Raw genomic sequence first — 288358 nt, forward strand, 5'->3', positions numbered from 1 at the left:
GGCCAATGGCAGTGGGGAAGAGGAAAAGGCAAGAGCAGAGGTAGAAATATTAACCTGGGGGTATGGAGTGGCTCAGTTGGCTCAGTTGGTTAAGCATCTGCCTCCGCTCCCATTCATGATCTCAGGGTCCTGGGATCCAGCCCTGCTTTGGGCTCCTTGCTCAGCGGGGAGTCTGCTTCTCCCACTTCCTCTACCACTCTCCACACCCAAGCTCATACTCTACCTCTCTTCCTCTTTCTCTCTCTCTCAAGTAAATAAATAAAATCTTGAAAGAAAGAAAGAAAAGGGGGGGGGGCGAGAGAGAAGTACTAACCTGAGAGGAAGGCAGACTCTGCTTCAAGGATCTCCACTCCACCTGCAGGACGGAACACAAGGCTAAGTCGTACTGACAACCTAGAACACTCCTTCCGAGCTGCGCTGCGCAGCACCTTGGCCCCTGGCCGGGGATGGGAGGACACTCAGTTTGCATTAGGAGAAAGGAGAAATGGGTCACAAGATCAGGAAAGGGGTTAAAGAAGCGAGGAGGAGCCAGACACCCAGAGCTAAGGCTCTTTCCCGTGTGTCCTCTGCCAACGCCTGCGGGTCCCGCAAACTCCCAGCTGCCAAGAAAGACAAGGCTGTGATCCAGCCCAGCTCAGGACACACAGGTGAATGATCACAACCTCAAAAACACCAGAACTGGAAGGAATCCAGGAACAGTTTTCATTTGGTGATTTTCTGACCATGCCTCACAGAGGCCCCAGCATTTCAAAGATTTTATTTATTTATTTGACAGAGAGAGAGAGAGAGAAAGAGATATCACAAGTAGGCAGAGAGGCAGGCAGAGAGAGAGGAAGCAGGCTCCGCATTGAGCAGAGAGCCCAATGTGGGGCTCGATCTCAGGACCTTGAGATCATGACCCAAGCCGAAGGCAGAGGCTTTAACCCACTAAGCCACCCAAGTGCCCCAGAGCAGGCAGCCACCAGGTGCCCCATTTCAAATAACTTTTCATGGGGCCACCTATGTGGGGGCACCAATGTGGGGGTGGGGGGAGAGACACCCCCATGTGATTCCAACAGAGCAGATCTGTTTTTATTTCTTTTATGCAGGCAGTTTCTGTTTTAAAATATTATTTAATAAAAAGAATCTGCTAAAAAAAAAAAATTCTGGAATCTGCCAGTCTCATCGGATTCTTCACTTTCTAAATGAGAAAGCAGCTCTGGAGAGGTCACTAACTGAAGTCTCAGAAAAGGCACCAACATCAGGATCCAGGTAGGGAGAGGACTCACGGTCCACTAGATTCCATTCCATTCTCCACTTCTTCCTGTTATTAATAGAACCACCCTGAGTTTCAGCAGGCCTCGTGGCTGTCCATCAAGAGACTCCATTTCCCAGCCTCCTTTGCAGCTAGGTGGAACCATGTGACCAAATTCTCACCAGTGGGCGGGGAACAAGAGTAATGCTCTATTTCTCAGAGAAAAGACATTGTCCCCCAACTCTCTCATACCCTCCCTTGGGGTTGAAACATAAGACACATAACTGGCAAGCTAGCTTCTAATGGATGAAAGAGGAACACATCTCAGGATGAAGCCAAGTGGCAAGAGAAAAGAACCTGAGTCTCTGATGGCTATAGGAAGCCATGCTTCCTCCTTCCCCTTTTCTTGGAATATTTACAAGACAGAAATTAACTAGATTCTTCTGAGCCTCTGCATTTTTATGTCTCTTCGCCACAATAGCTGTATTATTTTTCCATTGCTAAACAGCACATTACCCCAAAACCCGGTGGCTTACAACAACAAAAATTTATTGTCTCATAGTTTCTGTGGTTCAGGAATTCAGTGTGAATGAACTGTGTGTGTGTGTGTGTGTTTTTTTTTTTTTTTGGTCTCAGAATCTCCTGCGGTCATAGCCAGGGTGTTGGGCAGGCCCGCAGTCACTGGAGGTTTGACTAAAGCAAAAGTATCTCCTTCCAAGCTCATTCACATAGCCGTTAACGGAGACTTTCCCCACCACATGGCTTTTCTGTAGGTTAAGTGCCTTTGAAGGAAACTATAGTGCATTTATGACCCGATCTCCAAAATCAGGAACTGTCACCTCTGCTTCATTCTACTTGTTAGAAGGTCCGCAAGTCCAATGCTGTCTCCAGGGAATGGGAACTAGGCTCCCCCTCTTCAGGGGAGGAATATTAAATAATTTGTGGGCATGTTCTCGAAACCACCCCGGTGAGGACCCCTGCATCCTAATTAATACATTAGACGTACTGGCTCTTTGACCCAATAACACTTTTGAGCCATGAGACTTCAGGATGTAATTTGATGATAATAAAAATGAACATTTACTGGGGGCTTTTTATGCCAAGCATATATCACACATGGTTCCTCATGGAATCCTCTACAGTACATTCTACTATTTGCCCTGATTTTCCAGGTAGGGAGTCTAAGGTTTAGCTGAGTTCACACCAGGCCAGATTCCAGAGCCTTCACACGTAACCACGTACCAGTGTTGAGGTAAGGGCACGCTTGGTGGAAAGGGATATGAGATTGGTTGGAAATCTGTCACCAACACTTAAGAGTTCCATGATTTTGGGGGCACCCGGGTGGCTCAGTGGGTTAAAGCCTCTGCCTTTGGCTCAGGTCATGATCTCAAGGTCCTGGGATCGAGCCCCACATCGGGCTCCCTGCTCAGCAGGGAGCCTGCTTCTCCCTTTCTCTCTGCCTGCCTCTCTGCCTACTTGTGATCTCTGTCTGTCAAATAAATAAATAAAATCTTAAAAAAAAAAAAAAAAGAGTTCCATGATTTTTGCTAAGACCTAACCTTCTTGGGCTTCCATTTTATCCTATAGACACGGAGAAAACAACAGTGGCTGGAGAGCTGTGGTGAGGAAAGAGGAAAATACGCGAGCGCTGCGCACAGGGCTTGGCATGCGGTGGGTGGGTGGTCAATCAGAGGTGTGACTCTCCTCCGACCTACTTTATTTCCTACCTCCACTTGCACACACAAGATGGCCCAGCTGTGGCCTAGAACATCGGCTTCATTCCAGAAGTCCAGAGACACAGCAGGATTATGTTTAACTCTTAGGCTTAAAAGCAGGACCCTAAACCCCTAGTTTCTGTTTCCTTCTAGCATCCTTCAATACTTACGAAGAGCATCACAGGGCGCTGAGGTGGCTCAGTTGGCTGACTCTTGATTTCGGCTCAGCTCATAACCTCTGGGTCACGAGATCGAGCCCTGTGTCAGTGGAGGCTGCTTGAGATTCTCTTCTCCCCCCCCCAGTCCATGGAGTGTCCTGTGGGTCAGGAGCTGAGGGACAGGGTCGGGAAACTGCTGCATCATGTTCCTGGGGAAGCAAGGAAATTATGAACACATCTCCTCAAGAGTTGTATCAATCCCTGAAAAGCATCCTGGTACTGATACTTCTATCTGGACAGAGGAAGGCCAGATCTTTCACAAATAAAATGAGTGAATGATCTGATTTGCCCAAATATACAGTGAACAACTCTCAATGCCTTCAAAGAATCACATGATCCTCTCACGCAAACTTCTCTTAAGAAATAAAACAGTTAGTTGGATTTAATCATCAGCTTAAGACTTTATTTATATTTATTGGTGGGGGGAGGTGGGGTTGGGTAGAGGGAGAGGCAGAGAATCCCAAGGAGACTCCAAGCTGAGTTTGGAGCCCAACATGAGGCTCGATCTCACCACCCAAAACCCCTGACCTGAGCTAAAATCACAAGTCAGATGCCCAACCGACTGAGTCACCCAGTCGCCCCTTAATTTTTAATTATCACTTTTTAATTATCACCGTGGTTAGCATTTTCTTCCATATCTAACAGCTGGCTGTGGAGGACCATAGAAGAGACACTCTTACTGAAGGTGAAGTGGGATGGTCAAGGCTGCGGGTCCCATCCTCCTCCACAGAATTACCTGGCTCTCCCCAAAGTGGTTCTCTAGCACTTGCAAGGCCTTAAAATAAGGGGGCTCTTGGGGTGTCTAAGAGGATGTTAGGGTAGGGCAGTAGGGAATGAAGAGAATCCCTGACTCCTTAGGAGTTTTCCTGGAGGCTTATTATCACCTTGCCCTCTTTCTATGGAAGATTTAGAGACACAGTTCTACTTCAGATTTCTCAAGTAACTTCGAATATATAATCTATCCGCTTCTTTCCTGTTTCCGTCTTCCTCAATAAAATAACCAGACATGTCTTCCTGATTCACAAGAGGCTGGGGGTTTGAACCATCATCTGGATGAGGGAGCAGGGGTAAGTTACCTAAATAGTATTGATACCATGTGGGAAATCTACTTATCTTTGATAGGACCTTTGGTCTATGAAACGCTACGAGACTGAACCAATCTTTTCAAGGATGTGCAAGACCGGAGCCCTTCAACCTGTGTCTCTCCCGTAGTAAGCTATCATTTGAGGCACAGCCCTGTGGCCACCATGACCAGGAGGGATGAGGGTGAGGGAGTGAGAAGGGATGCATCGGGCTTGCCAATTTAGAGTTCTTTAGTGCCTCTGGAGACCTTACTGAATGTTTAAAATATCAGACTTAGAACATAAATTTGACTGATAACTGAATTCATGGTCCTTGCAGTTATGACCCGAGAGGTTCACTGTCCTGATTGACCAGCTCTATTCCCATGAGATTCTGAATCAGAATCTCTGAGCTCAAGGCCTGGGAGTCTCCATCTGTGACATCTCTAAACAGAAGGGATTCCCATGGGCTCTCAAGTCTGAGGCAGAGACACGAGTTAGAGAGACCAGGTAGGAAGTTTTGCAACTGCCGAACTAATAGATGAAACGAGCTGGATCTGTTCGTGGTTCCGATCCTCAAGACCAGCTCAAAGGAAAGACGTTTAAAGACAATTACATAATTAAGTGCTAAACCAGTTGTTGCATACTGCTATGTGATTTTAGCCAAGTTATTTAATGCCTTAACCACCTTGCTTTTAAATGACAAAGCACTCATATGCATAATCTTGTCTGAGTGTCACAGATTCCCAAGAGTTAGGGAAAGTATTTATCACCTTCAATTAACAGATTAAGCTTAATTGGAAGATGAGATTGAGTCATTCTTATTTGTTTGCTTGCTTGTTTACTGTCTGTCTCCTCCGGCGCTGAAAATTGCAGGAGAGTAGAACCCCGCTGACTCCGACGACTTTGGTGGGTCTCCGGAGCCACAGTGCTTGGCCCAAAGTAGGTTTCCGGTGGATACATTCTGAATAAATGAAAAGACAGAAAGACAGGCAAGACAGAAATAAACAAAGGATGCAACATCAGATAAAAAGAAAGCATTCTGGCCAGGGGGTAGGGGTGGTGGTTAAGAGATTCAGTCTTTCCTACCACTGCTCTTTATCTCAACACCTGCATCGTGCTAGATGCTGAAGATTCTGCCCTTAAGGTATACCCAGTGTCGATTTCTGATTTCTGATTCTGCTACTCAGGAACGCGGAGCCCTGTTAAGTCTACCTTAAACGTAAACTTTGGGCCTTAGTTCCTTGTCTGTGAAACGAGGGGCTGACCAAAAATGAGAGGGCAACTCGAGCTGTTCCCAGATCTCACTTTTGTAATCCATCTACTTCACCCCCTTGCTCCAGTTCCCCCTTTCGCTGCGAGCAAGGAGCGCGCTAGCCGCCACCCAGGACCAAGTCCTTGCCCACCGAGCAGAAATGTAACCAACCCCTCCCTAGAACCGGCTTCTCAGAGAGCCGTGGAAATGCGAAACAGTAACAGCTCTGCAGGCGGGAAACAATGTGGCACTTATTGTTCCGTTCCCTCCAGGTCCTCGGTGGAGGAGGCTGGACCCCGCGCACCCCGAGCGACGCACCCCGCAACTTGCTTCTGTTTGGAGTTAAGTTTCCGGAGGACTGGGAAGGTGAAGCCCGAGGCGCCCAAGGCGCAAAGATGCTCTCCCTTAGGAGGGGGGCGGGCCAGCAGAGCAGACCCGGGGCCAGCAGGAAGGCTCTCATTGGCCGGAGGGCGGGTGACGAGCGCGGGGCGGAGTTTCCCGGGGGGAGTAAAATGGAGGGGGGGTGTGCGCTGCCCGTGTCAGTTTCGGAGTCCCGGCGGCTCACCTTCGCGCCAAGGATCCCGAGCCCAGCTTCCTGCTGAAGCTTTTTCCCTCCTCGGCGGGCCGACTGCCTCTGCGAACTGGGCGCCCCCAACCTGTTCTGCAGCGCCCTGCATCTCCCCCAGCCCGGGGCCCCTTCCTGCATTTCCTCTGTGGTGTGCTGATCCAGGGGACTTTCTGTTTTCTCCTTTTCCCTCTTTGTTGCTCTAAAACCATTCAAGCCCAAACCCCCGACTCCGGAGAGAGTTCGACTTCTCCAGAAAGGCGGCTGCCGCGGACGACACCGGCACCTCCTGCGGCCCCGAAAGCCGGTGCGCCCACCCCGCCTGCCCTACCCGCCGCCTGCCTTCGTTCGCCGGAGGAAGCCAGCCGAGAGTTCATTGATGCACCCATTCCAGTGGTGTAACGGTGAGTCCGCGGGCCGGGAGGGCGAGCGGACGCTGGGCGGGCTGCAGACGAGGTCGGGCGCAAGGCTTGAGATCAGACCGAGAGCTCGCGCTCTTCCTCTTGAGCTAAGTTTCTCATGAAATGGGACGGGCGAGCAAGCGTCCTGGCGCCCAACTCGGTTCTGCACAGCGCGGAATTTGAAAAAAAAAAAAAAAATCAGGTTTAACTCCAGGCCGGGGACCGTCTCAGAACGTGCGGCGAGCGGGGGGCATGGGAGCTGAGGGGTTCGCGGCCTTTGTGTGGCGGCTTCGCTCATCTACCCCCTTCCCTTGCCTTTGTGCGCTCAAACTCTGGTCTTTGTTGTGGTTGTCGGAGGAGAATTAAATCCGGGCTTGGGTTGGGATCTCCTAGAGGGAGCTCAAGTTCCCGGCCTGGAACTTTGCAGGCTATTTTAAATATGTATACAATGCAGCATGCGGGACGGGGCGCGGGGGCGGCTTCCTACGTGTCTTTGTTGGCTTCTCGCTGGCTGCTATGGGCTTTGTGCTTGTGGAGGACGACGGGTTCAAGAGCATGTCTTTATTGCTTGATAAAGCCTTGCAGATGTCTCGGCGTCCTGGTACCTTTGGGTGCAGGGCCAGGCCGGCGGGAGCCGTGCTCTCTTGGCCCCAAGGCTGGGCTGCTGTACCCGCTCTGGAGCCGGGGTGGTGGCCGCACCTACTTATCCAGTCACTCCTCCCTCCCAGGCCTGGAGGGATGCTAAATCCACCTCACCTGAGGCTTTTTGACTTTTCAGGTGATACAGATTGGGCTTGGGGCTGACTCCACCCATGCTACCTTAAAGGAGGGCCTTTCGTTGCAGGTCAGTTAAAAGGTATTGGTATTGGATACTAGTACCTTCCAGTAACTTTGGTGTTTTGACCGCGTTGTTCCAAGATTGGAGTTTCTGGAGAAGTGGGGCGGGAATGGGGGGGTGCTGCAGCTGGCCTTATCTAAGCATGGTAGGCTGGCTAGTTAGAAAAGAAAGAAAGAAAGAAAAAAAAAAACAACAACAGAAAATACCCTTGAGAGCAGACCCCTGCCAGATCTTGGATGAATTCTTTCAAACGGCTTTTGTTTTAAGGCCTGGTTTGGACAGCATGTGTATGAGCGGCCCCCATCCCCCTCTTCCTCTTGCTGGTAGGATCTAATTTCCTGAAAATGAACCGAGCTGTGTGTGATAGGCGGGCATTGAGGGACAGGGGGCGGAGGATGGGGGTGAGGCCGGCCGGTGCATCCCAGCATCTGGGAAAGATTCCCGTTGGCTGGGAAGGGGAAGCATTTCCCAGACCCACTGGTCTTTCTTGGCCAGCCCTTCTCTTGACGTCATTCCAGCTCCCAGCCTGCGCACCACCGAGATGAGACCTTCTGATGTCACAGCTTTCATAGGTCAGCTGAGACAATGGAACAGAGGCTTAAGAACCAAGGTGGCTGGCACTCCTATTTCATGTGGGGTTGTTAGACCAGCAGAGGGCTTGCTGCTTTTTCTTGTCACTTAAAGTGACTGATAGATCCTGTTCTTTGACTCCAAGGAGGAAGCAGTCCCTTCCCTCATCCCTTTGTTGGGGAGGTGGGGGCAGTATTTGGAGTCTCTGTTTCCTGGGGTTGGTATTCTGTCCTTACAAGTTGAAGGGAAAAATGACTCCTGCTACACCTTTTGGCCAGTATGTGTCTTTACCATTTATGTTTAATTATAAGGAAACATACCATTTATCTTCAGATATAACTAAATGTACCATCTCCTTGGCTAGGAAGTTCTTCTCACCTATATCTTTTTTTTTTTTTTAAAGATTTTATTTATTTTATTTGACACAGAGAGAGAGAGAGATCCCAAGTAGGCAGAGAGGCAGGCAGAGAGAGAGAAAGGGAAGCAGGCTCCCCGCTGAGCAGAGAGCCGGATGGGGGGCTCGGTCCCAGGACCCTGGGATCATGACCTGAGCCGAAGGCAGAGGCTTTAACCCACGGAGCCACCCAGGCGCCCTTTCTCACCTATATCTTTTTATCACATAAAGTCACAAGCTCACTGACTCATTCCTGGAAGCCCAGGGAAAGCCTCTCTCAGAAGCCTTCTTCTGACAAGAAGAGCTAAGATGGTCAAGGTAAACTGATCAAAGGCCCACAGGACAGGAAACCAATGAGGTTCTTTGGGACCCTGAAGATAACCAGGATCCAGCTCATAAAACGTGCATGGAGAGCCAGGATGGATTGGGATTGGGGTTAGATGCTGTTAGGACATCAGTTGTTGCTGAAGTAGGGAGCCTAGAAGCCAGGGCTTCCTGTTCAACATAGCAAGGTTAAGAGCTAATTAATCTTTTCAACAAAGTATTTCAGAACAAGAACTACTTCTTCTGTTTTTTGTTTTCCCACAATGTACAGGTCAGTGCATAAATCAGGCCCTCAATAATACTTGTTGGTTGACCGGTCATTCATTAGCTGAGGGCAGTTTCTGGGCAATTTTCCCAAGTATCACTCTCCTTGCTTTGAAATGGGAGCCTTTCCCAAGGGTACCAGGTTGTCTTGAAAATCAGGAGTTATTTATCTGTCAACTAGTTAATTGAAAACATGCCAAACGCTAGGCGAGGCACTGGAGAGTATGCACGAGTCCAAGTCTGCCATCCTCAGACTTCACGCAGACTTAGGAGTGCTCAGGCTGGTTAGAACTGTTTCCTTCTGATTTCAGGACTGTACTCCCACCTCTACTGCTGTGCCTTCCTTGGTACAGTGAAAGCCTTTGGGTTGTCTTTGTTCCCTTCACAGTAAAAATCATCCAGTCCTTCTTTGCTTTTTCATATTCAATATCTGGCATGGTGTTTGTCCTATAGTCCGTATTTGAGTTCGGTTAAGTTGATGCTTGGAACAGCATTGGAGTATGCGAGAGCCAGAATGCAGGCTGGTGGTGCAGGCTGTGAGCCCTGTAGAATTCAAAGGAAGAGAAGGCTCCCTGGGATGTCATGAGGACTAGACCCGGTGGACTTCCAGAAGGGAGATGGAGTTTTGGACAGGGAAAAAGTTGCTTGAGCAAAGGTCTGGAGGCAGGTTAAGGACAAGAAATAGTGAGATGGAGGGGACTGAGCCTGGGGCTCAGTCGTTAAGCATCTGGCTTCTGCTCAGGTCATGATCTCAGGATCCTGGGATTGATCTCTGCATATGGCTCCCTGCTCACCAGGGAGCCTGCCTCTCTCTCTCTCCTCCCTGCTCCTGCTGTCTCTCACTATCTGTACCTCTCACAAATAAATAAATAAAATCTTAAAAAAAAAAAAAAAAAAAGGAGGTCCATAGTGGGTGATTCCTTAAGGTGGTGAGCTGGGGAGGTTGAAGAGGCCCAGGGTGTGTGGGGTTAGGAAGCCTGGAAGCCAGTCATGAGCCTGGGAAATAACATGATGGGCTAAATTAGAGGACGGACCAGACATCAATGACGAGTCGGGGACAGAGACTTGCAATAGAATTGGGCCCATCTGAAAGAGCTTTGAAGGGAGGCTCATGATAGGGTCACCAGATTGATGTAGGGGATGACAAGACATGAGATGTAGGATGTCAGAATTGACTTCCAGTCCTTTAAACCAGTCTTCTGAGTTGTGGCAGCCCTGGAAATTATAATCTAGAGTTCTGAAGTATATTTATGGGTTCTGGCTCTCAACCAAGAGGTCAGGCCAGTGCTTAAAACCCATGTTGAAGACTTTGAGTACGGAGGACTTTGGATACAAGCCTTCTTAGCTGCTTAAAGTTAAGAGAGCTTATTTAATAATGATTCTTTCTTTCTTGCTGAGAGGGAAAGTAAGTTTCACAGTGGCATTACAAAGATTAGATTGGTAGCCTGAGAATTCGCTTGGGATGTAGCAGGTTTATGGTAGACAACCAGTTTTCTGGTCTCCACACTTGCTGAAATCCAAGAATTTTATTGTGCTTGCCTTTTGGATCGCTATATTTTGTCCTGGTCGCAGGACAGAACATTCTACCCAGCTTATTGTTTATATCCTGTATGTATTTTTTTCCTATCGTTAAACATTACAGGAAATTTACTAATTCTCAAAACGAGTACTCCCCAAATAGAGAGCGGCTCCGGGATTGGCTCACCCAGCAGTAACTGCCATACTCTTGTCTCCTCTTCCCCTGTCCCTTCTGTCACCCTCCGCCCTTGGCTTTATATTGAAAAGCCTTCTCGTCCAGCCGTAAGTCGGCTGTCACCATTCCAGTTGTCTCAGGAAGATGGGACTGTTCTCCTTGTCCGGCAGAACTTTGCTCTGTTTCTGGCCAGAGCCCTGTCAACATACCTACCTCCACACCAAACCCTGGCAAGGGGAAGGGGAGATCAGTAGGCCAGTCGGGATTTCCCCGACTGGGGGACGAGGCTAGTGACGGGTCAGTGTTTCCCACACAGCAGGTGTAGGAATCTCCCAAGGACCTAATTAAAATGTGGATTCTGATTCATTTTGTTCAGGGTGGGCCTGAGATTTTTGCATTTCTTACAAGATTTTGCAACCGATGCCAGTGTCACTATGGAAACTACGCATCGAAGCTTTGAGTAGAAAAGGGGAAAGTGGCCAGTCAAAATAAGCGGCATCCCCTACCACTTTCTGGAACAGTGGGCCCACCCTTGGGATGAACAGTTTCTATTCTGGTCCTGGTGCAGCTTGTCAGCTGAAGCAGGTGGCTTCCTAATGACAAATGACCTTTGCAGCCGCACCTTGCAATTTACAAAGGGTAGTTTTTACTCGCCCACTTTGGTCCTCTTTGTTTTTGCTTGTTTTTAAATGACAAAGGGAAGCATAGATAGGTAAGATCTTAAAGGTCACCTCTGTAGGGAGAGGCAGGGTTGCCACCCAAATACCCATTTTGTCACCCCGGACTCCGCATTTTTCTGTGGCTTTCTGGGAGCTTCTTGCTGATGGGATCAAGTCTTCCATTGACTCTGAATCCTTGATTCCCTGGGTGGAGATGAGGTTTGAAGTACTAGGTGTGCTCTCCCATTTCGCAGATGGCAGATGACTGACTTACCCAAGATGCCACGGCTGCTCCGCGTTAGAGCTGGGGTGTAGAGTTCAGCCTCTGCGGCAGAGATGTTGAGGAGCCCAGAGCCTGCCATTTCCTTTTTCCATCCTGGCCGACCGAGCACCATCAGCCCTGGTGGTCCATCTCCAGCCATAACCTTTTCCCTCTCGCTTTCTTTGCAGGGTGTTTCTGTGGCCTGGGACTGGTTAGTACCAACAAGTCCTGCTCCATGCCACCCATCAGTTTCCAGGACCTGCCTCTCAACATCTACATGGTCATCTTCGGCACAGGCATCTTCGTCTTCATGCTCAGCCTCATCTTCTGCTGCTATTTTATCAGGTGGGTGGCACCCTGGGTGGCCTCTGGGGCCGGCAGGCAGGGAGAAGGTGGCCAGGGGTTGGGGTGAGCCGAGTGAGGCTCCCTCAGCAGAGTCCCTGGCTTCCCCTTGGGGCCCCTCCTCTGAGGACACAGGGCCTAGCCTGCCCTTCCCTGGGCCCCTGAGGCCCGCTGTTTCTATTTTCAAGTCAAGTTGTCCCAGTACATGTAAGGTCACCGTTGGTTGGGCTGCAGCGCACCTCTTGGCCTCTTATCCTAGGGTGGCCTAGGATGACTATCGGACCAAGTAGTCTCATGAGTCTGTCCCTTCACTGTGTCTCCACTCCCCGCTCACAACTCTGGGTAGCCAGGGCTAGGTGGCCCTCGGTCGCACCACTGGTATGTTCCTCTGCCCTCCTGGGAAATCCTGTTGTCAGCCCTCCAGATGCTAATATTAGCAAGCTCATGTCTGGGGAGCTGGTTGTTTATTCTCTCTGGTAAGCTCTTATTTTTTTATAGTGGTGGGGGAGAAAAGCCCAAATCCCCCCCCCCAAAAAAAAAAACCCTTAAAACGTCACTTTTTCTTACTACGTAGAGATCCAGGGAAGGACTTGAGTGTGACAGGGGCTCCTGAGGCTTCCCAAACTCCAGGAACTGTTTCTTCACCTCCTGTTGAGAGACATGGGAACTGGTGGCTGGTTTTCTACCAAAAATTTGGGGCATGACTGGTATTTAGAGTGGAAATTAAAGTAGTGTTTCTGACAAGGGCAGGCTCTTGGTATTAACAGTTCCCTCATTGTATGGGACTGTCTTGCCCACTGGGGAGTGTGGAGCATCCCTGAGCACCCTCGTGGGCCTTGGGGCCATTGTGATAACTACGCCCTCCCCCAACAGCGGGCATGCGCACACACTCACACTTGACCAAAGGGCTGAGTAACTATCAGCTAGAGTCTTACCAAATTATTTTTATTTATTTATTAAAGATTGTATTTATTTATTTGACAGAGAGCGAGATCACAAGTAGGCAGAGAGGCAGGCAGAGAGAGAGGGGGAAGCAGGCTCCCCACTGAGCAGAGAGCCCGGGGTTCAATCCCAGGACCCTGAGATCACGACCTGAGCTGAAGGCAGAGGCCCAACTCACTGAGCCACCCAGGCGCCCCTTACCAAATCATTTAAATTAAGTTGAAGGAAAGAAGGAGTTCAAGCTCCCTACTGAGATGTCTTGGTGGGTCTGAGTGCTTCACCTGGAGGGACGTGAGGGGGAACGCAGACACTCCTCCGTATTCCTGAGGCAATAAGAGCTTCCTCTATAAAAGGGGAAGTGCCCTGAGTGCCCCCAGTCAGCCACTTCTTTCTCAGAACTTCATAAAGTTCCTGGGACTGGAGTTTCCTACTTACAAGTGTATGCAGAGAGGGTAGTGGTTTATTTTCTCTCTCTTCGTATAGTTGAGTCTACAATTTGCACAAGTGGGAATGAGGGCAGCTTTTCTAGTAGCTCTCTGTCCTGCATTTCCCTTCCTCAAAGCCTATATTTTCTTCCTTAAACTTTCTGGCTTCCTGACCACCAGCCACCCCCATCTCCCCACACCAAGCAATTCATGCAGTTCCCCGGAGACTGAAGACGGAGACCTACCAAATATCAAAGGTTTATGTATCCTGCTGGGGGAGGAGTCTGCAAAAAACAGCCCTATCTGGTACACACCCACGCTGCAGAGGGGTTCAGCTGAAAGAAAATCTAGAAAAAACCCCAGGGCCAGGAAGTGGGTGACCAGGGTTCATTTCCTAATTCTGCCACTAATAGGATAGGTGTGACCTTGGTTTTTAACTACCGTTTTAACACTTGGTAGTGTCTTCTCTGTGCTACGGTGTGACTGGTGTTTTGTGCCCCGCCCCCCGCCCCTGCCCTGCATATATATTGGCCCACTTTGTAAATGAGGAAATTCCTGCTCAGGCTCAGGCAGTGAAGGGTTTGCCCAAGGTCTTAAGTCTGGGAAGATCCAGAAGTGGAGTGGGCTAGCCTGGTGGCCATTGGCTCGAGCCTTTCAGATTCGAGACATTCGCCTTCTCAGAGTGCTAATGCCTTGAATGGGAAGTGGAGGAGCAGCTGTGGCATCCCTCAGCACCCCCTTCCTGCTAGATCGGGGTCCCCCAGAAGGACAGGCCGGGGAGCCGGGTCTCGCTGACTTATTTTTGGCCGGCTGGAGGCAAAACCGAGCAATAACCACATGATACCAAAAGCCTTCCTGACTGCGGGCCGCTTGGCACCACCTGTCCCTTCTGTCACCCCACCTTCTGTTCTGCAGCCTGCCCGAAGCCAGCTGACCCCGGCGTCTCATGGCTCCAGAGGCTCGCTGCTGTGTGGCAGCCTGTGGGTGTCTATATATAGAAAGACACACAAGCACAGAACCACTTCCTCTCGCTGCTTCTCCGTTTCCTCCACAGCCAAAATAGGCCCATGACCCCTGCTCTCCACCTGGTGAGCTCATTGGCCAACACCAGCCTCCACTCCCCGGCTCCCCCTCGCTCCTTCTCCCTCGGTCCCCAAGAGCTGACCTCTGCCCTGCGCAGGATGGAGGGGCCAGTGAAGTACAAATAGGCAGGAAAGGGGCAATTATTTTCAGGACCTGGTTGCATTGTTTGTTCCAAAAGGGAAAAGAAGCCAGGGAGAGCCCCCTCGGCCTGGCTAGAAATGGTCTCATTGAAATCTGAGTATTTTTAGTAGCTTTGCTCACCGGACAGCTGAGAAGGCCACCTGTCCAAAGTTGCTGGCACTACATCCTCTGCTGGGATGGCCCGGGTTGGCGGGGGAGGGGTTGTCTTTTGCTTTGTTTCCCTTGCAACCTCCCCCCCCCCCCCATCTCCTCACAATGTATACCTTCCCTTTCCAGAAATCTCCATGCAGGGTAAAGGAGTTCTGGTGGTGCTGGGCTCGGGAAGGGGGGGTCCTGCCTGCTCCTGGAGGGTCCTTGACAGTGACCATTAAGTGGAGCCAGGCAGACAGAAGGGATTGGGGGGGGCACCCCGCACATCCCGTGAAACAAGCAGAAAGGAGCCACGGGGCAGGTAAGGCGGTGGGACACATGAGACGTGAGCCGTCCCCCGTTCTCCGAGTTACAAAGCAGGCTTCTCACCACTTCCTTATGGACTCTGCTGCATAGCTGGTCAGCACTGTCTTCCTTCCGAAGGCGGCCACGAGCACTTTGGTAATGGGAACACTTCTTCCTTCCCCAGCTTCCATCCCTGGAAGCCAGCTAACAGTTGTTCCTTTAGGCTTTGGAGGCATCCAGGCCGGTGGGGAGGGGGGGGCCTTCTTTGGAGGTGGGACCCAGAGCCCTGCATATGAAAGACTTTCCTGGACTAAGGAGTTCCCTGCAAAAAAGTTAAGGCTGGGATACTGGGAGTCCTGGCTAAGCCTTTGGTTCAAACCTCTCATGACCAGAAACTCTCTAGGAGATGTGCTGCTGTTGGCCACCTTAGTCCTGTGGTGTGGGACCCCACCTGGACTGGAGTTTTTTTTTTTTTTTTTTTTTTTTTTTTTTTTTTAGATTTTATTTATTTATTTGACAGAGACGCAGCGAGAGAGGGAACAGAAGCACGGGGAGTGGGAGAAGCAGGCTTCCCACCAAGCAGGGAGCCTGATGTGAGGCTCTATCTCAATCAGGACCTGAGCTGAAGGCAGACGCTTAATGACTGAGCCACTCAGACACCCCTAGATTTTATTTTTAAGTAATCTCCACACCTGACTTGGAGCTCAAACTCAGAACCCTGAGGTCAGAGTCACATTTTCCACTGAGCAAGCAAGGCACCCGTGGACTGGAGTTGTTTTTTTGTTTTAAGATTTTATTTATTCATTTTTTTTAAAGATTATTTGAGGGCGCCTGGGTGGCTCAGTGGGTTAAGCCACTGCCTTCAGCTCAGGTCATGGTCTCAGGGTCCTGGGATTGAGTCCCACATCGGGCTCTCTGCTCAGCAGGGAGCCTGCTTCCCTCTCTCTCTCTCTCTGCCTGCCTCTCTGCCTACTTGTGGTCTCTGTCTGTCAAATAAATAAATAAAATCTAAAAGAAAAGAAAAGAAAGATTATTTGACAGAGCACACAAGTAGGGGAGAAGCAGGCTCCCCACTGAGCAGGGAGCCTGATGCGGGGCTCGATCCCAGGACCCTGGGATCATGACCTGAGCCCAAGGCAGCCACTTAACCGACTGGGCCACCCAGGTGCCCAAGATTTTACTTATTTTTAGAAGAAGAGAGAGGAGAGTGCAGGGGGCAGGACAAAGAGGGAAGAGGGAAGGAATCCCAAACAGACTCCGTGCTGAGCAGAGAGCCCACTGGGGCTCAGTCTCACCAGCCTGAGATCATGCATGACCTGAGCTGAAACCCAGGATTCGGGTGCTCAACTGACTGAGCCACTCAGTCCCCCTAGACTGGAGATCTTAAGAGGTTCTGGGCCTAGAGCCTCTCCAGGCCCCCTGACTAATGTTAGGAACAGTGGAGGAGCTGGCAGCCCGATCTAGGTCTGACCCTTGGGCACGGCTCTGCTCTGCCCCACATTTTACACCTTCCCCTGTTCTGGCTACAATTCAGCTTCTCCACACTGTCTACGGAAAGAGCATCTTCTCTCAACGCCTTTTGGTTGTGGCTCACGATTTGAAATTCTCTTCCTCTAACTCAGATCAGCACTCTTATTCTGCAAAAGGACGAATTATCTGGGGCTTTGGAAGTCATCCAGTCTCTCTCAATAACTCCACTCTCCTGGGCAAAAGCAGCCATAGACAATAGGGAAATTATGAGCATAGTTGTGCTCAAATAAAATTTTATGGACATGGAAATTTGAGTTTCATATATTTTTCACATGACATGAAATATTCTTTTGATTTCTACTTTCCATCACTGAAGAATAAAAACCAGTCTTCACCCCCAGGCCCTATAAAACAAGTGGTCAGCTGGCTTTGGTCCTTCGGCTAGAGTCTGCAACACCTATTATACCCAGATGAGCTTCTGATATTTCCTTCCAATAACCCAGATCTGGGGTAGAAGCAAGCCCCACCGAGTTCCCACTTATAGAAAGACCTAGTGCTACCTGCTAAATTTAGAAAGTTTCTTTCACTGCAAATAAGACAGTGTAATAATAATAATAATAATGCATAATCACGGTCCCAGCCATCAGTTGTGGCCTTGGGGACAAACAAGTGTTTCCCAAGTGGCCTGGTATCCTTGGTATCCTTCTCAGGACAATGGCGTGTCCCGTGTAGTAGGGGAAACTGGCCACAGTATGTGTCCGAGAGAGCTTAGGCTCTGTCATCTGGTAGACTTTGGTTCAAACCCACTCATGCTGCCAACTACCTGTGGGGCTTGGGCAAGTTATTTAACTTTTTTGGGCTTCTGTTTTCCTCCTCTGTAGAAAGGAACCTTTCTCAGTGTACATGTGTATGTTAATAGGGGTGGACACAGAGCAAGTCGTCTGTAACTACTGTGGGCTTGACGCTGGGGACAGTGCTGTGTTTTGGCTGTGTAAGGGTTTTGTTTTTTTGGTTTTTTTGGTTTGTTTGTTTTTTTGGTTGCTAGTTGTTGTTTACATATATATATTTGTTTGTATATATTTGTTTGTTTGTTTTTTTAAACATTTAATTTTTTTATAAACCTATAATGTATCACTAGCTCCAGGGGTACAGGTCTGTGAATCACCAGGTTTACACACTTCTTGGCTGTGTTAGGTTTTATGTAGGCCACCGGCTCAAAAAATTCCCCAGGGTCAACAGACTTATTTATATCCTGCCGCCCTGGCTTAATGGCGGGACCCCTTTTAAGACCATCCAACTCCTGTGTACTCACTAAGCAGCTTGATGATCTGTAGACTTGGGGAGCCTAAATAAACCGAGGTACTGGGAAACAGCAGGGAGTAGGAATGAATAAATCTGCCAGATTGTGCTCTGCCAGGATTCTCCCGTCTGTGGGACCTGCCAGTAAGTGTTGAGGCTGCTGGGCCTGACAAAGATCGTTGGTCTTTCTTTAATCCCCTCTGGGTGACCTGCCTGGGTCCGGACCACACTCCGTGGCATCTCTGGGATGAGACAGCCCCGTGACGAGCAGCTTCCCAGCCCAAGAGGAACAGCCCACGCAGCCTGCCTGCCTCTCCTACTCTGAATGGCTCTCTTTGTTGCAAGGCGTAGCAATAGCCTCTTCTCTCCCCTTCTCTTTCTCCCCCAGCAAACTCCGGAACCAGGCCCAGAGTGAGCGATACGGCTATAAGGAGGTAAAGTGCAACCTCATTCCCTGAGACTTTTCCTGTCTGCTCCTGTGGAAGCTGAGGCTTTGTACAGTCCTCCTGTCTGGCTTGTCCCAGGCAGTGCCTGAGGCGCCCTCGCCCTACGCCAGAGGGAGAGGAAGACCCTACTGTTGCGGGGGGTGGGGGTGGGGGGCGGTGACGGGGACACGGGACCCAGGACACCTGACTCCCTTCTTTGGTTGAGAGCACCTGGCCCCTGTAGTTGGCTCTTCTGACCCTGTGGCTTCGCTCTGTCTTCCCAGGTGGTGCTTAAAGGAGATGCGAAGAAGTTGCAGTTATATGGGGTAAGCACGCTGGGGCAGCATGCGGGAAGGGCCCAGCTGGCAAGGCAGATGGCACCTTCTCCATCTCTCAGTCTAGGCCCTCAGGAACTTTATTATTATTGCTATTATCGTCATCATTATCTTGGTGGTCAGTAAAGCAAGGTTGATTGAGGGATAGCAACATGACGATACAGAGTTCCCAAGGAGGGAGGAGACCCAAAGGGGTTCCCCTTTCAGGAACTTTCAACCCCTGTCTTCATCTCTCCTTGGACCAAATAAATGGGACTCATCCCAGTAAGTAATCTGTATGTGGAATTCACGAGGTCTGGAACTGGTGCAGGCAGATGATCTAAAGGGGTCATAGAAGGGTTTGAGTGGTGGCGATGTGTGGCCCCCGGGAAGGCTGCTCTGCGTAAGTGCTGAGGAGGAGGGCGGGCCCAGCACTCCATGCCGCGGAGAGTCCAGCCTCCCTCCCTTTTACCCCCGTCCGTGCACCCTGCCTGAGCCAGCACTGGAGCTGACACGGGTATCCATCCCCACGGTCCTCCCCCGCCAGCCAGTAGAGCAAGGCCTTGGGTGTCTTCACACGGACTCTTCAGGAGGCCGTTTCCTCTTCCTGTCCTGCTTGTGTCCCTGAGATCACGTAACTTCTCTCTCGAGGCTTCCATCCGTAACCACAGACACTTGTGCACAGGGTGTGTCTGGTTGTCTGGGACCCAGAAGGATCCACAGGTATTGCTCACACGAGACAGCCTCTTTTTTTTTTTTTTTTTTCCCTTACAAGTGGCAGGGGAGTGGGGTAAGTAGCCTCTTTGCTGAGCAGGGAGCCCAATGCGGGGCTCGATCCCAGGACCCTGAGATCATGACCTGAGCTGAAGGCAGACACTTAACCAGCCGAGGTACACAGGTGCCCCTCATCCCTCTTTTTGATGCCTGCTGTTACATCTCAGCAAATTGGGGTATTTCCTGAGCCCCCCTTGAGAGGAAGAGTTCAGCTCTGAGGTGTTGATATATAATGACAAAAAGCTGGATTCAAAGAATATTTATTTTATTTTATTGTCTTCTCATTCATTTTTTAAAAAATTTTTAAATTTAACATATAATGCATTATTAGCCCCAGGGGTACAGGTCTATGAATCATCAGGGTTACACACTTAATAGCACTCACCATAGTACCTACCCTCCCCAGTGTCCATAACCCAACCACCCTCTCTGGATTCAAAGAGTATTAACCGAACACCACGTCCCCATCCTTACCTCAAGTTAGTGATACATGCCCCCCTTGCCAAATGTACTAGGTGAGAAAGGATTAAAAAATACTCTTCTAAAACAGTACTGGTCAATGGAAGTTTCTGTGAGGATAGAAATGTCCGGCATCTGCACAGCCCAGTGTGGGAGCTGCTCTAGTCACATTGCAGCTGCTGAGTCCTTGAAATGGCGCCGGTGCAACTGAGGAACTAAACTTTTTTTTTTTAAAGATTTTATTTATTTGACAGAGATCACAAGTAGGCAGAGAGGCAGGCAGAGAGAGAGGAAGGGAAGCAGGCTCCCTGCTGAGCAGAGAGCCCGATGTGGGGCTCGATCCCAGGACCCTGGGATCATGGCCTGCGCTGAAGGCAGAGGCTTTAACCCACTGAGCCACCCAGACACCCCACGCCCTAAACTTTTAATTTCACCTTCATTTGGTCCAGGAAGCATGTGTGGTTCACGGCTACCCTCTGACTCAAGTTTCAGTGGCTGATGAGGAAGCGGCCACAGCCTGGTTTCCCTGGGTGGGGATGAGCTGATGGGTGAGTGTGGTTCTTCTCCAGTCTCCTCTCAACACCGCCCCCTTCTCCCCGCAGCAGACCTGTGCAGTCTGTCTGGAAGACTTCAAGGGCAAGGATGAGCTCGGTGTGCTCCCGTGCCAACATGCCTTTCACCGGAAGTAAGTGTCCGCTGTGGGGCATGCGTTATCCAGGGATGCCCTACATCCTGTCAGGACACCAGGCAAGCTGGAGGGGTTGGGCGGGGGCAGGGACAGAGATGTTCCCAGAAGCAGCTGGGCTCTCTGAGATGGACCGAACCGGCCAGCGTCGTCTTCTGCCCACAGGTGTCTGGTGAAGTGGTTGGAAGTACGCTGTGTCTGCCCGATGTGTAACAAGCCCATCGCCGGGCCCTCCGAGGCCACTCAGAGCATCGGGATCCTGTTGGATGAGCTGGTGTGAGTGTTGGCCTCTGCACCAAGACCTGGAGAAGACCCGTTGCCTCCCGGGTGCCTGGTCCCTCTGCACAGCTGCTGTGAACAAGACTGCTGGGTGGGGACTGACCTGCTTCTCTGAAGGGGCGCTAATGCAGGCTGGTCCCCCACCGTCAGGGTGAGACCAGAGTTGCCCCACCTTTCGGCCTCCTGAAGCCGCCTTCCCTGCTGCTCGGAACTAATGGCGTCACCCATAAAGGACACTGTATCCTGATACTGGATCGACTCCCTGCCTGTCCCTGCTGGGGAAAAAGCCGTCCATCCTTACCTGGCTCAGCACTTGGCCTTCACCCCCTGAGGGTTCCCCTTAGGAGGACAGGCTGCCCTGACCTCAGAGGAGGGATACGATGGGCCGTGCCCCACCTGGAACCTCCCTCCCCTCTTGACCCTTGCCTAGGAAGGTGCGGAGGGGAGGAAGGAGCCATCAAGGAACCAAGTGCCTCCCGCGGAAGGGAAGGGAGGCTCTGTAGGAAGTCAGGAAGAGCAGGGACATAGAAAAATGAAAGTCAATGTTTACATGGGGCCTGTGGAGATCAAGGCTGGCCCGCAGGCCTGCTGACTGCGGGGTAACGGAGGGCAGAGGCCTTCCCTCTGCTGGGATCTGTGGTGCTATCCGTTCACTCTCTTCCTCGGTTAATCTCAGAGCTTCCGATTCCGTGTTGGGGTTTGAGCGCCCCTCGAGAGGAAGGGCTTGTTCTACACTCAGATGAATTCGCAGGGGCTTTTTCTAAAGGAGCAAAAGGGGCCTGGGGCTGGGGGTGTCCGAAGGTTAATTAAGGTAGCGGCAGGTACCTTCTTCCCCTCTGTAAATAGGATTTTTATACTTCCTCCTCACCATCTCAGGCTTTATACATGGAACCCCTGAATGGAGGGGGTGGGGTTTTCTCTCCCCCACCCCGGAGTAGGTGAGGGTGGGACAAAGGTGTGTATTTAAAGAAAATTAAATTTAATAACAAGTTCTCTAACTTTCTGCCTGTGGTTGCGGCCTGTGTCTCTTGGCCCTTTTCTGCCAGCAAAGGAAACAAAGTTCTCTTACTGCTGCTTCTCACTTCCCCGTACTCAGAACTCATGCCCAGAGGTTCCCAAATCTTAAAAAAATGGAAATCGGGTTACTACCTGTATGCCATAGGACTAATATCCGTGTACTTTAAGGCCTGATTAAAAATATTCTAGAAATCAGCTGAATGAGCCTGGCTTCAAGAAAGGCGTGATGTATGCCACCGTGACGTGTGTTTGAATGCCAAGATCAGTAAGACTTGAAATTAATAAAATCCGACATGAAATTCACACAATTGTGTTTTTGCCACCACTCATGGTCCAGGTTGCGACACAGAAGCTTGATCTTTCCCTTATTAAACTTTTTTCTCACCTTGCTGACCATCACGGACGCATGCTACCCTCCTGCACTAACATCTCAAGAGTGGCATCACCACATTTATGTGCTCAGATCTTGTAACCCGCGTGCTCCAGTGTCACTCTCGAACGTCTCCAGGGAGTATGGAATCAAGAATGGATATGCAAAATGTACCGGAAGGGCCGGGGACAATTTTCTTGGCCATCGTGAGTATGGAGCAGGTGGGCCATGGTTGCCCAGCGCAGTGGCCAATGGTCATCCCAGGAAGCAAGCCCGGGGTCCTGGGCACAGTAGGAATATTGAGCAAAGTGGAGTGTGGTGGTGGGGCCACCGATGGGTGAGAGCTGCCCATGTACCCAAAGGAGCTGGGCCTGAAGGGTAGGTGTGATGGGCTCTCACCTCTGTGATGGTGCCATGGAGGCTGCTGGTACAGTTTGTGCTCGTGTCCGATGGACCAATGAGGCCGGAGCACCAGCCTGTCCTAGGGAAGTGGTCAGCCCCTGTCTTGGTGGGGTCCTTTGCCCAAAGACTTCTTCCACACTCTGAGGACTAACTCCCACCCCTTAAAGCCTCAGCCCCCTCGCTGCTGCCAACCCTACAGAGTCTGGTCTTGACTTCATCAGGGACCCCAGTTCTTCCTCTAGTCTGGCCAGCTTCAGTGCAGGGATGAGGGGGAAACCAGGGGTCTATCTACAAACTTCCACACCGCCGTCCCCTCCTCTTCAGCGTTGGCATATTCCAGTTAAAATGTTGGTACTAAAATGTCCACGTTCGCAGACTCGAATAGCATTGTCCTGAAGTTGGAATGACGGTGAACATGCCTTGGATTGCTTGCAGTGCTTCGAGCCAGCCCGGTAGAACAGTGCACAGGAAGGGAAAAACTGCTACCGCTGATCAGAGAGGAACGACAGTAAGCAATCACAAGGTAAATAGTCACTGGTCCCCAGTACACTGTCATGAGTGTGGTCCTGTTTCTCAGTGTTGTGTTTCTAGGGCACGTGCCCACGGGGGCTGGGTGCTGGAAGGCAGGACGGCCCTTGCCTTTGGAAAGGGTGTAAGCACGGTGTTTCTGGTGTGAGTCAGCTCATGGGGCAAGACTCTGGGCTCAACTGGTGTGGAAGTGACAGCAAGGGGGATGATACTGGAACTGAGTCCTGCAGGAGTGACCTGGACAAAAGCACTAAAGGGTTAACCAGCCTGGTGGGTTGGTTAAGAGGGCACATAAGTCCTAACGTTCATGTGGAGAAAGGCTGGGGGTGAGGCCATCCCGTGTGGGGCCAGGAGCCTGGAACTTGGTAGAGCGAGAATCCAGAAGTTCCTTTAGATTGGGATTTTTAAAAGAGCCGAGTCCCATTTGGAAGCTAAGCTAATGCCTTTGTGCACAAAATGTTCAGAGGCAACTCCAGTGTGTGTAGAGCTCCCATTACTGAGGAAGCGTTTGCATCCTGATCATGTTTCAAAGAGTAAAAACAGGGGCACATGTTGGTAGAACATGCGACTCTCGATTTTGGGGTTGTAAGTTCAAGCCCCATGTTGGGCATAGAGATTGCCTTTAAAAAAAATCAGGGGCACCTGGGTGGCTCAGTCGGTTAAGCCTCTGCCTTTGGCTCAGGTCATGATCCCGGAGTCTGGGGATAGAGCCCTGCATCAGGCTCTCTGCTTAGCAGGGAGCCTGCTTCTCCCTTTCCTCTCTGCTTGTGCTCTCTCTCATTCTCTCTGTCTATCTCTCTCTCTCAGATAAATAAAATACAAAATAATAATAATAATAATAATAAAGCAAAAACTAAAGGAAGCTGAGAGATAATGATATATACCAGGATCCTAACTTCAGTGATCCGTGGTAAGCAAGCACCAAACAATCTGAAGATAATGACCACTTACCCACCAAGTTCTTTTACAAAATACATTTTGCTTTCCTTCCTGTATTTACCCCTCTGTGGAGGCAGACTGCCCTCCATGAAGATACTCAAAGCAGAAGGTGCTTGTTAGTTAGCTCCTGGGCTGATGCCATCATGGAAGAAAAAAGCCCCAGGTTATTGTCAAGTGATTTGTGAGCTTACCATTAGCTAGAACCATGGATTTTTTTTTTTTTTTAAGATTTTATTTGTTTATTTGACAGAGATCACAAATATGCAGAGAAAGCAGGTGGGGCGGGGAGGGGGCAGGCTCCCCACTGAGCAGAGAACCCAATGCAGGACTTGATCCCAGCACCTGGAGATCATGACCTGAGCCGAAGGCAGAGGCTTAACCCACTGAGCCACCCAGGTGCCCCAGGTATTTTTAAACTCCACAATAGCTGGCTTCTTTTATTTTATTTTTGAAGATTTATTTATTTGACAGAGAGTGAGCAAGAGAGAACACATGCAAAAGCAGGGGGAGAACGAAGGAAAGGGAGATGCAGACTCCCCACTGAGCAGGGAACCCGATGTGGGACTCCATCCCGGAATGCTGGGATCAGGACCTGAGCCAAAGTCAATTGCTTAACCAACTGAGCCACCCAGGCGCCCCAGATAATTTCTTTAAAAGAATCTTCTGTGGATCCGCCATTTACAATGAAAAATTATAATGAGAGGCTCAGAGCAAAATTTGAAAGTCAGGGACTTAAATAGATTGGGACAACGGGTGCCCCAAAGAATGGCACATTCCTGTTCTGCGTCACTTCCATCTGGTCCACCATTTCCAACTCAAAGTCACTCATTGCCCACTGGGCCTTTTCCTACTCTCACTGGAGCCTTTTCTGCCTCCGCAGTTAGGCCGTGCTCACGCACCCCCGACAGCCGGTATCTTCCATTCTGCCACCCTCTTCTGCTTCTCCGGGTGTCAGAATAACACGAATGCCCTTAACCGTGTGTCACTCACTCACTTCGGGTGAATTTGCCAAAGTCCTATGCACAGATTCAGAGCGATGGATGGGATCCAGTTGGAGACAAAAAGGTCTATGGTGACCAGTCATGTGGGCTGATGAATGACCAACGCCATTCATGGGAAGAAAATCAAGCTGCTTACCATGGCTCGGACCCCAGACCATCTACAGCACTGGATTCCTACTGGTCCTACTTTTTAAGAAATCATGCCCATATAACTCTTCCTTTAATAAACTGGCATACTGGGGCGCCTGGGTGGCTCAGATGGTTAAGCATCCACCTTTGGCTCAGGTCATGATCTCTGCATCCAGGCTCCCTGCTCAGCAAGGAGTCTGCTTCTCCCTCTCTCTGGCAGCTCCCCCTGCTTGTGCTCTCACGCTCTATCAAATAAATAAAATCTTTAAAAAAATAAAAAGTCTTAAAAAAAAACACCAAAGCTGACATACTGTGTATGGCGGGGGGGGGGGGGGGGGGATATGATCCATATCCCCTTTGTGCTTTGACATGGCTTCTGCTTCTGTCCCAAATGACAGTCTCAGCAATAAGCCAGGGCTGTGCTCTGTAGAAGGGAAAACGTTCAGCCCCAGGAGCACAAGTAGCCATCTTTGGTGGCTCCTGGTGCACTTCACGGTCTTTGTCTGTCTCCACCACTGCTGTATCTCAGCACATTTTTCTCACCTGTCTTCTCCCTCCCTCGTTCCTTTTGTCTCCTGCCTTTTTTCCTCATCACAGCCTACTCATATGACATTACTGCCGAACACTCCTGATGGGCCGTGATCATCATGAATGGTTCAAAAGATACATCAGTTACTAAGGGTTTTGACCCAGACGATGGTGTGAGATCCCCCGGTGGCCAGCTCTGGGTTTCTAAGGGTTTAATATTTATATATGCTCATTAAGTCTCAAGAAGGTGGCTGATACCCTCCAAGACAGGAAGAGAATCCACGATGACTTTAAAGGCACAATGCAATGTGAGCGGGGCCGGTACATCCAAACCCAATGAAAGGAAAACCCAGGTTTGCTTCAGTGGAGGGAAGCTGATTTGGAAGAACAGTGGATGTCCAGCTGGGCGTAAGTCGAGAGAAATCCAAACAAATCCAAAATACAGTAGTGTTCCTGTACCCCGGCCAGGGAGTCATCCTCTCTGCCGCCTTCAGTATTCACCAAATCTCTGTTGGATCATTTTACTCAGACCTTTATGTCTGCAGAAAAAACAGATGCTATAAAAATTCTATGAGGAAGGAACTGGAGTGTTTCAAATCTGGATGAATAAAGAGGAGGGGCAAACAATTTAGTGGTGGGCTCCAACATTGCCTTGCAAGCGTGAACCTCCATCACAGACCCAGTCACTCCAGAAATAGTTTTCTTACCTTCCAGTTGCCTTTGACTCTGAGCCACCAAATTTCTCCTCCTCTTCCTGTATAGATTGTTTGCCTTCCTCTCCAAATTGTTCATGAGCCTTAGAATCTTAATGCAGATCGCCCCCCATACCCCGTCCTCTGTACTCGCTATGAAACAACTGATCTGTCTGTTCTCTGGGCCCCAAAGACCCCACGTCTGTCATCCCTGGTGCCTAGTCTGCAGTGTGGGAAGCTTGCTGAGGTGTCAGGAGTCCTGCTTGTCCAGGAACCCACAGAGCTTCCTCCACTGACATCCTTTTTGGCTGCTACCTGGGAGCTAAGGTGACCGTCCACATTCACCTTGGGACCCACCATCACTTTCCTTTTCAGGTTCAAGTATAGGGAGAACCACTTGCATGGCACAATGAACATTTTGTTGCATTTGTTTTATCCCCTATCCATCCATTTATCCACATCCATTTATCCATAATCAATGTATTTTTTTAATGCATTTGAAAGCAAACTTCGATACCGGGACACTTGCTGTATTAAAGTTTACAGTCCGCTTCTGTGTTTGCAAGTGAACTGAGAATGACCAGAAATCTGTCTTGAATACAAAGACTGGCACTTTCTGATAACTTGCTGATAAATTCTGAAGGGAAGCTCTGACGTCAGGATGGTTTTAGAAATTACTCAGCTATGAAATCATTTTATATTTAAAATGAGATGAGTAAAGTGTTTTTCACTGCCTCTGGTAACTTTTAACCTTGCTCAGTTTTATGCTGGTGGTGAGGGAAAAAGAAACGGGGAGGGGAGAAATGCATCCGGAGTATAGGACACTCTCCTCTTCCCGCACATATTAACATTTCTTGCACAATTACCCGTGGAATATTCTCATTTTGGACTTTTTCCACACCCTAAATTTAGCAAGCTAGAATTATCTTTTAAATACCACTTTGAGCAACCTTTTTTGAAAAGAAGAATGCAGAAGAGGGGGAAATCTGCATTTCTTTGTGGTTAGAATGTAATGGCCTCAAGTTAATTACTCTGCAAGGCAGCAGATTACTCCTTTATTAAATGCTGAAGATATAGTAAAGTCAGTAATCTAGCAAATTCATTACAAGTCTGAAGATTAGAGATTGATCCATTTAGACTGAGAAACAGGCAATGCACTTACAGGCATCTCTAGATGTTCTGGTAATGGCGCACATTGAAATGAATAATTGCCTTAAATGTGTCAGGTGGATTTCATCATTTAAGGGAATTCTATGTTTGAGTCTTTTTAGGGCTAAAAAAGTCTTGAAAATGAGGGCTGAGGACTTTTTCATTTGTTAATTTCTGAACTTTGAAACCCTAAAATCTTCATATAAAATCAGTTTTTGTTAAAGTGAGACATGGCTCTAGAATACAACAGAATTCCCTTTAGTTGGGTTTAGAGAGAAATGCATGAAGCGAGTACAAGCGTACAGAGAGAAGTTTTCAATGAATGTTTTTTGTTGATAATTATTAGTTTTACAGTGGGGGGGCAGGCTCAGTATTTGAGAAACAGAAGGTTTATAGTTAATGAACTGTGACTTTTTAGATCAGGGGTACCTTCCTTGCTGCTCCTCATTATGAGGCTAATTTATGTGTGGAATAAACAAAAAATGGGTGTTGGTTTGTTTTTTTTTTAAAGATTTTATGTATTTATTTGACAGAGAGAGATCACAAGTAGGCAGAGAGAGGAGAAAGCAGGCTCCCCACTGAGCAGAGAGCCCTATGTGGGGGTCCTGGGACCCTGAGATTATGACCTGAGCGGAAGGCAGAAGCTTAACCTACTGAGTCACCCAGACACCCCTGGGTATGTTGTTTTTTTTTTTTTTAAGATTTTATGTATTTATTTGACAGAGAGAGATCACAAGTAGGCAGAAAGGCAGGCTGAGAGAGAGAGAGAGGAGGAAGCAGGCTCCCCCATGAGCAGAGAGCCAGATGCAGGGCTCGATCCCAGGACTGAGATCATAGCCTGAGCCCAAGGCAGAGGCTTTAACCCACTGAGACAAGCAGGTGCCCCCCCAAAATGGGTTTTAAACGCAGCTCTGTCTCCAGTTATGTGGGAGACTTGGCCTGGTTCTGTAGTGAGGCCTCACCTTTCTCCTCTGTAAAATGGAGCTAGTGGTAACTGCCTCCAGAGTGTGGTCAAGAAGTCTATCTCAGAAACCAAGAGTACATTCTATGTTAAATAATTGAATTTAAATTTAAAAAATAAAAAGAGTACATAAAAGCATGCTTAAAACAGACTCAAAGTCATATTCAAATATAAGCCATTTTTGTTTGTGAAGCAGTAGGGACTTAGACCCCCAAATAAGGGGACTATGTGAAAAGTCTGCTCAGCGGGGAGCCTGCTTCTTCCTCTCGCACTCCCCCTGCTTGTGTTCCCTCTCTTGCTGTCTCTTTCTGTCAAATAAATAAGCAAAATCTTCCAAAAAAATTTTTTTTAAAGAAAAAAAATTTTCAGGTGGCTTGACCCATAGCATTTGATTGTAATTATGTACTAGTATATCCAAAAGGCAGGAAATAATAGCAAAGAAATCTTCAATCGTGTTCAGTAATCTTTAGTGATAATACTTCTCCTTAAATAACTTTGTGTAGATTGAGGATAAAGCAAAGAAGTAATTGTTAATGTTGTAGGAAAAGATTTTCAGTGAAAGAGAGGTCTAATACTTTCAAAGTAGAAGCCTGATGTCTTAATTTCAATTGGAAATCTCAATATGAACACATGATTTATTTTTATTTTCTCAAGAATACATTTTTCCTAGATGTGTCTGCTGAGCCTGAAAACCTAAAATAAGGGGGAAAAAAAAAAGGTCAGGAGGAACGGCATCCCATGGTTTGGATTATAGCCTTTAAATAGCATTTCCCCTTAGAAGGAGACAGGGCTCCTGAATGGTTGATTCAGTCTTGCCATTCTAGAAAGCAAGGAAGAAATCCAAGACTACTGGTCATGTCAGAAAGATACAGGAGCCAAAATGAAAAGATTCCCGTTGGCCTCGAATGTGTGTGAGGGGGAGGAAGTGGAGGAGGGACAATGGATATACAGGAAATCTGTATCTTTTGCTCAGTTTTGCCCTGAACCTAAAACTGCTCTAAAAATTAGACTGTAGGGGCGCCTGAGTGGCTCAGTGGGTTGGGGCCTCTGCCTTCGGCTCCAGGCATGATCTCAGGGTCCTGGGATTGAGTCCCACATTGGGCTGTCTGCTCGGCGGGGAGCCTGCTTCCCCCTTTCTCTCTGCCTGCTTCTCTGCCTACTTGTGATCTCTGTCTGTCAAATAAATAAATAAAATCTTAAAAAAAAAATAAAATAAAAATTAGACTGTATTTAAGGGATGCCTGGGTGGCTCAGTGGGTTAAAGCCTCTGGCTTTGGCTCAGATCATGATCCCAGAGTCCTGGGATCGAGCCCCACACGGGGCTTTCTGCTCAGCAGGGAGTCTGCTTCTCTCTCTCTCTGCCTGCTTGTGATCTCTGTCAAAATAAATGAAGTCTTTTAGAAAAATAAAAATTAGACTATTAAAAAAAAATTAAAGATTTTTTTTGGCCAGAGGCAACAGGGCAACTCAGATGGTTAAGTGTCTGACTCTTAATCTAGGCTCAGGTCATGATCTCAGGGTCATGAGCTGGAGACTGGGGAGGAGCCCATGTTGGGTTCCCTGCTGCTTCACAGGGAGGGAGTTCGCTTCTCTCCCTCTCCCTCTGCCCCTTCCCTGACTCACACAAGTACGCACACCTATGCTCTCTCTCTTATTCTCTCTAAAATAAATAAATCTTTTTTTTAAGATTTATTTATTTGACAGATAACAAGTAGGCAGACAGGCAGGCAGAGAGGGGGTGGAAAGCAGGCTCCCTGCTGAGCAGAGAACCCGATGCAGGGGATGCGGGGCTTGATCCCAGGACTCTGAGATCATGACCTGAGCTGAAGGCAGAGGCTTAACCCACTGAGCCACCCAGGCACCCCCCTAAAATAAATCTTTTTTTTTTTTAAGATTTTATTTATTTATTTGATAGAGATCACAAGTAGGCAGAGAGGCAGGGAGAGAGAGGGGAGGCAGGCTCCCTGCTGAGCAGAGAGCCCAATGCCCGGCTCTCTTCCAGGATCCTGGGATCATGACCTGAGCCAAAGGCAGAGGCTTAACCCACTGAGCCACCCAGGCAACACCCTAAAATAAATCTTAAAAAAAAAAAAAAAGCCTCCCTTTGGCAAGAGAAAGAACAATTTGAGTGTGAAAATAATAATAGAATGAAACTCATCAAATCTATAAAATTCCTTGAGATCCTATGAAACTAACAACAGCAAAATACCAGGTTTCCACTGAAGGATCCTAGAGCACTAAACTCATTCTAAAACTTTGCAAGAGGAAGAATCAAGCCTTTTCTGTATTCCTGTACCAACTGTATTGAACTATCAGAGGAAAGATTGGTAGTGAGGGAACTTTAATGCAGATGGCACTCTCCCCAGTGAAATTGGGAAATCACCAGGTGCCTTCAGTGACAGAATCAGAAGCACACAGCCCTGCCCCCGAGGCTGATCCCACACTTCACCCTGCCTCTCTGTCTGACAATCTCACTATAGGAAATAGGGGAGACAGGGGAAAATTTGATGACAGCAAGAATCAGCAATCTGCCAAATCCAGAGCTTTGGTCCTTTTTACACAGACACGTGGTCTTGTTTCTTCAATGACATTTTCAAAAACAGAGGAGAGCTGTTCCATAGCTTTCAAACCTCAGGAGAGAGCCAGAGGAGCAAGCATCCCATAAGAAATTTCTAAGCGAGACAGGTGGGGAGAGAGAGAGGCAACACGGGTGGGTTTGTTATTTGGGTTTCTGTCTTCAGACGTTTGCTGCGCAGAGGGGCATGGCGTCAGGGAGAACGTTCGAACAGTGGAACGGAGTGAGCCCTTTGGGGCACCAGTGGGAATGATTAGGGCACAGGAAGGGAATGCCATTGGAATGAGGTACTCAAAGACACACAGTCAGCAGGAGCCCAGTCCCTGTGGAAGGAACAGCCTCTGGGTAAGAGGGGCTTAGATCATACGCCGTCCTAATAAAAAACATGTGTAGAAATATGAAGCTGACAGCACAGATATGAAAAAGAAGCTAAGAGAACCTAGACATTTAGGAGGGAGAAAGGTGTCCTGGAGATGTGGATTTACAGCACAGTGAGACCTGACTCCTTGAGTCAAATTTTCAACGTGGCTCTGACTTTCATTATTCTGGTGGGTATTCTATGTTTACAAGATTCTTTTGTTTATAGCTCTCTTTATTACGCTGCTTCAAAGAATTCTGGTTCATTAAAAGCCGTTCGGAGCTTACCCTACAAATCCTACAAACATGAGAACCTTCCAAATAATTAGTATACTCTTTTCACCCAAACCAGCCTTCGTTATGTTAAATCTTTTGTAGCCTCGCAGGCAAAAGGATATAGTGGTCACCTCATTCTCTGTAGGCATTCAGGGGTTGTAAATATTGGGCTCTCATTTTTCCAGTTGGCCCGTAATCAGAAAAGTGGCTTTGCTGCAAAGCAGTAATTACCTTCCAGTGTGTTCTCAATTCTATTATTAACCATGCCGAGACCACGTGAACCCTGAAAGACAGAGCTGCAAAGACTGTCTTGTTCTAAACACGTCAGTTTTTACTCTTCAGAGAAGGGAAGGGAGCAAACACTTGTTTTTTACTTCCCCTCATTTTTTAAAAAAAATTTTTATTTGGCAGAGAGAGAGAGATCACAAGTAGGCAAAGAGGCAGAGAGAGAGAGAGGGGAAGCAGGCTCCCTGCTGAGCAGAGAGCCCAATGCCCGGCTCCATGCCAGGACCCTGGGATCATGACCTGAGCCGAAGGCAGAGGCTTAACCCACTGAGCCACCCCGGCGCCGCGACTTCCCCTTATTTTTGTTTCCCCTGAGGAGGGAGACTTCACCTCACATCGGCAGTTGTATGGTCTCAGAAAACCTGGGAGATGCGGGCGAAAGGTTGAGCCACCAAATCTCTGGAATTTATTGCATTCTTTCATTTCTCCTTAAAGGAAATAGTTAATAAATTAATCTCCCTGGCCATCATCTCATTCATACAGAATTTTACGTGGGTACACATGGTCACATCTGTGCTTCGTAAAACGGTGTGGCCAGTCTGTTCTTTCTGTGTTTTTGTTCTGCTAAGCTCCCCAGCTTCTTCTCTCCCTCCTTTTCCCCACCTGAGCGCCCAAGGCCATCTGTGCAGGGAAGCTGGGAGGTATCCAACCACATTTTCTCCTAACTTAGGTATTCTTTGACCCACCCCTAGGTATGTATCTACCTAGAAAGGCATGCATTTAAAAAATATATATATTTTATTTATTTGAGAAAGAGATAGCACAAGCAATGGAGCAGCAGGCAGAGAGAGAGGGGGAACAGGCTCCCCACTGAGCAGGGAGCCCGATGCAGGCTCCATCCCAGGACCCCGGGATCATGACCTGAGCCAAAGGCAGACGCTTAACCAACTGAGCCCCCCAGGCGCCCAAGGCATGCATTTTTTTTTTTTTTTTTAAGCACTGTCTTATAAACAGCGGGTCACAGCATCTCTCGGATCCTATGTTCACCATTGCACAACACCTCGTGGAGACCTCCCCCCCAGTTAGCTTCCCTTCACTTAGTAAATGGCAGGAGAGTTCCCCAGCGTGGAGGGGCCACTGATGAGCCTTGGCTCTGTGTTCAGGTCTTTGCCTCATGAAGCCACACAGTCAACCCACTTGTTTATCCTTGTGGTCTTGAAGAACCCACAGGCTTCGCTAGCTAGGGTCCTCTGTGTTTGACAGAGTTTCAGGAGCACAGCTGTCGATGAATTCATTTATTCTTTGAAGAGCAGCTACCAGAATGCTCTCCAAAGACTGGAGGAAAAGGAAGGGAGAGTTAAGGAGAGGACAGCGGATGAGGAGAAAATGTTTAGTCCATGCATTTAAATTGCAATTAAATTGTGTGGATCGAATGAGGGGCCATGTGCAATGTAATGACCAATCCAGGGGGACTGTTATTAGTTCTTCTAGAGCCTGTAGGCTCCCCCAGGTGACCATCTGGGCCTCTGTGGAGAGGGCACCCTTCATGCGGTGTGTAGTGAAAGTGACCCTCCTTGATTGTGCACATGGAGGTTTAGAAAGAGCTGTGAAGAGCGCGGGCTTTGGGGGTCAAACGGGCTTCACCTCAAGTCCCCACACAACCCCTTTCCACTGTGGCATCTCCGCCAAGTTGCCCAACTTCTGGGCTTCAGTATCCTCTGCAGAATGGACAGAAGGGCGCCAGTCTCAGAAGGCGGCTGTGAGGAAAAAACGTCTGGAAGGCCCTGGGCAGAGAGTCTGACCCTCGGGATAGGTGACCTTGTTTCTCGAAGGCCTTCTCCGCACCCACGCTCAGTGCACGCCCCAGCTGCTGAAGCCATTGTATGGGATTTTGTCTTCTCGTCTTTTTTTTTTTTTTAAGATTTTATTTATTTATTTGACAGAGAGAGATCACAAGTAGGCAGAGAGGCAGGCAGAGAGAGAGGAGGAAGCAGGCTCCCTGCTGAGCAGAGAGCCGGATGCGGGGCTCGATCTCAAGACCCTGGGATCATGACCTGAGCCGAAGGCAGAGGCTTTAACCCACGGAGCCACCCAGGCGCCCCCATTTGGTTTATTCGTTCTTCAGCTGATGGACTTTGGGGTTGTTTCCATTTTTGGCTATTAGGAATAATGCTACTAAGAACATTTGTGTCCAAGTTTTTGTATGAATGCATGTTTTTAGTTCTCTTGGCTCTACACCTGGGACCAGAATTGCTGAGTCTAACTCTGTATTACTCTATGCTTAACTTTTGGAGAAACTGTCAAACTGCTTTCCACAGCAGCTGCACCATTTACATTCCAACCACCAATGTATCTGTGTTCCAATTCTCCATAGCTTTTCCAAAATTTGTTATTTTCAGCGTTCTTGATGCTAGATATCCTTGGGAGTGTGACTCAGTCATTTTTAAAAGTATAAAGAGTTCTTGAGACTAAAAGTTTAGAGAATTGCTTTTCTGACATAAAGCTTATAAAAATAAACATAACCATGTTGTCAATCTAAAAATTAACCATCATTCCACACTGTTGTGTGACACCAGGGTAATCAGGTTGGCCTGGACAGAGCCCATATACACCTTTGTACCCTTTAACTTTCAACATTTCCTGTTCAGATGACAAATCATATTAACACCCTAATAACGAGTCCAATTGCCTTCAGTATGTCTTTTTCTAACGTATGGAGAACAAGATCTGACACTGCGTTTGGTTGAGCTGTCCTTAAGAGCTTTTCATCTTGATCAGTTCTGCCTCTCCTCCATTTCTTTCACGCTCATCGTTGATTGAAGAACTGGGTGGTTGGTGGAACTTCCCACGTCCGGATTCGGCTGCTCAAACCATTGTGGTCTTCTTTCATCTGTTTCTTTGTCCCCCATGTTTTTCGCCATTTGGTAGTTAGATCTAGAAGTTCGATTAGATGCAGGTTCAAAGTTTGTGCAAGAACATTTCGTAGACGCTGTGCACTTCCTTTAGCATTGCAACGGGAGGCATCTGTCTCGCTCAGCGATGTTAAGATAAATCAGTGGGTTTAGGGGTTTTAGCTTGTTCGCGCCATTATATGTTTCCCACCAACATACTTCTTTTTATTTTTGCTTTTAAGTAATCTCTATGCCCAACATGGGGCTTGAACTCACCACCCTGAGATCAAGAGCCCCATGCTCTACCCACTCACCGAGCCAGTCAGATGCCCCCCTCCACCCATATTTTGTTTTATAAAGATTTTATTTATTTATTTGACAGAGAGAGATCACAAGTAGAGAGAGAGGCAGGCAGAGAGTGAGAAGGGGGAAGAAGCAGGCTCCCCGCCGAGCAGAGAGCCCAATGCGGGACTACATCCCAGGACCTGGAGACAAAGACCTGAGCTGAAGACAGGGGCTTAACCCACTCAGCCACCCAGGCGCCCCTCTACCCATACTTTTAATAGCGTGGCTGTTAAGGCTGTTGCTGCCTTATTGCAGGGTTTTTTTTTTGTTTTGTTTTTTTGTTTTTTTTTTTACAAGCTGTGAAGAGCGACGCTGTAATTCCAACTGTTCTGTTGCATTTATCTTCCTTACACACTATTTGGGTATCCTGAAATGATAGCAGAAAAAATGCTTGATTTTTTTCCCTCTTATTTACCGATTTTCCAACAAGTAGTTCCTTAGGTGATACAAGAGCAAACAATGAGGGATTTAAAAAAAATATTACTATGCATTCATGGGTTTGTATACATTTTATATATTTAATCAGTCCGTTGTTATTCATTCATCAGCCCAAACTGTTGCATCTTTAGTCACAGGGCGCCCCTTTATCTTGGCTCTTGGGCTCTTTTGACATAACCTCAGAAGTAAGTGATAGCTACCTTATTCTGGGGCGTAACAAAATGCCACAGGCTCATCTTACACAATCCCTGCCCCAGTTTTGAGAGCCGTCATCTCCTAAAGTGGTCTTTGTTTCTCTTAGTGGGCAATGGCATTTAGATGATGAGTTGGGACACTAGGGTTGCTCATAGCCACTGGACTGCCATTACTTCTTGGCCTTTTCAGTGGACACAGCTAACACAGATGTGATTTATAGAAAGAGAAAAATTGATCGTGACCCATACTACCACTGCTGGTTCAAATTTTCCATTATGTAACTTACCCCTAACATCATTGATCTGAGACTTGTATCTCTTCGTCTTTCACTGAAGACCTTGGCATCTAATGATATCAATTCAATGACTTATTTCCTATTTTACTTACACGTATAGATGTGAAATACAAATGCATGCAATAACAGCTAGACAATAATTCCAGGATTATTACTAACAAATACTATTATTAAGTGCAGCTTGATTTTTTGCCATGTTTTAAAAAAGATTTTATTTATTTATTTGACAGACACAGATATGGTGAGAGAGGGAACACAGCAGGGGGAGTGGGAGAGGGAGAAGCAGGCTTCCCAAGGAGCAGGAAGCCCGATATGCGGCTTGATCCCAGGACTTTGGGATCGGGACCTGAGCCAAGGGCAGACACTCAACGACTGAGCCACCCAGGCGCCCCAACTTTGCTGTTTTTTTTTTTTTATTTTTTAAATCCTGAGGATGTGTCACACAAAAGATACATAGTCCAAATAATGACTTTTAAAGTCAGTTACTTATTTTTCCAGGTAGTTATGTCAAGTAACTCCTGATACACTTTGAATAGTGGCTTTTTTTTTTCTTTTGAGAAATGCTTTGTTATTTTCTTAAAAAAAAAAAAATAATAATCAGGGCACCTGGGTGGCTTAGTCGTTAAGCATCTGCTTTTGGCTCAGGTCACGATCCCAGGATCCTGGGTTAGGGTTCAGGCTCCCTGCTCAACAGGGAGCCTGCTTCTCCCTCTCCCACTCCCCCTGCTTGTGTTCCTGCTCTTGCTTTGTCTCTCTGTTAAATAAATAAATAAAACCTTAAAAAAAAAAATCATGTAAGCCATTTATATGATTCCAAAGTCAAACTATAAAACACAGTATATGAAAATAAGCCTGGCTTCCACTCCCATTCCCTTCATTCTGTTTTTTCCTTCTATGTGACCATTTTTATTAGTTTGTGGTTTACACTTCCATTGCCTCTTCTTGAAAATGTAAGCAAATGCACACATCTTTGATAGAAAAAAAGGCAACATATATGTGGTCCCAGAAAAAAGGCAACATATATTTTCACTTAATGTAACCTGGAGTCCTGTGGCCTTCCACAGAGACGGGCTTCATTCTTTTGTAAAGCTGCACAGAAGTGCATTGTGTGGATGGCCGGTGGTTTATTCAGCCCATCTTCTGTGGATAGACTTGTGCGTTCAACAAACATTTATTGCATGGCTAAATCGTGCCAGGCACTGGGGATAAAGAGATGGTCTCTGGCCTCAGGAAACTCAGAGAGAAGAGGGGGAGACCCCTGCAATACAAGTGTTTTGCTCACAAGGCAGTGAGCTCTTGGATCCACTGAGCACAGAGGGTGCGTGGCACAGGACAGACGGGCTCACACACAGGCTGGACACAATGACACCGTTGATTGGCATCTTGCTCTCACGCGGACCTTAATACGGGAGAATCCCCATGGGAGGAACTCTTCTCTTCTTTTTTTTTAATTAATCAATGTTTGAAATTACTTAGAAAATCTTGAGTGCCACCAATTGGTCAGTGAAGGCAAGGCCAAATGAAAGAGGCAGAGAGGTAGGGTCCTGACCACAGAATTTCCTCAAAAGAGGAAACGTGAATTAATACATCAGCTGTGGTTTAACAATTAACGCTGGCATTGAATTCAACGCTCACCCGAGATCGCTGTCAGCTGTGGACACATGCTTAAATTAACTCCTTTATTCTTAAATAACAATCCCGAGAAGTAGGGACTATCACGCCTCGCATTTTACCGCTGAAGAAATTGCGGCCCAGAGAGGTTACTGAACTCGTCCCCCAAGGACACGCAGCGAGCGGACGAGGAAGGGGCCACGGGAGGACAGGGCAGACAGGACACTCGCAAGCGGTGCCCTCTCCCCCAGGTGGGACAAAATTACCATGATCACCCCCTGGGGAGGAGGAACTACTGTCGACACCTCCTTTCCCAGGCCCCCCTCCCCCCAAATCGAAAAAATCCTGCAGAGCTTTCTCTGGCCCCGAGGGACGCAGGAATCCCAAGGCCTGTAGGCGACCTGGGGGACGGGGGGTGCGGCGGCGGCCCAGCCCGCCCCGCCCGCAGCGCGGATTTGAGCAGCTGCCGTGAGCGGCGGGGTTGCCCGCCGAGGGTTCCTCCTCTGACCCCTCCAGGCGGGCACCGCGCGGGTCAACTGGACACAGCTTTACACTCAGGGAACCTGCAGCGGGGGGACAAGCAGCGACGACGTAGCATGACACGGACAAGGACAAGGGGTCGCACTCGCGGTGGCTCTCCGTCCCGCTCCGCTTCGTCTCGTCTGTCGAACAGAACCAAAGACAGGTGGTTGTGCCCCCTGCCCCCGGCTTGGACCTGCGGATCGCCTCCGCGCGCCCCGCTGTCCCGGGCTTGGACCTGCGGATCGCCACCGCGCGCCGGCTCGGTGCGGGCGCCACCTGCCGCCCAGGCCCAGTACTGCGCGGGGCTGCCCCAGAACACCCCGTTCTCACCCGCGGGCCCGCTCGGATCACCACTCCGGGCCGCCGTCTGGGTGGGGGTCAGGTACCCCAGGCCAAGTTTCCTCCCGACCCAGACATCTGACTTGCAGCAGCCTATAGCTATCTGCTAAATGTAGGAAGCCGGGAGGTGGTTAAAAACCTACACCGCCCACACCTGTCTCGTACCCCGGAGAGCTAACGCTCCTTGAATAACCGACTGCGTTGCTTCCACAACTTGCAGATCAAACAAAAAAATTACCAAAACTTCTAACTCTTTTTCCATAGAACTCGAAAAATAGGATCCCGTAAGTTCACGTCAGATGGGTAATGTGCCGAGGTCGTAACAAGGTTTAAAGGGTGGCACATGTCACACAGAAGCGTGAACACCCAATCATCATGCTTATGAACTACAAAAGGATCCCAGTAGAGCCACCACAAAGGGATTCTGAGGATGTCCCACTGACTTTAAAGAAAGGGTGACAGACTTATGCTTACATATTCGGTGTCAACAGTAAAATAGTGTATATTTTTAAAACATCTTCGATATTTTTCTTTTGCTTCTACTTTCGTAAATTAAAACAGAACCAAATTAGCGAGCGCATATATATATATGCAAATTTATCCGCCCCAACTCCACCTTTTGGTGGGAAGCTGGGTGTCTGTTGCTTTACGACAAGCAGGTCGTGAAATGACGGAGTGTTGCCCGCGTATCGGCGGACGCTCGCCATGTGCTTTGCGGCAGCGAGGCGGGGTGGGTCCGGATCCTAATAGGTGGAGCGGTACTGGAGGGTGTGGAGGCTCCGTCGGAGGTGCCTGTGTCATGCCTTAAGGATTTATTTTTTTAAACTCGTAGGGTGTTTTTTGTTTGTTTGTTTTTGTTTTTTGCTCTTAATCTTCAGGAAGGCAAGGATAATTTTTCTGCCGTTGGGAGTCTGAGCTTCTGTTACCTCCAGAGAGGCTCCTTTCGGTTTCCTCCTTCTTTTCCTTTACCCGGAGTGTACTCTTGGGCGGGTTAGACTCGCACCCCCCAGCCCCCAAGTCTTGCAGTTTTATTTGGTTTACGTTGCGTTCTTCGGGACAATTCCAGCCTCCGGGTGATCCTTTTTCCTCCAGCAGATCCCCATCAGCGTCCCATCTTGGCTCTCTGGAGGAGGCCGGCTCATCACTGCTGCCCGCCGAGGAATGGAGCAGGACAGCTCTCGGGAAAACCCATCGCGGGAAGGCGCTTCCTGGCCGGGAGATCCGCCTTCCTCCACCCTTGGACAGGCTTTATCCCAGGTTTTGCACCGTCTCACCAGCGAGGAGTCCCGACGGGGCAAGGCCAGAAGTGCAGCAATTCAGGACCTCGATGCTCTAATAGAAGCTGCAGAATGTGATCAGTTGTTTGAGGGGAGCGACACGTCGCTCCGCGGAATGCCCGAGATGCTGGGGCAGGTGGCCAAAGCCCTGGGGAAGTATGCAGCCCCACCCAAGGAGCAGGAAGGTAGAGCTCGTGGCTACTCTGAAGTGGCTGAGAAGGGGGCAGCAGTTGGGGTACTGTTTCTTAAATTAATGGGGAAGATTGAGGCGGCCAAGAATTCCTTGCTTTGTCCTACGTGGAAGATAGGCCTCCGTCCCTTGGCAGGACCCATCTATATTTTCGCCGTTACGCATAGCTTGGAGCAACCGTGGACCAGCCCAAGATCCCGAGACGTTGCTGGGGAGGTGCTCGCCTTACTCCTCCGAGTTACTCAGTGTGGTTCCGTGGCAGGATTTCTGCACGGAGAAAATGAAGACGAGAAAGGGAGATTTACTTTAATAATGGAGCTTCTCAAACCAGATTTGAATAAGTGAGTATTTTTGTCAAAGGGGCCATTAACTCGAGCTTCATCCTAAAGTTTTAGAATTGTTAGAGCTCAAAGGAACCTGAGTTTCTTCGATGGTAAGATAAAGGAGTCCGGATAATAGCGGGTCTCTTAAGGCCCAGGAAGGTTGCGATTTTCTATAAATGACATTATTGGGTATTGGCAAATTCGACATTAGAGCCCAGGTTTTCAGACTCTCATTTCCTGGTGCTCTTTCCGGTTCTCATAACTGCCCTGAACTTTGGGAGTTCTGTCCCATTTATTTATACTCAAGTTTCTTAAGTTAGGTGAGGATGCGGATCTGGAGAGGATTTAAACTCAGAGTTTGAATTTAAAATTAGGGATGTTGAAACTCAGCACTAGTTATTAGATAAGAATGGTTATTAGATATGGAGGTGATGTTTGGGATGAAAAAAGCCCTTCAGATTGTTATTAGCTAAAATATTTTCGGTGAGTTCCACTTGCTACTTTATATGTTACTATTAGTAGGAGGAGAGTGATGAGAAAAAACTGTACATAACTGTCATTTTACCAGGAACTTGAAGTTTTGAGGTAGGCTCATACTTTTTTTAATTGCTTCTGAGTAGGACCAGGTCAGAGAGCCTTTCTGAACCTGTTTCATTTTTTTGTAATATAAAGATGTTATCTATTACACAGTTATTTTGAAGGTTGAGTAACACATGTTTAAGCCCACTTTATAAGCTGTAAATTGCTTTTGTTCAAATCTCGATTCACTTGCTCCCTTGTTATACTTACAATAATACAGAAGGTATTTCTCTTACTCCTCTCCTCCCCCACCTTTTAAAAAATATTTTATTTATTAGACAGAGACAGTGAGAGAGGGAATACAAGCAGGGAGAGTGGGAGAGGGAGAAGTAAGCTCCCCACTGAGCAGGGAGCCTGGTGGTGGAACTCCATCCCAGGACCCTGGGATCACGACCTGAGCCAAAGGCAGATGCTCAACTGACTGAGCCACCCAGGCGCCCCACTCCTTTCTCTCTTCTTAGCAGGTCTTCCCTGTAACCCCCTACACCATCACCACAGATTCTTTACAAGCTACTGTTCTAAATGCCTCCTTTTCATTGGATAAGCTTTGGACCTAGAGCCCTGGCTGAATGATTGTTAAATGTACTTAGTATTGGGTTTTTTTGTTTTTTGTTCTTTTAGTGCAAGTTCTGTAAATTATTTTGATCCAAATCTTAAAATGTACAACACCAAGAGTTACATGTGATGTATTCTTTTCAAGGACAAGAAAATGGTCTGTTTAGCTTGAAGAGGTTGATTTTCTTTGCTAGTTAACACCACGTCACTTTACTTAATGTGGTTTCACATTTCCGTGTAGGGAATCCTGGAAGAATAACCCAGCCACCAAACATGTTTTCTCATGGACTCTGCAACAGGTCACCCGACCCTGGCTGAACCAACATCTGGAAAGGATACTTCCCCCATCACTGCTCATCTCGGATGACTATCAAACCGAGAACAAAATACTGGGTGTGCACTGCCTCCATCACATTGTGCTGAATGTGGTAAGCAGCTCTGCACTGTATCATCTGTGTAGATGGGACGGGTTGAGTCATGGTATCATTTTATCGTTGTCTTTTTATATCTTATATTAACTTCTATTAATGTTGTTATGGCTACATTCATATATATATATATATTTTTTTTTTTTAAAGATTTTATTCATTTATTTGATGGAGAGAGAGGGATCACAAGTAGCAGAGAGGCAGGCAGAGAGGGAGAGGAGGAAGCAGGCTCCCCACTCAGCAGAGAGCCCGATGTGGGGCTCGATTCCAGGACCCCGAGATCATGACCTGAGCTGAAGGCAGAGGCTTAACTCACTGAGCCACCCAGGCACCCCTATTTATATATTTTTTCTTTATATTTTCTTTCTGCCAACCTAGTAGATTATACCTCATAAGTAACATGTATAAGACACCTGGGCCATCATCCTGCATGTCAAACTGAATAACCAGACCTTGAGTTGACTCAAGTTGACTTCCAAGAAGCAAAAAAATCAGAAACTGAAAGAAATTAAATCCAAATGTGCAAGCCATTATTATATTACTCAAGTAAACTTTTTTTTTTTTAACTGTGTATTATGGAGTTTTTAAAATATACACAGAAGTAGAGAGTGATAATGAATCCTATGGCATGATCGATTCTGTGTATCCATACTTCAGTTTCAAAATTACCAACATTGCGGGGGTACCTGGGTGGCTCAGTCAGTTAAATACTGCCTTTCACTCAGGTCATGATCCCAGCGTCCTGGGATCAAGCCCCACATGGGGCTCCCTGCTCAGCGGGGAGTCTGCTTCTTCCTCTGCCTTTCTCTCCTGCTTGTGTGCACATGTGCTCTCTCACAAAAATGAGTAAAATCTGGGATGCCTGAGTGGCTCAGTCAGTAAAGCGTCTGCCTTTAGCTCAGGTCATGATCCCAGGGTCCTGGGATTGAGTCCTTCACTGGGCTCCTTGCTCCAAAGGGAGCCTGCTTCTCTCTCTGCCCCTCCCCCTGCTCTCTTTGTCTCTGACAAATAAATAAAATCTTAAATAAATAAAATACTTTAAAAAATCACCAACATTTTGCAATGTTGGAAAACTTTTAATTGGGTAATTTGTCTGCTTGCAGCCCGCTGCTGATTTGCTCCAGTATAACAGAGCCCAGGTCCTCTACCATGCCCTTTTCAACCACCTCTACACACCAGAGTACAACCTCATTCAGGTAATTGTACGACTTGTTTACTACTGTGAATCTCAGTTTTCAAATTTGAGTAGAAGTTGGTATTATATGAGTAAGAATAGTTGAGACACATTTTCCTCTTTTGGAAATTGAGGATGATGACTAAGTCATAGCCAACTTGAAAATAAAGCAGTAGCAAATGACTAGTGGAAATGTCTCAATACTAAGTAGGCATCCACATTTCTGAGTCTCCACAGAGCCAGTGATTTGTCTTCATCTAGGTCAATTTTATATCAGTTCTGTTGAACTGATAAAAAGCTCTTATATGAACTTATATGAACATACATGAACAGAACTTATATGAAGTTCTGTTTTTATTAACTTGTGTCCTTCTCTGCTTCTTTGTTTCAACACACACTTGAAACTCTTTGTATGTTGGGTATTACAGTGACATTCTTCCTTCCAAAAGACACTGAATATCTGCTGTGTGTGAGTAACCATTGTGGGTTCCAGGAGTGAATGGATCAGACAGAGCTTCTGGCTTTAAGAAACCCTTTGGAAAGACGTGTACTATACATGTGTATAGTACAGCATGAGGTTTGTGTAGAGTGCAGTGGATGTCCAGCAAAGGGTGGTTGACCAGGTTCGGTGGTGGTGGGACGGTTTTGGGGAGCATTTGGGAAGGAGTGATATTTGAAGGATGAACAGAAGTTCTTGAGGAGGGGCAAGAACATTCTGAAGACAAAAGAAACAAGTTATATAAAATCAGAGGTAGAAGTAAGCTCTTTCTTCTACGCCTGTTCTCCCTTCCCCATGTCCCCATCCACCTTTCTTTTCAAATATTAAGTATTAAATTGAGAATCCAGGTACTGATAGCCAAGAAGTTAGAGTTCTTTTGTTTCATAGCAAAGAGGAGTCTGAAAGAGAAGGTGTTAACTTGTTTGGAGATTACGTAAAACCAGCTTGAAAATATAAAGTAAAATACACTTCATGTATTGTATCTTTTAGAATTCTGACACAGACCCCAAGGATGGATTGATAAAGTTGCAAGACCAGTCAGCGAATGTGAATGCAAATGGGCAAACAGTTCTTTTCTCTTACTGCCTCCTAGGCTGTGCTCCTGTGTCTGCTGGATTTATTCCCCATCCTGGAGAAAGGCCTGCACTGGAAAGGAGGTGCCGCTCGACCCAGCACACACTGCGATGAGGTGCTGCGGTTGATCCTGACCCACATGGAGCCGGAACACCGCCTTCTCTTACGTAGGACCTATGCAAGAAACCTCCCAGCGTTTGTGAAGAGGTGAGTGCCGGGCCTGCTGGTTTGGCCTGCTCCTCAAGTTCATCTCCTTGGTGTCACTTTTTCTCTTTACTTTTTAGGTTGGGGATCCTAACTGTCCGGCACTTGAAGAGGCTGGAGCGAGTCATCATTAGTTATCTGGAGGTTTATGATGGACCAGAGGAGGAGGCTAGATTGAAGATACTGGAAACTCTGAAACTTCTCATGCAGTATGCATGGCCCAGGTAAAACAGCCAAGCAGGCAGGTGTGTCAAGAGGGACAGAACTCAACCAGTTTTCTCTCCCGGGCTTGCCCAGGTGTACAGAGTCTTAAGGACATGCCTTGTATTTGAGTATTTCCCATGCTTACATTTCTATTAGGTTTTGAACTTAGGAAGTCATATTGAAAAGGTAAAATATACCCATTGTTACTGCAGGTGTACATCTCTCTAGATTTATAATGCATATTAGAATTTCAAAGGCCGCTTAGAAGTGCTACGGTAGACACACTTAACTTTGTTCACCCTAAGAGTTTTTTAAATCTGAGAGTAGAGAACTTCATTGCACGTTACCGAACACCTACCGAGCAGTAACCAGGAGACTCCTAATTGAGGAAAGCATTCCAACTCCGGCTGGAGATTGGTGTCAGAACAAAAAGCTGGAACCCAGACATGTTTTGTCAACAAACACTTTCTTGCTGGACAACAAAGTTGAATACACCTAGAGTGCAGTGCTCCAACAACATCTGTCTTTTCTGAACCGTAGTTTTTACCCTTAGTTACATCTGTAACTGGACTGCCTTTGTTCGCTTCTGGTCTTTCTCCCCTACTGAACTCTAAGCCCACTCTGGGATATGGAGTATACAGAAGTTTACTCAGTACCTGGTTATTAAATACACCAATATCAAAAGAATGAATGGACTGGAACAGACTGGACGGATGAATGAAACCGAATCCAGTTAATGCTGCCAGGCCTTTAAGAGCAGACGAAGCGCCCAAGTCGAGACTGGCAGGCCTAAGTCGGAAGGTTAGAAGAGGATATCTTACGTGGAAGGAGGGGGCTGGGGAGTGGGAAACAGCGGGTGTTATGTTGAGGACAGGTAGGAGAGCTGAGCAGCAAACAATGTAGGAAACCACTTAATATTTATTAGGTGAAGAGATGCAGACTGTTAGTCTCCCAGTCACATTTCTGTCCAGAGATAGTTTAGTTTGCATATTTCCCACTACAAATTATTTTTCAGCTCTGATTAAGGCTTTTAAGGTTTTTTAAAAATTATTAAAAGAAGTACATACAATTAACCGTTTAAAAGTGGACTCAGAAAAAAAAATATTTGGACTCTGTGACATTAATTACCTTCACAATTTTGTACAACCATCACCACATCATTTTCCAGAACTTTTTTTTAATCAAGATAAAAACCTTCAGAAAGACTAGTAAGTTGAAGTCAATATGCTGGGCTTAAGTGATGGTAAGCCAGGATCTGGACTAAATGACAGAAGATTCCAGTTGACATGGAGGTCCCAGGTCCCAGAAACCAAGCTTATTTCTCCCACTTTAACTTCCAGGCCCAAAGCTGCATGAAAGTTGAAGTACTGTGGACCATTTCCTCTTTGGCCCAAAGTCTAAGCCCCTGGTAAGGGGAGATCCCACATCTCCCTTTTCAGGAGGGATGACTTCTTTACAGTAGAACCAGGTTCTAGAAGGGAGCAAGGTATTCTTAGGCAGAGTGTGTGTATGAGTACACACTACGCTGCAGGGAAAAAGGGGGCTTGAAGTTAAGAAATCTGGTATCTGGTCTCTCGTTCTGCTTCTAGCTCCATGGTCTTTAAGTCATTTAGGAAATGAGGGCCTGGATGGCCTTTGAAATCTGCTTTAATATCCTGATTTAGAGTATGAACTTAACTTTTTCTTCTTGATTCCAGAATTTCCTGTAGACTTGTGGTCTTGCTGAAGGCTCTCCTAAAACTGATATGTGATGTAGCAAGGGATCCAAATCTTACACCTGAGCCTGTTAAGAATGCCTTATTAGAAGAAGCCACAGATTGCCTGATTCTCCTGGACCACTGTTCTCAAGGACAGGTGAAGGTAGGAGTCTGCATCCGGTCCTTAAGTAATTCCTATAACTTCGCATGCCTGACCGTCTGTAAATGAACATGGAAGGTTCAGACCCCCACCTTGGAGACAGCTACCCTTAATAGGGGGTTGATTAACACCCTTAGTCTTATTTTAAAGCGATTCAGAACTGTTTAGACCAAAAGGCAAGAGGGTTAGGAGAGGTCTCTGGGGGAGAGGACAGAAAATGTGCAAAATATTAAGTTTATAAAACTTAAGTTCTATTTTAGTCATCTGAATTTTTTTTTAAAATGATGAAATAGTGAGCTGTAAGCCACCAAGGAGTGATATAAGTAGAGTGATTCAGATCCCAAAAATGTTTCTAGTTTTTCCGGGGCAACCGTATTTTTCCATATTCCTATTTATTCATATGGGAATTCTTCCTTTAGGTTCACATTCCACAAAAGTTAACTTTTCAAAGCTAAAGCATATAATAGCTATCTGTCTATTTGAATATATTTAATAAACTATTACCTCATTTCTTCCCCCATAATCTTTAATTTAAAGTTATAAAGCAACATGAGAAGAAATTCATATCCTAAAAACATTTAGAAATAGTATTTGTTGTTTTACTAGTTTATTCAAATAACTTCGTGTCGGTTTTCATGTCAGGCAGTTTTCGAGCCCTGAATCCAATCTAATTTGCATGGGGGTATTAACCCACTTCTTCCTGAGCCAGCAGGACACATGCACGCCAACACATTTTAACGTAACACCTGTTCCATGAACTGCTCTCTAGTCTCCTCTCTTCCTTCATTCCTTGAGTATGGTACCAAGAAAGAAGAACCAAGGTAAAAGGAAAAGTGTCAAAAAAAAAAAAGAAAAAAAAAATCAAAGCCTATTTGGTTTCATGTTGCAGGATCTCCTGGCCAAAATTCTCCAAAGCTGTGAAGACAGCAAGGTGGTGAACTGTATCAGGAAAGTGCAGCAGGTGTCTGAAGGCGCGTCCTACGACAGAAATTAAATTTCTCATACGTTTAAAGTAGGAAGGCTTTTCTTCTTGTTCCAACTGTGTAAACAGAATGATTTAAGAAAAAAGGTATTTTCATACTGAACATTATAACTTAGACCTTCTTCTTCCTACTTTTACTCCCACAGAAGTAGGGAAGAGAGAACAAGAAAAAAAATGAAGTCTGGACATTTCTAAATAAAGTTGGGGGTGGGGGGGAGGACGCCAAGGAAGCGGGTGGATAGCATTTAAAATTTAGAAATATTTATACCCACAAATTCATCTGTTAAACTTCTTGGGCTCAAGCTGTTACTTCAAAGCATATGCCAATGCTATAAAAATAACTGTTCACAACTTAAGACTTCCTTTACTTCCTCCCAGATTTCTTGCCCCACAGAAGTAGCATACATATTAAAAACACAAATATTGTGCTCAATGCCACATGAAAGAGCAAAAGCTGGAGGTGTGCACGTGTTGATGGTAAGAGAAAGGAGGATGTTGGAAATGTTCAGTCCTGTTCATACACGCCTGCGGCGAAGTCACGTCGTATCGGCCTTGGCCGCAGGCTCTGTCTCCTCCTCATACTCTATCTCCACATAGGCTCTCTTTCTCCGCAAGGGTCCTTTCAAGGGTGTTTTGCCTTTATGTCTGGCATAAAGGGCCTTTTCTTCCTCCACAGAGGATTTATCATCCTGATCATCACTGCTGGCATCCAGTTTATCCATATCCTGATATGGGGAGGAAAAGAAAAGAGAAAATGCTAGACTTATGGCCCAGATTCCTTTCACTGCACTCTCAATTTAGAACCAGAAAATTCATCTGCCTGTGTGTTCAGAAACCTTCTTTTCCCCGAAGGCCCAAAATCTCACCTCAAAATCACTTATGTCACTCTCATCCACCTCGTCATCTTCCACAAACTCTCTCTTGCCCACATCCTAAAAGAAAACATAACTGTTAAGTTCAAAATACAGAATGAAAATTCTGCTTACACATCCAGTACTACTGTTTGATAAGTAAGTGCATAAACAACAGACGGATTCATAGTCTACTTACTAGGCTCAACCAAAATCTACTCACTTCCAAGCTCAATACTTCTGATTTAAAAACATTTCAGGGACATCAATTCTCATGCCTAATACAAATTATTAGAGGTAAAACATCCTCATTTTAGTCTGTTAGAAAAATCAGTTTATAGATGGAGCTTTACAAACAGTTATGTACATTTAATTAAACCTATTTTAATTTCAAAAATCAAAAAAGGATTACTACTAGGAAAAGTACACCTATGTGCCTATGTGAGTGTTCCATGTGATTAAGCAACTACTTGCTAAATCTGGCCTTTTCCTAAAAATGCAATCATTCAAGTACCTCCCCTATATTAATAGTGAAATTAAATCCTATATAAATTTCGGTAGGTTCCTTAATGGTATATTCTATCAGCTAGAAAGGATTCTTCATTTGTCCCCTAGCAGGAAAAGTTTTAGAATTCCAATAAGCACAACTGTCAATGTGTAGTTTGTTGGCTGAGTTAAAATTAACCTCATGATAGAAAAAAATGACCAAAGAATTATTTTTGGTTAGGGGAATGAAAATGACATTCTGTCTCTTAAGTACATGTAAAAAGTTCTAGTTCTGCAGATTACTGCTCGTTGAAGCAAAAATAAACAAGGCTTACTTCTTCATCTTCATCATCTTTTTCCTCAGAATCTGAAGAGTCACTGTCTGCCTCCTGCTGTTCCAGGGCCTTGTCGAAGGCGTGAATGGGGAAGTTGTAGATGTCGCCATACTGAAGAACAGAAACACACACCGGCTTTAATGACATCTCAGTCTTACACTTGAAGTCCATGTCCAAGAAGCATATTCCTCAGTGATTGAATGAGAATACTTAACTTGATACGTAGTAGTATTTCTGTATTAATTTCAAGCCTAGAATCAACAATGTCTTCAAAAACACATTTTAAATAATCAGTGGTTAAAGTCAAACAGGTAACTTCCATGAAGAATAGAAGCACATCACTGAAAACGTAGTAGTGTATAAAACCCATGGGTTAGAACACATGTAAATTTGCTGACAGACAGCAAATAATAAGGAAAAAGTAAGTTTTATTCATTTTTGTCTTATAAATGACACTAATTTTTAAAAAGAGAACTAAAAACTCATTTTAAAGAGCCTAAGATTACTAGGGTAGTGTGTAAGAGGATCAAGACTGCCTGCCTTTTATACAGAGATCTGGAACTGTTGCACTGTGAACAGGACTGGCAGTACGGTGCAGAGAGAAAGGTCTCTTACACTGAATGGAGCATCCGGGTGACCAGAACACTTCATGCATTCGTGTCAACCAAATAAATGGGGAAGCCAAGGCCTATATATTGTTCTATTCCAGGAACAAAATTAAAGTGAAGATCTTTCCAGCATCTTCGAAAATAAAACACATTTCTGTTTCCCAGCATGATTATTATTGGTCTGAAAATTGTATTTATATCCCAAGGCTCCTAGCTTTCTCACCGTATCTTGTTTCAGTCTCTCCAGCAATTCCTTTTCAATAGCATTATCCAGCTGAGCTGCTATTAATGCCTTTTCCTGTAACAGAAAAATTTGAGTAAATCCATTTACTTTATTAATACTCATTTTTCAGCCTGTAGAAGTGGAAGAAACGGAGTTTTTATTTTAAAAAATCACTTTTTCCCACTCTTGCTATCACCAGGATTCATGCCTCTCCAGCCAGATACATTCCTGCTTTTAAACCTTGGGAACCTTTTAATTTTAAAAGTTCCAGTGGTTTTAAAAATAGCATTCTGAATTAAATTCTAACAAAGCCTTTCATAGATCTACAAAGCATGCAGGCCTATAGACATTTAAGTGTCTTAGAAAATGAGCAATCCTGGGGCGCCTGGGTGGCTCAGTAGTGTCTGCCTTCAGCTCAGGGCATGATCCCAGGGTCCTGGGATGGAGCCCCGAACTGGCTCCCTGCTCAGCAGGGAGTCTGCTTCTCCCTCTCCCCTGCTTTTTCACCCTCTGTCAAATAAATAAATCTTAAAACAAAAAAAAATGAGCAATCCTGAAACAGATTTTGTAAAAGCTGAGACAGGGAAATAGGGTTTTACTAAAACCATGCTAAATTCCATGTGACTGACAAAAATAGATTAAAAATCTCTTCCTCCAGTGATCTCATAAAAAACCACACATAGCACCCACAACCAAAACATGAAAATCTAAACTCAGTCTATCTTTCTCGCCTAAGTCTGCATTAACTTCATAGAAATATCATAAAAGATTTTAAAAGTCTTATATACTGGCACTTTGTTGGAATGATGTACAGTGTGTAGGATAAAATACAGGGAGCCGGGGACACATGACCGGTTACAAGGCTATCATGTGCTGTTCTCTAAAGTGGGTGCTCACACCTCAAAGCTGATCCACTGACATGTAGGCAGAAAATAGATGAAATTGCTGTGTATGTACTTTTTCTTTAAAAATTAAGTGTTCTATTTCTTTATGAATACTAGCATTGATGCCTTAGCTCTGGCCATAAAGCAAATAGCTGTGTGTCAGAAAGTGAGATAACCAGAGGGAAACATACTGTAGAGTCTGAACGTGGGAATCTCACTACTTTATTCACATGATTATAGCACTCAAATGCAGTTGGACGTTTGCTTAAATGGATTTACAGATTATCGAATAGTTTGCAATACCATCGGAGATGATAAAGTTATGCTATTTAATTGTTTAGTACTTAAAGAGTTGTACAACTTAGAGTTATGTATTCTTCACAAAAAAATGTACCGAATTTGCCAAGATGACAAATGACTGTGTAATATGTAACAGTAGAAGCTTTAAAAAATAAGTACACTTATTCTATTCTTTCAAGAGAAAAGCCTATTTTAAGAGTCTAAAATGTTTTTAAACGTTCTGTGGATAGAACATTTGAAAAAGAAAAGTGATTACATCTATAAGTGACATTGTTAAAACCTACGTCTCCCACAAATGCAGCAAATCACACTCAATCTGGAAACATAATTTTCCAGCACATTTAAAAATCTTCCAAACTGACTTTTTCAGAAGGCTTCAAACTTACTTGGTAGAAGAACAACTTAATTTCCCCTGAAAGGCTTGCAAGAACAAATGTTTAGCAGTGAGGGAAGAAGCAAACTCACTAGCTACATCTGAAGAAAAACCTCTACAAAACTGCCGAAGAAGAATGAAAAATGCAGAGCCAGTTCTTAACGCAAACCATCAACAATGCACTTCTTGATGTGTCTCTGAGGTACCTATCAGTCACGAGAGCCCTTAATTAAAAACAAATTCCTTCTCAGCAAAGAACCAGACCTTCATTTCACCACATCAATAGTAGGTATGTCAGTTATATACCTGTTAGTGCAAGTACACGTGTATAATAACATAAGTAATACACCAGGGAGCATATGTTCAAAAATTTCTTTGGTGAAGAATCAGAACAGTTTGGAGATGAATGTTATTGTAGCTCTGAAGTCCAAAACTCTTTAAGAGTAATAGGAACAAAAGCACCAAATTATTAGCGTGATTTCTTGATAGACCATACAAATGATCAGGGAAATGTCTGTTGGTAGAGGGGAAGTATACAGAGCAAATACCCAGAATAACTGAAAATATGAACTTGTAAGGAAGAGCTAATTCCTAGGTCTTGAAAGGCAGAAGAAAAGCCAACTTGAATAAGGTACCAGGGACGGGGGACAGGCAAACTTGCTCTCTGTGATAAAGGCTGGTGATTCCTGACTAGATTTTTCCCAGGACAGCAGCTCTAAATATGAGCTAAATATGAGACCCCAAACCAGTATTCATTAATCTGGTAACAAAGCCACCTAGTTGACCTCAAAGAAACAATCCCAGTCAACTCCTTATAACCAATTTCAAAATCCAAAACACTGAATTTAGTGGCCTAATAATGAACTGAACTGACAAGTCTCCTTAAAAAGTTTTTTTGAAATTCCATCTAGTGTGACTCTTTTTATGTTTCATTGCAGAGCTGCTAGTGCATCAGATTAGAATGCTCAAACCCTGGTGACCCAAATAAAATTACTAACGAAAGAGAAGAAATAACCACTAACACCACAGAAATACAAATGTGACAGAATAGTATAAAAATCTACATGCTGGGGCGCCTGGGTGGCTCAGTGGGTTAAAGCCTCTGCCTTCGGTTCAACTCATGATCTCAGGGTCCTGGGATCAAGGCCCACATGGGGCTCTCTGCTCAGCAGGGAGCCTGCTTCCCTTCCTCTCTCTCTGCCTGCCTCTGCCTACTTGTGATCTCTGTCAAATACATAAATAAAATCTTAAAAAAAAAACAAAAAAACAAAAAAAAACCTGTATGCCAACATTTGGATAACTTAGTATGAAATGGATAAATTTCTAGAAATCTATAGCCCATCAAAACTAAAACAAGACGAAACAGAAAATTTGAACAGACGAATTACCAGCAGTAAGACTGAAGAAATAATCAAAATGCTCCACAAAACTGAAGTCCAAGCCCAGATGGCTTCAGAGGCAAATTCTATCAAACATTTAAAGACTTAATACCCATTCTGAAACTTTTCCAAAAACCCTAAGAGGAAGGAAAACTGCTAAATTCATTCTATGAGGCCAATAATACCCTGATACCAAAACCAGAAAAAGACACCACAAAAAAAGAGAACTAAAGGCCAGTATCTCTCATGAATACAGATGCAAAAATCATCAAGATATTAGCAAACTGAATCCAACAATATATTTAAAAAAATCATATACCATGATCAAGTGGGATTTATTTCCAGGATGCAAGGGTGATTCAATATTCACAAAACAATCAACGTGATAAATCACATCTTTCAGAGAAAGGATAAAGCCCACAGGATCATTTCAACAGAAGCAGTAAAAGCAGTTCACAGAGTACAATATCCTCTCTTTCTCTCTCTTTTTTTTTAAAGATTTTATTTATTTGACAGAGATCACAAGTAGGCAGAGAGGCAGGTGTGGTGGTGGGGGGTGTTTGGCGGGGGTGGAGGTGGGGAAGCAGGACCTGGGCTGAGCAGAGAGCCTGATGCGGGGCTTGATCCCAGGACCCTAAGATCATGACCTGAGCTGAAGGCAGAGGCTTAAACCATTGAGCCACCCAAGCGCCCCACAACATCCATTCTTGATAAAAACTCTGCAAAGTAGGTCTAGAGGGGACAGTATAATAATAGTAATAATAATCAACATAATACAGTCCTTATATGAAGTATCTACAGCCAAAATCATCCTCAATGGGGAAAAAGCTTTTCCCCTATCGTCAGGAACTAGACAGGGATGTCCACTCACCACTTTTCTTCAACATAGTACTGGAAGTCCTAGCCACAGCAATCAGACAATACAAAGAAATACAAGGCTTCCAAACTGGTAAAGAAGAGACAAAACTGGGAAGACATTCCATTCCATGTTCAAGGGATGAAAGAGCAAATACTATTAAAATGTCCATAGTACCCAAAGCCATCCACACATTAAATGCAATCTCTATCAAAAACACCCTAAAATTTTTATGGAACCACAAAAAACCTTGAATAGGCAAAGCAAACTTGAAAAAGAAAAACAAAACTGGAGGTATCCCAGTTCCAGATTTGGTTATATTACAAAGTGATAGTAATTAAAACACGATGGTACGGGCATAAAAAGAGACACATAAATCAATGGAACAGAAAACCCAGAAATAAACTCACAATTACACGGTGAATTAATCTTTCACAAAGGAGGAATGAATATACAATGGGAAAAAGACAGGATCTTCAACAAATAGTGTTGGGAAAACTGGACAAACACAGGCAAAAGGATGTAACAGGACCACTTCCTTTCACCATATACAAAAATAAACTCAAAATAGATTAAAGAGCTAAATATGAGACCCAAAACCATAAAAATCCTTTAAGAGAGCACAGACGGTCATCTCTCGGATATCCACCATAGCAACATTTTTCTAGATCTGTGTCCTGAGACAAGGGAAATAAAGGCAAAAATAAAATATTGAGATTGTATCACAATAAAGTTTGTGCACAGCAAAGGAAACAATCAACACAACTAAAAGGCAACCTACTGAATGGGTGAAAGTATTTGCAAATGATAAATCTGACAAAGGGTTAATATCCAAGATACATAAAGAAGTGATACAAAACTCAACAGCCAAAATACAAATTATTGAATTTAAAAATGGGTAGAAGACCTGAACAAACACTTCTCCAAAGAAGACATCTAGATGGCTAACAGACACACGAAAGGATGCTCAACATCACTCTTCATCAGGGAAATGCAAATCAAAACTACAATGAGGTATACCTTCACACCTGTCAGAATGGCTAAAATCAACAACACAAGAAACTGCAGCAAATGTTGGTGAGGACGTGGAGCAAAAGAAACCCTCCTGCACTATTAGTGCGAATGTGAACTGGGGCAGCCACTGCAGAACAGTGCGGAGGTTCCTCAGAAAGTTAAAAATAGAACTGCCCTATGAGCCAGGCACTGTATACTGGCTATTTACTCAAAAAATACCAAAACACTTTAATTCAAAGGGATGCACGCACCCTTGTTTACTGCAGCATTATTCCCAATAGCCAAAGTATGGGAAGAGCCCAAGTGTCCACGGACCGATGAATGGATACAGAAGCATATATATGTATGTACAATGGAATAAATTACTCAGCCATAAAAAAAAAAACCAACATCTTGCCATCTGTAAAGACATGGATAGAGAGTATAATGCTAAATGAAATAAGTCAGAAAAGACAAATACCATAGGTTTCACTCCTTACATGGAGTTTAAGAAACAAAACTAGAAAAGGAAAAACAAGTCAAAAAGACAAACCAAGAAACAGACTCTTAACTATAGAAAACAGATGGTCATCAGAGGGGAGGTGGGTGGGAAGATGGGGGAAATAGGGATTGGGAATTAAAGAGGCTTACCATGCTGGGTCGGGGTGGGGGGGGTAGGGGGTGGAGAGGAAAAAAAGAAAGAAGAATGCTCAAACCCTGCTGAGAGTAGTATGTGATGTGTAAGAAAGGCAACACACCAAAGGTCTGATTTCTGAAACATTGAATTGCAAGAATTTCAGACAAGGTATTCCTTCTGTAATCCGTTATATATATATCCCCAAGAACCCTTATTTTAAGCTGCCTTGGAAGTCGTAATCTTAAAATATGAATATCCGACATCTTACACAACTAATACAACAGTATTAGCCATTAGTGAACCCAAGGCCTGAAGAGTTCATAGACAATAGTGACAGAATCTTTTTCATGATCCCTACTACACACCCCTACCCTCAGTGAAAATACAGAAGCTATGAATACCAAAATGGTAAGTTACCTCTCTTCTTTTTTCCCTCCGTTCCACTTTCTTACTCAAAGGAACAAGTTTCCTCCTACGGAAAATAAAACACATTATCAGAAAACCCAAGTGTACACTCTGTGTGTTCCTTTAAAAAAAAAATGAGAAGAGGGGCGCCTGGGTTGCTCAGTTAGGTTAAGTGTCTGCCTTTGGCTCAGGTCATGACGCCAGGGTCCTGGGATCGAGTCCCACGTGGGGCTCTTTGCTCAGCAGCGAGCCCACTTCTCCCTCTACCTGCTACTCTCCCTGCTTGTGTGCTCATGGGCTCTCTCTCTCTCCGACGAATAAATAAATAAATAAAATCTTAAAAAAATATATAAGAATAAAGGATTGGAGTTGATTTTGTAGGACTCAGCTCCATCTAGACAAGATTATATATTTAACATTTTTCTAAGTATTTAATACTATAAAAAGTCAGACATTTTCACATATGTTTTAATGTGTATTTCACTTTTTGTTTTCTGTAGGCACTCTGAGACTTCTGGGAGCATTCACTATGCCAAGATTAATGCTTCAGTTAACAAGGAAAAAGAATTTTCTTTAGAAAACTGCCATCTTTAGATTTCTCTGTAGCTCACAATGAAAAATTATTAGGATCCACCACTCCTTAGGAAAATATTCAATTAATTCTGTAGATTTCATATTATTTTTAGAAATTAGTTTTCAGTAAACTCAGAGTAAAGTTCTTTTATTCTTATTTATCCAAAATTTTTAGGTCATTGTCAATTCCTTAATTTTATGATTCTGTCAGGGAGTTATAAAGAAAATTTTCTGAAGCTGCTTTTCAGACAGGGAGGGGGGTCACTCAAGTTTTACTATACTGTTTTTTAAATCCTGCAACATCAAAAGGCACAATTTTAACCAGAGGTAAACTTTCTTCTTAGCAGCATATCATAAAAAGGTTATCCAAAACTGGATTTAATAAGCCTTACTAGAGATTTCATAATCTCTCATTTTCCTAAAATGACCCATGGAAAGACAGACTTAAAAAATAAATATAATAAATGAATCATCTAAATACTTACTGTCGCTTTAGTGTAAGTTTTCTAATTCGAATTAGGTACTGGGTGATCTTGGTGAATCTCTGCTTACACTTGTGTCGAATAAAACGGGGCCAGTAAATTAGATTTTCATCTATTTGCTCCAGTGCTTTCTCATAGTTTTTATGAAGCCGAACCTACCAAACAGAAAAAGAAAGCTTAAAGAGTAAGAGTAAATTATGAGGCCTTCACTGCTATGATACCCACGGGGCCTAATGAGGTTGGCTTCAAAAGCTTAATCCAGGGGCGCCTAGGTGGCTCAGCTGGTGAAGCATGTGACTCCTTGATTTTGGCTCGGTCATGATCTCAGGGTCCTGGGATCAAGCCCTGTGTTGGGCTCTGTGCTCAACAGGGAGTCTGCTTCACCCACTCCCCACTTCCAGGATTGCACACTCTCTCTCATAAACAAATAAATCTTAATTAAAAGTTTATTACAGCTACGGTCAAGGAAGACAAAAAAGCATGTGGCATTTTCACTCTTAATGATCATTGCAATTTTTTGTCCCAAGTCTTACCCGTTCCCAGAGACGCCTAGGAAAAGCTGCTCGCTCTATAACCTTCATATACAAGTAGCACTGTCCTGCAGGATAAAGTAAATGTCATCAATATTATTTACAGAGAGGCTAGGGAACATCCTTTTAAAAGCTGCTGACTAGTTCTCATGGAAGTTAAAACGAAGGACTTACCTTTCTCTTCTTTGATGGTGGCATACTGACTGTTTGCCAGGGGGCAAGACGACCGATTACATAGTCCAGTCAGGCTATATTCATTTCTGCAAAAACTCTGAGTCTTTGTTCTACAAAGGGAGGAAAAGAGCAAAAGTTATAAAATGGGCTACCAAAAGGGCAACTGAAGGGATCTTTATTTAAGTTGCACGTCTTGACTCACCTTATTTTAAAGGAACAAAACTGCTTGTTTCCTAGTGTATCCCAGATAACCTACAAGACAAAGAAAAAACCCATTTCAGTTGCTCTGACCCAACAGATGGGAATATGAAGTCAAGAAAACAACGCGCTGGTTTACTGAGGAAGTCTCAAAAGAGTCTGAGGAATGAGAGGAAGAAATGCTTTCTAAAATAGTATATTTTCCTTTTACACAGGTTCTTGTAGAAAAAGTAGATACAAATTGGCAATAACCATCACCCCAAGACCCACAGATAAAATTTCATTAAAATTTTATGAATATTTTTGAATTTTTTCTCTACATGTATTTTCCACCAACCAGTATGCCTATATCTTTAACAAAAATGAGATGTATATGTATTTTGTAACATTCCTTTTTTTCCTAATATGTTCGTTATCTATTGTAAAAGGCTGCAGAGTACTAGATTGTTGGATATACGTACCATAATTTGATCTTATCTGGCAAAAAAATCATCTACTGGGGCCCCTGCATGGCTCAGTGGGTTAAGGCCTCTGCCTTTGGCTCAGGTCATGGTCTCAGAGTCTTGGGATCAGTCCCCACATCTGGCTCTCTGCTCAGGAGGGAACCTGCTTCCCCCCACCCCCCACCGCCTGCCTCTCTGCCAACCTGTAATCTTTGTCTGTCAAATAAATAAATAAAATCTTAAAAAAAAAAAAAAGGAAAAGAATCTACTTCTATCTTCTACTAATGTGTTCTTTATTCTTTCAGCATTGATTGCATATTTAATTTATTAAGGCACTGAAATCTCAAGTCCTGACACACAGGAGGTACTCAAGTATTTGTTGAATCAAGGAAGGCAGAATCCTTAAACAGTTTTACCTATCTATTTAGGGGGAAAGCACAAATCGGCAGTCTAAGTGCCTCAAAAGAAGTTTATCAGAGCCTTTGAGTGAACTGCACTAAGGAACTGGGAAAGACTTTAAAGAAGTTAAAGCAGTCAAAGCCCAAAACATAAATGTTAACAAACAGAGTAACATTTTTTGGAATTTTATAGGATGTGTGTTTGGTGGGGGATGGCAGGAAACAGGTGAGAGGAAATCAAACTGGGAAAGTAGCTCATTCTAGCTTGTGGCTTTACATATCATCTTAAGTTGATGACTCTCAAATTGTCATCTCCTGGTCAAACTTCTCTCCCCAGAAGTATATACACATCCAACTGTCAACCCGACATCTCCACTTGGATGCTAGAAAGGCACGACACATTAACAACCAAATGAAGCTCTCAATTCCACATCTCTGAAAATGCTGTTTTCCTTCCTGCTCTCCACAAATAGAACCACCACTGAATCACTTGTCCAAATCCCAAAATCCTTTGATTTCTCCTTTTCCCTGAAGGGATCATGTTGTGTTTTCAGTTACACCGATAATACAGATCTCAAATTCATCCCCTTCTTTTCCTCTCTCCCATCACCACCTTGGTTGAAACAACTTTCAACATACTCTAATCTCCTTGCGTTCATTCTTCCTCTCCTTCAAAAGCCTCTCACATAACTACACAATTCTTCACAAAATAAGTCAGATGTCATTTCCCATTAGAAGCCCTAAAAATACTTCCTACAACACTCTACATGTTCTTGTCATGCAAGCATACCCAACTTCATTACCTCTCCCACTTCCCGCCATTCCGACAGCACAGGCCACGCTGGCATTCCTGAGTATACTCCTTCTCTCTTGCCTCCACACCTCTGCATTTTACTGTTCCCATTGCCTGGATTTTTGGCTTTTCCCTCAGCCCCTCAAGGACGGCTCATTCTCATCTTTTAGATCTCAGCTCAAACGTCTTCCACTCAAGAAACCTTCCCAGATCAGCTTTGTCTGAAGTAATCTCTGCTAATTACTCTCTACTTCAGCAACCTAGGTCTTTCTTTCACAGTATTATTACACAGTACAGTGGTTTTCAATTTGTTCACGTGTTTACCATCTGTCTCCCCCACCGGAGTGCTCCAGGAAAACAGAGGTCTTTTGTTTGCTTATTAAAAACGAAATCTCCAGTAATTACCACAGTGCTTGGCACACCGTAAGCACTTTCATATTTCTCATATATGTAACTAAATAAATAAATCGAGTATGCTTCCCCAAAAATTACGATTGAGGCAGACAATGAAGCAAATGTAACAAAACAAAACAAAACAAAACCTAACACGGAAAAAGCAGATTTAAAAGTAACATATAGGGGCGCCTGGGTGGCTCAGTGGTTTGGGCTGCTGCCTTCGGCTCGGGTCATGATCTCAGGGTCCTGGGATCCAGCCCCGCATCGGGCTCTCTGCTCCGCAGAAAGCCTGCTTCTCTCTCTCTCTCTCTCTCTCTGCCTGCCTCTCTGCCTACTTGTGATCTCTGTCTGTCAAATAAATAAATAAAATCTTAAAAAATAAATAAATAAAAGTAACATATACGTGGAAGAAAGGGATCCTTAAACTTCCTATCCAAACTTGACCATACCATCCCCCACCCCCACCCCCCGCGCCCGCCTCCCACGTCCCCACCACAGGCAAGCCCCTCATTGCCGGGTACCACAGACTGGAAGCCAACCCTGTGGACTGAAGTGACGATGTTCCAGACCCTTCACCCAGGTAAGGCTTGCGGGCTGGGGATCCCGGGTAGACACGTGAGAGCCCCACGCTCGGAAATCGGGGTTCTGGAAGCCTCGGTTCTGTAGCAACGAGGCTAATCGCATGGGCCAGCTGAGTATGTGGTCTCCGAGTCTCCTAAAGCAGGAGAACCTAGGTGGCAGAGAAACACGACACTCACATCATCCGACTGCATGGCGTCCGCAGTTCAGCGTGCAAAGCCCGGCCAAATCTAGGAAGCAACCATGCTTCTTCCGGGAAATCACTTCCGGAGAGCCTAGCCTCACCTATCGCGAGAAGTTTTGACTTCTCGGGTCGGCCTAGCGCCTCTTGGCGGCGTCACTTTCGGGTGCGCCTCCTCGTCCACCGTCGCGTCCCGCGCGTCTCCGCCAGCTCGCACCGCCTACGTCCTGTCCCGGGTCTCCCTCTGGGACTGTAAACCCGGTGAGCGTTCCCCTGCCACTCCGCCCTCCTGGGCGGGCCCTTGGCTGTAGCGCGGCTTGTGACTGCGCAGGAGGATTGGCGGACCCACGCCGGCGGCGAGCCGGGTCCCGGGGAAGCGCGGTCTCCCGCCCTTAGCTCCTGGCTGCCGGGGCTGGGGGGCTCGAACTCGGTCCTTCTTCCGCTGAGTCCCTCGCTCCCGCATGCACTTCCCCGCACTTAACCCTGCAGACCCTGTGGTTTGGTGTGGCATTGGGTCTTGACCTTTGAAATTCATGGATTAGATAACATTAAAAGCAGAAGAAATTTGGAGAATTAACAGAGTTGTCCCCTCTTTTTATTTTGCCAGGAAAAAGAAGACGTTTAAGGAGCTCGCCCCGTTTTTCTAAAGAAAGGCCAGTTTCATACCGAGAGTAAAAAAGGCACAATCTTGGAATAAGGGTGGGCACTTAATTTGCATATCACATTATAAAAGAATTAAGTTTATCGTAAGTAATGTAATTTTGTTGCATGCTGATAAAAACTATGAATTAGAACCACCCGGTTGGAGGGGTGGCTGAGTGGGTGGTTCAGTCAGCGAGGTTGAGGCTTAACTCATGTTAACTCGGGACTCCGTCATGTTCTCAGGGTCCTGGGATCCAGCCCCTCTTGCTCACCCTGGAGCTGGCTTCCGTGTTCTCTTTCCCTTTCCCTCCGTCCCTCCCCTCAGCTGGCTCTCTCCCCCTAAAAATAAATAAGTACATCTTTTAAAAAAACAACAACAAAAAACCCTTGAAAACCATTGATTTGGCCCTGGTTTTTGGAGCCAAATTTAGGTTATAAAAACCAACTGCTCTTTACAAAGTATTTTGGGGTAAGTCACCCTTTAGCAAACTATCCCACTTGAAAAATGAGGGTATATGAGAACTGGAGGCATGTTAAATGCATAGTTTACATTGCTTCATAAAAAATTGTGATCGTTCTCACTCACCTGCTTGCTTTCCGAGGTTTAAGGACCTAGAGGGCAGTCATCACACACACATGCCCTTTTATGTTAATAAAATCAAGTTTAGAATAATGTGGAAGAGGGGTGCTTGGGTGGCTTAATAGTAGAGCATGGGACTCTTGATCTCCAGGTAGTGAGTTCAGCCCTACCTGGGGCATAGAGATTCCTTAAAAAGTAAGTAAAAAGATGAAGCTTCTTAAGAAATAATAAACTGGAAGAAATCAAAAGCTCGACAATAATCACCACATGTACCACACCACACTACCCAAATTGTTTTAAGTAGGGGAGGTGATGTATTTTTCAGTTAGACTTAGAATAATACTCCTTCTCTGCTCATCACCAACAGGTGAATCCAGTAAATAATTTTTAAACTGATTTATTAATGACAAATATTAGTTTCAGTAGTACAAAATAATGATCGATATACGTATATGCTGAGATGATCACCTCAGTGAGTCCAGTTAACATCTGTCACTATATAATTGCAATTTTTTTTTCTAATGATAAGATTACTCTCTTAGCAACTTTTTGGATTATTTATTTATTTATTTTTTAAAGACTATGTTCTTTTTTTTTTTTTTAAGATTTTAAAAATTTATTTATATTTGACAGAGATAGATCACAAGTAGGCAGAGAGGCAGGCAGAGATTGAGAGGAGGAAGCAGGCTCCCTGCCGAGCAGAGAACCTGATGTGGGTCTTGATCCCAGGACCCTGAGCCAAAAGCAGAGGCTTTAACCCACTGAGCCACCCAGGCGCCCCAGCAACTTTTTTTATTTTTTTAATTTTATTTACTTACTTATTTGCCAGAGACCACACAAGCAGAGGGAGCAGCGGGCAGAGGGAGAGGTAGGCTCTGCACCAAGGCTGAGCCAGGAGCCTGATGTGGGACTCAATCCCAGGACCCTGGAATCATGACCCGTCAGCTGAAGGCAGACACTTAACCGACTGAGCCACCCAGGCGTTGCTCTTAGCAACTTTCAAATATGTAGTACATACTTTCTTTTTTTTAACTGTAATCACGATCTGCACATTAAATATCTATGACTTTTAAAAAATATTTTAAAAATTTATTTTAGAATGCACTTATATATGTGCATGCAAGAGAGAGAAGGGGATGGAGGGGGAGGGGGAGAGAGAGAATCTCAAGCCCACTCAGCGCTGAGTTCGGAGCCCAGGGCTTGATATTATGACCCTGAGATTATGATGGGATCTGAAATCGAGAGCCAGATGCTTAACCCACTGAGCCACTCAGGTGCCCCACTGTGACATTTTTGTAACTGGAAGAGTGTGTCTTTTGACTGCCTTCACCCATTTCCCCCCTTCCCCAAACATTCTGTTCTCTATTTCTATGAGCTCTGTTGTCTTTCTGGTTTTATTTTTATTTATAATTTTTTTATTTTATTTTATTTTTAATTTTTATTTTTTTAAAGATTTTTATTTATTTGACACAGAGAGAGAGATCACAAGTAGGCAGAGAGACAGGCAGAGAGAGAGGGGAAGCAGGCTCCCCGCCAAGCAGACAGCCTGATGTGGGACTTGATCCCAGGACCCTGAGATCATGACCTGAGCTGAAGGCAAAGGCTTAACTCACTGAGCCATCCAGGTGCCCCAAGATTCCATTTTTAATGACTGAATAATACTCCATTTTTCTTATCCACTCATCAATTGGTAGACATTTAGGTTCTTACTATATCTTTGGGTGTTGTAAATTATGCTGCAATGAATGTGTGGGTGCATGCCATTAACCCTTCAACAACATGGGTTTGAATTGTGTGGACCCACTTATATGTGAATTTTTTTTTTCAATAAATAAAGTATGATACTGTAAATGTATATTTTTTCTTAGGATTTTTAACATTTTTTTCCCTAGCCTAGTTTATAGTAAGAATACAGTAGATGATACATATGCCAACTATGTAACCGGTTGAGGGTTGGTGTGCCCCTAACTCTCACATTGTTCAAAAGTCAACTGTATATCTTTTTTTTTGGAGTTAATATTTCATCTTCTTCAGATAAATACAAAGAAGTGGAATTACTGGGTCATAGGGCAATACAATTTTTTTTTATTTTTTGAGGAACCTCCACACTGTTTACCATAGTGGCTGCACCAGTTTGCATTCCCACCAGTAGTGCACGGGGAGTCTTTTTTCTTCACAACCTAACCAACCCTTTGGTTTCTTGTCTTTTGGATTCTGGTCTTTCTGACTGGTAATGGGGTGATGTCTCATTGTAGTTTTGATTTTTATTTCCCGAGCGATCAGTGATGGTGAACATTTTTTCATGTGTCCCAACATTTTTTTCATGTTGGCCATCTGGATGTCTCCTTTGGAAAACTGTCTATTCAGGTCCTCTGCCCGTTTTTTAATTGGATTGTTTGGTTTTTGGTGTTGAGTTGCATACGTTCTTTATATATTTTGGATATTAACCCCTTTTTGGACATACCATTTGCAAACATCTTCTGCATTTACTAGGTTCCCTTTTCGTTTTGTTGATGATTTCCTGTGCTATGCAAAGCTTTTTATTTTGATGTAGTCCCAGTCGTTTATTTTCTGCTTTTGTTTCCCTTGCCTTGGGAGATATCTCCAAAAATGTGTTGCTAAGGGCAGTGTCCAAGAGATCGCTGCTTATGTTTTCTTTCAGGAGTTTTATGGTTTTGGGTCTCATATTTAGGTCTTCAATGCATTTCGAGTTTCTTTTTGTGTATGATGTAAGAAAGTGGTCCATCTTCATTGTTCTGTATGTAGCTGTCCAGTTTTCCCAACACCATATATTGATACAACTGTTTTTGCCCCATGTTATATTCTTGCCTCCTTTGTCATAAATTAATTGGCCATGTAGGAGAGGGGTTTATTTCTAGGCTTCCTCTCCTGTCCCATTGATCTATGTGGCTATTTTTATGCTAATACCATACTGTTTTGATTACAGTAGCTTTTATATCTTGAAATCTGGGATTGTGATGCCTCCAGTTTTGTTCTTCTCAAGATTGCTTTGGCTACTCCAGGTCTTTTGTGCTTCTACACGAATTCTGTGGTGGATGGATGTAGTAATATATGATTGTTGTGTTAATCTGCATTTCTCTGATGACTAAAGAAGTTAAGCATCTTTTCACATACTTACTGGCCAGATTCTTCTTTGATGAAGTGCTGTGTAAGACTTTGGTCCCTTCCTTCCCAGAGGAGATTTTTATTAAGTTACTTTTTTGATTCTTTCTTACCACATTATAGGCATACTTGGCTATATCCTTTGGATATGAATTCTTTCTTAAATCTATTGCAAATATTTTCTACTCTGGCTTGTTTTCCCTTCTATCAATAGTGTCGTTGATGAACAGAATCTACTTTCAGTGATACCAATTTATCAATCTTTTCCTTTGTGCTTGGTGTTCCTTGAAGTTGACACCATTATTATCAACCTGTTTTTACAGAGAAGTTAATTGAGGTTCTTGGCACTGGAACTCCAGAGGCCAGGACTACAGTGCGGTAGGCCTACGGCAGCGATGACTCCGCTTCCTGCGAGTGTGCCCCACATGTAACACGGCTTAGCTGCTGTCTCCTCATATTTTGAGCCCTGGATGCCTCACTTACCTCAACCTAGCCCTGGCCCTACCAAGGTCTTGAATTACCTCCCTACATGTATCACTGCTTTGCAGGCTAGAGCAAAATAATTCTAATTGGGTTCTTCGAGTTTGGAATTCAGGAGCTTGAACTAAGTTTTATTTCATTGGCAAATGGTCTTCCTGCTCCAGCTACTAAACAGGGTACCTGATGAAAGGTACTGAGGTCCCCGCTTACTGTGTTCTCCGTTTTCCTGAATAGGTGACTGAATTCGTTTCAGTCCTAGCAGAGTCTGAGACGCAGACGGTGTCCCATGACTGACTTAGGAGAATTTCAGGAGCCTCCCAAGAACTTTCAAGAAGCGTGTTGACTCGCGAGGGTGGGGAGGGTCCGCAGCTCCCGGGAACCCCCGCGGACTGGATGCTAAACTGGGCGTCGGCGAAAACCTGGAGTAAGGATCGCTGGGCCTGGGCGCGCGGAGAGTTATCCCGCCCTTTCCCGAACCTCCTTGCCGAGTCTTCGCCCCAGCTCAGGCAGGGCGCAGACTGAAAGTGGAAAACCGCGGGGCTGTCGGCCGCCCTGCGAGCCTCCTGCCCCGGGACGAGGTGAGTGGGAGGCTCTGGGTCTTTTCTATCTGGAGTGATACGTGGTGGGGACTGGGTCTCCAGGGCAAGAAACCAAAGGAGACTTCCTAGGGCGCACGGAAGCTGGGAAGCTGCCCGCCTGACTCCCAGCCGCAGGACGACTCCTCTTTGTGCCCAGAAGGGAGTGTGTGTCCGAGAAAGACGAAGTTGTGCGCTGAAAAAGAAGCCAAGTGTGTTTTTGGAAACCTTGGGCAGCCCTTTCCAGAGACACCGCCTGTGATTTAAACCCCTCAGGGGCAGGAAAAGCACTGGTGGGAGGCGGGGGATGCGCCCCGCAGCAGCCGGGAAAGGCCCGCGGGTCCCCGCCGCCGGCCACTGGGGGATTGCACGTCCCTCCCCTCCGCCACGATCTTCCCAGCCCGGCCAGTTCCAGAACACCACTCTGCCCTGGTGTATGGCGAATTGCATCCTTCTGCTCCACATCCTCGCTGAGAATCACTTGTTGCTGGAATGCTGTGCTGAAGTGATAGCGATTCTGACCTCCTAGCTATAGCGGGCGACGCGTATTTCGTGGAGAAAATGCCACGGGGGGGGGAGCCCTGAGGACGGCAGGCTTTCGTTATCCATACGCAGTCCATTTCTTCGTTATTCTTGCACCCGATTAGAGCTCATTTTGTGTAAGATGTAGAAAGAACATCGATGTGATTTTCATTTTCTGGGCATCTTTTAATGATTCTTGAATATGTAGCAGATGTCACGCAAAATGACTGTTTTCCTTAACATCACAGCTCCCAACAGACAGCCCTCTAATCTCTGCCACATCTCCCTAAAACCCGTGCGGTGACTTGGCTGGTTAATTTCATTTGCGGAGTGCATACGCTCTGGCTAGGTCCGGGGCAAGTTGGTCTTCAGAACCTCATTGGCCCTTCCTTTCCTCAACAGGGGACCACCAGAAGCTCGTGACCAATCTTGGGCTTGCTCCTGATGTCACACTACAACTAGGGCTTGTTTCTGGTCCATCCCGTGGTCTCTCAAAGGGAGGGCTTTCAGTTGGGTCCCGGCTATCCACATTGAATAAGCAACCCAGGTATTTGCACACCGAAGTGGCAGACCCACCAATCTAGAAGCACCCTCACCTCTATTTCAGAACTTTCTCTTCTCTCCTGCAAGCCACAGGCAATGTCCTTGCGTCAGAGGTTCATTAACATCTCCATTTTTGAAACTGCTGTAGTAACTCTTCCTTTGCTGGCTTCCTGCTAGATGGCAGTGTGTAACAGTGAATTAAACACACAGCCTTAACTGTTACTCTTATTATGGCTCATCTTTTATTCTTCATTAAAAAAAAAGCTGTTTATCCTACAAACAGTACATTTTTAAAAATTAAAACTAGGGTTAAATATAGAAAATAAACAAGAACATAGTTTGGACAGACAGTAATGTTATTTGCATATGTGTTAAGTGTTGCTCAGATGCAGACTTTTCTAACCCATGTTTAAATGCTTTCTAAATGCGGAATATAAAGTGTTGATTTCCATGGGAATGCAATACCTAATTCAATTACTGGCATTTTCCCATGAACATTATACTGTTTCTGAACATGGCGTTGTTAAACGTTAAAAAATATGTACATATATGAGTCTGTCTTTAGTTACAGTGTTTTTAAGATGTTTATTTCTTGGAGAATAAAATTTGAGTTTTCAAAAGTTAGTGCGGAATTACTAAAAAAGGAGAATGAAGATAAAGTAACGCTAAACTTGTTATATAGAAATATTTTATATTTACAGGACTCTTGGTTTATAGTGACTCAAATGGTCTTGATCAATGTCTCTTTACTGGACCAGTCTTTCTACAGTGGAGAGTTTTTGCTCCTGGGCAGTATTTGTGGGATAAGAAAGCTTCATTTTGGAACCCCAGGAGATCCCCTGGTCCAGCCCTTAGTCTGAAGTGTTAGTTAGCCCCACTGTGTTAGTGTTATCTAACATGTGCCTCACTCATGATTACTTAAGTGGTCAAAGCAGATGAGGGATTTCAATTCAGAGCTTTTGCCAGGTAGGAAGATTGTTACATCGTAGCCAAAAAACTCTTCTTGGAGAAAGAACAGTTACTAAGAAGACCTTAGAAGGAGAAAGATGAGAAAATCTTGCCCTTCAGGAGCTGGCTAAGTTCTTGGTGTGATACAGAATCTTCACAGTTTTGTGCCCTCACCTCCATTTAAAAAAAATCTGTTCCCTTTGAATGCTTCTATTTGGGGTTGCATATCAGTCTTTTTCTGTGTTTTGCTTTTTTTTTTGGTCTGAAATGTTTTAATTTAGTTTCTGCATTAAGTAGCACCACTAAATGAAGTTATATAATTACTGCAGAATTTGAATGCTTCAGCATGTCCAGAATTTAAGTGTTAAGAACGGCATCACCTTCGGTTCTACAATAGAGATGTGAAGGTCTCAGGCTGCAAATTCTCCCCCGCTCCCCATCCTTAATTACCAGCCTGGCCTCATGTGACTGCCAGTATCCCTTTATCTCTCCTTACTTATCAGTCTCACCTGAAATGTGTGCTTGGTAGAAGAGGATGGCCTTCTCAGATAATCTGCAACTCTAAGCACTCTAGTAAAAATAAATGCTAAGCAAAATATGAAGTCTTTTTTAAAAGAGTGAGGAAAATGAGCACCGATAAATGTCAGTAAAGAAAATTGGATGAGGGGTGCCTGGGTGACTCAGTAGGTTAAAACTTCTGCCTTTGGCTCAAGTCATGATCCCAGGGTCCTGGGATCAAGTCCCACATCAGGCTCTCTGCTCAGCAGGGAACCTGCTCCTCCCCCTCCCCCCCTCTGCCTGCCTCTCTGCCAACTTGTAATCTGTGTCTGTCAAATAAATAAATAAAATCTTTAAAAAAAAATTGGATGAAAGTGGAAACGAACCACAATGCCATGTTCACCAGGTGCCCAAGGAACAGGTGCAGGTACTAAGGAAGTCTTTAGCAGATTAAGTATGTCAGCTTTTTAGTGTTCAACTAGTGTTTTATATATATCCAATAAAACAACTTTAAAGAAATGTTCCTGAAAACTGCCAGCTTCCTGCATTCTTTCTGCTGCTGTGATGGAAACAAGCACGATATGGACCTAGATCTCCCAACTTGTTATTGGAAGGTGTAAGGCTGGCCAAAGCAGGGGTCTGGAGAGTCTAGGAGAATGTCTGGGATAGTGAAGGTGGTGTGGTTGTGCTAGGCATGGGTTAGGGCACAGAACAGGAAGCTACATTCCAGCAATAGTCGGAACAAAGGCTGTGCCTGGCGGAAGCTGGAGAAATAGGGCAAGGTCCAGGGAATCTTGTTCTTGGAGCTAATACATTTGATCTTTATCTTGAAATATGTGGGAAGCCACTGATGGATTGTAATCGGAGGAGAGAAATTGCATTTACATCCCAGAAACAACCCTACAGCCAGGTGGTGAGTGCAAGGGGTCAGACTGGTAGGAATGCCAGTTGTCAGGTTTTGGAGAAGCCAAATAGGAATGAAAGAGGAGTGTTGATGAGGACAAGTAGCTGGAGGGAGTGGTTGAAAAAGCTTCTGGAGAGCTGTCCAAAGCCCTCAAACCTTCCCTCCTGCCTGCCATCATCTGTCTTTCTCAGAACAGCAATGTTTAAGGGTTGTTGTGAGGATTTGCACATAATAAAATGAAAACATGCTTTGGGAGAGTCAAGCCTACTTGAGAGATTGCACCTGAGTGGGTATAATTTAAGCTTGGTAATTAGATACGGTTCTTTTAAAGACGCTCGCTGGTCTAACCTTAAGCTCTCTTTATTATTATTTTTTTAAAGACTTTATTTATTTGAGAGAGAGTGAGAGAGAGCAGGAGAAGGGAGAAGGTCAGAGGGAGAAGCAGACTCCCCAAGGAGCTGGGAGCCTGATGCAGGATGAGATCAGAGGACTGTGGGATCATGACCTGAGCTGAAGGCAGTGGCTTAACCAACGGAGCCACCCAACTGTCCCTTAAGCTCTCTTTAGACAGTCAGTTGCTTATTAAGGCCATCGATGCACAGGTGCCTAGAGGAAAGATGATCAAAGGAGTCTTCCCAGGGCTCCCAGCCCCGGCCTCACCTCTTTCCCCTGCCATGGGGACAGGGAGGGAGAGGCAGAGACACATGAAGTATCAGGGTCAGAAAACCCCATGCGTCTCCCAGGGTTACCTTCTCATTTTATATTCAGGGCAGAAATCATCTGGGTCCCATTTCTGAGACCCTTAACCCATACCTTGGACTGGCACTGCAAGGCTGAAATTTGAGGCTGGCATCCTCAGACTGCTAATTTGCTCTAAGATCCCTTCTCTGTCCATTTTAATTCAAAACAAAGTGGAGAAAGTTGAAATTATTTTAGGGTGAAGGTCTTGCTGGTTTTGATGGACTAGCGCCTGCAGGAGTGTGGGCTGGTCATGCTCAGCTTCAGACCCCGCTCTGGGCAGCAGATGGCCGGCCCCAGGCAGTGCACACGAGCCAAAAAATGCATTTCAGAAGCTCAGCTCTCGGGTCAAGAGGGTTGGATAGCCAGCGTCCATTTCAGATGTTACCTACCATGCTTGTCTGAACAGGCACATATTGCTTCCTCTGGGAAAGGAGTGTTCTGGGGCACCCTTTTGGCGGACTCTGAGGTTCACCCTGCAGGCAGTGGGGAAACAGGAGGGAGCTTTCCTCCCGGAGTCCATTGCATGGCGCTTACTGACTTTCACCACACTCTCTGCAAGCCCATCTGTCCCACCAGTGGGGGGACTGGTGACTGGCTGACAAGCTCCTTGGTAATTGATACCATAAATTAGATTGATGTGCACCAAGGTCTGGTTGATGGCTGCATGCTATAAATCGTGATACTGTCTATACTAACCTAGACTCTGTTCTTTAGAATAGTAGCAGGCTCGGTCTCTGAGACCTCACTATACCTCTGGCTTTAGGAGTATAACTAAATTGCGAATTTTTGGATGAAAGTCAGTGTGTAACCTTAAATTCCTCTGTCATAGTTCGTACGGTCATGTAAAGACTCAAAATGGCCCTACCTAGGAAGGACGCTAGGACAGCATTGTGGTAGCTGTAAAAATACCCCAAACTAGGTCCTCCCCATTTTCACCCTATCTTTTGTTTTCCTTTATTACTGGCCCTCTTGGACTCCTAACAAGCGGTCACTATTTCCCCCATCTCTTTCCTTTCCCATGAGCCTGGAGACAAACGACCTCATTTCTAGACCCACTTCAACCTATAAAAGCTGTGATCTTGGGCAAGGCACTTAAACTTGCTGAGGCTGGGTTTCCTTATTTGTGGGAACTGAGAAGAAAACCTGCCTCGCTTACTTTACAAGGTGGCTATCCATAAGATTGAGTGGAGTGATATATGGTAAAATCTTCTGAAGATGATAGAGTTTTATACCCACTTAAGGTGGTAATAATTCATTACCTAATCTGCATTACATTAATTACAGCTATAATAAATTGCTTTTGCATATAAAACAGAAATTGGATCATCTTCCTGTAACGCAAGGGAAAGAAATAATGACAGTTAACGTTTATTCTTTACTGTGATGAAACTGAAGCTTAGGAAGATTTAGTAACTTGTCCAAATTTATATTCTATGTAAATGACAGAGCCAGGATTGAAACCCTGAGTGCTAGCTCCACATTTTAGGTAGTTAAGAGCTACTAGCATCACCTGAGTAGAAGGGAAGGCAGTTTTCAGGTTCTTACAGATTTTTGTTATTTTTTTCTCTGGTTCTACCAGCTCACCAAGAGCGATTGTATACAGCTTTTTCTCTGGTGAAGGCACATAATCTGTGTTAGTATTATTGGGTGTGAATTTTATAGTCTCAAGTGTCAAAAATATAAAAGAATACATGAACCTCAGAATCTGAGTAGTTCCTGGTTGTTGTCGTACTTACCAAAGTTGTAGTGTTGGGTAAGTTAATTTACTTTCTTCAAATTGGGTTTTCTCATCCTTAAAAATGAGGACAGCAATTTTTTCTTCATAGAGTTGTGGGAGGATTGAATGATCTTATGCATGCTGGGCACTTAGGAAGGGCCTCGCTTACCAGAGGTCACTTAACAAATATTAGTGATCTCCTTTTCTTTGCCAAAGAGAGAGTGTTTCTCCTTTTGAAGTTCCAGTGGCTGAGGCAGCAACATACCTTATATGAATTCAGCTTTGTTTTACACTTAAAAGTATAATAAGAATGATAGTGAATATTTAAAAATAAGTTATCCAGTAATTATTGGACATTATGTGCCACACTCTGAAACAAGTGTCGTAGTACTCTTATCTCGAATATAATTCTCAATAACTTTCTGATTAGGCACCCTTATTATCTACATTTTGGAAAATGAGACTTTTAAATAAGATTTTTAAAAAATCTTTAAAAATAAGTTAAAAAATTTTTTTTTAATTTTTTAAAAGGTTGTATTTATTTATTTGACAGACAGAGATCACAGGTAGGCAGAGAGGCAGGCAGAGAGTGGGGTCGAAGGGAAGCAGGCTCCCTGTTGAGCAGAGAGACCGATTCGAGGCTTGATCCCAGGACCCCTGAGATCATGACCTGAGCCAAAGGCAGAGGCTTTATCCCACTGAGCCACCCAGGCGCCCCACAAATTTTTATTTATTTTTAAATATTTTATTTATTTATTTGACACAGAGAGAGCATGAGTGAGTACAAGCAGGGGGAATAGCAGTCAGAGGGAGAGGGAGAAGCAGGCTCCCTGAAGAGCCGGGGATGTGGGACTCACTCCCAGGATCTGGGGATTGTGACCTGACCTAAAGGCAGATGCTTAACCAACTGAGCCCTCCAGGTGCCGAGATTTTGAGAGGACGGTTAGACCAGCTGGGGAGTTGAGATTTGAATCCTGGCAGGCTGAGTCTAGAGCTGTTCTCTTAGTTACTATGGGTTGCAGAAGTTTCATGGGGAAAAGAGGAAAAACCCACCATTGGTGATGTCTGAAACCAAGATTCATTTTTTTTGCAAGGGACTTAGCCTGAACTTAAAAGTAAATCAGAGTAGATGCACGAGAGGGGAGCCCACCTTAAAGACTGGTATTTTTCACCAGGATTCCACATCATTTTTATATTTCTAATTATATCTTTGATGCTGTATCTGGGAGATGTACAATCAGATCTTAGAACCAGATGTTTGGGGTACTGTAAAACAGCGTAAGGAATGTTGATCCTTGGGGTGCCTGGGTGACTCAGTGGGTTAAAGCCTCTGCCTTCGGCTCAGGTCGTGATCCTAGGGTCCAGGGATCAAGTACCGCATTGGACTCTCTGCTCAGCAGGGAGCCTGCTCCCCACCCACCTCTGCCTGCCTCGCTGCCTACATGTGATTTCTCTCTGTGTCAAATAAACAAATATAATCTTAAAAAAAAAAAAAAAAGGAATGTTGATCCTTGTCTGAAACTCCACCAGGTCATTTGACCAAGACATTGGCTGCACAGAGCCTTAGGAATAAAAAGGGCATTCTTTGGAACTGTTTAGTTCTTTTCTTTTTTTTTTAAGATTTTATTTATTTATTTGACAGAGAGATCACAAGTAGGCAGAGAGGCAGGCAGAGAGAGAGGGGGAAGCAGGCTCCCTGCTGAGCAGGGAGCCCAATGCAGTGCTCAATCCCAGGACGCTGAGATCACGACCTGAGCTGAAGGCAAAGGCTTTAACCCACTGAGCCACCCAGGCGCCCCTGTTTAGTTCATTTTTAAAGCTTTTTGAAAAAGTCATGTATTTCAGGCAGATGGAAATCTTATTTCAGAACTTCCAGAGAATCATATTGTTCGCGCAACCCACTGCTTTGTTACACTTGCCACAGAAGACTGAACAAATGCATCAAAATTCCTTCTCTTGTGGTGGAAGAAGTTGTTTTCCTTAGGGAAAGTTTAGGTCAGTTGATCATGATTTATTTTCAAACCAAGCCTGAAACCTTTTATTTATTTTCTCCCTAATTTATATAGGAGTGGGTGGGTAATCTTGGTAGTTTTTTTTTTTTTGTCAGAGAGAGCTGATGCACGGGGGAAGTAGAGGAAGAGAGAATCTTTTTTTTCTTTTTTAAAGATTTTATTTATTTATTTATATAACAGAGAGATAGAGAGCACAAGTAGGCAGAGCAGCAGGCAGAGGGAGAGGGAGAAGCAGCGTCCCTGCTTGGGCTTAATCCCAGGACCCTGGGATCATGACCTGAGCTGAAGGCAGATGTGTAACCTACTGAGCCACCCAGGCGCCACAGAAGAGAGAGAATCTTAAGCAAACTCTGTGCTCAGCACAGAGCCCAACCCAGGGCTTGGTCTCACAGCCCTGAGATGGTGACCTGAGTGGAAACCAAGAGTCAGAAGCTTAACCAACCTAGCCACCCAGATACCCCAGTTGTGGGAATTTCTATTCCACTTTTCTACTCCTTTGAAACCTAAGCAGAATAAAGTGACTACATGTATGTGACTTGTGGGATTCAGTCTTCTGTTGGCAGAGAAAAATTAAGTGGAAACAATTTTAGACTCAGGACCTAATTGTAGACCTGCCACAGCCCTCTAAGGGGGTGTGTGACCTTGGCCAAGTCACTTTACCTCTCTGTTTGGTTTCCTTATCCAGAGTGAGGTATCTAGGATCCCGAAGGTTCCTTTTAGTTTTAAATTGTGAGGTTTCTGTGCGATAACCCTGAAAGACTAACGTGTATTAAATTTTCTGCACTATGGCTACAAAATTATTCATTTGTTACAGAATTTTTGGATGCCTTCTGCTTTGAAGACTCCAGCTGCTCTGATGATAGCTTAAGAAGACTGCATGCTGTTCCCTCTCGATGCCAAGCCAGGCCTGCGCAGAACCTCGGATCTCAGTCCTTCATGGAGACCAGGTCCCAGCAGGAATGACAGTGGAAGAAATTGGCACCCAGATGGTTCCTCCATATGAAGCTGTCTTGGGCTGTGGGCCGGCTCGAGAACACCTGGTCACCAGGCTAGCCCTCTGTCAGTCACCCAGGGCCGGGCAGCATGGTGTGGATTCAGAGGAGGAAACTTTTGGCATCTTGCCTATGCATCATGGCCACCGTCTTTCTGCTTGTCACACTCCAGGTAGCAAGAATCTGGGTTGCTTGGTGTCGATTCCTGAGCCACTCCGCCGTGCCCGCCCTCCACCCACCCCTGTTCTCTCCAAGGACTTTACTTTTCGCTTAATCTTTCAGAATGGGGGGGGGCAGTTCTCTGTCTAAGGCAGGGGAAAGACTTTTTTTGTCGAAAGATAAAACTGAGGTTTAGTGAGTGGGTGTGTCAGGTAGAAACCAAATCACTGAGTACGGGGTCAATTCGTGACTCTTGCAGGGTCCTGATTCTAGAAGAAGAGAAAGTAGAGCTCCATCTGTCTTACTGGATCAAATTTAGATGGCTTTCTCAAAGCCCCATATCGTGATGACTTCTGAAAGAGGGCATTCTTGAAGAAGCTGTGTGTATTCTAAGACTAAGGTCATCCATTCTGTGGAGCACAAGCATCCGTGTTAATATATTTGCCATTCTTGACATATCGTTCAACCAAGGACTGAATGTGGGTAATTTTTTGTTTTGTTTCTTTAAGATTTTATTTTTTTTTATTTTTTAAAGATTTTATTTATTTGAGAGAGAGAGAGAGAGAGAAAATGAGAGAGAGAAAGTATGAGAGGAGAGAGGTCAGTGGGAGAAGCAGACTCCCTTGTGAGTAGGGAGCCTGATGTGGGACTCCAGGACCATGACCTGAGCCAAAGGCAGTTGCTTAGCCAACTGGGCCACCCAGGTGCTTGATTTTATTTATTTATCAGAGAGAGAGGGCATGAACAGAGGGAGCTGCAGGCAGAGGGACAAGCAGGCTCCCCTCTGAGCAGAGAGCCCCGATGTGGGACTCAATCCCAGGACCCTGAGATCATGACTTGAGCTGAAGGCAGAGGCTTAACCCACTGAGCCTTCTAGGTGCCCCTGAATGTAGGTGTTTGAACTGCAGCATTTTCTAGTCTTCTTATCTTGCATTTAGTCGGTGATTCTAAAGTTCATTACTGATTTCAAATTAAAATAAAAATGACACAGCGATGGAAAAAGTATAGATATGAATCCACATATAGTGTAGACCCGTTCAAGCACCGGCTGTCCAACTGGAAATTCAAAACACTTTTAAAGATGATTTATGGATGTGCACAGTTCAGGTGTGGGGTTGATGGAAGCAGAGGTGTTCTCTGAGCTTTTTCCTCTCGATCAAGATTGAATGAGATAATGCATATAAAAGCACTTTGGCAGACGGGCTGGCGCTGGACTTCTACCCCCTTCTGCTGCCAGTTCGGGATCCTGGCTGGCGGAAATACTTGACCTCGTCTGTCTTGTGGGCGTCTAGGACCTGCTTGTGCAGGAGGGGCTGGAGTTCTCTACTCCCTGTGGGAAGTTACGAGAGCTTTGATCCTACTAGACAATTACTTTGGCACCTTTTCCAGTTATGAGGAATGGCTGTGTCAAAGCTAAGCACTTTTCTTTCTTTCTTTTTTTTTTAAGATTTTATTTTATTTATTTGACCGAGGGAGAGAGAGAAATCACAAGGAGGCAGAGAGGCAGGCAGAGGGGAAGGGAGAATCAGACTCCCCGCAAAGCAGAGAGTCCGGGTGCAGGGCTTGATCCCAGGACCCTGAGATCACCACCTGAGCCGAGGCAGAGCCTTCTGCCTGAGCCACCCAGGCGCCCCTTTTATTTCTTTTTTCTTAAGATTTAAAAAAAAAAATTGTATTTGAGAGAGCGAGAGAGAGAGAATGAGCAGGGGCAGAGGGAGAGGGAGAAGCAGACTCCCCTCTGAGCAAGGAGCTGATCTCGGGGCTCAGATTCAAGACTCCAGGATCATGACCTGAGCCAAAGGCTGACGTTTAGCCGACTGAGCCATGCAGGGGCCCCTAAGAGCTTTTCTTTTGATGTCATAAGACATTACCATGTTTTTGTTATGCCTGTCATTTCTGAGCTTCTGTCACTCGTGGGGGAACCACTGTCCCCCTGTGTCTGCTCTGCCTGCCCTGCCCTCTAGACTTCTGTTACCGATGACCTAGCTGTCCAGCTGTCCAGTGACCCAGACCATCCTGAAAGAAATAAATGTGGTTTTACAGGGAGGGGAACCCAGTATTTGTAGTAGACTTTACTTGGTGCCACAGTAGAAATTATTAGACATAGAAGACCTGTGTTAGGACTCCTTTAACTGTAATAAAAAGAAACCAGTTGGCTACTTATGATGAATTCTCCCTAGAATGCAGTCTTGAGTAAGAGCCAGATAATAGCCTGACTCTCATGGGATTCATTAAGAGAGAAAACTATTGGGGTGCCTGGGTGGCTCAGTGGGTTAAGTCTCTGCCTTCGGCTCAGGTCAGGATCTCAGGGTCCTGGGATCGAGCCCCGCATCAGGCTCCCTGCTCAGCGGGAGCCTGCTCCCCACCCCTCTGCTTGCCTCTTGGTCTACTTGTGATCTCTCTCTCTGTCTCTGTCAAATGAATAAATAAAATCTTTAAAAAAAAAAAGGGGGGGGAGAAAACTATTTCCAGGTACTCTATATGCCTATGAAATGCAGAAATGTAGCTGGCCTGTGTTTAGTAGAAGGAAGCATGCTTATCGGTAGACACTTTGTCAGCACCCCAGTCTCTGGAACTCGTGGGTATGTAAATTTACATGGCAGAAGGGCCCTTGCAGATGGGATTAGGTGAGACACTTCCAGATGAGGAGATTATCCAGAATTATCCATGTGAGCCCAGTGTCCTCCCATGAGTCTTTAGAAGCTAAGACTCTTCCATGGCTGTGGTCAGACAGAGATGTGACAATGGAATAAGCATCAGAGGGAGGCAACATTGCTGGGCTTGATGATGGAGAAGATGCGGTGAGCCAAGAGTGATGTGTGGCTCGAAAAGATAGGGAAGCAAGAAAATGCTGTCTCCAGAGCTTCCAGAGAAGACTGTGGTCCTGCTAACACCTTGCTTTTAGCTTAGTGAGACCAAGGTCAGCCTTCTCACCTCCAGAACTAGGCAATAGTAAATGCATTGGTGGGACGCCTGGGTGGCTTAGTTGGTTGGACGACTGCCTTCGGCTCAGGTCATGATCCTGGAGTCCCGGGATGGAGTCCCGCATCGGGCTCTCAGCTCCGCGGGGAGTCTGCTTCTCTCTCTGACCTTCTCCTTGCTCATGCTCTGTCTCACTTTCTCTCTCTCAAATAAATAAATATTAAAAAAATAAAAATAAAAATAAAATAAATAAATGCATTGGTTACTTTCTTCTTCCTTTTTTTAAAAATCTATTTATCCAGGGGTGCCTGAGTGTCTCAGTGGCTTAAGCCTCTGCCTTCGGCTCAGGTCGTGATCCCAGGGTCCTGGGATCAAGCGCTACATGGGGCTCTCTGCTCAGCGGTGAGCCTGCTTCCCCCTCTCCCTCACTCTTCCTGCCTCTCTGCCTACTTGTGATCTCTCTCTGTCAAATAAAAAATAAAATCTAAAAAAAAAAATCGATTTATCCAGTTTAGAAAGACAGCAGGGGAAGAGCCAGAGGGAGAAAGAGTCTCAAGCAGACTCCTCACTGAGCGCGGAGCCCGATGTGGGGCTCGATCCCATGATCCCGAGATCAGGACCCTGAGGTCATGACCCCAGTGGAAATCAAGAGTGAGATGCTCAACCAAGTCAGCCACTCAGACGCCCAATAAATGTGTTGTTTTCCATTGATGAGTTCATGGTAATTTATTCTAGCTGCATAGAAAACTAAGACACAGCTTCATCATCAAGATGAATGGGGGGCATGCGAAAGGCGACGAGACAGTCTGATTCTGTAATACTTGTCTTCTCCTTCAGGTCGTGGTCGAGCTGGGAAAGTTTGAAAGGAAGAAGTTTAAAACTTCCAGTTTGCAAAATGGACAGGCAAAAGTGGAAGAGGAGCCTGCAGATCTCTATCCGATCCCCGGGAGAGAAGCACGGATCTTGACAAGGAAAACCCAACGGGACACTGAGAGCTACCCCATCATGCTTTGGTGGTCCCCACTGACTGGGGAGACCGGAAGGCTCGGCCAGTGCGGGGCAGATGCGTGTTTCTTCACCATCAACAGGACCTTCCTACATCATCCCATGACCAAAGCCTTCCTCTTCTATGGTAAGTGGGGCATTTGCCTGTCTCCTATCGCTTGCTGACATCCTGCTGACTTTCTGCTCGCCTCCCAAGGAAGAGAAGGTGGCGCTCCCCTTGAACACACTGTGACACGCCTGACGTCCTTTGCACTTGCTCCATGTAAGGCCTGAGCTTTTAGCAGGTGCGATAAATAAACAAGCTTGACCAACATAAAGGTGGCTGGCCGGCTGCTGGCATTCTGGAAGAGAAGGGATGTTCCCTCTCGCCCTTTCACAGCTAGATTCTGTGCCTACCGAATTTGGTATTTAGAGAACTGGGTATTGATTCTGTTGTTGGGATCCATTCAGAATGTCACCTGTGATAACAGCCAGGAGATTCTGATCACCATAGCAAGGGTTTAATTGGACATTAGCTAAGCACAGTGTTCTTTTATTTCATTAGATTAATCAGCAATAAAAATAAAAATACTGCTCAGCTTCGGCTGAACAATATCGAGAGTAAGTTGGTGTTCATCACTTCCTGAGGCTAATTATATGTCCTGCTGGGATTGGGGGCAGCCAGACCCAGCGAGGGGAATGAGCAAACTGCCAGCAGTGGCGGGAGATTCAGAGCTCCCGGGTGACGAGTGGAGGGGGCCAAGTGGCCCACGTGAGCAGACTTGACCGAATACAGACAAGGCCGGTCAGTTGGGAAGTCAGTGAAAGCCCGTCTGCTGTAGAGTGGTGTGGATGTGGATCTGTCTTTATGTGTGTGTGTCTGTGTGCGTGAGAGAGAGAGAGAGAAAGGAGAGAGAGAGGGAGACTCCACACTCTTCCTCTAGAGACAGGGCTGGAGTCTCTGCCTGAAACCAGTAGGAGGGTTTGGTCTCCCCTTGCCATAGGTGAGAAGCAGCCATCCCATCACTGCTGTACCCCCTTGCCAACTGCATCTGTTGATCTTAATAGGGAGATGTTTCTTTGAGAGTATCTGGTTCTACTCAGGGCAAACAGGCTGCAGGGCAAGGGTCATCTTACTATATGACGTGGCTCACTGAGACGGCATAATGTTGTCAGCACCGAATACTAATCTATCTAAAATGATGCAGCTTTTGGGGAAGGCTGTAGGGATGAGAAATTGAGTGCAGCGGACGGGGCGAGGGAGAGTTAAATATACATCTTCTGTAGGAAGAATCAATATATACTCTCGAAAACGGAAAAGTCAAGAAGTAAAATCTAAGTCTGTTTTTTGGGAATACTGGAGGTCTGTGTGCATGTATGACATGTTAAAAAGTTTTGTTTAGGGGCGCCTGGGTGGCTCAGTGGGTTAAAGCCTCTGCCTTCGACTCAGGTCATGATCCCAGGGTCCTGGGATTGAGCCCTGCATTGAGCTCTCTGCTCAGCAGGGAGCCTGCTTCCTCCTCTCTTTCTGCCTGCCTCTTTGTCTACATGTGATCTCTCTCTGTCAAATAAATAAATAAAATCCTAAAAAAGAAAAAAAAAAGTTTCGTTTAGGAGTTTCTGGGTGGCTCAGTTGGTTGGGCATCTGCCTTTGGCTTGGTCATGATCCTGGAGTCTGGGGGTTGAGTCCCCCCATTAGGCTCCCTGCTCAGTGGGAGAGTCTGCTTCTCCCTTTCCCGTGACCTCTTTCCCTGCTTGTGTTTGGTCTCTTTAGCTTACCCTCTCTTTCTGAAATAAATAAAATTTTTAAAAAGATAAGTTTTGTTTAAAAGGCCACCACTGTGATATGACCACTTTGGACAGTGGTCTGGCAATATCCAGTCAATGTAAATTCATACCAGATCATCCCACTGCTAGGTATGAAGCCTCACGGAATGTCACACACACACGGAATGCTTACAGTAGCGTTGTTTGTCCTAAGCAAGGTTTTTTTTTTTTTTTTTTTAAGATTTTATATATTTGCGAGTGAGAGACACACAGTGAGAGAGGGAGCACAAGCAGAGGGAGTGGGAGAGGGAGAAGCAGGCTCCCCGCCGAGCAGAGAGCCCGATGTGGGGCTCGATTCCAGGACCCTGGGACCATGATCTGAGCAGAACGCAGAGGCTTAATGACTGAGCCACCCAGGCACCCCCTAAGTAAGGTTCTTAAAATCGCCTAAATGTCCAACAAGAGAAAAGTGGTCAAATGAAGTGTGATATATAGAAATTCAGTGTGACACTACGCAACAGTGGAAATGGACGCCCAACGCCAATAGGACCTTGGAAACCATGTAAGAGGAAAAGCAAGTTAGAGAGCTGTGACAGAAAGTTAATACATCCGGTCTCCCCGGGATTCCTGACCTGCTCCGGTCTCGAGTGCTTGCCCTTTTTGCTGGGTGCACAGGTCCTGTGCTGGCTGCCCGTTGTTCTGGGGGTTCCCTATGCCTTATTCTTGTGTTGGCTTCCTTTCTTCTCCTCAGCCTCCTCCTTCCACTTCCCTTCCTCTTACCCCTCTTAAAAAGATTTATTTTTTAGAGAGAACATGGGGGAAAGGTTGGGGGGTGAGAGAGAGAATCCCAAGCAGATTCCCCACTGAGCGGGCCTCAATCTCATGACCCTGAGATCAGAACCCGAGAGGAAATCAGGAGTCCAACACTTAACCACCTGAGCCCCACAGGCACCCCTCCTGTTTCTTTTAGGACTTATTTTTCTCTTTCTTGGTTTATATTTTTGTTTCAGTATTTTCTGAAGATAAGTTTTCAGAGACTTTGTATGTGTGAAAATGTGTTCCTTTTATTCTCGCCTTCATTCGTGGTTTGGCTTAGCATAGAATTCTAGGTAAGAAATGCTTTTCTTTCTGAATTTAAAAAAAAAAAGATTTTATTTATTTATTTGACAGAGAGAGAGAGAATCACAAGTAGGCAGAGAGGCAGGCAGAGAGAGAGGGGGAAGCTGGCTCCCCGCTGAGCAGAGCGCCCAATGTGGGGCTCATTGTGGGGCTCCATGAAGGGCTTCATCCCAGGACCCTGAGATCATGACCTGAGGCGCCAAAGGCAGAGACTTAACCCACTGAGCCACCCAGGCGCCCCTTCTTTCTGAATTTGAAAGACATTTTCCTGCTGTCTTCTAGCTTCTGCTGTAGTTGCTTGGGAAGCCAAAGCTATTTTGATTCCTTCTCCTTTGTATTCTGTTCCCCTCTCCCCTGTCTGGAAAAATACAGAATATTCTCTTTTCACTGGTTTCAAAACTTGGTATGATGCTTTGCTCTGGGCCTATTTTCCTTTTATTGAGGTGGATACTAAAATATCGGATTGGTGGGAAGCCTACAAAACAGTATTTAGCTCAGTGACCTCTCCAGGACTCACAGATCTACAGGTTCATGCACTTAATTTATGAGCACCCCAAGACTCGATTCTTCTCTCAAGGATGGACTCACCTCTAACCCAGCTTCCAGGAGATGGATACGTCAACAGAAATGCTTCTGGCTTAATCTTCCTCTCTCGGGTTTTGTTACTCTCCAGCTCCAGAAAGCATCTATGACTCTCATTGAGAGCTAAATATATGCCATTTTTACTGTCCTGGCATTCAAGGCTCTGAAATCTGAATCCAGCCTGTCTTCTAAACTTAACCACTGGGATTCTATCCACTAAACCCTAGGTTCAAAAATCAAACTGCGATAGTCGCCATTTTAGGCAGAAACCACAAAAGCACTAATTCACTGCCACGGTTTACTCAGTTTCTGAGTCCTACATTGTCCTTTCTCTGTTTGTCCTGTCAGAGACTCTCCCGAGTACCCACCATTTGTTTGGAAACATGGATGATTAGTGGAGTGCCTGATGTCACAGATTATTATCTTGAGACAAAGACATTACCCGACTGTGATGCAGTTCTAAGTGGCATAGATCTCACAGCAGAAGTGTCAGTAAATCTTGTGGAATTTCAAAGAAGGGAGAGAGAACATATGACTGGAGGGGTCAGGAAAGGCTTTATAAGACCTCCTTCATAAAACAGGAGAAATTTGAAATTTTGAGAGAAAATGGAATTGGATTGTGTTGAGATTGGAGGAGACGTCGTGAATGTGGGACGGCGTGAATGTGAGCAAAGAAGCGGAAAGTGATGGGTAATGTCTGAGGTACAACAAGGCTGTGGCATAGTTCTGGGTAAGAGGGAAGTGGAGATTGAATGGTACATTGGGACCAGAACACTGGAGAACCGTGAACGTTGGCTTAGATTTTGGATCACTTTGGAGAATGGTCTCAGGGAGCCCCTGAGAATTGAATGGCCTTTTAAAAACCAAGTCAGAGGGGCACCTGGCTGGCTCAGTGGGTTAAAGCCTCTGCCTTCAGCTTGGGTCATGATCTCGGGGTCCTGGGATCCAGCCCTATGTTGGGCTCTCTGCTTGGCGAGGAGCCTGCTTCCCTCTCGCTCTGCCTGCCTCTCTGCCTACTTGTGACCTCTGTCTGTCAAATAAATAAACTGTTAAAAAAAATCCTTAATTTTAAGAAGGAAAAAAAAAAAACAACTCAGATATTAACACCTGTGAACCCTTCCGGATTCCTTCCCATCAGAGGCAGCCTCTATTGTGTGCCAAGCACAATGCCAATCCTGAGGAATAAAGAATAGAAATAAGGTAACGAAGGCATTTCATTCTGTTCTGTATGATCTTCTCTTCTTTCATGGAGTGGAAAGTTCTGGATGACAGGGCAACATCAGTTCATCTTTGTACCTCCTCTACCCTTAAGTCTAGCACCTTCTCCATGGTAGGTATTCAGGTAATCTTCGACAAGACCTCAAGCCAAAGAGGGTGCAGGGTCTACACTTCTCATCCACGTGATAAGACTGAGGCTGTGAAAGGTGAGGGGTTCCTGAGATGACACCGGGGTTAGCAACGGAGTGGGACTCAGAGCCGACGTGTCCTGACCCCTGACCCTTCCATCACTGTTGTCAGCACCATATTTGAATGTATGCTCATGAGGATAATTAGATCTGGATATTTGGATTTGGGAATTCCTTAAGATGTCTGGTTTTTAACTGGTGGAATTAGAGATTCGGTTCATTAAGAAGGTCTGTTGAGCAAGACGGAATGAAAACACCACACGTTTCTGTCTGAGGGTCCACAAACTCTAATTAAGTAGGTCACTCACAACTGCACATGGGACCCTGCTGCGGCAGGATTGAGAAAGAGAAAGCAGGGAAATGATGCAGGTGTCAAAAGCTGCCCTAATTTAGTGAAATGGAAACTCAGAGGGTTATATAACCTCGAAGCTATTGTAAACCAGAATATTTCTGAGTTTGCTTGTTTCCTTTGCAGCCTACTTTCTTTTTCTTCTTCCTAGGTATGAGTCACTTACTTAATACGAACACAGTGACTGCTGTGTCTGGTTTAAGCCTCTTGAGAAGTGCAAGGCTTCAGCTTCATTAACAATTCTCTGAAACGAGTATATAAAGCAGTCAGAAATGAATAAAGTGGTTTTTTTTTTTTTTCAACCCAAAATGCAAGGGTTAGGGGAGTCTTTAAAGCTGTCACTGTAGTGATTTCAAAACACAACTCTGGGTTTTAAGACCGTTCTCTGGAAAGATGTCTCTCCTGGAGGAGTGGTTGGAGTCACCCTGGACGAGAATGGGCTTAGTTAGAGCCGGGAACTGCTTCTGTTTTAGGTGAGCTTCTAAATAGAGGTTTTAGGGGCGCCTGGGTGGCTCAGTGGGTTAAGCCTCTGCCTTTGGCTCAGGACATGATCCCAGGGTCCTGGGATCAAGTCCCCTATCGGGCTCTCTGCTCAGCAGGGAGCTTGCTTCCCCCTCTCTCTGCCTGCCTCTCTACCTACTTGTGATCTCTCTGTGTCAAATAAATAGATAAAATCTTAAAAATAAAATGAATAGAGGTTTTAGTAAACAGAAGCACAGGGAGACAAAGGAACAAGGAGGCTTCTGCAATATTTACCGCTTTAGGGATGTGGAGATGAGCACATCTTGGTGCAGTCTGGGGGTTATGAAGAGAAGAACATCATCAGGTTGGCCCTTCTAGAAGGACAGCTACCGTCCAGCTCTCAGGGATTGAGCGCTGACTGCTCGCTGGGAGCTCCATTTCCTTGCGCCGGCTCCATGTTTCCCCTCTGGCTTCCTTGCACGTGATCTCCCTGTCTTCCCCAGACAGCCTCACAGGTGGGGATTCTACCTCTTTTTGATGAAGAGGGAAGGAAAGCACAGCGAAGGCTTGTCTTGGGTTACCTGTGTGGGTGGTAGGAGCCAGAGCTGTCCCCTCCTGAACAAGAGTCCACGTTATATTTCCAACCTCGGAGAAGACTGAGAGTAAAGGAGTCCTCAGAAATGGGTGGTGTCGGTCGAGAAGATTTCTTCAAGAACTGGAGTTACGAGGAAGGTCTTTAGCAGGGGACGAGTGTGGAGCGCCTCACAGGTATCATGAGCAAAGCAACAGAAATCAGCCTTCTCGCTCACTCTGTGCCCAACGCGTTCAGGAACAGGGGGTTCTGGTATTGAAAAGGGCTCCTGAGTGGGAAAGCGTTTCTGCTGTAAGCCATCTGCAGCTTACCAGTTCCCAGAGTGTTTAATGAAAGACATTTAGGACGAATGATAGCAAACACAGTAGATGCTTTCTTTGTTTCAAGGGAGACTTTGGGATTCACTGCCATTATCAATGCCCGCTCTGCCAGGCACCAAAGAGATACTCTCTGTGTATTCTCTTATTTAAAATCATCGTAACATTGTGTAGTTGCCTGGGTATTATTACCGTTTTAGAGATGGGGAAACAGGCTCAGAGAATGTGAGTGACCTGCCCAAGGTCACACAGATGGAAAGTGCCTGATCACATAACCCAAACCAGAATATCTGATTCACAACTCATACTCTGTGTTTATCACTATTTTACCACACTGTCTACACCACAGGCCGTGAGCCTGTACACCACATCCAGCATCTTTCTCCTTTGGAAATGCTAGCTCATCAGTGAACCCTGTTACCAGCCATCTCCCCATCTTCCGGGTTTCATGCAAAGGTTTACTGGTTTGGAAGACAGCTGTGCTCACCACTATACCACCAACGCTGCACAGCCCTGAAGGTTTACTAGTTTGTCTACTCATCCCCCTTCAGACATTTCTTCCATCCATTCATTCATCCATCCATTCATTCATTCATTCGTCGTTCATTCAAAGCCTGACGATGACCAAGCATGAGTTACAGAATGAGATCAACACGTGTGAGTGTCTCACTGCCCTTTAAAATCTTATTCGGGAAGCGAATTTTCACCTTCCCCTAACTGGAAACTCTGGCAGATCTCTAGCTTCGTGCTCCCTATTCGGCAGTGGAGGATTTTATGGACACTTTCCATTGCAAGTGCGGTTTCAAGCTTACTACGTGGCGCGTTCAGTCCCAGGTAGAATCTTTTCTGGACTCCGAGTGCACCTGGGGGAATGTTTGTTGTGTTCACTAGCTGGGAGCTCTTTTCATGCCCCAAGCCCGCTCCCCTGGGAAAGGCGCCTGTGTTCTTTCTGTTCTCTGCCCTCTGCTTGCTCCTTCTCCCCCTGATCACCAGCTGCTTTTGGGAGCCTGGTGGAGTGACAGTGAGGACAGGGACGAGAATTAAGGAGATAGGACATTTTTTACTTGGCTGTGTGGCTCCATGTCTCCTGAACCAAGCACATGTTTCGAGCTGGTGTCCTTGAGTGGGTCGGGCAGAGGATGAAGTATACTTTTTTCTATTCTGGGGCATTTTCATGGCATTTGGAGTTTGCCTGTTGGACTTTCACAGTTTCCCTTCTCAGGAAGCCGCATCTCCTCTCTGTGCAGTCAGATGGCGTCCCAGTTCCTGGCATCCTGTGAAACATACCAGCTTCTTTCTGCTGGGTCTCTTTGTTCCTTGTAGGCTATCATCAGAGGATCCGAGGCTGCCCACCAGCTCCCCACGTGTGTCAGGGGAAGTATCACCCACCTCTTGCCTTCACTGGCTTTGGGATCATGGGTAGCTGCTGTCCCCTTACCTTTTAGATTTTCCTAGCGAGATGGGTTGGGGGAGCCCAACCCTGGCACACAGTCCTCCTGTGCCTCCTCAGGCTTGAGGTAGGCACTAGTCTTCTGTGTCTAAGTTGGAAGAACATATTACATATTTCAGAGTTCTCCAGGCAGCCCCATGGAAACAGGGTTCAGAGCAGGGCACGAGTGTTCATCGTACATACACTTCAGTGAGTGTCCCCCACAGGCTCTTCTCTCTCCTCCCTTTCTGTATTCTTGACCTTGTTGTGGAATCCAAGAATCCTGAAACAGGTTCACCTTCATTCCATGTGTAAATTCAGCAAGCAGGGGCAAAGATGTGTTCTGTTTCACAGTTACTCTGTATCTCGGTCAGTGTGTCCAATTGGTTCTATCCTGACATGAAGTCGTACGGGGTTTCTGCAGAGTGGCACCGATGGCCAGGCCCCTTGCCAGACCCTGGAGAAGCACAGAAGACAGACAAGTTTGGTTTCCCATGATTATATCACGGTTGATGTGCTAACAGCCTGGATTTCCTTCTATGGCTATAACCCACGTCTGAGTGACACATCCATGAACCCCGCTCGGGACTAGAGATTTCTGCTGATCTCATCCCTTACATGTTCGTTCTTAGTAATTTTTGTCTCCAGAGGCTGATCTTCTCTTGGGCCCTGTGCACGGAATTAGTGGGTAATTGTTCTTAATAGCATGGCAGGTTAAGACTTATTTGGGAGATGGGAAGGAAATGGATTTAATTGGACTGTGTGGGCAGTAATGAAGCTGAACACGAAAAGAACCTCATAATAACTGGGTGAAAGGTTGTATGTTATATACAGGGTATGTATACAAGATGTATATATGTTTATATCTGTGTGCATATATATATATCTTTGCTATCTTTGCTATAATCAGACCTTGTATTTTATTTATTTATTTTTAAAAAGAATTTATTTATTTATTTAGAGAGAGAGAGCACTTTCACAAGCAGGGGGAGACACAGAGGGAGAGGGAGAGAGAGAGAGAGAATCTCAAGCAGACTCCCCGCTGGGCGTAGAGCCTGTCATAGGGCTTGATCTCACGACCCTGAGATCATGACCGGAGCCAAAACCAAGACTTGGGTGCTCAACCAACTGAGCACCCAGGTGCCCCAAACCTCTTATTTTATTTTTTAATTTTTTTTTAAAAGATGTTATTTATTTATTTGTCAGAGAGGAAGGGAGGGACAAAGGGGGAGCGGCAGGCAGAGGGAGAAGCAGGCTCCCCGCTGAGCAAGGAGCCTGATGTGGGGCTCGATCCCAGGACTCTGAGATCATGACCTGAGCTGAAACCAAGACTTGGGCATTCAACTAACTGAGCCCCTCAGGTGCCCCAAACCTCTTATTTTAAATAGATGTCTTATTTTTACTTACATAGTTATTTGTGTGGTCCTTTACAAAGGATGAACCCAGTGGCTGGGCTCTGCTCAGATCCCCAGTGACAGCTCCTGTTAGAATTCCAGGTCCTTACCGTGGCTCTGCGACTGCGGGCTCTGCCCTGCTGGGCTCTTCAGGCTCTGCATGCTCTCTCCTCTCCTCTCTAGCCGGGGGCTGCTTGCGGTCCCTCCTCACACTGGGGGGAGCCTTGCCAGCCTCAGAACCTGTCACTTGCTCTTTCTGTCCCTGGGATGTGCTCCCCCGGCTTGTTCCTTCCACCGGCCAGTGTCTGTGCATGATGCTTCCTCAGAGGCCTCTTTCCCCATCTTCTTCTGGAAGCAGCGCTCTGCTCCCACGCCTCTCCCGGTGCCATCCACCCTGGCCCGACTTCATTTTCTCTTCGTGACAGCCATCACCTCCGAAGTTCGCTTACTCTTCTGGGGCAAACATCCATGGTCTCCCCACACTGGAATCTAAGTATGGGAAGACAAGGAGCTTTGTTGTCTTCTGGGCTGTCATCCCACGTCCTGCAGCAGTGCCTGGCCACTGGCAGGCTTCAGGGAGTCTTGGTGAATGAATGAGTTCGTGAAACTGGCCTGATGTCCTCATGTAGAGATGCAGAGGAAATGAGAATGTTGGTGTTTTTTCTTTTAAGATCTATCCATTTGGAAACAAGATGAAACCAGAGAGGGAGACAAACCATAAGGGACTCTTAATCTCAGGAAACAAACTCAGGGTTGCTGGAGAGGAGGGTTTGGGAGGGGTGGGGTGGCTGCGTGATGGACACTGGGGAGGGTCTGGGCTATGGTGAGTGCTGTGAATTGTGTAACCCCGATGAATCACACACCTGAACCCCTGAAACAAACAATACATTGTATGTTAATAAAAAAAGATTAAAAATAATTTTCCGAACAACAACAACAAAAGGATATTTCCATTTATTTTAGAGACAGAGAGTGTGCATGTGTGCACAAGAGGGCAGGGAGGGACAGGGAGAGAGAATCCTCAAGCAGACTCCCCACGAGGGCAGAACCTGATGGTGGGTCTCCATCTCATGTCGCAGGAGATCAGGACTTGAGTCAAATCTCAGAGTCCCGTTCAACAAGCCGAGCCACCCAGGAGCCCCAGAGAACGTTGGTATTTTTATCTTCACTGGGTCTTGAGATATTACATAACTTACCCACGCTGTGCCTGGCATTCTTTTTGAATGTGTTCATTAGACCCTATGATTAACACACTGTTTTATTTAAATTAAGTTATATCAAATTTTTTCATGTCCACGGCTGAATTAAACTTTCTGGTACAAAGCTTCTTGCAAAGAAACAGTGAAATCTGTCCTCATTTTTAGTCCTTAGAAGGAATCACTTGCAGCTGTTTTAGCTATTTTCTTAAGGCCATGTTACTTCCTAATTTTGTAATCAGGAGGTCGTGCATTCACTCTGGCTGCCTGCAGATTGGGACACACGGGGAAGCCACACTCCCGGTCCTGCCCTGCCCTGGGTCAGCGTGGTGGCTTGGGGGACCGGTGTGCTGTACCTTTTATCATGTCAGGTATGATTGATTCTTCCTGTAATTAGATGAGCTCTGGCAGCCGGAGTTAGCAGCAAGGGAAGAGCTGTCATACAGAGGCGTTCAGTCTTACTAATGCCCCGGGTTCAGGTGTCAAGGTCATTGGTTGGAACGTGAAAGAACCACAGTCTCTGCTCACTTGGGCTTTTTCAGTGGGAGTTGTGACAGCTTCTCTCTCTTTTTCTCTCTCTCTCTCTTTCCTTTCTTTTCTTTTTTTCTGGATCGTTCATGTAATATAATGTGTGAGACATCCTTTCAACTCCTGCCCAATTTGTTTGCATCTCTAAAAAGTTTCTTCAGTTAATGCTGGAACGGCGGAGAACCAAACCCAAACTCTCTGATTTAGATTTCTGAAACTTGAGAGTTTACGACCTTACTTATTCTGCTGTAGATGAGTGGTTTCCAAACCCAGCTCACCTCTAAGGTGACAGGTGAAGAAGAAAACAAAACCCTACCTCCCTGCACTCTACTTCCAACATACTCAGAATCTCTTGGGCTGAAGACATGTCCTCTGCCACCTGTGTGGTCACGTTGGCTCAGGAGGCATTTTACAGGGCTTTGGGAAGGTGTGGGAAGAGTTGGCCAGAGATTTGAAAACAAAAGAAATTATCAAGAAAGAAAATGTAATGATAACACACTAGTTTGGCTCAGCAGTAGATAATACTTACTCCTACAATAATGAAAGCACTGGATGTATCTTAATCAAAAATGGATGAGGGGTGAGAAGGGAGGTGGGTGAGGGGGTGGGTTAAGTAGGTGATGGGCACGAAGGATGGCACTTGAGACGGGCACCAGGTGTTGTAGGGAAGTGTGCAATCTACTGTACACCTGAAACTAACATGACACGGTAGTTAACTAACTGGAATCGGAATAAAAACTTTATTGAAAGAAAAAAAGAAAAAAACGGAAGAGGAGGGAAGACAAGTATGTAGGGGAAGGGTGATCTAGGCAAATTCAAGCTTCCCTCCATAGTGGGAAGACAGTAGGTATTATCCAAAACTGAGAAGTCAAGCCTGAGCATGTTAAGCATGTTATTTGGATGTCTCTGAAGTGTGAGTAGAGAAGAAGCACCTGAAAGAAGAGGTGTGGTGACTTCTGGCGCGTGGAAAGGGAGTGGGGGGTATGGGGCAGGACCCTGCTATCTGGTGTTGATGGCCTGAGAAAAGACTGATCTCACCTTTGAAGCCATATACCAAACTATTAATTTGGTATAAATAAAAATTTTATTAACAAGGATATTTTGTCTCCAGGGATATAGTTAAGTGCAAGGACAGTAGGAACAGTTATTAATAAATTATCCAATTCCTAGACTTTTCTGGCTTTCTTGGGATACCTTTGGGAAGAGTGTCAATTATGGAGAGGCATTCATATTTCTTCTAGCTAAGGTATTCATTCCCTGCCATGAAAAAAAAGTTACATATTACTATTAGTTGATTTTTAATCTCTCCCCGTAAAAAGGTAAATCAACGGAATCTCGCTAGATTTCGTTCGGTGTAAGGACAAAGGCTTTCGTGAGCCTCATAATGTTTAGTTTTGAGGGTTGTTCTTGCAGGAGGGGAATCCTCTTGGCCTTGTTTCTGACCTAGCCTCCTGCTTCTTTTTTAACCCTCTCTGTTCTTTTGCGAGGGTATGGTTATATAAGTATTAGAGGAAAAGCAAAAGGGCTGAAGACCTGAAAGCATTTCTCAGACTAACCTTACAAATCTGGAAGGAGGTGCAGAAGTAAGTAGAGGCAGAGTCCAGCACTTTCCTTCTGACTGATGTGAGGAGGCGGTAGACAGATCTCAGGACGGCAGCTTCAGCAGTTTGGGCCAGTGGATGGGTTGGCTCTGATCCAGTTCCTGGCGGATTCTCTGACACAGGGAAGCCCTCCGGGACAAGCTGGCAGTTCCCTTCTGCAGAGCAGACAACCAGGGCTCATCGGCACCCCGAATAAAACCATGCCGCTCTCACTGACATGTTCTCTTCACTCTTAAAAATTTAAACAAAATAAAACAAAAACATTTAAACTGAAGAGAGTACAGCAGATGCTTTATTTTCACCGATGTGGTCCACCCCCTCTAGATCATTCTAGGGCGTCGATCGAGCATCCCGGCCTTTGAGAGAGGGGGTGCTGGGGAATGTCCCATTCTGGGGGATAAGAACAGCCAGCGTCCGTCTCTCAGCTGGCTCCGTGCTATCTACTTGTTGAACAAGCTGGAGATCTCTTGAACTATTAAAAACTTGTGTATTCGTGAAAAAGTGACCTCTCTGAAGGAAGCCAAATGCTAGTGCTGATGAGGTTACTGGTTACTGGTTACTGGTTACTGGGCAGAAGATAGCTGTCTAAGTAGATCAAACAGTAGAGCATTGGACTGATTTATGGTTTGGATCTGTATGTAATAGTCCACCTGACTCCGTGTTTTGAGGACATTGTGTGCTACTGGATTTATGGTTCAGGAGAGTTTGAGAATGTGTCATAGCTGAGAATGTAACACCCTGCTGGTGTTAGGGTCTGCTCCTTGTTCATTTATACACATTTATACAGGACACTTATTTTTTTTTTTTTTTTTAAATTCATGAGCGAGAGGCAGAGGCAGAGGGAGAAGCAGGCTTCCTGCAGAGCAGGGAGCCCGATGTGGGACTTGATGCCAGGACCCTGGAATCATGACCTGAGCGGAAGGCAGACACATAACTGACTGAGCCACTCAGGTGCCCCATTTAAGAAACCTCTATTATGGGGCCCCTGGGTGGCTCAGTGGGTTAAAGCCTCTGCCTTTGGTCATGGTCCCGGGGTCCTGGGATCGAGCCCCGCATTTGGTTTCTGCTTGGCGGGAGGCCTGCCTCCCCCTCTCTCTGCCTGCCTCTCTGCCTCCTTGTGATCTCTGTCTGCCAAATAAATAAAAAAATCTCTAACAACAACAACAACAACAACAACAAAATGAAACCTTTATTATAGGTGCAGCCCTGGGTTGGGTGCTGGGGTTTATAGGCAGGCTCTGCCTGGGGGAACTATGAAATACGTAAATAAGATTGCTACCAGCTAGGGATGAGTGTTTTGACTTTAGACCAGAGTAATTGGGGAGGCCTCTATGAAGGCTTAACATTGGAGCCTGAGAACTGAAAGATGGGAGACCCGCCTGTGTCCCAAGTGGAGGGAATTAATATCCGGTGGAGGGAGCAGCTGACGGATAGGAGAGTGGGAGGGAGCATCAGAAAGAAGGCTGTTGTGGCCGGAGCACCAGGGGTGAGAAGGGAGAGCATAGGAGTTGGGATCCGAGGGGCAGACAGACGCCTGTGATGAAGGGCCCCAAGAGACAGGGCGGGAGGTCTGGATATAATCTGAGTGCAATGGGAAAACACCAGAAGGTTCCAGGCAGAGTTGCTGTGATCTGATTTCAGTTTTGTTCTGTTCCGACTGATGTTTTAAAAAGATCCCTGGGTGGCTTCTCCATGGAGAATGGATTGGACCGTGAAGGTGGAAGCGAGACACAGTTTCATTAAAGAAGTGAAACTCAGGAGCGCCTGGGTGGCTCCGTCCTTAAGCGTCCGCCTTCCGCGGGGGTCGCCATCTCGGGGTCCTGGGATTGAGCACCGCGTCCGGCTCCTTGCTTCTCCCTCTCCAGCTCCCCCTGCGCGTGTTCCCACTCTCGCTGTCTCTCTCTCTCTCTCTGTCAAATAAATAAAATCTTAAAAAAAAAAAAGTGAAAATCCTGGTGCTCTGGATTTTAGGGTAGGAGGTAGTGGAGAAAGAAATGGGCGGATTGGTGATGTGGTTTGAAAATAGAATGGATGTCTCGATGTCATGGCGGTATCTATTTTCATATATGCAGGTGCCCAAAGAGAAAAATTAACTGCGCTTATTCATTTAACTCCTCAGCCTTTCAGACGCTTAGTTCAACCTCACGTTACCAACTTACCACAACCGTGAAGCATAAACAGCGTAAATGCCGCAGTTCATTTCCTTCCTGCTGGGTAAAAACAGTAGGTCATAAATTATTGATCATCAAATATTTTGCTTCCCCTGGCACATAAATATTTAATGCTCAAGGTTATTGACATGTGCCTATTTTACTTTCCTGAGTACAGACATCTAAATTTGATATCCAGATCATTGGTAACTATTTTTTTAGTTGCATATGAACAGCTGTGTGCAAACCCTGTTAATTTCCAGCCGAAAACACTGATATTTGTTTACTGATGAAGCAGTTGTCATTTACTTAGAAGATCTAGCAGAGAAACACCCATTTCTTATGGTTCCTTCTGCACTCTACCCCCTCCCCACGCCCTCTCCCCCCACAAGTCTTTTGAGTCCCTTGGAAACGTTAAAAGAAAGATACAGTGTTTTCTTCCCCGTTCTAGACCAAATCAACATCTCTGGAAATGAGGTCCAAGACTCTGTTCTTTATCAAACTTCCCAAGAAGTAATGATGTATCTAGTCTTGGGGGTGGGGGTGGGGGCAAGTACTGGGAACAGCTCCGAGATGGTCTCTTAGGAAGCTTCCACCGCTAATGTTTTATGACTTAATATAAAATCTCTAAGTTCTAGCATGAGAATTTATAGATGTATCTTTGGTTTTATATCCTGTTGTTGCTTATGTAGGCTTATGATTTATTTCATGCTTTGGTCTTTGCGAACAGAATATCCAATTATAACGTTACGCCTTCAGGAAAATAAAATCCTCTCTAAGACATCTGCCTTGTGACAGTTTCCAAGAATGTCTCTTGTCAAAATTGGAAAACTGTTCGTAGCTGGACGTATGAATTTTGATGATTCTCTCACGGGCGTTATGCAATCAGGGCATTCTTTTGGCCACATGGGCACAATTTGGTCTTTCAGGAGCACTTTGTTGTTGGACTAATATAGCATCTGGTGATGTCTGAAGGCGTCAGAATCAGGGGCCTCTGCTTAGAAGATACTTACGGCTTAGCTGATGCTGAGCAAAAGCTTGGATCCAGGAGGGATGAGACAGAGTCTTTTTCTACTGTCCCCACTCAGCAGCACACAAAGCCCGAATGCACCTTCCCTGGGGGAGAACTGTGCATGTGTTCATGAAACTGGGCAGCTCTGGAGGCCGAGAAGCTTCAGGACCCAGCTGTCTGCTGCAGTGCACGTGTCAGAGCGGTCCCAGTGGATTCCTCTCTGGTCAGCATCTGGAAAGCTCCTGGTTTTCCCGGCCTCGACACCTGATGGGCTAGGGCGGCCCGTCTTCTCTTTACTTTCAAGGCAGCTAAGCTCTAGTGTTTCCTTTCATTCGTGACAGCAGGCAATCTGTGAGCTTGCTAGCTCAGTCATCCTGCGGTCTGAAGCAAAGTGGCCTATTTTTAACCTCTCGATTCAGTTTTCCAAACAGTCCCTGGTTTGGGTCAGCAGTGTGTGGAGAGGAATTGAAAGCATAGAGGTGACACAAGCCTCTATGCTATTTGTGGCTGCCATTTCTGCTTTTGCTCCCCCTGTCACCGTGACCCCCTTGGCCAGTGCTCTGTCTTCATATTGACCTTGGTGCGCAGGACACCATGTGGCCTGTACAGGTGGGAGATTTTGTCAGTCACAATGTATGAAATGGTGATTGGTAACTGGTGGGCATATGCGCCCGGGGTGGTGAGTTTTAGCACATGGGGGAGATTTGCTCAGCTTTAATATGAACTGGGTTATTTCTTTTCCATTTTAGTTAAGGTCAAGTGTTTTTCCTCCTTGTTGCCTATACTCATCATTCCTCTCCCTAATTTACCAGCCAGCATGTTTGTTGTTGCCCCTCCTCCTCCTCAATTGCTTGGCACATTTCTTTTTTTTCAAGATTTTATTTATTTGACAGAGAGAGATCACAAGTAGGCAGAGAGGCAGGCAGAGAGAGAGGGGAAAGCAGGCTCCCTGAGTAGGGAGCCTGATGTGGGGCTCGATCCCAGGACCCTGAGATCATGACCTGAGCCGAAGGCAGAGGCTCAACCCACTCAGCCACCCAGGCGCCCCGTGCTTGGCACATTTCTGTCATGAGTGAGAGAAAGCGTATATCCACTTTGTAATGCCCATCATGCTCTATTTTATATCACATTACTTCTTAGAAGAAAGAAGCTGAAAGTTATTTTATATTAGCTAGACTATTCCAAAATACTCAGACTGACAGAACTTCTCTCGTCACCCACAAAGGCAGGTCTAGTTGTACAGATTTCCAATCTTTGCAGAAGTAATGATGGCCTGTTTGGAGCAGGGAGAACCACACTATAACCAAACTATATACCTCCAAATTGCTTGAGAAACTCTGTGGTGTAATGGGAAGAACTGTGTTCAGACAGTCCGTTGGAACAGGGCTGACTTGTTAGATGTTTGACATTAGCACTGTTTCTGAACCTCATTAAGTTTCTTCTCTCATTTATAATATGAGGATAATTCCAGTTTCTGTAGGGTATTTGAGGGGTTTTGAGATAATTCATGCAAAGTGCAAAACATTACTAGAGGCATGGTTGATGCTTAATAAGACATCAGAGACTTAGTAATACAGAAAGTTAGCATAATGATTATGTTCCTGATACTTTATTATCCTTTTAATGTCCATGGGATCTGTGGTGATGTCCCCTTTTTCATTTCTTTCTTTTTTTTTTTTTTTTTAAAGATTTTATTTATTTATTTGACAGAGAGAGACAGTGAGAGAGGGAACACAACAAGGGAAGTGGGAGAGGGAGAAGCAGGCTTCCTGCGGAGCAGGGAGCCCAATGTGGGACTCCATCCCAGGATCTTGAGATCATGACCAGAGCCGAAGGTATACACTGAATGACTGAGCCTCCCAGGAGCTCCCTCCTTTTTCATTTCTGATAAATAATTTGTGTATTCTGTCTCTGTTTGTCTTAGCCTAACCAGAGGCTTATTGGTTTTACTGATCTTTTTCAAAGAAAACAGTTTTGGTTCCGTTGATTTTTCCCTATTGATTTCTTGTTTTCACGTTCATTGATTTTTTGCTCTAATTTTTATTATTTCTTTGCTTCTGCTTATTAAAGATTTAATTTGCTTTTCTTTTTATAGTTTCCTTACGTGGAGACTTACGTTATTGATTTTAGATCTTTCTTCTTTTTAAATATATGCTTTCTATGCTATAAATTGACCTCTAAGGGATGCCTGAGTGGCTCAGATGGTTAAACAACTGATTCTTGGTTTTGGCTCAGGTCATGATCTCAGAGGCCTGGGGTAGAGCTTTGTGTCCGGCTCCACACTCAGTGGGTGGGGACTTCCTTGTCCCTCCTTTCTCCTTCTGCCCCCTCCCTGCTTCTGCTCCTTCTCTCTCTCTCAAATAAGTAGCATTAAAAAAATTTCTTCTAAGCACTGTTTTCTCTATAACCCACGTTTTGATAAGTTGCATTTTCATTTTCGTGTAGTTCAAAAATTTTTACATTTCTCTTGAGTTTTTCTTTGACTGATGTGTTAACTAGAAGTGTGATGTTTAACCTGCACATATTTGGAGATTTTTCCGTTATCTTTCTGTTCTTGATTTCTAGTTTCATTCCATTGTGGTCTGATAGTAGACACTGTATGATTTCTATTTTTTAGAAATTGTTAAGGTGTGTTTTATGGCCAGAGTGTAGTCTGTCTTGATGGATGTTGCATGTGAACTTGAGAGGAGTGTGTATTCTGCTGGCGTTGGACACAGTAGGACATAGATGTCCATTATATTCAGTTGGTGGATGGTGTTTAGTTCAAGTATGTTTGCTGATTTTCCACCTGCCAGATCTGTCCATTTCCAATAGAAGGGCGTTGAAGTCTCCAACTGTAATAATGAAGTCATGGTTTCCTCCCTGCGGTTCTACTGATTTTGCCTCATGTAGTTTGACAGTCTCTGGTTAAGTGTATGCATGTTTAGGATAGCTGTCATGTTTATATTCAGATGAGCTAATGTAAAGTCCAGGAGAAATGATAATAAGATTATAATAGATTTAAAAGTAGATCGGGGCACCTAGGTGCTCAGTTAAACATCCGACTCTTGATCTTAGTGCAAGTCTTGATCTCGGGGTCGTGAATTCAAGCCCTGGTTTGGGTTCCACACTGGGCGTGGGGCCTACTTAAAAGAATTAAGTAAAAAATAAAAATAAATGAAAATAAAGGCAGACTAACAGAGATGGTTTTGGGGTAAAGAAGTTACGGTCTTCCTTGCTGGTCCAGGGACCCCCTTCACTTTGGGAGAGGGCCGGGCTGTGCCAGAAGACAAGTTTGATGCTTCTCTGTAACTTTGATGTTCAACTTTTCTTATTTCCTGTTATTTCTTTTCCTTTCTGAGGTCAGACTGCTCTCTCTTGAGGGGATTTTCCACATGTCTTTGGTTCCCACTCTACCATAGTAGAAACTAAGACTACAGTACTCAGCTCAGACTCCTCCTCTTGATAAGGTAGCCCTTCCAGTCATGACAGCTTGGTCACAGGCCTTGTTTGTGCAGGAGAAAGCCTCGTGTTTGCTAGCCCTCGATGTTGTGGGGCATGAACAAAGGGAGGAGAAAAGGAAGCCTGATACCAACATTCTGTATTTGCCCTTGCCAACCGCAAACCCTGCCTTCAGGTCACATTTTGAAGTAGAAATGTTAGAAATACCTTGATATGGGGCACTTGGGGTGGTTCAGTCTGTTGAGTGTCTGCCTTTTGCTATGGTCATGGTCCCAGGGTCCTGGGATCGAGCCCCATGTCATGGGGCTCTCTGCTCAGCAGGGAGTCTGCTGTTCCCTCTCCCTCAGCTGGCAGCTCTGCCTGCTTGTGTGCGCTCATGCTCTCTCTCTCTCTGTCAAATAAATGAATAAAATCTTAAAAAGTAAAGGAAAGAAATACCTCAGCAAGTTGAGGAAAACACAAAGGCAGGTGGGTCCTGAGCTAAAATGTGGGGTTCAGCATAGTTCATTGTTCAGACTGGTGTGGCCCGGCAGGGTCTTCTGGTGTGTTCTCTAAAGCTTGTGTGTTCTTGTGTTGGATGTCTGCTGAGCGTGAAGGTACACAAGATCCACTGGCCAAGGCCAGAGGTGAGCACCTGGCCCTGTTGTGGCAAAGCGTGTGCACAGACTTACATCTGGATGATTGTACACCTCGTCCCAGACAGCCCTGAGGGGCCAGTGTCCTCTGCAGTTAATGCCCTCTGCCTCTTTGGCTGCCTCTCTGTCTTTCTCTTTTTCTAAGATTTTAATCATTTATTTTGAGAGAGAGCAAAAGCGAGAGAAATCACAGAGGAAGAGGGAGAAGCAGACTCCCTGCTGAATGGAGAGCCTGATGTGGGACTCGATTTCAGGACCCTGAGATCATGACTCGAGCCAAAGGCAAATGCCTAACCGACTGAGGCTTGCAGGCACCCCTGCCCTCCGCCTCTCTTAAAAGTGACCCAATTGTACCAGAAACGATGTGGTTGTCCTCAGAGAGGTGTACTGTGAGCAGGGAGTAGGGCCGAGCCTTCAACGGAGCACCCCAGGCCCTGGTGGGACACCCCTTCCCCCCAGGGCCAGACCACCCGTCACAGGTGCCACCCTCAGTGGCAGAAGCAGCAGGATGTCACCTCGGAGGTCAGAGAAATCGGAGGACACCACACAGTCCCAGGGCTTCTTCTCCACTGTCACACAGGGTCACAGAAGAGAGAGAGAGAGAGAAGGAGGTAGAAGCTGAGAAACCAGACAGACTTTTTCCTCCAGATTATGAATAGCACCACTGTTGGAAGGTTTTGCATCAGATTGCGTTGTACCTAACGTTTTTGTACTCGTGCCCAGTGGATGGGCACTTAGGAGCAGCCCTGAATTAGTTACACAGAAGGTACATTTCATTTCTTCTCTGACACATCTGAATTGCACTTACATGAGTACATTTTACAACCCAGTCACTGAATAATTAATTACCTTTTTCTGCAGCTTCTTTGCATCTTTGCGGGGCTTTCTTTTCTGAGGTCTTTCAAGCTGCTAAGACAGGATCCCTGTAAACCTCATAGTGAGTGCTTCAAACTTTTCTAAGAATATTTAGCCCCAAAATGGGATAGACACAATCCCCATTTTCCACTGTGTCACGTTTTCCTACCCATTCAGGCCTGGCTACAGGAGTAGAAGAGACTTCCTGTGTGCTTGGAGTTCACCTTATATCTGCAGTCCCTAGAGGTGATATTCAGGAATCCATGGTAGTATTTATAATTGGCAAATGTTTATAGGTAGTCTGTTTTTTGAATTTTTAAATTGAGCTGTGGCATTCATAAATTTCACCAATCTTAAGCCTTTGTTTTTGGTTCTTTGTTTTGTTTTGTTTTGAGAGAGAGAAAGAGCAAGCAAGCAGGGGTGGGGTGGGGGTGGGGGGGGGAGGAGGGAGACCAAGAGACAGAATCTTAAGCAGGCTCTAGGCCCAGCACAGAGCCCAGTGTGGGGCTCAAGGTCACGACCCTGAGATCATGACCTGAGCCAAAATCAAGAGATGGACGCTCAACTGACTGAGCCACCCAGGCGCCCCATCTTAAGCCGTAGCTTTAAAATTACCGATCAGCTTTATGAATCGGTCAGTTTCTATGCAGTGTTTCTTAAACGACTTCCTTCTGTGTGGGACAACAGGGTGAGTTAGGGCAGTCTCTGCCACTCCCTGACCTGTTCGTCTGCTTAGAGGAAGCTTGAATGTGAAGGATTAATTTAGAACTCACAGAATTGCACTTAATTTCCTAAAATCCAATAAAGTGAATTTTGCAGGCTCTCCCTAAAATGTCTCATCCGATGAGAGGGGGGCCTGGTGCTGCCCAAGATCCCACCTTCCCTTTCTCTCCTGCCAACCTCAACCAGCCTGAGCTCCCCTGAGCGGGGAGGGTCGACGCTATCCACTTCCCCTGGAGAGACAAAGGTCCTGTTAGCCAATCTGTGCAGACAGTAGACAGCCCCTTACTCACCTTCTCAGCACCTTTTATCATTTCCCCTTTCTGACCTAAATCCTCTAAGAACCAGGTCCAGGCCAGCTCTGCCTTCGCCGTCCGCCCCTCCCGCACTTCCCAGCCCCTGCTCCTGCCCCCACCCTCCCCGGAATAGCCCTCGCTAAATTGTGATATCCCTGCCGCCAGTTCCTTCACATTGCTAAGGAAGATGCAGGCATTTTCTGGTCCTCATCCTGTTTTTCTCGACGACGCTGGACGTCATTAATGAGGTCTTCCTTCCCTACGTGTCCTCTCCTCTTTGCTCCCCCAGTTCGGCTTCTGGGTTTCTCCTCTGCCCTTGCCAGGACCCCCTTCCCTGGCTGGCCATTAAATGTCAGAATTCACCAACTGGATCTGCTTCCTTCTCTGATTCTCACTCTAGATTCTGCCCACGGGCCTGTGGTTTACAGTCGCATCAGTCTCAATGCCTCCTTCTTACAACAGCATACGATCTACAACAAAAACGTGTATTGCCCTATCTGTAATTTACAGGAAAATCACTTGTTGGGTGGGCGTTTCGATACATGTGTGCTCCTGGTCATGTGGAAGGCAGAACGAAGTCTCTGTGTGCTTGTACCTCTGTGTCGAAGCAGTGATCGCAGACGTGGTTATTCCATATGGGGCGTCTGCAGTGTAGACCGACAGAGGAGTGTTGACCTGGCGCTAGGTTGCTGGGAGCAGTGATGTGATTTTCTTAAGATGGGGAGTAGCTCTGGGTAAACACTGAAGAGCAGTCCACTCTTCCCTTAATTTACGTGGTCCTTACATGCCTGGAAGATTCCATATAAATTGAAACGAGGCAGGAAATACAACCCTTGGTGTTTATACAGAAGATAAAGAGAATTACAAACAGGGTTTTCGGGGTGCCTCGGTGGCTCAGTGGGTTGAAGCCTCTGCCTATGGCTTGGGTCGTGGTCCCAGGGTCCTGGGATCGAGCTCTGCATCGGGCTCTCTGTTCAGCGGGGAGCCGGCTTCTGTTCCTCTCTCTCTGCCTGCTTCTCTGCCTGCTTGTGATCTCGGTCTGTCAGGTGGATAAATAAAATCTTAAAAACAACAACAGGGTTTTCACTTTCATGACATGTGGGACATGGGATGTTTCTTCTCTGGGAACGGTGCTGTGCCTTTCAAGGGGTCTCGCGTTTTGGGGTCCCCTTCCATCGATTGGCAGTAGCAATCCCAAGTCACTGCGGACACCTGTCCCCATCTCTCCACCCTGAAAAGTTCCAGAAATCTCCCTGGGGGGTCCTCCTCACTGGTGGAGAACCACTGCCCTCAGGTCCCACTGCAGCCCCTGTGTAGGCAGTGCATGCGCGTGTCTTTCCTCAGCCCTCTCTTCCGACCTTGACACCTAAGGAACCCGCCGTCTGCTTTGTATCCATTTTATGGGGCCCAAAGTCACCTCCAAACTCGGATAACGGCTGCAGGGTCTGTTTATGCAGGTCGGGAAACTAGGTCTCCCTTGGAGACTTCCTCCCGCTTACCCTCCATGGGTATCTGACTCATCATAAAATTCTTCTGTTTTTATTTCCTAAATACTGAAACTATTTTCTAAATTTTTTTTCTCTCCACTCTCCGGGGCTCTACCTTAACATTTTACTCCAGGCTGCCATAACCGCGTCCATGGCCCCCACAGCAGCCTCTGGCTCATTCAGCTGCTTCCACTCAGCCTCTTCTCTGCCCCCTCCGGCCACACAGATTTCCCGTAGGCCCTTGTGCTACCATGTTCCCTCCTACCGAACACATGTGGCCTCCCTTCTGGAATATTCTTTCTCCTTTTTCCTTCTGCATGTTCTGGCCATCTTCAGTCCCCACCATGTCACTACCTCCAGAAAGCCGTCCTTGACCTCTCTGACAAGGTCAAGTCCCTTACTATAGGCACTCACTGTATTTCCTAACCCATGTTTGAGTCTGGCATTACTTTCACTTCTGAGTTGATTAATGCCTGCCTTTTTCATTGAACTGTGAGCTCCTCGAGAGCAGGGACAGCTTCTGATTTTGCTCACTACTGTGTCTCCCATACCTACCACAGTGCTCTGCAAGTAGTAGGTCCTCAATAAACCCTGAGCCTTCCTAAATCTTGGGAGACTTTTTTTTTTTTTTGGCCCGAGTGTGACCTGCTCCACTTTGTGACGACAGGGGGCAGCAGAAAGCCACCAGAGGAGAGGTTAGAAAATCAGTCCTAATCAGGCTGATTAACCAGGAGTGGGGAAAGGGAGGGGAACGCGTCCAAGTGGACACAGAGAAGTAAAAGAACAGAATTCGCAGAAGAAAAATGGAGCCAGAGCCAGGAAATTGGAGTTAGGTGGAGGGGGCTGGAAAGGAATCTCTGATGTGATGTGGGCAGCGGTCTTTGGCCGGTCCTATCGCTTCTCCCCAGGCCTTGGCTAGGATCGGAAAGACTCCTTCCTAGCCATAAACCAGAAAGCCATCATGATGCCATAGGGAGGGAAGGGAGGTAGGTGCCAGTTTCTTCTTGTGGGCACAGCTTTGTTTTGAAAGCTTTGGGCTCTGCAGGTGGTAACAGTTCTGTCCCTTGAGTGGGGTATGGGACTCCCTGGAGGGTCTGTGGGGTGCTGGGAGGAAGGGAACTAACATTTCCCAGTTACCCTCTCTCTGTGTTATAGGCACAAAATAGTCCTAGAAGGTCAATATTTTCCTCATTGGAAAGGCGAGGTGCTGTGGCTCAGAGGGTTACAACAGCACGCTCCTTGTCATACTCATGGGGCTCAACTGAGTTTTTAGCCATTTTTAGCCCTAACCCTTTTGACTCGGAAACCCATGTTCTTAACTCTGGTGCCTTGTGAAAGATTTTGGTCATGGATTTTTTTTTTTTTAACTTCCGTTTCTAAAGAGAAATACACACTTTCTGATTTTGTGCCATATTGGTTAGACTCAAAACTTACCCTAGAAACTATTATCCCTGTTTATGGACTTGTTGGCTCTTGGGAAATGAAATGTACCACAAATATAAAATATATTGCCTCTTCAGTTGGCAGTTGATAATCCCTAATTGCTGACAAAGACTCAGAATTTGAAATGTGCAGGGTGTTTTTGTGGCATGTCTGTAAGGATCAAAAATTACGAGAACTGTCATCCCGATTTTGTGTTGAAGGATACAAACTAATTGTGAGGTTTCTTTAGTCACAGTGTTAATGAAGGGAAGGCTCGTGGAGGAAATAGGACCCTGCTCACGCATCATGAGCCTGAATTAAAATGACCTTAGAGCTAGTTAAACAATTTCTCACCTGAGATATAACTACCAGAGATGGAAAATTCAGGTGGAGGTTTCCACTTCGCTGTGGTACACAGGCCACGCTAGTGTAGATATGGAAGCCAGTGTGACTTGAGCACTCTCGTCCAAGTCCATCTCCCTGGAAATAGCAAAGCCAAGTGTGCCGCAGGGCTGAGGAGTAACGGTGCAGGGAGAGAACGTTCCAAGTCCGGGGAGCCACGGGGGTCTTTCCCTGTTACCTAGTAGCAGAGGAAGAACATCATGGAACTGAACATCAACATTTTGGCAGGGAGAAATGTGTGATTTTATCAACTAGTAAATACCTAGGAAGAAAATGTAAAGGAGTGTGGTGAAAAGTGGATTTGTTTGTTTGTTTGTTTGTTTTTCCTTTTAGGGGGGAATGGAAGGCATCAAGGTGGACCTTTGGTCTTAGATGCTATCATCTGGGTTGCCTTGTCCATATTCGTTAAATAATTTGGTTCAAGCAGTTGTTAGTCCCCATGATCGCTTTCCTCTGTGCCTACTTCAGATGCCTTCAGATGGCCCACAGACAGCAGAATGCGTTCTGAGACCAGGCATGCACCAGACTCAGTGTTTTTCGAGCATCTATGTGTCCTGCTTCCTATGTCCAACTGTGTCTGATTCTGTAGGCGTAAACCCTCAGGGAATCATGGAGATGAAACGCAGATGGGTTTCGTCTCCCCAACTGAATAAGCAGCTGTTTAGAACTTAGAACACATTTCCCCCCTGGGTCATGACCAGGTTCCACGGCCCTTCCATCAAAATCTTTTGAATCCATAGTGAAGCCATACTATAAAACTAATGATCCAAGCCTGAATTCTTGGACCTCAAACTGGGAAGCTGACACTTGAAAAGGTCACTGAATGTCTAGTTTACGAAATGTAAGATGCTTTCCCATGAGGTGACGCTAGAGGGCAGTGTATACAGTGAAATCTCATAATGGAGCAGACGGCTGAATTCTTACTATTTCCAGCCGGGCTTTTTTTAATGTTCAAATATCACTCCTTAATTCTGTTCCTTTCATTGCATCAATAGAGGGGAAAAGACACTGGAATTCTATGCCATCATAACAAAAAAATATTAAGGGGATTAAGAATTTTGTGAATGTGATTTTTATCAAAGTTAAAATTAGTTAAATTTTGGTTAACTATGGTTAACCTTAGCTTAAAAAAATCAAGTAGTAGCAAAAAGCTTTTTTTGTTAAAAAAAATTTGGATTTAAAAATAAAACAGTCCTGGGGCACCTGGGTGGCTCAGTGGGTGAAGCCTCTGCCTTTGGCTCAGGTCATGATCTCAGGGTCCTGGGATCGAGCCCCACATCAGGCTCTCTGCTCAGTGGGGAGCCTGCTTCCCTCCCTCTCTCCCTGCCTGCCTCTCTGCCTACTTGTGATCTCTCTCTCTCTCTGTCAAATAAATAAATAAATAAAATCTTAAAAAACAAAAACCAAAAAAAAAAAAAACCAGTCCTCTTCCCCTATCCTCTGTATCTTTCTTTCCTGGAATTCTAAATAATACGTGCTTACTTATATTTCTGGATACAGACGGTTATGAGGTTATTTTTTTTTTTTAAGATTTTATTCATTTACTTGACAGAGAGATCACAAGTAGGCATAGAGACAGGCAGACAGAGAAGGCTCCCTGCCAAGTAGAGAGCCTAACTCGGGTCTCGATCCCAGGACCCCGAGACCATTACCTGAGCCGAAGGCAGAGGCCCAACCCATTGAACCACCCAGGCGCCCTATGAGGTTATTTATTTTTTTTTTTTTAAAGATTTTATTTATTTATTTGACAAAGAGAAATCACAAGTAGACTGAGAGGCAGGCAGAGAGAGAGAGAGGAGGAAGCAGGCTCCCTGCTGAGCAGAGAGCCTGATGTGGGACTTGATCCCAGGACCCTGAGATCATGACCTGAGCCGAAGGCAGCGGCTTAACCCACTGAGCCACCCAGGCGCCCCCTATGAGGTTATTTTTAACGAATTTCTCCAGACACTCATATTTACTCTCCCCTCACCCCTGGATCTATCTAACATAGTAATATTTTCTTTCATAAGAAATTCTTGTTTACTGTGTCATTGTTAAAATTTCAGGTTTTCATCACGGTGCTCTTGCCCAACTTCCACAACCTTGTCTCCTTTGTGTCTGATTATCTCTGCATTCCTCCTCCCTCTCCTAATTATGTGAAACAATTCTTAAACGTCACATCGTCTCACCAGCATGGTTTACATTATCATGAGTATGAAACACGGCTCCACATGGGGCCAGTGATTACATTTCCTTTTCTGATACTTGATTTACCTGAGCTAATAATGGTCTTTAAAAAATCGCCTAGCTTTTCTGAATTACTTCCCATTAACTTTAACTTTATTTTAGCAGTATTTTATCAGCTGTATCCAATAGCTGTGTGTGGATATGGCATTTTTACGTGTGGGTGTATAAGATACGTTTTAGGTACATAAATAGAGTTTACGTGAAGTGGTCTCATGTATCAGGTAATCTGTCCGTTTTACTTCTCCCCCCAGGGAACATTTGTTCTGCTGCTCCCTCCTGCTTTAAACTGGACTTGTCTCTGGGTGCTGGCGTGGCCCAGTCAGTTGAGTGTCTGCCTTCCGCTCAAGTCCTGATCTCGGGGTCCTGGGATCAAGCCCACCTCCCCCCTCCCTGCTCAGCTGCAAGCCTGCTTCTTCCTCTTGCTCGTGTTGTGCTCTTTCATTCTCTCTGACAAATAAGTAAGTAAAATCTTAAAACAAAACAAAACTGGACTTGTCACTCTCATTAGTCTTGCTGAGTGTTCTCATCCCAAGGCTTCAAATATCCTAAGGAATTAACCCCTCCGCCCCCCTCCCCCGCTGTTTTATAAGGGATTCCCTATTTCCTAGATCTGTTTTCAGCTTTCTTGATCTCCTCCTTAGAGTGGCCACAGCCCATTTCCTAACCATTTCCTGAGGGGGGTACGAGGGTACTTTAAAATTCCAGGCTTAACATCTTCCCTCAGGCTTTTGAAGGGTTTGCTCCATTGTCTTCTAGAAGTCTGATGTCCTTGTGATTCCTGCTCCTTTGGTAGTGAACCTTGTAACCAGGCACACAGGCCAGTTTGACTAAGGGACCTCAGATTGCCAATTTAGGTTAGGGACTCTACAGCTGTGCATCTTTGAGGTGAAGCTGCCATAAATACAAACGGAAAAATGTTGGCATCCGGAGTTGGCTTCATCTTTATATCAAGGCATGACTCTTTGGGTCTGGTAGTGTTTTGCTTCTTATTCCTTTACAGATAGCCAGTTTTCTGTAAATTTTGATGACCTGCATTGGTGTAGATTTTTTTTTTCATAGGACTGGCACTTAGTACCCTTTTAGTCTGGAGGCTCGTGTCATTCTGTTCTGAAAACGTATCTCATACCATTAGTCACCTTTTCTGATCTCTCTGCTCTTTCTTTCCTTTCTTTCTTTCAAGATTTTATTCATTTGCCTGACAGAGAGCGAGAGAGCACAAGCAGGAGGAGTGGCAGAGGGAGAGGGAGAAGCAGACTCCCCGCTGAGTAAGGAGCCCATCTGGGGACTGATTCCAGAATCCTGAGATCATGACCTGATCATCTACCTGATCATGAAGGTAGATGCTTAACCGACAGAGCCACCCAGGCGTCCCTCTCATGTCCATTTTCGAAACTACTATTAAGTGGAGAGTGGGTCCCCTAGATTTTGTACGTTTTAAATTTTTTCTTTTTCCTATCGCTGTGTCTTTCTATTCTGCTTTCGGGAGATTTGTTTGATGTTCTAACTATCCCATTACACTTAAAAGTTTTGTTATGCTGCCTTTTTTTTTTTTTTTAAGATATTTATTTATTTATTTATTTGACAGACAGAGATCACAGGTAGGCAGAGAGGCAGGCAGAGAGAGGAGGGAAGCAGGCTCCCTGCTGAGCAGAGAGCCCGACGCGGGAGCCCGACGCGGGAGCCCAACACGGGGCTCGATCCCAGGATCCTGAGACCACGACCCGAGCTGAAGGCAGAGGCTTTAACTCACTGAGCCATCCAGGCGCCCCTGTTATGCTGCTTTTAATTTTATTTCTTTCTTATGCTGTTTCTGTTTTATGGATGCACTGATGTAACTAACTAGTGTGGTAGACATGGGCCATTTCTCAGGAGCTGCTCAGTTTCTGAGGGGAAGTGTTTGAGTGACATAAACCTAGCTGTCCACATTCTGGGAGCTGGTAGAAACAGGTCCTGGAGCTCTACCTCCCCACTCTGCATTTTCCTCAGATCCTCCTTATTATAGCTCCGAATGCCCCTCACCTCTGTTGTGCCTGATGTGAGCAAGTGTGAACACTCTGATTTCGAGAATATGGGCAGAACGGCTCTGCAGTAGCCTGGCAGGGATGTGCGTTGGTCACAGGCTCAGTGAGAGAGAGCGGGAACCTGGACTTCTCCTGCTCCATCATTAGATTCTTCAGTAATCCCAGTCTTTCTGTCCCCACCCCCACCTTGCATAGTCCGGTGGTGGCTGCCCAGTCATGGGTTTGAAGCACCATGGGCTCTGGAAGCTTCCCCCTAACCCACCCCCTGACTTCCTGCCAAGCACCTTCCTCCATGTGTCCCCTGCTCCACATTTCAATCCTCCACCTGACTCAGCCTTTTCTCCCAATTTTTTGTCCTTGTAGGTTTGTAACTGTTGTTTGTTTGTTTGTTTTTGGTCAGTTTAGTGGGGTCTGAGGATGGGGAAGAGGTGATCTTGTGTTTAGCGCGGTCAGAGGGCAGTTACCGTAGTGAGCCAGGCCCTGAGCTCTGTTTTGCTTACTCTGCCCGCGAGTTGAGGTGTTGCTCAAGAAAAGATTATTCGGGGCCTCTGGGGGGCTCAGTTGGTGAAGTGTCTGCCTCCTGACGCTGGCTCAGGCCATGACCTCAGGGTTGTGAGGTGGAGCTCCACGGCAGGCTTCGTGCTCAGTAGGGGGTGGGTGGGGGATGGGGTGGCTGCTGGAGATTCTCTCTCTCCCCCTTTGCCCCTCCCCCAACATTCTCTCTCAAATAAATAATTCTTCTTTTGGGGAGAAAAGATTATGCATGATGCTTCCGCTAAAGGTGGTAAGGAAGACTTGATTCAAGGGAGTACATGCTTTATTCAAGATGTGGGGACCATGGCCATGGGGACTTGTGGTGAGAGAGATTGGGCTCAGCTCCAGATAACAGCCTGAGCGAGTGGGAATTTACAGCCCAGGGAACAGGTGGGCGTCCATGAAAGGAAAGTTCCGAACATGAAATGGCAGGGTGAGGAGAGTTCTGGGCCTGCCGGGTGAACAGGGTTCTTGCTGAGGGCCGGCCGGGGTGATCTCACCATCTGGGGCATGGGGGAGGATGAGGAACCCAGTCAGACATCAAGGGGGATCCATCTGGAGGATCCCGGTGGAGGGGTTCTTGCTAAAAACCGGGCAACGCAGGGACAAACCCAGACGCTCAGAAGTCAGAGCCTGGTTTCCAAAGAGCTCAGTGGAGCACAATTAAAATCCAGTCAAGGCAAGACTCTGTCAGTGTCCAAGTCTATTTTGGGAGAATTATTATTATTTTTTTTTATAGGAGAAAGAAATCAGGTAAGGTGTTGAATGGGAATTAAGAAGGGAGAATACAGCTAACCTAAGGAAGATTTGTTTTATTTGATTTTGGTTATAGCTACAGAGCTTATGCCCTTTGAAGGAAAGATACTTGCTAAATATGTCAGGTTATTCTATTTAGCTCATTTTATTTTTATTAATTTTTTTATTTAAAAATTTTTTTTAAAAGATTTTATTTATTTATTTGATAGAGATCACAAGTAGGCGGAGAGGCAGGCAGAGAGAGGGGAAGGGAAGCAGGCTCCCTGCTGAGCAGAGAGCCCGATTCGGGGCTCGATCTCAGGACCCTGGGATCATGACCTGAGCTGAAGGCAGAGGCTTTAACCCACTGAGCCACCCAGGAGCCCCTGTTTAGCTCATTTTAGAGAGTGCAATCTACTTATGGTATATAGACATTGATGGCTTGTATTTGATTGACTGATTCCATGTATTGGATTGATTCCACTGATTACATGTGTGAGAACCCTCTTTCCCTTGATGTGCTATTCTGGCAAAGTATCCTGATGTCTTTCTACACATCATTGGGTTATCGCTCACTGCAATTCTTCCTGCCTTATTTGATGCAATTGGTACGTTTGCCTGAGCAGAGCAGGACAGAGAAGGTGGTGGAGAAGAGAGATGTTTGATAGTTTTCCAAGATATTTGTGCTGGTACCTTTTTTTTTCCCCAAAATAAATATAAATGAAGAAACAAATGAATACATAGAATAAACAAAGCTATTGTGGTGTTGTATACCTAGGAAGTGAAATGTTTCTTGTTCCGTGCTTCTCCACTCCCTGTGCATGACCCTTCACTCCTGTGTCTTTGTGCCCTGGGGTCTCCAAAGACGGCAAAGCCGAGATGTGATGTGTGGTGTGAGAGGCTGGAGAGTTCATCCCAGTGGTTAGGTTAAGGGGCTCGGCTGCTGCAGCCTGGCCTGCAAATCAGGCCCAGGATGTTCAGTCTGGCCTGGCGTGGCTCTGTAGTTGGAGGGAATTGGCCAACTGAAACAGCAGCTCTCACTGTATCATCACCGTTGCTGAGGGTCCGTTTTTGACGCCTCTGTGAGTGTTGCACTGGCTTACTATTTATTCCCAGGGCTTCGCTTTTGTTTTCTTTGGCCCTGTAATCTAATGCCTCTGAAGACATTTTGAGACCCTTTTCAAAAAGGTGACTTGGTAATCTTGATCTCAAAGGTTGTTAAGTCTCACTCCTGGTGAGGATTTTGCTGTCCTGCTTGTTTAGAGGAAAGAACTTGAAAATGTTCATTAAGCAAGGATGGGCCTTCCCCCCAGGGCACTGTTACTTAGTCAGTACGCCTCTATTAACTGCGTCAAAATGGGCTGTGTTCCCGGCAGGGCGTGTGCAACATTTTTGACTTTTGTGGTCCAACCAGTGAATGAGAACTCAGGAATTGTCAGACGCCTATCCTGAGCCCAGACGTTGAAAGCCCTGGCAGGTATAATGAAGAGTTTTTGAGATTCAGAGCTCTGCTGCCGCTGAGGAAAATTCACAGGTGCTTTATTTAAAGCCGGTCCTAAGATGTTGTTCCAGACGACTCAGTCTTCATGTGGCCTGTTGTTCTCAATCCAAAATGAAGATCTTTCCTTAAAGACTCTTTTTCTTATTTACTAATGGTCCTAGAGAATTTTTCATTTTGAGAGAGAAAGAGAGAGAGAGAGCGCGTGCCATTTAGTAAAGTCGAAACCAGCCTATCCTCTTCAGTGTATCTACTAAGAAACAGATTAATAGAAAACAAAAATATTACTCTGTGGTTCATTTGGGCCCCATTCCAGCTGCACTGTAGATGAAAACTACTTAGCATTTCCCCGTCTCGCCCCTTCATCCTGATTCTGTGTTATTCTATCTTAATTTTCTTATGTACCTTGGATCCGTGGATGTGCTAGTTTTCTCATTACATCATTCACCAGTTCTAATCATCTGATTCCTTTCATGCAAGCTCCAGGATATCTCTGTGGTGCCATTACTTTTCCTGAGCACTAGCTCCAAGTTACTGTGGGAGGATTTATTTTCAAGCCTTGGCACCTGAATGGCCGGGACCAGAATACCCAGCGGCTGGCCCCTGCTCCTTATTAGACAGGGGGTTTGGCGGGATGGTAGGAAGCTGGAGTGAAGTGGCTTCTCGGGGCGGGGATCGGGAACAGGCGGTTGGTCTGAAGGATCTGGTTTGGGCAGATGGCACTGCGTTGGACCACCCCCACCCCCCCACGCCAGCTCAGCTTTCGAGCTGCAGAAGGAGGAATTGGCCCTTATGCTTCACTGGACCAGGATCTCAGCTATGTACTGGACCTCATTACATACCATCAGATGGGAGAGTCAACCCAATAACTTTCCATTTCCCAGTCGGGAAATAATTCTGGGAAGATGTTTGGCTCTATTGGCGCTGTGCAAGGGCTGCTTTACTGGGCTAACAGGAACCAGCAGACGTTTGGCAAATGGAAGTGTACAAGCATGCATATACCCAAAGGCTCATGAGTCTTAACTTAGTCTTTGCCAAATATGTACCCGGTGGGAGAGTCTGGATTTTCACTCGAGAAATTTCCTGTGTTAAGTTCATGGACACTTCCCGACAGGCCTTTTGAAGACTGATCTGCTCTCGCTCTCACAGTCACCACTAGGAGGCAGCATCCTTCCCCCCTACCTGCTGTCTCAGGCCTGCTCAGCAACAGAGCTGATTCCATCATTTCCCGCCTGGCAGGCCAACTATTTGCAGTGCATACCAATCCTCTGGGCAGCGTTAGAGTCACAGAGAAGGCAGGAAACGGAAAAGAGATCGTTTCCTTGGATCAGGGCGAGATAACACTCTAAAAATTAAATATTCAAGGACTATTTCCCTAGGGAAGGGTCTCTTAATGATACATGGAAGGACATCTGTTTGGGACTTCTGGTCCCCTCCTGGGTACTTGGGTCCCGGAAGTGTGTGCCCCTGTTCCCTAGTATGCAGCCAACTCTCAGACATTTCCCTGAAGTGAGTAAATAATGCCCCAAGGTCAGAACAGAGACTACCTCCTGAACCAAAGCCACTTCACACGTTTTTGTGAGATTAGGTTCCCGCTGCTGGGATTATCTCTGTACGAGAAGCTGTTTGTGTTGGACTGCACCGTTGCATTATTTAGAGGCCCCAAAATGTGCACCGCCTCCCTCTCTACCCACTATGCTTCTGGTCTGCCAGTCGTTTGATGAGTTTATAGTTGTAACAAGGATAAAACATCGTAAAAGGGCACAACAGTAGCTGTGCTTTTCTTTTGATTATTTCCAGAGAAGGAATTTGTACAGTTTCCTGCGATGGATGACTGCACACATTCCGAGTGAATTTTGAGTGTATTTTACATGAGGGGCAGTGCCCTGTGCCCCCAGCATCCTCCAAACAGAGAGCTGAAAGTGACCCCAGCACACATCTGCCCCACGCCCCCGAAATCCCTCCAACAGCATCCTTGAAACATATTGTGCCCATCTCTCCTGACTCTTTTGGGTGGTGGAAGATCTCACGCTTACTCTTTATGTTATTTTATTTTAATTATTTTTTAAAGATGTATTGGTTTATTTTAGAGAGAGTGAGCACAAGCGGGAGGGACAGAGGGAGAGGGAGAGAGAATCGCAATCCGACTCCCCTCGGAGCGGGAAGCAGTACTCGGGGCTGGATCTCAGAACTGTGAGATCATGACCTGAGCCGAAACTAAGAGTCAGTTGGGCGCTTAACTGATTGAGACCCCCAGGCGCCCCTCACTCTTATTTTTAAAATCAACTCCTGAAAGACGAAGTTTACATATCGTTAAGTGTGCACATTTTAGGTCAGCAGTTGGTGAGTTTTGACAAGTGTAGGAATCCAGATATAGAGCATTTAGTCACTCCAGAAGGTTCCCTCGTGCTCCTGTTCCTCAGCCTCCCCTTACTCCCCACTCCCCACTCCCGCCTCCCCAGGAAACCACTGATCTGATTTCTGTCACCATAGGTTAATTTTGCTTGTTTAGTGGCTTTATGTATTGAATTGCACACGAAGCACTCTCTTTTGTCTGCCTTCCGTCATGCGGATTTTCGAGATTTCTCTATTTTCCAATCAAGAAGAGACGAAACTCCAGTTTTTAACACCACTAATGTACATGACAAGGAATAAGACTTGGCTGAGTTTGGTCCGTGCCTCTTCTGCCCGGATGGAGCCTGGAAGGTGGGGTGGGAGTTGTTTCCTTTGACAGGATTGTGGCCCTGGGGGGTTACCAACTGTCCTGCATTGCCCTGGGCTCAGCGAGTTCCTCAAGTACAGGATTTTCAGTGGTAAAACCCAGCAGGTCCCAGGCAGATGGGAGGTTGTGGGAGGTTGGTCACCCTAATCCCCTCTGGTAGGTACTCTGTTGGGGTTAAGGTAGAGCCTGAAATCAGCCATAATACCTGGCTTGCTGAAATGTAACTCGGAGGCAGCTGGGGCGATTGAAGGTTGCAGAGAAGGATGAAGGGCTTCGAAATGCGGACGCTGGTGTGACCACTCTGCCCTAGGAATGCTGTGGAGAGGTGCCTTCCCCCAAGCTTTCTTCGACCAAACAGCTGGCCAGTGATCTCAGAGCTGTATGCATTGTGTCTCTGTTTAGCAGAGCTCGGAGAACATGCAGATTAGCATATCCTATTTTTCCCCGTAAACAGATCCTCCTAGTTCCAGGAAGACCCCTTGTCACACATCACGGGTGCTTGAGAAACAGTGATAAGGGTTTGTGAGTCCCCTGCAGGATGAATAAAGGCGAGAGCAAAGCAGAGCAATGGGTCTTCGTCTCTGACCCCTGAGCTCCTTGCCTTCTCCTCTCTGTCACAGCCAAGCTTGGAGTGATCTTTCCTCTGCTAGTACAGGGATTGCTGGCCATTCCCAGCAATATATATGTCACGTGTGTTATGTGTATATAATATGTATATAATACATGTTCTATGCAACATATTTCATATAATATGTTATATGTGCAATGTATAATATATATTGTGTAAATGGCATATATACAGTAGTACTCTAAAGCATCCGGGGTATGAGATTTGGAACAGTAGAGAAAGGGCAAGAAAAATGGACATTTTATGTTTCTTCACCGTGAGGCTGTCAGTGACAAAGAGCCCAACTCGAGGAGAGTCCCTCTGGAAACCAGCTGTGGGGGTGGCTGAGACTTGCATCCGTCGAAATCAGTTGACTTCAACGAATGAGTTTTTTCTAATACTTTGGTTACCTAATTTATTCAGGTCATACTGTGTTTTATTACTGTTCTATTTTCCAGAATACTATTTAAAGAGCATTGACATTTAAAAGTTTAAATGTAATCAAGATTACAAGGTATGTATTTGAAAGCACCAAGATTAGCTAGTCATCATTACTGTGTCAAGGTGCTTGGTTTGATGGACTCCCGGCTTGATTATTTTGATGTGCTTAATTTAAAAAACCCACCCAGTTTTTCAGCTGAATTACAAGGCAGTGCTCTAGCAGGGCTTCTCTGAGGATGTGTTTCCGTGTCATTTACATCTGAAGTAATTACTTAGCTGGATGTTAGCACAACATACTCACCTGTTGATGTTCCAGTAACTTGTAATCTGCCAGCTTTCCTTTTGGGGTGGATGAAATGCCTGGCGGTTAACTGTGCCATATAATTTTCCACATAAATTCTGAAACATGATACCCTTAAAAAAGAATGCAGGATTCCAAGGACAGTGTTTTCTCAGTAGTGCTGGGGATGTTACGGGAGTTTGTGAGGACACTTGTGAGCTTTTATGTATCCTACAAAGTTTGCGAGATTGTTTTTAATGCTTCTTTTCAGAGAGGTGCCTTATTTTTTCCATTAATTTTTTGAGTAGGGGTGCCTGAGTGGCTCAGTGGGTTAACGCCTCTGCCTTCAGCTCAGGTCATGATCCCAGAGTCCTGGGATCAGGCCATGCATGGGGCTCCCTGCTCAGCAGAGAGTCTGCTTCTCCTTCGTCTGCCTGCCCTTCCCCCTGTTTGTTCTCTCTCTTTCAAATAAATAAATAAATAAACCTTTTAAAAAATACATAAAATTACACAAATAATACATGAATATATCACTAAAAGCAGTAAAAAAGTGAAAAATAAAATTTCACCTTTACTTTCGCAATCCCTGTCCCAGTCAGATTAATGGCTATCCTACTAGAATTTTAATGTGTAATCGAATTCAGCCTATAGTTCTCTGTTGTTTTTTTTTTCTTACATTGAGCCATATCATAGATATATATTGGTTTTTCCATTTAAACATATGTTTAAAAATTTTTTTCAGGTTAGAATATATCAGTTTACTTCATTATTTTTAAAGCTTTGTTGATTCAGTAGTGTAATGGCACCTAAATTCATTTAATTAATCATCCCCCTGTCCATGGTTAAGTTATTGCTGTTTTTCTGTCATGTTCCTATAAACTTACTTCTTTGTGTCTATTCATATGTATTAGTATTTCTCCAAATATCTGAGAACGGAGTTGCTGTGTCAGTGGATAAATTAAATTAAGATTTTGCTACATACTGCCAAATTGGCCTCAAAAAGGCTGTACCATTCCTTCCCAAAGTTTGAATTCTTTTTACATGTGAAAAATTTGAGACAAAACAGAAAGGGATAATTGAATTTTGCAAGCTCAAATAGCAAATTGGGAATTTGCTCTGCTTTTAATAAAATCTTATTTATTGCTTACTTATACATTTGACTTGTGTTAAAACTCAAGGAAAACCTGCCACTTGATTATTGATTTATCATCAAGTTATAATTTCATGGACTTCATATGCGTTCAGGTTTAGAATAAATTTTAATGTTTTCCATTACTGACTGCTAAGAGGTCTCTGTGTCACAAACACTGAAGGAAATGTGGTTCTCATGGAACGGTCAAGACATTACCTCTACCTACAAGGTCTTCCACACCAAAGCTCACGTTAAGAGTCTAGTTCTTTAGCAGTTCCTTAAGATCCCTTTTTCCATTTTTATAACTCACTAATTCCTTCTCAAATCATTGACTCTGTCAAGAGAAAAAAAACTTTTTTTTTTTGCAAAGAATTAGTAACCTGATGCCAAAGTGTTGCTAAGAATTCACATTCTTTTTTATGAGGTGGGAGTATCACTAACTAGTCCACCCTGAGGTCTTATCATAAGTAACTAAAATAAAACCGCTACACCTGTCAGAGTAAATGAGGCAGGAGAGTGTTTCCAAGGTGAAGTAGGGGATTTTCTTTTCAATTCATTTCACCCGCTTCTCTCTAACTTAACATGCCCCTTTATGGTTGTGGAAACCTATCGGCCTCATTGGGTGGAGATCAAGTCATGAAATCGAACAGCTAGGAATGTGAACTGAAATCCCTATTTTGTGATAGGACTGAAAAAAGTTTGCAGATGACATATATATGAAGGGCTTTTGAGGCTTTGATTTAATTCTAAGACTTAGAATTTTTACTGGTTCCGCATTTGAGCTCCATCCCTCTGGCACACGCTTGCCGTTTGCACCACTTTGTACTTTTACTTCTTGCTCTTTCTTTACCTCTTCCTGCCAAAGTAAGCGAAGGCCTGACTTCTGCAAAATAAGATCTGAAAATGCATTTGTTTATTTTCCAAATATCTTTGAGTACGTACTACATCCTGGGCATGACATTAGGTTCTGCAGGCAGAGATTAACAAGACATGGGTCCAGAAAGTTCTCCGTGTCTGGTGGGGGGCCAGGTGGGGGCACCCCTAATTGCAGTTGAGGATGATGAATCCTTGAGTCCAGACCAAAAGCCACGAGATATCTGAATAGGGAACAATGGACATGAGGAGGTGGGCAACTTGGAAAGCTCTTCTTTGAACCGTTTTCATCTCCTGGAAGTCCACTGGCAGTAGCAACATAGTTAGGGAAAGAGTGGGAAAGATCTCATCGGACTCACTGCTTCTCAGTACACCAGCATACACACTTCCTCAACATCAGGTCACAGACTAATGCCAATGACATTCAACCGCATTAGGCTGTAAATATCCAAAACCCGACCAAATAGAGTCTTCGCAATCAAGTCATTAATTCATTCAATGAGCTGGAAATCTAGGGCAGGTAGACCTGTTTTGTTCGGCAGCCCAGCATGTCACGGGGTCATTTTCCCACATGGTCTGTCATTTCCCACACTGTCATTTTCCCACACGGTCATCAGCTGTGTGGCGGTGGCAGCCGAAAGCCTGTGACCTCACCTGCCTAAGCACGTCCAACAAACCACATACTCGGAATGATGGTATCCCTCCCTGAGCACGTCTCGTGCTTCTCTTCTGCGCACCTGCTCCTTGCTGGTGACCCGCTCACAGGGCCTGCAGCTTGGGATGGCAGGGATCACCAAGCCGTGAGGCGAGGCGCCTTGCACATGAGGCTTCCCTGGTTAGGTTTAGAGTTCCCGAGGAAGTTTCCATTTCGGATTTTGGGGTTGGGTCTGTTCTTCGAGCCATCTATAGGATGGGGTGTTTGGCAACAGATTTCATCTTTCTTTGAGTATGAGTAATAGAGCATAAATATCACTGTAAATTCTCTTTCTTTTTTTTTCCATCAAGACATGGGTAGCGATTGGACTCAAGTGTTGTAATAAGTGTGTTCTTATTTGACTCTTTCATGCTCTGACACACTGATACACTTCAATAAACTCAACAAATAAATAAATAAACAATAAACAAACTATTTATCAATAAATAAACAATAAATTTATCTATTAATGAATTATTTATTAATTAAATAATTAAAATTAAAATAATTTAAATAATTAATAATTTAAATAATCAAATTATTAAATTTTAAATAATTAACTATAATTTAAATAATTAAAATTAATTAGTAATTATTTATTAATAATAAATAAATGAAGAACTATTTATTAATAAATAAATAATAAATAAATAAACTAACTCAATAAATAAACTCCATAAACTCACCCCCTGATGTTAAGCATTGCTTTTCTTTGGGAATATGGGTGATGTTTCTCTTCTCCTTCATCTCCCCTCTACTCTCTGTTCTTTTATTTTTAAAAAAGAATTTACTTGAGAGAGAGAGAGAGAGCAAGCGAGAAAGGGCACAGGAGGGAGAGGGGCAGAGGGAAAGGGAGAAGCAGATTCTGCTGAGCGGGGAGCCTGAGGTGGGGCTTGATCCCAGGACCCGTGCCCCAAGCCGAAGGCAGACGTTTAACTGACTGAGCCACTCAGGCGCCTCTCTCCTCCTTCTTTTATTTATTAATTTTTTTTTAGCACAGGAAAATTTCTTGTATTGAGCCTGTATCTACTACAAGTTTGATGAAAAAACTTAAATAAAATAAATATTAGAGGAAAATGTTTGGGTCCTTTGCTGTTTTACTCTTTTTGACTGTCTTAGCGAGAGAGGTGATCTCACCTGTTCATAGGATTAAACCGGGGCCCATAAAATACAATTTATACATCGTACCCCTAAGGGCTCCTAACGTGGACCTAAAATTCTTGACCCAGTTTGTTGATTTCTTGGTGTTTCCGTGATGAGACCTGTACATCAGAAAGCCAAGCTAGGAGTGTGTTAGGCATGGTGAACTTGGGAGGGCGCTGCTTTCTTCTGCACTGTTTCTCTCTTGTGGAGAGTAACTCCAAGACGATTAAATGGAGTGGGACACTGGAGGTTTTGAGAGTGAGGAGACTTTATTTCCCTAGGTCCTAGCTTCCCACTAAGGTCAAATGTGGCCCAAATGCTAAGTGGAATGCCACGATTTGGCAGTCCAGTATCCACCAGGCAGATACACTTGCTTTGGAAAAAGGCACTCGGTTGTCTTGATCTTTGGTTTCAGAGGATGTAATTAACTTGGAGGTTGATTGCTGTACTGAGGACTGACTTCTGTCGAATGTCCTCCAGCTGAGAGCCCAAGGACAGACTCATGGACGGTGTGCACTGAAGTCTTAGTTGCTAGTGAGGATGTCAGCGGGAACAAGTGATTTGGGATGCAATTCACCCACCTCAAGAAAACAGCTATTTTGTACCCCAGTGTTCAGAGTTCAGCTTTTGACCCATAAAGTACAACAGTGGGGAGAGGACTGAAGTGACTACATACACACGCTAAATGAGGTAGTGCTATGTGATCATGAAAAAGAACTGGGCAGCTCTGCATTCACGGGCAAGGAAATAGCGTCATGCAGGTTTCATGGATTCTGCCAGGCTCATGTAGTATATATAGCGTGTTTTCACTTACGTAAAAAAGATTTACTTTGTTCTAAAAAGCGTTTGCCTGTTCAGATTTTGACATCTCAACAATCACCATGTATCTTGTAGCTGGTGGTGTCCCTTCAGGCACCGTCAGCACCAGGAGGGATGTGGTTGTGGCAGGCTGTGTGGCTGTGAATGGGACCATTTGAGGAAAACGAATGTAGGTCAAGTTAATGTCCGAAAACTTTCTTTCTTATTTTTTTTAGAGAGGGGAGAGAAAGGAGGGGCAGATGGAGAGAGAGAATCTCAAGTAGGCTCCATGGCCATGGAGCCTGAACGGGGCTTGATCTTACAACCCTGAAATCCTGACCTGAGCCATAATCAAGTCAGACACTTAACCAACTGAACCACCCAGGTGCCTCTAATTGTTTTTGTTTTTAAGATTTTACTTATTTAGGGGCGCCTGGGTGGCTCAGTCAGTTAAGCCGCTGCCTTTGGCTCAGGTCATGATCCCAGGATCCTGGGATCGAGTCCTGCATTGGGCTCTCTGCTCAACAGGGAGCCTGCTTCTCTCTCTGCCTCTGCCTGCCACTCTGCCTGCTTGTGATCTCTCTCTCTCTCTCTCTCTGACAAATAAATAAATAAAACAAAAAAGATTTTACTTATTTATCTTAGATAGAGAGAGAGAGAGAGCTCAAGCAGGAGGAGGGGCAGAGGGAGCGAGAGAGAGAATCTAGAGCAGACTTCCTCCTGGGCATGGAGCCCAACTCAGGGTTCAATCTCATGACTCTGAGATCATGACCTGAGCGAAATCAAGAGTTGGACACTTAACCGACTGAGCCACGCAGGCGCCCCTGTCTGAAAACCTCTTTCTTCTGGTAATGCCAAGAAAGCACTGGCATCAAAACTTGGGGGATGGGGTCAGTGGTTTGGAAGAAAATCCCAGAGATGAGGCGCTGCATACTTTTAAGCAATGTTATATGGCTAACAGCCTTGATGGCCCAGAGTGAAACATTGTGTAGAAAACCGCAGACATCAAAGATTCAAAAATAGTTCAAAGACTTGGATTCTGTATCTGAAGACATTTTGGATACTTTAACCAATATAACATGTATTTTTCTAAGTATTCAGAAGAGTGATAAATGACAAAAATCGATAAGCAAATCTTAAAGAGCTCTTTTAATCAGTATGAATAAAAATTCTAAGAAAGCACTAGATCATAGTTTAATTGGAAATAATTTTCTTAGTGACACAACAAACAATAGTACATCTTACCATTGGTTTTTCCTAGATGTAATTAAATGTGCTATTTCCTCCCCTTTCCTTCCTTCCTTTTTGCTTCCATCTATGCATTTCTTCTTCTTCTTCTTTTTTTTTTTTTGCAGAAAAAAACCCTTTTTTTTCTTGTTTTAATGCAGAACATTCAAGAAACTATTAATGGAGGGAAGGGACCTGGGTTTCTGGTACATGGGAGAGGGAGACAGTTTTCCTATACAATTTTCTGTTTATTTTAGTCTTCATCAAAGCTACAGATACTCCAGGTTTGAGTAACAAGTGGTCAGCTCTTTAGGTGACCGCTTAAGCCTTGTACCTGATAACTCTTTTGGTTGTTACCCCCAGATCTCAAAATAACATGGTCGCATTCCTCTTTAATGATTTTTCAGCATTAGGCATTATTAACTCTCTGTGTTGGAAGATGAGGGTTTATTCTTTTACTGTCTCCTACTCACTCACTCACCCTTCTTGAATCTCCACCGTCTACTTATATTATCAGATTGGCTAGATCAATATTCACCCTACAGTTTTATGGCTGTGCAAATGATATTTGTAAATGAACCATCTAGCTCACTGATGACTTGTTTGCCCTGAGTTAATAATTGAGTCTTATTTATTTTTTTAATTGCTTTTTTTAAAAAATGTACTTATAAGCAGTTCAGCCCCGACTCTGACCAGCGAGAAATAATTATTCCGTTCTTTCTCCTGCTATGGCTATTTGACTGCTGCTACTCTTGAATTTCAGCTAATGGCTTAATATTTACATTCATAATCATGAGATCCCTGGAGCTTATTTTATTCATCTTTGAAGCCCCAGAGTTCCCAGTTTAATGCTTTCCAAATAGCAGGACTCGGTAAAATCTCGCTTTATAGGAGTGGTCCTGCTTCTCCAAGTCAGTGGTTTTGTCTCCATCAGAATCAGAATGCGAGCCCCAGAGATGTCCTAATGTGGCTTTCAATAACGAAGAATAAATTCTTCACATGCCTTGAGAGAGATCACGAACCCTAATCCGGGGTTATGTAGCCTTGCCATGGAAGGCTCAAGTGAGGACTTCAGCAGAACATTCTAGAACTCTTTGAAGTGGCTTCGTCAGCAAGCCCTGGGTGACATCGCAGCTCCTATCTCCCTAGGGTCGGGGAGGGCAGTGGCTCGGGCTGTCCTGCAGATTGTCACTCTGCTCTGCTTCCTTCTTCCTCTTCTCTCCCTTCCTAATCATTACCGTGGGAGAAATGGAATTCCCTTTTGCGTTTAGGGTTAGACGCTGTCAGAGGTACAGTTTGCTGTTAAGCTTATCGCAGGCAGAAGGAGTAGGGAGGTAGCAATGGTAAGAAGAATTCTCTCAAACCCTGGAAGTCGTTTGAGCTTCATGAAGCAAATGATTTAATCCGAGGCAGGAAATGAGAACACACTTGGTGAGGCCGCTGGGTTTGGCGGGCAATACGGGTGATTTATGAGCCATGGTGTTTCGCCCATTGTTTCTTGAGCTTTAACATCTTTTAGCCACAGAGACTTTCATTTCCGATGGGCAAAAGGCTCCATAGTTAGATCTTCAAGCAATAAGAAAGTCTTCATCTCTTTCGTACATCCAAGGTCAAGAAACACAGTGGAGAGGATTTGGAGTTGGTGACGAAATGTAGACTTTGGTCAAATGCAGTTGTACAGGAGGTCTTCACTTCTGTGTCACCCTCCTTGTAGCTCCGTGAGTGATCACTACTCCGTATGTTTTAGTTAGCAGCTCAGAGAACGAGCCGGTACCTGAATAATCTGATGCTTCCTCTGGTTAAGGGAGCTGCCTCTTCTGATGTTGTATTTTCCCTTCTCAAGCGGGAGGCTTGCGGTTTTTTTCTCCTTCCCCATTCTCACCAGATGGACTGAGAGAGAAATAAACGGAGATGGAGAACTAGAAGCCTGGGATGGTGATAACAAGGGGATGAGAATTGTGAAGGAACCTAGTATTTTTAGGAAAATCAGGAGTTCAGGGAGCAAGGAAAAAAAAAAAAAAACACAACCTGCCACAGAACCTGGAATAATACATTACCGTCAGATGGAAGTCTTAAGATTTTGAAATGGACTTCTGTGTTAATCACACTTTGATAGGGAAAAAGAAATTGTTCTAGGTATTTCAGACAGTGGGAATTTACTATGGGGATTGGTTGCGGAGGCTTCGAAGGGCCCGTGGAGCAAAAGAAGGGAGCGCAAGTTACGCACAATGAAGAGCGGGAGAGCGCTGCCATCCCTGAGCTGGAGAAGCTCAGGGGAGATCAGTTTACCCAGAGTGCTGGACGAAGGTCTCTGAGGCTCTGCTGTTGAAGGTGGTAGAAACCTGTGAGCTGGCACACCAAGGTCATTGCGACTGCCTCTGTGGCTGGTGTCTCCCCATCACCATGCCATGGTCATGTTCCCAGGTGCTTCTGCTCTCTGTGCCACGGGGGAAGCCTTTAGGCTCCTTCTTGCGCTTCTACTTCCCAGTCCCCCCACAGGGCTCCATTGGCAGGACCTAAATGCAAGCCAGTCAGCAAGGGATCTTGAGAAATGAAGTTTGCAGGGTCTCTGCCCCTTTCACTGACTCAGAATGGAGCCGAGAAGCTAACAAGCCAGCAACTAACATGACCTCCTTTTAGAAAAAAGAGCTCAGGTTCCTCTGTGCTTGAACCCTGCTGAGCTGAGAGTACTGTAATCTTGGGAAAAACCCATTGTAATACTAAGCCCAGTGTTTGAATTCCCAAAAGAATGTATGGTCTGTTGGGGGACATTGGTGTATTTGGAAGAAACTAGTCTGTCCTGGAGAGAGGGTCTTTGCTTAAATTCTCTGCTTTCAAGGGGCACAGGGGTGGCTCAGTTGGTTGTCTGACTCCTGATTTCAGCTCAGGTCATGATCTCAGGATTGTGACATTGAGTCCGACCTTGGGTTCTGCTTTCATCGGGAGCTCTGCTTGGGATTCTCTTTCTCCCTCTTCCTCTACCCCCCCCCCCACCACTTGGGTGCAGTCTCTTTCTCTAAAAATAAATAAATAAATAAAACTTTAAATTCTTTGCTTCCATGAGAGATTTATATAAAGCATTGATTCGTGGATCTATTTTGGTTGAAACTGTTTAAAAAATTAAAAAAGTTTAATCTTCCATATGCACGATGTTTTATTCCTACAGGAATTTGTAATTGGTATGTTTCAAGTCACTCCAAGAAAAAAATGCACATAAAAACCAACTTTGTCCAATCACATATAGTATTGGTCCAGCAAGCAAAAGTTTTAGGTATTGCTTAGGTCTCTGGGCCATGTGCTCTGGGGGACAGTTCCTTTATATATTCTGGAGTTGTGTGTTGGAGTTAAGAAAACTGAAATACCTGTGATGTAGAGTTTCTGTAAGTTTCTACTTGGCCCCTTGCAGTAAGAGTCCAATCCAATCCAATCCAGAGATTATGGTTAACTGAGTTCTGTGCACCTGAGGTGTATTTTGAAAGGGAAAAAGCAAAGAAAGGGTTATACTCAAAGGCAGAGCACCTAGCTTACTCTAAGAGGCTCAAACCAACCTTGGTGGTGATATCAGTGGAGAAAAAGAAGACATGAGAAGGACTGGGCTTTAGGGGAAGGTGGCTAGGTTAGTCAGGGCATGGTAATAGGTGATGTTCTCTGGGCTATCCAAGTTGGATATTTCTAGCATGCTGTTAGAGACCTGGCTGAAGGTCAGGGCAACAGTCTGGAGAGAGTATACATTTACGATCGATCAGTAGATCTGCTGGAGGCAGGCCAAGGACTTGGACATCAGGCGTGGGGATGAGGGACTTGGTGAGATATCGAGGGTGGGCAGGGGATCATCAGCAAACCAACATGGTGGGATTCTTTGCTGAATCTGGGCTCCGCAGGCCAAGGGCAGGCCGGCAGGCCACGGTGAGGCACGGTGAGAGGAGGACTCAGAAGAGCCGGACGGAATTTGGTCAGAGAGGGAGTTTTTGTCAGGACAGATCTTGGACTCGTGTGTTGAGGTGTCCGTGTCTATGTCCATGTCCCAGGGTCCCTCATGGTTTTGTTTCAGAGCAGAGGGTGGAAGAGAAAGGGGTCCAGGCACCCCTGCCCTCTAGCTGGGAACTCTGAGCACCCGGAGAGCTCTCAATTTGAACGTGGCCTACTAGACTCCGTTTCCTTTGCAAGGCTCTGAAGGCTGACATCGGCAGGGCTGGGGCAGAGCTTGTCTGGTGGGCACTCTCCTCTGAGGGACTCAGGAGCTTTTGGAGCCCCCTGGACAGTGGGGGAAGGCAAGACCCGGGACAGGCCTGGGGTGAACCTCTACCCTCCTGCGGAAGAGGAAGGGTGAGGTGTCTCACCCAGGGTGGTGCTGCGTGAGTGGAAGGCAAGGTTTAGGGGGTGAGGTGAGGCTGTGGCAAGTGCAGGAGAACCTCGCCCTTCTCTTTCTACCCTGTGCCAGGCCCCAGTGAGAATCACAGCTTAGTGCAGAAAACCATGTCGATTTTGAATGTATATTCTCCACATTGGGTGTGAACTGCGGCTTTGCACATTCAAACCAACCAACCAACAAATCCATGAATGTGTACAGGGTAAGGTGGACGGATAAACCGTTCAACACCTGTTAGGGTGATTTACAGCTGTTGAGAGTTGGGGCGGATGGTCCTCGGGACCCTGTCTTCTTGCCTCAGGCGCTGCACCGCCAGGAAGGGGCTGCAGAGTTACCGACATAGAGCACAGACCCAGGAAGGGGGCGTGAGAAATTTCCAGGCCCAGGGGTTAGAGTGAACAGATGCTAACTGAACAGGCATAACTGAGGCAGGGCTCCATGAAGCGAAGTTGATTAAAGGACAGGCAGAAGGTCTCGTGAAGAGAGATGGTGGAGAAGAAGGGAGAATACAGGTCTAGAAGTTCGTATGAGAGCGTTGGGAGTTCAGTCGCCTGCCCGCGACCCCGACTTGGCTGGAACCCGGCCACCTTCGGAGGCGCGTGTATGGTGTGGATGGGCCTCCATGGCCTGTGGTTAAAATTTCTCCTGGGGGTGCCTGGGTGGCTCAGTCTTTAAGCGTCTGCCTTCGGTTCAGGTCATGATCCCAGGGCCCTGGGATCGAATCCTTCATCTGGCTCCCTGCTCTGTGGGAAGCCTGCTTCTCCCTCTCCTGCTCCCCCTGCTTGTGTTCCCTCTCTCTTGCTGTGCCTCTCTCTGACAAATAAATAAAATCTTAAAAAAAAAATTAAAAAAAAGAATTTCTCCTGGGGTGATTGGGGTCTTTCCCAGCAGCCAGCACCATTCCTTACCATTTTCAGTTAACACACAGAACCTTAGAGAAAATAATTGACCTGATGGGGATTGTGTGGGTAAGTTGAGAAAATTCATGTGACATGGGCTTTAAAAAGAACCATGAACCATGCAAATTCTGGATGGTAATATATGGCCTAAATTGTTTTCCCCCCAAAGTTTTAGTTTCTTTTAATGGGGTATTCTTTTTTTTTTTTTTTTAAGATTTTATCTATTTATTTGAGAGAGAGAGCGATCACAAGCAGGCAGAGAGGTAGGCAGAGAGAGGGGGGCAAGCAGGCTCCCTGCCGAGCAGGGAGCCCAATGCAGAGCTCAATCCCAGGACCCTGGATCATGACCTGAGCCGAAGGCAGATGCTTAACGAGGTGCCCCTCTACTGGGGTATTCTTTGTGTGGTACACACTTTAAGGACAGAATTCTTTTTAAAATCAAGGATTATTTCTGGAGGACATTTTGGGGTGGGGGGCGTTTTTCTTTTCCTGATGAAGGCATGTGTCTTCCTGGGTGGGCTGGGTTTAAGCTGGGTCACGTTTTGGTGGATGTGCTTGGGAGCGCCCGGAGAAAGTCATTCAAAAGAATCAGCATTGGAGCAGGGACCAGAGATCTTTCTCGTCCTGTAGCACCAGCCGTTGTGAAAATTCTCGTCCCCACCAGGGATTTTGGGTTCCAGATAAATGACTCCAACTTTGTTAGTAAAGTGGGGTGTGTAATACATGTTGCCTTCTGTTTTCACCAGTCTGGGTGGGAATAATAAAAAAAGAATCTATGCCCTTGCAGAAGAAAAGGAGCCCACAAACCTATCATAAAGTATTGTCGCTCTTCGGCTCGTCTGCCGCTTCAAATTCCGTCTCCGCAGTTAGCAATCTGGCACCCTTTGCCGGCATTAATTTTATTCCATTTGTATTCAAGTCGCAGTTCCCTTTACAGTGCACGTTAGTGCTTAAGATCTTGTGTGTCAGCTGTTATGTCAGGGGACAAATGAATTTGTCAGTATTCAGTAAACAAAATCGCCCCGAGAAGTGAACGTTTGAATCCAAAGTTTTACATGTAAGAGCAGGTGAAGATGACTGTGGAAACAAGTGAACGAATCGCCTACAAGTTAGTCACATTTTTTATGGATTTTCCATAGTGTCATTGACTTTTATTTCTTTCAGTGTTCCAACTCCTATTATTGTGGGCAGTGCCCTGGAGCTGGAGGGAGTGAAATCACTCAGTTGTCTCTTGAGCCACATACAGAAATTGTCCTGTATCGTCACTCATATTCAAGACCACGAGCTCCTCAGTGGAGAACAGTATGGGTTCCTGAACAGTGCTTGAAGCTAGGAGCGCCAACCCCCCTGACACAGTCAAAAACCTGGGTCTAACTTTGGACCCCCAGAGCTTAACTACTAATAGGCTGCTGTTCACTAGAAGCCTTCCTGATAATATCAGTAGTCAGTTAACACATATTTTGTATATGTGTTATATACTATATTCTTACAATAAAAGTTAACTAAAAAAAGATAATGTTATTAAGAAAAACATAAAAGAAAATACATTTACGGTACTGTATTCTGTATTTATTGGAAAAAAAAAAAAAACCCAAAACCCACATGTAAGTGGACCCCTGAAGTTCAGGTCTGTGTTATGCAAAGGTCAACTGTATTTTAGGTCTGTTATGGTTCTCATGTCCCTGTTCTCTGGTGCTGACAATCTGAAACTGTAGGTTCAGGGGAGGAGCTCACTGGGCAAAATGCCATATTTTTTTAAATTTTCCCAGAAAATTTTGGTTTGGAAGAATCTGATTAAAAAAACCTATTTTAATGTGATTTTGGGCGTGTCTACATGTCTGTGTGTGTTATATGCATCGTGGGGAAGTAACTAGGAAATACTTTTTAAGGTAACAAATGGAAGATGTTTCTGGAAAGTTAGGTCTTTTTGACTTGCCTCTCTGTTAAAGAGACATTCCCCCACTTTTAAGATGGCCCCCCCTCCTATAAGCTAAACAGAATTCAGAGGAATGTGCTAGAACCCCATACTCTAATTTTTTAAAAAGCTGTGTTCTTTTCTAGAGCATAAATGTAAATAAAATTTCCTTGCTTAGATCTGCAGGCTTCTCTTACTACTATAGATTGCATATGCCAGGCACCCTACGCTCTTCTCCCCTTCCTTCCAACGTCGAGGTTCCAGAAGCAACTTGGCTGAAGGTATAATGAGCCGATGAGACTTCATCTCCTAGTTCTAATGAATGAAGGGCTCATGGCTCAAATTGGTACCAGGTGCAAGGCCCATTCATGTTATTAAACACAATCTGAGTGGACCTAAAAACTGGCCACAGAAAGGTCTACACATAACCATTTTTGGTGCCTGTTTTGCTTCACTGATGTGGATGAGCAGAGATGGAAGTCAGGCCCTCTCCATTCTCTGAAGTGCAGGAGGCAGGTGTTGTCTTGCTGTTTTCCTCCTCGGCATCTTGGCTCTTTGCAGTGACACACCCAGGTGAGGCAAGTGAAAAATCACCCACGTGCCCTACAGTAGCAGCAGACAGCCACTGGGGTCCGAGTCCCTCGCTCAAGACTCCCGTGCCAGGCCCTGCCATTAATTCTAGACCCACTTTTGTTTTACTCAATACCCCTCCTATCTTATTTTTTTTATTTTTTAAGATTACTTATTTATTTGACAGAGATCACAAGTAGGCAGAGAGACAGGGAGAGAGAGAGGAGGAAGCAGACTCCCTGCTAAGCAGAGAGCCCGATGCGGGGCTCGACCCCAGGACTCTGGGGCCGTGACCTGAGCTGAAGGCAGAGGCTTAACCCACTGAGCCATCCAGGTGCCCCACCCCTCCTATCTTAATCTTATATATCTTGATCCCTGCCCCTGAGGCCTGTGGACTCTAGTTCTTCCTCTCCCGGGCAAACAGCCCTGATTCTTGTTCTGCCTCCAGCGGACACTTTCTGTTCTAACTCAAGCGGGTAGGTTCCCCATTCCCATCCTTGGCCAGCTAAAGCAGCAACCACTTCATGCGATAAATTGCCTTGCTCCTCAAACTTGCTTCTCTTTCACATCTTCACGTTTGTCTGTGAACCTTTCTGACCACCTAACTCGATATGCCATTCCAGTTTGGGCATGTAGATGAGCGTTTTGTTTTTTTTTTTTTTTTTTTAAATTTTATTTATGTATTTTTCAGGCAGAGGTTACAAGTAGGCAGAGAGGCAGGCAGAGAAAGAGAGAGGAGGAAGCAGGCTCTCCACTGCGCAGAGAGCCTGATGCGGTGCTCAATCCCAGGACCCTGAAATCATGACCCGAGCCGAAGGCAGAGGCTTTAACCCACTGAGCCACCCAGGTGCCCCGATATAACCATTTTTATAAATGTTCATCTTTTATTCCTGTTCACTGAGAATAAAAGCCTGGTATCGAGACAGTAATACTTTGACCAGCAACTTCCCTGGGCTCAGTAGATGTCCTGCAACATAATCTTAAATCTGTCTTTATTTAAAAGCCTTTCTTGATTAATTGGTTTCTCATTGATGTACTTTTGGCACCAAAGAGTACATATTTATTTGAGACAGTGTGCACTGGCATGAAACAATTAATTGCTATGAATTTTACTGGAGAACATGTTTTACTCCACAGGAAGCATCTATTTGCACTACTCCCCCACCTCCGCCCCCAATGAATGGTGGAAAATGGAGGCATTTTTTTTTTTTTTCCATTTCCTTACATTTGAAAACTCAAAACTTAAAAGCTCTAATCGTGGGCCACAAAATCATCAGTGTCAGAAACACAGAACTTTGGTGTCCCGTCCTGTGGTATTGTCTTAACCATTTCTCTGTTTTAGGAAGAACTCCTTCCTGATGGAGTCTCCATGCACACTGTCAGGAAACAACTTGCTCCCCACATCCGTCACTTCTGTCTGCCCATGATCGTGTTTCAGAGGTTTCCCAATTAATCCTGTGGAGGCTAGAATCACTCATAATTATAATCCTGTTATGCCTTCTTCATTTCTTGATGTGCTGGTTAATTCTTGTCCGTCCTGCGGCTGTCTGTAGCATAGTGCTGTTATCAGCCGTTTTGTCTTTAAAAAGCCTCTTGTCTACCACTTTGACGATGATTGATTCAATGCACTTTGTTGAAATTGATCATTTGGGGTGAAAAAAAAAATCTGTCTTGCATATTTATTCTGGTGACTTTTGCATGATTTCCCTTTTTCTTCGGGGCATCAGTCTGCCAAGCTGGTTGCTTTCCCCTTTTCTGGCTTCCTTTCTCCTGCTCTTTTCTTTTTTGAAGAATCATCTATCTCTTTATTTCTCCTGTGCTCTCTTAGACAACATGTCTGGGAAGAAAAGCCAATTGCTAGAGGCAGTGGAATGAATTCTCCCTTTAGAACCAGGCTAGACACTACTCCCATTTCTCTCTCTCTCTTTTTTTTTTTAGATTTTATTTATTTATTTGACAGAGAGAGATCACAAGTAGGCAGAGAAGCAGGCAGAGAGAGAGAGAGGAAGGGAAGCAGGCTCCCTGATGAGAAGAGAGCCCGATGTCGGGCTCGATTCCAGGACCCTGGGATCATGACCTGAGCCGAAGGCAGAGGCTTAATCCACTGAGCCACCCAGGCACCCCTACTCCCATTTCTCTTAACATAAAATCAGAAGGAGGGTCCCTCTCCTTGGTGCTCTTCTCCCTGAGCAGTTTCTAGGGTGAGTGTCATGATTGACCGCTAAGCATTTTGCAACCACTGTGACATGCTTCTTTGTAGCCTCGGACTTCTCTGTATTCTCATCTTACCGGGTAGACTCCAAGTTGGACACTAAAATTCTCTCTTTTTTTTTTTTAAGATTTTTTTTTTAAAGATTTTATTTATTTATTTGACAGATAGAGGTCACAAGCAGGCAGAGAGGCAGGCAGAGAGAGAAGGGGAAGCAGGCTCCCCGCTGAGCAGAGAGCCCAATGTGGGGCTCGATCCCAGGACCCTGGGATCATGCCCTGAGCCGAAGGCAGAGGCTTTAACCCACTGAGCCACCCAGGCGCCCCTAAAATTCTCTTGTACATACTAATATTTTCTTTTCTTCTTCTAGGCACTGACTTTAATATAAATAGCTTACCTCTGCCTCGGAAAGCCCATCACGACTGGGCCCTTTTTCACGAAGAGTCTCCAAAAAACAATTACAAGCTCTTCCACGAGCCAGTCATCACCTTGTTCAACTACACTGCCACATTCAGCCGGCATTCCCACTTGCCCCTGACCACCCAGTACTTGGAGGGCGTAGAAGTCCTGAAGTCACTCCGATACCTGGTCCCCTTGAGGTCCAAAAACAACCTTCGAAGCAGACTTGCTCCGCTGGTGTACGTCCAGTCCGACTGTGACCCGCCGTCAGACAGGGACAGCTATGTCCGAGAGCTGATGACTTACATCGAGGTCGATTCCTACGGGGAGTGTTTACGAAACAAAGATCTCCCTCAGCCGCTGAAAAACCCAGCCTCTATGGATGCTGATGGCTTTTATAGGATCATTGCACAGTACAAGTTTATCCTTGCTTTCGAGAACGCGGTGTGTGACGACTACATCACTGAGAAGTTCTGGAGACCCCTGAAGCTGGGGGTGGTCCCTGTGTACTACGGATCCCCCAGCATTGCAGACTGGCTCCCGAGTAATAGAAGTGCTATTCTCGTATCGGAATTTGCTCACCCTAGAGAGCTGGCAAGTTACATCAGACAGCTGGACCACGACGACAGCCTGTACGAGGCCTACATAGAGTGGAAGCTGAAGGGTGAGGTCTCCAATCGGCGACTTCTTGCAGCGCTCAGGGAACGGAAATGGGGTGTGCAAGATGTCCGCCAGGACAACTACATCGATGCCTTCGAGTGTATGGTGTGCAGCAAGGTGTGGGATAACATCCGGCTTCGGGAAAAGGTGAGCAAATCGAGGTTTGGCAACGAGGCGCTGGGAGGGCCATCTTGATGGTCTCTGCCATTGTGCATCCTTCTGTCCTAACCACTCCGTACAGCTCCTCATTCCCGTTCCAGAGGCCAGGAGCTGCATGGAGGTGACTGTTTCATTACCCTCCTGGGAGGACTGTTATGAGGTTTACGAGTCATGTCCTTCTTCTCGAAGGCCCCTTTCTTGTTTCTCGGAGAACATCATGCTGCAGGTGCTTGCCGGGCAGTGGAGAAGCAGGCTGCAGAGGTGGGAAGAAGAATAAAAAAGTTGGAAGTTCTGAATCTTACCCACATGGTCAATCCTTTAACTTTTCTATCACTGCTCTGGTTTCTGCTAGACCCTTACATGCTTGCTTCACAGGTGCTGCTTTGAAACTTAAATTCAGGGACGCCTGCTGGCTCAGTTGGTTAAGCATCTGCCTTCAGCTCAGGTCATGATCCCGGGGTCCTGGGATTGAGTCCCTGCAAGGTGCTTCCACTCAGGGGGAGCCTGCTTCTTTCTCTCCCTCTGCTCTTCCCCCTGCTTGTGCTCTCTCTCTCTCTGCCAAATACGTAAATAAAATCTTAGAAAAAAAAAAAAAAGAAACTTACTTTCATTTCACATATGCAGTCAGTTAACATCTCTTTCTCTCATTCTTGCTCTTTATCTTTCTGGCATGCACAGGCTTATTAATACAGATAAAATGTTCAAATAACGATGGATAACACTTAAAAGATTTCTTTTTCTTAAATTATTCTAAAGAAATTTCTAGGGCCTCTGGGTGGTTCAGTTGGTTAAATGTCTGACACTTGATCTCCACTCAGATGTTGATCTCAGGGTCATGAGTTCAAGCCCCGCGTCACAGCCTGCCTAAAAAAAAATAAAAATGGGGCATCTAGGTGGCTCAGTGGGTTAAAGCCTCTGCCTTCGGCTCAGGTCATGATCCTGGGGTCCTGGGATGGAGCCCCTCATCGGGCTCTCTGCTCAGCAGGGAGCCTGCTTCCTCCTCTCTCTCTGCCTGCCTCTCTGCCTACTTGTAATCTCTCTGTCAAATACATAAATAAAATCTTTAAAAAATAAAATAAAAATTAAAAAAAGGAAAGAAATTTCTTAGTAATGTCTTCAAATTTCTTAATTCTCTTAACATTTGGTTATTTACTTACTTTACTTATTTTTGCTAGGAATGATCCCACTTGTATATAACTAAATTTGTTAAAAGGTAGTTTACTAAAAGAAAAAGAAAGATTAGTTTCAATTACTTTTGAAATTAAAAAAAAAATGGGATTGCCCACATATACTACTTGGCCATCATCCATCATTCTCTTGCCTGACTCCCATATACACATAACATTTATCTACATTCTCTGAAGGCAAACAATTTTTGTTAAATATTGAAATGTGTTTTGATTTTTTCTTTTTTTTTGGCTAGCATATTAATTTTAGGCCAAACATAAGCCTACGCAGTATGTGGAATTATTTTTGTGTATTGTATGTATACTCTACAAGGCTTTCATATGCTAAATAGATGTTTATTTAGATGACTTAAAAGTGTTTGCAAGATCCTTTTCCTCATTTCAATTATTATAAAAATTTAAGTTACTTTATCTGGTTTTATATAACAAATTTTTATTCATGAAATCATTTATTTTAAGCCAAGTGTGTTGGTCAGTGGCACGAACACTAAATTTGACATCATTTTTCTCAGACACATCCTGATTTCCAGTCACTTCCTTTCTGACCTAATTTATAAGGCCACAGTACAGCAAAAATCAAAATCCACACACTGCAAAAAACGTGAGAGAAGGTAGAGACCACATTAATTGTCCATGCTATCCCCATTATTTCTTCTGAAAGTCGACCAAAGCAGAAAACAGAACGTCTGAGGGAGATGATTGCCTGGGCTGCATATCACCATCCTTGCCAGGCTTGGGGATTGTAGTCATAGAAAACCCGAGAACTACCCAAACCCTCACTGCTTCTGCACCTCACGGACGGCCTGTTGGAATGATCGCTGGGGACTGGAAGAGAGTGTAGGAGCTGGTAGCTAGCTTTTTAAAAATCATAGGAGAATGCATATATTCCTGCATTTCCAGAGAGACAGCTGACTGTGGAGTTTCAGAGCGCCTGAAGGTGGTGTGATTGAATGTCTTCTCTTTGGAGTCTTTGAAGAGAAAGAGATGGAAAGGGTTGTCCTCTGATGAGCTCCTGTTCCTCCCAGAGGGGTGGTCAGTGAAGATGATTAAAGGGCTTTGCTTGCATTTCAATGATTGTGCTACAATTCTTTTTTTTTTTTTAAAGATTTTATTTATTTATTTGACAGAGAGAGATTACAAGTAGGCAGAGAGGCAGGCAGAGAGAGAGAGAGAGGAGGAAGCAGGCTCCCTGCTGAGCGGAGAGCCTGATGCGGGACTCGATCCCAGGCCCTGAGATCACGACCCGAGCCGAAGGCAGCGGCTTAACCCACTGAGCCACCCAGGCGCCCTGTGCTACAATTCTTAAATGGTGACGTCCTCATTATTGAAAAGCAGAATGAAATATATTGTGAAAGTAAGTTAAAGGGTTTTCAACCAGTTCTTTTTACTTGCATTTATTCATTGGTCTTACAAGATGTGTTAGAGCTTACATATGGCAGGTTTCTTCACTTTTTCTCCTTCAGCCAAAGAAAAGCTGGAAGAAATAATTTGTTTGCCTCTAACTCTGATCATTTTTTTGTCTTGTGGTTGATAATAATTTATTATTGTGTTTAGATGTAGGAAATAATATAATATATGATATATTATATATTATATATATATTTGATATAAGAATATCAAATGCATTTCCCCTTTCTCTACTCTGCTCCTTCCCTGCTCTCCCTCCACACAGACCCAGGGAATTATCTGTTGCTGTGTAAACAATATTGTCACATACTTAGTGGCTTAAAACAACACACATTTGTCATCTCACAGTCTCTGTGGGTTACGTAGCTCATGGCTTAGGTGGGTCTGCTGGAAGCCTGGTATCGAAGGATCGGTCAGGGCTGGAGGTTCATCTGGAGGCTCAACTGGAGACAGGTCTGTTCTAAGCTCACGTTTATTGCCAGATTCAGTTTCTTGAGGCTGTAGGACTGAGGGCTTCAGCTTCTTGCTGGTCAGAGGCTGGAGGCTGCCCTCAGCCTTTAGAGGCCACTTGTAGTTCCTTTCATAGGGGCTTCCCCAACATGGCTGCCTGCTTCCTCAAAGCCGGCAAGGGAGAGAGAGAGTCCAGCAAGACCGGCATATGTTACCATGTATACATAATCACATACATTCTCTCACCCTTGCTGGCCTAGAAGCAAGTGACAATTAACATGCACATGCGAGTGGGAAGGATTACAAAGGTGTGAATACCAGCACGCGGGAATGCTGGGGGCCATCTGTAGTCTGTCCACCACACAGACTGAATCCGAGTATGCCTGTGCTCTGTGTTGTACACTTTATTTATATAGGGAAAAGACTTTCAATATTGAATTAATTTAGTCAGTTAAAGAATATTTAATGATGAATGATCCTTTCCTCAAAAAAGGCTATCATAGGAGATATAACATGGAATCATTATAGATACAACTTCACACAATTGGGATAAACTTTTAAAAAATTAGCTTTGAGGTATAATTGATGTAGAATAAACTGTACATATTTAAAATGCATATTTATTGTGGCATAGACTTGTGAAACCATCACCACAATCAAGATAAGAAACATTTCTATCCTCAAGAGTTTCCGCGTGTCCTTTTCTAATCCATCCCTCTGACCCCTTCCTTGGACAACCATACATCTGCTTTTTCTCACTTTTGTCAAAGAACCTAAGTCAGTTTTCTAACATTCTATTAAATGGAATCATGTCGTGATTCTCTTTTGTGCCTGGTTTCTTTCAGTCCACGTCATAACATTGACCTTCATCCACAACACTGCGTGTATCAATAATTTCTCTTTATTGTTGATGTTTGCACGGACCAAAATGTCCTTATCCATTCACCTGCTGATGGACATTTGAGTTGTTTCCAGTTTCTGGCTGTTACAAATAAAGCTGCTAAGTCTTTGTATGAGAATAGGCTTTCATATCTCTTCTGTAAATACCTAGGAGCAAAATAGCTCCTTTTTTTTTTTTTTTAAAGATTTTATTTATTTATCAGAGAGAGAGAGGGGGAGAGAGCGAGCACAGGCAGACAGAATGGCAGGCAGAGGCAGAGGGAGAAGCAGGCTCCCCGCTGAGCAAAGAGCCCGATGCGGACCTCGATCCCAGGACGCTGGGATCATGACCTGAGCCGAAGGCAACTGCTTAACCAACTGAGCCACCCAGGCATCCCAAAATAGCTCCTTTTGTAAAAAATTACAAAGATGTACGTTTCACATTTTGAGAAATTACCAAACTGTGTTCCAGAGTTGCTCTATCTTACCTTCCCACCAGCATTGTATGTGAGTTCCATTCATTAACAGTTGGTGTCATCAGTCTTAGTTTTTAATTGTGGTGGGAGCATACTGGTATCTCACTGTGAGTTAATTTGTGTTTCTCTAGTAACTAATGATTTTGAGTATCTTTTAAGGACTTACTTGCCATTGATGTCTGGTGATATGTCTCTTCAGATCTTCCCTCATTTAAAAAAAACTGAGTTGTTAATCTTGAGTTCTAAGAATCCTTTATACAGCAAATGTTTTCTTTCAGTTTGAGGGTTGTTTTTCCATTTTCTTTTTCTTTCTTTCTTTTTTTTTTTAAAGATTTTATTTATAAAATCAAACAGGGGACATAGCACAAACAGCAGGCAGAAGGAGAGAGAGAAAGAGAAGCAGCCTCCCTGGAAGCTTGACATGGGACTGGGATCATGACCTGAGCTGAAGGCAGACACTTAACCCAAATGAGCCACCTGGGCACCTTGTTTTTCCATTTCTTAACAATATCTTTTGAAGTGTGTAGTTTTTAATTTTAATGAAGTCCCGCTCATCATTTTTTTCTTTTGTTGTTTGGTTTTTGTGTCCTGTTTGAAAATCTTTGTGTCACTCAGGGTCACTAAGATATGCTTCTCTTTTATTCTAGACATTTTGTCCCGCAAGACACTTAGGTCTATAGTCTAAGTACAGTTAATTTTTGTGAGGCAGCACGTTGTAAGAGTTGAGGTTTGTTTATTTGGATATTCAACAGTATTGGCACTGTTTATTGGATAGATTTTTTTTCATGATTGAATTACCTGGCTTTTTTTCAAAACTCAATTGGTCTTATATATGGGTTAATTTTTAGACTGGTAAATATGTCTATATTTAAGTACTGTAGCTTCATAATAAGTTTTGAAATGAGATAGTGTCAGTCTTCCAACTTGGTTCTTTTTCAAAATTATTTTCATCATTTTAGGTCTTTTGCTTTTCCATATAAAGTTTAAAGTCCCTTTGCCAATTTATATGAGAGTGTTTGATAGCATTTTCATTGGGATTGTGCTGAATGTATGTATTAATTTGGGGGAGAACTGACAATATTGAGACATTTAATCCATAAGAATGATAGATCTATCCACATATTTAGGTTTTCTTCAATTTCTCTATACATTATTGTATACAGGTTTTTTATAACTCTGGTCAAATTTATCCCTAAATAGCTCACATTTCTTAACGCTATAATAAATGCTATTTTATTTTTGTTTTTGTTTTTAAATTTTTTTTTTTTTATTAAAAGATTTTATTTATTTATTTGACAGAGAGAAATCACAAGTAGATGGAGAGGCAGGCAGAGAGAGAGAGAGAGAGGGAAGCAGGCTCCCTGCTGAGAGCCTGATGCGGGACTCGATCCCAGGACTCCGAGATCATGACCTGAGCCGAAAGCAGCGGCCCAACCCACTGAGCCACCCAGGCGCCCTGTTTTTAAATTTTTAAAAAAGATTTTATTTATTTATTTGACAGAGATCACAAGTTGGCAGAGAGGCAGGCAGAGAGAGCGAAGGGGAAGCAGGCTTTCTGCTGAGCAGAGAGCCCAATGTGGGGCTCCATCCCAGGACCCTGAGATCATGACTTGAGCTGAAGGCAGAGGCTTAACCTACTGAGCCACCCAGGCACCTCAATGCTATTTTTTAATTAAAAACTTAATTAAAAAAAAACACAAAAAACCCCTTAATTTTCTGATTGTTTGTTGCTAGTAGATAGAAGTAAAATTGATTTTGTATGTTGACTTTGTAGACTACAACCTTATTAATTACACTGATTAATTCTGTATCTTTTTAATAGATTTCTTAGGATTTTTTTTACAATTATGATCATATCATTTACCAAAAAAAAGGAGATATTACCCAGACTTCCAATCTATTTGCCTTTTTTAAAATTAATTTTTAATTTTTTAATAAACATATATTATTAGCCCCAGCGATACAGGTCTGTGAATCACCAGGTTTACATACTTCACAGCACTCACCATTCTATTTGCCTTTTATTTCTTCTCTTTTTTTCCCTTACTGCACAGAAACCTTCATTAAAATTTTGAATAGTACTATTGGGACAATATATCTTCACCCTGTTCCATGTCATAAAGAGAAAACATTGTTTTTCATTATTGTTTATGATGTTAACTATAGGACTTTGGTTGACACCCTTTATCAAACTGAGAAAGTTTCTTTTTGTTCTTACTTTTATGAGGGTTTTTATCATGAGTGGACATGGAATTGTTAAATGATTTTCTTTATCCATTGAGATGATCATATGGTTTTTCTTTTTTAGTTTATTTAATGGTGAGTTATAGTGATGATTTTTGAAGATTAAACTGACTTTGATTTGTGAGCTAAACTTTACTTGGTTAGAGTGTATTATCCTTCTTATTTATTGTTGGATTTGAATTGCTAAATATTTTTGTTAGGTATTTTTGCTTCTATATTCATGAGGTATATTGTTCCATATTTTTCCTCCTAATGCTGTGGCTAGTTTTCTTATGTGGTAATGCTGGTCTCATGTTCCCTTTTCTTGTGTTTTCTGAAAGAGTTTGTGTAGAATTGGTATCATTTTTTTCTTACATATTTTGCTGAATTTACCAGTAAGTCATCAGTACCTAGGTTTTTTTTTTTGTTTTTTGTTTCTTCTGTGGAAGGTTTTAAAATATAAATTGAATTGTTTTTAATAGATATAAAGCTACTCCTGTTATTCATTTATTTTTGAGTGAACTTTGGTAGATTGTGTCTTCTAAGGAATATTTTTTTCATTTTACCCAAGTTGTGAAGTTGACTGACATACCATTATTAGTATTCCTTTATTCTTTTAATGTCTGTAATATCTATATGTCACCTCCCTTATGTTTGATATTAGTTTGTGTCTGTTTTATGGTTAATCTAAATAGAGGTTTATCCATTTTGATGATCTAGTCAAATAATTAACTTGATTTCATTGATTTTTAAAAATGTTGCTTTATATCTTTTTTTTGTTTTGTTTTGTTTTTAAACTTTCTTGTATTATGTTATGTCACCATACAGTACATCATTAGTTTTTGATACAGTGTTCCAAGATTCATTATTTATGTATAAGATCCAGTGCTCTGTGCAATACGTGCCCTTCTTAATACCTGTCACTGGGCTCACCCACCCTCTCACCCCCCTCCCCTCTAAACCCTCAGTTTATTTCTCTAAACCAATCTCTTATGGCTCATTTCTCCCTCCGATTTAACCCCCTTCACTTTTCCTTTCCTTCTCCTAATATCTTGCTTTATATCTTAATGATTTCTGTTCTTTATTATTTTAATTATTATTAATTTGGACTTAATTTGCTCTTCTCAAATTTAAGGTAGAAACTTGGGTCATTGATTTTAAACCTTCATACTTTTATAATATATATGTTTAATGCTATAAAATTGCCTCTAATCACTGCTTGCGCTATCTCCTGCAAATTTAGATTATTATGTTAATGTTGATTCAGTTTAAAATATTTTCAGTCTTCTGTTCTGCTCCTAATTTTCCTCCTGGGCAACTGGTGAATGTCCATGGGAAAGAGCTTTAGAGTGGGTTTGAATTCTTCTTTTCTCTCTGGGGCTCCTAGGGATTCTAAACCAGCATGGTAACTCCTACTTCACCTCTAAAAATTTGTTAAAAATGTAACTGATTTCTTATTACCTCTTTGTATGATGACCACCTCTTTTTCCATGTTGTGTCAAAGGTTAAACAGATCATGTATCCATCTCTCCTTTAAGGGTCTTGTCATGAAATTCAGTTTTCTTTGTTGCCGCATGATATCAGTTCCCTGAGGGGCTCAAGAAAAGTTATGAATTTATAGATTGTTTGACTTTGTCCTTATTGTTGGAATAGGAGCCATGTCCTCTTTGGAAGCAAAATATTTGCTAATCATACTTTAGAAACAGCTTGTTTTTCTGCCCAGAACCCCAGCTGGAAAGTCAATTTGGGAGGCTGAAATTTATTTAGTTACTTCTAAAATGTCATAACTATTTCATCAAACACACTTCCTTCAGGTCATACTCTGAAATATTTCTACAAGAACTCTGGAATTAAGAGTCCATTTCATAAGATTCTTTTCTTTGTGATATCATTTCAGACGTAACTTTGTGGTACACTGTTGAATGGACCCTTGCGTGGGCAGGCAAGGAAACAGTACTGTTACTGGCTTTCTCATATAAACAGTTATGCAAGGTCAGGGTTGGGAAGGCCATCCAATGGCATGTGGTCAGTATGGCTACCAGATGACTGGTGATTCACGTATCACGAACAAGTCATCTGCTAATGATCTTGGAACATTTCCAATGTTGGCATCTTCATTATTTCTTAAGGCAGCCTATTTTATCTTTTCTTAGTTTTGACAATTATATCGTTCTTTGTTTTGAACTGGCATTTTCCCTTCTCTCATCCATTCTTAGCTACCTGCCTCTGACTCTTTAGTTCAGTGGCTTATAATGTGAGATGGTAATGTGAGCGGGTTATAATGTTTCATGGTAATCACTTTGGGTCCTCCTCACTTGATTTTGTTCTGCTTTTGCTCCAGATACAATCTCTACCTAGCCATGAACTCCGGCTAAAGTGGCTGGAGTTGAGCCTATTTTGGTTTTCTTTTCTTTTCTTTTCTTTTTTTTTTTTTTTTAAAGATTTTATTTATTTATTTGACAGAGAGAGATCACAAGTAGGCAGAGAGGCAGGCAGAGAGAGAGAGAGGAGGAAACAGGCTCCCTGCTGAGCAGAGAGCCCGATGCGGGACTCGATCCCAGGACCCTGAGATCATGACCTGAGCCGAAGGCAGCGGCTTAACCCACAGAGCCACCCAGGCGCCCCTATTTTTGGTTTTCTAAAAAAAAACCTTTTTTTTTATTATTTTATATTATTGTTCAGACTTCCCAGATTTTAAGTCTTAGCATTTCCTAGTGGTTTGTTATTAGGATTTGTGTTATGGTTCTCTGTGCTCAGTGTTGTCTTTTTTCTTTTTTTTTTTTTCTTCAATGTTGTCTTGGTAAAGAAACTTTGCACTAGTTCCAGGCCCTGGAAGCCAAACTCCATAATCATTTGTCAGTGGTCTCTAAGAGAAGGGAGGATTTGGGCAACTGTATCCTTATCCCTCTTCTAAATACGTTAATTCACTCTTCTACTTAGAGTCCATTCAGATGCTTGAAGAAAGCTTTATATGCATTCTAGGCCATCTCTTTTTCAGGCTACACCCTAATATCTTCTTATATGCTTCTAATGGGAGGTTTAACAAAGAGAGAATATATCGATCCAACTGTAGGTAGGTACCCAAATTATTGTATTTCCAAATTGATTTTCCTACTCTGCTTTCTAAATTCCTGATGAAGATTCTAATTATTACAGATTCAACACATTTAAACCCTAATATCTTCACGTTAAATTTTTTTTGAAAAAGATATATCTGCACGAGTCTAAACTACTAAATTTAATTAATTTTAAACTTAAATTTAAACTGAACTTAAATTTAAAACTAATTTATTAAACTAATACATTTAATATTAAAACTATATTAAATAATTCTGCAGTTAGTTTAAAAAAAAAGAGCAGTCTTTTATTTTCCCCTTTTCCCACTCCCCAGTAGAATCTCTTACCATCACATTTAGCTAATTATTTTGATACTTATTCATTGTTTCTAAATAAAATGCTTATACACTCACTTTTTTTTTTTTTTTTTTTTATGTTCAGTGTTTCTGTGATCATGACTGTACAGGCACCTGCTATTCTGAGACAAGCCATGTAGTGTACTGTGATTTATCTCCCTTGCCTGGACAGATCTTTGTTTCCCTTTCGATTGCCATCTTGTTTGATTATTTTTCTATGGATGTACCACTCATTCAATCCTTGTTGATTGTTTAACTCTCCTTTGAAGATGTTCAGATTTACCAGGCATCCAGTTCATTTCATCTTGTTGAAGAAATCACTCACAGAGCCTTCTGAGCCTCTCCAGCGTGCCGGCTGCCCTCGCCACCTCGCGTGCCTGAGAGCTCCCTTCTGCAGCACTTGGGGATCTTCCTTTCTTATCTTTTCCTGACAGATCTCTTGTATGCTTGTCTCCATTTTCCTTAGTTTTGCTCCTTAGTTGGATCCTACCCTCGTACAGCTTCCCGAGAAGGGATATGCAAGGAAGTCTGAAATGTCTTCATTCTACTCTGTTTAAGCAATTCCATTTTCCTTGGAATTGGGAGACATTTTGCATCGCTTTCTAAAAGACTTTTAGTTTTTTTTTTTTTTAGAATTGTTGCTTTATTTAAAAGACTTTTAGTTTTGAAATGATTTTACATTGACAGAAGAGTTACAAAGATCGTACAGGCTGGCACCTGGCCTCCCCTGTTGTTGACGTTGTACATCACCATGGTACATTTGTCAACACTTACGAAATTAATGCTGGCCCACAGCTCTTAACTGACCTGCAGACTTTAGTCATATTTCACCAGTTTTTCCACTAACATCCTTTGTTATCCTTTGTTCCAGGATCAAATCCAAGATACCAAATTGAAATTAGCTCTCGTGTCTCCCTAGTCTCCTTCAAACTGTGATCAGCCGTTCCGTTTCCTTATTTTTACAAACTTTGATACTTTGGAAGAGCACTGGTCAATATTTGTGTGGACTGCCCCTCCATGAATTTGTCTGATATCTTCTCGTGTTAAAACGTAGGTTATGGATTTGGGGGAATATTACTTCAAGGGTGAAAGGGCCTTTCTCTTCACACTATATCAGAGGACACATCATATCAATGTGAATTATTACCAGTGATGTTAAGTTTGATCATTTGGTTGAGGTGAAATCTGCTAGGTTTTCTCTGTGAGCTTACTAGTTTAACCTTTCCATTAAGCGAGTCACTAAGTCCCGGCCATGTTCAAAGGGCAAGGAAGTTATCTCCACCTTCTTTTTTTTTTTTTTTTTTCAATTTATTTATTTTCAGAAAAACAGTACTCATTATTTTTTCACCACACCCAGTGCTCCATGCAATCCGTGCCCTCCATAATACCCACCACCTGGTACCCCAACCTCCCACACCCCACCACTTCAAACCCCTCAGGTTGTTTTTCAGAGTCCATAGTCTCTCATGATTCACCTCCCCTTCCAATTTACCCCAACTCCCTTCTCCTCTCTAACACCCCTTGTCCTCCATGATATTTGTTATGCTCCACAAATAAGTGAAACCATATGATAATTGACTCTCTCTGCTTGACTTATTCACTCAGCATAATCTCTTCCAGTTCTGCCCATGTTGATGCAAAAATTGGGTATTCATCCTTTCTGATGGAGGCATAATACTCCATAGTGTATACAGACCACATCTTCCTTATCCATTCGTCCTTCTTAAGGAATATCAAATCTTTTGTGGATTTATGTCAAATCCACCACAAAAATGAATAAATATATGGGGGGGGAGTATTTTGAGGCTACGCAAGTATTCTTTTCCTTCTTAAAGTTTGACCCACTAATATTTACATTCATCAGTTCGTTTTACCATTGCCTTTTAACTTCAGTGTTACTGTCAAGAGATCTGACACCATCCTAACCGCTCATCCTCAGAATCTCTTCCTTCTTTCCTGTGTTCTGGAATTTCATAAAGATACTTGGCAGGAGACGGTTTGTGTTACTATGGAATGAAGGTATTTGCTGTAAAAGGAATAGTATATGTTGGGTTCTGTTCCTCTTGAGGCAGGAACCCAAGATTTTGTGCTTTCTTTCTTTCTTTTCTTTTTTTTTTTTTTTTGATTTTGTGCTTTCTTAAATTTTTCATTCTTTTTTTCCTTTCTCTCAACACAGGGTTTACCACCCAAAAGATGGCAGGCCAACGTGATGCACCTGAGTTGCCCGGAGCCTGCGGTGTTTGCTTTCTCACCTCTGGCTCCTCGCCGGAGCTCTTTGCGGGAGATGTGGATACCAAGCTTTGAGCAATCCAAGAAGGAAGCCCAGGCACTAAGGTGGCTGGTTGATAGGAATAAAAATTTTTCAGCTCAAGAGTTTTGGGCCCTGGTTTTCAAGGACTAATTTCTAGAAGGATCAGAATGATATAGACTAGCGCTCTCCTGAGGTTCATTTTCTAGGTTGCCTTAATACATGAGTATCATAGCTACTTGGTTGACTATCCTTTAGGATAAGGAGTACTTGCTGCAGTACTCATAATGAGCCTTCTCAGATAATGGATGTGAATTGCCCTTAGGGGTCACCTCTATATTTTTTATACTAAAAAGTAAATATTTCTTATGGTCACCTTCCGCTGACATGTCTGGACCAATGTACCTGCTGCCTTTTGTGGACATTCAGCTAATGTGGAGTGAATGTTTCCCTCCCTGCATGGGAGGCAGAGGGTGGAGCTGTGGATTCTTGATACTCACCTCACTGTCTGCAGTTTATTAGTGTCTGGCAAGCCCAGGGTCCTGATGCTGAGCATGAACATGAAATGCATTAGAACTTGGCAATGAGAGATTCCATCTGTTAGTTTCCAGGGATGTAAGTGAGTAATAAAAGCTGTGTGCATTTTATCCGCTTTTTCTCTTCAAGTCAGAAGAACGTACGCCTGTCTGCCTTCTCCTTACTCTTACTACCTCTTTCTTTCCGTCTTGCCCTGCCCCGCCCCCACTCCCACCACCCCCCAAGTGGAATGTCTTATGGAAGATGTGCCTCCTCCTTGTTTGTTTTGAACAGTGAGATGTTCTCAATGGTCCCTTCTCCTGCAGAGCAGAATAATAATCTTGAGATCGGACACCCTGCACCCTCTGATCAATGTGAGAAGGGAAGTGGGTGGCTCCCCGGAATTCCGGTTGTGTTGAAGGTGATTTGTCTTCTCTTAGGCTGATGTACAGCCTGTAGTAATGGGCAGCCCGCTCTGGTAGGTGAGCCTTCCTGTTATTTCTGATCCCGGCACAGAGAAGTTGTGGCTGTCCTGTCAGGAGCACCTATGGTAACTCCATGATAGACAAGGAGACAGCGCTGGCTGGCGTTTTCTCCTCATGTGGGGGTGGGGAGGCTGTTAGAGGATCCTAAAGCCTGTTGCCACCAGATGTGCCTGGCTTTGGTGCTCTTTACTGTGGAAAGATATCAGCTACTAAGGCCAGGAATGGTCTCTGATTCTTATGTCCCTGAGGTGGCCATATGGGTGAAACTCAAGATGGCTCCCGTAGTGCCAGCTCTCCCTTCACCCCAGGGCAGTGCCATGCCCAGTCTCTTTCATGAGAAGCTCTCTCCCTGGCTGTGTGCAGGGGTAAGGAGGAAATCAGGTTCATTCATTCAGGAGCAAGAAAGTTCACATTGCTGGATGGGAGGCAGTTCTGTGACTAGGTTTTTCTCAATCCCAGCACTGCCATTAACTGAACATGATTCAGTACAACTCTCTTAACTTCCCCAGGCCTTCGTTTTTGTACCTAAAAAGAAGCGATTGGGCTGGTCATTGAAGCTCTTCTCTTTGTAATGTTGTTTATCAAAATTAAGAAGTTTCATTTTGTAGATGTTTTTACTCAGGCAGTAGTAAATCATGAAGCACCACTTCATGGTTTTCAAGAAGAAAGCTCTTTGAAGGAAGAAGTACACTTCTTGGGTAGTATTAGGGGTAGAAAGTAGGTGATCTCTGCCATTTTTTTTTTTTTTTTCTGATAATGTCCAAAGGGAAAGCATCGGTAAGGGAGATTGTGTGTTACACACCAGATTTTAAATTGTATATTAAATGAGTTTTGTTGTCGTACCTTTAATAAAAAGCCCAGGATGTGATTTGTGCATCTGGTGGGGTATTATCCAGTAGATCCAGTTCTCCATAAAAGCCTTAAACAAATCCCCAGTGCTCATAGGCTTCTCGTATGTTTTAAACCTCAACATTGCATGTAGTTTTGTTCTACTCGGTTCTTCATTAAGACTCTGTAGACAAAATTCTGCCTAGACTTTTGTGAAGTAGCCCTGAACAAATTGAGTGAAATGAAATAATTGATTGTTTAATGGGGCATCAACTTCTTGTGGGGAAAGAAGTTGGAGGAGAGGGAATTCCATGGGATTGAAAATGAGGTATGTTTCAGAGAAAATAGATTAAACGTTCTTTGGGACTCTGGGAGTACACATAGATTTGAGACTTTATTCACACGCGTCTTCCGTAATAGGATTTTTATTAATAAGATGGTACCCTTGTCTGTGATAATTGTGGTCATGGAGGGAGAGGCATGGCCCCACGGTAGAAGGATTCTTACCTGTAAATAGGGAGCTGTGTGGTTTTGAGTTCCGTGTAGGTCCCCTCAGTGACATTGTGTCCGTTGAGCCCATCAGACCACACCTTTCTCTTTACCTCACTCTCTCCACTTGTGAACTGTGGTTGAGAGAGAGTCCTCTTTCACTGGGATGCCATGAGGAATGGCTCTTGGCTGTGGAGGACCTGATGTAACATTCTGTTTAGGGCGTCAGCGCATTTCGCATGGGTTGTTCTCAGAGACCGAGTCTCTAAGTGATATGACAAGGTGGATAGAAACCTTTTCAGAAACGTTGGAGAAAGGGCTCGCATATGCTAGTCAATAGTCTTCACATCTTCACCTGAAAATGAGATCAATTTGACATTGATCCTGTAGCAGTTACAAAATTTCAGAACCTGTTCGTGGACTGGCTTTGTTGCTGTTAAGAGCTAGATTCCAGTAACTAGAGTATCCATTGAGATTCTTGTCATTATTAGTAACAAATTGAATGCAGTGTTGTAGGTGATACTGGGAAGTAGAAGACATAAGCGAAAATGAACACCCTTGCTTTGAGTCACACATTGTAGATTACACATAGAACAAGCCTAATATCTATAGAACACTGTATGAATCCCAGCACGCCACAGACCTGAAATTGAAATGCCCAGTGTTATACTATGCATTTAAAAAAAACCCTGTTAGTGTAGCTCATAATTCCTGCTAAGGATGACAAGGCATTAGGGGGACTCCAAAGGAGAGTTAGTTTTCAGTGAATGATATTATCTGAAGCATCATGGGTACGACTCTACATAAATAACATAAGTCTTTCTTGGAATCTTCAAAGTATAAAATGTAAAAGTTCACAGGCCAAGAATAATGGTGGTTAGTTTATGTTTCAAATAATTTTGCAATTCTGAATGTTCTGTAAAGCACTTTCTTACCCTTCTTTAGGGAATGTCTTTGTTTTCATTTTTGTTGTTGCCATTATTGATAATTGTCTTTACTGTGATAATTGTCTTTACCTTTTTAAAAAGATCTTATTTATTTATTTGACAGAGAGAGAGAGGGAACACAAGTAGGGGGAGTGGGAGAGGGAGAAGCAGGCCCCCCCTACATCAGGCAGGGAGCTCAATCCCAGGACCCTGGGATCACGACCTGAGCCGAAGGCAGACGCTCAACAACTGAGCCACCCAGGTGCCCGTTTACTGCATAATTCTAATGTCAGCCCTTATCTTTTATTTTCTTCTGATTACAGAAATAAAAATGCTTACAAAACTTGGAAAACTGAACTATGAACTATGACTCCAGAATAAGAAGAGCAGGTTTTAGTCCCTACTGTCCAGTATACTTTCTAAAGATGATATCTTGGGGGCACCTGGTTGGCTCGGTCAGTTAAGTGTGAAACTTTTGATTTCAGCTCAGCTCTTGATCTCAGGGTCATGGGATCGAGTCTCTATTGGGCTCTGCACTATAGGTGGAGTCTGTAGGAGATTCTCCCTCTCCCTCTTTCTCTGCCCCTCCCTCTCATGCTCCTGTCTCTCTTAAATAAATAACTAAATCTTTAAAAAAAAGAAAGGTGGTACCCTGGCCAAGTTATTTGGCCCTTCTAAGCTTCCATTGCTCACCAGGAAAAGGTCATTATATATCTAACGGCACTGTGAGGTTGTGAAGTGTAAATAAGTCAGTATTCATACTTCTGTCTATAAATGCTAGCTGTAGCTGTTCCAGCTCTCCGTGGCCATCACCCTTTGTGAAGACCTTGACTGAGATTTGCACAGAACGAAAGAATGGCTAATGATAGTACTAGTGATGGTGTTCCTTTTAGTTCTCCACTTAGTTATCTGAGAGCTATTTTATTATGAGGTAGGCATTGGGCTGTACCCCTTAGCCAGTGTGAGTCAGACATGGGAGAGAGTATGTGGGGTTCTGGGTAAGGCTTTGAGATACCAGGATATCATGAAAGCCAGAGACTGAGGATAATGCTCAGATTGTACTGTCCCTCCCCTCCATGGGAATTTTGGTAGAGTTTTACGCAAAGCTCCTAACAGTGTAGTGGGAATCACACAACCTTTTAATAGTACCTGTGCAAACCCAGTGCAGTGATCTCTGGCAAAAGCCTTTCAATTTTGCAGTTTTTAGTCTTGGGAGGAGCCTGTTCAGTGTGCTCAGAGAAAGGAGGGAGAGGTGACCAGGTCTAGAGGTCCTGCCCTTTTACGTAATAAGTTTACTTACCAACTGAAAATCAAAAAAGAAGAAAAGAATAGAAGCCTGCTTGGGACTTCTCCTGGGAGACAAGTCCCGTTTTGCTCTTCATATTTATTGATGCAAGAACAATGCTTAGGAGCCTACTTTTTTTTTCTTTTTTTTTAGGAGCCTATTTTTAAGTCACATAACCTCTGGTTGATCAGTATTGGGGCCTAACCCATTAAATTAGTGACCCTGGTGGTGGGAATCATTCAGTAGAAGGGCACGAGGCAGAGGTGTGGGGAGGAAAAGGAGTGACCCTCCATGATTTTTATCTTCTCAACTCATTGGGCTTAACAGCCAAGCTGCGGCTATGTCTCTAAGGGGGTGTGACCAGTCGTGATCCACAGAAACCATCTTTTACCTTCCTGAGGCTTCTTCCTAAATACCTGTCCTTGCTCCTTTGGGTTCCCCAGGAACTGCTTCCACGAGCGGTTGAGCTATCTGGAACTTCTGAAATGAATCAGAGTTGCACACTGATTAACGCTTCCAAGGGTGTTCTGAACATTAGGTCAGACTTTCATGCCCTATTTCATTTCTCATGCAAACTAGGGCCACATCATCCCACCTAGCTTACCAGAGAAGGTGATAACGCCAGCCCAAATAAGCCATTATGGATATTTGGAATTTTGCTGTCACAAACTCCTTAATTAAAAAACAAAAGCCGATTGGCAATTTAAGAAACTTAAAGACTTATCAGGGTCGGTAGGGGGTGATATTAAGGGTTTTGAAGCAAGGACAGTATCTTTTAGCAGGAGACTTTGAAATCAGCCTAATAAAACTCGCTTCTTATAGAGTAAACATGGCTATGGGCACTCATCTAGTGAGTCACACAGGGGAAAAAATAATATGCCAGTTTTATTTTTAAATGACCTCAATGAAACAATAAAAATGATTTATTTCATTAAACCTTGATCTTTGAGTCCATGTCTTTTTAATACTCTGTGAGACAAAATGGGGAGTACACATTGTCATTTTTGTATACCAAAGCACAATAAGAATAGCAAGGAAAAGCACTTGTGTGATTGTTTGGGTTGTGAGTTGATCTAGCAGCTTTTTCATGTAATACTGTTTTTACTCAAAAGGGCATCTAGCAAACTACAGATATCCAGACTTGGGTTTGTCAGTCGTCTTCATGAAAAACAAAATGAGCCTGTCACTTTAAGAACAGCAATAGAAGTTGTTGCTAATGATAACATTTCAACTTTCAAGTGAGAGCTGGGATTTTGGAGAACTAATTTCCACCACTTTAAGCATCAGTTTATCTGATGCTTAGAAACTGTCCTGATGCAATTGGTGGTGATATTAACAAGTGATGCTTTTGACATTGAGTGAAAACAGAGGTGATGATGTGTAAGCATGTATTTAGTTTATTAGTTTGTTTTTATAATTCTAAGAAAGGAAGAGAGGATATCAAATACTGGAAAGAGGGAGCAATTTTTCTTTAAATTAAAAAAAAATTTTTTTTTTTTTTTTAGTTGAAGTCTTCCATTAGTGGAAATGGAACTTCTAATGGGAGATTTTTTTTTTTTTAAGATTTTATTTATTTATCTGACAGAGAGAGATCACAACTAGGCAGAGCAGCAGGCAGAGAGAGGGGGAAGCAGGCTCCCTGCCGAGCAGAGAGCCCAACGCGCGGGGCTCGATCCCAGGATCCCAAGACCACAACCCAAGCTGAAGGCAGAGGCCCAACCCACTGAACCACCCAGGTGTCCCCAGTGGGAGATTTTTAAAAATTATTGATTGCCTCCCTGAAAATTGGGGTAAGATAAAAGGTAATGAGAGCTTCCACTGAGGGAAAAGAAGCTTTTGTTTTCTTAATTGTGAAACAAGAAAAAAAATGGATTAATGAACAAGAAAAATATTTTTAAAATCTATCTAAATTATCATTATTTGGGTGACTCAGAATGTCCGTCTGGAATTTGTTAATGTACTTAATACACTTTTATTGAGCACTTACTATGTGCCAGGAATTATCCTGGGCCAGGGGACCCAGTAGTGAATGGAACGGCCAAAACACCTGTTACCATACAGCTGACCTTCTGATTCTAGTAGTGGAAGGAGAATGGAAATGCGTTAGCAGAATGTAAACCACTGCCTGGAAGCTTTCTTTCTTGATTTTATAAGCCCCATGGGATGGAATTTACCTCCTGACTCTGAACCACCACAGCTGAAACATGAGATAGGATATAAATGGGTTCTATCGATAAGAGTCTATTAAACATGCTATATTGACAAGATGTGTTAAAAGTACTACGAGTTTAAACTTAAAATGAGTTGGCAGGTCTAGAGGCAAATCCTTTCTCCTTTCCTCCATTGTTTTATTCTTGTTCCCTAGAAGAGGAGGCATTTCTTCTGTCAACATTGGGTGATTTCTGGCAAGAATAAGAACTGTGACTGGGGATTGGCAATAAAGATGGCGGGCCCACTGGGCAAGCCGCTCTGCTCTGTGGAAACTGCATCTGTTCACCTTAAGTCCAGGGGTTGGGGCCAGTCAGCATTTACTTAGTCATAGCACCTGGAAAAGTTTTCTCTCACAAGCTGTGCTCAGTCATCCTGTGTATGGTTCACACACCATTAATAAGAGGACTCACTTCACCACTGAAATGATATTATCTGCTAGTCTGAGAGAATGCGGGTCACTTCGGTGAGTGTCTTTCAGGAGTGAAGTATAATCACAGATGTCTTCTATTTCCTGCTTTCATGGTCCAAGGTTTCAGCCTCAGTGTGAAGTCAGCCTGGAGGTGATGGGGCAGGAATAATGAAAAAGAAACCTATGATGTCCCCTGCTTATTTGTTTGCTTGTTGATTCTTGCTGTAGCTCTAGGGACGCCATTGAAAATACATTTTGGTCATCTTTATTCAGAAAGATGATGTGGCTCCTGTACCCTTCAGCAGCGTAGGCATGTTTTTCAGAAAGACTGTGACAATAGGTTGGTGGCCTTATGTATCATTGTCCAAATTGGGACACTTCTGAGAGTGAAAGGGGGAGCTGTGATTTAAGCCAGGACAATCGACCCAAACTGGGTTGTGTGGAATGTAGGGGGCAACAGCTGTCTTAGCACCACTGTCTTCCAAAACAGTCTCTGAAGCGTGGGGTGCTTGGATGAGGAAAACATTACTAGTGTTTTTTAGGGACAGGCACTGCCGGATACTGTCCTGTGTAATGGCACTTAGTTGTTACAGTAACCATTTGAGATAGATTGTTTTCTCTCCTGCTCTTATAGCACAAAATACAGTAAAACTCCGTTTAACCAGGGTGGGGTGACATTTTAAACGTGCTTAAATGGACAGAAGCCAGGGCGCCTGAGTGGCTCAGTGGGTTAATCCTCTGCCTTCAGCTCAGGTCATGGTCTCAGGGTCCTTAGATCGAGCCCCGCATCGGGTTCTCTGCTCAGCAAAGAGCCTGCTCCTTCCCCCCACCACCTGTCTCTCTGTCTACTTGTGATCTCTGTCAAATAAATAAAATCTTTAAAAAATAAAATAAAAATAAAAAAGAAGGAAAGAAATTTCCCTTTTTCTTTTAATTAATTCATTAATTAACTTATGCCATTTGAAAATAAGTTGTGAACTAGATGTCATCCAAACTGGTAGAAAAGAAGGAAACTTTCACTATTTGCAGATAACATGAAAACCTTAAGGACTCCACCAAAGTAACTACTAGAATTGATGAATGAATTCAGTAGTCACAGAATACAAAACCAATGTGCAGAAATCTCTCATGTTCCTATACACTAATAATGAAACAGTAGAAAGAGTATAATCCTAAGTAGGAAGTAGAAAAAAAAGGGGCGGGGGGAACAAGTCCATTTGCAATTTCACCAAAAATAAGATACCTAGCAATGCAGCTTGTGATCCAAAGAGGCGAAAGACCTGTGTTCTGAAAACTGTACGACACTGATGAAAAAAATTGAAGACGACACCAAGAAATGGAAAGAAATTCATGCTCATGGATTGAAAGAATACATATTATGAAAATGTCTATACTACCTAAAGCAATCTATAGATTTAATAAAATCCTATCAAATACCAACAGTATGTTCAACAGAACTAGAACTAAGAACCCTAAAATTGATATGGAACTGCAGAAGACCCTGTATAGCCAGAGTCGTTTTGAAGAAGAGACACAAAGCTGGAGGCATCACAAGTCCAGACTTCTAATTATATTACAGAGCTATCGTACTCAAAACAGTATGGTGCTGGCACAAAAAATAGACACACAGATCAATGGAACAGCATAGAAACCTGGAAATAAACCCACAAATACACGGCCCGTTAGTATTCGACAAAGCAGGAAAGAATATCCAATGGGGAAAAGGCAGTCCCTTCAGGAAATGGTGTTGGGAAAACTGGTCAGCTTCGTGCACAAGAGTGAACCTGGACCACTTTCTTACACCATTCACAAAAATAAATTCAAAAAGAAATAAAGACCTAAGCATAAAACCCGAAACAATAAAAATCCTAGAAGAGAGCACAGGCAGTAAGATCTCTGACATCAGGCATAGCAACGTTTTTCTAGATAGGTCTCCTGAAACAAAGGAAACAAAAGCAAAAGTAAACTTTCATGACTGCCCCAAAATAAAAAGCTTCTGCACAGCAAGGGAAACAACAAAACTCAGAGGCAACCTATAGAATGGGAGGAGGTATTTGCAAGTGATATATCTGATAAAGGGTTATTATCCAAAGTATATAAAGAACTTGTAAAACTCAATACCCAAAAGACAAATAATCCAATTAAAATGGGCAAAAGACATGAACATTTCTCCCAGGAAGACATCCAGATGGCCAACAGACCCATGAAACGATGCTTAGTATCACTCTTCATCAGGGAAATACAAATCAAAACTACAAGGAAATACGACTTCACACCTGTCAGAATGGCTAAAATCAACACAAGAAACAAGTGTTGAAGAGGATGTGGAGAAAGGGGAACCCTCTTGCACTATCGGTGGGAATGCAAACGGGTGCAGCCACTTTGGAAAGTAGTATGGAGGGTCCTCAAAAAATAAAAAGTAAAACTACCCTATGATCCCAGTGATTGAGCTACCTGGTAATGACCCCCCAAATACAAAAACACTAATTCAAAGGGATACATGCACGCCAGTGCTCATAGCAGCGTTATTTACAACAGTCTAATTATGGAGGTAGCCCGGCTGTGTATTGATAGATGGGTGGATAAAGAAAATGCAGCATATATATACAGTGGAATATTATTCAGCTACAAAAAATGAACTCTTGCCATTTGCAATGCATGGATGGAGCCAGAGAGTATAATTCTAAGTGAAATAAGTCAGTCAAAGAAAGACAAATACCATATGATTTCACTCATAGGGTAAAAAAAAGAGAGAAGCTAAGAAACAGACTGGTAACTACTGAGAACAAACTGGTGGGTCTTAGAGGGGAGGTGGCGGAGGGAGACGGTAAACTAGGTGACGGGGATTAAGGAGTGCACCTCTGATGAACACCGGCTGATGCAGGGAATTAGCGAATTACCCTATTGTATACCGGAAACTACTATTACACTGTATGTTAACTATACTGGAATTAAATGTAAAAAGAGGAAGTTGCAAACATCACCCCCCTGCCATCTGCTATGAAGGACATTCTTCTAAATAACCACAATCCCATGACCAAATCCAAGAAATCGAACACTGATACAATAATATTATTTATCTATCTATCCATTTTTTTTAAAGATTTTATTTATTTATTTGACAGAGATCACAAGGAGGCAGAGAGGCAGGCAGAGAGAGAGAGAGAGAGAGAGGAGGAAGCAGGCTCCCCGCTGAGCAGAGAGCCCAACACGGGACTCGATCCCAAGGCCCTGAGATCATGACCTGAGCCGAAGGCAGCGGCTTAACCCACTGAGCCACCCAGGTGCCCATATCTATCCATTTTTAAAGATTTTATTTATTTGTCAGAGAGAGAGAGCACAAGCAGGGGGACCAGCAGGCAGAGGGAGAAGCAGACTCCCTGCTGAGCAAGGAGCCTGACGCTGGACTCGATTGCGGGACTCTGGGATCATGACCTGAGCCTAAGGCAGGCACTCAACTGCCTGAGCCACCCAGGCATCCCCAATAATATTATTTAATACACAGTCCATATTCACTGTTTCCCAGCTGCACAAATGATGAGTTATTACAGCTGTTTCTTTTTTCTGTTCCAAGATGCAATTGAGAATCACATATTGCCTTTATTTCTTATATATCTTTTTAAAAAGGAGATTTTTATTTATTCATGTGAGAGAGACGGAGAGCACAGAGGAAGAGCGAGAGGGAGAAGTGGACTCCCCGCTGGGGAGAGAGCCTGATGTGGGGCTTGATTCCAGGACCCTGAGATCGTGACCTGAGTTGAAGGCAGACACTTAACCAACTGAGCCACCCAGGCGCCTCTCTTTCTTATATACCTTTAATCTCTTTTTATTTGGAGAGTTGTCTTATTTTGCTTTGTTTTGTTTTGCTTTGTGACACTGACATTTTTAAAGAGTCAGGACCACCTGTCTTATAGAATATTCTGTCATCTGGATTTATCTGATTGCTTTCTCATGATTAGATTCATAGACACCCTCCCACTCCCTTTTGAAGTTCAACATCATTAGAACATCTCTGACGCACTGAAGAGACCCTACGTCCCCTACCAGAGAAGACACCAACACCTCCCTCCCCAAGTAGAGATTCACTATGTCAGAAAGGGAACCTGGGTCAGTGACTCAGTCTTGACAACCAGGATGGTTAGTGTTTTGTAGTGAGGGGTGTGTGTGTGTGTGTGTGTGTGTGTGTGTGTGTATGTGTGTGCGCACGCGCACACGCTGTGTGAATGATGAGATTGAGAGAATGAAGAAAGGAGGAAGTGGGGGAGGGGGGAGAAAACTAACAAGGTATTTATTATTATTATTATTGTTTAAAGACTAATTTTTAAAAAATATTTTATTTATTCATTTGAGAGAGTAAGAGAGCGAGAGAGCACAAGCAGGGGGAGAGGCAGACTTCCTACTGTGCAGGAAGCCCGATGTGGGGCTCAATCCCAGGACCCTGAGCCTGTGACCTGAGCCAAACGCAGACTCTTAACCATCTGAGCTACCCAGATGCCCCACTAACAAGGTATCTAAAGAGAAAAAAAATGGGAGCAAAAGCAGTCATGGGGGAAGAGAATGAAATCTTACAATGTACAAATTAATTTTTCTACTTTTTTTCTCTTTAAGACAATTATAAACAAGAACAACCCCTTGTGCTAATAGGCACTTCCAGTTCTTAGATTTATTAGAATAATTAGAAAGGGAGATAAAACCCTCTTTGAGATAAGAAAGATGGATGCTCACATTTAAAAAATACGTGATTTGGGGGCAGCTGGGTGGCTCAGTGGGTTAAGCCTCTGCCTTCCGCTCAGGTCATGATCTCAGGGTCCTGGGATCGAGCCCTCTGCTCAGCAGAGAGCCTGATTCCCCCGCTCCCGCCTGCCTCTCTGCCTACTTGTGACCTCTTTCTCAACACCCCAGATAAACTTTATAATAAGAGGCTTTTACATTTTCAAAATGTAAGAGAGAGTGGCAGTGGCAAGGGACAGAGGGGTAGGGGCAACGAAGTGACAAATCCACTTTGCCAGAAGAAGTGGAATGGCGTCAGGCTGGCGAGGCCCGGTTGTCCGACGAGGCTGACGTGCATGGCCGTAGTCCCGGAGAAAAGACTTGCTATGGGTTTCTTGACAGAGGCCAATATCTCAGTGTTAGTTTCAGGAAATCCCGAAACAGGAAATACAATGTTGCAAGCGTTGGGCTTTAGGGACAGACTCATGAGAGAGATAAATTTCAATAACCTAAAAATTGCGCGGTGACTTCTTGGCTTGTGAGGACACGTAGCCGAGCCAAGGTGAAGCCACCCTTCCCCCCTCCATCTGCAGCTGGCTCAGGTGCCCACGGTTTTCATCTACGAAGCCACATTCCTCAGCTCGATGTGGGACCTCCCCTCAGTCACACGATCCCTTAGCAAAAGAAGGGTCATCCATGAAGGGCATGGAAAACAAGGAGAAAACAACCCAATCTGTGTGGAATAGAAAGAATCTGTTTTGGCGGGTTTGGGGGGGGGTGTGGAGCTCAGGGTGTAAACAGTCTGATCTCAGTGTTGGCAGCCTCTGCAATGACCTTGGAAAAGGCCTTGTGTAGACTCAGTCAGAACCTCCTGACAAAATATTTGAGTTCAGCCAAACGTTCGGATGTTTCTGACAGTTGTTTGTTTGCCCTCAGAGAGGGACGGTTTTCACTGCCCTGTTTCGATGGGACTCAGAAAAGCTGTTGTGAAGGGGCGCCTGGGTGGCTCAGTCGGCAAAGCATCTGTCTTCAGCTCAGGTCATGATTGGGGGTCCTGGGATCGAGCCCCATGTCGGGCTCCCTGCTCAGCAGAGCATCTGCTTCTCCTTCTCCCTCTGCTCCTCTCTCTGGCTGTGTTCTCTCTCTCTCTCTCTCAAATAAATCAAATCTTTTAAAGAAAGAAAGAAAAGCAAGCAAGCTGTTGTGAAGGCAGCCCTTCCTACCCCTAATCCTTCCTTTCCCAACATCCCACAGATTATGGGGGAACCTGAGACACTGCAGATATACTGAGCTATTGTATGACTCACATATTTTCTAGAATACAGTCGAGTTGGATTTAGATGAATTTGGAGATGATTAGAGAGTGACTCTGGAGACTGCGAACCCGAATGCATCCACCAGGATTTATAAAGCTTTTAAAATGTTGTTCTCCTCACGTGTGCGTGCTGCTTCCCAATTAAGCAGGGAACTAGGTGTCCAGGCGTGCGTAGCTTCTGCCATGTTTACATGTGTCACACGCTTCTTCAGGGCACTGCCCAGTGGGATCATTGATTAATCTGAGGTAGTCATTAGTTGTTTGATGTCTGGTATATGGAAGGATTGGACGGTCTCTGGGCAAATCTAATTTGAGAATAGCCAGGGGTGAGTGACAGATTCGCTTTCTCTCATCTCCCACTGACTCCAGACATTCAAAGTGAGCTTGGCAATTAGCTAAGAAAGAAAGGAGCAACCTGTGGTTTTTCCCAACAGGGGATTTCATTGTCCATTTGGGTCCCTTTGTTTACTGTGTCTCAAAGAAACCATGACAACCGTATTTGTCTCTGTTTCCTCTCCCCTAGATGCTTCTGGTTCCATCTGTTCGATATTCACCAATGAAGTCAGCTTTCCATCTCTTTTATTTTTCGCTATACGTGGAAGTACACTTACATGAGTTCATTTTTTTAAAAGTAAAAGAAAATAAAAATGGAGAGGTGGTGCTTGAATTGATAAATTGTGAAACACCTTCTCTACACTTCCTCTTTCTTAATTCTCACTGGCATGTGACAGGTTCATTTATTTGACTTGCCAGGAAATGCTGGTTGCAATGTGCAGAGAGGGGCCATCCTAGGAAAACAAAGCGAAATCCAGCCCCGCTCTGTAGGGGTACTGCTGTGGGATGAAAAACACCTCCTCTCTTAGTCATAGTGGTGTACAGCTACATCTAAACTTTTCCCTTTCTGCTAACAAAATCTCAGGCAGTGGCAGCCAGGTACACCTCTCTCCTTCCTCAGAAAATGGGTTTGTCTTCTTTTTAACGCTTTTACATGCTTGTAGGGTCACGTGGCGCTTTGATGGGTGTGAAACACAGAAAATAGTAACTAAAGAGAAAGAAAGACAGGGACCGACCTGAATGGGACACTGAGTGTAAGGACCTATTTAGCCAGAGCGACTCCATCTTGGGTAAACAGCCATTTTGTTGTTTGTGCAGTAAACTTAAGTTGACTCTCCCCTGCAGAGAAACTTACTTCTAAACAAGTCCAGAAAACCAGTAAAATGTAGTCAGCTAGTTCCTGATAACAGAGCCCAGAATACAAGGACGAGTCAGGCCAGATGGAGACATCTAATCAGTACGAAGTACTGTTTGTAACAGTGAGAAGGTCTTGCCCAAACATAAATGACTCCATCTTGGGAAGGACGACAATCTTATTATTCACACTGAATATGTTAACTGACTAAGCCTTCCCAGAAAGTACTGTTTGTAACTGTCCTAGTATGGAGTAATCTTGAATAACACGTCACCAGACCGGATGAAACTAGCCAATCAACAAGAGACACACAAACCCGGTGGGTTGAGATACCAAGATACGGGTTGCAGTTTCACCCAATAAAAGGTAGCCTGTAAGATTGGGAGGGGTCGCCCTCTTTGGAGTCAGCCCTGGCGGGTCAGCCTGACCGCTAATGCTTGGCATAGAATAGAGCTTTGCATAACTTTAATTTGTTTCAGTCTCGTTCCCCTGGCCGATCAATCTGATTTCTAATACTTATCATAAAATAAAGCTTTAAATAACATTCACTTTGTCTCAGTCTCGTTTCGTTTAATAACAGACCTAACACTGAGGGGACCTCTTTTGTGCTATAGGACGACCTTTAACAATTGTAGAAGTTCCTCGTTTTTACGATCAAGTAGTCTAAAACAGAGCCATCCCTGGCTCAGGACTCCTGGCTGTGTCTAGCTTTGCCTTTGCTATGAACTACCTTTGTGACCTTGAGCAAAGCATTTCACCTCAGTGTGACTCCAGTTCCTTCATATGTAAAGTGAGTTGTATTGCAGGACATATAAGCCTCTGAAGAGCCTTGAAGTGGTACTATTCTGATTGATGGCTGAACAGTAACACTGGCTGACAATTTTGCTACTTTTTCTTTCATACCCCTTAGATACAATTCCAGCCTTGGCCCTCTTCATTTTTTTAAAAAAAAAATTATTTATTTATTTGACAAAGAGAGAGCAGCAGAGGGAGAGGGGAGAAGCAGACTCCCTAGCTGAACAGGGAGCCCAGTGCAGGACTCGATTCCAGGACCCTGGGATCATGCCTTGAGCCGAAGGCAGATGCTTAACCGGCTGAGCCACCCAGGTTCCCCCCTCAGCCCTCTTCAAATCTCACTCTATACCTTCTTTCATCTATCCTGTCCACATTTACAACCACCATGAATATATTTATGACTCAAAACATTAAAAAAGTTTTATACTGCTTTATAATTATATGAAATGCAGTGTACACATTTCGAGTTCAATGAGTTATTTTATATATACATGTATATATATGTATATATGTGTGTGTGTGTGTACATATGTGTATATATATCTCTCTGAGTATCCACCACCACAATCAAGGCACGGCACGTTTTTATCACCCTAATAAATCCCCTAGCTCTCTTTTGCATTCCCTCCTTCCCCATTCCCGGCCCTACCACATCACTAATCTGGTTTTTGGCACCAGGCATTTTTTTCTCCCTCCTTAAAGCCGTGCTTCGAATCATGATCAAATATGCATGTTCAGCTCCCGCGGGGAAATGTGACTTAGATGCATCACAGGGCCCTTGACCTTTACAAAATGGAAATCAAGATCTTTCCCCATAAATCTGTCTCATCACCAAAATTGTACATCTGAGAATCAGCAATGTTCCTTCCTTGGCTTCTCCTCCTGATTTAATCCATCCCACTTAATAATCTACTCCTTTAATGTATTCACATCTATCCCTTCCTTCTGTCACTGTTTCCCGTGAAGACCTCACCAACCCCAGTCTAGTCGCATCAAGTTCAGAAGCTTCCTGGATCTCTTCGAAGGTCATGCCCTGCATCCTTCTAACCACCCAACTCAGATGACCTTTGTATAAACTTTCCCTAATAGATTTATATGGTGTGAGCTTTATATTCCACTCACTTCAGGGCCTTTCTCTCAATAAAACTTTTCTCTCGTAAATCAGATATTCCCTAACTTATTATCTTTTAATAACTACTCATCCCTTTTGGGATAAAGACCCTGGTATAACCCTTACCCGACTTCCAAGGCTCACCTTTTACTTCTCCCCACCCCCATTACCTCACCCTAGGCTCTGCTCAACCAAACCAATTATACGTTGCCTGAACACTCCAACACACCAAATATCTTTGTAGACACTCTTTTATTTCCTCTGCCTGGAATATCAGCTTGATGAATTCCTATTTATCCTTTAAGACTCAGCTCAAATTATTCCCTCTGCGAAGCCTTCTCTAAGACTCTCAAAGGCTGTTAGTTACACTCTCCTCTTTCATTATACATTGTATATTTCTCCTTTATAAGCACCAAGATTACATTCCAACCCCTGGAGTCATCTTTTTTTTTTTTTTTTAATTTTATTCATTTATTTCACAGACAGAGATCACAAGTAGGCTGAGAGACAGGCAGAGAGAGAGAGGAGGAAGCAGGCTCCCCGCTGAGCAGAGAGCCCGACTTGGGGCTTGATCCCAGGAGTCTGGGATCATGACCTGAGCCGATGGCAGAGGTTTAACCCACTGAGCCACCCAGGTGCCGCCCCCCCCCGCCCCCCGCCGAGTCATCTTAATGGATTGATAGGTTGAGCTCAAGTGAACATACTCACATGTGTGCATCTATACACAGCAGCAGGGAATGAAGAAGAACACATTTTTTAAGAAGACTGATTGTTTGACTTAAGAGAGAGTGACAGCATGAGTGGGGGGAGGGGCAAAGGAAGAGGGAGAGGGGTAGCAGACTCCCTGCTGAGCACAGAGCCCAACATGGGGCTCCACCTCCCGACTGGGAGACCATGACCTGAGCCGAAACCAAGAGTCGGCCGTTTAACTGCCTGAGCCAGCCAGGTGCTGAAGAAGAACACTTTTGATAGTCTTTGACTTTTGGTTCAAGTTTACATTCTAGCTCAGGAAGAGTTTAAATGAAGAGTTGTAGCTTTGTGAGTGACTCTTCTCCAGATTTCATTAGGTTTTTCTCCAGTTTCTTTCACTTATCTGGGACTTGGTATGTTCATTGTTTTCTGTTCCCTACTCAAGGTCCTGCTTCCTCTCTGCAGGTGTACGTCCCTGAGCGCTCTGCCAGTCCTTGGCTGAATGCCACCCAAGGTGGAGGGAGAGAGGCATCCTCAATGTTCTGGGCTATGTAACATCTGCAGTCCCACAGGCATTTTCTGTACATGGTCTTGCTAAAATATCATCTGTCTCCTGTTACCTTCTTTTACCCTTGTCTAGTATACTTCTGACATCATGAGAAAATCGAGATGGGAACAAACCTCTCCTGCAATGTCTATAAAGGGACTTCTTGTAATTTTTATCATCTGTTGTCATGTTTGCCTCTTTTAAGCTGAGTTTCTTGGAGATCAGGTAGTGTTTTTTTCTCTAGTACTCAGCAAAATCAATGACTGAATGAATCTTACCATGAACTTGAATCCTGCCTGTATTTCTAATACAAAGGTAAGGCTTTTATATTTACATAGCATGTTCTGCCTTAACAAATAGCTGCTCGTGAGTAAACGAAAATATGTTTGACTATCAACAACTGTGTTTGAATTTGAAGTATTTCTATTAGGGGTGCCTGGATGGTTCTGTGGGTTCCGTGCCTTTGGTTCAGGTCATGATCCCAGGGTCCTGGTATCAAGTCCAACATCAGGCTCTCTGCTCCATGGGAAGCATGCTTCCTCCTCTCTCTCTCTCTGCCTCTCTGCCTGCTTGTGATCACTGTCTGTCAAATAAATAAATAAAATCTTAAAAAAGAGAGAAATATTTCCATTTAAAATTAACAACAAGCATAGGCAATATTTTCATGTGCTGATACCTCTAATTCAATGCGTTCTATTTTAGAGTAGAAATGAAAGTCAAGCCTGGATAATTCTTTTGGATAATTAATTTTCCAAGTCTCACTGGTGATGGTAGACATATAGATATGTAAGATCAAGCAGTATCTGAAGAACTTAGGGTACTTTGATAGAGAAAAAAAGAAACAATTAGAAAATACTACTACACAATATACACTTTTTTCTTTAGCATGTACAAAAGAGAAAGCTATGAGTCAGTTCAGAGTGCTGGTTGCAGAGATCAAGGTAGGGCTGTTTGTTTTCCTCTGGGAGTGTAAGAGCCTGGATGGGTTCTCTTGTTTTTTTTTCTGTGCATAAGGTGACAGGTTCAGGAGAAGGAACAGTTGGAAATCACTTGGCTTTTGCTAAACATTTGTTGAAGAATAGGTTGTCTTAAGTGTCAGAAAGTTGGGTAAAATATTCAAGAAGTCCTTTGGAGATTATATATGCCTTCAAAATGCCTATAAGTATACGGTAATTTCAGAAAAATCATTCTCCCTAGTCAGGGGCTAAAATCTCTTGGAGATTTTTTCTGACTAACCTACTTCATGGTGGCTCTTTGTGTGCTTCAACTATAATATTCATGTGGGCTGTCTAATATTCTCTGTATTTATATGATATGTGACTACACCATACCTCAGGATAATTTCCAAATTTTATTTCACCTACTAGATTATCTTGTCTTAGGGCTTCATGTCCTTTCTCAGCATTCTCCCTCTTTTTATTATTTTTTAAAAGATTTTATTTATTATTTGGCAGAGAGAGACACAGTGAGAGAGGAAATAGAAACAGGGGAAAGAACCAGGCTTCCCACTGGGCAGGGAGCCCGATGCAGGGCTTGATCCTAGGACCCTGGGATCATGATCTGAGCCAGAGGTGGACACTCAGCAACTGAGCTGCCCAGGCGGTCCCTTTCTCTGCTTTCTCTATAGCTCAGTACATATCTACTATGTTCTAAACATTTTTACATATGGCTATGATGTGATTAGAGTCTCTTTATAAAGTGAAAATATTGTCATTATGATTTTTAAATTTTTTAAAAGATCTTATTTATTTATCAGACCGAGAGCACAGGCAGGGGGGGCAGGAGGCAGAGGGAGAGGGAGAAGCAGGCTCCCTACTGAGCAGGGAGCCAGATGCAGGGCTCAATCCCGGGACCCCAGGATCATGACCTGAACCAAAGGCAGACGCTTAACTGACTGAGCCATCCAGGAGCCCCTGTCATTCTGATTTTTACAGAAGGGAAAACGGATATAGACTGTCAAGTAACTTATACAAATTTACCTAGCAAGTAAGTGGCAGCGTCCAGATTTAGGTCAAAGTTCATGACCATTCCTCAATATACTTTTTTTCAAGGAACACAATTATTTCAAAAAACGTTCTAAGAGATCTTTTAACCAACAAAATAAAACAAATAGGCAGTGTTTCTTGGTCATGGAATTAGTGTATCTTTCATGTCACCTGAAGATTATGGCTAGCCCATGTTGGTTTTTCATGGAGTGTGTAATCCACTGCTTTGAACTGCTGCCTAACAGAGATGGGTTTCTTGACTGACAGGGTGAGCCAAACCCTCAGATGATAGACCATGATGGCCATCTGTTGATCTAGAGGTTTAGTCAAAACAGCAAGGTAAGTACACCGGAAAGGAAATGTAGCTCGTGAGTAAGCAATGTGAGTGCCTCTCACAGAGTTTTCTTTTTTCTTTACCCCTGCGCCGAGGGATAGGCTATTATTGTTAAAAAATGGAATAAATACCAAGTTCTGATCGCTAATTATTATCATCTTTCCTCTTTTCATTCCCCACTGTTCCCCCTGCCGTCGTGATGGTCCCTCCTCCAGGCACTCACAAATTTCATCCCTCAAAGATGAAATATAAAAACCTATTAAATTGTGCCGCATATGGCGATTCATTGCCAGAAGAAAATCACCCAGAACCTTGCTCTTAGACCTATCTTTTAAATGATGTAAATCCAATTTATCTCACACTTAAGCTTCTTTGAATTCTAGTGTCCCAATCACACTATGGTAGCAATTTCTCCCTTCTTCAGGGTAATTTAATAAAATAGATGGAATTACCCCATATCCATTTTTAATTGCATCTCTTTAGATAAAATAGGTAGCTATCAGCAGAGTTTTCTTTCCTGAACCAAGTGCAAATGTGTTTTTTTTCCTTCAATTTTTTAGTTTTGTATTAACATATAATGTATTATTAGCCCCAGGGGTAGAGGTCTGTGAATCACCAGGTTTACACACTTCACAGCACTCACCATAGCACACACCCTCCCCAATGTCCACAACCCAACCACCCTGCAAATGTGTTTTTAATACAAAATGTATCTGTCTGTAAGAAATCTACTAGAGGGGCACCTGGGTGGCTCAGTGGGTTAAGCTTCTGCCTTCAGCTCAGGTCATGATCTCAGGGTCCTGGGACGAAGCCCCACATCAGGCTCTCTGCTCAGCGGGGAGCCTGCTTCCTCCTCTCTCTCTGCCTGCCTCTCTGCCTACTTGTGATCTCTGTCAGATAAATAAATAAAATATTAAAAAAAAAAAAAAAAGAATTCTAACCTAGCTCTTAAAAAAAAAAAAAAAGAAATCTACTAGAGCAACAAATGCTCACGAAAAATAGACCCTGTGGGCTCCCTCATGAGTCCCAATTGCATTAGGGCAATTTCACATTTAATCTCTATTTTGATGATTCTTACCATTCAGCTCTGTTTATTCCTGGGACCCATCGAGGGTTGTCACAATTTAAAAAATATATATATTTATTTATATATTTTTTATTTTTTCAATTTATTTATTTTCAGAAAAACAGTATTCATTATTTTTTCACCACACCCAGTGCTCCATGCAATCCGGCCCTCTATAATACCCACCACCTGGTACCCCAACCCCCCCCCCCCCCACACTTCAAACCCCTCAGATTGTTTTTCAGAGTCCATAGTCTCTCATGATTCACCTCCCCTTCCAATTTACCCCAACTCCCTTCTCCTCTCTAACACCCCTTATCCTCCATGATATTTGTTATGCTCCACAAATAAGTGAAACCATATGATAATTGACTCTCTCTGGTTGTCACACTTATCCAAAAGTCATAAAAGAAGGCCATCAATGACATTATCTGTAGGCACAAAGTAACTCATTCACGCATGAAGGTAAGCTGGAAGGTAAATTGCTAACTTCCACTGAGCAGCGGATTTGCAGATTGTCTCTGGCAGGGTAATTTGCTAACTGGTATCTCGGGTTGTTTTCTGTCCTTTTGATGTGCGCCTCCGCTCCCTAAAGCTCCTTAGGTTTTAGCTGGAACGTCCACGCTTGTGGCTGTGAAGCAGAGCTAATCTGCTTTTCTGCATCACAACCTTCATTTGTGTTTTTGTTTTGCCTCCGCAAGTGAAGGAAAAGGATCAGGGCATTAATCTCTCACTCCATTAGAAGGATGCATTTCCACTTTCATCCAATTAGCTGCTGTAATTTGAAGCTTTGGGGGCCTGCTGATAAGGGGAGAGGCTGGCAGCCTTGAGGCCTGCAGAAAGCTTTCAGAAGCAACACAGTGAGGTGTTATCCCGAGTTTCACTGAAGAGATCAAATATCAGGCCTGCTCACCCCAGCCTGATCGCAAATCCTTATATAGTCGTCAACTATAGATAGGTGGTTATTCGTGGGCGGGTTACCCGAGGCTTCGCACAGAGGTTCTGTAAGGTCTGAAGGCACATGGAATTGGAGCAGCCAGTAACCAGGTCAAATTTCTAGTGTAGCTTGTTCTCAGGGGCAAAGGGTTTAGGCAGCTGTCCTCTTACCCTCTTTTAAAACATAGCGGTATCCCGGAGCTTTTAATCTGACTCCTTTTGTTCATTTTTACTGATTTCTGGCATTAACAGGGCAAAAGAACTAATAGGGACAGTGGAATCTGTTATTTCTGGAAGCCTGAAGCGACTCCTGTAAATTCCCAGCACAGTGAGGGGCGAATTTGTATAGGCTGATTTGCATAGGCAAAAGGGCCTGGAGGTCCTAACACCCCATCTTTATGTCTCTCAAGCACTTCCTGCAGTGCGAGGGAAGAACACATGTACTTCTGGAAATAAGGCCGGATATTCTCTGAAACCTTGAGCCTGACCATGAAGATGATGAACATGAAAAGAAATTCTGCTCCAGATTTTGAAGGGGGACATTTTCTCTTCTAGAATGATCTCCCATTTTTCCTGGGACAATCCCTACATCAATAAACAAACAAACAAATAAATAAATAAAGGCAAGCCATAACTGCACAAGGAAAATTCCTTCCACGAAGAGAAAACTCATGTACTTGGAATATCTAGACAGTTACTTCTGGGAGCAACGATGGGCTTGGCAAGATGGAGAGATCTGAAAATAAACTTGGGGTCTGGATCTCTCTTATTTTACTTCCACAGTTTCCTCATCAGTAAAATAAAAGGGTAGTATACTCGGAAATTGTGAATACCTCCTCTGGTTTTAGCATTCTATGGTTGGTGAGGCAGCATATTTCAATTTAGGACTGGCAAATATTGTTTGTGTATTGCCATTCTTGCTGGTTATATTGATGGCATACACCTCTAATTAATTGTGAAAATGGTTCCTGCTGACCTTGGACTTCCAAGCCCTTAAAATCCTTCTCAATCCTTAAAATCCTTCTCAAGACAGACAAGCAGCCACTATCCATGAGATGAAGACAAAACTTAAATGCCATTCCAGAGATAATGAACAGAGATACAATGACAAGACAAAGGAATGGACAGAGATCTGGTCTTGTGTCTACACTTTTTTGTGTAACCTTTGAGAAGTCAATTAAAGACTTTAAAATTAAATTTGATATAGCTTTTGTATGAAAGTAAGTTTTCATTTCTCTGGGATAAATGCCCAGAAGTGCAACTGCTGCTTCATTTTGTAAGAATTTTTCAGAGTGGGGCTAACATTTCCATCAAATACATATGAGTCATCTAGTTTTTTCTGCATCTTCACCAGCATTTAGTGTTCTCACTATTTTACATTTTAACCATCCTGAGAGGTGTGTAGTGACAACTCATGGTGGCTTTAATTGCATTTCCCTAATGCTTAATAATGGTGAAGACCTTTCCATGGTCTTTTTTTGCCTTCTGCGTACTTTCCATGAAATGTCTCTTCATGACTTTAGCCCATATTCCAATTGGATTTTTTCCTTTTTTACTGTTGAGTTTTGACAGTTCTTTACATTTTTTTTTAGATACCAGTCTTTTGTTGGATAAGTAGTTTGCCAAAATTTTCCTCTACTCCGTAGTGTGTCTTTTCATCCTTTTAACAGGAGATTTCAAAGCTAAGTTTTTGATTTTGAATTTATTCTTTTATGACTTTATTTTTATGTATTTATTTGAAAAACATCTACATTTTTAAAATTGAAGCATAGGTGACATACCATGTTAATTTCAAGTATATAATATAGCAATTTTATATTTATGTACATTACAAAATAATCACTGTGATAAGTCTGGTTACCATCTGTAACAATGCCAACTTATTACGACATTATTGACTGTATTCCTTATGCTATACTTTATATCTTTGTGACTTATTTATTTTATAACTGTAAGTTTGTACCTCTTAATCCCTTCACCTATTTCACCATTCCCCCACCCCTTCCCTCTCTCAACTACCGGTTTGTTCTTTGTATTTGTGTGTCTGTTTCTGTTTTGTTTTGTTGGTTTATTTTGCTTGTTTGTTTTTTGTTTCTTTTTCTTTTATTAATATATAATTTATTATTTGCTTCAGGGGTACAGGTCTGTGAATCATTAGGCTTACACACTTCATACCATAGCATATACCCTCCCCAATGTCCATAACCCAGCCACCATATCCCTACCTCCCATCACCCAGCAACTCAGTTTGTTTCCTGAGATAAAGAGTCTCTTACAGTTTTTCTCCCTCCCCAGTCCCATCTTGTTTCATATTTTTCCTCCCTTCCCCCAATGACCTCTGTCCTGCATCTCAACTTCCTCATACCAGAGAGATCATATGATAATTGTCTTTCTCTGTTTGACTTATTTCGCTTAGCACAATACCCTCTAGTTCCATCCATGTCTTGCAAATGGCAAGATTTCATTTTTGATGGCTGCATAGTATTCCATTATATAAATATATAGCACTTCTTTATCCATTCATCTGTTGATGGACATCTAGGTTCTTTCCATAGTTTGGCTATTGTGGACATTGCTACTAAAAACATTTGGGTGCATGTGCCCCTTGGATCACTACATTTGTTTCTTTGGGGTAAATACACAGTAGGGTGATGGCTGGGTTGTAGGGTAGCTCTATTTTCAACTTTTTGAGGAATCTCCATACTATTTTCCAGAGTGGCTGTACCAGCTTGCATTACCGCCAACAGTTTAGGAGGGTTTCCCTTTCTTCGCATCCTCGTCAATATCTGTAGTTTCCTGACTTGTTAATTTTAGCCATTTTTAAAAATTTCTTTTCAGTGTAACAGAATTCATTGTTTATGCACCACACCCAGTGCTCCATGCAATACGTACCCTCCATAATACCCACAACCTAGCTCCCCCAACCTCCCACCCCCGCTCCTTCAAAACCCTCAGATTATTTTTCAGAGTCCATAGTCTCTCATGGTTCATCTCCCCTTCCAATTTCCCTCAACTCCCCTCTCCTCTCCATCTCCCTATGTCCTCCATGCTATTTGTTATGCTCCACAAATAAGTGACACCATATGATAATTGACTCTCTCTGCTTGACTTATTTCACTCAACATAGTCTCTTTCAGTCCCATCCACGTTGATACAAAAGTTGGGTATTCATCCTTTCTGATGGAGACATAATACTCCATAATGTATATGGACCACATCTTCCTTATCCTTTTGTCCATTGAAGGGCATCTTGGTTCTTTCCACAGTTTGGTGACCGTGGCTATTGCTGCTATAAACATTGGGGTATAGATGGCCCAATATAGGGTATAGATGTAGTGTAAAGAACTACATCTGTATCTTTGGGGTAAATACCCAGTAGTGCAACTGCAGGGTCATAGGGAAGCTCTATTTTTTATTTCTTAAGGAATTTTAGCCATTCTAAGTAGTGTGAGGTGATTTGTATTTTTCTGATGCCGAGTGATATTGAGACTTTTTTCATGTGTCTATTGGCCATTTGCGGTCTTCTTTGGAGAAATGTATGTTCATGTCTTCTGCCCATTCCTTGGTTGGATTATTTGTTCTTTGGGTATTGAGCTAGATAAGTTCTTTATAGATTTTGGATAATAGCCCTTTATCTGGTATGTCATTTGTAAATATCTTCTCCCATTCTGTTGGTTGTCTTTTGGTTTTGTTGACTGTTTCCTTTGCTGTGCAAAAGCTTTTGATCCTGATGAAGTCCCAATAGTTCATTTTTGCCCTTGATTCCCTTGCCTTTGGCAATGTGTCTAGGAAGAAGTTGCTGTGGCTGAGGTCGAAGAGGTTGCTGCCTGTGTTCTCCTCAAGGATTTTGATGGATTTCTGTCTCACATTGAGGTCTTTCATCCATTTGGAGTCTATTTTTGTGTGTGGTGTAAGGAAATGGTCCAATTTCATTCTTCTGCATGCAGCTGTCCCAATTTCCCCCAACACTATTTGTTGAAGAGACTGTCTTTTTTCCATTGGACATTCTTTCCTGCTTTGTCGAAGATTAGTTGACCATAGAGTTGAGGGTCCATTTCTGAGCTCTCTGTTCTGTTCCCTAGATCTATGTGTTTTTGTGCCAGTACCATACTGTCTTGTGATTACAGCTTTGTAATAGAGCTTGATGTCTGGAATTGTGATGGCGCCAACTCTGGTTTCTTTTTCAACATTCTTCGGGCTTTTGGGGTCTTTTCTGGTTCCATGTACATTTTAGAATTATTTGTTCCATTTCTTTGAAAAAAATTGATGGTATTTTGATAGGGGTTGCATTAAATATATAGATTGCTTTAGGTAGCATAGACATTTTCACAATATTTGTCCTTCCAATCCATAAGCATGGAATGTTTTTCCATTTCTTTGTGTCTTCCTCAATTTCTTTCATGAGTACTCTATAGTTTTCTGATTACAGATTCTTTTCCTCTTTGACTAGGTTTATTCCTAGGTATCTTATGGTTATGGGTGCAATTGTAAATGGGATTGAGTCCTTAATTTCTCTTTCTTCTGTCTTATTGTTGGTGTATACAAATGCAACTGATTTCTGTGCATTGATTTTATATCCTGACACTTTACTGAACTCCTGTATCAGTTCTAGCAGTTTTGGAGTGGGTTTTCCACAGAAAGTATCATATCATCTGCAAAGAGTGAGAGTTTGACTTCTTTGCCAATTCAGGATGCCTTTTATTTCTTTTTGTTGTCTGATTCCTGAGGAGAGGACCTCTAGTATTATGTTGAATGGCAGTGGTGATAGTGGAAACCCTGCCGTATTCCTGACCTTAGGGGACAAGCTCTCAGTTTTTCCCCATTGAGAATGAAATTCATTGTGGATTTTTCATAGATGGCTTTGATGATATTGAGGTATTGATAGCCGTACACTGTGAAGAGTTTTGATCAAGAAAGGATGCTGTACTTTGTCAAATGCTTTTTCAGCATCTATTGAGAATATCCTATGGTTCTTGTTCTTTCTTTTATTTTGTTTATTTTTTAAAAGATTTTATTTATTTATTTCACAGACAGAGATTACAAGTAGGCAGAGAGGCAGGCAGAAAGAGGAAGAAGCAGGCTCCCTGCTGAGCAGACAGCCCAATGCAGGGCTTGATACCAGGACTCTGGGATCATGATCTGAGCCGAAGGCAGAGGCTTTTAACCCACTGAGCCACACAGGCGCCCCTCGTTCTTTCTTTTATTAATGTATCATATCACATTGATTGATTTGTGGATGTTAAACCAACCTTGCAGCCTAGGAATAAGTCCCACTTTGTTGTGGTGAATATTCCTTTTAATGATCCTATTGGCTAGTATTTTGGTGAGAATTTTTGCATCTATGTTCATCAAGGATATTGGTCTGTAATTCTCCTTTTTTGATGGGGTCTTTGTTTGGTTTTGGGATCAAGGTAATGCTGGCCTCATGAAGTGAGTTTGGTAGTTTTCCTTCCATTTCTATTTTTTGGAACAGTTTCAGGAGAATAGGTATTAATTCTTCTTTAAATGTTTGGTAGAATTCCTCTAGGAAGCCATCTGGCCCTGGGCTCTTGTTTGTTGGGAGATTTTTGATTAATGCTTCAATTTCTTTGCTGTTCAGGTTTTCTATTTCTTCCTGGTTTAGTTTTGGTAGTTTATACGTCTAGGAATACCTCCATTTGTTCCAGATTGTCAAATTTGCTGGTATTTTGATAGGGATTGCATTAAATATATTTGCTCATAATATGTTCTTATAATTGTTTGTATTTCTTTGGTCTTGGTTGTGATCTCTTCTATTTCATTCATGTTTTTATTAATTTTGGTCCTTTCTCTTTTCCTTTTGATAAGTCTGTCCCTGGGTTTATCAATCTTATTAATTCTTTTTTTTTTTTAAGATTTTATTTATTTATTTGACAGAGAGAAATCACAAGTAGACGGAGAGGCAGGCAGAGAGAGAGGAAGGGAAGCAGACTCCCTGCTGAGCAGAGAGCCCGATGCGGGACTCGATCCCAGGACGCTGAGATCATGACCTGAGCCGAAGGCAGCGGCTTAACCCACTGAGCCACCCAGGTGCCCCTCAATCTTATTAATTCTTTCAAGGAACCAGATCATAGTTTCGTTGATTTGTTCTGCTGTTCTTTTGGTTTATATTCATTGATTTCTGCTCTGCTCTTTATTATTTCTCTTCTCCTGCTGAGTTTAGGCTTTCTTTGCTGCTCTTTGCCCAGTTCTTATAGGTGTACAGTTGGGTTGTGTAGTTGAGACCTTTCTTGTTTCTTGAGAAAGTCTTGTTTTACTATATACTTTCTTCTCAGGACCACCTTTGCTGTGTCCCAAAGATTATGAACAGTTGTGTTTTCATTTTCATGTGTTTCCATGAATTTTTAAAATTTTTCTTTAATTTTCTGGTTGACCCATTCATTCTTTAGTAGGATGCTCTTTAACCTCCATGTATTTGAGTTCTTTCCAACTTTCCTCTTTAGCCTCTATGTATTTGAGTTCTTTCCAACTTTCCTCTTGTGGTCTTTAGCCTCTTTAGCCTCCATGTATTTGAGTTCTTTCCAACTTTCCTCTTGTGGTCTGAAAATATGCGGGGAATGAGCCCAATATTTTGGTATCAGTTGAGACCTGATTTGTAACCCAGGATGTGATCTCTTCTGGAGAATGTTCCATATGCAGTAGAGAAGAAGAATGTGTATTCTGTTGCTTTGGGATTGAATGTTCTGACTATATCTGTGATATATTCTGATCCAGTGTGGTCCAATGTGTTGTTTAAAGCCTTTATTTCCTTGTTGATCTTTTGCTTAGATTATCTGTCCATTTCAGTGAGGGGGGTGTTAACGTCCTCTACTATTACTGTATTATTATAGATGTGTTTCTTTGATTTTGTTATTAATGGTTTGTATAATTGGGTAGGGACATAGATATTTAAAATTGTTAGATCTTCTTGTTGGATAGACCCTTTAAGTGTGATATAGTATCCTTCTTATCCTTTATTATAGTCTTTGACTTAAAATCTAATTTATCTGATATAACGACTGCCAACTCAGCTTTCTTTTGATGTCCATTAGCATGGTAAATTGTTTTCCAACCCCTCCCTTTAAATCTGGAAGTGTCTTTGGGTCTAAAATGAATTTATTGCAGATAGCATATCGATGGGTCTTGTTTTATATCCATTCTGATACCCTGTGTCTTTTGATTGGGGCCTTTTGCCCATTTACATTCAGGGTAACTATTGAAAGAAATGAATTTAGTGCCATTGTATTGCCTGTAAGGTGACTCTTACTGTATATCGTCTCTGTTCCTTTCTGGTCTGTTACTTTTAGGGTCTCTCTCTATTTCCTGTAGGGCTGGTTTGGTGCTTGCAAATTCTTTTAGTTTTTGTTTGCCCTGGAAGCTTTTTATCTCTCCTTCTATTTTTAATGACAACCTAGCTGGATATAGTATTCTTGGCTGCATATTTTTCTGCTCTGAATATATTATGCCAGTCCTTTCTGGCCTGCCAGTTCTCTGTGGATAGGTCTGCTATTAATCTAATATTTCTACCATTTTATGTTACATACCTTTTGTCCCGAGCTGCTTTTAGGATTTTCTCTTTGTCACTGAGACTTGTAAGTTTTACTATTAGATGATGGGATGTTGATCTATTTTTATTGATTTAGAATGGGATTCTCTTTGCCTCCTGGATTTTGATGCTTGTTCTTTTTGCCAAATTAGGGAAATTCTCTGCTATAATTTGTTCCAATATACCTTCTGCCCATGTCTCTCTCTTTTCTTCTTCTGGGATCCCAATTATTCAATATTGTTTCATCTTATGGTATCACTTATCTCTCAAATTCTCCACTTCTGGTCCAGTAGTTGTTTGTCTCTCTTTTGCTCAGCTTCTTTTCCCCCCATCATTTGGTCTTCTCCATCACCAATTCTCTCTTCTGCCTGATTTATCCTAGCAATAAGAGCCTCCATTTTGTATTGCACCCCATTAATAGATTTTTTAATTTGAACTTTGTTAGATTTTAGTTTTTTATTTCTCCAGAGAGGGATTCTCTAGTATCTTCCATGTTTTTTTCAAGCTCAGCTGGCACTTTGATAATTGGCATTCTGAATTCTATTTCTGACATCCTACTAATGTCCGTATTAATTAGGTCCCTAGCTGTCGGTACTGCCTCTTATTCTTTTTTTTAAGGAGAGTTTTTCTGCTTTGTCGTTTTATCCAGATAAGAATAGATGAATGAGAGAACAAAATGCTAAAAGGGTAGCCACGACCCGAGAAAAAAAATATACACTAACCAAATCAGAAGAGAAATGAAACCAGGGGGAGAAGAAAGGAGGGGGAAAAGAGAAAGAAAGAAAAGAAAAGCTTGTGTGTATACACACACACACACACACACACACACACACACACATAAGGGCAAAGAGGATAAGGGGATGGAATATGACTCTAGAGAAGAAAATTTTAAAAGATTCTATAATAGGAATTGATAAGATAAGAAGCTGGATTAAAAAAAGGATAGAATGTGATCAGGCTGGAGACTAGAAAAGAGCCATGTGCTAGATTTAGGGTATACTTTGATCTTTTAGAAGAAACTGTATCCCAAAATTTTAATGAAGGAAAACCTATGTGTCTAAAAAAAAATAAGGTTAAATACAATGAAGGGATAGAATATGTCTATAACAATGAAAATTTTAAAAGATTTTTTAAAAAGACATTGTTAAGATGAAATAGTTAAAAAAGGTTAAAATAGGAAAGAGGAAAATTTTTTAAAATGAGTAAGAAAAAAATAAAACTAAAAAAATTTAACTTTGAAAGACTAAGGAATCATGGTAAAAGAGCCATGAATTCTATGTGTTGTTTTCCCTCAGCTCTGGAGTTTGGCATTGATCAGTGAGCTTGGTCTTGGGGGATGTTCTTGCTGATCCTCTGGGGCAGGGGCCTGTTGCAGAGATTCTCAAATGTCTTTGCCAGAGGTGGAATTGCACAGCCCTTGCCAGTGGCCAGGCTAAGTAATTTGTTCGGGTTTGATCTTGGGAGCTTTTGTTCCCTGAATGCTTTCCTTAGAGCTCTGGAGGAGGAGAATGAATATGGCAGCCTCCTAATTTCCGGCTGGTAGGAGCTGAGAGCTCGGGGACCCACTCCTCAGTGCGCCCTCAGAGGCAAGCAGTCAATCCCTCCTGTTTCCTTGGTTTCTGGCCATGCTCTGTGCTCTCCTGTCCTGTGACCGAGCATTTCTATCTCTGGTGCACAGCCCTGTTTGGAGTCTCCAACCCAGCCAATTCCTGCAGCACGTCTGCACTGCTCCTCCCAGAAGGTGAGTCTCTCCGGATCTGCCATTTGTGAGGTTTCTGCTCGAAGATTAGTGGCCCAACTGTGCTGTGAATCACAGTTTAAGGTTCCCCAAGCTGCAAGCCCTCTCCTCGGCTCTGTCTCTGCAGCTGGCTTTCCCGCTCTGATACCTGGCAGCTCTGCTGCTCTCAGACAACCCTTGTCTTTTTGTGACCCAGCGGGTCCTGAGACCACACTGTCCCTGCAAGGGCTCCACCCCCCACTGAGCCTCTGGAATGATGTCCCTCCCTGGAGTTGACTTCTAAAAGTTCTGATTTTGTGCTCTGCTGCTCTCTTGCTTGCTGGGAGCTGGCCCTCCCCCTTCTGTTTATCTTCCCATATGTTGCATTGGATTCACTTTTCCACACGTCCTACCTTCCAGAAAGGTATTCACTTATACAAGTGAAATCATATGTTATTTCTCCTTCTCTGAGATCTATCTGACTTTTTCACTTAGCATAATATCCTCTAGATCCATCCATGTTGTCACAAATGGTAAGATTTCATTTTTTTTATAGCTGAGTAATATTTATTTATATATACCTCACACATCTTCTTTTTTTTTTTTAACTTTTTTTTTTTAAGATTTATTTATTTATTTATTTGACAGAGATAGATCACAAGTAGACAGAGAGGCAGGCAGAGAGAGAGGAAGGGAAGCAGGCTCCCCGCCAAGCAGAGAGCCCAATGTGGGACTCGATCCCAGGACCCTGAGATCATGACCTGAGCTGAAGGCAGCGGCTTAACCCACTGAGCCACCCAGGCGCCCCCTCACACATCTTCTTTATCCATTCATCTATCAATGGACACTTAGGTTGCCTTCATATCTTGTCTACTTTACAAGTAAACCTCAGAGATACTGTGAGTTTGGTTCCAGACTATTGCAATAAACTGAGTCAAGTGAATCTTTTAGTTTCCCAGTGCATATGAAAGTTATGTTTACACCATACTGTAGTCTATTAAGTGTGTGAGAACATTATATCTAAAAAAAATAATGTACATATGCCTTAATTAAAAAATGCTTCATTGCTAAAAATGCTAACTCTCATCTGAGCTCTTGGTGGGTCATAGTATTTTTGCTGGTAGAGGGTCTTGCTTTGATACTGATGGCTGTTGACTGATCTGGTTGCTGAAGGTTGGAGTGGCTGTGGTAATGTCTCAAAAGGAAACAACAGTGAAGTGTGCCACATCATTTGACTTTCTGTAGCACGTGGTGTTGTTTGATAGCATTTTACCCAGAGTAGAACCTTTAAAATTAGAGGCAATCCTCTCAAATGCTGCCACTGCTTTATCAACCAAGTTTATGTAGTATTCTATATCCTTTGTTTTCATTTCAATAACCCTTACAGCATCTTCATCAGGAATACATCCCATCTCAAGAAACCACTTTTTTGCTCATCTGTATGATGCTACTCCTTGCGGAGCCTGTGTGGCTCAGTTTGTTAAGTGTCTGACTTTGGCTCAGGTTATGATCTCATGGTCCTGAGATCAAGCCCCACATCAGACTTCCTGCTCACTGGGGAGTCTGCTTGTCCCTCTCCCTCTGTTCCTCCCCTGTTTGTGCTCTCTCTCAAATAAATATATAAAATCTTTAAAAAAAAAAAAGATGCAATTTCTCATCCATCAAAATTTTATCATGAGATTATAGCTATTTAGTCCCATCTCTGGCCCACATCTAATTTTACTTCCCTTGCTATTTCAACCACATCTACTGAAGTCTTGAATTCCTCCAAGTCATCCTTGAGGGTTGGAATCAACTTCTTCCAAACACTTGTTAATGTTGATATTTTGACCTCTTCTCATGAATCACAAGTTCTTAATTGCCATCTAAAATGATGAATCCTTTCTGGAACCTATTCAATTTATGTGGCTCAGATTCATCACAGGAATCATGATGTGTGGCAGCTGTAGTCTTACAACAAGTATTTCTTAAATAATGAGACTTTAAATTAGAAATTACTTCTTGATCTATGGGCTACAGAATGGATGTTGGATATATACCCAGAAGTGAATTTTTTGTTTAATTTTTTGAGGAACCATCATACTGTTTTCCATGAGAGCTGTACCATTTTGCATTCCTATCAGCAATGCTCAAGGATCCCAATTTCTCCACATCTTCAACTGACAGTTTGTTTTTGAGAATAGCCATCCTAAGGATATGGAGTTATATCTCACTGTGGTTTTGATCTGCATTTCTCTAATGATTAGTAATGTTCAGCATCTTCTTACATGCTTACCTGTCATCTATACATCTTCTTTGAAGAAATACCTATTTAAGTCCTTTGCCAATTTTAGAGTTGAATTGTTTGTTTTTATTGTTAAAGTTGTTGGACTTGTTAAAATAATTTCTGGACATTAAGTCCTTACCAGATATATGATAAGGTCATGTGAGAATTCCAAGTTTGTTCTTTTTTCAAGGTTGTTTTTGGCTATTTGGGTCCTTTGAGACTCCATATGAATTTTAGGATGGATTTTCCTATTTATGTGAAAAATATCACTTGGATTTTTATAGTTTTGTTTGTTTGTTTGTTTGTTTGCTATAGGGACTGTATAGAATCTGTAGGTTGCTTTGGGTAGTACTGATGTTTTCATATTGTCAAGTCTTCCAATCTATGAACAGGGGATATATTTCTATTTATTTGTGTTTTTACTTTCTTTCAGCAGTATTTTGTGGCTTTCAGTGCATAAGTCTTTCATCTCCTTTATTAAGTTTTTACTAAGTACTATATTATTTTTTATATTATTGTAACTGGAATTGTTTTCTTAGATTCCTTCTTAAATTGTCCATTGTTAGTGTTTATAAATAGAACTGACTTTTGCATGTTGATTTTGTATCTTGTGACCTGACTAGATTTGTTTATTACTGAATTCTAACAATTTTCCTATTTGAGAAATATTTAGGGTTCTCTACAATAAGGTCAAGTTATCTTTGACAGAGATAATCTTACCTTTTCCTTCCCAATTTGGATGCCTTTGTTTCTTTTTCTTGCCTAATTGTTCTAAAAACAAAACAAAACAAAACAAAACCCAGATAGAATTTCCAATGTTATGTTGAACAGAAGTGGCAAAAGTGGGGAGTTGTTTCTGATCATAGAGAAAAATATTTTAACCCTTCACCATGGAGTTTGATGTTAGCTGTGGGTTTTTCATATGTGGATTTTATTATGTTGAGGCGATTCCCTTCTATTTCTAACTTATTGTGTATTGTTGTTTTTAATAATGAAAGGATGTTGAATTTTGTCAGAGACTTTTTCTGCATCAGTTGAGTTTTTTTCTCTCCCTATTTCTGGTAATGTAGTATATTATTTTGATTGATATTCATATTTTGAACCATCTTTGTATTCCAGGGAAAAATCACCCTTGGTCATGGTATATAATCCTTTCAATGTGCTGCTGCATTCTGTTTGCTAATATTTTGTTGGGAATTTTTACATCAATATTCATCAGAGATACTGGTCTTTAGGTTTTTGTTGTTGTTGTTGTATCTTTGTCTGGCTTGGTATAAGTGTAATGCTAGTCTTATAGAATGTATCTGGAAGTGTTCCCTCTTCTTCAATTTATGGAAGAGTTTGAGAAAGGTTGGCGTTAACTTTTCTTTAAATAGTTCATAGAATTTACCAACGAAGCCCTCTGATCTAGGGCTTTTCTTTTCTCCTTGAGAGGTTTTGATTATTAATTCTATCTTCTTATTAGTTATAAAGTACTATGGGCTGAATTGTGTCCCTGTAAAAGTGGTATATTGAAGCCCTAACACACAATACCTGAGAATGTGACTGCATTTGGAGATAGGGCCATTAATGTGGTAATTAAGTTAAAATGGGGTTGTCAGTGTGCAGTGTGACTGTTGTCTTTATAATAAGAGATTAGGACACACAGAGAGGCACCACATACATGTGTGCATAGAGAAAAGAACATGTGTAAGGCCCATACTGTGAAGAAAATACCTGGTCTATGTTATTTTGTTATGGCAACCCTAGCAAACTAAACCCTGTTCAGATTTTCTATTTCTTCATGATTCTTGTATGTACACATTCATGTATATTTCTGGGAATTCATCCGTTTCATCTAGGTTACCCAGATAAATAAATAATTGCTCATAGTGCTCTTTTTACTCCTTTTTCTTCTGTAAAATTGATAATAATATTCCCTCTTTCATTTCTGACTTTAGTCTCTGTGGTTTTCAACTAGAGTAGAAGTGCATTGCCTCGCAGAATTCCATCTTGCTAGGCTATCCCTTTTCTGGTCCTTTGATATTTTCTAGTTGCCTGTTTCTTCAGCTCCAAGTCTGTGTACATTAGGGAGAAAAAAAAAAATCACACAGGGAGCTCTCCAGAGTGTCATTCCTTGGGTGTCAAGTTCCCTAGCAGATCCACCTTCTCTCCATTTTCAGGTCTTTTCTTTCTTATTTTTAAGAGAGCTTCAGACTTTAACTTCTTCAGTCTTCTAATGTTTTTTGTTTGTTTGTTTGTTTGTTTTTGTTTCTCTTTTAATAATGAGAAGGGTTTATCATTGTATTTTTCAGAAGAAGTGTGGGAAGGTCCTTCTGATCCACCTTCCTGGATATAGAAGTCTCAGTTTATATAGCCTCTTGTGAAATATAAAGGCTGGACTAGATTATCTCTAAAATCTCTTCCTAGCCTGTTGATTTTCAGATAGATTTTCTGATTTGAAAATGACTAAACCCTAAGTAAACAAACATCGTCATTTACATAGATTAGGACTCACTGCTCACAAAACAAAAGCAGAGTCTCCATCATTCTACTCTGCCTATGGAGAAACTATAGGTTTCCCCAAAGCTTTCCATAGGAAGAGCCATTTTTAATTGTTTGTTTGTTTTTTGTTAGGAGTGGAGTTTAAGGGTTAACTGTTTCCTGTTCTGTCTCTCTCTCACTCTTGGTAAACATGCTTTGGGGGCTGAATACTTTTGTTGACTTTCTAACCTTCTAGTTACGTTATTGTCAAACAGGGGCCTAACCACTGGCAGTAGAGGTTCTGAGAAAGCAGCCCCAGCAGGAGTCTGTCTTCTCCACCTTCCTTTCCTCTTTGGCAACCCTGTCATTGCTTCAGCCCCCTGCCTTTGTCCCTTCAGTGTCCCTGCTAAGGTCCACCGTTGAGCAGGACAACTTGTTTAGTTATTTTCTCACATCAGGAGTTTTTCAGCTATATTCTGTTGTGATTGCATAATTTCATTGGCCAGTTTTTGTTGATATGGTCAAGAGCTGGCATAGACATTTTTTAGGTCTAAATTCCTGGAGCATCCTCCCAGAGTCCCTTTCTGTGTTATCCTCAAACCTCCCTGTCCCGCAGGCCCAGTGGTGTACTAGAGCTGGTGCTGACTGACACATGGGAACAAACTGTTCAATTTTGAGGAATTTTGTGAGCTGGCTGTTAAACACAGTCACTATTAACAAATTAAATTATGTTACCTTACAATAAATAATTTAAAAACAAATTCTAAAACATGCAGAATTTGTCACTTCTTAATTTTTTTACTCCAGTTTTCTCCCCGCCGCCAGGATTTATTTATTTATTTATTTGACAAAGAGAGGGAGAGAGAGAGAGAGAGAGAGATCACAAGTAGGCAGGGAGGCAGGCAGACAGAGGGGGGAAGGAGGCTCCCTATTGGGAGCCCCAACACGGGCCTTGATCCCAGGACCCTGAGATCATGACCAGAGCTGAAAGCAGAGCCTTAACCCTCTGAGCCACTCAGGCGCCCCACAGCAGTTTTCTATTACCTGTATTCATGAGGTTATTTACATCTATTTTGCCTGTAGGCAGAAATACTGTAGAATGGCATGCTACTGTGTATTCTCCACCTAAAAGGCAGTGATATCACACTGATAGGTTGAAACTGGTCATGGTGAGAGTATTAGAAATGGAAGGTGGAAAATGCCACACTATGGGGCTGGTTTTGTTGTTTTTCTGACCATGTAGACTTAAGAAAATGATGGGGGAAAGTTATTAATGCAGATTAAACTCCTGTCTGTAGTTGTTACATTATAAGTAATCCCAAAATTGAACAAAATCTTCCGATCTTTAAAACTGTCATCCCCCAAGAAGTGATCCTCATGTCACTGACTGAGTGCTGGGCTAACAGATGTTTATGTTGTCTCACTCCTTTATTCGTTAATGTAAACAAAAGTATCAACTGATGTTCACGCCAGAACTACATTCATGCCACCAAGGACATGAATGGCTTTTTGCTAAATTGCATACTTGACAAGCATGTTTTCATGGGCTGTTTCTGTCAAAACATGGCTGGGATTGCAGTTATAGGTTAGCAACCAGCACAAGAGTGTGGCGAAAACAAGCAAAAGGATTCTGTGAGAATCAACTTATACATAGAATTCACAATAAAATGTATTGTAAATTGCATTATTGCTCATAAATTACGTGCTGCATATTTCACCTATGTTTTTATATATTTTTATAAATATAAATATATATTTTTAACCTGGAGAGCCAGTTGTTAAATATTTATCATCATACCACCATATAGACCCTGTATTATTTATCATAAATCATGTGCTGCATATTTCATCTATGTTTTTGTATATTTTTATAAATATAAATAAGTATAAATATATAAAATTATATATATATATATATATGTGTGTGTGTGTATATATATATTTTAACCTGGAGAGCCATTTATTCTCATACCATCATATACACTCTGATTCTTTTCAAGGAACTTCAGACACCTTATTTTGAAGTTCCTTTTACAACCAGAAGTTGCACTTGAGGCCAAGTTTTAAGTATGAAAAAGTTTGTTTACTGGACTCAAGTATTCTCAAAGCCTCCGTTGTAATCCACCAATTTACCAGCAGGTGTCACTGTGGTGTAGGGTCACAGTCTGTAGGGCTCCAGGTTGAGCTTCCTAGAGGAGTGTTGTTCAATTGCTTCCAGTTAAGTTACCCACTGAGGAGCTCCTATAGTCTCTTTGTGGAAAGTTAAGTCACATCCAAGGTCTCCGAAAACAGGCAGCACAGTCACAGAGGCATAATCTGCTAGTTCTGTTTGTTGGCTTGTTGTGTATTTTTAGTTCCGCTGCTATGTTTATGTTCAGGAGGCCTTAAAATATGCTCTGTTTAGCTCGAGAACTATATACAGCCTAGCTATTCAAAGTGTGGCTCGTGAACCAGCATCGCAGGTGTCACCTGGGAGCATGTTAGAAATGCTGACTCTCAGGCCCGTCTGAAACCTGCTGAATAAGAATCTGCATTGTAAGAAGGGGCTCCCTTTGCACATTCAGGGGAGTAGGGAAGCACCAGGGTAGGGGGCCCATATATCGGGAGTTACCATGTGTGGCTGAGAACCAGATGGAAAAATAACTTGCAGCCTCATTGGTCAAGAGAATGAAGTTAGTGGGAACGAGAGGGACGCTTCCTGAGGGAGATGTCTGATAATGGCCTTAGTGCATGGTGGGCTGCCCAACTCTTTTCCTTTTTCATTCTGAAAAGAACTTGTCTGGGTCTTTCCCCACATAGCCTGACCCAGCTAACGTCTCCATGTTATCTCTTGCCTCCTCGCTTCCATACTCTGTATTTCAGGCATCCTAACTTACCTCCCCACACAACCTTCTGATTCTGTCACTCCACTGCTTTCAGTGGCTTCCTCCAGCTTCGAGAACACAGACCAGAGTGTCTGCCATCTTTTACAAGAGCTTTTCGGATCCGGTCCTGTCTCACTTTGTCAGCTTCCTCTTCAGTCCCTCTCCCCTTCTTAGCTTCAACGCTTGGCTCCACTGGCCTTTTTGCCTCAGATGCACTCCACTTCCTCTCAGTTTTGGGCCTTGCCCCATTCTGTGTCATCTCCCTGGATTGTTCTACCCCAACTCATCTATTGCCAGACTGATCGTTTCTTTAAAGAATTTAGGAAGTCTATTCTAACCCCCTTAGAGGCATTAAAGTCCTTTGTTACAGGATCCTCTCATAAATTGCATTGTCATTTCATAGCTTATCACGCTTGTGATGACTTTTTCAGAGGTCTCTTTCCTCTGGCAGATTCTTCCTATCCAAACCGATATATTTCCTTCTGCAGTGGCCTTCAGCACCCTATGTGGCCTGCCCCACCAATCCTTGATCTCTCTGCTTTCACCATCTCCTCTGGCTCCTTCCTCTTTCCTCCGCTCATTCTCCTGCTCCCCAGCCATGCCAAGCACTTCCAGCCCTGGGTCTCTGTACTAGCTGACCTTTGGGTTCTGGCCCGTTCCTCACTGTTTTCAGGCCTTTAGGTCTTCAGGCCCAACCCTACCTAGCTGTACTCCTAGAGGCTGACTGAATAGGAGGTGTGGTCCGTTGCTTTGGTTTCAGTCTTGTACTGCATCTGCCTTTTGGTGGATTATTTTGTGGTCCACTGACAAAAGAAAATAGCTGACCCTTCTGGCGCATGATTGACAAAGGTGTGACTCCGGGCGAAATTCCCTTCTCCTGGAACACCAGGTGGCTAAGGTTCACTTCCACGCAAGCTCAGACCTGAGGATGAAGTAGAAGAGAATGGAGAAAAGGTCACCATCACCTTTGGAAAATAAAGAACAAAAAAGACTTGGGAAATGGGGGATTTAATGGTAGTGAGAATTGTTTGTTATTTTTCGGCCTCTCTATCTTTGAGAGTCTGAGAAGTGGCAAAGGGCCCTTCCTTCGTCATTACTCACGAGCTGACAAAAATAATATTAGGGAAGAAGCTAAAATGAAGCCAGACAATCCAAGCTGTTCTTTCTCTTAGCGTGACAACAAAATTGTAGCTTAGAGAATAAATGTGTGTCTCCATTCTTTCCTTCATTCAGCTCCCTGCTTCCAGGACACTCGCTCGACGCAATGTCTTGCGTTTGGGCCCACAGTCTTATTTTTCTCAAGCCAACTACAACACTTAAACACTCCAAACCTTGATCCCCCGATGAATTCATCCTTCAAAGCTTTCAAGTTAAACTGTCTGCTCCTACGGGAAACCTTCCATGATTCATTCCCTACAAAGAATTCCTCACTCTCCCTATGTTGATGCGCACCGTTTTATTCACACTATTTCATTTAATCCGTAGCTAATGCAATTGAAACAAATATTTGTGAAGTGTCTAAACTGTTCTGGGAAGTATGCTAGCTGCTGGGATTATAAATGTGAAAAACCACAGCGCCTCCTCCAAGAGGGTTTAAAATTGGTCTGGGAAGTCCACTGTGGATGGACAGGGGAGGAAGCAAGTCACAGAAGGAGAGATGTGTGATATCACAGCGTGTCTGGGAAAGCAGTCCCTGGTTTGGAGTGAACGGAGTACAGTTTACAGGAAAGGAAGAAGATGGAGCGTGATGGGAGACAGAGAGAGAAGAGGCAACAGCAATAACATTAACTACAGGGGTGCTCTTGTGGCTTGGTCCTTCAACCCAGGTCACAATCTCAGGGTCTTGGGATCAAGCCCCGCACTGGGCTCTGTGCTCATTGGAGGGTCTGCTTCTCCCCCTGACTCATGCTCTCTCTCTCTCTCTCTTGCTCACTCACTCTCTCAAATGAATAAGTAAAATCTTAGAAAAAAATATTAACTACAACTGTATTTATTTGTCAGACGCCAAGCCAAGTAGTTCCTGGTAGCACAGAGATGTTAAGTTCCCTGTGCAATACCACACAGCTTAGTAGTGGTAGAGCCAGGATATGATGTGTGTTTGAGAACTTGAATCTTACTGTAGGTGGCCAACGAGCGTTTATTAGACACCTTTAAGGCAGGAGACATCCTTTTAGTTAACGCATGTGTCTGTCTTCCCTACTGGTTTGTGATTTTGTCTGAGGGATGGAGAGTTTTATATTTACCCTTGCCAGTCCCCTGTGTTGGAGAGAGCTTGGAATGAAGCCGCCATAATGGACTTGTACTTCCTTGTCCCTGCTATCATCACCTTCCTGAAAGCAATACCTTTCTCTCTAGGCTTAGAGCTCTCTGTCATCTCTAAACCCCAAGGTCTTCTCATCTCTTTCCTTTAGTGTTAAGTATTTGCTGGTGAGGTGATTTATAAGGTAGAAATGATTGTTATTCTTTTATACTCCCTTAGGTTATGCTTTTGCCTAAGTGAATCTTTGGACAGAAAGCAACAGAAATGTTCTTTGAAGAGTAAAGACCCATTTATAAGAAATACCGAACGTCTAGTGTTATATTGATGGCCGACTAGCAACATTAAATCTTACCAGAACACCTCATTATGAACACTCACAATTCTTGGCTGCCCAGATTTACTTAAGAGTGAAATGAAAACGAGGGTGTTGTCTTGTAGCACTGGGGACTCCAAGTCACATGATGATGAAAGAGACAATCAGCCTAGTGTCCCCTTTGCAGTGTCAAGGAGTTGTGTTACAGACACAGTTTTGGGTCCAGTAGCAGAATGAGAACAAGGAGAGTAAGAAAAGATTCCCCGCTTTCCCAATTCTACATAAAGATAGCTGCCTCTCTTTTAATAGAACTTCTGAGAATTAGATGTTGTCTAGGAAAGTTCTACTGTTATTTTGCTTTCGGAAAACCTACTTCCAAAAATTACTCCTAGGCGCTCTAATTGTCCTGCGTTTCAAATTTTCCCACAGACAAGTGTGACTGATGGATAGCAATACATCTTCCCCATCTTTTCCATTCTGAAATGCTTACTTATTTCTCACATCTTCTCTGTGTGATTCCTAGAGATGGGAAAGGAAAGAAACTGACTGGGAAAGAGAGGATACTCGACCCAGAAATTTGAGTTTTAGTACATTGCTTGAAAAGTGCAGACAGGGGCACCTGGGTGGCTCAGTGGGTTAAAGCCTCTGCTTTCGGCTCAGGTCATGATCTCAGGGTCCTGGGATTAAGCCCCGTGTCAGGCTCTCTGCTCAGCAGGGAGCCTGCTTCCTCCTCTCTCTCTCTATGCCTGCCTCTCTGCCTACTTGTGATCTCTGTCTGTCAAATAAATAAATAAAATCTTTAAAAAAAAAAAAAAAAGAAAAGTGCGGACAGATGTCAGCGTGTGCATTTGCTGGGAATTGTATGCATATCCTCATGGTCGTTGAAAAAGTCTAATATATTTTTGTGTTATTGTGTCCAGTAGGCATGACGCAAAATACCCGAGTGTTAAGCAAAATATTGAAATTATCTTAATAATAGGTTAATGAGCAAGTTGAACAGTAAGAATAAAGAAGTGTAAAGGATTTGTGCTGGTGGATAGATGCTTGGCCAGTACCCTTTCCTCCGAGAAGTACTCCCCTGTCCCTTGTTCCCCGTGTCTCTGTGGAGGCCCCCTCTGCCATGTGCCAGGTGGCATTTTCTTTCTCTGATAGATTTGAGGGTGGGTACCCAATGCAGGACAGCCAAGCAGGGCTCCAGTTTCCCTGTCCATGGTAATGGGTTCACGTTTGGGCAAAGGACTCCCAAGAGGCAAAAGGTTGTGGTTTCTGTTTGCCAAGGAAGGCTGGGGCAGATTTTTGGATTAGGCCTGAAGGTGAACAAGACAGACAGGTACCTCTGGCTGAGGGGCTATTGGCTCATGAATTGTCTCCTCCAGAGGACCTGTGCCCAGAGACCCCTTGCATGGCAAGCTGTCCAGAGCTCCCCCAAGGAACCACCCATGCGTGGAAGACAATGGCCAAAGCAGCAGCTTCTTCTTCCCCTTAAGTCCACCTCTTTCCCTGTGCACCCTATTCTGAGATTTCTGAATAAGTGAGCTCCTTTATTGTGCTTCTAGACAATGCAGAAGAAAAACCTCGCTGGATAACTTCTCAGGTTCTAACCGCTTCATGATTTGATGGCGAGAGTTAAGTGTGGGCACAGCGAGGGGCCCCCAGGAAATCTTGTATCAGCTGTGACTCACTCTGAGTTGATGAGATGGCTCTGGAGGGGGTGACCCTTCTCCCACAGGCTGCCCTGGAAATTCTGATTCACCGAGAAACATCAGAAGCATCCAAGCTGTCTTCAGTGAGGTTATCAACTCCCCATCCACTTGGGAGATAAGAAAACAAAACCGCGGCTTTTCCCAGAAAAGAATTAAAAGGGTAAATGAGATGAGTGTTTTCTACTTTTGGCTGTCACCTTCAGTGGGCAGCTAAGATTGCCCTATTGAGTGGTCTCTGCTTATTAATAGAAGGAGCAAAGAGAGAAAAATGGAGTTAATGTTACAATAAAGGCATGACAGAGCCTCCGGTTTCCAGGACAGGCTTGAAATGAATTAAAGCCAAATTATACCAACAAATCTGTCATGCTGCCCTGAAAACAGGAAGTCTAGGCTGGGCCAATAGGAATTAGTCACGGCACACACTGGCAAACCCTACCAGATCAGGAATGAAAAATGTGCTTCATCTGCAAAAATTAACTTTTGGAATTTGGACAGTGTTTTCCATTACCCTCTTTCTTTTCTCCAAAGGCCAGTCATCAAATAATGCTTGGCTTCCTTCTGCTTCTGCTGCACCATTAAGTGTGTGAGTTTGTATGGGAAATGGAATCCCGACTAGATGTGCACCCTGAGATAAGTGATCTCATCTCTCCGGGCCCGAGTTTTATCCTCTGAAGAACAAAAACAAAAACCCTCCAAACGAGGCTGGCATCTCGTGGCTCTGGGACTTTAATCGTTGGAGGGATTAGGGAATAATGTATTGGACATTCATTGTGCACCGTCGAAGTGTTCAGTGCTGTGCTGAGAAACGGTGAAACAAAACGAAGAAGATTCAGCATTTTATTTATTTATTTATTTTAAAAGATTTTAATCTATTTATTTGGCAGAGAGAGACAGTGAGAGAGGAAACACAAGCAGGGGGAGTGGGGGAGGGAGAAACGGGCTCCCTGCTCAGCCTCTCAGAAGATGGACCCTGGGATCATGACCTGAGCTGAGGGCGGACACCCAGGCACCCTGGATTCAGTCTTTTAAAGACTTTCCAGTGCCTGCAGGGAGATGCACGTTCAGAAAAATGTATTATAAAAACAACAACACGGGCAACAGAGGTTTGTATGTGTATGTATAAGGCACTTATATATATATTTTTTTCGGCCCCAGAACTATAGCGAAGGCCCAAATCTGGACAAAGACCCTACATGCAGCACATTCCAAAGCAACTCTTGTGTTAAAGAGGCCAGCACTGCCTCCCTGGGGCGTGTCGGGAGGCCGGAGCTACGGAGCTACGCTTGCCCTATCTGCATGTGCCCCTGTCAGGAGAAGGGAACAGGAAGGCAGAGAAGTCTTGGCTGAGTGAACAGTGAGTGCTCCAGGGGTAAGACTATTGCCTTCCATCCCTAAAGCCAACAGAGTGGGGTTCTTAGAGAATTTCTTACAAAGACTGAGGGTGACTGCAAGACCTGGAGGTTGGCCTCCTATTCCTTGGATGGGGGTACGCTGAACCATCAGCCTTCTGGAAGCACCCCGATGCTCCTGTATACAGTGAATGTCTTAAGGGTTATTGGAGGAGTTTGCTGAAGTCCTAGGGCAGGGCCTACACTATCCTTTACAGTCTCAGAATCTCACATGTGCCCTGAGGTTTGTGAACATACTTAAACTAAGATGGTTCAGATTGAGAGATTTCTGAGGATGAATGGCCTACCGGAATGGGCTGCGCTAACAGGCTTGAACAGATCATAGTATCAGGTGTTTGTGAAACGATGGGACAAGCTGTGTGTTATTCTGGTTCTCATAGGCCTTGGAGGTCATAGAAGAGGACTCCAACGTCCAGAGGATGTCAGAGTCCTGGTGGCCCTCCAGGAAGTGCACTGGGTTTAACTGAGAAGCAGCACTGTGGGCTGGCCTGTGAGCCACCTTGCCAAACAACACACGGTAGCACTTGGAGACACAGCCGGAATGTGTGGAGATGGTGGCACCCTTCTGGAAGAAGTCTCAGTTATGGAGGGTTGGGTTAAACCCAGTCTTTTTTTCTAAGAATACTACCACACCACTGACTTAGAAGCCACCAGCACTGGTGAAGCTAGATTGAACCTGAATGGGTCTGAGGAAAGTCCCTTACCATGCGAGGACTTTCTGCCTCCACTGTCCCTTCTTCCTTCTCTCAACACCAGAGGAACACCCGGCCAGAGAGAGAAGAAGCAGGGGTTGTAGATCCAAATCGAGAGATTTTCTGGCGCCTCGCAGGTAATAAAAATTCACTGAATCTGCTTCACATTGTTAAAGGAGCTACCGCCCATTGGGGAAGAAGGAACCAAGGTAGCAGAGTAACTGCAGGTCGTTACAGGGTAAAAATAAAACTGTTTTGTATTCATACCTTAGGAAGCTGAGAAACTTTAAAAATTAAGTTGAAACATCATTGGTGGTGAGGCTAACCCTGCTTGGGAACCTTCAAGCCCTCATTGTCAACTCGAGGAGACGGACTGCACTAACTTTAGGACCTAGCATAATTGATAGGTGAGAGAAGTACAGGTAAGACGCTGGGGGGAAACGGAGCCAGACCAGATGAACTCTGGTTGGAGGTGGGCTGCTACTCCGATGAGATGATGTTTGAGTTGAAGATGAGAATTTGAGAGAAGGATGAAAATGTGGGCTTTTTAGCTACAAGGACCAGAACCAAGGAGATACAACATGAAGTGTGTGAGTAGTCAGTGATGGCCGGAATGGAGGAAGGGAGTGGGGGAACTGGGATAGGATTCAAGGCCTTCCCAATATGGCTCGACCCTCTTTTTCAGCTTTTTTTTTTTTTTTTAAAGATTTATTTTATTTTAAGATTTGATGTATTTATTTGAGAGTGTGTGTGTGTGTGTGTGTGTGTGTGTGTGTGTGCGCACATGAGCCAGGGGAGGAGCAGAGGGGTAGGACAGGCAGACTCCATGCTGAACATGGAGCCTGATGCGGGGCTCGATCTCGTGACCTTGAGATCACGAGTCTGACACTTAACCAACTGAGCCACCCAGGTCCCCCCCTCCTTTTCAGTTTTAAGGATTATAGATGTCACACTTGCAGACAAATAAAAGCCACTGAAGTGTTTGATAACACATTTTAGAATGCTTTAATGATTATACTCCGGCAATATTACAGGGCAGAGTTAGAAGACAAAGAGACCAGGGAAAGCAGGGGCAGTTAGCAGTTTCGCTCAGAAGCAAGGAGTGTCTGGGACAGAGTGTGACAATGAGGAGGAAAATCAGGCAGCAGCCTGCAGTTATCTGAACGTGACTGGAAGGTGGTAAGAGCCAAGTGAGAAGGAGCCGTCATGCGTGATGTCCAGCTTGGCCTGTTAACATAGGTGACCCTGCTGTGAATCATGGGATGAGAAACAGATTTGTGGAGGAGGAAGGAGAGAGGGAAAATAATAATAACTAACACTTATTAAGTATCCACTATGTATGGGCACTTTTCTGAGTGGTTTATGCATACAGAGTCATTTAACCCTTACCACAACCTTGGCAATACATACTATATTACAGAGGAGATAAGATAAACTTGGTTCACGCATGTCAAGTTGGAGGTGCTTATTTGACAATCAGTATAGTAAGCTTTTGGGAATCTTGAATTTAGGTGGTGAGTTGTGTCTGGACACTTGAGAGAATCCCATAGATCATAATCCTTGCATCTTGAAAGCATGTCCTTTTAGAATACTGCAACAGACCCTGTGAAACTGGGAAGTCTACCACGAAAAGAACAGGGAGAAGAAGAGTGTGGCAGAGAGAGCTAGCTGCTCACATAATCCGTGTCCTCTTCTTCTGGGGTATCCAGTTAGGTGACATCTCCCAGCCTCCCTTGCAGCGAGGTGTGGCTGAGTTCTACCTGGAGGAATGCATGAGTGGAATCGATGTGGCCATGGCTCATGCAACCTTTCACATGGGTTTTTCCATGGTACTTTCCCCTTTCTCCAGCTGACTTGGATGGAAGGGTCCAGGGAGACTGTGGCCATCATCTGTATTTGACAAAGCCTCCATCAGTCCCATCATCACCAGTGGTCCTTGGCTGCTAGGTGAGCAGGAAATACATGTCTATTGGTACTTGAGTGATTACAGATTCTGGAATCTCCTTGTTACAGCGGTTACTACCCTAACCAAAGCACAGAGGCATGCAAAAGTGACTAAGAAACACTAAAGAGGGACAAAGACTCTTCTATGCTTATGTCGGATTCATACTTCTTTTATAAGGACGTGTATGCATAGGTTAGATTTGTAGAATAAGTCCATAAAGTGACTTCACTTATTATAACATTTCTCACAAATCAAGTGAAGACTAAGTCCTGGGGTGACTTTTAAAAAAAAAACTGTTTTCCCCAAATCCATCGCCAGTCTTCTGATTTGGGCTGCTTTGACTCTTGTTGTAAGAGCAAGTCTGCAGTGAAACCTCACATCAAATGCTGTGGGGCAAGCTCTCTGCTTATTTCCAGGCATCTGACTTGCACGTGTTCTGCTCTGTACAGTATATCAGAGTTCCCTTTCTCTGCAGGCACAGCACAAAGGGAAGGTCAATCAGCACATAATTGTAGGAACATTGCTGTGTTGAAAGCAGACTTCATTACCCTTTGCGAATGCTACCTGATATCGACTGAGGCATTGTAAGGAGGAAAAAATTTAATGCATCCTGCATGCTTTGCAATGCAATGTATTAAGATGACTGTGGAGGATGGATTAGAACTTTGGTTGACAACACAGCACGTTTAACAACAGCATTTTGCACAGGAACATTGTAATGGGAATTGCAGACACCAAGCGCACTGTCCAAATCATCAGGACACACATTTCAGGCATTTTCTAGGACCATCTGCTAAGTCCTGATTCAGACACATGCCTTACTGTAAATTCCATCTCAAGCCACTGCAACTTTTAACTCTCTGAGTGTGTGTGCAAGTACGCGCACATGCCCTCACAAGCCCGAGGCCCACGGAGACTGGACAGGGAAACGAAATGCCCCAGGGGTCACTAAATAGGCCTCACCCACTTGTAAAACTGGCATCCTCAGCATTAAGATAAGATTGGGTAGTGAAATGCTTAATTGTCCTTTAAACAAAACAAAGGCTCAAGTATCAGGAAAAGGCTCCTTAACAGTCAGACCTAAATTGCAGTGAGCTCCAAAGGAGACAAGAAGGAACTGAATGCACCCCATCGTCAAGCACAGCAGAGAGACAGCCAGTCTCGTAAATTTCACATCAACTTAGTTTGGCCTCTAAACCAAATCGGCCTTAATGCTATTTGTAGATATAGATTGCTGTCTTTTTCATTACTGTTATCAAATGATGCATTTGCGGCTCAGCTCCGAGCTCCTTGACCCATTAAGTGGATTAGAGTGCCTGTTGCCTTTGTCTTTTTGGCTTTTGCTTTATCCTCAAATATTCTACCCTCCTATACTACCTGGATACTCTATTCACGTTATTATGTATGACATGCACAGACACATGCCTGCAATCCCAATTAGCCTGACGACCCCAGCCCTTCTGTATTTTAAGAGGGCTGTGTTCAAATCTCTTATCAGAGTCATCAATCCTTCCCTGTAGCCACTGCAGCAGCTGAAATCCTCTGAGAAATGGAATGTCACAAGCCCAACTCAGGGCTTCTTGTAGAGCTATAGTCAGCAAATTGCAGATCGTGCTCCCTATTAAGCTCCCGGCTGGTGCTTCGTTGTAGATTCCCTTTCAGGAGCCGCTATGCCCTCACCCTGTCTCTGTCTCATGCATGATAATCACAAGCCCACAGGAGCTGCAGCATCAGCAGCAGAAAAAAAAAAAAAGGCTCTGGACAAGTCCTGATGCTGTTATTACCATGAAAATAGACGGGGTATAAAAGAGGGAGGCAAAGACCAAGGATTTGTTCCTGACTCTTGAAGCCAGAGGATACTGCTAGCCAAGTTTGCTGAGTCACAATCAGCCTCCATGACTGGCTGAAGATTGAGGGTCCACCAGATGCGATGTACAGTGCTAGGCACTGGAGATGCAGCTCTGAGCAGGACGGGCGCTCTCAGCAGCAGTGGGTTCCAGGAGACATGTACTTAAGCAAGTCATCTTAATAAAATATGACAGCAGTTGCTGTGATATGTGCACTTAAGTAAGCATTCAGAAGGGGCTCCTAATGTGTTCTAGGGTAATGGGGGTTTGGGGTCCAGTTCCAATGTGGTGGTGGCAGTGGGGGAATTTCCCACTTACTTCCAAGCAATTCTTAGACACCAGTTGGGTGTCCTACAGTTTAACTCAATTCTGACACTCTTTAGCTGGAGAGCGAGCATCAAGAACCCGCTGCATCAGTCCCATGAGATGAATGCCTCCCCCAACCCTCCCTTTTTTTCAGATGCCAATCACAAGTCCAGGTTGTCGTCTGTACTTCTGACTGATTGGCTATAGACTGGCGGTCCCAGACCTCCTCCTTGGATTTGATAAATTTGTTAGAGTGGCTCAAGGAAACTTACTAGGTTACCGGTTTATTATAAAAGGATGTAACTCAGAAACAGCCAGATGGAAGAGATGCATAGGACAAGGTATGGGGAAAGAGTATGGGGTTGCCTGCCCTCCCTGGGTCCTGCTGTTCCCCCAGCAGCTCTCTGCATTAACCAACTGGGAGCTTTCTGACACCTGTCCTTTTGGGTTTTTTATAGAGGCTTTATTACATAGGTATGATTGATTAAATAATTGGACATTGGTGATTGATTCAGCTTCTAGTTCCTCTCCCCTCTCCAGAGGTCAGGAGGTAGCACTGAAAGTTCCAGCCTTCTAATCACATGGTTGACTATGGTCAACTTCATCTTTAGGTATGGTCCAAAAGTCATGTCATTAGTGTAACAAAAGACAACTTTATTCCTCTCTTCGGGAAATTCCAAGGATTTTTGTGTCAGAAACAGGTCAAAGATAAAACATCTGTTTCTTTTTTTTCCAGTTCTATTGAGAAATATGGACATCTATCACTATATAAGTTTAAGGTATATAACATGATGGTTTAATTTATATATATTGTGAAATCATCACCACATTGGTTCAGCTAGCATTCATCTTCTCTTTTAGATACAATAAAAAAGAAAAGAAAGAAAAAAAGAATCAAGGGAAAAAATTTCTCCTTGTGATGAGGATTATTAGGATTTACTCTCATACCTATTTCCCTATAGATCTTATGGCAGTGTTAGCTGTTACATCCAACATGATGGAGTCAATATGTTGTATATTACATCTCTAGTACTTATAACAGCGAGTTGGACCTCTTGACCACCTTCCTCCACCTTCCCCTCCCCTGTCTCCTACTTCCGGTAACTACAAGTCTGATCTTTTTTTTCTTTGAGTTTGTTTTGCCATATTTCATTTTTTAGATTCCACATATAAATGAAATGACACAGTATTTGTCTTTCTCTGACTATTTTACTTAGCATAATACCTTTAAGATCCATCCATGTTGTCACAAATGTAGGATTTCCTTGCTTTTTTTTTCTTTAATGGCCAAGTAATATTCCCTTGTCTATATATGCACCACAGCTTCCTTATTCATTCATCAACTGATAGGTACTTGGGCTGTTTTCATACCTGCTATCACAAATATGCTGCTATGAACATGGGGGTGTAGGTGTTTTCTCATGTTAGTGTTTTTGTTACCTTTGGATATATTTCTAGAAGTGGGGTTACTGGATCATATCATAGTTCTATTTTTATTTTTTCAGGATCTTTCATACTGTTTTTCATAGTGGCAGTACCAATTTATAATCCCACAGTGTACAGCATTCTTTTTTCTCCCTATCCATGCTAGCATTTGTTATCTCTATCTTTTTGATGATGGCCTTTCTAACAAGGCATGAAATAGTATCTCATTGTGGTGAGGTGATAGCTCAATATTTTTTATTTTGTGATTGTCATCTCTTGACAGTTCCTTATCAATGGGATTACCACTTGGGTGATGCAGGTAGGAATTTGGTCTACCAAGATCCATGTGCTGGTTGTTGCAAGCCCCCTCCCTGCTTTCTGTCACAATCAGGTTCTTCATGGTCAAACCCATAGATTCCCTTGCAGTCCCTATGGTAAGAGATTTGTAGGGGCTTCCACAAAGTGACCCACAATGATGAGGGTGGTGCTGATTGTCCTTCCTGGGTTCCCTTTTTCCCACTGGGTTCCCTTTTTCCCACAGAGAGAGGAATCAGAGGCTTAGAAGAGACCTCTCCATGGTCTACACTGGCCTGGGGGAGGGACAACATGGTTAAAAATGTAGCAGCATTTCTTATTCTTCTAATGCAGTGTGTCTTGGTGTCTGAGGTACAGGGGGTGCTTCAGCCTCATCCCTGTGTTATAGAATTCTCCCAGTGCTGTCTTGTTCTTGAATGGATGTCAGTTGTTCTTCTTTGTGATGAGGAATAAAGTCAGGAATGACCTATGCTGCCATCTTGGTAATGTCATTCCTATATCTGGAATCATAATATCACATGGACAGTCAAGGAAAGCTGCCTTGAGAAACTGACATTTGGGCTGAGACATGGCAGAGGAGAAAGTCTATTTCCTTAGGAGACCTCCATGTGTTTGGATGATAAGGGATACTTGTAGCTTATCTCCAAAATGGCCATCATCAATTCCTTTCCTCCTTCACAGACATGCATTTCCTCATTGAGAAGTGGAGTCTATTTCTTTCACCCTTTAATCTGGGCTGGTTTTAGTAACTTGGACTGATATCGTAATATTGCAGAAGAGATGTTCTGGAATTTTCAACAACATCTTTGGAGAAATCCAGTGATCCCTGAGGCCACCCTGCTGTGAGAGGCTATAATGGTGTGCAGATATCTTAGAGGTGAGGTTGAAGTGTCATGGAGTTGGAGATAAGATAAGAGATAGAGAGAGAGAAGAGGAGAGACCAGGTAGCACCATGGCTCCAGATGTGTGTGAAGAAGCCATCTTGAAGGTGATTCATCAGCCCTAGCTGTCCCACCTGCTGCCTGACATACAAGAGAATACTTACATATGCACCTGTATGTAGGCCCCTACCCTTCAATCTAACCTCATCCTATGACTCATTCTTGACCAGTAAAATGTAGCAGAAGTGATATGTATAATTTCTGAGGCTAGAAGCCTTGAAGCTTTTGCCTGGGCCTCTTGTAATGCTTACTTGTCTTACTCTCCCTTTTGAAACTCAGCTGCCATGATACAGGAAGCGCAAGCCCTATGGAGGCCACATGCAGGCACTTTGGACACTCTGGCTTAAAAGCCCAGGTGAGCTCCCAGCCCATAGCCCCTACCAACTGCCAGCCACATGAGTGAGCCATGTTGGTCTTTAGCCCAGTCAAGTCTCAGATGGTAACATATCCATCCGATATGATACATCCAAAGTGAGCATTGCCTAGCTTGGTCCAATTAACCCCAGAAGTATGAAAGGTAATAACTGTTTTGAACTTCTACATTTTGGGACAGTTTATTTGTAGCAATAGATAACTGGAAGAGAAACCATTGCAACTGGTATTTAATTTGGAAAAATCCATTATAAAACCTAATGTATCAGAAGAATTTAGACTGGGTCAATTCCCCCCAAATTTGAAAAATTAAAATGTAGCATGCTAAGACTGAAAGGCAAATGTAGTCTCTTGGGCTATTAGGAAATCATTTGTAAATTATAAATTATCATTGATCATAATCATATTTTAATCTACTTCAACTTTGGGTAATATCTTCCCTATAAATTATTTTAAGAAGTGAAGATATTGAAGTTGCAGTGTAAGGAGGGGTATAATCCTACCACTAGACCAAAAAAAAAAAAAAGAAACCAAAACCAAACCTCCATTGCCTCTCCTCCCTATGTGTTAGTAACAAGGCATTGGTCAATCCACCAACAAATAAAAGTTTAATGACACCCTATGTATGACATATATATGGCATAGTCCCTGTTCTTAGGTTCCCCAAGCATTTCATAATAAAGTCTTTCTAGGGAGCAGGTAGGAAAACATAAAGTCCTGAGCAGGAAGAAACTGTATAGCCTATCAGTGTCTGGCACCTGATAGTGTCTTACTAATTCTATTGAATAAATCATGTGGGAACTCAGTGCCAAATACTCAAGTCCAGGAGCGGGTTTACCTTCTGCAGCTCTTAAAGATGATATAAGCCTCAGAGGCCTGCCTATAAGTCTGAGGGTTCTTCAATCAGTGGCAGGATCAGGGAGGTCAGAATTGGAAATATTTTATATATGTGTGTGTATATATTATATAATTTATGTATTTTTAATATAATCATACATTTATACACAAATGTAAATAAGTATGTGTATGTGTATGTATGTATAAAATCTTGCTCCCTCTCTTACTCTTGTTCCTTTTATGCAAGGTAATGTGTTAGACATTATAGCATTTATATAAATGTTGGTTTCTGGCCTGAGGTCTTGAGTATACCCAAGATTCTGACTTACTCAATCCTCCCTTTTTTTTAAAAGACTGAGAGAAATAGTATGCTGTGGAGTAGTGTAAACTTCAGAGGAAAAGATCTTTAATAAATATAAAACAGCATGAAATAAAATAAGCCTAGGTACTTTATTGCACTGTGGAATTCATACATGGAAACTAAGACATAGAGACATAGGGGCTGCTCCCAAACAGAGGTAGATGAAACATTTATGTCCAGATCATCCAAAGATCCAACTCCCCAACTCTTCTGACACTTTTCTTGGAATTCTACCAGTAGAGGCATTTGTTGGGATTAGCATTTTATGTTCATCAGCCATTTGTTCACAAATAGATTGCACAAAAGAAGTAATGGAACCGCTGGGAAATCAACAGAGAGTGAGATCATGAACACCAGGGAGGCGGCTGGAGTGAGGATAAATAATGAAGAGGTGAGGGGTGCCGGGGTGGGTCAGCCAGTTAAGTGTCTGACTCTTGATTCGGCTCAGGTCACGATCTTGGAGTTGTGAGGCTGAGCCCCGCTTTGGGCTCCATGCTGGGTGTGGAGCCTACTTGGGATTCTCTCTCTCCCTCTCACTCTGCCCTCCATCTTCCTCTCCAAAAATATTTAAAACTTAAAAAAAAAAAAGAAAGAAAGAAAGAATGGAGAGGTGAGGCTGCAGCATTGGGGGTCTGTTGGGAAAATGAAGATTCTCCCTGGGAACTCCAGTCTGGGACTGTGGGTGCTAGGGCAGCATGGTGGGAAGAGGAAGAAGACATCAAGCGCCTCCTATACACATTTGCTCTAACATTGCCTTCCGCTGGAGAATCAGAAGCATAATTAAATGAATCCCCCAAGAGAGGAACATAGGCCAGGGAGATGGAATGGTGGGAGATACAGGGAGAGAAGACACACTGCTCTGCTTTAATCCGCATTACCGTTAATCACATTCACCAACATGCCTAAATTTTGCTTTAATAAGATGGTTTTTAAAATCTGCTTGGGGGGCACCTGGGTGGCTGCATTGGTTAAGCGTCTGCCTTTAGCTCAGGTCATGATCCCAGGCTCTTGGGATGGAGTCCCATGGCGGGCTCCTTTGCCTGCCATTTCTCCTGCTTGTGTGCTCTCTCTCTCTCTCTGTCAAGTAAATAAATAAAATCTTTACAAAAATAAAATGAAATCTGCTCAACTGTTTTATATTATTTTCATTTGCTGACCACAGATCTCAGAGAGGAGATGCTCTCCCTTCGTGGCCATGGTTTTTCTGTGCTTTCCAAGGCAGAAAAGACAGAAACTAGTCTTGCAAAGAGAAACTTAACAGAAACTCTCCTGGACCCACCATTGCCACCAGCTTCATAGGAGTAGCAAAGCGACTTCTCGAGAGCCTCTCTGATCTCCATAACAACCCATTTTCCCCAATAAATAGTACATTGGTGACAGGAGATATGGATGAACAAGGCTGCCCTCCGAGCATCACTGCCTTATTAGCACTGGTCCTGCTTCCAGGTAGATGGACATGTTCTTGACATATGGCAGCAAAGATAGTAATCCACCTCCATCCACATAACTAGACAGTATCAAGAAAAGCCGAAGTTGCATGAAAATTAGGAACCTAATCTCTATCCAACTATAATCTATACACTACTTTCAAGTCCAAGATGTTCCTGGACTCAAGTGATCCACCATAAAGGCCGTGTCAAAGGAGAGAAGGGAATATATTTGTTAGGTTTTGAGGGAACCTAATTAGTTTAATTTAAAAAAGGGAACTTATTCTTCAAGTGCCAGCAATCTCATGGGATCCGAGATCAGAATTGCAGATGGGCTCCAGGCACAACTGGAACAAGCCATAAAACTCATCCCAACCATCTCTGTCTTTTCATTGGTTCTTTCTGTTTCTCTCTCATTTTTCTCTTTCTTCAAGTTAGCTGCCTCCATTCCTCCTGAAGACAAGGTAGAAACACCTTGTGTAAAGGAGGACACCCCTTTAAAGCATATGCTGTGGGCAGTGGAGGGATACCAGCTTTAAGCTGTGGCCTCAAGTCCAAAAAGGTTGGGAGAGTCTCTGATTGGCTTACTTCAGAATCACCCTGGAGCTAGAGGCACACAGTGTAGACCAGATGCTCTGAGGTAACTCTGTGAATGATGGCCGTGAGGGTGGGAGTGAGGGAACGGGGGTTACCGCCACTAGAAAAACCAAAGAGCTAGGCAGGCAAACAACGAAGCCAACAGAAACCAAAATGCAGCGCAGCAGACTTCAATGCAGGTGTAGGCATGACATGACCATTATGAGACTATTTCTCTAAGAACTGGGTTCTCCTCATCTCATTGAAGGATCCCTCCACTTAGAGCAACAGAGCTACTTGTTTAATCAAGACTGAGACTTCATCTAAGTCCTCACTGACGTATCCCCTGACGTATCCCCTCGCCAGACTTTCCTCTCTTACATTCTGTATTTTATAGCTTCACCTGCTCTCAGAATGACCTCTGGGGAGGGAATGACAACACTGTCCCCTTACCTTCAGACTTCTCCTTTGCAACCATCATGGTTCTCTTGGCTTCTCATTTGGCATTCCTGGGATCGAGGGGAGAAGTGTGGGAGTAGGTGGCATGGAGAACTGCTTTTGCTATCAGCACGTGTGATAGATTTGCTTGGACATTTCATTACCCAGGGATGCCATTTGTTTAAACAATTAGGCATTTGGGTCTAGGGCATGCCTACGGATTAATGATCAGGACAGAAGACTGCTTGCAGCCTTGTCAAGGGCTGTTTATCAGCAGGAAATGACCTGTTTCAAGGGGACTGATGATATTTAGGTGGCAACTTAGATGAACAGGAGCACATACTCGTTTTGTGTGAGTCGAGGAGGATAGTACAGTGAAACTTTTCTTGGGTAAGACAAGCTTCTCGGTTAGTCATTCGAAGCATGTTGCCCTTGGTTTTAGACACAGAGGTCCTCTCTGTAAATGTTCTTTTCTTTTAGTGGACCATTAAAGACTGAAATCATAAAATAAGGAAAATATTTGCATCACTATTGTGTAGATGTTTAATCTTAAAATTCAGCAGAAGAAAGAGGTTGTGTGATGCAGTGGGAAGAATAACAGACCAAATTTGGGACCAGAATTCTAGACCTGACTGCCATTCTTTGCCCTTGTGTCTATGAAGAAGTCATCTCACTTCTAAGTTTATTCATGTCCCAAATAAGGCATGTGGAAGAAGGGATGTCCAAGGTATTCCTAGCTCTGCCATTTTGCATGTATGGCTACAGATTATCATCACCAAGTTACCTAGAGAAAATCTGAAGCAGTCGGCAATATGGTTTTGTACTTATTTAATGCAATTTTTTTCTAAGGCAATCAAAGCATTCGGTACCCATGAGTCATTTGCCTGGGAAATACCATGCTTCCCGCTCCTGCCATTCCTGTCTTAACACCTGAAGTGCTCATCCTCCTACTGCTCTTCAGCTGGTCTTGTTCATAGAAAGCCCTTACCAGTCTACGGCCATACCACCCTGAACGCGCCCGATCTCGTCTGATCTCGGAAGCTAAGCAGGGTTGGGCCTGGTTAGTACTTGGATGGGAGAAAGCCCTTACCATTAACAAATCAGAGAGCATAATCCACAAGCCCACCATCATTGGGAAAGTTTTATTTCATGGCTGCCAGATTTGGAAGAGAGTTCTGAATAATGGTGTGGGCTGTCAACAAAGGGGATTGACCCGGGTGAAGGTATCAGAGTATGGAGCCTTGGGAAGCTCATGGGGCTGGAAGGGAAAGTTGTAGCCCTGGAACCTTCATGCTTAGGTTACAGTGAAACCTAGATAGCCAGGACAAGGAAAATAGCCCCTTGTTGGAAAAGGCAAGTCAGGAGCTAAGGTTTCTTTGTGTCATTAGGATGATGAAGTTCTCTTCTTCAAAGAACAATCTTTTCCAACTGAGAATGCACATGCATTTCATGCATCTGAGGCCATAAATCCAATAGGCATTTTATGGAGCAGCTATGAACGCTTAACTCACTTGGATCCCACAGTAGCTCTGTGAAGCAGTGAGAATATTGAGGCTTACCTAGGATAAATAATGTTCTCACGGTCATGCAGCTGAGCGCAGATAATATTCCTTGCCTGTCTGATTCCAGAACCTGTTGTATCAGACTGTTTCTCCAGCAGGAAACAGAGCAGGTCGTCTGCCTCCAGATCATTGGGAGTGAATGATGAATTTGTGTATTTAATGGAAGCTAACACTTAAATGGTATTCACTGGGTACCAGCTACTTTTTCAACGTTTTCCACATATGTACTGATTTCCTGCGTCCTGTGTGCCTTGGACTTAGTTACTATCACTAACTTCATTTTATGGAGTAAAAGGCAGCCACAGAGCAGTCAAGTAACGAATCCATGATCCCACAGCCAGCAGTTGGTGGATTTTGTATCTTTGTGCCTCTTTTGATGATTTGTCCCTGTTGATTTGGGAAGGTAAAGAATTAAAAAAGAACACCTTGGGATTGGATGTAAGACAGGTTTAACCTCCACACCACATGGTTTAATTTTCACAACAGGGGGCAGGCCAGTGACAAAAGAATATGAATTTCGTCTGTGATGCCACCCTCAGCTGGAGAGGCTGCGGGGCTGGCACACAGCGTGCTCTTGCTCTGAGACCGTGGGATTCACCTCTGGCAAGGGAAGGAAAGGACAGAAACATAAGCCGCCATCAATTGATTTCTTCTTAAACATTAGAGGGGGAAAAACAGACAGATGATAACTCAGCACTTAAAGCTTTGCAGATTGGAATGGTGTTAATCAAATCTCTAGGATGGAGTAGGCAGCGTTACGTGGGAGCAAGAGAGGATACCTAGAGGTCATTACATGCCGTGATCCTGACTGTCACAGCGACTGCGCTAACTCATTACATTTTCCCCAAAGGTAATGAAATCAAGAGGGAGGGGACTCCACAGAGTGGAAAGAGCCTGGGGCTGAAGACATAACAATTTCTTAGCAATCTTATTGACTTTAGGTTCTGTATGAATCAACAGGGCTATATGAGAAGAGTGGGCACCACTGTGTTTTCCCCATCAGATATAATGAAGTCCACAGAATACAGAATGTCAAGAGTTGATGGTCCCATTTTATTCTGTGTTGATCAGAGCCCACCTGGAATAGGGTGGAGTAAGTCTGAGCCTCATATCCACAGAGAGTACAGCTGGGGCAGAGCCATCAGAATGCTTGTAACCAAAGAGAAGGGAGGACTCAACTGGGGAAGGGCTAAAGTTGGAACAGAAGCTGTCCCAGAGCAATGAGAGAAAAGGTGCAGGTCTTGGGCACGGGGGGTTGGCAATTTCTAGAAAATCAATCAGCAATAATCACGCCTCACATAAACCTCATTGGCTATGATACTGCCACTGTGCAAAGCTTGACACTTTCTAGAAAATCAAAAGGAAAAACTTACCACGATTCAGAATAACATCTTGTGCAATCAAGTACTCTTTTTAAAAAAAAATTTTGATTTTTTTATTAACATATAATGTATTATTAGCCCCAGGGGTACAGTTCTGGGAATCGCCAGGTTTACACACTTCACAGCACTCACCATAGCACATACCCTCCCCAATATCCATAACCCAACCACCCTCTCCCTCCCCCATCCCCTGGCAACCCTCAGTTTGTTTTGTGACATTAAGAGTGTCTTATGGTTTGTCTCCCTCCCAATCCTACTTTGTTTTATTTATTTCTTTCCTACCCTCCAAACTCCCACGTTGTCTCTCAACTTCCTTTCAGGGAGATCATATGATAATTGTCTTTCTCTGATTGACTTATTTCGCTGAGCGTAATACCCTCTAGTTCCATCCACATCATTGCAAATGGCAAGATTTAATTTCTTTTGATGGCTGCATAGTAGTATTCCATTGTATATATAGACCACTTCTTCTTTATCCATTCATCTATTGATGGACATCTAGGTTCTTTCCATAGTTTGGCTGTTGTGGACATTGTTGCTATAAACATTTGGGTGCACATGCCCCTTTGGATCACTACATTTGTATCTTTAGGGTAAATACCCAGTAGTGTGATTGCTGGGTCCTAGGGTAGTTGTATTTTCAACTTTTTGAGGAATCTCCATGCTGTTTTCCAGAGTGGTTGCACCAGCTTGCATTCCCACCAACAGCGTAGGAGGGTTTCCCTTTCTCCACATCCCCTCCAGCGTCTGCCGTTTCCTGACTTGTTAATATTTTAGCCATTCTGACTGGTGTGAGGTGCTATCTCATCGTGGCAACCAAGTACTCTTGTTAGTTGCATTTTGCTATAATAACCAGAGGTTGGTTTTCCTTGACTACCCTTGTAAATTACACTCCCATCTGACCCCTTTCTCTATTCCACATCTCTACTTAATTTTCCTCTGCAGTCTTTATCAACACCTGACATGCTTTATTCATTTATTTATAATCTCCCTCTATTAGAAATTACACTCATGAGGACATTCGTTGTCCCTTTCCTCCTGCTGTTTTCCCGGTGCCTGCAGCTGTGCCTGACAGAGTAAGTTTTGAGAGGATAGAAACTGAGTAGATGAATGAACGAATGAGTGAACGAGGCCGCAGCAGCAGAAATAGTGAGACACGACGATACGGGGTGGTCCACACGTCTCACTACCTGGCTGCTGGAAGCCCAGATGACTCTGGCCGTAGGAGATTGTGAATGCCTTGTCAGGCGGAGGTTGAGTGAGATGATCATTTCCAGACTAGTTATTTTTATGAGACTCCAGGAACATGAAGACGAAGGGCGAAAAGAGCTTTCTGAGAATTCGCTATGGAGTATGGCTCCAGCTAATGCCACAAACCGGATAGAACAAACTCTAAAACGAAACTTAAATGTTTTCATCTGCAGAGGAGTGACTTGGAAAACGAGTTCTCTGGACTATTACAAACTTTCTTAGTTCTGGTGGGCTTTGGTGCCAGGAGCCATTCTGAGAAACTTTATTTGGAATATAAGAACCCATGTAGCTGTTCGTAGACCTAAACCATCACAGCTGAAGGCTAAAGATAGTAGAGAAGAGCAGGCTCATGTCCTCTGAAGGCTGTAGGAGAGAATCCTTTCTTCTTTCTTTGAAGCTGGCAAGGTTGCCGGCAATCCTTGTCATTCTTGGGCTTGTAGATGCCTCACTCTGTCTCTGCCTCTGTTGTCACCGGGCATTCTCCGGTGTGTCTTCTGCTTCAGTGTCCAATTTTTCCACTTCTTAGAAGGATATCTGTCATTGGGTCAGGGCCCACCTTAAGGCAGGATGTGCTCTTCTTAACCAGATTATACCCACAAAGATCCTACTTCCAAATAAGGTCAAATTCCCAGGTTCTGGAAGTTAGAACATAAACATATCTTTGGAGATGTGGGAAACAATTCCATTTACAACAAGAATATGTCAAAAACACCTGGATTTTTTTTTTTTCCTGGATGGTCAAACCTTGACTCGCACCCTGACTTTCGAGGATTGTGTGTGTCACGGGAATAGAGATCCTCCTCCAGTCTCCTTTCCGTGTTCAGAAATTGCAGGAGAGTACACTCTTCCAAAGTCAGACCTCGTAAAGAAAGTAAACAGAACTGAAAATAAAAACAATTTAATTTCAAAGTTTTTGCTTGGCTCTTTGAGTAGCAAAGGTAAGCCTCTCCAAGGGCAGATTTCTCTACAATGAGATTGTAGTTAATATTATTATATGATTGTAACTAATATTATTAGTTAATATTACAATGAGATTGTAGTTAATATTATTGTTGCTTTCCTTTGAATGAGAAACGAATGATGGTGTTTCCTCTCCCTTACCAGTGATTAGCTCAGGTCTCAAGACAATGTGGGCCGATATGATTTATTTCTTCTTCATTCATTCAACAAATATCTGTTGAGTTTCTGTTGCCGGCCAGTTAGCTCTGAAATGTGGCTAAAAAGGCCCTACGCATAAGATGTGCCCTCTGTTACTGTTTTCTAATGTTTATCAATGTTTAAAAAAAAAGATGTCTAGGGCCACCTTGGTGGCTCAGTGGGTTAAAGCCTCTGCCTTCGGCTCGGGTCATGATCTCGGGGTCCTGGGATGGAGCCCTGCGTCAGGCTCCCTGCTCAACAGGGAGCTTGTTTCTCCCTCTCCCGCTGCCCCTTACCCCCACTTGTGCTGTCTCTCTGTCTCTGTCTCTCCCAAATTAATGAATACAATCTTTATAAAGCATAAAAATAAATAAAAGAACATGGATAAAAATGGTAGTTTGTCTGGAAAATGGTATATGCAAGCAACCTTCAGCTGGCATGCAGGAAGTCTTCGTGGCTACTCTGAAAACGCGGAGGATAAGGTAGCAGATAAGGCAAGATGGAGAATAGGCTTGTTTGAGGTTTCTGCAGAGAAAAGCCAGGGTCCCTGTCCCATTGGGTATGAACAAGGATATATTGGTGTCACAGTTGCTGCCTCTGAGAGTATGAGCCCTAGGACAAAGCTAATGCTTTGTTCAACAGAGCAGAGAGAGGGAAAGAGCTCAAATCTCTGAAGACATTGTTGAGTAGCAAAACTAACCAAACCTTCTATTAGGGCATTCTGTGTTATGAGAAAGAAAATTCTGAAAATAAACACTGAATTGGGTTTGGACTGAAGTCCCGATTTCTTGCATGCTAAAAATATCACTGACTAAGCATCATTTCTTTTGTCTTTCTTAAATTCTGTGCAGTCTGAGGGCCACAGGAGAATAAAGGGGAGTGGCACCTCTCTGCTTAACAATATTGTTTTTTTTACTGTGGTTATTGTAGAAGATTTTAACTGCTGCGTTTTGATGAAAGGAGACATTTGGTGAGATGAGTGCATTTATGGACGGGGTAGCAAGACTAGGAATTGAGTTGTGTCTTCAAGGAGACAGCATGTCAAATGCTTATCTTTTTCTTTCCTTTTTTTTTTTAAAGCCAAATACTTTTTTTTAACTAAATTTTTTAAAGCTCTTTCTCTAAAGTGAACAGTTAAAAAATATCTTCCTTTTTTTATAGTATATATAGTATGGTATGGTTCCCCCTTGGGGAACTACCCATGGGGGGAATATGTTCCATGACCCCCAGTGGATTCCTGAAAATATGGAGAGTACCAAATATACTATTTTTTCCTATACGTACAGACACAGGACAAAATTTCAGTTATAAATTAGGCGCAGTAAGAGATGAACAATACTGGAAAAATTACGACAATATACTGTAATAAAAGTTATGTGAATGTGGTCTCTCTCTTTCAGAATATCTTACTGTCCTGCGCTCACCCCTCTTCTTGTGATGATGTAAGCGGACAAAAATGCCGATGTAATGAGAGGAAGTGAGGTGAATGACAGGCTTGGGGCTACTGCAGACCTTCTGACCATCTGTCAGAAGGAGAGTCATCTGCTTGGACTTCGGTTGACTGAGGATGATTCAAACCATGGAGAGAAAACCCAGTAAGGATAAGGGTAGGGGGCTGCTGTAATCCTTTTCTGTTACCTTCAACTGAGTCAAGTCTCAACAGCCTTGAGCCCTGGGGTGGAATCCTGGGGAGTGGGAGGAGCAGGCTGTAAAGAGTAGGGCCTGCTCAAGTTCGTCCCTGGCCCGTGGGGCGAGGAGATGGCCCACCAGCAGCTCCTGTCAGCCAGCAGAGCTGCTGATGACTGGAGGTGAACAGTCGTTCAGTCATGGAGACCCGTGAAAGAGGAGAGAGCTCCGGAACAGCAGCTGCAGGATGGAAGTAGCTTAGAGAAGACACGAAACCAGCCCCCCCTTTCCCAAAATACACTCCAGTTTTCACTTGGAGGGTGAGAGAAAGGCGGGCATTTGCATTGTAGTTGCCAAGAATTTAAATTAAAAAAATTAATTTTATGTCAGACATCTGAAATGGTTAAAAATATAAGACTGTCCCTGTGAATTGGCCCTGATCCTTTTTTGTTCTCTGTGCCCTTTTCAGGATGTCCTGTATGAGGAATTCAGTTAGACGGCAGGCACATATGTATTGCTTCGTGACGTGTGCAAGAGGCCGCTCGGCGTGTATGTGATTGTGAGGGTTTAGCTCTGCAAACACATGTGCCAAACCTTTGGGAATTTACATTCTGAGAAGCTGACTCCTGCCTCTTTTCCCACCCTCCATCTGCCCCCTTTGAAAACTGCCTCAGATCCTTTCCCGAAGTTCTCACCAGCGTGTGTTTCCAGATTTGGGGTGTGCTTTCTCTTGTCTTCTTTATTTTGTCAAGTTTTAATTTAAATGTTTTCCCTCTTCTGCCATCTGCTTTTATTCCTATTCTTTTTCATTCCTGTCTCTTCATTCCCCATTTTTCTATTTATCCCTAATAAGAATCCTATACCCGCGGGGTGCCTGGGTGGCTCGTTCGGTTGAGCATCTACCTTCAGCTCAGGTCATGATCTCAGGGCCCTGGGATCGAGCCCCACATCTGGCTCCCTACTCAGCAGGAGGTCCGCTTCTCCCTCTCTCTCTGCCTGTCTCTCCTTCTCTCTCTCTCTCTCAATTGAATAAATCAAATCTTAAAAAAAGGGAAAGAACAATATACACTTAAAGTAATAGACTTAGACTGGCCTTGCCATTTTTGCTGTTGCCAAAAGATACACAGAAGCAAATACCCACACACTAACATTTCCCGTTAGGAGAACCTGTTGTTGGTGAGGGATTATTGTAGGAAAGAAAGAAATACAGGGGACTTGCTTTTATTCATTTATTTGTTTATTCTTTTTCACATCTTTATTGTTTTCATTCTCCCTAGTGCTTTCTTGCTTCTTGTTTTTTTCTTCAGATTTTGTTGTTGTTCTTCCAGATTTTGTTCTATGTCTCTTATTACCACTTTCTCAAAACATTTGGGTTTTGCATTAGCCTGCCAGGACTGCTGTAACACAGTACCAAACACTGAGTGGCTTAAACACAGAAATTTATTGTTTCACAATAAATGAAGCTAGAAGTCCAAGATCAAGGGGTTGGCGGTGTTGGTTCCTTCATGGAACAGGGAGAAATGTGTTCCATGCTTTTCTCTTATTTTCTACCAGCTTTTCTGGCAATCTTTCATGTTCTTTGGCTTAAAGACCCATGACCCCGATCTCTGCTGTCATCTTTACATGCTGTTCTCCCTCCCATGTCTGTGTCTTCATCTCCCCCATTAAAAAAAAAAGGACACTGGGGCACCTGGGTGGCTCAGTTGGTTAAGTGTCTGACTCTCGATTTCAGCTCAGGTCATGATCTCAGGGTCCTGGGAGTGAGCCCCATATTAGACTCTGCACTCAGGGCGGAGTCTGCTTGTCCCTGTCCTTTTCCTCCTCCTGCTTCTTGCTCTCTCTTTCTCAAATAAATACATAAAATATCTTTAAAAAAATAAAATAGGGCATCTGGGTGGCTCAGTGAGTTAAATCTCTGCCTTCGGCTCAGGTCATGATCTCAGGGTCCTGGGATCGAGTCTCGTATCAGGCTCTCTGCTCGACAGGGAGCCTACTTCTCCCTCTCTCTCTGCCTGCCTCTCTGCCTACTTGTGATCTCTCTGTCAAATAGATAAATAAAGTCTTTAAAAATAAATAAATAAATAAAATAAGGACATCAATTATATTAGATTAGGGCCCATTCCAGTGATTTCATCTTAACTTGATCCTATGCAAAAACCTGATTTCCAGAAAAGGTCACACTCTCAGGGATTGTGGGTTAGGATATCAACATCTTTTGGGGGGACACAACTCAATCCATAACAGGTATCTTATGATTGGTTATATGATCAGTCTTCCGTGGTGACCCAAACACTGCTGAACATTGTGATTTCCTCTTTACATGTCAGCAATAGATCTCTTAGGGACCATCCAACTCACAAATTCTGTTTCTCTTTGTCAGAGATGGAGCTCAGATCAAGTCTTGACCCTGGTGAACAGATCCATATTAATGTTTCTCAAATGGTCACAGAATTATGATTTGGGGATGAAACTTTCCTCATTCCTTCCTATTTTAATCCACTCCGGTACAGAGAAGGCATTAATTATACACAGATGTCACGCAGAGTAATTAAACAGGAGAGTTGGGTCTTGACATTTCTCAATGCTCAGCATTGTTTGTGAGTCACCATAATGATGTAAGGAAGGAAGCATTGCCTTAGATCACTTCACTTTTCTCCTGCCAAGTAGGTGGTTCCATTTACAAGTGTGACTTGGCTAAAATGTCTTTATCCACAATCATCCAAAGAATAATATAATTTAAAACTGTGATCAGAATTCTTGAGACAGGTTTTAATTTATTCCCACTGGCTACTGACTAAGGGCCTGGGAAAAACTGAGGATGATCCTTAGAGTTAGATATGGAAATGTTAGAAGGGCCAAAGACCCAAGCATGCACCAGTCACTTGACTCACAGATGAGAATCCTGAAATCCAGTACCTGTCTGTACTTACTAGACAGGTCAGTGGAAGAGAAGACCCGAGTCCAGGTCTCTTGGCTCCCAGTCCAATCTTCCTTTCAGAGGGAAGTTCCAGTGGGGGGTTCTCTCAGCCTGTTTCATGCCTCCAACAAACATTAGTCTTGAAGATCTCAGGTGATGTTCTGGCAGAGAGATCAGAGGTTCTAGAGGGTTAGGGCTCCGTGGAGCCTTGTAGAGCATCTAGTGTCGAGAAGAGACTCTAGTCTAAACCCCTCACTTTACAGAGCCAGAAACTGGGATCCAGAGAAAAGCTGATTGGGTTCCTGCCACTAGCCTGGGACAGACCTGTGACCAAAACAGAGATATCTGGGTGGAGCTCAGGAGGAATATCTCCTTTGTTGCCTTATTAGCTAAAACCCTTGGTTTTGCCTTAAAATTTAGTGCCTTCTCTAAGGCTTATAATATCTACCTTCATTTTATCACAGTCTGTGATCAAGTGATATTTGACTACCCCTTCACATACAATAGAAGAATTTTATTTCTCTTTTCCCAGTCTTTATGCTATTGTTGACTTTTATTTATATAAATGCTATAAACTCCCAAATACATGGTTATTATTTTTTTTGGATAGGCAGTTGTATTTTAAAGAGATTAAGAGGAAAAAGGACTCATACATTTACTCCTAGTCTTTTTTTTTTTTTTTTTTTTTGGTCCCATGCTCTTCCTTCCTTTGTGTAGATCTGTTTGTCCCACTGGTATGTTTTTCCTTTGGTGACACATTTTTTTCAGCTCTTCAAAGTCGGAGAAGGTCTTTATTTCACCTTCATTTTTCAAGCATAGTTTTTGCTGGATGTAACATTGTACGTTGACAAACTCTGGCTGCCTTCGTCTCTTCAATTTAGGGTCTCTGCTGGGTTCTTCCTGGGTCTCCCTCCTGGCACGGCAGCCAGGATACTTTCTCAAGGCAGCAAGCTGGTATAACCAAAGGGCTCATCTTCTGTGTTTTCCACTTCTTAGAGATCACTGTCCTTCATTACCTGATTTTCAGTGTCTAAAAAAACCATGTTTCATATAATGTGTCTGCTTTTTGGGGTGGGGGGGTCGTGGTTTAGGTAGGAAGGTGCATTTGATCCCTGTTAATCCATCTTGGCTCCTTGCAGAGGCTGGGATGGCTGAAATTTGATTTTCTTGAATTTGGAGGCTTTCCCACCCCTTCAGCGTTTTATTCGAGGGTCAGGGCACCTCCTGTAGTACAGAGACATGGACTGGCAGGAGCCCATCTGGTCCTGAACCACTGAGTTGTGCTGGTGGCTGCTGAGACATCTCTGGTCTCCATGATCCTACAGCTCTGGGAGCTCTTTTGCTGCTTCTGCGCTGTGCTGGGTATCCAGGAGGCTTTGTGAATCTGTTACCCCCTAGACCCAGAGCCATGTAGCCATTCTCTCTTTCTGTGATGTGTTCCTCTCCCCAGGCCTATGATGGGGAGCATGTGCACATTCTCCTCCCAAGAACACCCTGATTTCTTGGCTCTTACCATCTCTCTTTCTTCATCTCTGTCCCTCCCCACATCCCCTCCTTAGCTTTGGGGAAATCTTTCCCTTATCTGGAATGGGAGTGGACGTTGGGGTCTTGCCTATGAACAAATGCAAATTCCTCAAAGGCTTGGAGCCTTGGGAAGACAGAACACAGTCTCTCAGGCCGTTTGTACTTTCTGCCTGTCACGTCCTTCTCCATAGACAATGCGGAGAACCGATCATTTGTCTGAAGAGAGGAGGGGGGAAAAGGGGAATATCAAAACAGTAATATCCAAGTCAGGAGAAGTGCTCTTCATTTTGCTGGGGCATTTATTTTTTGAAGGCATTCCATTTGTAGTGATTTAAAAGTAACAAAGTATTTTTTTTAAGAAAGGGTATGCTAAAGAGAGGCTTAACTTCTTTAATCTTTTTTAGTATTACTATATTGGTATGGCAAATGTAAGCTAGATTTGGGATATATAATTACTTGGCTGTATTCAATGGTAATGTTCAACATGGCACACAGAGCTGTTATTTTTAGCATCCTGAATAAAATATTTTCTCTACTTAGCTCTTGCCTTCCCTGCCACATCCATTCAAATTAACCTTGATACATTATTGATGTATCCTCAATACTTAGTTTCTATACATAATTTTTAACCAATAAACATCTTTAAAAGATCTAAGATGCTTAATCTCATAACCATAGAACTTTGAGGTATTTAGCTTGGCCTGACTTCCAGCCCTGCACTGCTCCTTTCCTATAGCTGTGGGCACAGGACCCCAGACAGCCCCATGCCTGTCTCTAAGATTAATTCTGACTTTAAAATAGGTGAAACTTAAGAATCCTTATGCCCACACTGGCAGGTGAATTTCCAAGTGGCTTCTGGGTTGCTCCTGATCTTGTGCACCAAGTTCTCCAACTGGGCTTTTGATGTGCTTCTGAGACACAGAGCCACTGAGTCCCGGTTCTGGTGTTCAAGGCCCCCTCAACAGCAGACCTAGTATTGTTGTTCTCCCAGGATTGGGTCCTCGTATTCTGCCAGAAAGAATGGGTCTTTCTATCTTTGGATAGTCTTCTCCAGGGTTAATCATGTGCCCACACATCTAGATATCCCTGTCTCTTATCTTCGGATCCCAGCAGGTTAGAGCTCTGCCTATTTACTGAACACTATGGTAGTCAGAGACCTTCTCTAGCACACTTACCCCTGTGACACACACCTTTTAAAACAATGTCTGATGAGATATATGTCCTTCCCCCATCTACTAGAAGGCAGCTTGGCCCTATAATTTCCATGTCATAGTCTAGCCCAGAGTTAGATGTTAAAAGTGTGTCTGTGATGCACACACCCCCACAGAAGATCAGGGTAACCCTGAAATTGGATGTGCAGTTTTCCCCCCTCTCAGCTATAGTAAGACCCCTTAAGAGAATTGGGTTCCTTCCTGAGGACTCCATTCCACAATTTGAAAAAAGGAGAATCATAACTGCCCTCTCATGGGTGTTATGGACAGAAATGATGGTTATAAAGAGATATTACCCAAACTGTTAGCATGGCTGCTTCTGAAGAGTGAAATTGTGTGTATACGAGGGGACATCACTTTCAATTTTATTATTCTGTTTTATTTAATTATACACAATGAGAAATTATTACTTTCATCATCATCACCATCACCACCACCACCACCATCATTATCATGGTAAAAAGTAGAGAAAAATGACTTTGAAGGAATAACTCAGAACAGAAGCTAGAGTCTCTTGCTACCATGCTTGGACAATGTTAAGGGCTTTCTGATGCTTCACTGTAGTACACTGATTTCTGGTCTTCTTTGGTAACCTTTCAACTGTCCAGTAGGTCCTCATAGGAGTATCACCAGGTTGGGAAAAGAGAGACAGCTTGACAGAAAGAGGACATTCTGAAAAAGGGTGTACAGTCTGAATAGGAGAATATGGGTCAGAATTGCTAGACTGAGATCTGCCAGAAATAACAGCTTAGACCTTTTGGCCAGAGGTCCCTCTATGAACTGTTTAACAGTACTTCTCTATCCTCTCTTCCTCCTGCTGCTCCATATTCTGTTGCTTTCTGGTAGAAAATCTGTCCCATTCTAGGGAAGGACCACTACATGCTCTCAACATCCATTTTGTACCACCTTGTAACCCAAGTAGTTATATCACTGCTCTCAAGATCATCATGAGTCCTATGGCTGAAGGAGGCTTTCTTACCATCTGTAAGAATACTAACTGCCATCTTCCATCTGTCATTACAGACTTCATGATGCTTGACTAAAGGCACAGAGCCATCAACTCTGGAATCGTCAGACTTGTATTCAAATATTAGCCTTGCAACTTAAAGGCTGAGTATTCATGGGCAAGATATCAAACCAATCTATGCCTCCTTTTTCTTTGTGTGTAAAGTGGTTATAAGTTTAATCCCAACTCTATACGGTTGTTATGTGCATTGAATGAGATTAATCACATAAAGGACCTAGCAGATGACTGGAATATTGTAAATTCCCACAAAATGTGAGTTATTGCTGTTGTTGTCATTGTTATGTTCCTAAGGGATAAGTGTTTAGTAATTGAACAAAAGGGTGATAATATCTCTTATCTTCATTACTTACTGGTCAGAATACCCATGCGGTCTACGGTCATACCACCCTGAACACACCTGATCTTGTCAGAATACCCATGTGGTGCCTTTTTCTCAGATTTGGTGGTTTCTTGTTTAAGAAGATTCCCTGTTATCTTTAAAGACAGGATTCTTTCAGAACAATGCCTCTTTGGTCTTCAAGGTGTCCTGTTATGGGGTATGAATCATGCTACTGGAAATTTTCTCCACAGCTAGTGAAACATCACACCAGAGTCAGACTATGCCTTGCTGAACCATCACTCTTGCTGGAGGTGTTCCAACAATGGTGCTCTTCCCAGGCAAATAGGATATCCAGGTGCCCTCTTTTTAACAAATGCCTCCCATTTTCATAACAGTTCAGGGTGAAAGTTAAAGGAAATGATGAAGTAACTTACACCAGAGAAGCAATTTGTATGTCAGGGACCTATGTCATATATTCAGCATTTATGAGTTGAGATTTAATATGTACCAGGCATCCTACTAGGGGTTGGGTGTAGAGTGGTGAATGAAATAGGCATGGTGTCTGCCCTTCATGGAGCTCACTGTTGGATAGGCATGGGAGTGACACATATAGGCTAATAAATAGGTAAGCAAATGTATAAACATGTAATTATAAAATGAGAACATCTAATATAAGGAACAATGGGGGTAGGGATCAAAGGAAACCTATTTTAATCAGTAATATTTAACATGCAACTTTGAGGATAGGAAATGCCAGTAAAGATCATTTCAGACAGAGCAAATGGCAAAACAATGACTCCAAAGCAGTAATAATCTCAGCTAGTCCAAGGAATTAAGAAGAGGTAGTTTGGTTAAATGTAGTGAGGGGGAAGAGTGAGTCCACAAGGTAGACAATATGACCAGGGGGCAAGATCATACACGGTCTTGTGGGCTGCAGTATTGTGAGCGAGCATTTCCAAGGAAGACTTGGAGAATGCATGAAAGGAAAGCCAAGGGGGAAACATCCCTCTTCCTTTCCTTTCCTTCTTTTCCTTTCCTTTCTTTCCTCCCTCACTCCCTCCCCCTCTCCCCCTTCCCCCTTTCTTCCTTCCTTCCTCCCTTCCCTAAATAGTTGGCAAAAGCTTGCTCTGTGTCAGTATAATTCTACTTACTAGAGATACAGAGTTAAACAAAGAGATAGAAATTTAGCCCTGTTGTTTCAAACATTCTATTCAGGAGGCTGTTGCTGTAGTCCAGCTCGGGGGGCAGGGGGGCACCAGACGTTAGGAGGGCGGTGAAGGGGACAGGAGCAGAAGAGTTTTACATCTCTCTTTCATGGGCTGCCACTCCACGCATTAGCTCACAATGCCAATATTTCACCCAGTTTCCAACTTGGGTGTCATAGAAAACCATTCCTTTAGCTCTCCTGCCTGACCTCTCCCCTAACACGCTGTCATCTGACTCTGTGTCTCATTTCCAGAAAATGATGATGATGAGAAAAGCAAGAGAAAGAGCCTAAAAGTACAAATCAATATATGAATTAAAACATGAATCAAATGAATGGAAGGAAATGTTTGAGGAGAATGAATGATGGCAGAATGCCAGCATCAATGTGCCCACAGCAAGAATAATGGATCATCTTAGAGAGAGGATGGGTTAACCTGGCTCACTTGGAGAGAGTAGATATAGGATTTTATAAACTCAAGTTCTCAATCAGTTTTCTGGTGTGACACTGAGAGGGGGCTGAATCTTGAGGCCTTTACCTTGGTTGGTTTGTTTGTAGTTTTTTAATATTTTTATTCAATTATTTGAGAGGGAGAGAGAAAGAAAGAGCATGAAGGAAAAGTAGAGGGAGAGGGAGATGCAGATTCCCCATTGAGTCCTGAGCTCAATGACGGTCTTGATCTTGCGACCCTGAGATCATAACCTGAGCCTAAATCAAGAGTTGGTCCCTCAACCAACTGAGCCACCCATGCACCCTTATCATAGTTTTAAAGAAAACAGTATGCATTTTAAGAGATCATTGTAACGTAGAATCTAGGTTCTAGAAAGAGAGAAAAGAGAGATTTCCCCATGGGTTTCCTCTTTGTAGCCACTAGTGGCTCTTGAGCGTTTAATACTGTGTCTAGTCTGGGTTGACATGTACTCTAAGTATAAAACACTCATTGGATTTTGATGACTTAGTACAAAACCAAGAGTACAAAATCTCTTGTTTAATCAATTTTATATTGGTTATATGTTGAAATATTTTAGAAATTGGGGTAAATAAAATATATTATTAAAATTGCCCATTCCCATTTACTGTTTTTAAATATGACTACTAAAAATTTTAAATTATATACACAGGTCCCATTATGTTTCTACTGGATAGTTCTACTCTAGATAATAATAGTAACAAACATTTATTGGCACCCAGTGTGTTTCAGACACTTCGTTTTTTCCTTAATTTTAATAACAAATTTTATTTTTAAATCAGCTTTAGGTTTACAGAAAAACTGAGCAGAAAGACGGAAGTTCTCATATACTACCACCATTCCATTATTATTGATATCATGCATTGGTGTAGTGCATTTGTTATAACTGATGACCCAATATTGATACATAGTTACTATCTAAAGTCCATAGTTTACATTAGGGCTTCTCTTCATGTTATTCAAATCTACAGGTGTTAATAAAAGCATAATATCATGCATTGTCTATTACAGTATGTTACAGAACAGGTTCACTGCCCTGAAAATTCCCTGTGTCACATTCATTCATTCTTCTGACCCCCAAAATACTGATAATGACTGATCATTTTATTGTCTCTGTCATTTTGGCTTTTCCAGAATATCATATATTTGGCATCAAACAGTATGGTGTCTTTTCAGATTGACCTCTTTCACTTAACAATATGCATTTAAGACTTTGCCATGTTTTTTTTTTTCTTGCTTGATAGCTCATTTCTTTTTATTTTTAAATTTAATTCAATTAATTAAAATATAGTGTATTATTAATTCCAGAGGTAAAGGGCAGTGATTCATCAGTCTTATATAACACCCAATGCTTATTACATCACGTGCTGTCCTTAATGTCATCACCCAGTTACCCCATCCCTGACCACCCCCCCACAAACAACCCTGTTTGTTTGCTATGATTGAATGTCTTGTGGTTTGTCTGTTCTAAGCATCTTCTATGTGATTTGTAAGTTTAATCCTCACAACAAATTTAAAGGTGCATACTAACATAGTTACATTTTTAGAAATAAAGAAAATAAGGAATAGATGAATTAAGTAAGTTCTCAAAGCTCCTACAGGTGGGCAGTGGCAGAGCTAGGATTCGGACCCAGCAGGGCTGCCTCCAAAGCTCACATTCATTCATCCCATTACCCTACCTCTTGGTGTTGAGTTGAGAGTTGCTTCCGAATTTTATATGGAGCCAGAAGGGTATCAGGAAGGAAGCCAAGAAGGACTTGATGCTTTTGTGTACTAATTAGCAACTCTAGGCTGTAAGAAACAAAGATCCACTCAGGTTGCCTGAGTTGATGAGGACTTGTTATAAGGATGGAGAAGTAAGTGAGGCATCCTACCAATGTCAACATCAGGTTTCATGGGGACCTGAAAGTTTTTCAGGATATCACAGTGATATCCACAGTGTAAGACACAACTCCCAGACTACCATTCTTGGCTCGTGGCTTCCCTCTGCCTCTGTCTGAATCCATTACTGACTGACATGCTGTCTCATAGCTTCTCTTTACTTAAGACTACTAACTGCATTTAAAAAAATATATATATTTTATTTATTTATCAGACACAGAGAGGGAAAGAGAGAGCACTAGCAGGGGAAGAGGCAGGCAGAGGGAGAGGGAGAAGCAGACTCCCTGCTGAGCAGGGAGCCCAATGGGGCTCTATCCCAGGACCCTGGGATCATGACCTGAACCAAAAGTAGATGCTTAACCAGCTGAGCCACCCAGGGGCCCCCAACTGCCTTTTCTTAACATACTGCTCATTTGCTTCTACACATCTTTGTTGTCTCTAAGATTTGTATTCTGAATTGTGGTCTGCAGATGGCCAGATGGGCTGGATTGGACATTTCCTAATACAGACTGGTTCTAGCAAGCAGAATTTTCTGCCAGACTCCCTCAGGTCACTAGCCTTCATTATGTTTAGTTATATTTTGGACAGCAGCCATCACCGATTGGCTATAGACAGCATTCCAAGATCATACGACCCATATAATGATGTGGTAACAGGGTTTTTTGGTTATGTCAGTCAGTAAGTGCATTTACCTCCATTCATTCATTCACTAAATATTTGCTGAGTGTCTGCTATGTGCTAGTACTATTCTTGACTTTTGGAATTCATCAGTGGGAAAAAAAAAAGGACAAAGATCCCTGCTCTCATGGTGCTTATATTCTAGCTGAGGGAGATCGGCAATAACTAAGAAGCACAATAAATAAAGTTTAACGTTTGTTAGAATGTGACAAGGACAATGGAGAAGCAAGTAGCATAGGATAAAGAGTGTTGCCTAAGGGGGAGCAGCTTGTATCCCGTGATTAGCATAGGCCTTGATGAGAAGGTGAGCTATGCACAAAGTCATAAAGGGGGAGAGGAAATTGGGTGAGAAGGAACTGGAGAAAGAGCACTCAGGTAGATGGAACAGTTAAAGCAAAAGCCTGAAGGCTGGCGTGTTGGAGGAACAAGGAGGTGAGAATGGCTGGACCAGGATGAGGAAGGAGAGGAAGGAAGTAGGGGATGCAGTCAGAAAGGACAGATCAGGGACACCTGGGTGGCTCAGTCGGTTGGGTGTCTGCCTTCAGCTCGGGTCATGGTCTCAGGGTCCTGGGATCGAGTCCCACATCAGGCTCCCTGCTCAGCGGGGAGACTGCTTCTCCCTCTTCCTCTGCTGCTCCACCTGCTTGTGTGCTCACTCTCTCTCTCTCTGACAAATAAATAAATAAAATCTTTAAAAAAAATAAATCTCTTAAAAAAAAATAAAGAAAGGACAGATCAGGTTGCAAGGATTATGGCTTTTACTCCCAAGAAACAGAAGTCATCATCATGGGTTTTAGCAGAGGAGTGCCACCACCTGACTTACCTTCTAAGAATATTCTGGATGCTGGGTTGTAAGTAGACTATCAGGCAGCACGCCTGAAAGCAGGGTTCCTGTCAGCAGATTATTGCAATGTTCCAAACAAGAAATGATGGTTATTTGTGCCTGGGTGACAGGAATAGAGATAGTGAAAAGTGGCTAATTCTGGATATATTTTAAGCTAGAACCAAAGGATTTGCTCACAGCTTGGATGTATGGCATGAAAGGAAGTATAAAGTCAAAGATAAAAGGTTTGGGACCCAAGCAATTGGTGGGATGGAGTTACATTGACAGAGACGAGGACAGCTGGAGGTACCACAGATACTGGGGTGTAGGAATGATCACGTTCAATTTGGCGACACTATGGGCATTCAAGTGCACATGCTGATAAATAATCCAATATTTGACTTTGGTGTTTGCAAGGGAGTTCTGGGTTTATGATACATATTTGAGAGTTTTTGGAATGTGGATATTATTTAAAGACATGAGACTCGATGAGCTCATTAAATTAGTAAAGGTACTTAGAACCCAGAAAAGGGTCAAGGACTGAACCCTATGGTATTGCAACATTAAGAGCATGGTTAGAACAAAATCCCATTAAGGACACAGAAGTCACTGGTGACTTAGAAGAAAAGTGGAGAGTGTGGTGTCATGGGAGTCCCATGAAGAGAATGGGTTAAGAAGGGAATGGTGTGAAACCATGTAATAGGTGAAGTAAGAAGAAGACGGAGAACTGACTATGGGATTAACAATGTAGAGGTTATTGGTGCCTGCAAAAAGAGCAATTTCTGTGGAGTGGGGTAGTGGTGGATGCTAACCAGAATGGGTTTAAGAGCTAAAGAGAGGAGTGGAATGAGGGCCAGGATTCCAAGGATATTTGCTACGAAGGAGAGCAGAAGAATCCGGTGTAAGTTGGTGGGGGAAATGGAGTCAAAAGGTTTTACTTTGACTTCCTTTTCTAAGATGAGAGAAGGGTTTACATGTTAGTATGCTAATGGGAGTAATGGGAGTAATTCAGTGGGGAGAGAAAAAATAGATGATATAGAAGAGAAAGGAGAATTCCAGAGTGAAGTCCCAGAGCAGACAGCAGGCATGAGATCTGGGATCCATGTGGAGGGAGTGAGTTTAGATACAACTTGAGAAGTTGATCCCTTAATAGGTAGGATGGTGGGAGGTAAGCTGTGGGAGTCTGCAGGAGGTCACTTTTAAGTGGAGTGGAGGAAGCGGGGGTAATGTTTTGAGCTGAGAGCGAGGATAGTGGAGTTGTGGATTTAGGTAGGTAAGAGAAGGTTTGGGATAATCTTCTAGGAAAATGGGAAAGTGAATGGATTCTAGGACAGTGATGGGATTCCATAGGCAGGAAAGCCTTACAGACTGTTTCCTGTTTTTTGTTTTTTTAAAGTGCAATGGAATTTGCCACTTGGTTGAAATGAGTCAAATGGGGGCCTGGGTGGCTCAGTCATTTGAGTGTCCGACTCTTGATTTCGGCTCAGGTCATGATCTCAGAGTTGTGACATCAAGCCTCCCATGCTCAGCATGGAGCCTGCTTGAGATTCTCTCCGTCTGCCCCTCGCCACTAGCTCTTCTCTCTCTCTCTTCTTAAAAAAAAAAAAAAAAGTCACATGCTGGCCAGACGGAGTTATTGGCAAAGGAGAAGAAAGGAGATGGATTTTCAAAAGCTGAGCCAGAGCTGGGCATCAGTGATTAAAGTGAGCAGGTCATTCATCTCCTTTATTATGTGTCCGGTAAATGCTTAACTAGCTCTGTGAGAAAGAATGACATACAGCCGTGTCAGAATTTGGAGACCGGGAGCGATGTCCTCCTGCAGGCCTGAGTCTCCTGCCTGTGGCTGGGAGGATTAGAGAAATAGATGAACAGCTCCCTAACTTATCACGGTGTGAAATGAAAAAGCTCTCCCAATGTTCTGCCTGCAGGTCTGTCACATTAGACTTGATTTCCAAGTTTGGAATCTCTGTAGCCTCTAAATAAGAGAAAAACAAGAAAAAAGAAAAAGAAAATAGAGCCAGGATGAAGAGATGAGGACCGCGTATGAGGATGGCATGTTTGCTGTCTGCCTGCCTGGGCGGTAAACCTGGTAAACCAGAACCCCTCCACTATGATTTCCAGAGGGCTTGACTATGAATGTAAGACATACCCCCATCTCAGAGGACTGGGTGTTATCAGGGAAACCCACTCTAATCCTCTCTAGAGAAAATAGATGTGATTATCAAATTCTGTTTACTTTTGGGACTTAGTGAAATCATATTAGCAGGCTTCTGTAATGTAAATCTTTGTTCTGATTCTGAAGCTGAATGCATCATTACATAGCTCACACCTTAGTCTTTTAGGTTTTTTAGAAGTGGTTTTGTTAAAATGAATGAAAATGGATGCCTTGGGGAACACGTTCTTTAGTCTCTTTACTCCTGCTCCTATAATCTGGGGCTTAGACCAAGAACTGAGGAACCCAGAACCCCTTCTGGGCTGTAAAACCTTTTACATAGGTCTCACAGCCTGGCTCACACCCATGGAAGGGTCGATTGCACGCCCTGCTCTATACTGTTTAGAAAAGCATCTGATCTTCCTTCTTCCAGAGCAAAAGTACAGACCAACCTATACGGGATGGAGACTACCTCTGTGTTACTAATCTGTTCTATATCTAAAGCATGGAGACTGTCAGCTAATTAAAAGAATAGAGTATTTACCAGCCAGGAACATGTTACTGACCTCAGATTTGACCAGCCCATCATACCGTACTTATGAAGAAGGCTCAACGAAACAAGGGGTAAACCAGAAGGACATTTTATTTCTTAAACACTGATCACACTTTTGCTGAGATTTATCAGGTATTCAAATTAGAAAGAAGGAGACACAAGGAAGGTATAGTTTCCTGACTGTTTTCCCCCCAAGAATCCACCTTTCAATTTAACTGGTATTTATCAAGCACCCTGTATATACCAAGTACTGTTCCTTTAGTTTGATGTGGCTTTTAGTCAAGAGCTAGTGAGAGGACCATCTATTTCATGTTGGTGGGTTTAACATGGTTTAGAGGATTGCCTTCTAAGGACTGGAAGGAGACTGACATTTATACATTGATTAGCATCCTCTGCCTATAAATTGGACAGGTGGTGACAGAAAAAGCCACAAATCTTCCAGAATTACTTACCCAGGGGCTCAAATTTCCACTATTAAGAAAAGAAATATCCACATACTTGAGCTAGTGTACTGACTATCCATGAATTCTTGGAAAGTGTACGTGTCTTTAGGGGAACAAATAACTCTATTTTCACCACTTAGACTTTGGTGATAGATGAGTTTCTTAGATAATTTGTTCCTGTTCTGGAAAGTGAAGAGAGAGAGACCATGAAGGAGTGGAACTCTCCACCTGGCCATTTTTTGCAAAAGACCATGGGTTGACCGAGGGGTGGCTTCACATCGGAAGGTTTAGGGAGGCCGCCTGGCTTCACGAGATTATTTAGGTCAGAGATAGAATGCATGAAAGCAATGAGGAAGTGCGTGGGTTGACAGACTTTACATGCCCTAACCACCAACTTTTGATTACTCAACAATTTTATCGAGGGCTACTCCTTGCCTCAAATCTGTTTAGTTCTTTCTAACAGACTTTGGGATTGTCAGAGCAACTTTCAACACTTAGCGTAGTAAAGATCAGTGGCTTAGGACCTTAGGAATCAAGGTCAAGTTCAATCTTTGTCTTACTATTTAATGTCCACCTTTAGGCAAATCATTAACTTCAAGAAAGGTCTCAACCTATCAAAGGAGATAGAACAATGAATCTTGACTTACGAGCAGAATGCCTCATGAGCTTTCATAAATGATCACATTTGGAAATATTGTTCTATCATATATTTTGCCTCTTAAATTTTTAATAAATTAGAATAGTATAATGTTTAAGATGTATTTCTAATATTTAATTAACATAAATATCATTTAATAAATTTTAATATACATATACACCTATGAAGTCACAAGGACCACAATTAAGGTAACGAACATGTCCATTATCCCCCAGAGTTTTCTTTTATCTCTTTGTAACTTTGCCTCCCAACCTCCACCCTACCCACATGTCATTAAAATTTAAGTTGCCCTTCAGATCAAAGGAGCCCATCTTGGCATCAAGTAGAAAAGTTGCATCAGGATATGGATATTGAATAATTGGCCAAATTCACTCAGTTTTTAAGAACTTCTTTGCCACATTATATTGTCATAGCACAGACAATTAAAATAGATAACTGCAAAATTCAAAATTAATTTATGTGATATATTTCCAGTGCTCTTGTGACTGACTAGAAGAGATCTAGACATGCTGATGGCCTATCTGTTCTTCACTTCATGGGCTGTTCTCAGGACAAATATGATAATACATGTAAAAGTTCCTCATTAACGATAATGAGCTATACTTACAAAAGGTATAATTTTTATTGTGAAGGGCACTGCTTTTCCCATATGACCCCATGCATATGAATCTTTTGGTAGCATATACAGCTTCTCTGAGCCCAGTGTTAATTACTAATTAGACATCTTTGGAAGGGCTCCCAATGATTATTGCTGTGAAGGACCCACTGTGCACAGGTTTGGCGGGGGGAACCAAAATGACCATGGGTGACTCTTTTAAGGATTTTGGGACATAGAGTGTAGTATGCATAATCCATAATTTAAATAACACCTGAACTGATAATACCAGACGAGAATATACAGTAAACAAAATCAGCCATGAACATTTCCCTACTCTAGTCTATCTCTGTTAATCTTTAAGTAACACATCCAGACTTAAAAAGCCTCTTTTCTCTATGATACCTGTATGGGGAGATGATGAGCTGAGGACAAGGACATGAATTGAATACCATGAAGACTTCCTGAGTCTTGTCAGCCTCATATGTAATCCTGGCAGCTGTCAGAGTCTGTACTTTCATAAAGTATTCTGTATCTTGGAGGTAAGACAAAGTCCATTTACAACATTAATTGTATTTCCAAGCTTTCTCCCTGACCTAAGAAAGTAATACCTACAAAGCACAAAAATCCCTCCTCAACCGAGAAAGCTCCGATTCTGAAACCTCTTTTTTTTTTTTTTAAGATTTTATTTATTTATTTGACACAGAGAGAGAGAGAGAGAGAGAGAGAGATCACAAGTAGGCAGAGAAGCAGGCAGAGAGAGAGGGGGAAGAAAGCTCCCTGCTGAGCAGAGAGCCCGATGTTGGCCTCGATCCCAGGACCCTGAGACCATGACCTGAGCTGAAGGCAGAGGCTTAACCCACTGAGCCACCCAGGCGCCCTGAAACCTCTTGAAGTAGGATAATTCATGGTTGAAGAACAAAGGGGAAAAAGATTCGGGGACTGAAAATTTACCCGAGGGCAAATAGGAGAATGCCAAAGAACTTACAACAGTAGTAAAATAGTTCTTAAAATCGTAGCAACAAAACCTGTGCATTTCGCTGAAACTTTCACACAGAGATGACTTTCTGAGAAGATGCATGTGCGACAGAAGGGAAGGGAGGTGAATTATAACCGGAAAGAGGAATCATCGGCACCGTCGTCTTCCATATCCTGGATGTTCATACTCCCCAGTTCTGTTCAGGAAGGTGAATTCCAATGCTTGTGGCTTTAGCAGGAATGGCGCCATGCGAACGGCTTCAGGCTCCTGAGTGAAATTTCTCCCGAAGAAAATGTATCAAGGTCTGCTAAGTAGTCTTTTATTTTTAAAAAGAACTCTTTGCTCCTTATTACCAGTCGAGGTCAATTCCCTAAACTCATTCCTTTTGGGTTTTGCTTTTACCTATGTTCAAAGAGGAGTCTGTAAGTGCTATGTTTTAATCAATTGATTTCTTTGAAAGGTGTGTTTTCTTCAGAAGATTTTTCCAGTATTCTCTGAGAAATCCTGCCAGCCTGCTCTGCTGGCCACTGGGAAGGGCTGGGTGATGGGCAGACATCTCTCTAATATGAGGCCCTCCTCCTGTACTGTCTTTGTATAGTTCCTCAAAGTTAGCAGGTCAAGGTGACAAAGAGGCAATTTAAAGTCGCTTTGTCAGAATCACTTCCAGTACTTATAAAATAATAATAGAGCTTTTTTTGCCAGCATTTCCTATGTACCGAGTCCTCTTCTAAATGTTTTTATGCATTCTCTCTCTGTCTTTTAAAGATTTTATTTATTTTAGAAACACAGAGAGAGAACATGGGGAGGAGCAGAGAGAGAGGGGCAAGCAGACGCTGCACTGAGCACAGAGCCTGACATGGGGGCTCGACCTCACGACGCTGAGATCATGACCTGAGCCGAAATCAAGATTTGGACACTTAACTGACTGAGCCACCTGGCCCCCCCGGTATTATCTCTTTTAATACTTATATTTGCTGAATGAGACCGTTTTTTATGATTTTCTCAGTTTTACATGTGAAGAAGGGAAATAGCGGAGAAGAAAAGTAACTTGCCCAGGATCATATGCTAAGTGGCAAGGTAGAAGTAGGTAACAGACATTGTGATTCCAGACCTGTCATTCCTAATCCCTCTATCGGGCTTTCTTCTTAGGTATCATTTATTCAACACCTCTCCTTGAGGTCACAAATCCCATCCTGATCTTACTCCCCAACCTTGCCCAGTAGCAACACCTCACAGAATCACCTCACAGAAGCACCATGAAGTATTACACAGAGTTATCTGTATTCACGAGAGAGCCCCGAAATCATCTATGGTCGCGGGAGAAAAACATGGAAGAATAGGAGTAGAGGTGACAGCCGCATAGACCCATCTGGTTTCATAATATTCTTTCATAAAACAACTTGACATTGACTTAGGGTGACTTCTGTGAGATATTCCATAATTCGAGTGGTTGCAGAAAAAGCATACAGAAATAAGTCTGCAAAGAGATCCTAAATTCCTTTAAGAGGCTATTTAATTGGCTATTCCTTTAACAGGCTATTTTCTTTGCCTGTTACTTTTAGGGACTGCCCCCAGTTGTAACCACTGGTTATTTTTAAGAGAAGGGACACCAGTCAAATAATCTAATGTAGGACCTGCCACTTTTTACAGTTGACCTTGGGCCCATTTAGCCCTGTGTGAGGGCACAGAACAGTAAGAATAATAGCTTTTTTCTTGGCTTCCCATCACATCCATCCTTGTTTTATTTCCTTTGTCTCACTTGTTTTTTCTTATTAACCTTGTCATACGTTACATTCCACACTAAGCCTCTGGAATGTATTTCTTAACAAGGTGAGTGAGTAAATAAGCTTTCAGTTTCATAGCTCTCTTGGAGAGTAAATGAAAAAATAAGAAAATGGGTTTGAAATATATAATGCAGTTTTATGTATTTTGAAATATATAAATGCAAGTTTATTGTCGTGCCTCTCTTCCTGCATGTTTTTTCCTTCGACTCGCATGTAACACATTTTCTCTCCGTGAGAGTTGTGTGGGTTCCGGTTACGACCAGTTTTCTGGGCGCGCATGTAGTGTGTTCTATGATACAAACAAATTACTTGGTCTCATTTGTGTGTATTCCTGCTTGACTGCCCCCATTAATATAGTCATTTTTTCCTGGGGGTTCTTCATTCTTTAAGCCCTCATCCTCTCCTTGCTGTCTGCATAATCTTCCCAATCTTTGGACCTCTCATTTTGCCTTCATGAGAGGAGAAAGAGCAGAGCTGTTTGATGATACGTCAACCATTTTATCTCCATTCATTTACAGAAAAGGAACCATTACTTATTTTCTATGATCAGAATATAATCAGATTTTCACCCTTAGGCAGTTCCATATCGGGCATCATTCTGTTTATGGGTCCTTTCCAGGGAATGCATCTCTGTCAGTGCAATTTTTTTTTGAGGAAAGAAACTCACAGGACAATATAGGTTGAGAATGTACACTGATCCGCATGCTTTGCTCTTTATCATTCATGATTTCCCAGGGTGAAGTAACGTATGGTACCATTTAAGTCTCAACGGAAATGAGCAGAAAGGTCATTCCTTATGCAGACTAGGAAATTGAGATTATTCTATTACATCCTTTGTAGTAAAACGCTTAAGAATGATGAAAATTGATATAATTTCATTTTGTATTTTCTGAATAAACGTGAGGACTCTTCTTACATATTATCCTAAGAAATTGAATGTAGGTTGATATAGATACATTTAAACAATAACACACTATAGTATAATGAAACAATGTATTTGAATTTAGTAAGAAAACCAAGGTGAGGAGTTTCTCAGTGAAGTTTTCACAGTAAAATATCTGTGAATTTATCCCCTTGCAGTGATTCAAACACGATAAGAGGATATGCCAAAAGGAAAGAAAATGCTGGGAAAATATTCAAAATGATAACTGTGGATGCCCCCCAAAGGTACCTGAGCTCCCCTACAGTTTGACAATTTCAAGACAGTGTCTATGACTGTCTGTCAAGGCCACGGTCAATATGTTGGCATAAATCTCTTTTTAATGGAGTGATAGGAATCTGGTTCTCAAGGGTTTAAGAGGATTCACTTCTGTCACGTGTTCATATTCTCCTCCGTTAATTAATGTTTAGACAAAGCTAATCTCATTAGTAGGATCGTCCAATCCTGTGTAACAAGAGGACATGGAAGACTTGCGGAATGGAGCCCTGTGGAGTTCGGACAGCAGCTGGCCTCACCAGAATGCCTGGTTTGGGGGGTGTTCATTACAGAGAGGTGTCCCTACTCCCCCTTACCCCTGGCTTATATCCTTCTTTCCCCCCTAAAGATGGTCCTGTGGGTATCGAGGGTCACAGGCAGGGAATGAGGATATATCCATCATGGGTAAATGACATGTTAGAGGCATAAACGGGGGCCTGCCCCATCTGCCCACCCTTTCAAGATGTCAGGGGGACAACACCGCAAACAAGGAACAGGCAACGGGGTTATTGGGTGTTGTCCTCAGTCTGGTCGATCAGACATGGAATAAACCGAGAAGGAAGAAGGCATCCTTACTAAGGGCGCACAGTGAAACTGAACCCCCTCCTCCCTCCCACCAGCTCAGTGACCCTGCTGGAATTTGACCTTTGAACTTTCATTTCCTCCTCTATACAAGGCAGATACAAACAACTAACTTCTTGGGTTGCAGTGAGGAGTAAAGGAAAGAAATAACTAAGACCTTTAGCAGCGTAGGGTGCCTGGTAATCAGAAAATATTCACAAATGGACATTGTTGTTGTTGTTGTTACTATATAATTTGTTCTGTCTTTTTGGCCTCTTTTGGTGTGAGGCTCTGCCCAGTGATGAGCAGCACCGGGGTGGGGGGTTGGCGGGTGGGAGTGTGAATCCAAGAGGGGGAAGAGGCAGGCAGGACAGTCAGAGCTTGAAAATGCAAGCCATCAGCAGGAAGAGCCCTGTGTCACAGGAGGGAGGCCCTGAGATGCTCCCTGCCTCCCAGGCCCTCTAGGGAGGCTCTGTGCCTTTGCTTGGGCCACGGGAATAGCTCACAGGGGATGTGTCTCTTTCTGCTCAGTGATGTGAACCTCTCAGGTATTCCTCGGCAAAGACACAATTACCACCCCCCCCATCCCCCTTACCCAATGCTCTTTGCGGAATTATATGCTATAACCATTATAATCATATTAAGTATGTTACTTGTGAGACCATGCTATTGTGCACATAATAATAATAATAATAAATCTGGCTTCACGTTTATGATGCCCACAGGGTACCTAATGCCTTAGTAAACTTCTCCTCTTTTGTTGTACTTCTGTTTTGTCCTTCCCTAATTTTCAAAGCAAGGTAGTTGTATCAAGGACTCCAGTATTAGTTAGAAATTTAATGCTTTCATGCATTCAGAAGATTACATCTGATGACATTTAGTGCATAATTTTTTTTTCCCTGAAAAAATTCAATACCATCCATGGAGTTGAGTTATTATAATGACTGAGATATTCGTAATAAATGCAGTAGAAACCTCTTGGGGGATGGCAGGGTCTAAGTGAATTAATGATGGCTCCTTTTCTGCTCACTGCCTTCCCAGATGAAGACCTTCATTTCCACTTTCGTAAAACATGAAGCTAAACTCTAAGCCATTGGTTGGAACAGGAGTGGGGCCTGGGAGCTGGGCCCAAGAGAAAGACTTAGTCTCTCCGGGGACTGACTCAAGGGAGAGCGGAGGTGTGCTGGAAAAGCAAACCACGCTGGTAAGAAGAGAATGACACAGGCTTAAAAATGAGAGCAGAGAGATGGAGGTGGGGGGCTGGGGAAGTGTCAGGATGTCTTCCTAGTTCCTGGTTCCCATTCCTTTCCAAGTCTAGCAGCATTCAGATCTGCTCTGAGATTTTGGGATACACTGCCGAGTCTGAACCATTAATTCCTTTTTTTTTTTTTCTTTTTTCTTAAGCTAGCTTGAATTTAATTTTATTTCTGCTCTTTGCTGCCAGAGCTGCCTTGATGAATTGAGTAAATATTCCAGATCAACTTCCATGAACACAGACTGGGGCTGGCTTGGGTGGAAGTGAGGGCGGGGTGGGTGGGGACTAGATCTCTGGGGCCCCTTTCAGGCTGTCCCCCGTGCCTTACACCTTGTGCTTCAATGTGTTTCCCTTGAAGAGGCTCTTGGGAAGAAAATACTTTGACCTTGAGTTCCCCTAAGGAAGGAGCCCGGAGCTATGTGAAACCTAAGAAAAACAACAGCTTTCTTTTCAAAATGTCAACATTTCCTTGTGTCGTGAGAGCTGGAGGCTCGATTGTGCCTTTGGGGCTGACAGTTCTTTTGTTTTGGAAAAACATCCTACAGGTTTGGCAAAATTAGAGCCCAGATCCTGTGTTGGAAAGCGGACAACGAGGAGCTGAACTGCTCCGTGTAGTTATGTCAAAGGTTGTCTTCCTCAAGGGTACAATAGCATCTCTGAGATGATGTGTGAGGAGAGGCTGGCTTGCAAGACAGGGGGAGGGAAAACTTGCTTTGCTTTTGGTGTTTTTCCCTCCTGCGGGTGGTGGTGGCCAGAGCCTCTGACGCCAGCCTGCCTGGGCCTGAGGCTCAGCCCCACCATTGTATCCATTGTATCAGTCAGCACCCAGGCAGGAGGCAGACCACCACCGCCCCTTGGATGAGAAAATTTCACGGGAAGAATTGTTAATGAGGCAACAGGTTGTTAACCAGGCAACTGAAAAGTCTCACAGAGGTAGCAACTGAAAGAAGCCGCTGTCACATCTGGGACTGAAGGAATAAAGGGGAGACACTGGAATAGTTAAAATTGAAGTTATTGAAGAAGGAGCCCCCTGGAGAGGAAACGCAGACTTCTGAGGAGGGGCTGCTGATGGGCTGCTGCTGGTGTGACTGAGTTGGAAGGAGGGGCCTGGGGGACCCACATCTCCCACGACGGGGGTGCTGGTGGCCTAGTGCTGGTATCTTGGGAGGTGAGGCAAAAGGAGGTGGTTCTGCAAGACGTGCGTGTGTGCGTGTGTGTGTGTGTGTGTGTGTGTGTGTTTAGATAGATAGATGCGTGCACGCATGCGCAAACACACGTGTGTGTGACAGGCCCTTTATGCCTTCACCCAGCTTTCAGCCAAAGCTTACTGTGTGCGGACAACCCGGTCTTAGTTTTGTTTTGGGAACTGATGGCTGATCCCATGTCCCATGCTAAGGGCAACGCATGATGGAGATCAAAACCCTGAGAAGATGAGACCCCTGAGAAGGCTGCTTTTGAGATGGCTAGAAGTAAACTGTGGAGGAGTTTAGCAGACCACCAGGTCCACAGGCAGACTGTGCAGAAAAGGGACAGATGCGATCTATTTGTGAAAATAAAAGCGTGCTATAGCAACTCCAGAAATGTGCTGGGGGAGAACTGGGTCAAATGGAATTAGGTGTCTCTCTTGGTCGGATGAGAGCCTGCAAATATGGGGCGACAATTCGGTTGAAGCCTGTGGTATGGGTGGTAAAAGGATTCACCCAAGAGAGAACAAATAAGATAAAAAGTTTATTGAAAATACTGCAAGGAAGGGGTGGGCAGGACAGCAGAGGAGAGACTGTCTGCGGGTGGAGGTGGAGGGAAGAGACTGGTTCTCAGGAGGGAGGTGAGGCAATAGGTAGGGCTATGTATGGAATTCCCCCTTTTTGGTGACTGTGCCTGGTTGTAAGTAGCCCATTGGTCAGTTAGAGCTTATGGATATTTTGAGGTGGGTCTCGCTTGATGGGACTGTCCCTGTTCAGGCAGGTGGTGGCTTCCAGCCCTTTTGCCTTGATCAAGCTTCCACTGGTCAAGCCTGCACTCTAGAAGTGGCCTGTACAGAGAGGACTGAGGCTTTTGTCATAATGAAGTAACTTATCAGTTAATGATGGAGTCAGTGAGATACCATGACCACTTTGAAGAACCATTATGAAGCTTGGGTATTGGAGCGCCTGGGTGGCTCAGTGGGTTAAAGCCTCTGCCTTCGGCTCAGGTCATGATCCCGGGGTCCTGGGATCGAGCCCTGAGTCGGGCTCTCTGCTCCGTGGGGAGCCTGCTTCCTCCTCCTCTCTCTCTCTCTGCCTGCCTCTCTTCCTACTTGTGATCTTTCTCTCTCTGTCAAATAAATAAAATCTTAAAAAAAAAAAAAAAAAAGAAGCTTGGGTATTTGTGCACAATTTAATGAGAAAACACTAGAGTGAGATTGGAGAGTTAAATATAAATCTGTTTGATTTTCAGTAAGTCATCAATCCTTGGGATTATCTCTTCTGCTTGACAGAAATTATTTGAAATTCTGACCAATAAAAATAAAAAATTAAAAAGTACCCTTACTAAGTTTGGAAATTTTAATCTGTAGTGAAAAATGAGATGAGCTAAATATGTTCTCCTAGGCAATCCTTGGGTGTCCTTTGCCCCCACATGATATTGAAAGGATATGCCAACCCGTGGTTTTGCCATAATTTAAAGCTTTGGATACATTTCCTGACATTATTTAGGCATAAAATAATGATATGACCTTGAAAGCTTCTCTAGAGGACTCACATAATTCTGCAGGGCAACTATAGTAGAATCTACCTAAGGCTTTGTTCTGGTTTGGGTTCTAGACAACCTTCTGTTGGCTACTTTCCTAGTCTTGAGCATTTTTAAATTGCTTGGATTCTACCCAGTGTACCAATACTTGGTTCCTGCTGTATGCCTACATTATTTGACTACCTTGACAACGACTAGTTATCTTGGCTTTGAACTTAAATAAATTCACAGGTAATGACTTAAAATCATTGCCTTTGAGCACTATATACTTCCCAAACTACTTCTCCATTTATTTATAAATATAATATGTATGACATATGTAGTAGCATATATGTGAATATAGTATGTAATCAAGTTATATACATTATACGAAACACTGGTGTGTATGTGTGTGTGTGTCCAGATAAAAAGTTCGTAAAAGCAAAAGTCAAAGCTGGGTATATAAACCCAAGTTTCCAGTCACTGAAATAAGACCTACAATGGTACAGAAAATGTCATTAGATAACCTAATGGTCATCTCAGCACCATTTCCCTTGCAACTCCCAACTATTTGCATATTGTTGCTCTCTGCTTAGCTTCCAAGCCCATTTCTCTAACCCTTATAAAAAGTCTAAAATTTTTTTTTAGTAAGTTCAGTTAGTAAATATTCTTTAATAAATTTTCTGCCAATGAACTAGAATGGATTTTCTTTTTTTAATCAAGAATGCTGATTGGGGCACCTGGGTGGCTCAGTCAGTTATGTGTGTGACTTTTGATTTCAACTCAGGTCATGATTTCATGTCATGATCTCAGGGTCATGAGATTGAGCCCCACAGGTGGCTCCATGCTGAACGTGGAGCCTGCTTAAGATTCTCTCTCTCTCCCTCCCTCTGGCCCTCCCCCACCACTCATGCTCACTCTGTGTCTTTCTCTAAAAAAATAAATAAAATATTTTTAAAAAGACACTGATTGCTCTAAAAGACAATGAAAGGACTATAAACTACTTGTGCTGATCTTTAAGAAAATTAAAAAGAAGGAGATGTGCCAGAAGAGTAAAGATAAACAAAAGGAAGAAAAAGAAAGATTTCAGAAGTCAAGCACAAGGGAGAAAATTTCTCCAACAGGATATTAAATAAATGGTGTATAACACTTGGAAAAGAAAATAGTCCTCCTGAGGAGTCCCTATGGATTCCTTAAAGAGTCAAAATGAATCTTCTTTCTCTTATGTGTTTCTAACAGTTATTCATAGCTGTTCAGATTATTTCTTTATTACTGACTTTAATAAAAAACTATGTATGATTTGGGGCGCCTGGGTGGCTCAGTGGGTTGAGCCTCTGCCTTCGGCTCAGGTCGTGATCCCAGTGTCCTGGGATTGAGCCCCATATCGGGCTCTCTGCTCGGGGGAAGCCTGCTTCTCCCGCTCCCACTCCCCCTGTTTATATTCCCTCTCTCACTGTGTCTCTTTCAGTCAAATAAATAAATAAAATCTAAAAAAAAAAACCCCAAAACTATGTATGATTTAATCAAAGTAGTTAACAAGTTAATCATAATGGAAATAAAACACTCTTTAAATTTTCTGTCTGGATACTTTTGTGCACACAGTAGAAGAAATCAGAATAGGATAATTATTGCCATTAGGGGATTTCAAAAGCTGTTTTAATGAAGGATTTGAAGTCACTTATAGCAAAAGATGACCACAGAAGCAAAAGGACTGGAGAAAGGAGAAAAGAGCGTAATGCTCACCATGGAGGCTGCTATTGTTTTGACTCTATGTTAATTTGGGCTCTCTTTAATAATGACAAATTTGAAGCAATTTTGCTAATGACATGGGAAAATGCTAAAATAATGTTATACCAAAAAAAAAAAAAGATACTCAAAATTGCATATATAGTTTGATCTCACTTGGATAAAAAAATTACATAGAAGAAAACTTGAGAGATATATATTAAAATCTTAAAATGAGGAACTTTGGATCACAGAATTGTGTGTGTGTATATATATATATATAAGCCTATATTGTTTTTATAATTAAAGTTCAGAAAGAAAGAGATGAGAGGCTTTGGGCATTCTGGTAGCAGGGAAAATATGAAGTGTAATAACATAGACCTGTTATGATAAGATTGAGAAAGAGAAGGCAGTTTTTCTGCAATTAAATTCTATGAGAATTTTTTATATGGAATTTCATAAGAGGGAAATAAATATCATTCTGGTGCCTCCTCATGTACAGAATTTATAGTTATATTAGAATAGTAGTAGAATATAGTAGAATAATTCATAGGATTAGAAGAATTAGAAAAAGAGCAATTTATGTTATTGTTTCTTGAAATGGCCTTTCATAAAAACCAAGGGCATAACATTAAAAGCAAAGTCAGTGAAGGTTAACTCTGGAAGGAACCACACTGCAATAAATAGGTAGATTTTGAGTGGCTAACCTAGTCCAAGAATAGATCCTAGGGAATAATTTAGTTAACCAAGGTCACAGAATATGTTAATGAGAGAGCCAGAATTAGACCTTATGACTTGATTTTTCAGTCTGACAATGCTACCCTTCCCTTGCCTGGCCCCCAAAAAGAAATGTGGAGACTAGTTCTGTGATCACCATCTATCATTAACTTGAACCCCTTACCCCAAAGTGTATACTTACTCAACCTTCCCCCCCCTTACATTAAGCTACTTTCAATTTCAAATCCTATCTTTGAATGAATGTGTTTGTGTGTATGTGTGTGTGTACTCATATGTGTATTTGCATACGTGAGTGTCTGAAGTTGACAAAGGGCTGAGAAGATGAAGACATATCGTACACCCAGATTTTAGCCACAACAGACCAAATACTTGCCCTTCAATGATTAATGGAGCAAAATTAAGGTATAACTGATGGGAAATTTATAAGATGCTTTTAATATAATTAAAAATAATGTCTCTATTGGCTCTTAACTCTTCTCCAAGTGTAGTATTGGCTTCTTTCCAAAACTAATACATTTTATCCAGCAATCGGAGAGCACATTTCAGGAAAAAAAAAATTCCATCTTTGAATTCATGCTTGACTGACCAAAGTGTAGTTTGTGAAATGTAATATTAGAAAACTATATTGGTAAAGAATTACCAGGTTGCTGCTAGTGATATTTTCAGGAAATCCTGGACTGGTTTTTAAGAGCAGGAAGAGACATACAGGCTCATCTAAATCTCTTTCATTTTACAGATGAGGAAACTGAGTAGTAACCACGAATCTGTGATTTTCCTTTTTTTTTCTTACTACTTTCATTTGAAAAATAATTTTGAACATCCTTTATGTGTCAGATCATGCAGTAGCTCCTAAAGAATTAAAAATAAAAAATCTTGATTCATAACCTTACGAAATAACATACTAGAGAAGGTGCCTGCATTAATTAACATCAATCGATCGGAGCTTATGTTATATTGTATTATGGTTATGTTCCTAGAGTTACAAAGATAAAGGAATAGTGCAGTTTGCCTGGGTTGGTCAGGAAAGCTTCTCTAGAGTGGGTCATGTTTTGTCTGGGCCGTGAAAAAGGAGCAGAAATACATCAGCTTCAGAAACAGGGGAAGAGAATTCAAGGTAAAGGGAAATGGGAGGCACAGGATCGAAGCATACAGGCTTGTGTTTGTTTGGAGGATACTAAGGACTGGCTTAAATTTTAGGGAGTGATTGAAGGTAAGACTGCATAGGTAGGTTCTGATGTAGCTGGGGAAGGCTTCTACAGACAGCTCACTTGTATAAACTTTATTCTACAGGTAATGGGAAACTATTGCATAATGCTAAGCAGGGAAATGACATTTTATACTTTCATGTGGGTCTATATTTGAGAGAAATATCTGGTCCCACTGAGGAGGTTGGCCTGGAAGGAGACAAGTTCAGATGAAAATGGTGAGGTAACGGACAAGACCAATCAGAGTATGCCTTGCAAAAAAAGGAGGGAATATTTATGAGGTTAGAATCAGCAGGACGTTATGGCTGTGAGGGGTAAGAGATAGGGAGCAGCCAAGGGGAAAATGAAGTTTCTGGATTTGAATAAAAGTCATGGTGATGCCGTATAACTAGGCTATGAAACATATGAAAAATGCGGCAGGACCAAAATTTGTATGTCATTTTAGAAATATTCAGCTTACCCATGATGGAACCCTTACAGGGAAGATGGATAGACAGGGAATCACTGAAAATTATATCTTAAGCTCAGAAGAAAAGGTCTGGACTGGTATAACTGATTTTGGAGTTGTTAAAGTAGGTAAAAATTGAAGCGAGAGAGGAGAATAGAGAAGGAGAGAGGTCTAATAACAGAATGCTGGGACTCACTCTATTTAAGGGGTGGTTGGGAGCGAGGAACTAGTGTAAGACATGGTCAGAAATAATTATTTGTGTGATAAGAAGAGAATGAAGAGCACAGCGTTGTGGAAATTGTGTAGGTTTCAGCTGCAATTAACAGTCAAACTCAGAATGATTATAATAACAGAGTGATTTATCTGCTCATATAACAACAACAAAATTAACAATAAAACCTCTAGAGGTAACCAGAGCAGACAGAGAGCAGACGTCTTAATCACAAATCCAGCTGTATTTCTTTTGGAGTCTCTCAGAAATGCCCTTCTCTGGATGTTGGGTTCATCCCTAGACTGCTGGGAAGATGGCTGGGGCAGTTCTGGACTTCCCATCCACATACAACGAAGGCCCTTCTTCCAGTGGTTTTTATCTTAAAAGTGAGGAAATGCCTCCCCCACCCCCACTCCTATCAGTCTTGCTCTTGCAATTTATTGGCATGACAAACCTGTTCTCGAACCAATCCCTCTGAACAGTACAATTCCATATGCTGGTTGCATTAGGCTTGGGTTTCTGAAGTGGTCACTAGTATAGGAAGTAGAGATTGGAGACTCACTGATCCCTTTTTTGTCTCAAAAAGTACAAGGTTAACCAAAGAGGGAGAGGCAGAATGGGTACTAGGTATGGGGGAATGTCTGTTAGGAAAGTGAAGAAGAGAGGATAGAGTTTCAGAATGAAGGGGTAGTCATTCCTATACAAAGCTGCGGATCAAGTAGAGTAACTACTATAGGATTAAGTCTGTCAATTCATGGTCATTGGTGACCTCTGGGTGAGACCTTTCTGAGAAGTGCCGGGGCTGCTCTTGGAGAATCCTCTTTGAAGGAGAAATGCCAATACTAAATCAATTGCAATTCAACGAAGCATATAAATTCCTTTGAAAATATTATTTTGTTGCATTGACAAATTTACATCACTCACTCCTTCCCGGGTCAAAAGGAAGAAATTAATCCTATCATGTGGAAGGACAGCAACACGTCTGTGAACAAAAGGAAGAAGATCCAAACAAAGAGAGAGTGACAAATGTCTATGGGCCTAATGAAAGGTGGCCACTAAAAATGTTGAGAGATGAGCTTTGCAACAACATTTCACTGGAATCAGAATCATGCCATATCTTCCATATGTTTGGTTGAGTTGGTTTTTTTGATGCAAGTAAAAAAAAAATGGATACGTTTCATTCACAAGGTCAGCCTTAGCAATATTATATGTGCTTCGTAATTGCACTGTAATTACATTAAGAGGCAGAGGCAATTTTCTTCGAGTGTGGCCAACCACTCAGAAGATTGGTATAGGAAAGCAATAGGGCTCAATTAGTCAATGTCAAACCATAGAGTTTTCAGATTTCTAATGCTCAAGGGACACGATAAGTTTTTAAACTCTAAAGTCACCAAGAATTTAATATTATTAATTCTGTGATGCTAATATTAATAGTATTGAATTTATCCTCATGTGGCTCAGAGAGGTGTTATTTTTCAGGGAAAGTAATTCTAGTAATGGTCCCCCTTCATTTTCATAACACTTCTCACAATTCATTCTTCCCAAGTCACGGTCAGCCTGTGAATTAAGAATAGATCATGTTATCTTTATTTCCAAATATGAAAACAGAGTCCTGGGAGAGTTGCTTAGTGATTAGCTGAAAGTTACCACTAATCTTGAATGGTGACTTAGCGTCTGGTTTGCAGCCATTCCACAGTGAATGGAGACCGATCAAGACATGCAGAGGGGGACTTGAGGGAAGATGTGAGGACCATGATGACACTGGGAGAGGTGACTATCCCTCTGATTGGACCAAGTGGACTGGACAAGGTAAACAGCCAGACTAATGATTGACCTTGGCTCAGGCCAAGGATGAAAACGTACAGGAAGTTCATTTTATAGAGAGTTACATTTGGAAATAACCTTAAAAGGCATTCTAATATGCCCTCTTTTTAATTTTTTTTTTTTTTTAACTGCAAGGATGCCATGGCCTAGAGAATTCTGAGCTGGGTAACAGACAAATTCTTCCCCTCTAGCCCTGTGACTCCCAGCCTCCTACTCCCTCCACTTCTCTAAGTCACAGGTTGAGTCCTCAAGAGAAGGAGCATGAACCTGGTGGAGAAGCAAGTACAGAGAGACAGGTGATGTGGTTCAGAGGCTCCTCACCTGGCAAAATTCAGAGACTAGGGAAGTGTCATTTCCTTAGTTCCAAGGGAACAATTGGTCTAGTCAAGTACTATGTGAGGGGTTCTAAAAGGAGGTATAAGAGATTCAAAGCCAGAAGGAGGAGCACTCCAAGTGTTACCTGCTACAGACATGTCCTGATGAATTATGAAGCTGGCATTGGGACAGACCCTACATTCTCTGCAAAAGATGCTGAAATATATAGAAATTTTCTGTAGTGTTGGTATAATTTGTCTTGATTCTGGGAGAGGAAGTTGAATTTTGAAAATTGCATATACTTTTGGGGGTTGAGGGTAGAGCAGGGAATGCAACTTCAGTCTGATTTATTTCCTTTAGAGCAAGAAACAAATAGCCTTGTTTATTATTAGTCATAGTTATTACACTATTCATAATCTGTTTTCCCATAAGTAGAGTACTGCAATGATGAATGACAACATATATATAGAACAAAATGAATTTATTGCGGGATGTATTTCCAGTGACATAACGAGAAATTAGGTCTGCACTATGTTCAAGCTGTGCTGGGTAACTGTCGTTTTGCCCAAGAGCTCACCTTGGATAAGGTGAGGAAGGAAGAATAAGATGAGAAGACACATTTCTAACTGGTGTTCGATTGCGAGCTCCCCTCTCTGAAGACAGGGTCATGTCTTCATCATTTTTTTTTTTGATTACACAGAGTCTTATTCATAGTATATAAAGAAATAAATGTAGAATTAATTTAGTAGAATATATTGAAGTGAAGTGACTCTTTTATTATGATTTTCCCTCCATTACAATGATTAACATATACTGAGTGCTTACTGTGTGTTAGAAACTGTTCTAAATGCTTTACATGTTTTGATTCACTCAGTCCTCATAACAACCCTGTAAAGTAAATATTATTATCACTTCCTCTGTGTAATATAAGGAAAACTAGGCACAAAGAGATTGTGCAATTTGCAAGATTAAATAACACAGCTAAATAAATTAGATCTGGGATTTAATCCCGGACTTGCTGACTATAGATGCTGCTTTCTTAATCACTACACTCTCCCGGTGTGTGTGTATGTGTGTGTGTGTGTGTGTGTGCGCGTGCGCACACACGGTAAGAGAATATCTGCCTCCAAATTGCTAATGATTTATACCACTATAACTTATTTTATGATCTTCCCTTTTCTCATTGAATTATGTTGCAAATATTAAAGTCTTGCTTTTATGTTTCATTCAATTGATGTCCATGTATTCTTGTGTCAGTACCATGCCATAACTCCACAACATCTTTGAATATCTGTTTGGCCTATCCCTTCCCATTTTTCTTACTTTTTGAAATTGTTGTTATCTCTCCACATTACTTGATCTTTCCTTTTTTCGGTTTTCAATGTGTTTTCCTGACTTAGGAAAAACTTTTCGTCCTCCAGACTAAGGAGATGTTAGGCCAGGAGCATTCCTTTCGAATGATGCAGGAAACAGAGCTCAAAATGGACTCTGAAGTAGATAAAAAAAAAAATAACCTTAGGATGGGGGTAAAGACAGGGTGTTGGGCACATGTGATGAGCTGTGTCTTATTATTCCAGCTGTGTCCTTTGTGTGTGTGTGTGTGTGTGTGTGTGTCCATTTACAAACTTTTTTTTTTCCCCCTGGGCTTCAGTTGACATCTTTTCTGGATCGAGGAAGGGCAGAGGATTTGGGAAAGCAATTATTTTAGTTCACAAAACAGCAAATCTGGGTGAAGGGGACCTGATTTTCCTCTAGGCCAGTGTATCCTTGAAAAGATGGTTGCAAATATGAAGAAGCCAGTGGAATGGTAGAAAAATGATTTAGAGGGCTTCAATTACCTTTCTTATGGGATAAGGCTTGGTGAATCTTCTGCAGTTTGGGGACTGCTGCAATTTGGGGTGGGAAAGGAGCTCCCCATCTGCATAGCTGGGAATGCAGGACCCGTGGAGAGCAGATGGCAGGACCTCAAGATGGTACCTCTGAGGCTTCACTACTTGGACAGGAGCTACCAGCTCAGCTGCTCACAGAGCTATGATAGGAGATGAAAACATTTATCAGATAAGGATCTGAGATTTTAGAGTGGTTTGTTACAGCATCTAGTTTTACTGACACTGACTTACTCTAGACTAAAGGTGGGCGGTTTGGGGGCTGGGGTGGGGTGGAAGGCCATGTCATAAATATCTTAGGTTTTGCAGGCCACACACAGTCTCTTTTGCAAATTCTCAGCTCCGGTACTGTAGTAGGAAAATGGCCTTAGGTCATACGTGAGTGAATAGGAGGCATGGCTGGGTTCCAATAAAACTTTATTTATAAAAATAGGGCAGGATTGATTTGGCCTACAGACAAGTATGCTGACCCCTGTATTAGACTAAAGGACTAGGAGAGCATGCTGCCTAGTCTTTCTCCATCTTTGGAGACTTTTCTTTCTTTCTCCATCACTTCTGGACTTAACCCACCTTTTTGCCTGGCTGAACTGTGACTTGCTCTTTGTACCTCAACTATAACTTCAGTTCTATACAAAGAGGTTTCCTATCAACCCCCCCACCCCCAACCTTTCTCTGCCTCCCCCTATCAACCAGGTCAGGACTCACATCAGATATTCCTACAGGAGCCACCTACACTTCCTTTCTCATAATTAGCCTCCTAATTATAATTTGTTTTATGTTTTTCTTCCTCACGATGCTGATCTTTTCATAAGAAATAGAAGTTATGTCTACTTCATTCACGGTTTTATCTCTAGAACCTAGCATAGGGCCTGGCACAGAGTAGATGCTATAAATACACATTGATTCAATGGGTAACTATGAGGCATATATTATCAACCACTGCCTTGAATATGTAGAATCTGTGGAAACTCATCCTCCTTCCTCTTCCCTCTCCTCTTCCTCCCTGTCCTTCAGTCCTTGAGCTCAATATAGCCAAAAGGAAACCAAACCCACAATTATGGTATTATTGTCACACTCTTGAATGGAGAAAACACCACAGAGATATATATCCTCAGGCATATTTCTTTGGTGTAAATACTGACCTTGTCTTCACCTCGGTCAATATTCTTCTTCAAGACCATAAATCATGGGATGTCTCCTCATAAAAGCCAACCTGTGTCACAGCTCTGAAAACCAATTCCATCTTGAGCCCCATAAATGAGGAGAGGCTATTTCTGAAGTTCTGTCATCATATTGCTCTAACACCTATAAATCTGAAAAGCTTTCCAATTTTCCTCAATATTGTGCATGTTAGGATAGTGGACCACTCCAAATGGTCAAATACAGCTCTGCCATATACAAATAGAGAGGTAGGAGAAAATGTATTCTATTTTCAGAATGAAGAACGCATATGAGAAATAATGGTCATTTAGAATAGTGTAAGAACAGAAAGATCCATAGACTGTCCCGGAGCAGCTGACATAGACAGTCCATGAAGATGAACTCGTAGTTCTGTTAAGGCTTGGTTTCATCTGATAAAATGTGCGGGCTGGAGAACTCAAATACTGTCATGGGCAAATTCACAGTGCAGCTAAAATTACTGAGGCTCCCAGCTGAGGGGGGAGTGGTGCTTTTGAGTTCCTCTTGCATTTCCCAGTGGCGTCTGAACCTCCGGCAGGAGTGACAAGTTGCCCATCTGGGGAAAGTCCAAAGGCGTTTGACTCACAGCAGCAGCAGCTTGCCTCTTCCCTTGTTGTGTGGTCATGGAGAGTCAGTAGGAGTTTGGGCAGTTGGATAGAGAAGGGGTCGGATGTCAATTCCGAAGGGACCGCAAAGTCAGTCACGGGGTTTTTAACCATTTATATCCTACAGTCTAAGATACAGCCTAAGAAGTACCTTAAACACAATACATTTTGGGGACTAAAAGTAAATTATTAATATTTTTTGTAGAGGAAAGCCTCACAGATCCTAGATTGAGAGTTCACAAAAGAATAGTCTGCTGCAATTCATTTTCAGAAATGGATCAGCACCCCAAATCTGGTTTCTTTCTTTCTTTTTTTTTTTTATCATCCAAATCTGGTTTCTTGATAGCAGCTGGAATCTCCATCTCTGATAAGGAAGGGAAAAGCTGAAGTGCACCGTCATTCTGTCCCTCAAACACAATTCACTGTACTGTGCCATCAATACCTGCAGAATTTACAAAAGAATGATGGGTGGAGGAATGAATGAAAGGAAGAAGGAAGGAAGGAAGGAAGACAGCTATCAAAGAGAACAAAGTTAACATTTGGCCCTAAGTCCATCCATTTTCTCTCTTTCGGATACTCTTTCTCACTTCCACAATGATCATTGATTGAGGGGCTTTATAATAACAACACAACAGCTAATCCATATGAACCACTTTTACAGACCTTATTTTCTGTAATCTAGAGCATTCTGCCTCACTTTTCTGGGTGCATTCATTTGCTTGTGTTGACCCAGATGTCAATTAACAAGTAATCTCCATTTTTGGCTTCACGGGAGCAGGGCACCTGTGAGATGCATGTTCTACTCAGCACTCAACAGATGGGACACGTTGTCATTCTCAACATAGATAACTGAGTGAAGAAACCTCAGTCAGTTTCATTTAAAATGCAAGACTTCAGATCTGAGGGAATTCAGTGTGATCATTAGGATAAGGAAACACATCAGGCATTCAATATATATGCTGAGCCAAATGTAATAAAGGAAGAAAGAAACTTTTTTTCTTCACTGTGTCATTTTGTTTTGCAACTCTAAGCGTTATTGCATGCTATAATTCTCCTGAATGATGCTTAATTCTTTAGCTAAAATGCTGTATAAGACATATTTCAAGCTAATTATTGGGCATTATAAGATTTTATTCTGTTCTCTAATAGCTTTGCAACATACTTTTTCATGAGAGCATCAGTGATTTCCAAAGATTAAAAAAATGATTAAAGACAAATAACGATTATCTGGCTGGGTTGCCCGAGCTCACTGCTGCATAGGGCTGAGCCTCTGCTTTGGGAAAGTCATTTTAATGCCCTGCTGCCCGGGCACTGGATTGTCTTGCTAATTAAACAGCCACATTATTTTCTTTCTTGTTTGCTTTTCTAAAACAAAGTTTATTATTTTTCTATTATGGCAAATTTAGAGCAGCAAATGTAAGAACCCAAATCACTCTTCTCTCTCGCCTCCCCGTCCCTCATTTATCCGCCTGTAAATCTTTATTGAGCACTGATTATGTGTCAGGCACTGTTCTAGGCACTGATACTGTCATGACTTTCTAAATACCCATTTCAACTGAGATTAAGATCTGTGAAGTAAAATGTCCTGTAATGAAAGTGTAGCTAGTGAGGTTTGTCTTTAGTCCTCTGTCCCTTTATCTCTGCCTCAGTAATGGAACATTACTTCCTTCACTGCCTTCCCGAAATTCCCTTCCCAGTACATTAGGACTCTAGGGTCTTTGGTTTTCCTTATGCTGACATAAAACTTGCTTTCAAGAATGGTGCTGATAAGACTTCATGACTAAGAAGCTAAAAAAGAATTCATGACTCCTGGTAGCTTATAGCAGTCTGGGCTTTCTGGACTTCTTGGGTGCAATAAAGGCAGTTTTAAAACCAAAAGATGAAAGAGAGTATATGTTTACCTATGATAATGCTGTAGGAGCTAGACAGAACAGAAGCTTTACTTGGAATTTCTATTAGTCTTTGATGTATCAGAAGAGGAGAAAATATCACTCAAGTATAGCTTGATAAACAAAATCTTTGACAATAGTGTAACTAAGTGGTAAAAATAAAAGCTCATCCTTTTTACTGGTATAATGTTCAGGGCAGAACTGAAGGCGGGTGTGGGCTAAGCCTGGTAGGCAGATTCCTACCCTGGCCTTGCCTAAATATTTCATGTTTTCCATTGTAGTAGAAAGAGAAGGGGAGCAAGTGGTGTGTGGCAAGGGGAAATGCTGGTAATCTGCTTTCCTGGACACTGTGTCTGGTCCTCTGAGGACATGGAAACTGGCCCAACTTGCTTAATGGATATCATCTCATTTTGCTAAAGCCAGCCTGAAAGGATGCCTGTTACAGAGCTCAAGAGCCTTCTTTGGGTATTGGAGTCTTGAGCAGCTCAGAGATCAAAGAGAAGAGCCCTTCCTCCAGATTTTGAATATCAAGATTTTTCTCTAAAGAGATTTTTCTTCTGTGCTTCTCTGGGATGCTGTTAATTTGCAACCCAACTGAGTGGGTTAAAAATGTCTTTTGATCACATACCAACATGTGGTCATCAGAACACTGGTGACATTCAACCACAAAAGAAAACCGGGGCGGGGGGATCTCAAAGTGACTTGATGACAAAAGGGACTTCCGCAGTGAACCATGTATCTCAGGCAAGGGTGTCACACAATGAGCAGACTGTGACCAGCTGACATTTCATCAGTGAGTCGCTGCTCAAGTATTTGGAGGGGATGCATTGATCCCACTCTCCTGGAAACCCCCAAAAGTTCTCATAAAATGCCTGCTTTCATTTAGCTGTTGTTAAAACAACTAAAATTCCCTTCTCATAATTGTTGGGCCATCTCAACAATGTAGTCCTTTCTTTCCAGCTTGCAACTCAAACAAATATTGTTTCATTTATTTCTTGCGGGTTCCCCAGCCTCATAGCAATGTAAATAACTTTTCATGTTGAAAGGCATTTTCCAGGACTCCCTGAGGGTGGCAGTGTTGTTCACACGTCAGTGACTGGTACAAGAAATTAGGCACCTGTTAGGGAAATGATTTAAGGAGCAAGGATTTACACTATCAAAATGAGCGAAGTATATAATGAGAAATGAGGATTCCTTTAGGCCTGCAGTATAACTGTTGCTCCCAAAGCCATTCATCCCAAAGTGTATATGAAGTGAAAAAATAAAAGATGAAACCTAAAATGCTCATGTCAACAGAAATAGATGAATAAAAGTGGCAGTGCAAATACGATTTAAAATAGGCTCAATTCCAGATAATTACTTAATACAAGCTTACTACCCACAATGCCTTAGGGTCTCTGAGTTATCCACAGACAGCTGGCTGGGCAGATTTAGATGATGTCAATTCACCAGGAATTTTCCAGGAGGAGACAGGCTACTATTGCTCTCATCCAATTTAACTCTCCAAGAATTTGCAATTCTTATTAGTAAACACCCTATTGTCCTTTGAGTTAAGTTATTTGAAGGTCATGTAGCAAGACTGCTCTACCAAGGTATTTCACACTTATGCTTACATGAGAAAAGCTTCTCAGAATAATCCACAGTGGAATTGAGCAAGTAGAATTGAGAGAAACTCATTGGTAATTTTAAATGAGGAAAAAAAAATCATTACCCGTAGTATCGATTGGAAAGGGGACGTCCATTTCTAGGCACAGTCAAATCAATCACATCCTGTAATCACTATTCCTGTGTTGGTGTTTGGCATACCTGGTGATGATGTCATAGTGTCACCTAGGAGCTTGGTAAATAATGGATGTCAGACCCTCAGTAGAAATGTCTTTTTTTTCTCTTGAGATTTATTTATTCACTTTTTAGAGAGAGAGGGAGAGAGAGCAGGGGCAGGAGTGCATGTGAGTGGGGGAGGGGCAGAGGGAAAGGGAAAAAGACAATCCTCAAGCAGACTCCCCGCTGAATGCAGAGCCCCACTCGGGGCTCCATCCCAGGACCGTGAGATCATGACCTGAGCCAAAATCAAGAGTCTGACTCTCAACTGACTGAACCACCTCGGCGCCCCTCTGAGTGGAAATTTCAAAGGGATACATCATGTAGCCGAACGGGCAAAGCCACCATTGAGTTTCCACAAACAAGTCAGGGATGTAAGGAAAGCCCCTAGAGAGGGAAAGCTGGGAATATCTAGGTCTTCCCAGAAGACTTCAGACTGAGACTTCCCCGATTTCTAGTTAAGTCACTTCTACCTCTTACAGCCTGTGGTTACCGGGGTTTTCCAGTTTTTAGGATTCTCAGAGAGGAGGCACAGATAAGTGTATTGATGAGGGAGCAGGAGGCTGGCTGAGGACAAAGCAAGAGCTGGCGCCTTGCACCCCCCCTTCATCCGTTCCCCTCCAGATGTGTAGCATTCCTCAGGCACCCCTGACTGCCATAAAATGATAAATAGTTAACTTGCTGAGATCACAATCCTGCAAGACAGGAGTCTCCCTTGGTTTGCAAATGTCCTTGAGATTTACAACAAAGAAGTTACCTTATCAATAGCCCAATTTCCAGGGACACAGAACTCAGTTCCTCAAGCCCTAATGTCACCCTCCCCTCCATGAAAACGGAAGGAGGCGGAGGTAGAAGGAAAAGTAAATAAAGTTAAATTTCTTCTAAACCTAATTCTCATTAACAAGGATGCTTGATAGCAGGGATGTAACATTCCACCAGGAGACTCCCAATTGTCTTTACTTGATAGTAACCAGGCCTTCAATATCCTGATAGTGCTTTTTTTCGCATGCGTGGGCTAACCGGCCAGTTCTGCTTCTGTAAGATTGCTTTGTCTGCTTTCGCGCGGGGTCCCCTGACCCAATTCACTGACGCCAAGTATGCCTGTTCAAACTGTCAATCAGTCAGCTCAGCCCCACCCGAAACTTGTTTGTATCTGTCTATAAAAACCCTGCACCAACCCAGCTCTGGACCTCTCGGCATTATCAGCAACGAGCGGCGCAGAGGTCCAGGTTCGAACCTGCAATAAACGACCCTTGCTGATTGGCTTTGACTCACGTCTCTGGTGGTCTTTTAAGGTGGGGGTAATATTCAATTGGCATTTCAGTATTTGTATTTAAGTGAGGAGAATGAGGCAGTGTAACGTTCCCACTCTGCTTCGCTTCATATAATAGTGAGTTGCCTGACAGTGTGCCACACGTCAGTGTGCGTCATTTACAGAGTCCCTTATGAGCTTTCCTGCCTGGGGGCTGTTAGTAATAATTCAGGAAAAGTCTCTGTAAAGAGGTGCCATTTATAGAAAAAATTCGAGTTAATAAGTACTATATTTACTGAATGGTTATTAAATTCCAGATATTCTTTTTTTTTTTTAAAGATTTTATTTATTTATTTGTCAGAGAGAGAGAGAGAGAGCAAGAGCGAGCACAGGCAGCATGGCAGGCAGAGTCAGAGGGAGAAGCAGGCACCCTGCGAAGCAAGGAGCCCGATGTGGGACTCGATCCCAGGACGCTGGGATCATGACCTGAGCCGAAGGCAGCTGCTTAACCAACTGAGCCACCCAGGCATCCCAAATTCCAGACATTCTTATTGGTGCTTTACATTTACTACCTCTCCTAACCCTCCCAACATCCTGTGGGGAAGGTACTGACGTTATTTATTTGTTAGGCGGTGAGGTGGAGGCTCAATGGAGTTCAGCATGACCAAAGCCATTACTAGTGAGGCGCAGAGCTAGGATTCAAACTCTATGCTTCCTTCTCAGAGGACAGAGCAGATAAATTTGTGAACCCATTGAATGGGCTTGTGCATTTATTAAATGTTCTTTAACATGAGTTTAGTTTGGCAGAAGGTGGTTGGTCAGCTTGGTTATACGTTGATTGTCAAGACCTCAGATAAAATCCTTTACTTGAGGCCCCCCCATTTTGAATTCGCATCCCACTGGCTGAAAGTGATCAGGTAGTAGCAGTGTGATGGCTTGGCACTAACCCAGATTTTGCAGGGACAAGGAATAGTACTTATTTTACTTTAGAGAGCAATGTAGGAAGGCCTCCACTGAGAGACGACCAGTTGGTTTAATGGCGGCCAACCCAATGGCCCAACTCTCCAACAATGAACCCAAAGCTTTCTTGCTAAGTAGCCACAGCTGCTGCTTCTGCCATTACTGGAGCCCCTACACTCCCCAACAGAGTTCCCTCTACCAGATTTCTGCTTTCTTCCCATAAATGAGACCTTGAAGATTTGCATGTGCCCAACTGTAGTCCACATAGTTGGATGCCTTATTACTCGAAGGAGAGGAATAAGGAAATATGTGCCAGCCACCTGACATGTAAGCAAGAAAAGACTGCTTTACTCTTAAAGATATGCTTTCGGGCTTGGTTGACGTTAGGTACTAGCATGGCTCAGTAGTCAACTCCCCAAATGCTGTCTTCTCTGTGGGGTCCAATGATTATTTGCCCGCCATCTACCCTTCAAGGGCTAAGCCTGAAAACAATGTTGGTGCTATGCCAACAGAGATTCCAACTAGTTTCTTTAGATAGATTTAGTTATTTGGCAGTAACTGTGGAACTGGGGGAGTCTCACTCAAAATCATTCCGGTCTTCCGGGCGAGGCATGAAATATGCAATTTTAAGCAAGCAGGGATGAGGAGCAGGAAGTCAGATTTTTGTAGGGCTTCTGACAGTAGGTATAATCTGCAACAGGGCTCTGCTACTACAACTATTTTTGGCATCACAAATATGCACAGGCTGTACCAAGGAGTTAATATTGTAAGTATAATAATTTTAAAAAGACCTAAGTAGGTGTTTCTCAGCAGAGCACTTGCATTGGGAACACCTGGGAGATTTACTACAAATTCAAATCTTGGAGTGACACCTGTTGAATCAGAGCCCTAATCCCTTAGCATATAGGCAAAAATTAGGATTGCTGATTCACGATTTAAACGGAGCTATGGTTCTCAAAATGTAGTTCTCAGACTACTAGTATGAGCACCACCAGGGAACTTGTCAGGAATACAAATTCCTCAGTCCCGCCTTAGACCTATGGATCAGAAATGGATTGGGCCCAGCATGCTGTGTTTTACAAGTCCTGCTGGTGATTCTGATACATGTAAAGTTTGGGAACCACTGGAAAAGAGAGTTCTCTATAGGCTTATAATGACACGAATTAGCTGTTGAATCAGAAATATGTAGGGGTGGGGCTCTGAGATCTGTATTTTTATTTTGCCTCCCTGGTGATACTGCTCTACATTTGTTGGAGAGAAGTCCATCTAGAAGAACAAAAGTTTTCTTTTCTTTTTGTCTTTTGCCAAGGTATTTCCTGTTACCTCCAAGGCTAAGAACTAGACCATTCCTCTAGTTACAAAGCCCACCTACTTGGGCAAAGGGCAGGATAGAAACATGGTTGTGTATATATCCTTTATAAGTTTGGTGTAGACAGATGTAAATGTGGATGTGTATGTGAATATTCAAAATAACAATCAACTGTCCAAAAGACTGTTACTGTACTATGTCTAAAAATTAACCAATTTTTCCTTTGCTTTACTACATTGCTTGAAATTTTACCAATAAGCGACCTATTTAGGTTAATAAATATTTTAAAAATTCAGATATAAAAGATTTCACAAAAATAGAATGAACAATCCTAAAATTTGTATAGAACTGAAAAAGACCAGGCATCTGGGTGGCTCACTGGGTTAAGCCTCTACCTTCAGCTCAGGTTGTGATCTCAGGGTCCTGGGATCGAGCCCTGTGTTGGGTTCTCTGCTCAGTGGGGAGCCTGCTTCCCCCCTGCCACCGCCTGCCTCTCTGCCTACTTGTTGTCTCTGTCAAATAAATAAATAACATTAAATTAAAAAAAATAACTGCAAAAGACTCTGAATAGACAAAACATTCTTGAGAAAGAAAAGTGAAGCTGCCTCATGATCTCAAACTATATTACAAAACTATAGTAATTAAAACAGTAAGGCATTGGCTTAAAGGAAGACACATAGATCAGTGGAACAGAAGAGAAAGCCCAGAAATAAATCTATGAGTATATGACCAATTAATTACAACGAGGGAGCTGAGAATGTACAAATGGGAAAGGACAGTCTCTTCAATCCATGGCATTGGAAAAACTGGAGAGCCATATGCAAAAGAATGAAACTGGACCCTTGTCTTCCATGATACATAAAAATTTACCCTGAGTGTATTAAATACTTGACTGTATGACCCGAAGTCATAAAACTCCTAGAAGAAACTAAAAAGCTTCTGCAGAGCCAAGGAAATCAACAAAATGTAAAGGCAACCTACTGAATGGGAGAAAATATTTGCAAATCACATATCCATTGAGGAGCTAATACCCAAAATATATAAAGAATTCATACAAAATCAAAAACTGATTAAAAAATTGGGCAGAAGATCTGAATAAACATTTTCCAAAGAAGACATACAGACGGCCAACAGGTACATGAAAAGATAGTCAGCATCACTAATCATCAGGGAAAGGCAAATCAAAACCACAGTATCACCTCATACCTGTCAGAATGGCTGGTATCAAAAATACAAGAAACAACAAGGGTTGGCAAGGGTGTGGAGGAAAGGAACACTTGTGCATTGTTGGTGGGAAGGTAAATTAGTGCAGCCACTGGGGCAAACAGTATGGAGTTTCCTCAAAAAATGAAAAATAGAAGTACCATATGATCCAGCATTTCTTCTTCTGAATTTTTATCCAGAGAAAATGAAAACACTCACTTGAAAAGATAAACCCATCGTCATGTTCATCACAGCATTACTGACATTATTAAACACATTCCAAGATAGGGAAACAGCCTATGTGTACATTGGTGGATGAATGGATCAAGAAATTGTGACATATATCTGAATAGATGTCTGTATCTGTGTCTATATCTATAGAGAGAGGGACGGAGAGAGGGTAGTATTCAGCCATAAAAAAGAATGAAGTCTTGTAATTTGTGACAACATGGATGAACCCTGAGAACATTACGCTAAGTGAAATAGGTCAGACAGAGAACGACAAATACCATATGATCTCTCTTACATGTGGAACAAGCTCATAGATGCAGAGAACAGACTGGCGGTTGCCAGAGGCAGGGTGGGGGGGATCGGTGGTGGTGGGAGAAATGGGTGAACTGTTTTTGTTTTAGTTTAGATAAACGGGAAGTTTTTAAAAAAGGAATTAAGTGTATAAATAGGTGTTCATATTAGAGGAACTTTTAGAGATCACTGATCTTATATATTTCCTATATATAATGGTACCTGTTGAGTATTTCAGTACATTTTCTCCAAGCGACATTCATACATGCAAATAAATGTCTCCCAGATGCTAAGGTAGGCGCTGTCCACTTCCCCTTGTAATTTTATGCAGGAAGGTAGGGAAATTGACTGCCATGATCAACTCCTGTAAGATACTGTGAGAAGCCAACAGCCCTTTGTTATAGCTTTTTGGCCTGAATAAGCAGGCCCATCTTGTGGGGCCAATTTTTTAAGAATCTCGGTACAGTATTATAAACTGCCCTGAAGACCCATAGTTCCAAACTCTCTGAATAAGGGTGTAGCGCGTCTCTCGACATCACTTGGCGTGTACTGATAGAGCCAGCCATTTCCCTCATAATTCTGAGATACTAGGTATAATCTTCATGGCTGGACACCACCTAGGCTACTAGCAAGTTTCAATTTACCTCCCAATGTATCCTGTTCATCACCACGAAGGGCAGGAGGATGTTCTGCATCCCTATAGAAATGACACGGATACTCTGGTCAAGCATAAAAATCTTGGAGTTTCTGGCACATTCTGAGGATCAGATTTGGTCTGGTAGGCCCAGGTGCTCATATAAACCAAGGTCATCCCTGTGGGTGAAGCCTGCTGATAGAGTAGCCTCTGCTGGGTGAGGCAAAGTCTACTTCCAATGAATTATGCATGGAGAACATGATAGAGTCTACTGCTACTGTTTACTATCCATGTTTTTCCCCACTCTTTGTTCTCTTCTGTCTGGAAATAAGACCTCTTTCTTACCAAGATCCATGCTTCCCGCTGAACCTCAGAATCCTACCACCAACACTGCCTCTCCCCTTGTCAACCTGCTTCAAGAGACCTTTCTCCTACTTTTCTCCTTCCACCACCTCTTTCTCAGGCAATTCAGACTGGCCATTTAGGGGCAGATATTTTCTTGCTGGGAAGCAGGACAGCTGTGTGAGAGTTTAGCAACTGACACCTGGGTTCCTGAAAAGCATGTACACTCCCTTCCTGTGCTCTAAACAAAGCCCTCTATAAAGAAATGCATCTTGGGGCACCTGGGTGGCTCAGTGGGTTAGGCCTCTGCCTTCGGCTCAGGTCATGATCCCAGGGTCCTGGGATCGAGCCCCACATCGGGCTCTCTGCTCTGCAGGGAGCCTGCTTCCTCCTCTCTCTCTGCTTGCCTCTCTGCCTGCTTGTGATCTCTGTCAGATAAATAAAAAAAAAATCTTAAAAAAAAAAAAAAAAAGAAATGCATCTTAACCATGTGGGATTGCTCCCTTCTCTTTCTGCGTCCCATTTTCTAGTCTAATACCTCTTTTTTTTTTTTTTAAAGATTTTATTTATTTATTTGATGGTGAGAGATCACAAGTAGGCAGAGAGGCAGGCAGAGAGAGAGAGAGGAGGAAGCAGGCTCCCCTCCCCGCCGAGCAGAGAGCCCCATGCGGGGCTCAATCCCAGGACCCTGGGGTCATGACCTGAGCTGAAGGCAGAGGCTTTAACCCACTGAGCCACCCAGGCGCCCCTAGTCTAATACCTCTTGATGATACACAGCTCTTAATGCAGTTGGTGCCTTAGGACCCACAGGCTCATAGAGACCAACTGGAATGTTGGGTAGAAGACAACCTTCCAGAAGTAGAAACGAAGAGTAATGCTCTTCAGCTTGTGCTGGACTCCTATATCTTCCTATGAAACTGATGGATCTGATCCTACTTGACCTCTTGGGCAGAGAGATCCTTAATCTGTTTGGACATTATTATGAAATCATTCCTTGAACAAACATTGAAGCTTGCATAGCATTCTCCTTGGGAAAATCCCAAGGAATGTGAGTTTGGAAGCCCATAAATATGCAATTGTGTCAGGAAATGTAACTTCCTAAAATTAGATAAGATGTTAGTGATTTTGCTTTAATACTCATTCTCTAAAATAATCAAAGATGGCTAGAAGCTATTGGTGATTTATTCCCCACTGTTATCTCTCAATAGGCTTGGTAACTAATTTCAAAAAAAAAAAACAGAAGAAATGTATCTGTTCTTCACCACTATGATCTTCCTGAAGCTAAAAGTCTTGTTCACTTCTGAGTTGACCTGCTTTACCCAGACCTAAACAATACCCACAAGTGATACTGGAAGGGATCATAGAGTACTGGGCAGGGGATATCGCAGTGACCCTAGGATCTGAACCTACCATTCTGGGCTCCTTTCTTTCTTTCTTTTCTTTTTTTTTTTTTAAGATTTTATTTATTTATTTGACAGACAGAGATCACAAGTAGGTAGAGAGGCAGGCAGAGAGAGAGGAGGAAGCAGGCTCCCTGCTGTGCAGAGAGCTCTGGGATCCTTTCAATAAAATTAACTACACTCTGCATGAATGGGAGTTAATAGTCAAGAAATTTTCTGTTGGAAGTTGTAGGGACATTACACTGAGATGTTGCGTGCCTTGCAGAAGTGCGGAGACTATGACAGTTTAAAGCTGGTGGAATATGGTCAGATTAGTCTATTCCAGACCAGCCTGGCCTCCCTTCTCAGGTAATGAGAACTCATCAAACATGCACCAAACAGCTACAGTGAGAGGGCTGATGTTTTCTCCTGGAAATGGGTGGTTCCAAAGGTGGTTCCCCTCAGGAAAATCTCTCTCCTGAGAATTCTGTCCCTTTTATTTTTATTATTTTTTTTAAAGATTTTATTTATTTATTTGACAGAGATCACAAGTAGGCAGAAAGGCAGGCAGAGATTGAAAGGAAGAAGCTGGCTCCCTGCGGAGCAGAGAGCCTGATGCAGGGCTCGATGCCAGGACCCTGGGACCATGACCCAAGGCGAAGGTAGAGGCTTTAACCCAGTGAGCCACCTAGGCACCCCAATTTTGTCCCTTTTAAATGCACATGGAATTTCCATCCAAGTGACAGGGAAACTACATAAACACCCACTGTGGGTGCCGGTATTCCTTATTCATCCAGACTTGTCTCCCTTCCCTCTACCTGCTCACTGTCCTCCTCTTTGCTCATTGCTCCTCTGGCCTGTTCTCTCCTTTTGAAACTGATTCTTGGTTTCTGCTTTTTCTTTTGGCTACTTGAATTTGGCTACTTCTCTGTTTCTTATTTTTGATATTCTTTTGCCCAAATATTCTGACTTCGAAATTGATTCCCTCTGGGGACAAGACTTCAAAAATTTTCTTATCTGCTCCATGTACTGAAATTATGGATAAGAAGCTCCCTGTTCTCCCTTCACTTGAGTGTAGAGAGGTTGGGTTGATTAGTGTTTTTGTTTTTAGTCCCTTAAAATGTGCAGAGCATACCCACCAGCATGGCCGGAGGAGCTGTGTCATCTAGTGGCTCTAAAATTTCTCTGATTTGCCTCAACCTTCCTATCGCTCCCATTTTCTGACTGTTTTGCTATACTTTGCTCATCGGTTTTCTGGTTCTCTATGATGATTTTGGCTTTGTGCCTTGGCTCTCCCATCTTCTTCCTTTAAAAAACCCCTGCAGCCTAGGACTTTACAAACTTTAAAACATACATCTGTGCCAGCTCTGATAGTGCTCATATTTGAGATTCTTCCACCTTGACTCTGGGTCTTACTCAGCGCTTGCTTTGCCCAGCCCCGCTGGTTACAAGCACGTTAGACCGCGTTGATAGAACAACAGTGATGATCCTTTTTCTGTAAGTTCAGCTCTGAGGCGATGAGGGCAATGGTCTCCCCGCAACTGCGTCTCTGTTAACCAATTCTAGTTCCGTCATCTATTCCTATGACCGAATCATTCAGACTTTTTACCACCCTGAACCTTCTCTACTGGATACACTCCAGTTTGTTCATGCCCTTCACGGCATGTGGTTCTCAGAACAAAACAAACCAGCTTCACATTGAAGGTATGATCATGCCATTTTTTCCACGCACTAAGGTATTCCTTTAACGGAGCCCAAGTTCCTATTTGAAATTCTGGCATCTCTTGCACAACACTGACATTAATGTTTAACATTTGGCTAGTGAAAACTCAGACATCTTTCTATGCTGTTCTGACATCCTTTGTCCTTTCTATAATTGGATGCTTCTCATCCTTTGAAATTCTTCTAGAGTCTTCATTCTAAAAAACAAAACAAAACAAAACTTGATACTAAGTACAATATAATGCTTTTCAGACTATGCTCCTCTTGAACCTGGAATTCTCCAGACTACACTTCTAAAATTAATTCATGTCTTGCTTATCGATTAACAGAATAAATGGAAAGAATTTTCTCAAGATTTGACATATTTTTTCAACACATTTACATCTGATGCCACCTGTCTAGCAGTGCTCAACTGTGCAAGTAAAATAGTTATATTAGGTTTTTTCCCCCCCAAAGCAGTATTCCTTCCAGTGCTTTTGCCTTAGAACAATTTTAAGAAGCAGCCATTTAGTGTATTACAATGTATCTCTCCTTTTTTCAAGTAATTCGCCCATCGGATCAAAATGGTAACATTTGTTACAACTAAACTGCTGAACAGACCTCCCCACTGCCAACAAAATGCATTATTTTGTACTCTTTTGGGAAGGTCAGTCAGTGAGTGCGAGTTTGCCTTCAGTCTCCCTAGACATTTCTATTTCTTCTATCAGCACATCATCAGACCTTGTCAAAGGTTTTCCTGCAATTCAGATTCATCTGAAGCATTTATTTCATCAACGTGTGTGTGTGTGTTTGTGTGTGTAATCAGTTGGGTACGATTTGTTCTTGATAGGTCCCATGGTGTCTTCTAGTATTCTCCACATCTCCTTGTATGTACTCACAATTCAATCTATTAATATCCTATTCTAGAAATTTGCCTGGCTTTCACATCAAGCTTGTAAGTCCATAGAGACAAGCTCTATCTGCATCTTTTTTTTTTTTTTTTTTTTTAAGATAAGAGGGAACACAATTACCCAGTCTCCATCATTCCACAAGGTACTACAGTTCTTAGGGAGCACTACACCACAATATGTTTTTTACTGCTGTGGAACCAAACCATTTCAGAGATGCCAGGTGCTGCTTTATTACACCTTCCCATCCATCAGTATTTCTCCTACCCTTTCCAGAATAAAAATCAAGTTTGCTGACAAGGCAGTCTAACACAAAATCCAAACTGAGTTCCTTTCTATCTCGTTGTCATCTGTTAACACTACACCAGTGGCCCAGGCAGCTGATAAATAAATTTCTTGTTATTCAATTTACTTTCGATATAGCCAAAAATGTCTGCTTGCTCTCTTAGAAATTTCTCAGCTATTTGGAAGTTTTTAGTATTTTAATATCATGTTTAGAGATTCAAACCAATTCCTTTTCTTTTCTTTCCTTTGTATGGTGTCCCCACACTCCTCAACCCCTCTCTTTTGCATATGCCTGCAAAAATGTGTTTCTAGAAGTCTACTATTAAAGGGCATTGGTCTCTTTAGTTATGCCCTCTGTTTGTTTCTTATGGGGATCATTTCTAATTTTATTGTCAGGAGACAATTTTTAAAAAAATTGTATTACTCTTCATGAGTCATCTTCATATTTATCATGTCAGGTATGAATTAAGGTGGAGGGAGGAGCGTAGAGGTATCGCCTTCATTCAGCTTGTTTTCTCAGATGCAAGAGAAGGAAGTTGGTTAGGAAGCACATATCCTTCCATATAAAAAATAGAAAAATAAATAGTAGAAATGGGGCTTTAAAGTCTTCCCATAAATTGGTTAGTTGATTAAAAATAGCTAACGACATTTAAATTCAGTTTTAAGGAAAATCTCTTAAAAATATCAGATTTCAGAAACCACCTGGTTCCATGGTGTTAGTTCTGCCTGCCCCCACCCTGTTTTGCTGCCACTGTAATAACCTGCTCCCTCTCGACTACCTTATCTCCAGGACATTTTGTTTTTTCTGATTCCTGCTCCAGTTCCTTATTGGGACTGCAGCCAATTCCTGAAGTACCTGCGCAGAACTCCTGAAACTTCCTTACTGAGCTGGCCCTATCTCCCACCCTCCCTCACACTGACCCAAAGGATTTGCTTTGTTTCGTCTCAGACATGCATCTGACAGAACTGATGGTGACCCACAGTCCTTCTCCTGGCCCCATCCCAGTCTTTAGATAACTGACATCAATCTAGATTTGTCTGTAGTTCATGATGATCAAAGATGGAGACTCTTGCAACGTTAGCCTGCTTCAGGCTCATCAGTGAGTTCTCAGAATGCATGGAGTTTCAGAAAGAGGGAATATATACTCTTCTCTGGAATCAATATAAAATCCATGTTCTACAGAAGTTTAAATGAAATCCATGACTATATTCAGATTCTAGACTTTTGACAGGATTTATAGTTTTGAATTGAAAAACATTTTGAAAGGTGAAGTGTGTACTTGGACACATGAAAAAAAATACAGTAAAATCACACAAAAACCCCTTATTCTATTGATAAAAGATCAAATATATAGTTTGGGTAAAATTTTGGTCTTCTTGCTGAATAAGTTTATCAGTAAAATTGAGTGCCAAATGTCATCTGAATGTTCAAGGAACTATACTTATATTTAAGAATTTTCAAAAACAATCCATTATTTCCATTTTAGAGGGGAGGAAACTGAAATTTGGGGAAGTAGTTAGAATGAGGTTTTTTCAGCTGCTAACTTCCAGAACTAGAATGTAGGGTGAGCAACCCTCCGAGGTTGCTGATATTGCCCTGGTTTAGCACTCAAAATCCTGGATCCTGAGGAAGCTCTCACCTCCATGCAAACCAGGACAATTGGTCACCCTACTAGTGAGCCCACATTTGGAAAATTCTGAAGTGCATGGTTTTTTCCTGTAATTGCCCAGCTTTTATTAGCTCTTTTGAGTTCTGCAATATACGTATAAAATAGGTTGAGTATTAAAATACTGATAATCATCTGCTGGAAGGAGAAACAGAAACTTTTAGTTCCTTCAAGGTCTACCAGTGAATTTTAAGACTTCTTACTTTTGACCTACTAGGACTTTTTCGTAATAATTCACTACATTCTTCTTTGTCCAAATTCCAACTGAGTCAAAATACTTAATCTCCCTAAAATACCCCTCTAATATTAGTGACCTTATATTGATAAGATTTGCTTTCTTACTTCTTAGTAAGAGCGTGTTTGAATTTAACTCACAAATATAGCAAGAACATTGGTATCCTGAAAAGAGGGGAAAATCATGGTGTTAGTTCTCATGACTAAATTTCTAAGTGTCATAGCAGCATTTCTTTGGTGAAGTAAGTTTGATTAGAGGAATTTGCTTCTTTTTTTTTAAACTTCGAAAAGACATAAGTCATGAGGATGTAATGTACAGCCTGATGACTATAATCAGTAATACTGTATTGTATACTTGCAAATTTCTAAGAGGTGTATCTTTAAAGTTCTCATCACAAGAAAAAAAAATTGTAACTATGTTTGGTGACAGAAGGATTTTAAAAATTCGTCAGTGTGGATTTTGATATTTCACGCTTTGTTAATTCAACATGAAAGATGGGAAGAGACCTTTCCTAATTAGATTCATAAATCATAAACTAGAATTAGCATCACTACAAAGTTTTAATGAATTCAGAAGAAAATGCTGCATTTCCAAGTACAAGATAAAAATGTTCTATTTCAAGGAAGAAAAAAAAAGTCTTGGGGGTGTGATGGTCTCATGAAGAATGCAGCCTAATGCTCATCATGTTAATCTTTCTGACTTACTCTAGCTAATAGTGAATGTCTCCATCTTTGCGCGGCATAGAGGTTCAGACTTTGTAACCCCAGCTGTTACTTAGCTCAATGTCAGTCTCCCCATCACACGGTGCAGCCCCGTAGCTGGGTTTATCCCTCCAAAATGCTACCGTGTCCTGTGTTTGCTGTGCAAACTTCACAGCCTGCCGCACAGAATCAGGATTGTTGCAGAAGGTAATTAAAAAGATTATTTCTGGGGCGCCTGGGTGGCTCAGTGGGTTAAGCCTCTCCTTCCGCTCAGGTCATGATCTCAGGGTCCTGGGATCGAGCCCCACGTCGGGCTCTCTGCTCAGCGGGGCGCCTGTTTCCCCTTTTCTCTCTGCCTGCCTCTCTGCCTACTTGTGATATCTCTGTCAGATAAATAAATAAAAACTTAAAAAAAAGATTATTTCTTGTGGAGAACAACTTTATAGCTTCTCCTCTCTCTCACCTGGTCTTGCCGGAGAAATGGCCTCGAGAAGTTTGCTAGAGTCAGGCATTTCTGGGAAGAATATTTAAAGCCGCCTTGAGTTCCCAGTACATCTTTAGTGGGCGCTTGCTTTTGCTGAATTAGAGCGGTGAGCAAACACAGCAGCCCCCGCCTCACCCGGGGTTTTAGTTTTGGTTTTGCTATCCGCAATGTCACTTCCCCAGTGGGTCAACCTCAGTCTGGAAATGGAGGCTCCTCCTTCCGACGCAACTGCGTCATCACGTCAAGATCCGGCCCAACCCTACCTTACGGCGCCTACGTCATCCGCCCAACCCTACCTTACGGCGCCTACGTCATCCGCCCAACCCTACCTTACGGCGCCTACGTCATCCGCCTCTCTTCCTCTAGTCAGTAGAGTGTTTTATCACCTCACACCGTCACAGCAGGAAGGGTGAGTGCGGCTCAGTAAGATATTTTGAGAGGGAGATCACATTCGTGTAACTTTTATTATAGGGTATATTGCAATTGTTCCATTTATTATTAGTTTGCCAATACCTTACTGTGCCTACCTTATAAATTCAGCTTTATCATAGGTTTGTGTACGTGGGGGAAAAACCTGGTGTATGTAGGGTTTCCTACTACCAGTGGTTCCAGGCGTCCACTAGGGGTCTTGAAACCTGTTCTCCGCAGAGAAGGGGCTTGCTCTACGGCCCTTCTCTCCTCTCAGTGGTCTTCTGGACTAGAGAAGTGTCTCTATCTTAGAGAAGCAATACAAATACCACAAAGGATTATTGAACACCGACCTACAAGGTGCCAGGCACCTAACTAGGTGTTGTGGATACGGAGGTACCTATGAAAAGGTCATGGTCATGGTCTATTCAAAGCACAAGGGTGAGAACCCGCCTAATACATAGATGATTACTAGAAAGGGTGATAAGTGTTAATATGGGGAAGGAGACAGTGCTGCAAAAGACAAAGAAGGGAGTAGTGATCTGGCAATTATATGTGACAGGGGACAAGATCAGAAAAGAGGGCTGGCAATTGGAAGAGAGATTGCAAAAGGGGTTATGGGGCTTTCCAGTGCCCAAACCAGCTCTGGCCAGCCTGGAGTGGATGCTGGGGGTGAGATCCCAGAGAAGACTGCTGCCCTGGGCAGGCCTCCCTGTTGTGGGCACTGCCTCAAAGCACGTTCCATGCCTCTATCAGCTGCCCAGGGTTGGTTCCTGTCCCCACTGAACCGAGAAATGAGTTTTAGGGTCAAATTCCTCACTCAAAAATTCATTAACCTCCTTCAGTGGCTGGTGACATTTTTTTTTTTTTTTCCCAATCCTCAGCCCCTGGAGCAAGAATACCTACAGTTTGTTCAGCTGTTACTCTCTATTCTGCCTTCCATGCTCCCAGCGTGCATTTCTCTCCTCTGTCTTAGGGCCTTGTCTGACGTTACATGAACTCCATGGACATTCTGCAAAGCCTGGAGCCAGGAGTTCATATCCCAGGAAGGTTTCCCTCACAGACTTCCCATTAGGGAAGTCAAGATAAGGCCTTGGTGCATGACTGACAGCTGTATATTGCCTGTATTTTTCCTTTACCTGAGAGGACAGAGCCAGGGAGATGATAAACTATGAAGCTTTTTGAGATACGAAATGTTTTGAAGAAAGAAATGTGTGCACCATGCCTTAATTTGCATCCTACTGGTACCAAATGCTTTTCATATAGGTGTTCTCCATGTCCATTTCAAGAAGGTGACCAAAACAGCCAAAACTTGACCCCATTACAAATACCTTCTTGAACAGAGACAGGAGTACAAATCCCACAATGACAAGTTTTGTCAACAGAGTTATAGTAATCTGTTCCAATCATCAAAGGAGATCGATTTTCCATTACTCCTCTAACTGGGATCATCAGAAGGTAGGGAGTCTGAGAGTATTTCTATTTGGGTGTCTTGAGTTACTAAGGGAGACAACACCACCAGCAGAATGCAAACTGCTTGGAATCTTAAAAAAGTTAAAAATAAAGCAGGACATATGGAAGCAACAGCAGGACTTGCACTCAGACTTCGAATCGCGCAGAACATGGGTGTCTGGAGCTTGGTGCCTCTTGCAGCTCTGCCTGTCTACCCTCTGCCCTCTACTGCAGTGGTTCCCACTGACGGCAGAGAGGGGCGGGAGGCCTCTGTAGTCATTGAGTAAGGATGGCAAAGGCTGCTCCTTTTATGACTCAGACACAGAATAGCTTTAATTAAACAATAAATTAAAAAAAAAAACTCGTTGAATCCTTCTATTCCAACCCAACAATTGCTTTTTTCTCTTCCAGTTTAATCCATAGCTTCATTCCCATAGGGACTTTTTTTTTTTTTTTTTTTTTTTTTTTTTTTTAATGTTGCTGCCCTATTGCCTATGTGATTGTATGACTTGCTTTTAGGAAAGGAAAATTTCAGGAACATTTATTTCACGGGCATTTTCCATGTTGTTCCGAAGGCTTTATGTTTATCCTGTTTGATGACTGAGTAATACTCCATTGACTGGACGCTTCGTAATTTATTGTTGGACGTTTACGAAGGCTATTGTTTCGGCTGACTTCTGCTGCTGCAGAATTCCCAGCTGTGTGGGGTGAGATGGAAAAGAAAAGCTCATTCCAGGGCAAGCCAAGATCAGATGCTGGGAGCATGTGGACAAGATGCTAAAATTTGGTCTATGGAGCAGAAGTGGAGTTGGGAGTGGATCAGGGTTAGAATCCAGGCTAGTACAGAAGAGCTATTCTCCACTCCTTCTTGTTTTACTTCTTTGTTCCCTTTTATCTCCATTCCCCAATCCTGCTCTTCTTATCCTTCTGTAAATAACCATTCCAAAGTGTTTTCCAGAAGCAGTTATTCAGAGGTTATTTGTAATTCCAGTGAGGATCACTGGGGCTGGCTTTCTGCTGGGCTCTTGCCGGCATGGGGGGGAGGGGTGGGAAGGGCATGGAGAAATCCCTGGTCAGAGGTGTTGGGTGGATAAGGCTGCTTGATGCTGGAATTTATCTGGGCATAGATAAAAGATATAGTCTTTAAAATCAGTTTCTTAATAGGTAAGATAGGGTCAGCTGTGCTAATAGAAGTTACGCAAATATTTAATGACCAAAGGACAAGTGGTTTCTTCTTTGTCTCCTGATAGCACAAGGCTGGTGTTCAGGTCAGGGGGATGGAATTTCTCCATGCAGTCATTCTAGTCTGCTGTGTTCAACACATGCTTTCTAGGATATCCCTGAATATCTCCCTTCCCACCCACAAGAAGGGCAAAGAGAATCAAGGAGTATGATTGAGAAGTCATATGGGCCTGGTCTGCAGTAGAAACACCACCTCCATTCACATGCCATAGAAGAGAACACAGCCATGCAGGAAATGTGATCTAACGGCACGAGAGCCTGGGAAATGTGGTCCCAAAGAGAAAGAACAAACTTGGGGGGCAGTTAGTGGTATCTGTACAACCAGCGACAGTACGTGTGACATTTTCCTCCCATCTGCCGTTCTCTCCTTTGTCTTATTTCTCAGTTGGTTCAGAATTATTGCAAACAAGGGCACTATTTGAGAACCCCTTAAAAGACTCCAACAAAAATTATTGTGGGAATACATTGATATCATTGATAAGAGTATACTCTCTCAGTGATATGTGGGGAAGTTGGAGGAGGGTGGTTGGGGAATGTTTGAGAAAAAGAAAGGTAGAAAACACTTCCATGCAATGGGGTCTAGATAAAAATCATAAGGTCATACTCACCATGGGGCCATGTTCCCTGTTCTTAAAGTTTATCATTATTAACAACTTTATTATTATTAACAACTCATAGACAGACATTTTAATTGCATGGACCAGCATCTATTCCTTAGCTGGTAATTTTATTTTAGTTTTATTTAAACTCAATTAGCCAACATGTGGTAAATCATTAGTTTTACATATCTATATGTAATATATATAGATGTCGTGTTCAATGATTCACTGGTTGTTAATAATATATATATTATATCATATATTAAGTTATATTAAATAATAATATATATAATATTATATATAGATGTATAGTGTTCAGTGACTCATTAGTTGTGTCTAATACCCAGTGCACATCATAACACATGTCCTCCTTAATGCCCATCAGCCAACCCCATCTCCTCACCCACCTCCCCTACTGTAATCCTCAGTTTGCTTTTCTGAAGTCAAGTCTCTCATGGTTTGTGTCCCTTTCTCATTTCTTCCCATTCAGTTTTCCCTACCTTCCCCTATGATTCTCTGTGCTATTTCTTATATTCCACATATAAGTGAAACAGTAAGATAATTGTCTTTCTCAGATTGACTTATTTAATGTAACATATCACCCTCCAGTTCCAGCCATGTCGATGTAAATGGTGGGTATTCATCCTTCCCGATGGCTGAGTAACATTCCATTGTATATATGGACTACACCTTTTTTATCCATTCATCTGTTGACATCTCAGCTCCTTCCACGGTTTGGCTATTGTGGATTTTGCTTCTATGAACATGAAGGCAGGTGCCCCTTCTTTTCACTATATCTGTATCTTTGGGGTAAATACCCATTAGTGCAATTGCTGAGTCACAGGGTTAGCTGGTAATTTAAAACTAAGACTTTTCTACATCTTTATGTGCCTCACCTTTATTCACTGAATCAACATTTATTGGGTTCATGAAACAACTTCTATTCTAGTGCAACTAATAAATATAAAACATCAAAAGATATCAAAGTTTCAAAATCAAATGAATTTGAAATTGTCAGAATCAAAGATAAACTATGGGGACACCTGGGCTGCTCAGTGGGTTAGGCTGCTGCCTTTGGCTCAGGTCATGATCCCAGGGTCCTGGGATAGAGTCTCGCATTGGGCTCCTTGCTTGGCAGGGAGCCTGCTTCTCTCTCTGCCTCTGCCTGCCTCTCTGCCTGCTTCTGTGCTCTCTTTCTTTTTCTGACAAATAAATAAATAAATAAATAAAATCTTAAAAAAAAAAAGATAAACTATGAGTTATACAGTGCTTTTAGGATCAGAGAAGTGATTGAAAAAAAATGACAAAATAAAATTTGTTAAAACTAAAAAAGCTCTTGAGTTTTAAAAATAGGTTAGGCAACTGCATGGATAAAAAAGATATGTATTTCCTTCTTAAAAAGCATTTCACTAATCATGAACCAGAGAGAAACAATCAGGTGGAGTATCCTCTATGAGTTCAAGAAGGTGTTTTCCAATAGCAGAATTTACAAGGGCAGGGAGAGAAGAAACACTTTTCTGTACTTCTCCAATCTGTGCTAACCGGCTTCCTTGACATAGCCCTGTTCTGAATTCTAAACCCCTCTTGTCTAGTAAGCAGCAATCAGTAGATTCCCTGAGCTCAAACTTGGCCACTCCATTTGGACTGTGTGACCCTCCCTCCAACTGTCTTTTGGGAGTTCTGGGGTATGGACAGGAAGCCTTCTAAGGGCCACCTCTCATTGGGTGCTGATCAGATGGCAGCCACTGGGTGACAGTCACATTATGGGCCATGTTACATTCTGTTCTCATGGCCTCCCTGAGAGGGAGGCACTGTTAGTTCTTCCACTTTGCATATCCATAAAACTCAGGCTCTGGATATCGAACTTCCCCAGAGGTTAAGTAGTGAATTAGGGGCAGGTCTGGGATAAGAAGTCAGGGCCATTAGTACTCAAACCTGAGCATAAGCCATTATACTGTGCCGCCTTTCCTTACAGCCACAGAGCAGGTGCAGGCACCACATTCTCAAGTTTCAATAGGCACACCCTTATTGCTGTTGTTTTAATAAAAATACTGTCTTCATTTAAAAAAATCCTCCTCTCCGTGTCCCTAAGACCAAAACAAAATGGTTTACATAAATACCTTCTGAGATACTTGTTGCCTAAAGCGTTTCAGATGAAGAGATGTGTGATTTGAGCAAGGCACCCCAATTTTTCACTCTAGAAAATGGGGGCACCTACCTCATAGAGGTCTTTTCCATTTTAAAGAAGTTGATGTGTAATGAAACCTCTGTCAACTAGACAATTAAATACAAATGATTATTATAATTGCTATGTGGACAAAGCTGGAAGTGTACGAATGTGTTATGAGATGTTTTATGATAAAAAGCATATGCTTCTGGGTGCCTGGGTGGCTCAGTGGGTTAAAGCTTCTGCCTTCAGCTCAGGTCATGATCTCAGGGTCCTGGGACCGAGCCCCATGTTGGGCTCTCTGCTCAGTGGGGAGCCTGCTTCCCTTCCTCTCTCTCTGCCTACCTCTCTGCCTACTTGTAATCTGTCTGTCAAACAAATAAATAAAATCTTTAAAAAAACAAAACAAAAACTTATGCTTCCAAAAACCTTATACGTTCTCCCCAATTTTTTCCCCAGTCACTCAGTCTAGGTATTTATGCATTGGTGCTTTTTTGAGAGAGTTCCTTGTCCACCATCTCTCATCTGAGCCTCTGGGACTGTGTGCAATCCAATCAGACAGAGAATTGCAGTAGACAGCCAGCGATAAGGTTTTGTGGTTTTGGTTCAAAGACTCTTCTAGAGGGATGGAATATTAACGTTCTGCAAAGGAAAAGCTGCTAATAGGCTGGCAGGGAATTAGATTGGTCTTATTTTTCATCAAGGCTTAACTCTTCTAACGGCCCATATTGTATCTTTGACTGAAATGGATCACTGTGTTAAAATAAACACCCTCCTCTTATTATCTGAAGTGTTTAAGCTCAGTAATTTGAAATGAAACGCTTGTCATTTATAAAAGTTCAAGAACTCTGTAGGTCTCAGGAAGGATTTGTGGATCCTATTCTGAAAAGGTGAAACGGAAGCCATTTGTTGAATGTCATTATTAACCAAAGGATCTTGGTAAGTATTTGGATCTACTGAGCGAAATGTATGCAAGTTTTCCTCAGAAATAAAATAACGGAACATTGCTAGAAACAACTGTGAGGTTGAGAAATCACAGTTCTGTCGATCTCTGAATCCTTCCAAGGGTCCTGGGCCTAACCACAAGTGGGAAGTGGCAGTTTCCTCTGGAAGAGAATGAACTGCATTCTTCAGTGTGGTCCTGACTTAGTGGCAAAAGGAATAGCCGAATCTCTAGTGATCCTTTTCCAGGGCTCTTGGTTTCCTTGTCTTTCCATGGAAACCGGTTTCCAAAGGAGGCATCTGCCTTGCCATCCCCTTTCTTTAGGGGGGATTTGTGTGTGAGATGTAGTAGTACCAGTCATTCTCGATCTGCAGCCAATTCAGCAGCGTTCCCATGGAGACTGTTGACTGAGCGGAGCCTGTGAATGGAACCATCCAGTCATTCCCAGAGCTTGCTGTGCCCCTGTTGTTATGAGCCTGGTGGTCTATGCCCAGCCCGGCAGCACCAGGATTGGTACCATCATGAGTTTTCCAAGCCCGTTGACCAACAAGGCATTATAATCAACGTTCTCCTGACTGCCCGTGGTCCTGTCATAGCCCCTTCACCGGGTTCCCTGATTCCATTCCTGTCCCTCTACAGTCTGTTTTCTGCTCAGCCGCCGGAATGATCCTTCAAAAATACACACTCTGCTAATGTAAAATGGGGCAGTTGCTGTGGAAATGGTATGGCAGGTCCTCAAAAATTTAAAAATAGAATGACCATATGAAAATAACATACGGTCATATTACTCTCAGGAGGCTTTTTGGAGCCACTCGATCTGAAACCGCACGCTTGTCCCTCTGTTCTCTTACTCGAGGTTTGGTTTTCGTCGCAGTACTCACTACTCCCTGATAGTATTTTTTGTACGTGGGTTTGTTTGTCTGTAGTAGTCTACCTCTCCAACTAGAATACTAGCTCGATGAGATGGAGGATGTTGTCTGTCCTGTTTATCATGGTCTCTCCAGTGCCTGGTCCCAGTGACTATTGTTGAATGAGTGATGAATGATGGAATAAGTGCATCAGAGAACCCGTGCTCCAAGAAGCATGCAGGGAACGGATCAGAGGGTCTAAAGCAGAGGGCAGATGACTGTGTTTGGGCAGCTGTATGAGTGGCTAGGTGGGTGTGGCCCCTCGCACAACTAGGTCAGCCCTCCCCCCCTCCTCTCACTTCACAGAGCCTGGGGCCACGCTGGGTGTTTGGGGGGACTGAGGAGGAAGCTATTATCACCTTCTCTTGTTGCCTGCATTGCCGGACATTCTTCAGTTAACACCTTCGTGTCTCCGTGTCTTGTCTGGATCGCTGCCTCTCAACTTGGGTTTCAAAATCTGAGCCTACCACCTGCATTTGACAAAGGCAGGCCGCCTTGCTTACAGGCCACTTGTTACCACCACCTCTAGCAGTTGTGCCAGCCACTTTAGTGAATTTTGTTCAGAGAACAGAGGAAAATGCATGTCTGGCCTTTCCACTTGAGGCTCCAGTGTTGGATAAAATGTTTGCATGTTCCCCTGCCTTGAACTCTTGAGGGCCTAGCATGTTCTTAAGTCAAGCCTTAACCTTAGCTTTGACCCTTCACCTCTCCCTCCCAGGCCCAAGTGACTCTTTAGGTGCAGCTGGATTATTTTTTAATACCTATTTAATACTCCGGAGCTCTTCCTGTAGTAATAGTTGCTATCACCCAGGGTAATCTGCCCGCATCCACACCAGAACAGCTGTGATGACCTGTCCACTGTCCCCGGGGTCACTTTAACTTTGTTTTGGTTGTGACATGGGATCGGGGCCTGGGGAGACCTCACTGGGGTCCAGGCTGATAGCCAGCCCAGATTCATTTGCACTTGGAAAGCCGATCACACACATGTGGCTGAGTGTTTTTTTTTTTCCCCTCAGATGTTTTTGTTTCATCCATTAAAGCTGAAATCAAGCCTGGGATGTGTTTTTTGGGCTCTTACTATAATGGAAGGAGGAGAGTTATCAGATGTACAGATTAGAAATCCATCAGATTGTTTTGAAAGTTGAAGATTGTCAGGGCCCGTTTTTGCCCAAACTGGGATTGCTTCCTCGAGGAAAAGATATCTACGGTGAGAGCAGAGGAGGAGTAGGTCTCCTCTGAGCAGATGATGCAGGAGCAGGGAGTGCAGTGGAGAGGAGAGAGAACCAGGTGTGGGGGAAGCCACAGGGCAGCTCGGCAGCCTTTCGGTGGGGTAGGTTTTGTGGGCAAGAGCTGAGCAGGGAGGGCAGAAAACAGGCCATGGAGGGACTGATGACTCATGTGAAGGGTTCAGAATTGTACTCTGAAGGCAGTGGGGAGGAATGGACATATTTAAAACTAAAAAGAGGACAATTTTTATTTATTTATTTATTTATTTATAAAGATTTTATTTATTTACTTGACAGACAGAGATCACAAGTAGGCAGAGAGGCAGGAAGAGAGAGAGTGAGGAGGAAGCAGGCTCCCTGCAGAGCAGAGAGCCCGATGTGGGGTTCGATCCCAGGACCCTGGGATCATGACTGGAGCCAAAGGCAGAGGCCTTAACCCACTGAGCCACCCAGGTGCCCCCAATTTTTATTTTTTAATTAAAAAAATCTTGGGGTACCTGGGTGGCTCAGTGGGTTAAAGCCTCTGCGTTTGGCTCAGGTCATGATCCCAGGGTCCTGAGATCGAGCCCCACATCGGGCTCTCTGCTCTGCAGGGAGCCTGCTTCCTCCTCCCTCTCTCTCTCTCTGCGTACTTGTGATCTCTGCCTGTCAAATAAAAAAAAAAATTTCCTTGGGGAACTTGGCTGGCTCAGTTGGAAAAGTAAGTGTGTGATTTTGATTTTTGTAAGTTTGAGTCCCACAGAAGGTATAGAAATTTTTTTTTTAAAGATTTTATTTATTTATTTGACAGAGAGATAGAGAGAGAGCACAAGTAAGTAGAGTGTCAGGCAGAGAGAGAGAGAAGCAGGCTCTCCATTGAGCAGGGAGCCCAATGTGGGGCTTGATCCCATGATCCTGGAATCATGACCTGAGCCGAAGGCAGCTAGCTGCCTAAGGGCACCCAGGCGGCCCTAGAAATTTCTTAAAAATCAAAACTTTAGGAGCATCTGTGTGGCTCAGTTGGTTAAGCATCTGTCTTCAGCTCAGGTCATGATCTCAAAGTCCTGGGATCGAGCCCCACATGGGGCTCCCTGCTCACTGGGGAATCTGCTTCTTCCTCTCCCTCTTCCTGCCACTCCCCCTGCTTGTATCCCCTGTTTGTGCACGCTCACTCTCTCTTTGTCAAATAAATAAATAAAAACGTAAAAAAAAATAAAGTCTTAAAAAAAATCTTCCTTTTGCTGCGGAATGAACTATGAGTCACAGGGGAGATGTGAAGGTTAGGTGGAGGTTAAATGGCACAGAGGCAGGGGGTATATGGGTGGCTCAGTTGGTTAAGTGTCTGCCTTCCACTCAGGTCATGATCCCAGGGTCCTGGGATCGGCTCCCCCTGTAGTGTCTGGCTCCCTGTGTTCCCTCTCCCTCTGCTTCACCTGCTTGTGCTCTCTCTCGCTCTCTCTGGTTAACTAACTGAATGAATAGAATCTTTAAAAAAAAAGTACAGAGGCAAAAGATGGAGGTAGCTTGAACAAACATATGGAAATTGCAGTGGAGAAAAGTAGAGGTTTTAAAAATAGACTTTATCTTGTTTCTTAATCATTATTTTTTAAATAGGCTTTATTTTTGAGAGTAGTTATAGGTTTCCAAAAAAATTGTGCAGAGTTGGTGCGCCTGGGTGGCTCAGTGGGTTAAGCCTCTGCCTTCGGCTCAGGTCATGATCCCAGAGTCCTGGGATCGAGTACCACATGGGGCTCCTTGCTCAGCGAGAGCCTTCCTCTCCTTCTGCCCCTCCCCCTGCTCATGCTTGTGTGTGCTCGCTCGCTCTCGCTGACAAGCAAATTAATAAATAAAATCTTTGGAAAAAAAATTGTGCAGAGTTCCATACGCCAGCTCCCTCAACAGCCTCCCTTCACATGTAAACTTGTTTCTCCTATTACTAACATCTTGCCATTAGTGTGGTACATTGTTACAATGGATAAACTTATTGATAAATGATTTTTACTTAAAGTCCGTTGTTTGCATTGGGGTGTTTTCTTTGTGTCCTGCAGTTGTATGGTTTTAACAATGCATAACATCATGCATTTTCCACTAATATTGCACAGAATAGTCTCGTTGTCCTAAATATCCCTTATGTCCACCTATTCATCCCTTCCTCCTCCCCCTAAAATCATGGAAAATCTGTGTATTATCTTACAGTGTGCCTTTCCAGAGTGTAATACAGTTGGAATCATGTGGTACAGACAACTTTTTCAGTTGACTTCTTTTACCTAGCAAGATGCACTTAAGGTTCCCCTGTGGCATTTCATGACTCGATAGTGCTTTTTTTTTTTTTAAAATCACCGAATAACACTGAATTGTATGGATGTACCACAGTTTATCTCTTCACATACTGAAGAACATCTTGGTTACTTCTAATTTTTTGCAATTATGAATAGAGCTGATATAAATATACATGTGTGGGTATTTGGGTGACATAAGTTCTCAGTTCTTCTGGGTAAATACAAGTAGTGTGATTTCTGGATTATATAGTAAGAATATGTGTAGTTTCGTAAGAAACTAGCAAACTGTCATCCAACGTGGCTGTACCATTTTGCATTCCTACCAGCAACGAATGAGGGTTCTTGGTCCTCCCAGCCTTGTTGGCATTTGGTGTTACTGGTGTTTTGGATTTTAGCCATTTTAATAGGTGTGTGCTAGTATTTCATTGTATCAATTTGTAATTCCCTAATGATATATGTTATTTAACATATTTCCCTATGCTTATATACCATCTGTGTGTCTTCTCTGGTGAGATATCTGTTCAGATATTTTATCTATTTTGAAGTTAGGTTGTTTATTACAGTTGCTTTAAAAATTCTTTTTTATTATAGATTCTAGTACTTCACTCGATGCATGTTTTACAAGGAATCTCTTCCAGACTGTGGATTCTCTCTCAGAAAGTATTTTCATTCTTTTTTTAAAAAAAGATTTTATATACTTATTTGACAGAGAGAGAGACAGCGAGAGAGGGGATACAAGCAGGGGGAGTGGGATAGGGAGAAGGAGGCTTCCCGCCCAGGAGGGAGCCTGATGCGGGCCTTGATGCGGGCCTTGATGCAGGGCTCAATACAGGGCTCAATCCCAGGACCCTGGGATCAGGACCGAGCCAAAGGTAGACGCTTAATGACTGAGCCACCCAGGCGCCCCTATGTTTTCATTCTCTAGGTACTGTCTTTTGCAGAGCAGAATTTGATTCAGTGAAGTTCAGCTTGTCATTTTTTTTCTTTAATGCATTATGCTTTTGGTGCTGTATCTAAAAGGTTATCAATACACCCAAGGTTACCTAGATTTTCTCCTGTGTTATCTTCGAGGAGCTTTACAATTTTGTGTTTTACATTTAGATCATTCGTCAACTTCAAGTTAATTTTTTAGGAAAGAAATAAAGTCTCGTTAAATTCATTTTCTTGCATGTAGATGTCCAGTTGTTTCATCACCATTTACTGAAAAGACAGTTCTTTCTCACTGAATTGCATTTGCTTCTTTGTCAAAGATCAGTTGACTCTGTGGGCACAGGCATACTTCTGGGCTGTCTCTTCTGTTTCATTGACATTTTAAATCTGTTCTTTCACCAACATCATCCTGTCTGGCTTGTTGCAGTTTTACAGTAAATTGGGTAGTGTCAGTCCTCGACTTTGTACTTCTGCTTCAGTATTCTGTTGGCTACTCTGGGTCTTTTGCCTTTCCATATAAACTTTAGTCAGTTTGTCAATATCCACGAAGTAATTTGCTGGGATGTTGATTGATACTACATTGAATCTACAGATCAAGTTGTGAAGAACTGATAGCTTAAGAATATTTAGTTTTCCTATCCGCAGACATGGACTATCTTTTCATTTCTTTAGATCTTCTTTATATCCTTCATCAGAGTTTTATAGTTTTTCTCATATAGATCTTATACATATTTTGTCAGATTTAATCTGCCTAAGTATTTTATCTTGGGAAGTGCTAATGTAAATAGTGTTGTGTTTCTTATTTCACTTTCCAATTATTCATTACTGGCATATATGAAAGCAATTGATTTCTGTATCTGAAACATTAAGTAGATGTTAGCTGTAGGGTTTTTGTAGTTTTTTTTTTTAATTTTATTTATCGAATTGAGGAACCTCTTCTGTATTCATAGTCTGCTAAAAGTTTTGTCATGAATGAGGCTGGATTTTACCAAATACTTTTTCAGTATCTATTGATACCATCATGTGTCATGATTTTTCTTCTTTAGCCTGTCAGTGTGATGATGAATTACATTAATTGTTTTTCAAATCTTCTACCAGTCTTACGCATCTGGGATAAATCTCATTTGGTCATGGTATATACTTTTTTTTTTTTTTTTTATTCTTTTATTTTTTATTTATTTATTTATTTATTTATTTATTTAATTTTGTATTTTTTATAAACATATATTTTTATCCCCAGGGGTACAGGTCTGTGAATCACCAGGTTTACACACTTCACAGCACTCACCAAATCACATACCCTCCCCAATGTCCATAATCCCACCCCCTTCTCCCAAACCCCCTCCCCCCGGCAACCCTCAGTTTGTTTTGTGAGATTAAGAGTCACTTATGGTATATACTCTTTTTGTGCAATGTTGTATTTGATTTGTTAATATTTTCTTGAAGAGTTTTGTATCTATGTTCATGAGAGAGGTTGGTCTGTAATTTTTTTTATTTGTAATGTCTTTGTCTGGTTTTGGTATTAGAGTAATTTTGGACTCATAACATGAGTTAAAAAGTATTTCCTCTTTCCCTCTGCTTCTGTTTTCTGGAACAGATTGCAGACAGCCTATTAATTTTTTCTTTAAGTATTTGGTAGAATTTAACAGTGAAACCATCTGGGCCTGGTTCTTTCTGTTTTGAAAGGTTATTAATTATTGATTCAGTTTCTCTAATAGATAGAGGCCTATTGAGTTTATCCATTTCTCCTTGTGTGAATTTTGATAGATTATAGGTTTCAAGGACTTGGTCCATTTCATCTAGGTTACCAAATTTATGGGAATAGAGTTGTACACAATATTCTTTTATTTTCTTTTTTTTAAAAAATAAGCTCATGGCCAATGTGGGCTCAAACTCATGACCCCAAGATCAAGAATCACATTTCCACCAGCGGAGCCAGCCAAGTACCCCTCTTTTATTATCCTTTTTAAAATTTTATTATGTTTTTTAAAGATTATTTATTTATTTATTTTACAGAGAGAGAGAGAGGTATCACAAGTAGGCAGAGAGGCAGACAGAGAGAGAGGGCGGGGGGAAGCAGGCTCTCTGCTAAGCAGAGAAAGCCCGATGCAGGGCTCCATCCCAGGACCCTGAGATCATGACCTGAGCTGAAGGCAGAGGGTTAACTCCCTGAGCCACCTAGGTTACCCTATCTTTTTTTTTTTTTTTTTTTTTTAAGATTTTATTTATTTATCAGAGAGAGAGGCGGGGAGAGAGCAAGCACAGGCAGACAGAATGGTAGGCAGAGGCAGAGAGAGAAGCAGGCTCCCTGCAGAGCAAGGAGCCTGATGTGGGACTCGATCCCAGGACGCTGGGATCATGACCTGAGCCGAAGGCAGCTGCTTAACCAACTGAGCCACCCAGGCGTCCCCCTTTTTTTTTTTTTTTTAAGAAAATAAAACTGTATTTACTTGAGAGAGAGAGAGCAAGCGCATGCGCTTGTGAGCGCATGAGCGGGGGGAGGGGCAGAAGGGGCGGCAGAGGGAGAACTCTCAAGCAGACTCTGCACTGAGCACAGAGCTTGGCACAGATCTCCATCTCATGACTCTGAGATCATGACCTGAGCTGAAACCAAGGGTTGGAAGCTTAAGCAACTGAGCCACACAAACACCCCTTTATTTTATTTTATTTTTTAAAATTTTCAGCATAACAGTATTCATTATTTTTGCACCACACCCAGTGCTCCATGCAATCCGTGCCCTCTATAATACCCACCACCTGGTTCCCCAACCTCCTACCCCCCTGCCACTTCAAACTCCTCAGATTGTTTTTCAGAGTCCATAGTCTCTCATGATTCACCTCCCCTTCCAATTTCCCCCAACTCCCTTCTCCTCTCTAACTCCCCATGTCCTCCGTGTTATTTGTTATGCTCCACAAATAAGTGAAACCATATGATAATTGACTCTCTCTGCTTGACTTATTTCACTCAACATAATCTCTTCCAGTCCCGTCCATGTTGCTACAAAAGTTGAGTATTCATCCTTTCTGATGGAGGCATAATACTCCATAGTGTATATGGACCACATTTTCCTTATCCATTAGTCCGTTGAGGGCATCTTGGTTCTTTCCACAGTTTGGCGACCACTAATTTTGCCACTAACGGCCACTAATTTTGGCCATTCTAAGTGGTGTAAGGTGATATCTCAATGTGGTTTTCATTTGAATCTCCTTGAGGACTAGTGAGGATGAACATTTTTTCATGTGTCTGATAGCCATTTGTATGTCTTCATTGGAGAAGTGTCTGTTCATATCTTCTGCCCATTTTTTTATTTGCTTGTCTGTTTTGTGTGTTGAGTTTGAGGAATTCTTTATAGATCCTGGATATCAATCTTTTGTCTGTGCTGTCATTTGCAGATATCTTCTCCCATTCCGTGGGTTGCCTCTTTGTTTTGTTGACTGTTTCCTTTGCTGTGCAGAAGCTTTTGATTTTGATGAAGTCCCAAAAGTTCATTTTCACTTTAGTTTCCTTTGCCTTTGGAGACATATCTTGAAAGAAGTTGCTGTGGCTGATATCGAAGAGGTTACTGCCTATGTTCTCCTCTAGGATTCTGATGGATTCCGGTCTCACTTTGAGGTCTTTCATCCATTTTGAGTTTATCTTTGTGTACGGTGTAAGAGAATGGTCGAGTTTCATTCTTCTACATATAGCTGCCCAGTTTTCACAGCACCATTTATTGAAGAGACTGTCTTTTTACCACTGTATATTTTTTCCTGTTTTTTTTTGAAGATTATTTGCCCATAGAGTTGAGGGTCCATATCTGGTCTCTCTACTCTGTTCCACTGGTCTATGTGTCTGTTTTTATGCCAGTACCATGCTGTCTTGGTGATCACAGCTTTATAGTAAAGCTTGAAATCAGGTAGCCTGATGCCCCCAGTTTTATTTTTGTTTTTCAACATTTCCTTAGCGATTCAGGGTCTCTTCTGATTCCATACAAATTTTTGGATTATTTGCTCCAGCTCTTGAAGAATACCGGTGGAATTTTGATTGGAATGGTATTAAAAGTATAGATTGCTCTAGGCAGTATAGACATTTTAACAATGTTTATTCTTCCGATCCAAGAGCATGGAATGGTCTTCCATCTTTTTGTGTCTTCTTCAATTTCTTTCATGAGTGTTCTGTAGTTCCTCAAGTACAGATCCTTTACCTATTTGGTTAGGTTTATTCCCAGGTATCTTATGGTTCTCGGTGCTATAGTAAATGGAATCGATTCTCTAATTTCCCTTTCTGTATTTTCATTGTTAGTGTATAAGAAAGCCACTGATTTCTGTACATTGACTTTGTATCCTGCCATGTTGCTGAATTGCTGTATGATTTCTAGTAGTTTGGTGAACACCCCTTTATCTTTTTATATAGCCATCGGATCAATGGTGATGACCCCCTTTCCATTTTTGATAATAGTAATTTGTGTCATCTATCTTGTATTATTAATTAGCTTAGTTAGAGATTTATCCATTTTATTGATCTTTTCAAAGACGTAGCTTTAGGTTTCATTGATTTACAATTTCTTGCTTTCAAGTTCACTGGTTTTGGTTTACTTTTAAATTATTTTATTCTGTTTAATTTGGAGTTAATTTGCTCTTCTTTTTCTGGCTTCCCATAGTAGAAGCTTGGATTACTGAGTTTTATTAGTCTTCTTTTCTATTATATGCATTCAATGCTTTACACTTTCCTCTAAGCACTGTTTTTGCACATTCCACAAATTTTGACATTTTCATTTTCAGTTAGCTCAAAATATTTTAAGATTTCTCTTGAAGACTTATCTTTTTTTAAAAATTAAATTTATTTATTTTCAGCATAACAGTATTCATTATTTTTTCACCACACCCAGTGCTCCATGCAATCCGTGCCCTCTATAATACCCACCACTTGGTACCCCAACCTCCCACCCCCCCCGCCACTTCAAACCCCTCAGATTGTTTTTCAGAGTCCATAGTCTCTCATGATTCACCTCCCCTTCCAATTTCCCCCAACTCCCTTCTCCTCTCTAACTCCCCATGTCCTCCATGCTATTTGTTATGCTCCCCAAATAAGTGAAACCATATGATAATTGACTCTCTCTGCTTGACTTATTTCACTCAGCATAATCTCTTCCAGTCCCATCCATGTTGCTACAAAAGTTGGGTATTCATCCTTTCTGATGGAGGCATAATACTCCATAGTGTATATGGACCACATTTTCCTTTCCATTCGTCCGTTGAAGGGCATCTTGGTTCTTTCCATCGTTTGGTGACCGTGGCCATTGCTGCTATAAACATTGGGGTACAGATGGCCCTTCTTTTCACGACATCTGTAAAAAATGGGCAGAAGATATGAACAGAGACTTCTCCAATGAAGGCATACAAATGGCTATCAGACACATGAAAAAATGTTCATCATCACTAGCCTCAGGGAGATTCAAATGAAAACCACATTGAGATATCACCTTACACCAGTTAGAATGGCCAAAATTAACAAGACAGGAAACAAATGTGTTGGAGGGGATGTGGAGAAAGGGGAACCCTCTTATACTGTTGGTGGGAATGCAAGTTGGTGCAGCCTCTTTGGAGAACAGTGTGGAGATTCCTCAAGAAATTAAAAATAGAGCTTCCCTATGACCCTGCAATTGCACTCCTGGCTATTTACCCCAAAGAAGACTTATCTTTGATCTCTGTGTTATTTGAAAGTATGTTGTTTTGGGGCACCTGGGTGGCTCAGTCAGTTGAGCATCTGCCTTTAGCTCAGGTCATGAACCCTATGGGCCTAGGAATTGAGCCCTGCATCAGGCTCCCTGCTCAGCTTCTCCCTCTGCTCCTCCCCCCTGCTCGCTATCTCTCCCTCTCTCTCTCACAGTGTCTCTCTCTTTCAAATAAATAAAAAAAAAATCTTGAAAAAAAAGTATGTTGTTTAATTTCCAAATATTTCAGGATTTTTTTATTTCAATATATCAGTTTTCTTCCTGTCATTGATTTCTATTTTGATTTCAATGTAGTCTGAGCATAAATTTTATGATTTATATTCTTTTAAAATTGTTAAGGTATATTTTATGTTCAGAATATGGTCTACTTTGGTAAGTGTTCCATGTAAGCTTGAGAAGAATGTGTATTCTAATGTTGTGGGATGAAATATTTTTAAAAAATTAGGTACTGTTGACTAATGTTACTATTCAGTTCAACAGTACCCGTATTGATTTTCTATCTGTTAGAACTGTTAAATTACTGACAGAAAAAAGGATAGATTTTCTTGAAATGTATGATCCTTTGGATTTTAGCCATTTCCATAGGTATGTAGCACTATCTCATTTTTTTTTACTTTGTTTTATTTTTATCTTGAGACCATCTTACACTTGAAAGAAAAGTTCTAAATATAGTACAAATACTTTTTTCTCTTTTAACAATTTGAAAGTAAGTTGCTTATTTAATGTTCCACCACCCTTGAACACTTCAGGGTGTGTTTCCTACAACTAAGAATGTTTTTCTACATGAGCACAATATAGCCATTTACATCATGCTCCCAAATCCTCTTGGTCAACAGTACCAAGGGATAGACATATATTCATGTGTATGTGTGTGTTTATGTGTGTGTATATATAACATTTATTTTTTTATATATCTATATATATTAAAAATCTCAAACTCGTATCTGTTCCTCTAATTCTTAATCCAACATGGCAGGGATTCAATCTGTTTTTCTCCCTTTCCATGCTGGTAACTCCCTGTTGTTCTCATTGTTCTTATTCCCACTCCTGCTCCTGAACCCTGTGCCACTAGCAGCTTTCCATCACCCCCACATATCCATGTTGACGCATGTCTTTCTTGTCTCCACCTCATGGCTTTTGTACTGAATATTCAGGAAAGTAAGGGAAGAGAAGAACAAGGTGAGATGTAGAGGAGCAAATGAATAGATCTGAGAGAGATTAGGAGACAGAATATACAGAAGTTCGTGATTCATCGGATGTGGTGGTGAAGGAGGAACAGGAATGAAAGATAATACTCAGGCAAGATTCAGGTAGAGAACAGAACAGGAACAGGCTTGGTGAATGTGTGGGAGTGAGATGGAAATAATGGAAATGCAGCTTAAGAGAGAAATATGGCTTAGAATATAAACGTTTGTATCCATCAGATTGTATATAACATTTGAAGACATAGAAATGGATGAAATTTCCCCCAAGAACATATATATAAAGTAAAAGAGAAGACATCTTAGAGAAGAAATCTGTAGAGTACTTTAATTTAAGAGATGGGCCGGGAACAGGAATTGCCTATTGTGTCAGGGTAGTCCAGGGAAGGCAGTCAACTGAATCAACGCCTACCAACAGCTTAAGTAAGATGAGGACAGAAACATGCCTCCTGGACTCAGCAGTAAGGCGATTAGTCACCTTCAAAATGGTTCACATAGATAGGAACGCTGGTAGTGGGGACAGTGATTGAAAAGCGAATGTTAGTTTAGAGAGTGTAGAAAGTAAGCAAATGTTTCAAGAAACATGTCTGTGAAACAGAAGAGAAACATAAGAGTCTAAGTCGGTAGGGGATTAGACAGCCAACCTGATGAGTGAACTATGCCAGTTTAAACACTGGTGGGAGATATGGAAGACCCAGGGATGAGGGCAAATAAATATTGTAGGTCTCTGATGAGGCTAAAGGTCAGTCATTCTCATACTTGAGAGAAATATCACCTAAAAATTTTAAAAATGCCTAGTTATTTGGTGCCACATCTAGAGATGCTGATTCTGAGATCTGAACAGAGGCTTCTGTACCTCATCAATCCCCCAAGATAATAAGGATGCTGCTGTTGTTCAGATAATTCTTTGCAGAAAATAGGTAAAGAATTAAAGGTATCTAGAGCACAACAATGAGATTCCCTGGGGACAGAAAAAGGGATATTTAATCCTTTTGTGACAGGACCAGGTATAGGCCTAACCAACATAAGGCATATATGTTGGTTAGGAATAGAAAGTTTAGTGGTTCTTGTCTGATATGTTCTGTTTCCTCTATGAAATAGGAGGTGAATATTCTCCCTGAGAGTGAGGGGTCCAGATGTTTGAAGAGAATGGCAAAGATTGGAAATAGCTAGACTGGAGAGTGCGAGAGAGTGTGCACTAATAAAATTAAAAAAGGCTTTTGGAGAAGTCTGGGAACCCAGCCGAGGTTCATAAATCATGAACTTACAGCAGCCACTATCTGCATTGTTTTTTCAAGTGTCTAACTGAACCTAATATCCCAGTGTTTGCACTGAGAAAACAGTCAGTTGGGTTGGTCTAGGCTTTGTATTTTTGAGGTATCAAAGAGAGGATGATAATAGAAGGAGTTACATTTTGTGCCAAAACTTTTTGAGATGATGAAATCCAAAATGAAAAAGAAAATAAGTAAAGGCAGAAGGGCTCTAATGAGGCGAAGAAAAATAAGTCATGGAGCGGACGTCCCAGCGAAGCCCAGAGTGGAAGGACAGAGCTTTGTGTTCATTGGGGGAATATTTAATTGGAGGATTTCAGAGTTTCAGCTGTTCTGGGTGAAGCTAAACTGTGTGGGATGTGGCCATGGGAGCAGAATAATAGAGTGGAGTTGAGGTGAAGATCACTAGAGGTGCAGCAGGTCGAAAAACACAGATGTCAGGCCTTTGGAGGGCCGTGTTCAACAGATTTACATCTCTAGCACACAGGAAATAGAAGTACCAAACGGTTCATGCATTGCATTTTTACTCTGAATGTGAATTTAAATCAATGCATTATATCTGTAGAGAAAACTATTCAGTGTGACCTCTAATTACAGAATGCCTGTGTCACCTCTAGGCACCCAGAAGCCCAGAAATCAGATCACTTAGTTTACCTTTCTCTGCTTAAGGTAAGACTAGCTTAGATAAAGGTACTAACACAATATCATTCTTTTCTTTATAATGAGTAACTTAGACATTGCTTTTTATAAGTATGGTCTTCAGACCACCTGCATAAAAATCACTTAGGAGTGACAGTTAAGAATGTATCCTCCTAGGATGCCTGGGTGACTCAGTTGGTTGAGCAACTGCCTTCGGCTCAGGTCATGATCCTGGAGTCCCAGGATCGACCTGCATAGGGCTCCCTGCTCACTGGGGAGTCTGCTTCTCCCTCTGACCCTCTCCCCTCTCATGCTCTTTCTCTCTCATTCTTTCTCTCAAATAAATAAATAAAATCTTAAAAAAAAAAAAAAAAGAATGTATCCTCCTTGGGTCAACCCTAGACCCATTAATAAAGTTAAATAGGATGGGGGACTGAGAAGCGTCCAGCTAGAATTTGTATTTTAACTGGATCTTGGAAACATTTTTATGCATATATTATGTATGTGAGAGCATGTAAGCCCACGTTGCTTGTGCATGGGATTCATGCACAGCCCACATTCTCTGAATGTGCCCTCTGTGTGCTTCAGGATGTGCACTGCCCTTACTCCCTTTCTTACACAAATGCTAAGACAGCGAATACAGACAGCAATAGAGTGACTTCCTGCTTATTACTTTGAGGGCTACAGAACATTCTCCAGGGGATTTTAAGCAAATATTTTTACAGATTTTACCTTTGGTTGAATTACAGAGCTTGACTTCATGATATCTACCCCCCAGAGAGGGCATAATCTTTAAACTTAAAAAACAAACAAACAAACAAATATTACCTTCACTGGTTCTGTTCTTTAAACAAAAGAGTATATTAGTCAAGGGTGAATTGGTAGAGAAGAATTTCAGGTTTCCAAATGTCAAGCAAGAGACAACATTGCAGCCTACTTTAAGAAGAAACCACCTGTTCTAATTAACATTTTTATCTTTGACATTTCCTGACTGCCTTTATATGTCCCTGGGGCTATTATTTTAATTTGAATTTAAAAATAAAAATCCAATATTCACTCTTACCCCCATTTTCATAGTTCAGTTAATCCCACCTAGCTCATCTGCTCTGTTGACTTATGTTGCTAATGCCACATACGGAAGGCAATCAAGGATGCTTACAACTTTTTGCCTGTTTAGTTTAATGCTACCATCATCTGAAATAAAAGTGTCAGTTACCCTGCTCTAATAGCAAACTCAATAAAAATTTTTTTTTGGAGTTAATGTGTTCTCTTATTTCAGTTTTTCTTCCTCCCTTTCTCTTTATTTCCAAAAAGCACTGCATTTATTCCCATGCTTCATTTCCTATTCAGCATTTGGATGTGGCCTTTGACATCTATCAGGTTCTCAATAACTTACCTGAAAGTTCTCCAGCTCCCCCAGCCCCTGCTGTTTTTAAAAGGATTCATAGAAAAACCTGAAGAGGCAAAATTCTAGCAAGTTTATATTTTGCAGCTGGTTTGGACTTCATAAAGCAAGTAGTGGTGTGATATTAAGTGAAAAATAAGGTGGAGTAAGTAAAATGGTCATTTATTGAACAATACCTTATGCTGGCGTATACGCTAAATGGGCTGTATTTTTTTTTTTTTAAAGATTTTTTTTTTTTTTTTTTAATTTATTTGACAGACAGAGGTCACAAGCAGGCAGAGAGGCAGGCAGAGAGAAAGAGAGGAAGGGAAGCAGGCTTCGCTGCAGAGCAGAGAGCCCGATGCGGGGCTCGATCCCAGGACCCTGGGATCATGACCCGAGCTGAAGGCAGAGGCCTTAACCCACTGAGCCACCCAGGCGCAAATGGGCTGTATTTTGTTGCACTTAATCTTCACCAAAATTTTTGCAGTTGGGATGATGCTCACTATTATTGCAGAGTAAGAAACAGATGAGGTTCCAAGAGGTAAAGCAATTTACTTAAGTCCTTGTTTTTCATCGAGTATCTCCCACACTACTTATATTTTTTTTCCCATTTTTAAAAAAAGATTTTATTTATTTATTTGACAGAGAGAGAGAGAGAATGAGAGAGCAGGGGAAGTAGCAGGCAGAGGGAGAGGGGGAAGCAGGCTTCCTGCTGAGCAGGGTGCCTAACATGGGGCTGGATCCCAGGACCCTGGGATCCTGATCTGAGCTGAAGGCAGACACTTAAGTGACTGTGCCACCCAGGCACCCCCGAAAACCATTTATATTTTCACTATCTGTATCTTTCCATTTTCCTTGTCTTATTATATAAATATGTTAAAAATCTCAGAACCTAAGAAAACAAATCTTCTGTTGACAGTGATTCTGTATCACCTGGTTTCTTCACAGTCAACATCTTGCAGGAGCAATCTGCTACAAAATCTTCTTTGTTTTTGTTCCCTTACTACCCCGGGGTTCACTCTGAATGGACAGCAGTCTTGCTTCAACTCTACCCTTCCAACAGCTTAGCACATGCTTTAGCACAAAACCGAAGGCCACTCTGGTCCTCTTGCTGACCACGCCCTCATGAAAGAGTTTGACTCGCTACCGGGGTTGTCATCAAGATTAAAACATTTAATTTAAAAAGTTCAGAAGTGGGGCACCTGGGTGGGTTAAGCCTCTGCCTTCGGCTTGGGTCATGATCCCAGAGTCCTGGAATCGAGCCACACATCAGACTCTCTGCTCAGCAGGGAGCCTGCTTCCCCCTCTCTCTGCCTGCCTCTCTGCCTACTTGTGATCTCTCTCTCCCTCTGTCAAATAATTAAATAAAAATTTTTTAAAAAGTTCAGAATTATTGAATGGCATTTTGGAAAGATATGTATGTATTTTATTTCTGCATGTTATCCTGTTTTGACATCTTAATGAAATCCTTTCTGGGTGGGGAGAGTCTGCACCTCCCTAGACTAACCGATTCTTAGAGGTAACTGCGGGACCAAGTTAAAAGCCTAGCCTTGATGTATAAACCAATCCAGAGCCACAGCTCCTCTATCTGGTTCCTGCACTCAGGAGGCAATATTCCTCTGTCTTAATTATCCCAGAGCCAGGCCAGGCACCAGGTACCAGGTACCAGGTACCAGGTACCTAGAGACCATCCCAATTGCCCGGAGCCATTAAAATGATTCAAATTGGCCAGTCCTTAACATTTAGCTTTCTTTGCCTTTCCTGCAGAAACCCTAACAGAGGCCATGGCCCAAGTGCTCCGCACTTCCAGTCTTGTCCCTTGACTGCTGTGTTTTTCCACGTGGCGCTGTCTCTCTTCTCCAGGACCCGTGATTATACTAAACTCTTTTCCTGAGCCTCTCCTCTGTCTTCTCTCATGGCTGTACTTGACTGACCATCTCTAAAAGACAAACCAGAAACTCTCATTAAAAGTTAGATGCTGCTGATGGGTGATGATTGTTATTCCTAGGCTTCTATGAACCCCGGGAGCAGGGGCTCTAGTCCACCTACAAATTATACATATTTTGCCTCTTTTACTAGTTTTTGTTTTCATTACTGTCCTTAGACTCAGGCAAGAGGTTTCTCTGCTCGGCTCCCCTTGCACATTTAAAAATATCAGTTATGGGGCGCCTGGGTGGCTCAGTGGGTTAAAGCCTCTGCCTTCAGCTCAGGTCATGATTCCAGGGTCCTGGAATCGAGTCCCGCATCAGGCTCTCTGCTCAGCAGGGTGTCTGCTTCCCCCTCTCTCTCTGCCCGCCTCTCTGCCTGCTTGTAATCTCCATCTGTCAAATAAATACAATCTTTAAAAAAAAATCAGTTATGTTGAGATATGATACATGCACAGTAACATTCACTAGTGATCAGGGTACAATTTGATAAGGTTTGACAGGTCTATAGAGCCATGTAACTACCGTGATTGTGATAAAGGACATTTCCATCACGCCCAAATGTTCTTGTGTCCCATTGGGATCAGTTGTCTCCCCCACCCTTCTCTTCATCCTGGGCAACCACTAAACTTTCTTTCGTTACAAGTTTGTCTTTTTGAGTTGTGCGTAAATGGAAAGTACGCACTATCGAGGCAGAAGGTTGTGTGTGGCTTCTTTCATTCAGCACAGTGGTTCTGAGGTTCATCTGTGTCATTTTATAGCTGAGTAGCATAAGGTTATTTTTATTCAAATACCAGGCAAGGGACATTTACGTTATTTTCAGTTTGAGCTGTTAGGAATAAATGGTGTAAACACTTGAGCACAAGTCCTTGCGTGAACATGTTTTTTATGTTTCTGGAGGCATTATCGGACAGTAGGACATTTAAATCTCATGGGGAGTGGATGTTTATAAGAAAATGATGAACTGTTTTCCAAAGTGGTTGATACTGTCTTGCATTTGCAAGCAATCTATGGGAGCTCCCGTATCCTCACATTTCTTGCCAGCACTTAGTAGTCAGTCTTTCGATTTTAGCTGTTCTAGTTTAAGTGTCGTGGTAACTCCTTGTGGTTTTACTTAGCATTTCCCTTAAGACTAATGAAGTTGATCACCACTCTTAGGACATGCATACTTGTCATTCTTCTTTGATGATATATCTGTTCAACTCTTTGGCCCATTTGAAAAAATGGGATGTCTTCTTTGCTTTATTGATTTACAAGACTTCTTAAACATTCTGGATATAAGATTTTCTCCTACATTTTCTTCTAGAGGTTTTGTAGTCTTCAGGTTAACTTTTAGGTCTATAGTTTATTTCAATGGGAGTTGAGAATCAAGAAAAAAAAATATAATGGATACATGCATATCCAATTGTTCTACCTCCATCTGGTAAAAAGCCCATCCTTCCCAAATTGAACTCTTTTGGCCCTTTTGTCAAAAATCAATTGACCAAGGGACACCTGGGTTGCTCAGTTGATTAAGTGTCTGCCTTCGGCTCAGTTCATGATTTCAGGGTCCTGGGATTGAGTCCCACATTGGGGTCCCTGCTCACTGGGGAGTCTGCTTCTCCTCCTTTGCCCTTCACCCTGCTTCTGTGCATGCTCTCTCTCGCTCTCTCTCAAATAGATAAATAAATAATAAAATCTTTAAGAAACAACAACAACAAAATAACACACAAAAAATAATTGACCAAAAATATGTGGGTTTATTTCTGGCATCTCTTCTATTTCATTGATCTACCTTTTTCTAGTTTTTAAAAATGGAATCTTAGATTGTTGATTTGACACATGTTTTTTTCTAATATAAACATTTAATGCTGACATTCTTTCTAAATGCTGTTTTAGCTGTATTTCATAAATTTTTATATATTTTCATTTTTATTCAGTTTAAAATATTTTCTGATTTCTCTTTTTTTTCTTGGCCTGTGTGTTATTTAGAGATATATTATTTAATTTCCATGTTTTTGAGAATTCTTTTCCAGATATATTTTTGGTAGTCATCTTTAGTTTAATTCTGTTATAGTCAGAGAAGATACTTTGTATGATTTTAATCCCTTTAAGTTTTTCATCTATTTGTTTATCAACTACTGATAGAGGAGTGTTGCCATCTACTACTGTGATACTGATTTTATTCATTTCCCTTTTCAGTTTTATTTTTATGGATTTGTTTGTTTTTCTTTTTAGTCCTGCCAATTTTGTTTTATGTATTCTGAAGCTCTATTAGTAGCTGCATTAAATTTAAGATTATGATGTCCTCTGGGTAAATTAGTGCCTTTATTATTATGAAATATTTCTCTTTATTCCTGACAATATTTTTTTGTTTTGTTTTGAAATCTTTGTCTGATATCAATATAGCCACTCTGCCTTTTTGTAGAATAGTGTTTTCATGGTGTATCTTTATTTATTTATTTACTGTTACATGGTGTATCTTTAAATAGTCAATTATATTTCAAAGCGCTAAAAATGAGAAAAATATATATTTTCCCACATATTTATTATTTCTGGCATTCTCCATTCCTTTGCATAGTTCTGAGTTGTCATCTGGCATCATTTTCCTATGCCTGAAGAACTTCCTTTAACATTATTTGTAATTCAAGTCTCCTGCCTGAGGCAGGAGAATAAATCCAATCCCTACTAATCTTTTGTGCTCACAGGGAAAATCAGGGATTTCAGTCCTACTCTTCAGAGTCCTGCTCTGGCACATCTATGTCTGTGCCCTTCCCCACAGCGTGAGCATTCACTGGGGCCAAGGGGATGTACTGACTTAGAACTAATGTTTTCTCTCTACCTAGACCATATTCTGGATACTCAGGACCCAGGAATTTTCTGCTTAAACATTACAAACTTGACTTTCAGCCCAGACCTCTTCTCTTGGATCATCCTTCTGAGGGACACAAGGGTGAATACTTGGTGTAGTGTTATGGACAAAACACAAATGTGCATGTTAGCGTATCCAGCTGTGTGCTCAATGGCTCCTTGTCATACAGGATGGGTCCAGGGGTGAGAGAAGAAGGAAGGTGGGGCACGAGTGCCAGCTCCTCTCCAAGGCACCATATTCTGGCATGGAATTCTGAGTCCCAAAATTCTAAATCCTACCTGGCATTCCAGGGTGTTATGATAATACAGTTTTCAAGGTAGAAGGATGAAATGTATTTTATTTAACATTGTGTCAGCTTTAACTCCTAACTTTTAAGTGTTAGACATCAAATGTGGGCCTTTGTTTGTACTCCTAGGGCAAGAGCACAAACAAAGGCCCACATTCCCTGTCTAATACTTAAAAGTTAGATGTGGGCTGGGTTTTTCTCCTTACTGCCTTTTAAATGAATAAGTTCCTTGTATTTGCCCTTTATCTTTTTCTTTTTTCATTCTGTAGACTTGATGATAATTCCTATTCCCCAAATTTCCACTAACACAGCTGTATGACAGTACAGAAATGCATTAAGACTAGGTTCTAGAGAATCAGTGGAAAGAAACAAGACAGACAAGACTGAAAATGGCCTTCTGGGTTGAGGAGGGGAAGAGAGAATATGCCATTAGGCAATAGCGTATTAAACTAATTATCTGGGGGGCACCTGGGTGGCTCAGTCAGTTAAGTGTCTGCCTTCAGCTCAGGTCCTGGGATCAAGTCCTGCATTGGGCTCCTTGCTCAATGGGGAGCTGCTTTTCCCTCTGCCTGCTGCTCCCCCTGCTTGTGCTCTCTCTTGCTCTGACAAATAAATAAATAAAATCTTAAAAAAATAAAAAAATAAACTAATTAACTGAGAAGTGCATGAATAAATCAGTAAGGCTGAATAGTATAATGGATGAGTGTACGCGCTAGAACCAGGCTACCTGAATCAAATTCTGCTCCTGCTGCTTACTACCTGTGAGGCCTTGTGGAAGCTTCCTAATCCATTTGTGCCTTGGTGTTTTCATCTGTAAAATGGGTATGATAACCTAACCATCTCATAGAACTATTTTAAGAACCAATGATTTAATAGCCATAAAATATTTGGAAGAATGCCTGGAAAATAGTAAATTCTCCATGCGTTTTAGCTAATATATTAAGAAAGTACATTTTCAGGGTTTGAGCTGTGTTTTCTATGTCTCTGTTGCATATTTCAGAATTGGATAATCTTCACTTGCCAATATTAGGATAATCTGTGGCTTTAGCTGCATGTACTTCGAAGCTGGCTACAAGCTCCCCAATCCTATTACCTCTTCCTGGGCATGTTAAGATGTTATTTTCTAGCTTTCTTTGGTATTATGTTGGGGCTATGTGACAGTGTTCTGGGGAAAGAAATGTGTATAGAATTTATGTATGTAATTTTTAGGCATGGTCATAAATCCTCTGGTTATCCTCCTCTGTCTTCCCCCCATCTACTGACTAGATTATTCCAGGATTACCTTGAACCTGTAAAATGGTGAAGCCATAATGTAGAAGCACTTGGATTACTAAATCATAGCTTATAGGGGAGTCACTCAAGAGAACCACTCACCAAGAATATTCACAATGGATTTTAAAAATATTTCTGTTACATTAAGCCAATAAGATTTTGGGTTGTTTGATACAGCAGTTAGCCTATTCAAATATAAATATTCATCTGTTGAAGTAGGGTTCTTTCATAACAAAATTTTGAAATATATGTTATTGGCTTAGAATTGGCTATGGTCAGTAAAGAAACTGAAATTGGCAGCTGGAAAAATGGTAATCTTATTATGCAGTGGCAAGACATTTTGTAAAACTTTTCCGTGTGAACACTTGGAAGGTAGAACA

General features: G+C 43.1%; 4 protein-coding genes, 1 long non-coding RNA gene, 1 other non-coding gene and 1 pseudogene across 14 annotated transcripts; 3 read left to right on the forward strand and 4 right to left on the reverse strand.

Moving 5' to 3' along the window:
- Nucleotides 1–5978: 5978 nt before the first annotated feature.
- Nucleotides 5979–21846, forward strand: RNF122 (ring finger protein 122). 2 transcript variants are annotated; one of them, XM_004758272.3, is made up of 6 exons: nt 5979–6452; nt 11642–11798; nt 17979–18024; nt 18300–18341; nt 20165–20247; nt 20413–21846. In XM_004758272.3, exons 1-6 carry the CDS (start codon nt 6428–6430, stop codon nt 20525–20527), a joined length of 468 nt encoding a protein of 155 aa, XP_004758329.1. In that variant the 5' UTR covers nt 5979–6427; the 3' UTR covers nt 20528–21846. The 2 variants fall into 2 exon arrangements, with proteins under 2 accessions (XP_004758329.1, XP_012914749.1); XM_013059295.2 differs by lacking the exon at nt 5979–6452 and adding an exon at nt 6482–7293.
- Nucleotides 21847–38604: 16758 nt separating this feature from the next.
- On the reverse strand, nt 38605–38709 carry LOC123389502. Its single transcript, XR_006604097.1, has one exon. It is a non-coding gene; the product is annotated as a small nucleolar RNA U13 (small nucleolar RNA).
- A 309-nt stretch (nt 38710–39018) lies between these two features.
- TTI2 (TELO2 interacting protein 2) lies at nt 39019–47401 on the forward strand. The gene is made up of 7 exons (XM_004758279.3): nt 39019–40119; nt 41477–41663; nt 42767–42859; nt 43929–44116; nt 44194–44337; nt 46015–46177; nt 47064–47401. The coding sequence occupies exons 1-7, from the start codon at nt 39473–39475 to the stop codon at nt 47166–47168; spliced, it is 1527 nt and encodes a 508-aa protein (XP_004758336.1). The 5' UTR covers nt 39019–39472; the 3' UTR covers nt 47169–47401.
- MAK16 (MAK16 homolog) lies at nt 45218–60380 on the reverse strand. Its single transcript, XM_004758278.3, has 10 exons — nt 60232–60380; nt 57448–57497; nt 57246–57355; nt 57075–57139; nt 56545–56696; nt 55499–55553; nt 49660–49734; nt 48829–48939; nt 48023–48088; nt 45218–47881 (listed from the first exon to the last, which is right to left on the reverse strand). Exons 1-10 carry the CDS (start codon nt 60244–60246, stop codon nt 47693–47695), a joined length of 888 nt encoding a protein of 295 aa, XP_004758335.1. The 5' UTR covers nt 60247–60380; the 3' UTR covers nt 45218–47692.
- A 9-nt stretch (nt 60381–60389) lies between these two features.
- Nucleotides 60390–207812, forward strand: FUT10 (fucosyltransferase 10). 8 transcript variants are annotated; one of them, XM_045071008.1, is made up of 6 exons: nt 60390–60494; nt 60841–60979; nt 74333–74682; nt 78429–78723; nt 131001–131836; nt 144060–144778. In XM_045071008.1, exons 3-6 carry the CDS (start codon nt 74602–74604, stop codon nt 144282–144284), a joined length of 1437 nt encoding a protein of 478 aa, XP_044926943.1. In that variant the 5' UTR covers nt 60390–60494; nt 60841–60979; nt 74333–74601; the 3' UTR covers nt 144285–144778. The 8 variants fall into 8 exon arrangements, 7 of the variants coding, with proteins under 7 accessions (XP_044926943.1, XP_044926942.1, XP_044926945.1 ...); XM_045071007.1 differs by having other exon boundaries at nt 60841–60932; XR_001180478.2 differs by lacking the exons at nt 60390–60494; nt 60841–60979; nt 144060–144778 and adding exons at nt 65295–65636; nt 206711–206905; nt 207406–207812.
- Nucleotides 202717–202878, reverse strand: LOC123389497 (annotated as a pseudogene).
- A 31018-nt stretch (nt 207813–238830) lies between the features above and the next one.
- On the reverse strand, nt 238831–245705 carry LOC106006444. Its single transcript, XR_001180480.2, has 3 exons — nt 245607–245705; nt 240175–240365; nt 238831–239824 (listed from the first exon to the last, which is right to left on the reverse strand). It is a non-coding gene; the product is annotated as an uncharacterized LOC106006444 (long non-coding RNA).
- Between the last annotated feature and the right edge of the window lie 42653 nt (nt 245706–288358).

The sequence above is a fragment of the Mustela putorius genome, unplaced genomic scaffold (assembly GCF_011764305.1).
Source record: "Mustela putorius furo isolate JIRA1106 unplaced genomic scaffold, ASM1176430v1.1 tig00003976_pilon_pilon_pilon, whole genome shotgun sequence".
In the NCBI taxonomy this organism is placed as follows: Eukaryota; Metazoa; Chordata; class Mammalia; order Carnivora; family Mustelidae; genus Mustela; species Mustela putorius.

Coding starts and splice junctions, on each gene's coding strand:
- TTI2 (XM_004758279.3), top strand. CDS start 39,473: ATGGAGCAGGACAGCTCTCGGGAAAACCCATCGCGGGAAGGCGCTTCC. Junction 42,860..43,928: donor CAGAGTACAACCTCATTCAG/GTAATTGTACGA, acceptor ACTGCCTCCTAG/GCTGTGCTCCTGTGTCTGCT. Junction 46,178..47,063: donor GTTCTCAAGGACAGGTGAAG/GTAGGAGTCTGC, acceptor TTCATGTTGCAG/GATCTCCTGGCCAAAATTCT.
- FUT10 (XM_045071008.1), top strand. CDS start 74,602: ATGGTGTGGATTCAGAGGAGGAAACTTTTGGCATCTTGCCTATGCATC. Junction 74,683..78,428: donor TTCTGCTTGTCACACTCCAG/GTAGCAAGAATC, acceptor CTTCTCCTTCAG/GTCGTGGTCGAGCTGGGAAA. Junction 131,837..144,059: donor ACATCCGGCTTCGGGAAAAG/GTGAGCAAATCG, acceptor CTCTCAACACAG/GGTTTACCACCCAAAAGATG.
- MAK16 (XM_004758278.3), bottom strand. Junction 57,140..57,245: donor CACCATCAAAGAAGAGAAAG/GTAAGTCCTTCG, acceptor TTTATCCTGCAG/GACAGTGCTACTTGTATATG. Junction 49,735..55,498: donor GGAGGGAAAAAAGAAGAGAG/GTAACTTACCAT, acceptor TTTCTGTTACAG/GAAAAGGCATTAATAGCAGC.
- RNF122 (XM_004758272.3), top strand. CDS start 6,428: ATGCACCCATTCCAGTGGTGTAACG. Junction 6,453..11,641: donor CCCATTCCAGTGGTGTAACG/GTGAGTCCGCGG, acceptor CTTTCTTTGCAG/GGTGTTTCTGTGGCCTGGGA. Junction 18,342..20,164: donor AGAAGTTGCAGTTATATGGG/GTAAGCACGCTG, acceptor TTCTCCCCGCAG/CAGACCTGTGCAGTCTGTCT.